Below are 251,389 nucleotides of genomic sequence, written 5' to 3' on the forward strand. Positions count from 1 at the left end.
CGGGTAGCCTCTGGTAATATCATTGATGTATACACGGACAAGGGGACTAAGTTCATTAGGTAGGGCATAGCGGATGTTGTTCCCACTGTGACTATTAAAACCTAGTCAAACCAAAAATCGAAAACTGAAAGCATGAACCACCGCATTTAACCATGGGAGAGTGACTGGGAATATGGTCGAATACAAACAGTGTTGTTATTCCCTCCGTAAGGCAATCAAACAAGCAAAACATAGGTACAGAGACAAAGTGGAGTCACGATTCAATGGAACAGACATGAGACATATGTGTCAGGGTCTCAAGGCAATCACGGATTACAAAGGGAAAACCAGCCACATCGCGGACACCGACGTCTTTCTTCAAGACAAGCTAAACCCCTTCGCCTGCTATGCGAATTACACAGTTCCATCGACGTGTCCCGCTCCCAAGGACTGTGGGCTCTCATTCTCCATGGCCGGCGTGAATAAGACATTTAAGAGAGTTAACCCTAGCCACATCCTCAGAGCATGCGCAGACCAGTTGGATGGAGTGTTTACGGACATATTCAATCTCTCCCTATCCCAGTCTGCTGTCCCCACTTGCTTCGAGATGTCCACCATTGCTCCTGTACCCAAGAAAGCAAAGGTAACTGAACTAAATGACTATCACCTCATAGCACTCACTTCTGTCATTATGAAGGGTTTTGATAGGCTAGTTAAGGATCATATCACCTCTACCTTACCTGACACCCTAGATCCACTTCAATTGGCTTTACCGCCCCAATAGATCCACAGACGATGCTATCGCCATTGCACTGCACACTGCCCTATTCCACCTGAACAAGAGGAGTACCTATGTAAGAATGCTGTTCATTGTCTATTGCTCAGCCGTCCACACCATAGTACCCTCCAAGCTCATCATCAAGCTCGGACCTGGATCTGAACCCCCTGTGCAACTGGGTCCTGGACTTCCTGACAGGCCTCCCCCAGGTGGTGAAGATAGGAAACAACACCTCCACTTCACTGATCTTCAACACAGGGGCCCCACAAGGGTGCGTACTCAGCCCCCTCCTGTACTCCCTGTTCAACCATGACTTCGTGGTTGCACACGTCTCTAACTCAATCGTCAAGTTTTCAAACAACACAATCATAGGCCTGATAACCAACAGCGTCTCTTTAACCTCAGGAGGCTGAAGAAATTTGGCTTGGCCCCTAACACCCTCACAAACTTTTATGGATGCGCAATTGAGAGCATCTTGTCAGACTGTATCACCGCCTGGTATGGCAACTGCACCGCCCTAAACCGCAGGGTGGTGCGGTCTGCCCAATGCATCACCGAGGGCACACTGCCTGCCCTCCAGGAAACCCACAGCACTCAACGTCACAGGAAGGCCAAAAGGATAATTTAGGACATCAACCACCTGAGCCACAGCCTGTTCACCCCGCTATCATCCAGAAGACCAGGTCAGTACAGGTGCATCAAAGCTGGGACCGAGAGACTGAAAAACAGCTTCTATCTCAAGGCCATCAGACTGTTAAATAGCCATCACCAGCCGGCTACCACCCAGTTACTCAACCCTGCACCTTAGAGGCTGCTGCCATATATACATAGACATGGAATCACTGGTCACTTCAATAATGTTTACATGCTGCTTTACCCATTTAATATGTATATACTGTATTCTATTCTACTGTATTATTTTGTACAAACATTTATCTATACCCGCAATAACATCTGCTAAATATGTGTGTGTGACCAATACAATTTTATTGGAATTTGGCTTGATTTATGCCAGTGTATACCCATAAGGAAGTGTCTCGAGAATGTGTTAGTACTAGGTTGATAATTTATGTGGTGATTCATACCAGAACCGTTCGCTGGATGTTTCAAAAAGAGCCTGTTGTTACTGTATATTACCCAAAGACTATGTACTGTATAGAAGGATAACATTTATTCATATGAAAATGTTATCTGTTCTATGGCTGCACAGTTTGAACATACTTTTTCTCTGGTTTTCCAACATCTTTTGGAATTGGACGTCACAATTAAAACCTAAAGTCACTTTTTGTATTGTACAAATATGAAAGGTTATTGTATTGTATGCATACATTTGTAGTATATCTCTTCAATATCCTTGTCTAAGGCATTGCAAGAGGCTACACAATTGCTGGGGCTTCTGAAGCAGATGGAGGCTTGAGAGAAGGGCCAAGTAGACCAGCATGGCAGTACTCCAAGCAATGAGTCGTACTCCAAGCAATGAGTCGTTCTGCTTCTAAAGCCAAACTTCAAAACAAAAAGCCAAAGGCATATTAACAGTACAGAGCATTAATAGTTCATGGATGGTACAAATGAGCCGATCAAAGTGATGAGAGCATACTATTCGAGCCCAACCCTGCAGGTTGATTCATAGTAAAGGAGCCGCAGCTTGCTATCTGTCCACTCCTCGTGGGTGAAAGAGCACAGTGCTTGTTTTAGAATTCCACCCAGGCCCTCCCATGGCTCTCCTGTACCGGCTGCTGCTGAGAGGTTATTGGCCTGCTGCCTGCTCTGCTGTTCATGTTGCCTCTACACCATGAGAGCCAGTGCTGAGGTGGAATCCCAAAAAGGTTGGGGCCACAAAGACGACCCTTCGGATTTCATGCTATGTGCACCGCGTCCTCCTGAGACCTGGAACATGTGCTCAGCACACCAATGACCATCCCTGGAGTGGAACGGTTGGATTGAAGGGCTTTAAAGGACAAGCTGGGTTTTAACAAGCCTGGTTCTCAATTCGTCCAGTCCCTGTAATCACACTCTCGGGCGACATGGTAAATTATGTTTGACCTTACCTGGTTAAATACAGACGATAAACAAAGGTTGGGAAATATGGTGGAAATAAGGTTTTGGGTGATACAAAATACAGTTTGTGATTACAAACTGTATTTACATTCAATTCAGCTTTCTTTGTTCTTGTTGGAAAATGTTAGTATGAGTTTTATAGGACCAAAAGTGCCACGGTGGGGTACTTGGTAAACAAATAATGAACAGTCTTGTCCTGCATATTTGACTTGGGAATCCTTTCAACAATGCTAAACTTTCTCCCCTTAGAAAGCCTACAGTTTGTGGATGCGTTACAGTATGTGTCAGGATTTGAAACCTCTTTAAGTTGAGTCAGAGGAGAAACAGCCAATGTTCCATATCATAGTCTGACACTTTAATCTCCTGAGCAGCAATTTCTAGCATGACACAAATCCCCATTACTGATATAGATATACTCTGGCGCTAAATTACAGAAATTACAAAATTTGGATAGACCCTGGTTGTAGGGGATATGGTTTTAAGATGTTTTGGTGGTGATTCTTAAAAATATCATCCTCCAGTGGGACCAAATTGTTTTCTACAATTCAATATAGGAAAAGATTACATAGCCTACCCACATCCAATACTAAGCCTACCCACATCCAATACTAAGCCTACCCACATCTAATACTAAGCCTACTCACATCCAATACTAAGCCTACCCACATCTAATACTAAGCCTACTCACATCCAATACTGAGCCTACTGTTGTGGAAAACTCGATCCAAAGATTAAGACAGACACTATTTAATGATATAATAGAAACATATTTAATCAAGCAGCTGCAGGGGAGATCTACCTCTGATTTTACAGGGAAGAACTCTGAGAGTAAATGGTTCCATGTCCCTTATATAGTGAGAGGTGACAATACAATCATATTGTTACACAACAGTTATTTATACCAGTAACAGTTCCAGAACACAATGGCCTTGTGTTAGTGTAACTGGCTCTGTACCGGTACCTCTCTGCGTTGTGTTCTGGTGAGGTGTAGGTGGAAGACAAGGCTCTGGACACAATTCTACCGGTTGTCTCTCTTTTAATGACTGAATGGAATGGATACAAATACAAGGCAAAAGTTAATGCTGCCGTTCTGAACTCCCATACAAGTACATTTGCCTCTCCTTGTCACGGCTGTTGAAGGAAGAGGACCGAGGTGCAGCGTGGTCAGCGTACATTTTCTCTTTATTTGGAAAAGACGCCGAACAAAACAATAAACACTACAAAACAAACCATGAAGGCTATGTGCCCTAAACAAGGTCAACTTCCAACAAAGACAACTTCCAACAAAGACAACTTCCAACAAAGACAACTTCCCACAAAGACAACTTCCCACAAAGACAGTTGAGAAAAAAAGGGCTACCTAAGTATGGTTCTCCATCAGAGACAACGATAGACAGCTGTCCCTGATTGAGAACCTTACACGGCCAAAACATAGAAATACAAATAATAGATAATAGAATGCCCACCCCAACTCACACCCTGAGAAAATGATCAGAAAACTCACGATGTCTGCACCTGAAAGAGACCCTCTCCCCCAACAAAGCTAATGGTAGCTGGGCTAGCCTTGTGAAGTTGCACTCGAACATTGTCCCCATTCACATTACTATATATTCCTATAAACAGCAATGCAACACTAAATCAATGACGATATAACTTTTGCTTGTCTTTTCCTGTGCATTTGTGAAGATGTGCATTGAAAAGAGTGGAGCATACATAACACATACCTCTCCTCATCACGCTCTGAGCAAACTGAGGAGTAAGAGCATGGCTCCCGTTGATGACATCACAGCATTAACACAATATTAGTAAATGAATACAATAAAATAGTTCACTCTTGAAAGTAATGTAATATATCTCAAAATAACCTTAAAATAATACATTTAAATAAATATGAGGGATTTTCGGTGAAATACACCAAGTATATTTTACATCTGTTACACTAGGATGTAGATATAATAGGACTATGAAAGGCATAACATCACAGTTCAACACAGAACGTATGCCTTAAAAAGTTACAACAGCTCACCCTAAATTCAGCCACCACAATTCCCTATTTGTTGCCATGGAAACCATAAGCATCACAATACATGATATATCTGAGCTGTTGTCAGACAGAACTTAAAGCTTTCTGGTTTCTGGGAAATTGGCATTGACATGTTACACAGAAAGGAGTGGTCTGAATGGAACTACTGAAAGGTAACTTAATAATAACAATCTGAGGAAAAGGGGGGTTCCCTGTGCCCAAGAACACGAAGGTAACCTGCCAAAATGACTACCGACCCGTAGCACTCACGTCTGTAGCCATGAAGTGCTTTGAAAGGCTGGTCATGGCTCACATCAACACCATTATCCCAGAAACCCTAGACCCACTCCAATTTGCATACTGCCCCAACAGATCCACAGATGATGTAATCTCTATTGCACTCCACACTGCCCTTTCCCACCTGGACAAAAGGAACACATTCGTGAGAATGCTATTTATTGACTACAGCTCTGCATTCAACACCATAGTGCCCTCAAAGCTCATCACTAAGCTATGGACCCTGAGACTAAATACCACCCTCCCCCTCAGGAGACTGAAAAGATTTGGCATGCGTCCTCAGATCCTCAAAAAGTTATACAGCTGCACCATCGAGAGCATCCTGACTGGTTGCATCACCGTCTGGTATGGCAACTGCTCGGCCTCCGACCACAAGGCACTACAGAGGGTAGTGAGTACGGCCCAGTACATCACTGGGGCCAAGCTTCCTGCCATCCAGGACCTTTATACCAGGCGGTGTCAGAGGAAGGCCCAAAAAATTGCCAAAGTCTCCAGCCACCCTAGTTATAGACTGTTCTCTCTGCTACCGCACGGCAAGCGGTACCGGAGTGCCAAGTCTAGGTCCAAAAGGCTTCTTAACAGCTTCTACCCCCAAGCCATAAGACTGTTGAACAGTTAATCAAATGGCTACCTGGACTATTTGTGTTGTCCCCACCCCATTCTCCATGCATAGTCACTTTACCTCAAAATGCATGTACATATTACCTCAATTATCTCAACTAACCAGTGCCCCCTCACATGGACTCTATACCGGTACCCCCTTTATATAGCCTTGCTACTGTTATTTTATTGTTGCTCCTAATTATTATTATTATTTATTTTAAAAAGTGTTTTATAAACTTCAGTTTATTTTAGTAAATACTTTCTTAACACTTTTTTTCTTAAAACTTCATTGTTGGTTAAGCATTTCACTGTATTCGACGCATATAACAAATAAAGATGTATTTTATTCATAGGGATCGAGGTCATGTCGCTGGCAGTAGGCACTATCATATCCAATAGGGCAATTTGGATCCCCAATAAAGGGTGAAACAGTGGCGAGATCCGTCAGGTCATTCAAGTTTACTTCTGTGGGCATGACCATCTGGGGAGGAGGAGATACTGCTGTTTCACATAATCTCCTCACCAATGTCATCAGGCATGAGAACAGACAGAATGATTGCACAAGGACTCCAACCAGGTTTAGTAGACCTTGCAACATGAGAGTTCCAAAGTTCCCCATGCAAACAGATCTCAACCCCAATCGTTATCTAGATTGTTTACAGTGGCTACCACCTACAGTATCTGATAGTTGCAACAGACTCAGAAACCCCATTGGAGGAATCCGGAAAGTACAACATTCTGTCCCCATCACCACACATATCCTTATCCGCTAGGAGAATATCCGAAGCCTATCTATTTTGTAAAACCAATGTATGTGGAGCAACAAGTTCAGCAGTTAATTCTTCCAAAGCAGTGGCAGTAGCATTAACCATTCTTTCTACGTACTTCATTTGCCAGTTCTTGAATGGAATCAATCACAGACGTCATGCCATAATTTGGAATTAATGCAGAGAAAAAAACATTTTGCAGGGCCAACTACAATGGTCCTTCTATACAATTGAAAGAGAGGGGGATTTGGGGGTACTGCGTAGCACGCACAGCGGGAACAACATAGGAAGCATAGCAGGACCCTGACCAATTTGTAGGCTGATAATAGTACACTTCCGCCCTACACACATACTTTACATAGTTCCATTTACTGAGGAAGTAGGTTTAGCATACACACTGACATTCTGAAGTTCATAACGTATTCCCAATGACATGTTAAGAGGGAATGTTCCATTTGTCAACAGTGAGGGCAGGGTTATGTTTTTGTAGACAGAGAGGTTTTACTTCCACTGACCTTCCCCCAACTGGTGCTATATAACACGTAACCTGGGGGAGAGTAGGCCAGGGTGATGGGTTGCTTGGGCAGACAGGTGGGATTATTCAAATCAAATCTTCTCATATTAAAAACCTTGTTCTCCACCCAATCAAGTTCTCTCTCTGTAAGATTACCTGCTTTGGACCATAAAAAATGTTTCATAAGCACAGAGGGGTATCGCCAGTAATGTTATAGTCTCAGCACTGTCTGGTAACACTACACAACCCCAACCATCTGATGTTATAGTCTCAGCACTGTCTGGTAACACTCCACAACCCCAACCATCTGATGTTATAGTCTCAGCACTGTCTGGTAACACTACACAACCCCAACCATCTGATGTTATAGTCTCAGCACTGTCTGGTAACACTACACAACCCCAACCATCTGATGTTATAGTCTCAGCACTGTCTGGTAACACTCCACAACCCCAACCATCTGATGTTATAGTCTCAGCACTGTCTGGTAACACTCCACAACCCCAACCATCTGATGTTATAGTCTCAGCACTGTCTGGTAACACTCCACAACCCCAACAATCTGATGTTATAGTCTCAGCACTGTCTGGTAACACTCCACAACCCCAACAATCTAATGTTATAGTCTCAGCACTGTCTGGTAACACTCCACAACCCCAACCATCTGATGTTATAGTCTCAGCACTGTCTGGTAACACTCCACAACCCCAACAATCTAATGTTATAGTCTCAGCACTGTCTGGTAACACTCCACAACCCCAACAATCTAATGTCATAGCCTCAGCACTGTCTGGTAACACTCCACAACCCCAACCATCTGATGTTATAGTCTCAGCACTGCCTGGTAACAATCCACAAATCCAACCATCTGATGTTATAGTCTCAGCACTGTCTGGTAACACTACACAGCCCCAACCATCTGATATTATAGTCTCAGCACTGTCTGGTAACAATCCACAAGTCCAACCATCTGATGTTATAGTCTCAGCACTGTCTGGTAACACTCCACAACCCCAACAATCTGATGTTATAGTCTCAGCACTGTCTGGTAACACTCCACAAATCCAACCATCTGATGTTATAGTCTCAGCACTGTCTGGTAACACTCCACAAATCCAACCATCTGATGTTATAGTCTCAGCACTGTCTGGTAACACTCCACAACCCCAGCAATCAGATGTTATAGTCTCAGCACTGTCTGGTAACACTCCACAAATCCAACCATCTGATGTTATAGTCTCAGCACTGTCTGGTAACACTCCACAAATCCAACCATCTGATGTTATAGTCTCAGCACTGTCTGGTAACACTCCACAACCCCAACCATCTGATGTTATAGTCTCAGCACTGTCTGGTAACACTCCACAAATCCAACCATCTGATGTTATAGTCTCAGCACTGCCTGGTAACACTCCACAAATCCAACCATCTGATGTTATAGTCTCAGCACTGTCTGGTAACAATCCACAACCCCAACAATCTAATGTTATAGTCTCAGCACTGTCTGGTAACACTCCACAACCCCAACCATCTGATGTTATAGTCTCAGCACTGTCTGGTAACACTCCACAAATCCAACCATCTGATGTTATAGTCTCAGCACTGACTGGTAACACTCCACAACCCCAGCAATCAGATGTTATAGTCTCAGCACTGCCTGGTAACACTCCACAACCCCAGCAATCTGATGTTATAGTCTCAGCACTGCCTGGTAACACTCCACAACCCCAGCAATCTGATGTTATAGTCTCAGCACTGTCTGGTAACAATCCACAAATCCAACCATCTGATGTTATAGTCTCAGCACTGTCTGGTAACAATCCACAAATCCAACCATCTGATGTTATAGTCTCAGCACTGACTGGTAACACTCCACAACCCCAGCAAACAGATGTTATAGTCTCAGCACTGACTGGTAACACTCCACAACCCCAACAATCTAATGTTATAGTCTCAGCACTGCATGGTAACACTCCACAACCCCAGCAATCTGATGTTATAGTCTCAGCACTGTCTGGTAACAATCCACAAATCCAACCATCTGATGTTATAGTCTCAGCACTGTCTGGTAACACTCCACAACCCCAGCAATCAGATGTTATAGTCTCAGCACTGTCTGGTAACACTCCACAAATCCAACCATCTGATGTTATAGTCTCAGCACTGTCTGGTAACAATCCACAAATCCAACCATCTGATGTTATAGTCTCAGCACTGTCTGGTAACAATCCACAAATCCAACCATCTGATGTTATAGTTTCAGCACTGACTGGTAACACTCCACAACCCCAACAATCTAATGTTATAGTCTCAGCACTGCCTGGTAACAATCCACAAATCCAACCATCTGATGTTATAGTCTCAGCACTGTCTGGTAACAATCCACAAATCCAACAATCTGATGTTATAGTCTCAGCACTGTCTGGTAACAATCCACAGCCCCAACAATCTGATGTTATAGTCTCAGCACTGTCTGGTAACACTACACAACCCCAGCAATCAGATGTTATAGTCTCAGCACTGTCTGGTAACACTACACAACCCCAGCAATCTGATGTTATAGTCTCAGCACTGTCTGGTAACAATCCACAAATCCAACCATCTGATGTTATAGTCTCAGCACTGTCTGGTAACAATCCACAAATCCAACCATCTGATGTTATAGTCTCAGCACTGACTGGTAACACTCCACAACCCCAACAATCTAATGTTATAGTCTCAGCACTGCTTGGTAACAATCCACAAATCCAACCATCTGATGTTATAGTCTCAGCACTGTCTGGTAACAATCCACAGCCCCAACAATCTGATGTTATAGTCTCAGCACTGTCTGGTAACACTACACAACCCCAGCAATCAGATGTTATAGTCTCAGCACTGTCTGGTAACACTACACAACCCCAGCAATCTGATGTTATAGTCTCAGCACTGTCTGGTAACAATCCACAAATCCAACCATCTTATGTTATAGTCTCAGCACTGTCTGGTAACAATCCACAAATCCAACCATCTGATGTTATAGTCTCAGCACTGACTGGTAACAATCCACAACCCCAACAATCTAATGTTATAGTCTCAGCACTGTCTGGTAACAATCCACAAATCCAACCATCTGATGTTATAGTCTCAGCACTGTCTGGTAACAATCCACAAATCCAACCATCTGATGTTATAGTCTCAGCACTGACTGGTAACAATCCACAACCCCAACAATCTAATGTTATAGTCTCAGCACTGTCTGGTAACAATCCACAAATCCAACCATCTGATGTTATAGTCTCAGCACTGACTGGTAACACTCCACAACCCCAACAATCTGATGTTATAGTCTCAGCACTGTCTGGTAACACTCCACAAACCCAACAATCTGATACATTCTGTAGCCCAGAGACATTACTAGCTAATTGTAAGAAAGTGTTCGACCCCGGGGGAAACCCCCTAATGTTCATGTCCTCTTTTTCTTCTCTTCAGGTAGGCGGGGTCACCAGGGTGCAGGTTCAGGTCAGTGTGGTCATCCCCCTGAGGAAACCATCTACTAGTATGTTCAGCCGCCTCTTGATCAAAGTCTGCTACCACCCAGAGGATGCCCAGGGTAATCAGAGTGCCCCTACTGGGCTGTAGCAGGTCCCAGGGTAAGCAGAGAGCCCCTACTGGGCTGTAGCAGGTCCCAGGGTAATCAGAGTGCCCCTACTGGGCTGTAGCAGGTCCCAGGGTAAGCAGAGAGCCCCTACTGGGCTGTAGGTGTATAAAGAGTAACATCTTCTTCTGGCTCTGCTACTTGCTTAAAGTGAGAGGCGTGGATCCAGGTGTCTTTCCCTTAAGCACTTAGGGCGATCTGATGTGGTCCTTTCCACCTGGATTTCAAAGGTTCACCTCTGTCGTACCTCTTGCTGGAGATCGTGATGGCGACGGTCGTCTGGGGGAGTTTGGGCAGCAGAGACCTGTGAGTGAACAGGTCAATACAGTTAGTCAGAGCTATACAGTACTTCATTATAGTGTCATCCAACAGATGCAGATCTGGGACTGCAGCTGGTGGTGACGTGGGGGTCCTAATGGGATGGGCCATCAGTACCTCATGTGGACTGAGGCCAGTTTTCCTGACTGGGTAGAAACGCATTGAAAACAAGGTGATGGGTAGCACATCCATCCAGGTAAATCCTGTTTGAGCACATATATTGCCATTTTATTTTTCAGAACTCCATTATAGTGTTTAACAAGTCCAGAACTTTCCGGGTGAAATGGTACACAATACATGTCACAATACACTGTAGTTCTTTCATTATCTTCAAGTTGTGTCCCCTTATCACTATCTAAACTTTGTGGTACACCGAATCGTGTAACAATGTCTTGTAACAAGCACTTAGACACAGTCTTTGCTTCCTCATTTGATGTGGGGAAGGCTTCAATACATTTGGAATAGCTGTCAACCATTACCAACATATATTTTTTCTTTTACAGGCAGGCATGTGAACAAAATCAATTTACATATTTATTAAAGAGTCCCAGGGGACTGATAGGCTAGACAAAGAGGTCGGTACTTGCTTTCATGCATTGTGTTCTTGAAAAATTAGACACAGATTTGTGCGGCTGTCGTAGTAAATTTGATTGCGTACTTTTCTACAACCACTTAACATTCCCCCTTTGGACACATGACTCATACTGTGATTTTTTTTTAACCTTTATTTAACTAGGCAAGTCAGTTAAGAACAAATTCTTATTTACAATGACAGCCAAGGATCAGTGGGTTAACTGCCTTGTTCCGGGGCAGAACATCAGATTTTTACCTTGTCGGCTCGGGGGATTTGATCTTGCAACCTTTCAGTTATTAGTCCAACGCTCTAACCACTAGGCTACATGCCGCCCCTATGTGTGCCTCCAAAACAAAACACTGCCGGTGAAATAAAAATAAACCAAATCTGAATAACAAATACAATTAGAATAATTGTAACTCCATAAGGAAATTATTTTATACCATATAGGGAATTCAAGGAACCTTTGTACTTTCTTTAGTGGTAGCACCCTGTCTCTCTCCTTTAGTGGTAGCACCCTGTCTCTCTCCTTTAGTGGTAGCACCCTGTCTCTCTCCTTTAGTGGTAGCACCCTGTCTCTCTCCTTTAGTGGCAGCACCCTGTCTCTCTCCTTTAGTGGTAGCACCCTGTCTCTCTCCTTTAGTGGTAGCACCCTGTCTCTCTCCTTTAGTGGTAGCACCCTGTCTCTCTCCTTTAGTGGTAGCACCCTGTCTCTCTCCTTTAGTGGCAGCACCCTGTCTCTCTCCTTTAGTGGTAGCACCCTGTCTCTCTCCTTTAGTGGTAGCACCCTGTCTCTCTCCTTTAGTGGTAGCACCCTGTCTCTCTCCTTTAGTGGTAGCACCCTGTCTCTCTCCTTTAGTGGTAGCACCCTGTCTCTCTCCTTTAGTGGTAGCACCCTGTCTCTCTCCTTCTCGCAAGTCATTTTATTTGGGTGCCCTTTAAGGTGCGTCCTTTCTAACCGTGCAGAACCCCACACGATAAATCAGGCACGGTATTAACACCACTAACAAATATTCATAACTATAAATGAGGGGGTTGTGTGTGTGTATGCTGGTGTGTGTGTGGTAAAAATGAAAGGGCAACAACAAACAAATGGCCAGGCCTTACTTAATTTGGGTGCTCCCGTAACAGCCAAGTACTGCAGAGTTTTACTAACTGCTCTCCCAAGGCACCTGTCTCAGGAAGAATTTCAAAGGGAGAGAGAATCATTGTTAAACTCATCAGGAAACGTGGTAGTGGACCTTGAAGAAAAAATAAACATGTACTTAGTCTACATCTTAATCAGTCCTAAAAATGCAGGTGGGCGTGGGAGCCATTCTTTCTCAGCGCTCCCTCTCTGACGACAAGGTCCATATTCGGGAGTAGAATCATTGTTAAACTCATCAGGAAACGTGGTAGTGGACCTTGAAGAAAAAATAAACATGTACTTAGTCTACATCTTAATCAGTCCTAAAAATGCAATATTCGGGAGTACTATGCCTATATTACCATCCTTCAAATTACTAAGATATTGCATTATTAGAGTGCTATCTGAAAGCCACTAATAACATATTACCATTCGCATACTGTCAGCACACATTCAATTTGAGAACTGATAGTACCATGAATCTTTCAATTTGACTGTCTTTATCACTGTCTTTCAATGTTGCCTACTCACAAATTGGTTTAGAACCTAAGCGGTTGAGAGGGTGAATACAGAAAATCATGTTCAACATGAATTGGTCCTATTGAACAGGGCATGTGTTTGTTTCAAAATGTATTACTGAGGTTTGAGGAAATCCCATAAGCGTTTATAGTTTTGTTGGTTAGGGGTAGGTCCTGTAACTTTACCAAAAGTGGATGTAGTGGCTCACGTATCTACCAACAACGGAATTTCTTTCCCTTGTATTTTTACCATAATGTTTGGGCTATATTGGTCTTCTTTTATCTGTGGGTATTGCTGTATTAAAGATGTTGTTTCCCCTGAGGGGCGTCCCTATTCTGATCTGTATCCTCATCTTTGCGGTTCCAATCTACTTGGACACTCATTTTTCCAGTGGGTGGGGTTGAGACAAAAGAAACAGCCCTCATTATCTCTACTCCTATTATCCCTACTCCTATTATCTCTACTCATATTATCCCTACTTCTATCCCCTCTGGCTGCTCCGTTGTCGCCACCCAGTCACTCCGCCCGTGCCCACGACCCCTGGAGCGGCCCCCAGGTTGAAAAGCGCCTTCCGTGTAAACCTGCAGCTGAGCTGCCTGTAATCCACAGTACATTTTGGTGGATTTATCCTTAATAGTTTCCATCTAATGCTGAGCTAGGATAGTAATTCCAGTAGGGTTTTAGCCTGCCAACCTGGAGTAATTTGTTTGAGTAGCTCAAAGGCCTTCTTTGGTAACCCACACACATATACTGATACCAGGGGGCAGTTAACTCCCTCTGCATCAGACGCCATTCCAGAGTGCTTGAAATATAAGTCATTCTGCTCGAGAAACCATGGGCATCTAAACCATCAGTCATAACACAGGATGTCATTTTGGTCTAATCTACTCAAGCAGGGTAGCGGTGTAACACTGCTGTTAGGGCTTCTATTTTCAGATGATACAAAACCACTGGTGGTGGGGATTGAGGCTGTGTAGGAGGAGCTGGGGGAGGGGACGGTTTATCGGTACTCTCCGAGGGTTCACCACCCATAATTTCAAATTGTTTTCTTAGTCCTGTATTATTACACCGAAGAACTTCAATTTTTGGGGTTCTCTCCATTTTTTTTTATTGTTACTTTATCAACACTCTAGTAAACCATTAAATGCACCTTTATTAATCACTTAATCACTTAATCACTATTTATCCAACGACGTCTCTTAACCGACACTATTCCACAATTCCACCACTGGTCAATCACTTTCTCTCTATACTCAACCCGTCCTAATACAAAACAAACAATTACAGTCACATGCCTGTAATTACCTTCAACCATCTCACTTACTTCTACCAACTTCGTTAAACATGCTCTATCCTTCAATTAACTTCCTCTCATGTCTGAAAATCGGCTATACAGTACATATTGTGCTTGTATTTAATTATATACATATTATGACTAGCATTTAATGTAAATCAGTTTCCTTAGATTTACTCCCTGGATCAATTTCCTTAGATTCCCCCGAACCAGTTTCCTTAGGTTTTACTCCCATTGATCAATGTCAATTCTGAATCAATTTCCTTAGATTCCCCCGATCCAGTTTCCTTAGGTTTTACTCCCATTGATCAATGTCAATTCTGGATCAATTTCTTTAGATCCTACCATTCACCGGTCAGATTCATTATTATAGGAAAATAGTTTTGCCAAATTGAACCCCAACATTTTGTGGATGAGGAGGACAAGAGATCTTTCACCATTAAGGCTTGGCTGGAAAACAAACAGTCCCTCACAGACAGACAGTCCCTCACAGACAGACAGTCCCTCACAGACAGACAGTCCCTCGCAGACAGACAGTCCCTCGCAGACAGACAGTCCCTCACAGACAGACAGTCCCTCACAGACAGACAGTCCCTCACAGACAGACAGTCCCTCACAGACAGACAGTCCCTCACAGACAGACAGTCCCTCACAGAGATTTTGGAATAAGGTCTCTTAACTCTTACCTCATGACACCAAATGTTGTGGAAAACTCGATCCAAAGATTAAGACAGACACTATTTAATGATATAATAGAAACATCTTTAATCAAGCAGCTGCAGAGGAGATCTACCTCTGATTTCACAGGGAAGAACTCAAAGAGTAACAGTTCTGGAACATAATGGCCTTGTGTTAGTGTGCAGACATAACAGGGGTCCATGAAATTCATTATATCACAGTCCAACACAGAATATATTCCTTGAGAAGTTACAACATCTCACCCCAAATTCTTCTCCACCACACTAACTACATCCAATACTGAGCCTAACCACATCCAATACTGAGCCGACCCATATCCAATACTGAGCCGACCCATATCCAATACTGAGCCTACTGTCGTGTCTTTGACATCATTAAAAGTGAAGACTGTTATTTTATCAAATCAATTCTCTGTAATTATTATTACGTGATTAAACTAATCATGTAAATGTAATTAATTAGGAAGTTGTAGCACCAAGAAAAATCTTCAGATTACAAATTTATAATTTTCAGAATATAACTCGATCAATTAGTCTTCTATTAATGAATTGTTCTTTACCTCACGTTGGTCTCATTCCAAACGTGGCTTAATCATGTATTTACTAACTAACTAAATAATCACAGAAATGCATAAACAAGCAAACAGTAGATATTGGTTACTAACAATGATAGGGAAGATTCCCTAGTGGGCTAAACCGATATGACGGCTTGGTGGACAAAGGGAAGTTGGTGTGGACTGAGAAAGAGCGGGGAAGACAAAATGAATTCATTGCACAGTTTATAATTATATACATTGAAATGTTAATCCTTCGCACATGAACGGCCACTCATTCAAGAATAATTGCAAGTACATATTTACGGTGTATGTCATTGTTGTTTTCTCTGTTGGAATCCGGTCCGTCTGCTGGAGAGTTCATCCGAGTCGCTCTCTCTCTTTCTGTTTCCCTGAAGATCAAAGTATTTTGTGGTTAGAATGGATACCTCAGAGTACCATTCAGAAATGTACAATACTTCGTATCTAAGATTTGCTCTTATTTTGTAGGGATCGATAGTCTCAGAGTTTAATCATTTCCAGCCGTGTAGCCAAGGTTCCACATGGTACGGTTAGGAATTCAATAACTTTTTGCAATCACAGCTCATGCTGTGGGTTTGCTTAGTCTTGGTACTCAAACCTGTGCCACCTCAACTTACACCGAGGTATGCGTGGTCTGAAGAGGATTCCCTCAGGAGGGGTTTTTATTCGTAACAATACAAAAGGCGGTTCCATGACGCCAGATCATGTCTGTGCTCACGGGGGCGGGCAATGACTTAGTTAAACTTTAAAGGGAATACAATTATCTCAAAATTAAAGGTTAACATATTGCATCATTTCACAAATAGTTTCACCTTTACTTATTAATTTTATACAAGAATTAGATGCAAACACCATAATTGAGAAATGTACACATTCAGAGATGATGTGTGTTTCCTGTCCTTCATGAGGTAACCAAATGAAACACACTTAACATAACTCTCTTAAGTGTCCACGGACCCTTCCCACCTTCTCACAAGTGGACATGTAGTTTCATTTTCCAATTTTGGGGATATAAGAGTTTGACCACGTGAAATCTGTGGTCTCACTCTGCATGAAAAGGGGGATAGTCTCCGCCAGGAATTTACGACCTGAGATAACAGAACCTAGGTGTAGGAAAGAGTGAGTGAGGGGGAAGCCACAATCTAAACCCAGTAAGGGCCACGTCATGACACTACCCACATCCAATACTAAGCCTGCCTACATCCAACACTGAGCAGGTGCTGGAGATCAAATCATATCAAATCAAATTATTGTCTCCTTTTAAATGGAAGGTTATGAGGAGTGTTAGGAAATATTACTGTTGGTTTGCCCTGACACATAGTGGCCATTTGTGTCCATCTGATGGGACTGTGGTCTGTGAGTTTGGGAGAAAGTTGAACAATGACTATTTACATTTGATTAGATTGTGAGCAGGGACGGACTGGGACCACCATTTTTTTCCTTGAGGCACCCACACCGTCTCATTTTTCCCTTGAGGCCCCCATGATTATCCAAATAGTTTTTGTGCAAAATACCCAAGTGAGACAGTGTCATGACGTGGCCCTTTCTGGGTACTCTCCTACACCCAGGTTATGTTATCTCAGGCAATACATTCCTGGCAGAGACTCTCTCCCCCTGGTCATGCAGAGAGAAAAATGCAGAGAGAACAAAGGATTTCATGTGGCGAACTCCTAAATCCCCAAAATGGGAATATGAAAGAAAATGTCCACTTATGAGAAGGTGGGAATGGTCCATGGACACTTAAGGGACGGTATGACAAGTGTGTTTCATTTGGTGACCTCAGAGAGGACAGGAAACACATACAGTGGGGCAAAAAAATATTTAGTCAGCCACCATACTTGAATTCCTAACCATACCACGTAGAGCATTGGCTTCACTGCTGGAAATGGTTATACTCTGAGACTATTGATCCCTACAGAATAAGAGTAAATCTTAGATACTAATTACTAGTCTGCGAATACCTACAACCACCGAAACATCTATTCTATGTGAACATTTCTGAGTGGTACTCTGAAGTATACATTCTAACCACAAAATACTTTGATCTTCAGGGAAGCAGAGAGAGAAAGAGACTCAGATGAACTGACTCCAGCAGACGGGCATTTCAATTAATATAATTATCAACTCTGGCTCAGTCCACACCCACTTCCCTTTGCCCACCAAGCCATCATATCGGCTAGCCCACTAGGGAATCTTCCCTATCCTTGTTAGTAACACATATCTACTGTTTGTTTATGCATTTCTGTGATTTTTTTGTTAGTTAGTAAATAAATGATTAAGCCAATTGGTATATGGATGATTCATAGTAAAGGCTGGGTTCTTGCAGATAACCAACAATTTACGACGTTTGGAATGAGACTAACGTGAGGTAAATAATAATTCATTAATAAGAAGAGTATTTGATCAGATATTAAAATAACTTTGTAATCTAAAGATTTGGTGCCCCGACTTTCTACGTAGTTAATTACATTTACATGATTAGTTTAATCACGTAATAATAATTACAGAGAATTGATTTGATAAAATAACAGTCTTCACTTTTAATGATGCAAAAGACACGACAACAGGCCCACCTGCCAGATGGCCAGTCCACCCCTGATTGTTGGCATAGTGGGACATTTTGCAGTGTGTGGGTGGTCTATGGCCAACAATAGTTCCAAGTGCACTGGGAAAATGACTCCTAAATGATCAGTCAGTCGGCCAATCGCCTGTCTGCTAAGCAGTGGAAGGAGACCTTGTGCTTCCTCGGCGGTGGAGGCTACAGAGATGAAAGAGGAAGCGAGACATCTCACTCACTCCTTTTGTCTGGTTTCATATTCAGTCAATGACCATTTTCTTCAATGGTAAACGACCTGAATGGGCCATCTTCATTTATCCACCATCTTCAGAGGCTATCGAGTTGAGGAGGACACTCTTCCGTTTTCCGGGTCATGGAGGAGAGGAGGACGGAGGAGTCAAGGAGGGGACAGACTTTTGCCCAATTGAGAATCTTCCAATAGTTCATGGTGACAGTAGTACTTCCAAAGATGGTTGATAAATTAAGATAATTCACTCAGGCCGTTTACCATTGGAAAAAAGGTAGGTTCCGGTCTACCTAACTGGGTGTGTCTCCCGTAGATGCTAGAGCTCTGCGACCCGACCCCAGCCCTACAGGCCCCGACATTATATGTACAACGGGTTTCGGGCCAGGTAGGGACAGTTTCTGCCATAGACCCTACTGTAGTGGTGATAACCGGGTTGTGTTCTCTGTTCATCAACAATAGAGGTATATTTTCAATCACCTAGTCTTTGTAATTTAGCTAGTCTACCGAGTGATTTTGAACTCTTAAGAAATGGCATCATATGTAACCGAATAAAATGTACATTAATATATTCATATATTTCTCTGCAATTACATTTCAGAAGGATATGCATCCTTTTTACATTTGTTCCCAAACAACTGGAGTGGAGATTGATACGAGCCTTTAGAAATAACAGTGGTTGAAGTGTGCTTCTTAAACCAGCAGATGGAGATGTTGTCCCAACATTGAGGAAAAACTCCCATAGACAGTTTGAAATGCTGGAAGCCCCATACTTGAATTTACACCAAACTGTTTTTCCTCCCTTTTTTGAGTCGTTATTGGGTTTGACCACATGGGAAGGAATCCTTGTAGAAGACAGAGCACAGAATGTGGTTTACCACACCAGGGTCATGCAACAGACCATGCTTCACATAGTTATTTCACAAAATTTGCCCCAAGTCCTGGTCCTGCATTGACCACTAATGAACACACAATCTCAATGAATTGTATACTAACTGCAGGCGGGTGTGTCATGTAGTGGCCATTTTAGCATGAACATCTTGCTGGGGCAAAAAGAATGTGGGATGCATGCAATCAAAGCCACTATACAACACAACACTAAACAATACATTAATTGCACTATAACGGTGACAAACAGTGCCCACAACCTGTTAGTGCCTACGTTTTAATTTTTTACTTTTATTTAACCTTTAATTAAACAAGGAGTCACACTGAGATTAAAATTCTCTTTTACAAGGGAGCCCTGTTCACATTAAAATAAAAACAGAATATTAAAACAACACACATGTGTATAAAACAATATAACTCAACACAATAAAAATGTACATTTAATAAAAGCAATCACATTCAACTACATAGAGGTCCTCAATCAATCATGTAAACTGCCTGAGTGACACCAGCACATCTAACTGCAGTGAACTCTGCAGATTGTTCCACAAATTAGTGGCAAAAAAACATAACGCAGACTTCCCCAAATCTGTGGAGACTGGAGGAATCTCTAGTGCTATGCGTTCCTGTGAACGGGTTTGGTAACTTCTGATTCTTATCTTAATTAATGATGTTACATATAGAGGGAGTTTCTGTCAGATTGCTTTGTAAATAAATAAAAGAGAATGCAGCTCTCTTCTTACAGACAGAGAGGTCCATCCCACATTTTTGTACAGACTACAATGATGAGTCCTAAAATTGTCCCCCGTGATAAAACGTATTGCTGAATGGTAGACTGCGTCCTAGGGTTTTAAAACAGAGGCTGACGCATGCACATAAACAATATCCCCAAAATCCAATACAGGGAGAAGACTTGTTTGAACAATCTTTCTCCTATTTTTAATACTAAGGCATGATTTATTTCTATATAAAAAAACAATCTAGGATCAGATTTTTTTATATGCGTTATGAAGGACAACTTGTCATCAATCCTGACACCCAGGTTGTGAGGACAGACACTGAGAGACGAGAAGCAAGAACAGGGAGTGAACATTTAATAAATAATCGACATAAAACAAAGAACAGCATCTGGACAGGGAAACATAACGACAATAATGCTGACACGGGGATAAACTGAGGAAAATATAGATATAGGAGGGGCAATCAACAAAGCAATGGAGTCCAGGTGAGTCCAAAGAAGCGCTGATGCGGGTAATGATGGTGACAGGTGTGCGTAATGATGGGCAGCCTGGCACCCTTGAGCGCCAGAGAGGGGGAGCGGGAGCAGTCGTGACAGTAACTGTTCCCCCGTCTAGGGGAGCCAGCCTGTGTCCCACCTGGGAAAGCTTGACGGGCCAGACGAGACATGGGAGACAGATGAACTGGCTGAGGCATGGGAGCCCAACAAGCTGGCTAATGCGTGGGAGCCCGACGAGCCCGCTGAGGCGTGAGAGCCCGACAAGCCCGCTTAGGCTTGGGAGACCGACGAGCCCACTGAGGCGTGGGAGCCCGACGATCCGGCTGAGGCGTGGGAGCCCGACGAGCCCATTGAGGCGTGGGAGCCTGTCGAGCCGGCCAAGGCAAGGAAATCTCTCGAGCCAGCTGAGGCCCCCTTGGACCGGGCCCAACGTCACCAACCAAAATAAAAAACATAACTTCCAATATTGGTGTCAGCATTCTGTGAGGACAAACGCTGGGAGACGAGAAGCAAGTACAGGGAGTGAACATTTAAAAAATAACTGACATAAAACAAACAAGCACAGCGTCTGGACATAACGACAATAATGCTAACACAGGAATCAAACTGAGGAACAGACAGATATAGAAGAAGCAATCAACAAAGTAATGGAGTCCACGTGGGTCCAAAGAAGCGCTGATGCGCGTAACGATGGTGACAGGTGTGCGTAGCGCTAAGGAGGGGGAGTGGGAGCAGGCGTGACACAGGTACTTATATTGAGAAGCAAGTTCAATTTGGGCTCCATTTATAAAGCAAATATACAGGTCGTCAGGGTCAACATTTAGGGACCTAGAGAACAGCATGAGCTTGATTTTACTTGTATTTAACACAAATTTAAGATCTGTAAGTGATTTCTGAATTGAATCATGGTCATGATGAAGTTCACAAATGGCCTGCAGCACTGGGGTGGCACAGGAATATGAAACTGTGTCATCTGCATAGAGATTAATGTTACAAGTATTAACAGTGTTTCCTGTGTTATTAATATACAAAGTGAACAATAATGGACCCAGCATCGAACCCTGAGGAACACCTTTTGCCATCTGTCAAGATTATCTGAGTTCTGTCACTAAGATCATTCTGAAACCATAAACAGGCTGTATATCCCAGGCCTACTTTTAATGATTTCTTCAGCAAAACAGAATGCTCAACAGTGTCGAACACCTTTGACAGATCAATGAACAAGGTGGTATTGAAATGGGGCGATAGTTGTCAAGATCATTTGTATCCCCACCCTTATGCAGTGGTAGCACATATATGGGTTTCCATGCTTTTGGAATACTTCCTGATAACAATGTTAAATAAAAACTGCAGGCTCCCAAGCCAGCAATAAAGGGTGCTGCACGCTTAAGCAGACCAGGCTCCAAATGATCAGCCCTTGTAGATTTTTTTTTGTGCCTAATGTTAACAAAGCATCCAGGACTTCTTTATCAGTGAATTTCCTAAAAGCCCAGCATTTTCAGTATCATTCAATAGATTTTCACCATCTACATCCAAACTACTATTTTCAAGAGCTGGCTTTGAAATACATTCAAATATAAAGCCTGCAGAGATAAAATGGTGACTAAATGCATTAATGATATACATTTAGTGGGTAATAGGGACAGAATCTAAATACATTTATTGGGGAAGAGAAGAGGAAACACAATCCTACATAAAGTTATCCCAACAGCAGACCCAATACCTTACCACTGCTACACCTGGCTATCAACAGAGCCTTGTCTGGCAGCAAAACAGTTCATTCAGCCTCATTTACTGCCTTTAAGGAGGAAGGTGGCGAGGCGGTCTTTTGTGGGCAAATTTTGTCATCAAACTTTGTCATCAAAGTCTGGCATTCTCTGGATTGATGGTGGGAACACACAGTCACTCCTCTGAATAACAGGCTATTGGTTCCTTTGCAATGCTTACAGATATCCACTGATTCCTTCCAAACCACTCATTGTTAAATTTACAATTTACAACTTGTTGTGTAATGTTTATGGCCGATGAGCAATGATACGATTAATCTATAATTTCTCTTCATTATTTCTCTTCATGTGACAAGGATTAAAAAGGATTTGCCAGTAGATTGTCAGCTTGATTCATGATAGGACTGCTAGCTAAGATTTTGAAAGTAAGATGTTGACATGATCAGTCCAATCAAAGCTACTGTACATATAACGTGATTTGACATCATTTTATCTGTGGTCAATGACCTTGAGCCTTCTTGGAATGGCTCTTCTAATGTAATTCTATGGCAGGACCCAAAGGGTTTAAATGTTTGATGTCTACCCTTCCTAAGGACTTAGACTTTGCCTGTGACACAGTGTCCCCATGAGCGACAGAACACTGAGCCAATCAAGGCACAATGCTCCTACTTTCTGCTGGCTTGCCCCACCACAGAAAGTACTGAGCTAGGCTGAAATACCTGCATTTTGAAGCTGCCTTACTCAAGAAAACAAAAAAGAGACCATGTTTGTTGTGGTTTTATAAACAACATTGCTATTTTTTTTTTCATTGTTTGCAAATGTGACACGTATTAATGCCAAAATAACATGCAAAATAGGCAATATATATATTAATTTATTTATTTTTGATAAAGATTTTGGGCTGAAAGCAGGTAAGCACTGGTGTCATGTCAAGTGTAGCTCTTTAAACCTATGTGAGTGAGTGTTCTCTCCCAACACTGACAGAGGCAGTGTAGGCTAGGTCCCTGTAATGTTTCTGCAATGTCCCCGTAATGTTTCTGAAATGTTTCTGTTATGTTTCTCGTTACTTATAGCCATGTCCCCTTGGCAAAATATTCAAATCAGCATGTTTGCTTTTCTCCGAGGATCAGTCTGTTCTCTGTTGTCACGAGTCCGACCGAGGGTGGCTTCCCTTCCCGGTCGGGTGGCGCTCGGCGGTCGTCGTCACAATTATTGTGACCTTCGGTTATGTAGTAGAGGAATGTGTTTGTTCCTGGTAGTGTATTCTGTTGTACTATTTTCGTCCCCAGTGTTTGGGGCAGTTTGGTTGTGAGCACCCAGTGTTGCATTAGTGCATTAAAGAGCACAGCATTGCACTCTCTGTTTCCTGCGTCTGACTCCACACCCACGACACCCTATAACAGAATCAGCAGGAGCAGCAGCCAACTCTCTCCCATCGATGGAGGAACGGGTTCTCCACCACACCACCGTCCTCCATCGGATCGGATCGGCGATGGATCAAGTGATGGAGAGAATGGACCGATGGGAGAGGAGTGGTCTCCTCTCTCTACCTTCGGCACACCCGGCTCCGGACTCCCCATCTCCCGACTCCAGCACCCTCCGTCTGACGCTCCCGAGGGCTTATGATGGAGCGGCGGCGGGTTGCCAGGGGTTTTTACTCCAACTGGAGCTATACCTGGCCACCGTCAGACCCACTCCCTCGGGAGCGGAGAGGGGGAGTGTCCTCATCTCCTGCCTCACGGGTCGTGCTCTGGAGTGGGCGAACGCAGTCTGGAATGGCCCAGACTCAGCGAGGGAGCACTACCCAGAGTTTTCCCGCCGCTTCCGTGCCGTGTTTGATCACCCTCCAGAAGGCCGAGCAGTGGGAGAATGACTATTTCATCTCAGGCAGGAGAGGAGGAGCGCCCAGGATTACGCGCTGGAGTTCTGGACCTTGGCAGCAGGATCTGGGTGGAACGACAGGGCCCTTATTGACCACTACAGGTGTAGTCTCCGGGAGGACATCCGCAGGGAGCTAGCGTGTTGGGACACCGCTCTTTCCCTGGATGAGCTAATCGATATGTCCATCCGATTGGACAATCTACTGGCTGCCCGCGGGCGTTCGGAGAGGGTCCTGTGTGTTCCACCACCCAGCCCCTCCGCTCCCATTCCGATGGAGTTGGGAGGGGCCGTGCCGAGGGGTACCGGAGTAGGAGGCCTTCCCTGCACCAACTGTGGTTGGAGAGGGCACACGGCCGATCGGTGCTGGGGGGGTCCGTCTGGGAGTAGAGATGGCAGGCGGAACGCTTCTCGATCACCCCAGGTGAGTCAGCATGTTGGCCACATGTTTGTCTTAACTTTTTTCCTTCACTTTTTTCCCTCTTCCCAGCATAGGGCGCTAGTCGATTCAGGCGCAGCTGGGAACTTTATGGATTGCGGACTCGCCCTTAAGTTAGGGGTTCCTTGTACCGATAGATTCTCCTTTTCCCGTGCACTCCCTAGGTAGCCGGCCATTAGGGTCAGGGATGGTCAGGGAGACCACGGTTCCACTAGACATGGTGACGCAGGGGAATCATAGGGAGCGTATCAGTCTTTATATTATTGATTCACCTGCATTTCCAGTGGTGCTAGGGATTCCCTGGCTGGCCCAGCACAATCCTAAAATTTTGTGGAGACAGGGGGTTCTCCAGGGGTGGTCAGAGGAGTGTTCTGGAGGGTGTTTGGGAGTTTCCATCGGTGCCACGTCGGTGGAAAGTCCAGACCAGGGTTCCACGGTGTGCATTCCCCCCGAGTATGCCGATTTGGCAATCGCTTTCAGTAAAGTGAAAGCGACTAAATTACCACCTTATCGACCGGGAAGGGATTGTACGATAGATCTCCAGGTAAACGCTGTCGCTGGGACAGGGGTACATTCGGCCCTCCATCTCACCCGTCTCCTCGAGTTTCTTTTTTGTGAAGAAAAAGGAGGGAGGTTTGCGTCCGTGTATTGATTATAGAAGTCTAAACACCATCACAGTGGGGTATAGTTACCCTCTACCTCTCATCGCTATGGCGGTGGAATCATTTCACGGAGCGCAGTTCTTCACAAAACTGTATCTCAGGAGCGCGTATAGTCTGGTGCGTATTCGGAAGGGAGACGAGTGGAAAACCGCATTTAGTACCACATCGGGCCACTATGAGTACCTCGTCATGCCGTATGGGTTAAAGAATGCTCCAGCCGTTTTTCAATCCTTTGTAGACGAGATTCTCATGGACCTGTGCGGGCAGGGAGTGGTTGTTTTTATCAATGACATTCTGATCTACTCGGCCACTCACACCGCACATGTGTCTGTGGTACTCAAGGTGCTTGGTAGACTGCTGGAGCATGACCTATACGTCAAGGCTGAGAAATGCGTGGTCTCTAAACGAGCCGTCTCCTTCCTGGGTTATCGCATTTCCACCTCGGGGGTGGTGATGGAGGGTGACCGCATTAAGGCCATGCGTAATTGGCAGACTCCGACCACGGTTACGGTGGTCAGCAGAGGCGGACGGAGCTTTCAACAAGTTGAAGGCGCTGTTCACTGATGCACCCGTGTTGGCGCATCCGGACCCCTCTCTAGCATTCATAGTGGAGGTGGACGCGTCCGAGGCTAGGGTGGGTGCCGTGCAATCACAGCGCTCGGGTACGCCACCAAAACTCTGCCCCTGCGCTTTCTTCTCAAGGAAGCTCAGCCCAGCGGAGCGTAACTATGATGTGGGGGACCGGGAGTTGCTAGCGGTGGTCAGAGGCGACCACCAGAATCTGGAGCATATTCGGGCAGCTAGGAGACTTAACCACGTCAGGCAAGGTGGGTCATGTTCTTCACCCGGTTCCGGTTTACATTGTCTTATAGACCGGGCTCCCAGAATGTGAAGGGTGACGCACTGTCCCTTCTTTACGACACGGAGGATAGGTCCACCGAACCTACTCCCATCCTTCCCGCCTCAAGGCTGGTAGCACCAGTGGTATGGGAGGTGGACTCGGACATCGAGCGGGCATTACGGGCGGAACCCGCGCCTCCTCAGTGTCCGGCGGGGTGAAAGTCCGTGCCGCTTGGTGTTCGGGACCAACTGATTCGGTGGGCTCACGTCCTACCCTCCTCGGGTCACCCTGGGGTGACGAGGATAGTGGGGAGCCTTCGGGGGAGGTATTGGCTAAGGACGTTAAGGTTTATGTCTCCTCCTGTTCGGTGTGCGCCCAGAGTAAGGCTCCTAGGCACCTTCCTAGAGGGAAGTTACAACCCCTCCCCGTTCCACAACGGCCATGGTCACATCTATCCGTAGATTTCCTGACCGATCTTCCCCCATCTCAGGGGAACACCACGGTTCTAGTGATTGTGGATCGGTTCTCTAAGTCCTGCCGTCTCCTCCCATTGCCCGGTATCCCTACAGCCCTACAGACTGCGGAGGCATTATTCACCCACGTCTTTCGGCACTACGGGGTGCCGGAGGACATCGTTTCTGATCGGGGCCCCCAATTCACGTCCCGAGTATGGAGGGCATTCATGGAACGTTTGGGGGTCTCTGTCAGCCTGACCTCCGGTTATCACCCCGAGAGTAATGGGCAGGTGGAGAGAGTGAACCAGGAGGTGGGTAGGTTTCTGCGGTCGTATTGCCAGGATCAGCCAGGGGAGTGGGCACGATACATTCCCTGGGCTGAAATGGCCCAGAACTCACTACGCCACTCCTCTACTAACGTGTCCCCTTTTCAGTGTGTGTTGGGGTACCAGCCGGTCCTGGCACCATGGCATCCGAGCCAGACCGAAGCTCCTGCGGTTGAGGAATGGGTACAGCGCTCCAAGGAGACCTGGAGGGCCATCCAGGAATCTCTCCAACAAGCGAGTGGACTGCAGAAGAGGAGTGCTGACCGCCACCACAGTGAGGCCCCCGTGTTTGTACCGGGGGACAAGGTCTGGCTCTCAACCCGAAACCTGCCCCTCCGCTTGCCCTGCCGGAAGAAGGGTCCGCAGTGTGTAGGGCCCTTTAAAGTCCTGAGGAGAATAAACGAGGTGTGTTATCGATTACAACTCCCTTCCTATTATCGTATTAACCCCTCGTTTCATGTGTCTCTCCTCAGGCCGGTGGTAGCTGGTCCCCTGCAGGAAAGTGAGGTGCCCCCCCCCCCCTCTGGACATCGAGGGGTCCCCGGCGTATACGATACGGGCCATTCTGGACTCAAGACGCCGGGTGAGGGGCCTGCAGTACCTCGTGGACTGGGAGGGGTACGGTCCGGAGGAGAGGTGCTGGGTACCGGTGGGGGACATCTTGGATCCATCAATGTTGAGGGATTTCCATCGCCTCCATCCGGATCGCCCTGCACCTCGTCCCACCTCGAGGCCGGTGGGGGGGGTCGGGGGGGGGTACTGTCACGAGTCCGACCGAGGGTGGCTTCCCTTCCCGGTCGGGTGGCGCTCGGCGGTCGTCGTCACCGGCCTATTAGCTGCCACTGATTGTCTTTCCTCCCCCTCCTTGTATGTTTATTGGTAGCACCTGTTTGTGAATGATTAGTTGGGCTTTATTAGACAGCTGTTTCTTTGTGCGGGATTAATTATTGTGACCTTCGGTTATGTAGTAGAGGAACGTGTTTGTTCCTGGTCGTGTATTCTGTTGTACTATTTTCGTCCCCTGTGTTTGGGGCAGTTTGGTTGTGAGCACCCAGTGTTGCGTTAGTGCATTAAAGAGCACAGCATTGCACTCTCTGTTTCCTGCGTCTGACTCCACACCCACGACACCCAGAGCGTTACACCTGTTAACGTTTTATAAACTCCTGACTGTCCTGACAGGTTAATGCCCAGGCTCCTGACATGGAGGTGGAACCACTGTGTACTTTGTGTGCTGTCTTCTATGTTTCTAACAGCAGCCATAGCTTCAACTGACAAATGTTGGAATAGTTAACTAACTTTAAGGTTGGAATAGGTCATCAAAACCAACATCGTTCAAGGTTCGCAGCAGAGCATGATACCAGCAGAGAGGGGTAATTTTTGATGACTTTTCTAGATTGATTTATTCTCTGCATAAAGATGTAAATGAATGCACCAATCTCATATATCATTATCCTAGCCGTCCTTCACCTGCTCTCTTTTTCAGTCTGATAATGTACTCTGATAGGTTGACATAACCCCATCTGCTAGTCTCATTGACCTAGCTAAGTGCAGCCTGTGATATGAACATTTGCCTCTCTCAGTCTGCAAATTACCCCTTTCAAAGCAGTGGCATTATGGGAGAACAGGTGGGGTATTCGGGGTTCCCTGTGCGACAGCGGCAGCCTCTGTAGGCGAAAAAAAAGTGCCCTGGAGAGCATGGGGAGAGAACACATGATGAGAGGGGTGTGTTAGAGATGGGGATAGAGAGATTATGGCAAAGAGAGGGGAGAGAGGTCCGGGTGGTTTGGATGGGAGTAGAGAGATGGTGTGAAAGGAGGATGGTGATAAAGAGATGAAGAAGGGTGGAGGAGAGCACGTTGGAGCTGGAGATATGGTGTGAAAAGGGTGATGGGGACAGAGAGGTTTGGAGGGAGGGGACGCTCAGACTGCCACTGGCGGGAACTCAAGACTCCGTAATAGAGCCAGTAAAAACTGCTCTGATGCAGCCCGTCGAGACATGAGTGGCAAAGAGCTCGCATTACAGGCCATTTCCCAATTTCTCTCAATCCACTACAGTCTCCCAACCAGCTCTGAGTAGTCAGTATATTACAGCAGGCCCATTTGTTGGTTGGTGCAGGGGGAAAGCGAGTGTGATTAGCTTCCCTGTGAAGCTACCATGGCCACTGCTGATCCTGTGTTCTCACCACACAGAGACAGAATGGCCTGCCTAGGCGCTGCTGCACATCATTACTTGCTGTTCACACCAGAGAAGCCCTCAGGTGCATCCCAAATGGCACCCTATTCCCTATATGGTGCACTACTTTTGACCAGAGCCCTATACCTGATCCAAAGTGGTCAAAAGTAGTGCATTATATAGGGAATAGGGTGCCGTATGAGACGCAGCCCATGCCTCTCCAAGGTGTCATGTCACTTATTCAGGTGTTATTAAGAGTCTGCTGCTGAGGAGGAGGGAATACATCCATCGCCCCACTGCACAGGATGTACAGAAGCTAGACTAGAGACTTGCTTTTGTACCCTGGTGATGACTGTCAAAAAGTACTGTTGGTAATTTTACAACTTCTTATGGACTTTTATTACCTGCGCATGCAGTTTGTCATGAGTCTAATGTCACACTAGTTGTCAACATTGATTTGTGATTAACGCAAAGGGTTTATAGACTATGTCAAAGGGTGTAGGCATTCATTATGTGGAAGAACATGGACCCAAAATTAATTTGTGGTTTCATTATTGACTCATCTCTTCAGTAGGTCCTATAATTGAGTGTAGTCTTGCCCAGGTGTGCAAAAGTGAACAGCAAGGCGCTGAAGTGACGAACCGCCCTTGCTGTCTCCGCCTGGCTGGCTCCCCTCTCTCCACTGGGATTCTCTGCCTCTGACCATATTACGGAGACTGAGTCACTGGATTACTGGTGCTCATCCATGCCGTCCCTAGGAGGAGTGAGTCACATCGTGCCAGGCTTTTTTCCCCGCTATACTCGACCTGAGTGGGTTGAGTCACAGACGTCTTGCGCCCCCTCGGGCCCATGCGGTGGAGAAGATCTTCGTGGGCTATACTCAGCCTTGTCTCAGGGTAGTAAGTAAGTTGGTGGTCTGTTGATATCCTTCTAGTGGTGTGGGGGCTGTGCTTTGGCAAAGTGGGTGGGGTTATATCCTGCCTGGTTGGCCCTGTCTGAAAGTATGATCGGACAGGGCCACAGTGTCCCCCGATCCCCCCTGTCTCAGCCTCCAGTATGCATGCTGCAATAGTCTATGTGCTGGGGGGCTAGGGTCAATCTGTCTTACCTGGTGAAATTCTTCTGTCTTATCTGGTGTCCTGTTTGAACTTAAGTATGCTCTAAAAAAATATGTAAAATGTTTCCAGCAGCACAGTTAGTCACTAACACTCTAGATAACATGTAAACATCCTAACCAGCTCTGCTAGGGTGAGTAAAATGGCCAGAGTGATGTGTTCTCTCACTTGTGTCTGGAAGTAGCTAGCAAGCTATCCAACTTTAGCCAGTTAGCTTGGATGCTTGACTGCCGTTGTGAGGAATTCTCGGATCAACCCTACTGCTAGGCCAGAGCGTCCAGTGTCAATAGTGCAGTGTGCTCTGAATTTCCGAAGTGAAAATCTGACAATGCTCTGAATTTAGGAACAACCCAGAGTGCACTCTGACACACTGGAGGCAATTTACAACCGCACCCTTAGTTGTCAATCAAATGTATTTTAGCATTGATAAGATTGGTTGGCAGGCAGGGAAGTTCCCATTCAGTTGTCAAAACGTGGGTTGGGACAAGCATGCATGGGCAGACAAGCTGCAGAAGGATGAGCAGGCATTCCCCATCGTTTATCAGTGCAATTTTGATGGCCAACTAGTAGAAAAAGTTTGAGACAGTTTATTTAATGTTTCTGTTACGTTCCCCAGTTTCTGTGTTGTGGTTTTGTTTATGTGTGTGTTTCAGGATGGATTCCTGAAATTCCCCCCAAGCAGCTGATTGGTCGGACCCATTGCTGATTGGAGCTGACCCCGCCCTCTCGTCAGGTACAGCTGTCTTCAATTACCAACTCCTTCTGAAGCAATATAAGCCAGTGTTCTGTTGCTCAGAAGACAGATGATTGCTGAGATAAGACAAATGAGTGTGTCCTGTGTTGAGAGAGCTGATTGGTATGGTTACGTTGGTTGTTGCAGAGAGCATATTAGTATGTCCTGTGTGTGTAAATAGGACGCAGTGATTTTGTTATTCTGTTTTTGTTCCCAGGAGGGAAGGCACCTTGGAAGTGTGTAAGAGGACTCCCGTGGTATTTGCAGAAATCCATTCAGGTGTATTTTATGGCTTTTGGCGAACGCATTCTAAGGATCTAAAGTTGCACTGTTGCTTATGGTTTATTTGCATATAGCCAATCAGAGCTACAGTAGGCCTATCGCTTACCGGTCTGTGTAGACTCCGGTCCTGGACCAGACATTTCCTTATTGGGTTTTATTTACATCAGTGTCTAATTGTCCAAACGCACGGCTGCTTTCCCACTCTATATTGCTATAGAATTTTCAAATGCCTTTATATATGTAATTCCAAAACATTCTATGAATGAATGAAAACATAAAAATTGCCATATCTAAGTGCTGGCTTGTCAGAATATGTAAACAAAAAGGTGTCATATTCTTCCTGAGGGTGCATATGAACAGATTCTTTTATATACGATTTCATGTTAAAATGCTATTAGTTCATCTTTAAATATTTTGAGTAGTCCATTCACCCTCTGTCTGGCACACATTCACAAGCCATGTCTCAATTGTCTCAAGGCTTAAAATTCCTTCTACACTGATTGAAGTGGATTTCACAAATGACATCCATAAGGAATCATAGCTTTCACCTCGATTCACCTGGTCAGTCTGTCATAGAAAGAGCAGGTGTGCTTTCTTATTTTCCCCTGACCCTACAACTCCTCCCCTTATTAGAATAAACTAATGGACAACAACACTTAGGCTTCTACTTCCAGTTTATACATACTAAATAAACTCAGAGAAAAAAAGAAACGTCCTCTCGCTGTCAACTGAGTTTATTTTCAGCAAATTGAACGTGTGAATATTTGTATGAACAAAAGATTCAACAACTGACACAAACTGAACAAGTTCCACAGACATGTGACTAACAGAAATTGAATAATGTGTCCCTGAACAAAGGGGGGGGGTCAAAATCAAAAGTAACAGTCAGTATCTGGTGTGGCCACCAGCTGCATTAAGTACTGCAGTGCATCTCCTCATGGACTACACCAGATTTGCCAGTTCTTGCTGTGAGGTGTTACCCCACTCTTCCACCAAGGCACCTGCAAGTTCCCGGACATTTCTGGGGGGAATGTCTCTAGCCCTCACCCTCCGATCCAACAGATTCCAGGCGTGCTCAATGGGATTGAAATCCGGACTCTTCACTGGCCATGGCAGAACACTGATATTCCTGTCTTGCAGGAAATCCCGCACAAAACGAGCAGTATGGCTGGTGGAGTGGAGGGTCATGTCAGGATGAGCCTACAGGAAGGAGGATATCTTCCCTGTAACGCACAGCGTTGAGATTGCCTGCAATGACCACAAGCTCAGTCCGATGATGCTGTGACACACCGCCCTAGACCATGACGGACCCTCCACCTCCAAAGCGATCCAGTTCCAGAGTACAGGCCTCGGTGTAATGCTCATTCCTTCGACGATAAACGCGAATCCGACCATCACCCTTGGTGAGACAAAACTGCGGGTCGTCAGTGAAGAGCAATTTTTGCCAGTCCTGTCTGGTCCAGCGACGTTGGCTTTGTTCCCATAGGCGGAGTTGTTGCCTTTGATGTCTGGTGAGGACCTGGCTTACAACAGGCCAACAAGGCCTCAGTCCAGCCTCTCTCAGCCTATTGCGGACAGTCTGAACACTGATGGAGGGATTGTGCGAGTTCCTGGTGTAACTCGGGCAGTTGTTCTTGCCATCCCGTACCTGTCCCGGAGGTGTGATGTCCGGATGTACCAATCCTGTGCAGGTGTTACATGTGGCCTGCCACTGCGAGGACTGTCAGCTGTCCGTTCTGTCTCCCTGTAGCACTGTCTTAGGCGTTATTGCCCTGGCCACATCTGCCATCCTCATGCCTCCTTGCAGCATGCCTAAAGCACGTTCACGCAGATGAGCAGGGACCCTGGGCATCTTTATTTTGGTGTTTATCAGAGTCAGTAGAAAGGCCTCTTTAGCTTCCCAAGTTTTCAGAACTGTGACCTTAATTGCCTACCGTCTGTAAGCTGCTAGTGTCTTAATGATCGTTCCACAGGTGCATTTTCATTCATTGTTTATGGTTCATTGAACAAGCATGGGAAACAGTGTTTAAACACTTTACAATTAAGATCTGTGAAGTTATTTGGATTTTTCCGAATTATCTTTGAAAGACAGTGTCCTGAAAAAGGGACGTTTCTCTTTTTGCTTAGTTTTTATACATTTTACGGACACAGTATAGTTTACATTAGTTATCTTTTGTTTGTTTTTAGTCCCGTCCTCAACCCCTCCCATCTATCTCTGGAGACCATCCAGTTTCTAATTTACATATATTTTTCAACTGTGCTGTGATGTTTCACATAAGTTCTGAGCCTATTGACATTATACAGACACAGTATATTTTACATTAGTTATCTTTTTAAAAATATGTATTTTAAGTCCCACCCTTCAGTTCCCTTCAACCCCTCCCATCTATCTCTGAACACCATCCAGTTTTGATTACTATTTCTATTTACGCTGGAAATCTGTCATTTGGTCTGATGAGTCCAAATGTAACATTTTTGGTTCCAACTGCCGTGTCTTTGTGAGACGCCGAGAAAGGTATGATCTCCACGTGTGGTTCCCACCGATGGAGGCGGTGTGGGGGGTGACTTGCTGGTGACACTGTCGGTGATGTATTTAGAATTCAAGGCACACTTAACCAGCATCGCTACCACAGCATTCTGCAACGATACGCCATCCCACCTGGTTTGAGCTTAGCGCAACTATCATTAGTTTTTCAACAGGTCAATGACCCTAAACACACCTCCAGGCTGTGTAAGGGCTATTTGACAAAGAAGGAGATAATTGAGTGCCCATATAGCTGTGACATGATATTTACACTGCTACTGAGTAAACCTTCAATTGTTCTCCACTATTCCACCCACTAAACCTCCCCCCATTGCAAGTTGGGTTGTCGTCCCAGTGACTGGCAGACCACCCCTGTCCACCTGGATCCCTTGCATGATGGTTGACATTGGCTTACTTGGGCTCTCTCATACCGTCCCTGGGAGGGGTGCGTCACCTGAGTGGGTTGAGTCACTGATGTGATCATCCTGTCTGAGTTGGCGCCCCCCCCCCCTTGGGTTGTGCCGTGGCGGAGATATTTGTGGGCTATACTCAGCCTTGTCTCAGGATGTTAAGTTGGTGGTTAAAGATATCCCTGTAGTGGTGTGGGGGCTGTGCTTTGGAAAAGTGGGTGGGGTTATATCCTTCCTGTTTGGCCCTGTCCGGGGGTGTCCTCGGATGGGGCCACAGTGTCTCCTGACCCCTCCTGTCTCAGCCTCCAGTATTTATGCTGCAGTAGTTTATGTGTCGGGGGGCTAGGGTCAGTTTGTTATATCTGGAGTACTTCTCCTGTCCTATTCGGTGTCCTGTGTGAATTTAAGTGTGCTCTCTCTAATTCTCTCTTTCTCTCTTTCTTTCTCTCTATCGGTGGACCTGAGCCCTAGGACCACCTGACATGATGACTTTTTGCTGTCCCCAGTCCACCTGGCCGTGCTGCTGCTCCAGTTTCAACTGTTCTGCCTTATTATTATTGGACCATGCTGGTAATTTATGAACATTTGAACATCTTGGCCATATTCTGTTATAATCTCCACCCGGCACAGCCAGAAGAGGACTGGCCACCCCACATAGCCTGGTTCCTCTCTAGGTTTCTTCCTAGGTTTTGGCCTTTCTAGGGAGTTTTTCCTAGCCACCGTGCTTCTACACCTGCATTGCTTGCTGTTTGGGGTTTTAGGCTGGGTTTCTGTACAGCACTTTGAGATATCAGCTGATGTACGAAGGGCTATATAAATATATTTGATTTGATTTGATTTGGCTGTGTCCCCAGTAGTCCCCATGCATGATCGTTGACATTGGCTGTGTCCCCAGTAGTCCCCATGCATGATCGTTGACATTGGCTGTGTCCCCAGTAGTCCCCGTGCATGATCGTTGACATTGGCTGTGTCCCCAGTAGTCCCCGTGCATGATCGTTGACATTGGCTGTGTCCCCAGTAGTCCCCGTGCATGAACGTTGACATTGGCTGTGTCCCCAGTAGTCCCCATGCATGATTGTTGACATTGGCTGTGTCCCCAGTAGTCCCCATGCATGATCGTTGACATTGGTTGTGTCCCCAGTAGTCCCCATGCATGATGGTTGACATTGGCTGTGTCCCCAGTAGTCCCCATGCATGATGGTTGACATTGGCTGTGTCCTCAAATGGCACCATATTCCTCTTTTAGATTGCACTGCTTTTGACCTGAACCCTGGTCTACTGGGCGTTGGTACTCAACTACTATTTCAAACGGACCGGTCACGCAAATTTCCTAGGTGGCAGAGGTCCAGATGGATATTGTTATGTATCAGCATAGTAAAGCTAATTTCCTGCAATTCTACACTTTTTGCCATGGGGCAGAAAAGTAAACCAAATTGCTGCAATTGTATATATTTGCAATGTCTAATGTGTGTTCATATGATATAGGTGAAAATCAATGAAGGTCCCCTGGGGTGTCAAGGCCCCTGGGCACATAATCCAGTCAGGATAACTACAAGATTTAGGTAATTTAACCAGCTAACATGGGCTATTAGTTGATCAACTGAAAATGTCTGACAGGTTGTAAATAGCTCTAAGTCTGTCAGTGAATGACATAACAATAGGATAACTGCTCATGCACTACCAAATCTCGAAATTGCACCTTGTGCATTCTACCATTATAACTCTCAACAGCAGTAATTTGAGAGCCCAACTGAGTTCCAGTTGTGTATGGCTGCTATAGAATAGAAATGGGGAATATACACTGAGTATACTAAAAATTAAGAACACCTGCTCTTTCAATGACATAGATTCACCAGGTGAATCCAGGTGAACGTTATGATCCCTCACTTGTTAAATCCTCTTTAATCAGTGTAGATGAAGGGGGGGAGACAGGTTAAAGAAGGATTTTTAAGCCTTAAGACAACTGAGACATGGATTGTGTATGTGTGCCATTCAGAGGGTGAATGGGCAAGACTAAATATGTAAGTGCCTTTAGATGGGTTATGGTAGTAGGTGCCAGGCGTAGAGCTGTTGCGGTTATTATGAAATCATTTTTAAATCATAGCTAAAGTTTTTATTTCTATAGATTCCACGACACAGTTAGCCTTTACGGCTAGGACCTCAAGTTTATGTTCTGGATTCTTGTTGAGTAGCAGTTAGCTGCTAGCCCTCATGGAAACTGAGCTGGCTAACACTAGCAGTGCTAGCCCACCAGTGTTTTATCCACGGCTGGGCACAAATGTTTTAGGTGTGAGATGATCTCCACACACTTACAAGATGAAGATAAGGTGGAACTGAACAATGGACAGGGATTTGTCTGCCCTAAATGCACCACCATCAAGCAGCTTAGGGAAGAGATCTTCCGGTTGCAAGCTTGGCTGCGAGAAAGGGATAACCTGCTTTCTAAGTACACCGGCCTTGCTGTTGCCTAGCCAAACCAAATATCAGTTATAAATGCCGCACATGGCAAAGCTGTCGATGAGTTGGGTGGCGTTGATCTGTTCCAATCCAAAGGAAAGATGTTAAGCTTAACTCCACGGCCCCTGGGAGACAGGACACTCACAAGGTTTAGGAGATTGGGGAAGCCGTCTGGCCCCCCTTTATCTAGCCGAGAAGATACGACCCAGCTCCAATATTGACACCATCGTCAATCACATAGGTTTTAATGACGTTAGCTTTAGGAGACCCTCGCTAGCACAAGGAAGATAATAATTATCTCTGGCCCCCTCCCGTGGTATCTAAGGGTTTCAGAACGTTTCAGCCAACTCATTGCCGTACCTGAAGAAACTTTGCCATGATAGAAATGTCTCCTTTTGTGACAACTTTGATTTGCTGTGGGAGCAACCAGCACTTTTTAAAACAGACGGGATTCACCCTAACCGCAGGGGTTCCATGATTATTTCCAGCAACATCGCAAACTGTTTTCAAAACTGACGGACAGGGTCTGATAGTGCTTCAGTCCTCCCTGTCATAAGCAACAGAGGATTTGGAAACCATATCAACTTCTGTAGAAATGGCACTATGGTTATTGTGATTAACCTAATTTGTGTTCCTCTAACTCTATACAAACTGTCATGTCCTACCATTCTGAGATTGAAGACTTTCAGAAAACCTGGCTGTAACGTTCATAATTTGGTTCTATTGGTTACTTCGAGGCAGATACCCCAGGAGCAGAGTGGCCCACACTCATTGAATAATAATAATTCACTTTTACATTTTTGCGCAATCACTAGTAAAACCTTTCGTGAATGAGTGCAAGGTTGATTGCATGTTTCTCACTGAAACATGGCTGTCTTCAGACTGTAATGTTGCTCTTATTGAAGACTCACCCCCGGACTACAGCTTTTCATACTCTATCAGAAAATTGGGAAAAAGAAAAGGGGGGGGGAAGCCTCCATTTTTACTATTGCTCTCAGCTCTAAGTATATTTCATTCAACGACTCTGGGTCTTTTGAGCATCATGTTGTACTGTTTAAATGTCAGCCACCAGTGCTGGCTATAACCCTGTATAGGCCACCAAAGCACTGTCCCACTTTTCTTTATTGACCTCTCTGAACTATTGTTGAGAACTGTGATAAGATCATTGTGTTGGGTGATTTTAATATTCATGTTGACAAAGAGACAGACTCGAAGGCCATTGAATTTACGTGTCTTTTGAGCTCTATGGACTTTATCCAACATGTTACTGGGCCCACCCATAACCACAACCATACTCTGGACCTGGTTATATCAGTGACATATACTTTTTTGTTGATGTTGCTTTATCTGATCACCACTGTGAATGTTTTATTACCTTGTTACCTATAGTCAGTGTGTGAACAATACACATCACCTATTCTCCATTCCTCTTGTGCTGATTTAGTTCACCGTTATAGCAAATTAAGGGTAACCATTGATGCCATTGCTCCAGTAAGGTTGAAAAAGGTCACATCCAAACAGAGAGTCCCTTGGATGAGTGAAGAAACAAATCAATTAAAGAGACATTGCAGAAAGGCAGAGCAGAAGTGGAGAAAGTCAATGTGGCAGGCCCATTAAGATATTCTGAGAGCAACTTGGCAGTTAGAAACACCAGACGGGCTAATTTTTCTAACTTGATCACTATTAATCAGAATTATTATGAGAGTGCTCTTCTCGACCATTGATGGCTTGATAAATCGTACCCCCGCAAACCAATGAACTTTCCTCTTCAGCTAAATGTGATGAGTTTGTGGCTTATTTCAGAGATAAGATAACAAACCTTAGGCTAGGCATCAGTCAAGCAAGACCTGATGAGAAGCTTGATGATATGTGCCCTAGCCTACCATGCAAAGGCACTATGGACTAATTTTCCTGGTTGACAGACATGCTCAACAAAGTGATATAGCAACTTAAGCCTTCTACCTGTCATCTTCCTCCTATCCCCACCACGTTCTTCAAAACAGATTTTAATAGCATATATAAAGCAGTGCAGGCTATTGTTGATCACTCCCTATTCACAGGCAATTTCCCCACTGCACTAAACTGCTATGGTGAAACCACTTCTGAAGAAAAGTCATCTAGACTCTTCAGCTTTTAGTCATTTTTGGCCAATCTCAAACCTTTGATTCTTAAGCACAATTATGGAGAAATTGGTTTTCAAACAGCTAAATTATATTTTAAGTGTCAACTGTATTTAAAAAAAAATCCAATCTGATTTTCATGCCCACCACAGCACAGAGGCAGCCTTGGATAAAGTGCTAAATGATCTTAGAGCCAACACAGATGCCAAACAGCTCTCTGTTCTTGTACTCCAAGATTTAAGTGCTGTGTTCAACACTGTTGACCGTGATGTCCTTCTGCTCAGACTGGAGAGGTGGGTTGGCCAGTCCAGTCCAGTTCTAAGTTGGTTTAAGACCTATTTAACTGGTAAAGAGTTTGTCACCCTTGGTAAACATAACTCAGAGAAAATAGATATCACACGTGGAGTTCCACACGGTTGATTTTGTGTACAGTACTGTTCAGTTTGTATACAGTGCCTTGCGAAAGTATTCAGCCCCCTTGAACTTTGCGACCTTTTGCCACATTTCAGGCTTCAAACATAAAGATATAAAACTGTATTTTTTTGTGAAGAATCAACAACAAGTGGGACACAATCATGAAGTGGAACGACATTTATTGGATATTTCAAACTTTTTTAACAAATCAAAAACTGAAAAATTGGGCGTGCAAAATTATTCAGCCCCCTTAAGTTAATACTTTGTAGCGCCACCTTTTGCTGCGATTACAGCTGTAAGTCGCTTGGGGTATGTCTCTATCAGTTTTGCACATCGAGAGACTGACATTTTTTCCCATTCCTCCTTGCAAAACAGTTCGAGCTCAGTGAGGTTGGATGGAGAGCATTTGTGAACAGCAGTTTTCAGTTCTTTCCACAGATTCTCGATTGGATTCAGGTCTGGACTTTGACTTGGCCATTCTAACACCTGGATATGTTTATTTTTGAACCATTCCATTGTAGATTTTGCTTTATGTTTTGGATCATTGTCTTGTTGGAAGACAAATCTCCGTCCCAGTCTCAGGTCTTTTGCAGACTCCATCAGGTTTTCTTCCAGAATGGTCCTGTATTTGGCTCCATCCATCTTCCCATCAATTTTAACCATCTTCCCTGTCCCTGCTGAAGAAAAGCAGGCCCAAACCATGATGCTGCCACCACCATGTTTGACAGTGGGGATGGTGTGTTCAGCTGTGTTGCTTTTACGCCAAACATAACGTTTTGCATTGTTGCCAAAAAGTTCAATTTTGGTTTCATCTGACCAGAGCACCTTCTTCCACGTGTTTGGTGTGTCTCCCAGGTGGCTTGTGGCAAACTTTAAACAACACTTTTTATGGATATCTTTAAGAAATGGCTTTCTTCTTGCCACTCTTCCATAAAGGCCAGATTTGTGCAATATACGACTGATTGTTGTCCTATGGACAGAGTCTCCCACCTCAGCTGTAGATCTCTGCAGTTCATCCAGAGTGATCATGGGCCTCTTGGCTGCATCTCTGATCAGTCTTCTCCTTTAGAGGGACGGCCAGGTCTTGGTAGATTTGCAGTGGTCTGATACTCCTTCCATTTCAATATTATCGCTTGCACAGTGCTCCTTGGGATGTTTAAAGCTTGGGAAATATTTTTGTATCCAAATCCGGCTTTAAACTTCTTCACAACAGTATCTCGGACCTGCCTGGTGTGTTCCTTGTTCTTCATGATGCTCTCTGCGCTTTTAACGGACCTCTGAGACTATCACAGTGCAGGTGCATTTATACGGAGACTTGATTACACACAGGTGGATTGTATTTATCATCATTAGCCATTTAGGTCAACATTGGATCATTCAGAGATCCTCACTGAACTTCTGGAGAGAGTTTGCTGCACTGAAAGTAAAGGGGCACGCCCAATTTTTCAGTTTTTGATTTGTTAAAAAAGTTTGAAATATCCAATAAATGTCGTTCCACTTCATGATTGTGTCCCACTTGTTGTTGCTTCTTCACAAAAAGTACAGTTTTATATCTTTATGTTTGAAGCCTGAAATGTGGCAAAAGGTCGCAAAGTTCAAGGGGGCCGAATACTTTCGCAAGGCACTGTATGTTACCCTTTGGCAGTGTTATCAGAAAGCATGGCATTGTTTTCCACTGCTACGCAGACGATACACAACTTTTCTTTTGTGTCACCAGAGGATTTTAGCTTCACAGATAAATTATTAGACTGTATAAGTGATTTAAATACTTGGATGGCTCACAACTATCTTTTTACTGTTTTATTTCTTTACCTACCTATTGTTCACCTAATACTTTTTTTGCACTATTGGTTAGAGCCTGTAAGTTAGCATTTCACTGTAAGGTGAAACACCTGTTGTATTCAGTGCACGTGACAAACTTTGATTTGAACTTCCTCTAGCTAAATCAAGAAGAGACTGAGGTACTTGTTATTGGAGCCAAAGCACAGACAATCTGGCTGCAATAATGATAAAACACCAGGTAAAAAATCTAGGTGTCATTTTAGACTAAAATAGCTTTTTACCACCTGAGGAACATTGCCAAGGTGCAGCCGTTTCTATCTAAGACTGATACAGAGTCACGGTAATCTCCTCTTATGCACTCTGGACATGCTTTGGCAGAACCCAACTTGCTGATGACCATCAGGTCCTAATGGCCTGGTACTCAGGGCTCTATTGTCCCTCTAACAACTCTGACATCAATGCAAATGCAATTGAAAATCACATCAAACACATCATCCAAACAGTATCTGGCTTTTAAAAGTCACATCACTGTGATCAATTTGAAGAAAGAAGTTCAACAGCAGGTTGAAACTGAGTGTAAAACATGGTCTTTGCTGTATTTGTTTTGGTATTTTATTAGGATCCCCATTAGTTGTTGCAAACGCAGCAGCTACTCTTCCTGGGGTCCACACAAAACATGAAACATAAGACAGAATGACATAATACAGAACATCAGTAGACAAGAACAGCTCAATGACAGATCATGCACAAAAACTATCTAGGACAAATAGGGGAGAGGTGTTGCTTTGTCTGTTTTTTTAAACCAGGTTTGCTGTTTATTTTAGCAATATGAGATGGAAGGAAGTTCCATGCAATAAGGACTCTATATAATACTGTACTCTTTCTTGAATTTGTTCTGGATTTGGGCACTGTGAAAAGATCCCTGGTGGCATGTCTGATGGGATACGTGTGTGTGTCAGAGCTGTGTGTAAGTTGACAATGCAAACAATTTGGGATTTTCAACACATTATTGTTTCTTATAAAAAGAAGTGATGCAGTCAGTCTCTCCTCAACTCTTAGCCAAGAGAGACTGGCATGCATAGTATTTATATTAGCCCTCTGATTACAATTAAGAGCAAAACGTGCCGCTCTGTTCTGGACCAGCTGCAGCTTAACTAGATCTTTCCTTGCAGCACAGGACCACACGACTGGATAATAATCAAGATTAGACTAAATTAGAGCCTTCAGAACTTGCTTTTGGGAGTGTGGTGTCAAAAAAGCAGAGCATCTCTTTTTTAGCCAGACCTCTCCCCCATCTTTACAACCATTGAATCTATATGTTTTGACCATGCCAGTTCACAATCTAAGGTAACGCCAGTCATTTAGTCTCCTCAACTTGGCCAACAGGAACACCACTCATTACCAGATTCAGCAGAGGTCTTGAACTTAAGGAATGATTTGTACCAAATACAATGCTCTTAGTTTTAGAGATGTTCAGGAACAGTTTATTACTGGCCACCCATTCCAAAACAGACTGCAACTCTATGTTAAGGGTTTCAGTGACTTCATTAGCTGTGGTTGCTGATGAGTATATGGTTGAATCCTCAGCATACACTGACACACGTGCTTTGTTTAATGCCAGTGGCAGGTCACTGGTAAAAATAGAAAAGAGTCGAGGGTCTAGAGAGCTGCCCCATGGTACACCACACTTTACATGTTTGTCATTAGAGAAGCATCCATTAAAGGAAACCCTTCGAGTTCTATTAGATAGATAGCTCTGAATCCACAATATGGCAGAGGTTGAAAAGTCAAACACACAAGCTCTCTCAACAACAAGTTATGGTCAATAATATCAAAGGCTCATTTGGCCACCTTTCCCTCATTTGGCCACCTTTCCTTCCAGTTCTCTGCTCTACTTCCGGCGCCGACAGAGATGGCCGCCTCGCTTCGCGTTCCTAGGAAACTATGCAGTTTTTAGTTTTTTTACGTGTTATTTCTTACATTGGTACCCCAGGTCATCTTAGGTTCCATTACATACAGTCGAGAAGAACTACTGAACATAAGAGCAGCGTCAACTCACCATCAGTACGACCAAGAATATGACTTTCGCGAAGCGGATCCTGTGTTCTGCCTTCCACCCAGGACAACGGAATGGATCCCTGCCGGCGACCCAAAAAACTACTTCATAAAAGGGGGAAACGGAGCGGTCTTCTGGTCAGACTCCGGAGACGGGCACATCGTGCACCACTCCCTAGCATTCTTCTCGGCAATGTCCAGTCTCTTGACAACAAGGTTGATGAAATCCGAGCAAGGGTAGCCTTCCAGAGGGACATCAGAGACTGTAACGTTCTTTGCTTCACAGAAACATGGCTCACTGGAGAGACGCTATCGGAGTCAGTGCAGCCAGCTGGTTTCTCCACGCATCGCGCAGACAGAAACAAACATCTTTCTGGTAAGAAGAGGGGCGGGGGCGTATGCTTCATGGTTAACGTGACGTGGTGTGATCATAACAACATACAGGTACTCAAGTCCTTCTGTTCACCTGATTTAGAATTCCTCACAATCAAATGTCGATCGCATTATCTACCAAGGAAATTCTCTTTGATTATAATCACAGCCGTATATATTCCCCCCCAAGCAGACACATTGATGGCTCTGAACAAACTTTATTTGACTCTTTGCAAACTGGAATCCATTTATCCGGAGGCTGCATTCATTGTAGCTGGGGATTTTAACAAGGCTAATCTGAAAACAAGACTCCCTAAATTGTATCAGCATATCGATTGCGCAACCAGGGCTGGAAAAACCTTGGATCACTGCTATTCTAACTTCCGCGACGCATATAAGGCCCTGCCCCGCCCTCCTTTCGGAAAAGCTGACCACAACTCCATTTTGTTGATCCCTGCCTACAGACAGAAACTAAAACAAGAAGCTCCCGCGCTAAGGTCTGTTCAACGCTGGTCCGACCAATCTGATTCCACACTCCAAGACTGCTTCCATCACGTGGACTGGGATATGTTTCGTATTGCGTCAGACAACAATATTGACGAATACGCTGATTCGGTGAGCGAGTTCATTAGAACGTGCGTTGAAGATGTCGTTCCCATAGCAACGATTAAAACATTCCCAAACCAGAAACCGTGGATTGATGGCAGCATTCGCGTGAAACCGAAAGCCCGAACCACTGCTTTTAATCAGGGCAAGGTGACCGGAAACATGACCGAATACAAACAGTGTAACTATTCCCTCCGCAAGGCAATCAAACAAGCTAAGCGTCAGTATAGAGACGAAGTAGAATCTCAATTCAACGGCTCAGACACAAGAGGTATGTGGCAGGGTCTACAGTCAATCACGGATTACAAAAAGAAAACCAGCCCCGTCACGGACCAGGATGTCTTGCTCCCAGACAGACTAAATAACATTTTTGCCCGCTTTGAGGACAATACAGTGCCACTGACACGGCCCGCAACTAAAACATGCGGACTCTCCTTCACTGCAGCCGACGTGAGGAAAACATTTCAAAGTGTCAACCCTCGCAAGGCTGCAGGCCCAGACGGCATCCCCAGCCATGCCCTCAGAGCATGCGCAGACCAGCTGGCTGGTGTGTTTACGGACATATTCAATCAATCCCTATCCCAGTCTGTTGTTCCCACATGCTTCAAGAGGGCCACCATTGTTCCTGTTCCCAAGAAAGCTAAGGTAACTGAGCTAAACGACTACCGCCCCGTAGCACTCACTTCCGTCATCATGAAGTGCTTTGAGAGACTAGTCAAAGACCATATCACCTCCACCCTACCTGACACCCTAGACCCACTCCAATTTGCTTACCGCCCAAATAGGTCCACAGACGATGCAATCTCAACCACACTGCACACTGCCCTAACCCATCTGGACAAGAGGAATACCTATGTGAGAATGCTGTTCATCGACTACAGCTCGGCATTTAACACCATAGTGCCCTCCAAGCTCGTCATCAAGCTCGAGACCCTGGGTCTCGACCCCGCCCTGTGCAACTGGGTACTGGACTTCCTGACGGGCCGCCCCCAGGTGGTGAGGGTAGGCAACAACATTTCCACCCCGCTGATCCTCAACACTGGGGCCCCACAAGGTTGCGTTCTGAGCCCTCTCCTGTACTCCCTGTTCACCCACGACTGCGTGGCCAAGCACGCCTCCAACTCAATCATCAATTTTGCGGACGACACAACAGTGGTAGGCTTGATTACCAACAACGACGAGACGGCCTACAGGGAGGAGGTGAGGGCCCTCGGAGTGTGGTGTCAGGAAAATAACCTCACACTCAACGTCAACAAAACTAAGGAGATGATTGTGGACTTCAGGAAACAGCAGAGGGAACACCCCCCTATCCACATCGATGGAACAGTAGTGGAGAGGGTAGTAAGTTTTAAGTTCCTCGGCGTACACATGACAGACAAACTGAATTGGTCCACCCACACAGACAGCATCGTGAAGAAGGCGCAGCAGCGCCTCTTCAACCTCAGGAGGCTGAAGAAATTTGGCTTGTCACCAAAAGCACTCACAAACTTCTACAGATGCACAATCGAGAGCATCCTGTCGGGCTGTATCACCGCCTGGTACGGCAACTGCTCCGCCCACAACCGTAAGGCTCTCCAGAGGGTAGTGAGGTCTGCACAACGCATCACCGGGGGCAAACTACCTGCCCTCCAGGACACCTACACCACCCGATGTCACAGGAAGGCCATAAAGATCATCAAGGACAACAACCACCCGAGCCACTGCCTGTTCACCCCGCTATCATCCAGAAGGCGAGGTCAGTACAGGTGCATCAAAGCTGGGACCGAGAGACTGAAAAACAGCTTCTATCTCAAGGCCATCAGACTGTTAAACAGCCACCACTAACATTGAGTGGCTGCTGCCAACACACTGACTCAACTCCAGCCACTTTAATAATGGGAATTGATGGGAAATGATGTAAAATATATCACTAGCCACTTTAAACAACGCTACCTAATATAATGTTTACATACCCTACATTATTCATCTCATATGTATATGTATATACTGTACTCTATATCATCTACTGCATCTTTATGTAATACATGTATCACTAGCCACTTTAACTATGCCACTTTGTTTACATACTCATCTCATATGTATATACTGCACTCAATACCATATACTGTATCTTGCCTATGCCGCTCTATACCATCACTCATTCATATATCTTTATGTACATATTCTTTATCCCCCGTAGTTTTGGAATTGTTAGCTAGATTACTTGTTGGTTATTACTGCATTGTCGGAACTAGAAGCACAAGCATTTCGCTACACTCGCATTAACATCTGCTAACCATGTGTATGTGACAAATACAATTTGATTTGATTTGAGGCTAGACTGAAATCTAACAGTACAGCTCCCACAATCTTCTTATTGTCAATTTATTTCAACCAATCATCAGTAATTTGTGTCAGAGCACTACATGTTGAGTGCCCTTCTCTCTAAGCATGCTGAAAGTCTTGTTAATTTGTTTACAGAGAAATAACATTGTATTTTGTCAAACACCATTTTTTTACAACAGTTTGCTAAGATAAGACCTGGCAGCGCGCTTATAGGGTTGCAGTTAGAACCAGTAAAGTTCGCTTTACCACTCTTGGGTACTGGAATTACTTTGGCTTCCCTTGAGACCTGAGGACAAAGCTGTTGTTTCAAAGCCTAACACAATGAAATGGACAGCTCTTTCTTAAGTGATGATGAGTTCAAAACACCCATAAACATTTTAGAGCTTATGCATATACATAGGCTTATGAAGCCCAAGACCAAAGAAAGAAAACTGAATTAAAATTAGGATTGTGCTTTTATACAATACATAGCCTACTGCATATTATGGATTGCAGAAAAACAAAAAACAAACTGATTTAAGATGTCTTTGGTACATCGTGGGTCTAGCCTATACTCCAAAATTAAATAAATTAGAGTAATCGCCTTGGAGTGTGGACTGCATAGCCAAGGGAAGTAGGGCTGCTGAGGGAGAAATACATGTTTTTTGTGTGTGTGTGTGTGTGTGTGTGTGTGTGTGTGTGTGTGTGTGTGTGTGTGTGTGTGTGTGTGTGTGTGTGTGTGTGTGTGTGTGTGTGTCCGCCCACAAAAGTAGTCCACTGGGCCTGTATTAGTGGATATATCCATCTGCATCACCAGCACATATCTGCATCGCCAGCCCAGGCAAAAATATACTGTATGTTGGTTCATTGATTGTGCAGGGAGGCTTACAGTTAGCCTCCAATTATAGCGAATTGAATAGCCTAGTAATAGGGCATTTTTTATATTTTCATAATTAAATTGGGTGACACATTACCTTTCGCAATACAGAATATCTCACCGTGTTTCCATCTCCTCCTCTCTCTCTTTCATTCCTTTCTAGAGCGCGCAGAAGGGCTGTCAACAGTTTAGTGAAATTGTTTTATTGTTAAAACGTGTTACTATTGATGTTTCCGAACAGATTTCACTTGGTTTCCCAAATTAAGCACTTGGTAGCTGTAGCAACAGGGTTGGAAAGCCCATGGCATACAGAATTTGGCCAGAATGTCACCTGTCGCGCAGCGAGAGCATGCTCCTCAAACAATGGTTGATGCAAGGAGTGAAATAAGTGTTCATATACTTATTTCTCAGCTGCACAGCTCCGCTATAGAACCGAAGTAGCCTACCCAGTATCATTTAAACGGACAGGATGGGAAAGCGCACGAAATCCATTCGATATTCGAGTGCATACAGGTGACATGTATTTTTCCTCAGTTCCTACCATTTAATAATGGGCCATTCTAAATTGAAACAAATTGTACATATTAGAGAAGACAAGATTCAGTTGAGAATAGTCTGATGGGTGAAAATATGTTCACTTGATGAGAGAACAGCTGTGCAGCCTGAGGCACGGAACTGAGCGCAAGCTTCTTTTTTTTACTTTCTCCAATCATCAATAGCCTACAGTCGTATCATGCAGCCCATATAGGTTTTCATTTTAAGGTTTGTGCCATTCACAATTAAAGTTGCCAAATAACTAAATCTAGCTTATAGGACCTGTTTCAAACAATCACTTTTACGCTCAACATAGCCACTTTATGTGCGCATTCTCTCCAGAATGGGAAACATATCCTTTCTATATTATAAGTTCAATTATATTCTTCTTACAATAAAATCAAAAAGTATAGTATAATGACATGGGACTTATAAGCATATCTTGTCAGCTAAATTAACAAGCATATGGCATGGAGCATAGCCAGATAACATATAGTAAGCCGACTCATATTCTGATCTTCTGAAATACTTTATCTTGGCCAGGTCGCAGTTGTAAATGAGAACTTGTTCTCAATTAGCTTACCTGGTTAAATAAAGGTGAAATAAAAAATAAATAAAACATTTCTTAATATAATGTTTCTTTAGACCTGACTAAAATAAATAATGGATTTAGTGTGATGGTGTATATTAAATAGATTATACTTTTGTTTTAAATTTAGACATTCCAAAGCATCAGTGGCCTGTAGGACAGCTTTTATGTGTGCAGGACTGGAGATGCTAAACATGTTTATGCTAATTAACGGTCAATTATGGTGAGACCGGCAGGCTTTAGCATGACAATAACAGGCTGACAAAATGTCATGACTGTCACAACCCTAGCCAGGCACACAGGTTTGTGTCAAGAGCTGCAACGCTGCTGTTTTTATTTTATTTTTTCACACAGTTTCCTGTGTGTATCAAGAACGGTCCACAATGCAAAGGACATCCAGCTAACTTGACATAACTATGGGAAGCAGTGGAGTCAACATGGGCCAGCATCCCTGTGGAACGCTTTCAACACCTTGAACAGTCCATGCTCCAACAACTTGAGGCTGTTCTGAGGGCAAAAGGGGGATGCAACTCAATATTAGGAAGGTGTTCCTAATGTTTTGTATACTCAGTGTAGATAGGGAATAAATAGGATGTCATTTGGGATGCAGGCAAGGCACTCCTGATCATGCTGTCTCCATGAATCCATCGCCATCGACTGGCTCTGTGGCCAGACAGGGGTCTGATGCGTGTTATGATGAAGAGGAACCAGACAGGGGTCTGATGCGTGTTATGATATGAACCAGACAGGGGTCTGATGAATGTTATGATATGAACCAGACAGGGGTCTGATGAATGTTATGATATGAACCAGACAGGGGTCTGATGAGTGTTATGAGGAAGAGGAACCAGACAGGGGTCTGATGGGTGTTATGATGAAGAGGAACCAGACAGGGGTCTGATGCGTGTTATGATATGATGAACCAGACAGGGGTCTGATGGGTGTTATGATGAAGAGGAACCAGACAGGGGTCTGATGAGTGTTATGATATGATGAACCAGACAGGGGTCTGATGAGTGTTATGATATAATGAACCAGACAGGGGTCTGATGGGTGTTATGATGAAGAGGAACCAGACAGGGGTCTGATGAGTGTTATGATATGATGAACCAGACAGGGGTCTGATGAGTGTTATGATATAATGAACCAGACAGGGGTCTGATGGGTGTTATGATGAAGAGGAACCAGACAGGGGTCTGATGAGTGTTATGATGAAGAGGAACCAGACAGGGGTCTGATGCGTGTTATGATGAAGAGGAACCAGACAGGGGTCTGATGCGTGTTATGATGAAGAGGAACCAGACAGGGGTCTGATGCGTGTTATGATGTGAACCAGACAGGGGTCTGATGAGTGTTATGATATGAACCAGACAGGGGTCTGATGAGTGTTATGATATGATGAACCAGACAGGGGTCTGATGAGTGTTATGATATAATGAACCAGACAGGGGTCTGATGGGTGTTATGATGAAGAGGAACCAGACAGGGGTCTGATGAGTGTTATGATGAAGAGGAACCAGACAGGGGTCTGATGGGTGTTATGATGAAGAGGAACCAGACAGGGGTCTGATGAGTGTTATGATATGATGAACCAGACAGGGGTCTGATGAGTGTTATGATATGATGAACCAGACAGGGGTCTGATGAGTGTTATGATGAAGAGGAACCAGCCAGTGGTCTGATGGGTGTTATGATGAAGAGGAACCAGACAGGGGTCTGATGCATGTTATGATGAAGAGGAACCAGACAGGGGTCTGATGCGTGTTATGATATGATGAACCAGACAGGGGTCTGATGGGTGTTATGATGAAGAGGAACCAGACAGGGGTCTGATGAGTGTTATGATATGATGAACCAGACAGGGGTCTGATGAGTGTCATGATATAATGAACCAGACAGGGGTCTGATGAGTGTTATGATATGATGAACCAGACAGGGGTCTGATGGGTGTTATGATGAAGAGGAACCAGACAGGGGTCTGATGAGTGTTATGATATGATGAACCAGACAGGGGTCTGATGAGTGTTATGATATAATGAACCAGACAGGGGTCTGATGGGTGTTATGATGAAGAGGAACCAGACAGGGGTCTGATGAGTGTTATGATGAAGAGGAACCAGACAGGGGTCTGATGCGTGTTATGATGAAGAGGAACCAGACAGGGGTCTGATGCGTGTTATGATGAAGAGGAACCAGACAGGGGTCTGATGCGTGTTATGATGTGAACCAGACAGGGGTCTGATGAGTGTTATGATATGAACCAGACAGGGGTCTGATGAGTGTTATGATATGATGAACCAGACAGGGGTCTGATGAGTGTTATGATATGATGAACCAGACAGGGGTCTGATGAGTGTTATGATATGATGAACCAGACAGGGGTCTGATGAGTGTTATGATGAAGAGGAACCAGACAGTGGTCTGATGGGTGTTATGATGAAGAGGAACCAGACAGGGGTCTGATGCATGTTATGATGAAGAGGAACCAGACAGGGGTCTGATGCGTGTTATGATATGAACCAGACAGGGGTCTGATGAGTGTTATGATATGAACCAGACAGGGGTCTGATGAGTGTTAATGATATGAACCAGACAGGGGTCTGATGCGTGTTATGATATGAACCAGACAGGGGTCTGATGAGTGTTATGATGAAGAGGAACCAGACAGGGGTCTGATGAGTGTTATGATGAAGAGGAACCAGACAGGGGTCTGATGCATGTTATGATGAAGAGGAACCAGACAGGGGTCTGATGCATGTTATGATGAAGAGGAACCAGACAGGGGTCTGATGCGTGTTATGATGAAGAGGAACCAGACAGGGGTCTGATGCATGTTATGATGAAGAGGAACCAGACAGGGGTCTGATGCGTGTTATGATATGAACCAGACAGGGGTCTGATGAGTGTTATGATATGAACCAGACAGGGGTCTGATGAGTGTTAATGATATGAACCAGACAGGGGTCTGATGCGTGTTATGATATGAACCAGACAGGGGTCTGATGAGTGTTATGATGAAGAGGAACCAGACAGGGGTCTGATGAGTGTTATGATGAAGAGGAACCAGACAGGGGTCTGATGCATGTTATGATGAAGAGGAACCAGACAGGGGTCTGATGCATGTTATGATGAAGAGGAACCAGACAGGGGTCTGATGCGTGTTATGATGAAGAGGAACCAGACAGGGGTCTGATGCGTGTTATGATGAACCAGACAGGGGTCTGATGCGTGTTATGATATGAACCAGACTGGACTGAGAATCAATACCACCAATAACGACCTCATTGATTTGGATGCTGGGAGCTCCACTATTGACATCAGGCACAGCATCCCAGACCTCTGAATATGGATTATGAGTTTGTGTGTGGAAAAGGACATTATTCAAAACAGAAATGAGAAGATAATCAATTATGGGACTGTGTTATTAGGAGACAAAGTATATATTATGCAGTAATCCGTGTGACTCATTCCTATTTCATAACTTACAAAGCCAATTAGTAGAGAGGAAATTCCTTTGAGCTCACATTTCTCCCCTCTTTTGTCAATGAATAAAATGCAATGAAAATGAAAACTCTACAGCTCTCAAATGCTTCTTGTGTCAGATGCCCTGATTAGTGAGTGAGCCAGTGATAGGATCATCTTAGATGTCTCACTAGTCCCTACTGAATCAGACTAATGACCTGATACTAAACATCCAGTCTAAATTAGAATACCTGTGAATTGTCAACTTTAAAACCAGCAGTAGACCATCCAAAATGTTTCTCTCTCCCTTTCATTCTTAATAATCAGAGGAGAGAAGAAAAGTTATAAATCAGCTTTGTTTTGCGCATTGGTCACAAATTTAGCCAAACTCTGGAGTAATGAATAAGGTGTTTTTGATATGATGAACCAGACAGGGGTCTGATGCGTGTTATGATGAAGAGGAACCAGACAGGGGTCTGATGCGTGTTATGATATGAACCAGACAGGGGTCTGATGCGTGTTATGATGAAGAGGAACCAGACAGGGGTTTGATGAGTGTTATGATGAAGAGGAACCAGACAGGGGGTCTGATGCGTGTTATGATGAAGAGGAACTAAACAGAGGTCTGATGCGTGTTATGATATGAACCAGACAGGGGTCTGATGCGTGTTATGATGAAGAGGAACCAGACAGGGGTCGGATGCGTGTTATGATGAACCTGACAGGGGTCTGATGCGTGTTATGATGAAGAGGAACCAGACAGGGGTCTGATGCGTGTTATGATGAACCAGACAGGGGTCTGATGCGTGTTATGATATGAACCAGACTGGACAGAGAATCAATACCACCAATAACGACCTCATTGATTTGGATGCTGGGAGCTCCACTATTGACATCAGGCACAGCATCCCAGACCTCTGAATATGGATTATGAGTTTGTGTGTGGAAAAGGACATTATTCAAAACAGAAATGAGAAGATAATCAATTATGGGACTGTGTTATTAGGAGACAAAGTATATATTATGCAGTAATCCGTGTGACTCATTCCTATTTCATAACTTACAAAGCCAATTAGTAGAGAGGAAATTCCTTTGAGCTCACATTTCTCCCCTCTTTTGTCAATGAATAAAATGCAATGAAACTGAAAACTCTACAGCTCTCAAATGCTTCTTGTGTCAGATGCCCTGATTAGTGAGTGAGCCAGTGATAGGATCATCTTAGATGTCTCACTAGTCCCTACTGAATCAGACTAATGACCTGATACTAAACATCCAGTCTAAATTAGAATACCTGTGAATTGTCAACTTTAAAACCAGCAGTAGAGCATCCAAAATGTTTATCTCTCCCTTTCATTCTTAATAATCAGAGAGAAGAAAAGTTATATATCAGCTTTGTTTTGCGCATTGGTCACAAATTTAGCCAAACTCTGGAGTAATGAATAAGGTGTTTATGTTCTGGTATCAACGTTAAGGAATGCTACCTCTCATTTGGTATTTTACAGGGACACGCAGTGCAGTGCAAAGAAGTGAAGGAACATTAGGGCAGTGTTATTACTCAGAGAATAAACACCCTGGAATGTAAGGGAGAGAGTTGACTCAATCCCCTCAGGAACAAGCCAACAGAACACAGAACTCCTGAAGACACGGTCCGTGTCCCAAATGACACCCTATTCCTTATATAGTGCACTACTAATGACCAGGTCCTATATGGCTCTTGTCAAAAGTAGCGCACATTGTAGGTTATAGGGTGCCATTTGGGATGCACTACATGTTCCAAAGGTTCACTCAAAACAGTCATTGTTATCAGACACTTCTTTAGGCATGTGGTAAATCACCGCTATTTGATACATGTGTAAGTTTGTGTTATCAATGCCTCAATTTCTGATAAAACATGTAGATAGCGCAGTATGTACTGTGCACTTTGCTGCAACATGTAACAGCAAAACAGGAACAATTCAAGTGTATTATTTCTGAACATATTTAAACAGCGGAATGTTTTTTTTTCCCCATCAAGAATTTTGTGATCAAAAATATATTGTGAAAGGGTTTGGTATCAATGCATAATTAATAAACCCATTTGTTAGGTTGGCACAAAGTTGCTCATAGTTTACCTTTTGATCCCAAAAGGTATGGTGACATTTCTCTTACAAGCTGTGAGTGTCATTTGGCCACTACTCTCTTTTGTGTGGTAGTGCTACAGAGTTCATGATGCCAAGGACCATATCTCTATGCCAGCTTTGGCAGGGCTGACACAGAGGTCGAACCACTGTACTTGAGTGCTTTCTTCAATGATTCTATAAGCAATAACTTATTTGTAGATCTTAATTCTAGATTGATGTTGCGCTGTTCACAGAGAGCACTGTACACAGAAATATTGGTCGGAACCGGTCCAGAACTGCTCAAGAACTTGAGTGGTTCTGGACTGGTTCCTACCGATATTTCTGTGTACAGCAGGTTCTGTGAACGGCGCAACATCAATTGCTTTACCACTGTGAGCGGACCATGTAATTGGGCATCACTCTAAAGCGGGAAGGTGGAATAAACGAGTCAGGAGTAAGTTTTCTTGATTGAACACAGTTCTCTATTGAGGGCATTGGGTCAACACAAACACTCCAACATAATCAATGAAAATCTTCCAAGGAAAAACATACATCTTCTTCTCCAGATGAAACAAGAACATAATAGGATTATCTTTAAACTACAACAAAAAGTCACGGGATTGTCACCGTCTTAGTGGTTCTTCCTGGATAGCTCCTCTCTCTCGGTGGCCATCTTCCAGAGATCGTTTTCCCCCCTCTCTGCTGGTTCCAATCTCTCTCTTATAGGGGAAGGAGAGTAGTCATTAGTACCGTCAGCTGTGCTTAATTGCCTCTGGTTACCTTGTCTCCCATGCCTTGTTGGGCTACTATCCATGAGCCCAGCCTGCCCTCTGGTGGTCCTTCCACACCACTTAAAAGCTCTGGTTGTTCCGATTCATATGCGCTATCGCAAGCACAGCTGTGAGGTTCACAGACACAGGAAATCATATATTTGATTAAGGAGCAACACGTCACATTTTCTGGCCTATCCAGACAAAGGAATGATTTCCTGTGCCAGTGAACCTCGTAGCAGCCGCTTGCAACAGCGCATATAAAACAGGATAGTCTAGTGCACGTGTCAAACTCATTCCACGGAGGCTGTAGTTTCTTCAGGTTCACTCCTCCCTTGTACTTGATTGATGATTCATTAGAAAATAATCCCCTCATCTGGTTGTCTAGGTCTTAGTAAGGAACTCTCCTCACCTGGTTGTCTAGGTCTTATTAGGAACTCCCCTCACCTGGTTGTCTAGATCTTAGTTAGGAACTCCCCTCACCTGGTTGTCTAGGTCATTAGGAACTCCCCTCGCCTGGTTGTCTAGGTCTTAGTTAGGAACTCCCCTCACCTGGTTGTCTAGGTCATATTAGGAACTCCCCTCACCTGGTTGTCTAGGTTTTAGTTAGGAACTCCCCTCACCTGGTTGTCTAGGTCTTAATTGAAAGGGGAAAAAAACTAAAACCTGCAGATACTAGGCCCTCCTTGGATTGAGTTGGAGGCCCCTGATCCAGATACTAGGCCCTCCTTGGATTGAGTTGGAGGCCCCTGATCCAGATACTAGGCCCTCCTTGGATTGAGTTGGAGGCCCCTGATCCAGATACTAGGCCCTCCTTGGAATGAGTTGAAGGCCCCTGATCCAGATACTAGGCCCTCCTTGGAATGAGTTGGAGGCCCCTGGTCCAGATACTATCGAACCTGGGGCTATAGTGACACCTCAGCACTGCGATGCAGTGACCTAGACCACTGAGCCACTCGGGAGGCGGACCCCAAATTTTTGGATTAGAAGTTAGTCTAGCCAGCTATCTAAGTCTCTAGTAATCGTGGCCGAATACTGACCAGGCACACAGGGCACGTTCCCAGGGACCCTGTCATCCAGGGATCCACATTGATTTTGTCAGTCATTCTCACTCAGATATCATATTAACATGGCATAAGTCCTTGCAAAATGTATCCCCATTGCAAAAATGTATCCCCATCCCATGGCAAAATGGGTAGAATTGCATGAAATGTGTTATAAAATTGCAAAGTCTTCTCTCCGCCCCGTAGCAAAATGTGTAGAGTTGCAGAAAACTTACTTTAAAGGTCCAATCAGCCGTTTTTTTTATCTCAATATTAAGTAATGTCGGGGTAACAATTAAATACCTTACTGTGATAGTTTCAATTAAAATAGTCAAAAATAAACAAAATACTGCTTCTAAGCAAAGATACATTTTTCAAGCAAGCTTTTTGCTAGAAATGTCTGGGAGTGGTCTGAGTGGCAGAGAGGTTTTGTCACCCCCTGGTCGAAGTATTTTGTGTTTATCTTCATGTATTGGGTCAGGCCAGGGTGTGGCATGGGGTTTTTGTATTGTGGTGTGTTTTGTCTTGGGGTTTTGGTATGCATTGGGATTGTAGCTAGTGGGGTGATCTAGCAAAGTCTATGGCTGTCTGGAGTGGTTCTCAATCAGAGGCAGGTGTTTATCGTTGTCTCTGATTGGGAACCATATTTAGGCAGCCATATTCTTTGAGTGTTTTGTGGGTGATTGTCCTATGTGTCGTTGTTCCTGTCGCAGTGTTAGTTTACACAAGTATAGGCTGTTTTCGTTAAGTTCTTTGTCTTGTAGTGTTTGTTATTGATTTGTGTTTTACGTTCGTTCATTAAACATGGATCGCAATCTACAAGCTGCATTTTGGTCCGACTCTCCTTCACACCTAGAAAACCGTTACAGGTTTGGAACACTCATTTAGAACACTCTTCTTATATTGTTCTATGAACTAATTTACCGCATGGTGATGTCACCACGGAAAGCCCACCAAAACGGGCTGAAATTTCAGGTGGTCTTTTCAAACAGCTTACTAAAAGGGCATTATCATCATGTTCACAATTTCACAGTATTATTCCAATATTATAGTGTGGAAATATATATAAACCATGGGAAATCATGTTTTTGACTGCACTCAGTGTTTAAAACTGAAACGTTTTCTCTACGCACCATGGCAAAATGTGCAGAATTGTAGGAAATGTACTTTTCTCTCCATCGTCGAGGGGGGCCGTTACAAATGTTTTACCATCAGGTGGGGGCCCCCCAACAAAATCTCGCTTAGGGCCCACAAATGCTAGAGATGGCCCTGGAGAGCATGGTGAGAGAACACAATGGTAGGGGGGTGTGATGGCAGAGATGATGGCAGAGACAGGGGGGGGGGGAGTAGAGAGATGGAGGGGGGGGGTGGTGAAAAGAGATGAGGAAGGATGGAGGAGAGCACATTGGAGCTGGGGATAGAACTTGAAAAGGGAGAAAGGTGGTAGATGTTTTTGTGATGGGGAAAAAAATAGTTATTGAGGGATGGGAGGCACAGGCTACCACTGGCGGGAACTCAAGACTCCGTAATGCAGCCAGAAAACTGGTACAGTCTTTTACCATCAAGCAATGTGTGATTGAAAATGTATCTTGAAAAGGTTTGGTGCCAGTACCAATGCCAGCGAGGAAATACTCTGTGTTTGGATAAACTGTTCCCACGATTACGCCAATGTTATATCCCATCAGTCATGATAATGATGCTGATATCAGAGTTTATCTATCATGATTATGCTAACCTGGGGGATAACATCAATTGTGATTATAGAAGTAGATTAGAATACATGTCTTGCCATATACAAGTACTGAAATATCTTACTCAAGTAGAAGTACTGTTACTTTAATTACATTTTACCCAATTAGAAGTAAAATTACTGACTTGGGAAAATGCTAAAATAAGTAGTACTCTGAAAAGCTACTCAATTACATGAACAAATGTAGTTGTAATTAGCTACTACCTAGCTACCTTTACGCCCTTTTCCCTGATGATTTATCTGCTAAAGCTAACTCCTGGTTGAAGCCACCTTCCACATCACAACACTTTCCATAAAAGCCGGGTTGACAACTGAATGTTGACCATAACCTTTTTTTCTTTTAAACTTTAAACTTGGATTCAAAAATCCAAAAAGCATTCCCGCATCTTAGATATCTTGTTGCTGGTGCATGGGAAACAAAGTGATAGCTTCAAAGAAAAGATCAACAAAATGTCAATCATTCAGCATATAATCGTCATGTCATTCACAGGGCTCCATTATCTTGGTAAAGACAGAGTCGTGTCAGCAATTAACAGTTGGATAAATCAATTTGCACTCATTACATTGATCTAAACATTACTTTTAAAGTTGTAATTAGCAATGTGTGTGGAAATTCTAAAGACGGAATTCATCAGTGCAAACACATTGATCGTGATTGAAGAACTCATTCATTTACAGCCTATTGTGGCTTATTGTTGGCTGTATTGTAGGCTGTACTGTAGGCCTACATGAGACCCGGCTGGGAAAGAGAATGGTTCTGCTTGTAGGATTCTTATTGGATACTGGGATTACTTTGGTAAAAACTCCAAAGCAGAGACCATTTTGCTATGCCGATTTCAGCTTTGTTGTTCATCACAAAACATAATTCATATTCAAGTTGTAGCCTATTGCCACAGACACCCAAAATCGGATGCCTACCTGATATTGGTACTGACAGCTACCCCCTATTGGTACATAATCCCATGCGAATAAGTTTATTACCTCCTCGCTAACAATAGAGATGTCAATGAAGCCAAGGCCATTGCACTAAAAGTGATGTTCTGTGACTTCTGTCTTCTCGTCATTACCCAGAGACGCAACAAGAGATCTACTGCCACTGAGTGGCTGCTTTTCAACCTGAGAGGACATTATTGAAAATGGAAAATGGAAAGTAGAATCAGAGAGGCTGTTGTGGAAATAAAGAGTGTGTCTGTCGACTGTCTGCATCCTTTTAGCTGAGAATGGTGCCTCTGTTGGGACGCGGTGCCAAAATATCATCTCCTTCATCAGAACAGTGTCCTCTCAGATGTTTTGTCACTCAGCGTTGAATAAATACCCTTCTGTAATTTTCATTAACAATCGATGGGGGAGTTTCAAAATGTCCCATTGATTAAAGGGTAGGCTGATAAGTAATTAACTATCTGTATCACTGAGTAAATATGGAGACGGAAATAGAAGAAATCTAAGCCCTGTGCACAGCAGTCATATCAAACACTTGGCTTAAAGTAGGCTAAATCCCAAAGGAGCTCTTTGTGAACAATAGTTTTTATTTAGTCACTTCAGCAACAATAAAACCAATTACAAACAATATCATTTTTAAACAACACCCCCCCCCCCATCCCAAACAAACCTCTGGCAGCCCCCCTAAACAAACCCCTGGCAGTGACTAGATTGCTAATCACATACCCTGGGACCGACAGATGGAGCGTTCAAATTGAATCTAGATGGGGTTTAAATCAATTACAGAAGTAGTATCTCACATTGACACCACAGGAAACACCTAACTGTGTTTATGTTGCAATATTTCAACTGAACAACTCAACTCGGTTGCCTCCCAGTTTAAGGGATCCAGACATGGCAGTGGTATTGATGCTGTCATTTCAAGTTAGTTTCATATTCTCATTTCATATGACTCCCTTTTAATATAACCATTCTAAACTTCCCTTAGTTACTGTCATTCACGCTGTGGGTATATTAAGTCACCCTGTGTGCATATGGAAATTCATGGAGCTCAAGCAGAGGTTTTTCCAAAAGGTCTAATGAAGATGAGGGGCGTTTTATAGTTTGTTGAACTCCTTTGTGATAATTTGCTGTGGGTCAAACTGTCTTTGATATAAATAGAGGGACATATCATGTTGCTGCACATTCACATTGCTGACATCAGTCTTTCAGAGCAATCTGGCAATCTGCCAGGTTAACAACATAGCCGATGAGAAACTGAAAAGGTTAAAAAAAACAAAATGCTCCTAGACACCATCTCCTAAACGATCCACTTCTGTCAGAAGCAGAATTTTGTAATTCTTGTGAATTGAATCTATTTTAGGGAACAGCACTGGCTTCTACACACTCACTGTAACTTCCAGTTTTACACTACCACTATTCTCAAGATGAAGGTTATAGAGCATGGTCAGGTTGATAGATCAGAGAATACAAGAAAGGTCACCAATATGGGCTGAGCTCAACTCCACCATATAGTTAGCAGGTGACAAAAACCCAGGACTAGGTTGCCAAAGTTTGGGTAATAAACATCTGATCTGTTAGGAAATCCCAAAATGTCTCTCCATTCGTTGTAAACAGCTGATAGTCAAATCACAGCCTAATGCCTAATGCTATGAAATAAACGTAGATCACACTCAAATTGAATATGCGCATCCACACTGAATATGCGCATCCACACGCCACAATTCTCACAGACAAACAAATACGATTCCCCTGAGGGCTATGTTTTGTTTTTATCTTTGTCTCAGTCTTAATTCCTAGTGAGTATGTAATTTGAGAATAAACATGATATTCTCATCTAGCCAGGTGTGACTCTGTGGAAATCACATTTTCCCACTTGGGTTTCTCATAATTCCTTCATCTAATTGCTTTTGAACTTCTTTTGAAAGTAGCAGCATGTGTTCCATATTCATAACACTGAACGCACCGATTCCGCATGCGTTTCTCTGTTGCTCATTAAGAAAAACAAGATTTCAGTCTTAGGGGGTGTGTCAGTGGCAGATGTGGCAATTACTGATGTTTGTCCCCCATGGGAGACACCATAGGAACAAAGCCAGTATCACTTTCTCAAAATAGTCCAGACAAGATAACTCAAAGAAATCTATAATTAATATGGACATTTTTGCTAATTCTACATGTAGCTAAGTATTTCTTAGGTTAAAACAGTTGTGGTGTGTTGTGTTATTTAAACACTCTTAAATAAAAAAAGGACTACTATATGGAACATTTTGGTCAGTTAAAATGTTCTAATTCCATCAGGAATCAATTTGAAACTGTTCTAATTCTAACGGTCCACCAGGAATCCACTGCCATTCCAGCATGAAGACACAAGAGGACGGTGGTTGCAAACACCCTACCAATAAGCATGTTATTTTAGAATCTATTAAAGGCCCAGTGCAAGTCAAAAACGTAATTGTTCTGTGTTTTATACATTTCCTCGCTATGAAGTTGGAATAATATGGTGAAAGTGTGAAAATTATGATAATTCCCTTTTAGTGTTAGACCTGTTTGAAAAGACTGCCTGACATTTCTGCCTCTTTTGGTGGGATGGAGCATTGGCCTGCCTGGTTACATCACCTGGTGGTAAATGAGTCCATAAGAAAGTTCCAAACCTCTGCCAATAACAGCTAGTTTTCAGTTTTTCCCTCACCACTCAGACAGTCCTAGCAACATTCTTGCTTGAGAAATGTCTCTTTGCTAAGAATCTATTTTTGTTTCTTTTTTTAATCATTTTAATTGCTACCAATCATAGTACTGTACTTAATTGTTACCCAGAAATGATTTATATTGTGATAATAACAGCTGCATTTGACCTGTAAGGTAAGAAAAGTTGATAATTTAATGCAAACATATTAAACCGTAATCTTATGAACTATACGCTAGATAGATAAGGTTGTTTCAGAATCAGCTAACATTAGACACTTAATAAGCTAGCTCTTACAAATATATGTTCATTTTTGAATATGCCAAATAGAGCTATGACATTGGCAATTGGCTAATTGTTTCTTTCAGTGTGGAGTCAGGAACTGCGGACCCAGAGTAGCCAAGGGAGGGGATAGGTGGGAATCCATGACTGTACAAAAACAGTACTTCAATTCATTACAGGATGCAGGATTGCAGGATACATGGCTTTTCACAAACAGTTGTCTATAGCAGAAACATTCAGGATACAAAAATGACAGATAGCAAGTCTAAAACTTATCCCCTCCTACTGCAGCTGAAATCTTCCCCTTCAGTTCATCAGCTTTCACATTTACCACTACCCCAGTAATCCCTCATTTCAAGGGCGCCCCTTTCTTGAGAGCAAAACAATTTACATCTCTTGCCCCCAATTGTTTAATTGACTTAGGAAACACAAACAATTATCACAAGACCACTTCTGGTTACCTTCACCGATTCCACAGCATCCAACTCTGTTTTCGCCCACCTTGAAACCACAAATGGATCAGCCAAAAAGGCAAGGGTCCACTTTTTCTAAAAACTTCACTCCTACAGTCACAGACTCATCGTTATCCTGATGCTCGATGCAAGCCTCGGGCTAAGAGAACTTCACCACACCTACCACCTCTGATACTTTGCCCTCATTCACTTTAATTTCTCCTCCTCTCTTCAACTCACTCTGCTTCCACCTTCTACCATTCTTCAACAAACCATGTCCCTTTATTCAGTCATTTCTTACCGACTCAAACACACCCTCCTCTGCCTCTCTTTTCCCCTCAATTCCTCCTCTGTATTCCAGGTATAAGTTTCCTTATGATAATACTGCACTTCTCCTGACTTACATCTTGTTCTTGCCTTGTCAAGGGACACCATTTAACCGGCTGTCACAATCTCCATTCAATCAGCACGAACCCCTCGGGATCCAACTCTGAACTGAGAGAAAAGGACAGCATTTATACCATTGCTCGTTAACCCTTCCCACACTTATTTTCCAATGAGAATGACCATTTAATTACGATAACTTTACTTTCTTAATTAGACCAGGTAACACTATGGAAAACATGATTTAAGTTCATTGCCTTCATTAGTTGAAATGACCATACTTAGTAATGTACACTTTAGTTTAAAAGACAGACTGTATCAAATAAAACATGATTAGAACTACTACCCAGGGAGAAAGCACGGGTGAATGAAACGCTAACTATCTAACTCCCCACACCTAGCTTAAACCTGAGCGACCAACTCGGTAGCAAACAATTAAGGTCAGGAACACCTAAACTGGTAGATAGTTATGCAAGTTAATGGACTAGTGAATTTTATTCTAACCACACATGTATATACTTTTAAGCATTTTAGATAATAGTAACTTCTTGAAATGCATTTTAAAGACCTTTTAAACTGGTGATGATGCCACTCTAAGCCTGCTTCATGACAAGTCAGAGGAGGGGGCTATGTTTCATGAAGCCAAAAGAAGACTGTTGTTGACCTCTGTTGAATGCACGTGATGTGAAGTGGGCTGACGGAAAGGATCCCAGTGTGCTGACGGAAAGGATCCCAGTGTGCTGACGGAAAGGATCCCAGTGTGCTGACGGAAAGGAATGCCTTCAGAAAGTATTCACACCCCTTGACTTTTTCCACATTTTGTTGTTACAGCTTGAATTTAAAATAGATACAATTGAGATGTTGTGTCACTGGCCTACACATAATACCCCATAATGTCAATGTGGATTTATGCTTTTAGAATTGTTTTGACAAATTAATTAAAAATGAAACGCTGAAATGTCTTGAGTCAATAAGTATTCAACCCCTTTATTATGGCAAGCCTAAATACGTTCAGGAGTACAAATGTGCTGAACAAGTCAAGTAGTAAGTTGCAATAATAGTATTTAACATTATTTTTTTAATGACTACCTCATGTCTGTACCCCACACAATTATCTATAAGGTCCCTCAGTCGATCATTGAATTCAACCACAAAGATTCAACCACAAAGACAAGGGAGGTTATCCAATGCCTTGCAAAGAAGGGCACCTATTGGTAAAAAAAGCAGGCATTGAATATCCCTTTGAGCCCGGTGAAGTTATTAATAACACTACCAGTTACTACGAAGATACAGGCATCCTTCCTAACTCAAATGTGGCAAAGAAATTCACTTTATGTCCTGAATGTCAAGCATTATGTTTGGGGCAGATGCAACTTAACACATCACTCTTCATATTTTCAAGCATACAGGTGGCTGCATCATGTTATGGGTATGCTTGTCATCGGAAAGGACCAGTGGTGTATATTCATCGAAGCAAGGAAAGCCAGGCTTCCCCAAAAAAGTAGCTTTTTTTTTATTTTTTAGAAAAACCAACATATAAAATAATTTATCTTTAGTCTCTGTGTTTTCATAATGTTCCTTCAATTCGCAAGAGTATGTATTTCACTGGAGAAAGCACCTGAGCAAGTGAAACAGCACCCATCTGTCTCTGTATGTGTAGCCCATCTATCTGATGCTTCCTGGTCATAAAGTGTATGAAATTGTTGCCGCCTGTAGCATTGAATGCAGAGGAAGCCAGTGAGCATTTGGCCCCCCTTGATAAAAAAAGTATAAAATAATAGCCAATCAGCTGTGGCAGAGCAGGTGGTTTGGTCAAGACGTTTACACAGATCCGACACTGACAAAATTGTATCCGCTCGGTTTCAAGGGTGTTTTATTTAAATAACATACAAAGAGAAAAGAATAGGTCTCCTCCAGGAGACCTCCTCCGGGACACAGTCTGGGCTCCGAGGTCTTGTGGTATCCGGTGGGGAACAAAACCCAGCTCCCTCCATTATCTCTGGTACTGAACACGACTATATGGAAGTAACCTCTCTTCCCCAGTCCCCATCCCCATGTACTGGCAGCTTTATGGGACTTGTCCAGCTGGTGAGCAATCAGCCCCTTGATTACTCACCAACCACAATCAGCCCCAATTAGTCCTGGCCATCGCACCGTGATGTAGATTCCGTCTGTCACCAGGCCTCGACGAGTCTCCCCCTGGTGGCTAATCTGCGGTACGCCACACAGCGTTGAGCTAAACTGTGAATGGTCCTGGTGCACCAAAAAAAAACTGTCAAGGGACGCCAGTTTGGATTTGGCTTCTCTCCTATCACATCACGGCAAGATAAATATGTTATTGGCAGTAACAACTTGAATTGTTGCATTGCATTGTGTTGTTGTCTAGCTAAAATTTGCCCTTTCCTAAATTAGCCATAATTCTCCGTACTAGCCAATGATTACAACGGCGATTCTGATCCAACCATAAATTCATACATCATGCCCCTGGACTGACAGGATGGAAGTTCAATATGTAGCTAGATGTAGAAGGCTAATGTTATCTAGCTAATGTTACCCATGAAAACAAGTTAGGCTAGCAAGCAAGCACTTGAGCCAGGTAGCTTAGGACAACAAAAACTACAAGCGTGTACTGTATGACAGAGTCATAGACTGTTTCGTCAACAGGAAAGAGAAGGATGGCGTTGGCGTAGGGTGAGTCAAAATGTTTTTTCTACTTGCACAAACGCATGCACACACACACACGCGCACAAATCAGAACCATGGTCAGCCACATCCTATTTCGCTCACGTTGATTGGACTGAATTGTGCTTTGGTATCTTTTAGTTGTCACTGTATTAGATAAAGTAGAGGTGATTTGCTGATGTTGAAATCAGATGATCCTGGAATAGTCGTGGCAGCTCCTGTTTTCTTTGCGACTTGTGGTAACTCTCAGTGGTTCTAAAGCAGTTGATTTTTGTAGTCCGAAAATGTTGGAAACATTAACTTTCTTGACCATGCTGTAGGTCATGTAATTTTTTGTTATATGCACTTTTCTTCGGGAATTCACCAGAGAGAGGTTGCTCTCTGTTTTTGTGATGAAACAAAGCTGTGATTGAATTTATTCTGTGTCTTCTTATTGTCTCGGACTTAGGCCTATATATCACGGTCGCAAGGCATGCAAACTAACAGGTTATAGAGAAAACAACGTAATTACATATAGGTTGTAATATGGCATTTTTTTCTGGCTCGGCTTCCCCAGCGACCCACGCACCAATACTGGCAAGGGTAAGGGAGTTTTTTGGGAAAAAATGGAATAGAGCTAAGCACAGGCAAAATCCTAGAGGATTACTGGTTATGTCTGCTTTCCAGCAGACACTGGGAAACAAATTCACCTTTCAGCAGGACAATAACCTAAAATACAGTTAATATACACTGAAGTTGCTTTCCAAGACAACATTGAATGTTCCTGAGTGGTCTAGTCACAGTTTTGAATTAATTTGGCTTGAAAATCTATGGCAAGACTTGAAAATGACTGTCTAGCAATGATCAACAACCAACTTAACAGAGCTTGAAGAATTCTCAAAAGAATCATGTGCAAATATTGTACAATCCAGGTGTGCAAATCTCTTAGAAAAACTAAATTGAATTCAGGCTGTAACACAACAAAATGTGGAATAAGTCAAGGGGTAGGAATACTTTTTGAAGGCATTGATAGCTATCAAAATGATATATAATCAATTATTTATAATAGGTCTTGGTGATTCAATAGCCTAGTTAATCATTAAATGACTTTTAAAACACTATCTACCTTTTGCTCAGTCTGACAGTAACCCAGCTATCTGAGGCAGAGGATCCTTCTTTCAGCTGCTGCATGGGAATTGTTCTTCTACGTCATAATAATTATGTCTACAAAGCATTTTGTCTTCATTTTGGCAGATTAACGGATGCTTATTTCTGAAGATCAACTAATGTTTTCGCTCCTTCGTTTTTTTTTAAAAGGAAGCAGCCAGGCAAAAATACAGAGTTGGTACCGAGATTGACGTTGGCCATCACTCAAACAAAGATGCCTTCATGGCCACCAGTGCATATTTCCAAACTATAATGATAATAAAATCTCTAAACTATGCCGCTGTTCTTTTGTCGATTTGTTTTTTGCTGTTAATATATTATATTCTTAGCTAAAAATCGTATTATTTATTAGTAGCCATAATTCATAAATTACACCATATATATTTACCTTTAATTAACTAGGCAAGTCAGTTAAGAACAACTTCTTATTTATTAATGTAGGGTTCTATATGGAACCAATTCAGGTTCAGGGGAGAAGAACCCCTAACGTTTTGATCAAAGAAACCTATACAAGGGTTCTATATAGCAGATTATAAACTGGTTTCCAGGTGTTTGATTTGTTCTTTCTCAAAATGACAAAACTTCTGCATTCATCAACGTGACAAATCTCAGAGGAGGGCTTTGTGTGGCGCACCACATCTACTGGTGAGGCCGCGCCCCTCTTTACAGAAGTAGCTGAAAGAGCTTGGAGACAGTATGTTATAATGTGTTGTGAAGACGGGTGCGGTGCCAAACTGGGAAGTGGTACTTCATGTGCGTTATTTGACGCGAACAGAGTCAGATGTTCATGGACCACAACGTTACACTATGCGACATTGTACCTCCGAGAAGCAGCAAAGCAGGAGACGCCAAGATTATGATTTATTTACCAATTAATTCGTAATTAATTTGATTACTGTTATGAGAACAGTCAAACTTGTTCTCATTCATCCATAATATCCTTGCATCGGCAAATGGTGACAGATAATTGCTGAAGACGTTGACAGGTGGGGATTTTCCTTTAATTAATCATGTTTTGCTTTTTGCATAGTTTCGACCAAAATATCAGTTCTTTATCACAAGTGAAATATTGATACCTCGACTTTAATAACCCCTAAAACAAAGTTTTAAAAGGTAGGCTAATCACTGACTTCACGTGCGTCATGCGTAAAAATCACTGTTTCCAAAAATAAACGTTCACTCTAGCGTGAACATTTATTTTTGTATACAGTGATTTTTACGATTGAGGCACGTGAAGTCAGTGATTAACCTACCTTTTTAACTTTGTTTTAGGGGTTACTAAAGTCCTAGAGCTAGAAGTAAAAGGGAATTGATGAAAATTGTTTACAAAATTCTGCTCAATCATATTTAAAATGTTACTTTTTCAAAGGGTGTCAATCCATTGGCTGAATATTGACCAGGTGCACTCAACACATAAAAAAGGCAGTGAAGTACAGTACCCTCCATAATTATTGGGAAAGTGAAGCTTTTTCCTTCTTATGTCTCTAAAAAGGCTGGATTTCAAATCAAATAATGACTATGAGGTTAACATTCAGACAGTCAGCTTTCATTTGAGGGCATTCTCATTCATATCAGGTGATTCATTTAGAAATTACAGCATTTTCTATACATAGTCCCCACATTGTAGGGGAACAAAACTATTGGGTCAAATTCACTTATAAATTAGTAAAAAGTTAAATATTGGGTCACATATTCCTAACACACAATGACTGCGTCAAGCTTGTGAGACTACACATTTGAAGGATGCATTTGCTGTTGGTTGTGTTTCTGATTATTTTGTGCCCAATAGAGATTAAGGGTAAATAATGTATTGTGTCATTTTGGAGTCACTTTTATTGTAAATAAGAATAACATATGCTTCTAAACACTTCTACATTAATGTGGATGCTGCCATGATTATGGATAATCCTGAATTAATCTTGTCAAATGATGAGTGAGAAAGGTACAGATGCACCATACCCCCAAGATATGATAACTGCTCAACAGTACAATAACAGGGTTAGCATTTTTTAGGGAGTGTGATATTTGTGCATATTTGTGCATCTCTCACTCATCATTATTTGCGATTTATCAGGACTATCCGTAATCATGGTAGCATCCACATTAATGTAGAAGTGTTTAGAAACATATTCTATTCTTATTTACAATATAAGTGACTCCAAAATGACACAATACCTTACTTGATTTCTCTCAATAAAGTAAACACAATAAATGGCTTTTTAAGCATCTCACACTGCTACCACTGCAATGATGAACTATTTATTGACTGTTGCACTGTGGGAGCCTGGTACTCTTGGTTCCTTATTTGAATGACCATTTACCGTAGCCCAGTGGTACACTGCACAATTTAAAGGAAATAATATATATATATATTTTGTAAGCACTGACTTATAAGTCTGATGCTCTGAAATGTAGACCTACTAGATAAAAGCTCTGTATACGTATTCACTTTGGTCATGACTCAGATGCTCCGTAAAATCGACGTTTTAAATGTAATTTGTGTTGGAGTGTTGTTTATTAACGTGTCGTGAAGATAAATGTTTTGGGGCTCTGTCAAAGCCATTCAACCATCCTTTCTGTCACATGTTGATCCTCAGACTGGACCAGGACTTGATAATGCCAGGCAATGGGAGTTCCGAGGCGGGATGCAGCAGGACGGCAACAGGCAGCTACTCCAACACCACCTGTGGCCAGACGGAGCTGTCCGTCACCGCCTCCGTCATTTCCATGACCGTGGGCATCTTCTCCAACATCCTGGCTCTCTGCATCCTGGTCAACGCCTACCGTCGCTTCCGACTCAAGACCAAGGCCTCCTTCCTGCTGTTCGCCAGCGGCCTGGTGGGCACCGATCTCCTGGGTCACCTCATTAACGGCTCCCTGGTGCTATATGTCTACGCTTGTAACAAGGAGTGGGAAGCCTTTGACCCACACCACATCCTGTGCAGTCTCTTCGGGGTGTCCATGGTGTTTTTCGGTCTGAGCCCCCTGCTCCTGGGTAGCCTAATGGCGGTGGAACGCTGCATTGGTGTCACCAGGCCCCTGTTCCACTCCACAGCCCTTGCCGCCCACCACATGAAGAGGCTGCTGGGGCTGACCTGGCTGTTAGCTGCCCTGGTGGCTCTGCTACCTGTGCTGCTGTGGAGGCCCTACCAGGTGCAGCGCTCCCAGAGCTGGTGTTTCTTCCGCATGGAGGGGCCCCGCAACTGGCTGGACGTGGTGCTCCCGCTGATCTTCTCTACACTGGGCCTCCTGGCTCTGCTGGTGTCCATTGTGTGCAACACACTGACCAGCTGCACCCTACTGCAGTCAAAGCTGCGCTGCCACCGCCAATGTCGCCGCAAGGACACCTCCCACCACTTTGAGATGATCTGCCAGCTCATGACCATCATGCTTGTGTCCTGTGTGTGCTGGGGCCCTTTATTGGTAAGGCATCTTCTTCCCTCCTTTCCCTGGGTCTTAGAAGCGCTTATCTCTGGTATGTCTGTTGAGCAGTGATGAAGAACTCACTTTCACCTCATCCCTGCCAACAGTCCTCTGCATTGGTGGAGTCTGCCAAGATTCCCACAGCAAGCAATTTGTTCTTCTACTCGGAATGCTCACAAATCCTTTCAAAAGGAAAGGGAGCTATTTCAACCTTTGTAGAGATGCTCAAGATGTTTAATAGGGCACAGATTTTTGGCCTGTTTGTTATTTTGTGCTTTTGACCCTTGTGTTAATGTTAAGGCAGTTTGTCATTTCACGCCAAGATTTCTGGCATGTAATGTCCTTCTTTTCTCCCAGTGCTTTGTGTAGTTACTTTACAATGACACTTCTTTTCTCCCAGTGCTTTGTGTAGTTACTTTACATCCATTTCAATAACATTTGTTTTTACCAACCCTTTTAAGAGCAAAATATGGTATGTAGCAAAAGCAGAGGGGAAACCTTCTCAATCCAGATTTCTTCTCTGTGGTGGAAACTCTGACGAGTCTTATTGAAATAAATGGTCCTCCTTTGACAATGTTTTTATTTCTTTGCCTGCCATTAATCGTAGACCAGGATTCTTAAAATGAAAAGTGACAGTATAATATCTTAGATTAAGCTGGATCATTAACACGTGATGAGAAGGCTTGTAAGGGAAGGTCAAACAATATTGTTTTTTTCTCTGGCAAGACATTTCATTAGACCTACATCAATAAGATGTTTAGGGAGCGTTCAAAATGTACACAATGTTACCCGGAGGAAAATGTGGACTTCATAATTCCTTTGTCCAGGGAGGGTCATGTATTTTGTAATCAATTAAATGTCAGTTATTTTCAGCATTTTGGAATTTACATGTTGAATTCAACTGTGTGTAACTTTGGTGTACTACCCTGCGCTCTCTCGCTCTCTCATTCTCCTCGCTGAGCCTGGCTGGATGGGCATTCCACATTCAACGTTGAAAACTCTGGCATCTTTTTAGAGCTCAGACTTTCCTAATTGAAAATCAATAACCTTGTGATTTGATCTTGTTTTTTGTTTTTTGAGTTCCAGTTCTCTTGAAAGCACCAATGAACAATAACAAGCATGACATAGCACAATTACACAAGGAACACAGCAAGTGAACAAAGTTACCTTCACAGTAATTGAAGGGTTTCTTTGCGGTCTCTGTCCGCTGAAGACAGTCCAGAAAAGCTCAACTGAATTTTGAAGTTGAAAGGAGATGGTTCTTCAATGCTGCTCCTAAATGGGGTGGACAACAGTCCATGTGGATAGTTGGACTATTTGTATGCCTTTATGCCTATAAGTTGTTGTCTTTTTCGAACGATATGTTTATCCTAGGCTGTCTGTCATTTCATAAACTTTTTTTTTATCACTGTGTAAATTCATTGGGTAGGCCTATATGCCATTCATTGCAGTATTATTCCTAATAATTCCTCTTTATCTCTTGGAGTCCTAGGAAACGCTAGACTAGACCTACAATAGCCTGTTGTACACTTATTTCAAGCATTTTATTTTCCACGGATCAAGGAGAGATTCCAGCTTGCTCTTGCTTGCTGAACATAAAATACAGAAACCAAAATAATTGGCTGTGATTTTGAAAGGAGAGAAAGAGAGGTCTTGATGGTGTGATTAAAATTCACCATATGACTGATTTAGATAACTGATCTAAATGGTTGCATTATCAGGTTGAGGCTGTATGCAGTATTTTGGCATGAAGCATTCAAAACAGGACGTTTGAGCGGTTATTCAAATTAGCCTACATCACTGCAGTTTTACAGCCCTAGACAATAAATGTGTAGGTCTACACACTTTGTAATAATAATACATACCCAATTGCACTTTGTTGTTGTAGCCTCAGGGTGGAATAATGTTGTCTAAAAACCTAGGCCTAATCAATAGTGGAGCTTTGCATGCACGACTGCCCGGGGACTGCAGAGCACAGCCTGGAGGAACAGACAGATCAGTCATTTCCTTATCTGTTAGCCTAACTTTCTTTTCATGCACTTTGACAGGTAAATATTTATAGCCTTAGTATTTACCTAATGAGTGGCCTAATATCTAGCTAATATTTAGCTTCTTTGGCTACACAACTCAAGCTCCTCTCTTCCAGCTGTTCACGTGCACAATGTGCTATAGGCTACGGATGTTGTACATCAGGATGCTTTGATCAGTTGATTGACAGGTATAGGCTATTGTAGAACGACAAACTTTCCTCTAGTGTAGATGCTCACCAACGTCAATAATGTATTGTTATAGTTATCGTCCTTAGTGTGGAAGGCCCTTAATGCTTAAATTGGTAAAGGCCACCCTCTAACGGATGAATGTGGTATGAACTACAGCAGTGGTTCTCAGTGATTTGATAGAAATCACGACTGCAACATTGATAGCCTACTTAAAGGGGAATTTATATTTCAGCTATTTTATTTTAATGATCATTTTGGAGGGTTACATGTTTTCTTTTTCAAATTCCTCGGGGAGGGCCAGGTAAAAATATATTATCCTCAGGGGGACTGCCATCCATTTTCATTTCTGAGAGGTCCGATTACCTCCAGGTATCCCTCAATATAAAAAGTGTTCACTCACTTACTGTCCCAAACACATCACTGTGTACACAAAACACTATTACACATTCTCAAACGCAATTTAATCATATTCTATTCAGCTATTTCTAGGACAATAAAAAAAAGTGGTAGCTTAAATCAAATCCCTTTTTATACGTTTCCCTTGATTCAAGAGAGCTGGTTATACTGTAATAACGCAATTTGAAGCGTTGAACAAAGCACAGTATTCAACTAACAACAATTTAAATGGTTCCCTTCAAGTAATTACATTCAGTCTCACATAATGTCCTATGTTTACCCTCCTAGGTTAACGTCATCATACTGAGCACCCAGGTCCAGGGCGAGCGTGCGTTTGCCCGCCTGCTGCTGGCAGTCCGCATGGCCACCTGGAACCAGATCCTGGACCCCTGGGTCTACATCCTCCTGAGGAAGGCCATCCTCAAGAGGCTCTTCCTGCTGGTGCACAGCTGCTGGTGCATCAAGTCCCACTCCCACCCCCTCAACCGGTGGAAGTGCAGCCCAGTGAAAGGCTCTGGGGAGACCAGCGGCAGCTCCATCAGCACTAAACCAGAATTCTTCTGTTTGGATGGAAGTGTTGGAGGCCTACCAGACACAATAATTAAGCCCATCACCTGAACCCCTGGATGGGGCATCTGATCTGAGAGACCCTGGGTCCCAGGTGGAGTGTTTGCAGGCAGCACCTGTAGCACATTGATGTATAGTTGGAGTAGGCGATAAGCTAAGGAACCAGATAAGGTTTGTTTTAGGAAGAGCATATGAAGGATCATTCAAAGTATTATAAACTGGGTAGTTTGAGCCCTGAATGCTGATTGGATGACAGCCGTGGTATATCAGACCGTATACCACGGGTATGACAAAACTTTTATTTTTATTGCTCTAATTACGCTGGTAACTAGTTTATAATAGCAATAAGGCACCTCGAGGGTTTGTGGTATATGGCCAATATACCACGGCTAAGGGCTGTGCCCAGGCACTCCACATTGCATCTTGCCTAAGAAGAGCCCTTAGCCGTGGTATATTGGCCATATACCACACACTCCCTCGGGCCTTATCGCTTAATTGTACACTCATGAGGCGTACAGACACTGGTAATAGGTGTGTTGGTCATAATTGACAGTGACACACAGGACTAAGATGGACCCTGGAGTTAGTTAGCCCCAGTTACTGATATTTCTGTCTAACCTGTAACTGACCTTGAAAGGATGAACTCTGCAATCAGCACTAGATGTCAATGTTGTCTTCTTGAGTCTTCTCTGTGACAGTAGCTATGGCATATAAACCCAGCTGCTCAGAACTAAAGACATCTGTAGCTCTGGAGTTCCTCACAGCGCTCGAAGATTGTGCAGAATGACAAGACCATTTGATTGTTTTCAGCTCCCCATCAGTCAGTGAGTGAGTGCCAGACAATCTGAATTATCACCTCAGCAGGTGATCCTCCGGTAAAATTAATTGTTCTCTTGTTTCACTATCTTCTGGAGTCCCAATATGGCAGTTATGGCATAATTTCCCCGTAGAATGATTTGTTTTGGATTCTGAAGAGACTTCTGGCTGGCCCGTCTGTTGAAGTTGCTGTTGTGTTTGGCAGATGGTTGGTATATCTCTTTGACCTTCTGCGGTGCTATGGACTGATGAAACATGAGTTTTTGACACATTTTGTATTTATGTGTCTGTCTGTCCATGTTGAGAGTACTTTTTGTTCACAGGTTTTCTGTATTAAAACATTTTCTGAAGTCATTCTCTCATCATGGGTGTTCACCATTTACAGCACAGTAACTCAGTTAAGCTCATCTGATGAGTTGATCACCTCTATCCTTTCAGTGGTTTTAAAAGGACTCAGCATGATCATTTTAATTTAACAGTGCTTTCTCATATGATATGCTGTGTGTTGATGTAACATGACAAATCTATGTAATATGTATACAGGTCCTTATAAACCATTTACTAATCATAAGTTACATCTTTTTGCATGGCCTCATCTAAAATAAAAATGTGAGCTATTTATGCTTTAGAAATACTTTATAAATGTTTTGAGTGACCAGTGTAATTTCTCACAAAAAGATGAACATGCCATTGGTAGACATTCCAGCAGTACCTGATGCTCCTTAAGGTCTCAAAATGGCCCCTAAAACATATCAATGGTTAAAGAATAAGGAAATATATTGACATTTTATTCACAAAAACTGTTGTGAAACAACTGTTACAAGGGCTTGAGGAAGAGCTGTAAAGTGAATGTTTTGCTAATATTGTGAACCTGGAGAATATGAACTGATCATAAAACATGGAGATGTAGACTACACACAACGGCTGGCCGGACCAGACAGTTTTTCCCTAGTGGATTTCTAATACTTAATTATTACTGATATGTGATTGAGGTATACGTGTTACATGTATGATTTGCAGGTAGAAATGGTATATGTATAAACTTTAAATTCTTCCAGTGCTTCAGTCTTTTAACTGCAGACTATTTTCACACATGGCTTTGTTTGGTGTCACCTCTACTGGACCTTTAAATATAGTAACTCTCTAAACATAGGGTAGCGTGGGGTAACTAGCTCTCCGGGGCTAGTTTAGTTACTAGTAACTAGTTATCAGCTAGCTCTCAGTTATCATATTAAAAACGGCTAACATTTGCAGAACTGGCAAAATTGCAGAACTGCAGGAAATTCACTTTAAAACATAACTTTGAAGGGGGGGGGGGGGGGTACCCAGACCAGAGAAACCACTGCTGCCCCTCATGATGAGTTCCGTTTTTTTGTGGCCCCCACCCCCATCAAAGTTGCCCATCCCTGATCTACACTGATTGAAGTGGATTTAAAAGGTGACATCAATAAGGGATCATAGCGTTCACCTTGATTCACCTGGTCCGTCTGTGACATGGAAAGAGCAGGTGTTCCTAATGTTTTGTACACTCAGTGTATACTAGATTACTAGCATTTACAATGTGGGAGGAAAGGTTAGCAAATGAGGATTCAACTATTTATTAAGCCAGAATACATTCTTTATTACGTGGAGTTATTGTAATGTAAAGTGCTACTATTTTATTTTATTGCCGAAACAGAACAAAGATAACTATGTTGTGTCTGTGTCAACCATCATGCCAACAATATGCATGCCAAAGACCTGCAAGAGTGAAAAACGATGATGTATGTAAATTAAAACGCATTGATATTGTATTGTTGTATCGTAAGCACATAATTTTAACTTCCATATCTGCTCTTTTCTACTTGATAAACGATATAGGCTACCACTTCGTTTGTGCAATGATCTCCTTCAGTATAAACTTTATTATTTTCTACACATTGTCATTGCCATTTATGTTCAAACTGTGAAGGCTTTTGGAGCTGGGCCTAGGCTATGCCGACAGACAGGCAATAACATTTATTTGCAGTGATGGATAAGTGATGAGGGATATTGTTTATACAGAGACTTGTTAGAAAATAGCTTTGTTATATTGCATTTCAACACACTAAACTTATCAAAATGTTATGTCTGACGCCCCTTTAAATCACTCCCATAAGGTAGGGGGGTTCATGAAGGCTTTATGATACCACGGAAGAAGATATTAGTCATATGATAAGTGATAATTTCTTCCTCATATCCTTCATCTTTTGTTGAGTCATGGCTAAAAGGGTTACAGCTTTTGTCAAATTCTTGAATAGGGTGTAATTGCGGACTGTTTTTCGGGGCATTTCTTTATGTGGGTGTTCCCTGATATCAGGAAATGCTCATTGATACCTGCCATTGGTCAGTTCCGGTGTTATGAGACTGATGGTTTCTCGACAAAAATGATTTGTTTACATAGCAGGTTAGGATAACTAACGTGGCATGTTAGGTAAATTAGCGTGGCAGGTCAGAAGACTGAGGTTAAGGTTAGGAAAAGGGTTAGGGTTAGGGTTAGCTTCAATGTTACAGTTGCCAACAACTGCCCGCAGCCATATTTGTTTTGCATTGAATGAGTCACTCAGCCATGGAGCGGGAGGGGACAGAAGAGCCGGCCGGGAGGAGAGGGGACAGTGAGAGTCAAAGGATGTGGAAAGGGAGTAGAGTAGGCTCAAAGAGGCAGAGTCAGGAGGGAGAAGGATTTGACCGAAGGGATCCCACTTTAAATGACGTTCAGCTTATAAAGGCTTCATAAAGCCTTCATAAGGCATTCATAAGCACTACATAAATGTGTTACAAAGCATCTATAACCATTATGTCATACTTTATAAAGGATTCATAAATGTGGCCTAACTGTGTGACATAATCACCATGTCAAATGTGATATAACCCCCTTTGTCGAACATAATATAAACATGTGCTTTATAAAGGGTGACATGTTGTGCTGAAGGACTGCATACACTCTAAAGTGATGCCATGTTAGTCACATTACACCTAATCTCGTTCCCAGACACTTCCTCCCAAATGTGCGGAAGGTCTGGTGGACAAACACATCAAACTTGGCCTTCATTAGTTAGGGTTAAGTTTAAAATACAATTTTAATTAGATACATTGTGGAAATGTGTGCAATAGCCCGGGGGTGACTTTACACAAAGAAACACTGTTTCTCACTGTTCCTAGGCCAACATTGCAAATAAGAATTTGTTCTCAACTGACTTGCCTAGTTAAATAAACATCTTATTAATCATTACCTCTTATCATATCATCATTCTGACCAGTCATCTCATTAATCATTACCTCTTATCATATCATCATTTTGATTTGTCATCGTATTAATCATTACCTCTTATCATATCATCATTCTGATTTGTCATCTTATTAATCATTACTTCATTTCATATCATCATTCTGAACAGTCGTAACCTCATGCATCTGCTAAATCCCCAGTCTCACTCATGATTCAGTACTACACAAATTGGTATAATTATTTATTTACTAACTAACTAAATAATAACACAGAATGAACATACAGCCTTTACATGAGACAAAGGTCCCTAGTGGACTGACAAAATATGGCGGCTTATACACAACGGATGAAGAGTGGTGGGGAGGAGAGAGAGAGAAAGAGAGAGAGAGAAGAGAGAGAGAGAGAGAGAGAGAGAGAGAGAGAGAGAGGAAAAGGGACACTTTTAGTGGATACATTTTAGAACTATTCTCATACTAATCATATACATTGCATACCACTGCCCGTTTGGAATACGAAATCATTCATGTATTTACATGTGAGTGCCTTTGTTCGGTCGAATCCAGCCCTCCTTAGGAAGATTGTTGGCCTTTCAGTGGCAAGCTGTATGGCTCTGATTGTCCAAAAGGGGTCTCCCCTTTCCCGTCTTCTACTGTTGTTCACTCTGAAAGATAGCCAGCCGTGTCAACGGTTCCCATTGGTGATGAGCGTAGTAGGATAGTCTCACTTGGACTAGCTTTTCTTGATATCTGACTCAAGACAGCTCATCAGCTGTTTTAGGGATTGTCTGATGGGAGTTTGTTTTCCCCCTCTTGATGGTATTCAGGATTCGGACCACAATGGACATGAGCTGCAGCTCGCCGTCTCTCTGGTCTAAAGGAAGGTGAGTTTATTTCTTCACCTCGAGTTGAGGTTCAAAGTTCCAACCATTTCAAACATGTAGCTCTCGGCTCACGTTTCCTGGTCTCTGAGATTCAGCATTTAAACCACTTCAGAGATGGGCTGCAACTCCCCGTCTTTCCTGGTCTAATGTTAATTTAGTTGGCAATGCTTCTAATGCCCTCTCGTCAAAGGCGCATTGTTCCTTCTGTCTGACATGCTCTCCGACCTCACTCAGGGCGTGGCTACTTACTTATGCATAGTTTATAGGAGATAGATTCTCTCATACCTCCTAAAATCACATTCATATCTTAACAAAAATACTTTCATAATTGTTTATATTATATGCACAATGTTAAGGATGGAGACTTCATACCTGTAGTGTTACTTTTCGAGTTACATTATTTATTTTTCACCAGTTTTAATGACATCACAAAATGAAAACCCATATGACATTAGTTTTCTATAGCTCCCCACTGACCATTCCCCCACATTGTTATGTTAGAAATATTGATCCAGTATCCACTTTTGACCGTGTTAGAGTTTAAGAGTGAAAACTGTCTGTGAAATAAAGACATTCCTTTGGTTGATACTGAAGGGGGAGAAAGAGCCTCCCCCTTCTCCTGTAATTTACAACAGGGTATGAACTGTCAAACCGGCCCAGTTCCTCCCCTTTTCTGTGGGGGAAAGAAGGGGTCTGGTTATTGTCAATCATTGCTGAGCTGATCTGACCCATTGTGATACTCACAGGACAGTCATGACAACATGGTTAAACATTTCCTTTTATTTGTTCATTTTTTTTGCATATTTGATTTTTTGCATTTTCCAATTAAGAACATTCAAAACAATATTAGACAACAATATGACAAAGTGACAGTGACAGACAAGCATTTAAAATAATAATAATAATAATAATTATATATACAAACATACAATAAATAAGTCATAATATAAAATAATAATAATGAGACATTGGATCATATGGTCGGTCACCTGTCGTAGGCTACTGTACATATTATACATTACGTGTGAAACATTATGTGAGTATTATACAGAGATTCAATCAATGTGATGTGAGGGGAGAATCTGCATATAGTCAATAAAACGTTGCCGAATTCTGTAAAATGTCTCTAACTTATTCCTCAAGCAGTAAGTGATTTTCTCCAGTGGAATACAACTATTAACTTCTGATAGCCACATTGCAACTGGCAGGGGGGGAATCTGATTACCATTTCAAGGCAAAACATTTCTTGGCAATCGCTAGCAATATTTCTGTTAGCTTTATAGTATGGCTTTGCCTAAGATTGGAATTAGTAAAGCTACCCAGTAGACAGACCTCCGGGTCTAAAGGGAATGCAACCCCGTGAATTGAGGATATGGTATCGCATACCCCCTGCCAGAAACCGTGTAATTTTGAACACTGCCAAGTGGAATGGAGGAATGTTCCTTCATCTGAGCCACATCTAAAACATAGGGAGGAGAAATCTGGGTTGAACTTGTGTAGTCTAGATGGGCTGATATAGAGTTGATGGAGGAAATTAAACTGGATCAGTCTGTATCTGGAGTTCAATGTGGATGTGAGTTTTTCAATAGGTGACATCGTTGTAGGTAGCTAAAGAAGTCCTTGTTAGGCAGGTGGTATTTCTGTTTCAGCTGATCAAAAGACATAAGAACTCCCTCCTCGTAACAATGTTCCAGAAGAGTGATCCCCTTATCAGACCATGGTCTAAAGTTACTATTCTGGAAAAACATAGGGATCAATCTATTGTTCCATAAAGGGGTTTTAGGGGAAAGGAATCCCCCTCGTCTGAACAGCTCATACAGTTTGCGCCATGACAGGACAGAATGTATGACTAAAGGGTTGTCTGTGATGGTTTTTATAGATTTTCTGTCCCATTTGTAAAACAATTCTGCCCCAGTGTCATCATTTACCTCAAACTTTTCAATGTTCAATAATGAGGGAGAGGGACAATTGTCAAACTGAGAAACCTAGACTGTGCAGCCCAGTAGTATATGCTAAAATTGGGTAGGTTTAAGCCCCCTTGACCATAATCAAGGGGCTGTGTCACACCCTGACCATAGTTTGCTTTGTATGTTTCTATGTTTTGTTTGGTCAGGGTGTGATCTGAGTGGGCATTCTATGTTACATGTCTAGTTTGTCTATTTCTATGTTTGGCCTGATATGGTTCTCAATCAGAGGCAGGTGTTAGTCATTGTCTCTGATTGGGAACCATATTTAGGTAGCCTGTTTGGTTTTGTGGGTGATTGTTCCTGTCTCTGTGTTTGCACCAGATAGGGCTGTTTTGGTTTTTCACATTTCTTGTTTTGTTAGTCTATTCATGTATAGTTTCTTTATTAAAGAACCATGAATAATAACCACGCTGCGTTTTGGTCCGCCTCTCCTTCGACTCAAGAAAACCGTTACAGGGCTGTTTATCCAGGCCTACCCTAGGGGTTTTGCCGTGCTAGATAAACCGTCTGGTCAGCTTGTCGAGAGAGGAAAATAATGCTGCGGGCACAAGGATAGGGAGAGATTGAAACAAATATAGAAATCTGGGCAGAACTTTCATTTTAATTACAGTGATTCTACCCAGTAGAGTGAGAGGCAAGTCCATCCATTTACACAGGTCACCCTCCACCTTTTGCAACAAGCTGGCCAGATTGAGTTTATAGAGGTTCTTCAGGTTACCATCCACCATTATGCCCAAATATGTGAAGCCCATAGGAGACCATCTAAAAGGAAACTTGTGCTTGATGGTATGGTGGTCAAAGACAGACAATGGTCAGATTTGTCTTTTATCAAAATTGACCTTCTATCCAGAGAAAGAACTATAACACTGTAGTAGGTTCTGTAAGTGAGAGAGGGAATGTTCTGGGTTAGTTAGAAATAAGATAAAGTTGTCCGCAAAGAGTTAACTTATGGGTATGGGGGCCCACCTCAAAGCCATGTATGTCAGGGCACGATCTAATACCCTCAGCCAGCGGTTCGATGGCGAGGGCAAAGAGGTGGGGGCTATTTGGGCAACCTTGTCTGTTCGCCCTATAGAGAGGGAAAGAGGAGAAAGTAATCCCATTGGTAGCAATCCTAGCTTTAGGAGATTTGTAGAGTGATTTTATCAAATTTGCAAACATGGTACCTAAACCAAACTTTTCCAAGACGCGAAAGAGGTGTGGCCATTCAACCCTATCAAAGGCCTTTTCAGCGTCGAGGGAGACTGCTACACCAGGTATTTTGTTTTTGTTAGCGAGATGAATTACATCAAAGAACTTTCTGAGATTATTGGAAGACAATCTATTAATTATGAAGCCAGTTGGTTGACCAAAAGGGGAAGACATGACTCCAGTCTCTTAGATAGCATTTATTTGTTCATTTTTAAAACAATAAAAATACATGGAGTTTCAAAAAGTCCAGCAATGCAATTACATTGAACATTACACAGGGCTGTAAATAGTGTAGCTTGTCCCTGAGCTTGCGGAGGAATTGTTCTTGCCTCGTTTTCTGCTGGAGGTACTGCATGTTGGTTCCAACCTTAAAGGTAACAACCACAAAAAGTTAGCAGGTCTGTTAGGAGTTGCCTTTGCACACCATCTGGATAAGGGCATTTCTGTGCTGTGTCAGAAACTCTAAATGGGAAGCTGGGAAACTCTATTAAATTTATATTATTATATTCCTCTTTCATTTACAAATCTCACTACGTGACTATGAGACATGGCTGTATCTAGGGGGATTTGTATTTAGCTGAGCCTGCTAGCTAGCTAAATTTAGGCTAGCTAGCAATTGCTGTGAAGTCACCAAAATTATTTGAAATAATAATTGAGGTAGCCATTGTCATCTAACTCAACACTAAACTAATACAAACTAATTTAAATTACAATAAACTAAGGTTCACTTACTAGCTTTTTGCTGTCCAGTGGCAGCACAAGCGGGGCATTTGATTAGCCCCCAATGACCCCCATTTGAATCACGTATGTGGAATACAGATTGGCATAATGCAAGAACTATTCTGGGTGTCGCTGTAGAACTATTGTAGGGAATACTCATGTAGCTAGGGGTGAAGTGTAGCTAGGGGTGAAGTGACTATGCATAGATAATAAACAGTGAGTAGCAGCAGTGTACAAAACCAATGGGGGGGTGTCAATGTAAATAGTCCGGTGACCATTTGATTAATTGTTCAACAGTCTTGTGGCTTGGGGGTAGAAGCTGTTAAGGAGCCTTTTGGTCCTAGATTTGGCGCTCCAGTATGCTTGGGGTCATTGTCCATTTGGAAGACCCATTTGCAACCAAGCTTTAACTTTCTGACTGATGTCTTGAGAAGTTGCTTCAATATATCCACATAATTTTCTACCCTCATGATGCCATCTATTTTGAGTTGTGCACCAGTCCCTCCTGCAGCAAAGCACCCCACAACATGATGCTGCAAACCGTAGTCTGTTTTTTTATGGAGGTTTTGGAGCAGTGGCTTCTTCCTTGCTGAGCGACCTTTCAGGTTATGTCAATATAGTACTCGTTTTACTGTGGATATAGATACTTTTGTACCTGTTTCCTCGAGCATCTTCACAAGGTCCTTTGCTGTTGTTCTGGGATTGATCTGCACTTTTCACACCAAAGTACGTTCATCTCTAGGAGAGACAGAACGTCTCCTTGCTGAGCGGTATGACGGCTGGGTGTTTATACTTGCGTACTATTGTTTGTACAGATGAACGTGGTACCTTCGGGTGTTTGGAAATTGCTCCCAAGGATGAACCAGACTTGTGGATGTTTACAATTATTTTTCTGAGGTCTTGGCTGATTTGTTTTGATTTTCCCACGGTGTCAAGCAAAGGTAGGCCTTGAAATGCATCCACCGGTACACCTCCAATTGACTCAAATGATGTCAATTAGCCTATCAGAAGCTTCTAAAGCCATGACATCATTTTCTGGAATTTTTCAAGCTGTTTGAAGGCACAGTCAACTTAGTGTATGTTAACTTATGACCCACTGGAATTGTGATACAGTGAATTATAAGTGAAATAATCTGTCTGTAAACAATTGCTGGCAAATTATTTGTGTCATCCACAAAGGTAGATGTCCTAACCGACTTCCCAAAACTATAGTTTGTTAACAAGAAATTTGTGGGGTGGTTGAAAAACGAGTTTTAATGACTAAACCTAAGTGTATGTAAACTTCCGACTTCAACCATAGGTCCTGGATGGCAGGAAGCTTGGCCCGAGTGATATACTGGGCCGTACGCACTACCCTCTTTAGCGCCTTACGGTCAGATGCCGAGCAGTTGCCATAAGAGGCAGTGATGCAACCTGTCAGGATTCTCTCGATGGTGCAGCTGTAGAACTTTTTGAGGATCTGTGGACCCATGCCAAATCTTTTCAGTCTCCTGAGGAGTAAAAGTTTTTGTCGTGCCCTCTTCAAGACTGTCTTGGTGTGTTTGGACCATGATAGCTCATTGGTGATGTGGACCCTAATCTAATTAGGCCCTAATCTATGGATTTCACATGACTGGGCAGGGGAGCAGCCATGGGTGGGCCTGGGAGGGTATAGGCCCACCCACTTGGGAGCCAGGTTCACCCACTGGGGAGCCAGGACCAGCCAATCAGACTGATTTTTTCCACACAAAGGGGCTTTATTACAGACAGAAATACTCCTAAGTTTCATCAGCTGTCCAGGTGGCTGATCTCAGACGATCCCACAGGTGAAGAAGCCGAATGTGGGGGTCCTGGGCTGGTGTACAAATTTGTGTACAGCATTTGAGAGAAATTTGCTTTTTGTGCATATCGAACTAAACTTAAGCCCCTCCCATGGGTGCACATGCACTTGCAAACGTGAACATGCGCGCACAATCGTTGCACAAATGTAGCCTGTCATTACAGCCTTAAACTATAATGCGAAATGCAAGATAGGCTACAGAAACTGAGTTTTACACCTGCATTTCGAGTTAAAAGTCATTCATCTTAGCAGCCAATATCAACCAGGGATATACAGTATCATGTCACTTCTATGTCCAAAGCAAGCAAAACCACAAGACCTTCTTGTGGCTGAGGTTGCAGGATCGGATGGGAAAGCATGTTCTATCTACCACAGAAGGTTGTGGCACCTTAATTGGGGAGGTTGGACTCGTGGTAGAGCGTGCTAGAGCGGAATCAGTGGATTGGTATCAAATACAGTGCATCAAACACATGGTAGCCATTCCATTCGCTCCACTCTAGCCATTATTATGAGCCGTCCTCTCCTCAGCAGCCTCCACTGCTATCTGCAGCTTGCTTGCAGAGTATTCCTTGCCCACCGGATAGCCCTGTTCTTCGTAAGAAATTTTCCAGAATGTTAGGTCTTAATCCCATAATATTGAAGGCAGCTGTTTATCTTCAGACATATAGCCAGTAACCACCCAAACTAGGCCCTTCTCTGATCAATCAAATCACCAGGTAGCCTATTGTTCTGGTAAAGATGAGTTAGTAGATTGCAAAACAATATTTTATATAGATGATGAACGTAGGCCTACTCTGTTTCTGCAAAACTGGAGGAAATTAAACAAGTTCTTTCTGGTCGCTAATCTGGATATGAGGGCCGCCTTTGCTCTTCAATGCTGATGACTGGTCACTGGTCAACAATCAAGACGCGCAACTTTTTGGATCTGAAGAATAGATTACACTTCATCGACAACTTGCGGACAGTGGGCTCAGAACAGCAACGGCAAACATTTTATACAAAAAAATACAAAATTGGGGGAAATTATAAAACCACTGAAAAGGGCACTTTGGAGACTGGAAGGGCAAAGGGGCATGTGCTCTGCACAGGTAGAGCCCTATCTGTGCATGTTCATGATGTCAGCATCCTAATTGCGGTCGTAGCTAGCTAGCTACCTTGCTAGCTAACTGGATCCCCAACCTAGGGAAAGTGTTATCTGGAAGTTTTATGCAAAGTTTACCTCATTTCCCAAAGGGTTTGGCTGTTTTGAAAAAAAGAGTCTCAAAAGAAGCTCTGAATAAAATTAAAATGTTGCTAAGTTCATAGTGCATAACCTCCAATTGCACCTCTCTGTACCTCAGATTGGGGCGAAGGTTCACCTTCCAACAGGCCAAGACCCTAAGCACACAGCCATGACAACGCAGGAGTGGCTTCAGGGGTCTATGAATGTCCTTGAGTTGCCCAGCCAGAGCCAGAACTTGAACCCGATGGAACATCTCTGGAAAGACCTGAAACTAGCTGTGCAATGACGCTCCTCATCCAACCTGACAGAGCTTGAGAGGATCCGTGGAGAACAATGGGAGAAACTCCCCAAATACAGTTGTGTCAAGCTTGTAGCATCATATCCAAGAAGACTAGAGGTTGCTTTCAAAGATGCTTCAACAAAGTACTGAGGTAAAGGTCTGAATACTTATGTAAATGTGATATTTCAGTTTTTTATATATACATTTGTAAACGTTTTTTGCTTTGTCATTATAGGGTTTTGTGTGTAGATTGATGAGGGCAAAAAACAACAACAATTTAATCAATTTTAGAATAAGGCTGTTACGTAACTAAATGTGGGAAAAGTCAAGGGGTCTGAATACTTTCTGAATGGACTGTATATATTTGTTTTAATCTGTTGTTGTATAGTACTGCCTTTTTACCAGCTAGGGCCATCTACTTCAAACCCATTCCTGCAGTCAATGGACCAAATCCCCCTCTAGTGGCCTCATGGGTGGGATGTTATTAATATTTTTCATAATATCATAATTAATAAATGTTATTTTTAAAAATCCACAAAAAATCTGGTGTTTCTATGTCAAACAATGTTGTTATATTTCAGTCTTCTGTGATGTATATAAAGTGTAATATTGGGATGCAAACTCAAAATGTAATACATTACAACTCTAGATCTGGTATGATACAGGTGTCTTCTTTTTTTATAAGCCCATAACCATGTGTGTGAGTTGTATACTTTTGCTTCAAAGTAGATTTGTTTAAGACTCCCAAGAAGCACTCTGCATGACCCTGATTTAGCCCACTGCTGTAAAAGGCTTTAATTAAGAGCTGTCTGTCTTCCCAGTAGTCTACTTTGTGTGTGAACTGCTGACTGCACATCATTTGCAGCAGACTGTTGACACATCAACCAGGATTACGGGCAGGAATTTATGACTGTTGTTGTTTTGGCAATCAGTGGCTGTATTGGAGAGGGAGTGGTTTCTCCTCTCCTAGGCAATCAGCAATTAGTACCAGGAGGTGTGCTCTTTACCTCTTCTAGGCAATTAGCAATTAGTGTTAGTACTTCAGTCTCCCCTGTTTTCTCAGCGGCAGTCGTGTTAGCTGCAGTCTCATCGCTGAAACAAAGACAAGTCTGTGGAGTTGTTCGAGGACGGAAAGATAAGGTTTCATTCACACCACTCTCTCACTTGAGTATTTTACCTAGATTTTGTTTGTCAGTTTTCTCTTTTGTAGCTTTGTCAACTATGTCTGTGTTTTCTATACCTTGGCCTGTATCCCTTCTCTAGTGAACAAAAATATAAATGCAACATTTTCAAAGATTTTACTGAGTTACAGTTCATATGAGGAAATCAGTCAATTGAAATCAATTCATTGAGCCCAAATCTATTTCACATGACTGGGAAAACAGATAGCTTTAAAAACAAATGGGCCTCAGGATCTCGTCACAGTATTTCTGTGCATTCAAACTGCCATTGATAAAATGCAATTCTGTTAGTTGTCCATAGCTTATGCCTGCCCATACCAAAACCCCACCGCCATCGTGGGTTACTCTGTTCACAACGTTGACATCAGCAAACCTTTCGCCCACACAAAGCCATACACGTGGTCTGCGGTTGTGAGGCCGGTTGGCCGTACTGCAAAATCTCTAAAACGTCGTAGCTTATGGAAGAGAAATTAATGTTCAAATCTCTGGCAAGAGCTGTGGTGGACATTCCTGCAGTCAGCATGCCAATTGCACGCTCCCTCAACTTGAGACATTTGCGGCATTGTTTTGTCTAACAACTGCACATTTGAGTGGCCTTTTATTGTTCCCAGTACAAGGTGCACCTGTGTAATGATCATGCTGTTTAATATGCTTCTTGATAGGTCATATCTGTCAGGTGGATGGATTATCATGATAAAGGAGAAATGCTCACTAACAGGGACGTAAACCAATTTGTGCACAATTTGAGAGAAATAAGCTTTCGTGCATATGGAATTTTTTGGGGATCATTTATTTCAGCTCATGGAAAAGGACCAACACTTTACATCCTGTGTTTTTAAATATTTTTGTTCAGTGTAATTTAGTGTACCCTTCACGCACAACCCATATGGAACTCCTGGTGTCCGGCAGCATTTGGAAGGCTGAGATGAACTCGGCCTACGCTACCCTTCAATCCCTAGACGTTTTGGCCCTGCTGGAGACACTGCTGCTCTCCATCTGACTATGTGTTCTCTCATATTCCAAGAGTATCTGGTCATTGCGATGGTAGCACAGCGCTACTAATTTCTCCTAAGTGGTTTTATTTTCTCACTCACTCAGTGATAGAATAATTGGTATGTTTTAAGATAATGGCTAAAGTGTTCCACTCTGAAATTGTATGTGTGTGTGGGGAAATGTTTGAGAATCTTAAGAAGATAATATGAAGATGTGTGTAGCTCTGTTATAATTTTAATACTAGGGTATTATAGTCTTTAGTAGGCGTGTAAGCAGAGTGAAGTTGTAAATCACCATTCTCTATCCAAATTGTAGCATCACTTTGGGAGACTATTATTATTTCCATGGGGAGGTATAAACAGTTACAATTCTAAGTTGATTAGTTATTAGAATTAGTTTATTTTTGATTCAATGTGTTTTTTTTATTAATGATGTGTTTGAAAGCGGTAAATGACCAGTTACCTGGGGTCCTGGTCTTGGGGTACTTATACAGTGGTACTGTGTTTAGGCTGCATGTAGAAAGGAGAATATATGTGTACGGCTATCTTCATGATCTGATAACCATCCTAGAGGTCACCAATAGAATAAGGGAGTATGGACTCATTTAGAAAATAGTTTTTAGCGGTAACATTGTTATATATTTTTTTACATTTTGTCTTAGAGGGTATAAAGAAAAGGTTAATGTCATAATGCGACATATGTTTGTCTAGTTTCCTGAAACAGAATTGGTATGAACTTTTATGATCTGTGCTTTTTTTTTTTTTTAGGTTATCATGGAAGGTGACGTCAGATCGTGTTTCAATGCATGGTAGAAATAGTTTGACCATAGACGGTGTGTGTTAACCTTAAAACCCTCCCTAATCGGCTGAAGAAAAGGCAACATTCGCTCTTCATTCACTCCGCCTATTGACCCAAACCAGTCAGGCTTCCACCGAGACTGCTTTTCTCTGTGTCATGGAGGCTCTCCGCACTGCCAAAGCTGACTGTACAAACTCAGTCTCACATCAAAATTAATGTTCATCCATGTTAATCAAACTCAACATTTTGACGTTGTTCCAAATTTCAAAGTATTTAAGGTTAAGTTTAGGCATTAACTATTAAAGGCTGAAAACAAAAATATAAACAACTTTCTATCGCTGGATTCGAACATGCGACCTTTGGAATAAGAAGCCGACGCTTACGCCCATCCACCTTCCCCGCCCACAGTGCCTTAGCAAAACCTACTTGAAAGTAACAGTGCTCACTGTTGCCCCTTGTGGCCGGTTTCTACATCATCTTCCGACATCCTCAGACATGGATGGACGTCGAATACTGACTTGTATCACGGATGACCTGCTTGGACTCTCTCTCCTGTGTATTCTCCAATATCTATCCACTGCCTTTGACATCATGGACCATCAGATCCTCCTCTCACCGCTGGGCGCTGGCGTCTCAGGCTCTGCACACTCTTGGATTTTGTACTACCTGGCAGGCCACTCCTACCAGGTGACGTGGCGAGGATCTGTTTCTAGGCCCTCTTCTCTTTCTACACCAAGTCACTCAGCTATGTCATCCTCACATGGTCTCTCTTATCATTGCTATGCGGATGACACTCAACCACTTCCCCCCCCCCCCCCCCCCTTCTGACACCTAGGTGGTGACACAATTCTGCGCACCTGGCAGATATCTCAGCTTGGATGTCAGCCCATCAGCTCAAACTCAATCTCGACCAGACGGAGCTGCTCTTCTCTCCATCACGGTTGAAGACTCCATGAATGAATGAATGAAAATAACCTTGGAGTGACATCAAAGCAGGGACTTGCTCCTGCAGGTTCATGCTCTACAATATCCGTGGAGTACAACCCTACCTCACACTGGAAGCGGCGCAGGTCCTAATCCAGGCACTTGTCATCTCCTGTCTGACCTACTGCAAGTTGATGTTGGTTGGGCTCAACAACCTGCACGATCTGCTTGCTGTTGGCTAGAGCACATGTACCAAGACCAGATCAGGCACATTTGATAGTTGTCACAAAAACGGTTGCTTTAAATATCAGTAGAGTTGAACATATTGTGCTGTACATTCAATGAAAACACATTGAACTTTAGATTTTTAGTCGGGACATGAGAACTTATGTAAAAAAAAGTACATTTTGTGTACACTGTCATTACGCACAGCTTTTTATCTGCAACAAGTCCGTGTGGTGGAAACACACCACTGACAGGAAAATGTGCATATTTATAAAAATATTCTTATAGTCTTTTGCCAGTTGTATGAAAACCTAGCTAGTGACTTAGATGTGGTTGTCCCAACTAGCTTTCTAAAGATAACTGCACGAACTGGAAGTCGCTCTGGATAAGTGTCTGCTAAATGACTCAAATGTCATATGTGGAAGTTTAAGATGCGAATGTAATGCACTGCGAAAGCAGTTGATTCAAGAGAGCTGGGTATACTGTAATGTGTTGAACTAAACACTTATAACAACGCTTTCAACGGTTCCCTTCAAGTAATTACATTCAGTCTCACATAATGTCCTATGTTCTCCTAGGTTAACGTCATCATACTGAGCACCCAGGTCCAGAGCGAGTGTGCGTTTCTGGACCCCTGGGTCTACATCCTCCTGAGGAAGGCCATCCTCAAGAAGCTCTTCCTGCTGGTGCACCAAGTCCAACCCCCACCCTCTCAACCACTGGAAGTAGACCAACGGCACCTCCATCAGCAGTAAGCCAGACTGCTTCTGCTTGGATGGAAATGTCAGAGGCCTACCAGACACACTATTGTGCTGTACATTCATGAGAAGTACAAGACACTGGCATGTTAGTCATCATTGACAGTGACAAACACTTAATGGCTGGACCCAGATGGACACCTGATGGACACCTATTGATTGCTTCTAGCCAACCTAACCTAACCTTACTACCTAACCTTGAAAGGATGAACTCTGCAATCAGCACTAGGATGTCAATGTTGTCTTCTTGAGTCTTCTCTGAGACAGTTATGGCTTATAAACCCAGCTGCTCAGAACTAAAGACATCTGTAGCTCTAGAGTCCCTCACAGCCCTCAAAGCAAGTGCATAATGACAAGGCCAATTGATTGTTTTACAGCTCAGTCAGTGAGTGATTGAAATATCGCCTCAGCAGATGTTCCTCTGGTAAAAATAATTGTTCTGTTTCACTGCTGCTGATGTGTCTGGCAGATGGTTGGCAGATTAAAAATTAACACGTTTTGGATTAATGTGTCTCTGTCCTAAGTGAGTACTTTTTGTCAGATGGTTTTCTGGATTTTTTTATTTTTTTTTCAATTTGGTGTAAGTCATTTTAAATATCAAGTTTGTTTTTAAATTGTACAACATGTATTGTTTTACTCAAACCACCGTCGGATCGGATTCCCTTGCATATGTTTGACACCCCTGCCCTAGGCTATGCTGCCCTACAAAGGCAAAACTCAGTAACTACGCCAGCGAAACTGAAATGGCTTGAAAGTTGTTTTTACTAGCCAGCCAAATGTGTTCGGTAGATAAGTGAAAATGCAATGATGTATAATGCAATTATTGAGTAATACTTTATGCATATCAACCATGAACACTGATTTGACCTATGCCCCCTAAAATGCAGATAATGCACTCTGTATTTTGTATGGTATTAAACACCTATATGGGTAATGCAAAGTGCTGTATCTAAATCCATTTATACAACTTTCTTGTTTTCCTGTTTGATGGAAACAGTTAGAAATCTCAAACTACATTCTTACTGTAATGGTTTTGTTACGTTTTTGTATTTTGAATGTTTTATTGTAATAACCTGCAAGTATATATTTTTTGCCATAAGGTGCAGAATGTTTATACTTAAACATTTTACTTTTTGCAGTAAATACAATCTAAATGTGTTTATCCAACTTTCCTGTTTTCATATGGTCATTTATTTGACTTTGGTCAAATCGGTGATCATCAAATTTTTTGGGTCACATACACATGGTCAGCAGATGTTAATGTGAGTGCAGCGAAATGCTTGTGCTTCTAGTTCTGACCATGCAGTAATATCTAGCAATTTCACAACTAACTTGTATCAAATTAATTTATATAGCCCTTCGTACATCAGCTGATATCTCAAAGTGCTGTACAGAAACCCAGCCTAAAACCCCAAGCAGCAAGCAATGCAGGTGTAGAAGCACGGTGGCTAGGAAAAACTCCCTAGAAAGGGCAAAACCTAGAGGAACCAGGCTATGAGGAGTGGCCAGTACTCTTCTGGCTGTGCCGGGTGGAGATTATAACAGAACATGGCCAAGATGTTCAAATGTTCATAAATGACCAGCATGGTCAAATAACAGTAGTTGTCGAGGGTGCAGCAATTCAGCACCTCAGGAGTAAATGTCAGTTAGCCGGTCATTAAGAGTATCTCTATCGCTCCTGCTGTCTCGAGAGTTGAAAACAGCAGGTCCGGGACAGGTAGCACGTCCGTTATACACACAAGTGTAAAGGAAGGAATGAATAAGAATATGTACATATAAATATATGGATGAGCGATAACCGAACGGCATAGACAAGATGCAGTAGATGGTATAGAGTTCAGTATATACATATGAAATGAGTAATGTAGGGTATGTAAACATTATATTGTGGCATTGTTTAAAGTGACTAGTGATACTACATACAATTTACAATTATTAGTGACTAGAAATTTGAGCCAGTTTGTTGGCAGCAGCCACTCAATGTTAGTGATGGCTGTTTAACAGTCTGATGGCCTTGAGATAGAAGCTGTTTTTCAGTCTCTCGGTCCCAGCTTTGATGCACCTGTACTGACCTCGCCTTCTCGATGATAGTGGGGTGAACAGGCAGTGGCTCAGGTGGTTGTTGTCCTTGATGATCATTTTGGCCTTCCTGTGACATCCGGTGGTGTAGGTGTCCTGGAGGGCAGGTAGTTTGGCCCCGGTGGTGCGTTGTGCAGACCTCACTACTCTCTGGAGAGCCTTACGCTTGTGGGTGGAGCAGTTGCCTTACCAGGAGGTGATGCAGCCCGACAGGATGCTCTCGATTGTGCATCTGTAAAAGTTTGAGTGTTTTTGGTGACAAGCCAAATTTCTTCTGCCTCCTGAGGTTGAAGAGGCGTTGTTTCGCCTTCACCACGCTGTCTGTGTGGGTGGACCATTTCAGTTTGTCCGTGATGTGAACGCCGAAGAACTTAACTTTCCACCTTCTCCACTACTGTCCGATCGATTTGGATAGGGGGGTGATCCCTCTGCTGTTTCCTAAAGTCCACAATCATCTCCTTTGTTATGTTGACGTTGAGTGTGAGGTTATTTTCCTGACACCATACTCCGAGGGCCCTTACCTCCTCCCTGTAGGCCGACTCGTCATTGTTGGTAATCAAGCCTACCACTGTAGTGTCGTCTGCAAACTTGATGATTGAATTGGAGGTGTGCATGGCCACACAGTCGTGGGTGAATAGGGAGTACAGGAGATGCACCATTGTGGGGCCCCAGTGTTGAGGATTAGCGGGGTGGAGATGTTGTTTCCTACCCTCACCACCTGGGGGCGTCCCATCAAAGTCCAGGACCCAGTTGCACAGGGCAGGGTTGAGACCCAGGGTTTCGAGCTTAATGACGAGTTTGGAGGGTACTATGGTGTTAAATGCTGAGCTGTAGTCAATGAACAGCATTCTTACATAGGTATTCCTCCTTTCCAGATGGGTTAGAGCAGTGTGCAGTGTGATTTGCATCGTCTGTGAACCTATTGGGGCGGTAAGCAAATTGGAGTGGGTCTAGGGTGTTAGGTAGGTTGGAGGTGATATGATCCTTTGACTAGTCTCTCAGAAGAAGAAGTTGTTTAGTTTGTCTGGGAGCAAGATATCGGGGTCCGCGACGGGGCTGATTTTCTTTTTGTAGTCCGTGATTGACTGTAGACCCTGCCACATACCTCGTGCCTGGGCCGTTGAATTGCGACTCTACTTTGTCTCTATACTGATGCTTAGCTTGTTTCATTGCCTTGTGGAGGGAATAGCTACACTGTTTGTATTTGGTCATGTAAAAGCAGTGGTTCGCGCTTTCAGTTTTGTGCGAATGCTGCCATCAATCCACGGTTTCTGGTTAGGGAAGGTTTTAATTGTCTCCGTGGGTACAACATCACCGATGCACATGCTAATAAACTCGCTCACCGAATCAACGTCTACATCAATGTTATTGTTCGACACTATCCGGAACATATCCCAGATTGGTCAGACCAGCGTTGAGCAGACCTGAGCACGGGCGTTTCCTGTTTTAGTTTCTGTCTATAGGCTGGGAGCAACAAAATGGAGTCGTGGTCAGATTTCCCGAAAGGAGGGCGAGGGAGGGCTTTGTATGCGTCGCGGAAGTTAGAGTAACAAGGATCCAGAAATGTTCCAGCCCGGGTCGCATATTCAACATGTTTTCAGATTAGCCTTGTTAAAATCCCCAGCTACAATAAATGCAGCCTCGGGATATGTGGTTTCCAGTTTACATAGAGTCCATTGAAGTTCTTTCAGGGCCGTCGAGGTGTCTGCTTGGGGGGGAGCGGTGAACACGACTGTGATTATAATCGAAGAGAATGTCCTTTGGTAGATAATGCGGTTGGCATTTGATTGTAAGAAATTCTAGGTCAGGTGAACAGAAGGACTTGTGTGTTGTTATGATTACACCATGACTCGGCATACACTCCTGCCCTTCTTCTTACCAGAGAGATGTTTGTTTCTGTCGGTGCGATGAGTGAAGAAACCAGGTGGCTGTACCGACTCTGATAACGTATCCCGAATGAGCCATGTTTCCGTGAAACAGAGAATGTTACAATCTCTGATGTCTCTCTGGAAGGCAACCATTGATCGGATTTCGTCACCCCAATGAAGTTGAAAATTAAAACGGTTAAAGGTAAGGGTTATTATGGTAAAGAGTAGGAATTAAGGTTAGAGTAGGGACATTCCAAGTATTCCAGACAGCACTAACTCTAGGCTATGTAGCCTCGTAATTTTTATATTTAACTAGGCAAGTAAGTCAAGATCAAATTCTTATTTACAATGACAGCCTAACCCAGACAACACTGGGCCAATTGTGCACCCCCCTATGGGACTCACAATCACAGCAGACTGTGATACAGCCTGAAATCAAACCAGGGTCTGTAGTGACACCTCTATCACTGAGATGCAGTGCCTTAGACCACTGCGCCACTCGGGAGCCCATACTAACCAGTCTGCCAGACTGATTACCGCTGGTGTGTAGCAAGTTTAAAGTTTTATTGGTCGTATGTAGAGGATACACGTGGTATACAGCATCCAACAAAATGCTTACTTGCAGTTTCCTTCTCGACAATGCAACAACAATAAGAAATCAAATTTAAAAATAAGAATAGGTAAATATAATAAAATGCTCAATAGAATAGACATTTTAGCATAAGTAGAATAGAGGAAAGCACAATATTTACATATGTATCATTGGGTCGCAAGTGTTTAAATTGTGCAATAGTAAATCTGGTAGCAGCAGTGTGTGTGTGTGTGTGTGTGTGTGTGTGTGTGTGTGTGTGTGTGTGTGTGTGTGTGTGTGTGTGTGTGTGTGTGTGTGTGTGTGTGGAGAGAGAGTCAGTGCAGGTGGTCAGTCTAGTTCAAGTGTCCAGCAGTCTGATGGCTTGTAAATTGAAACTGTCTCTGAGCCTGTTGGTATCAGAACTAACGTTCCGATAGCATCTGCCGACAGTAAGGAAGTAAACAGCTCATGGCTGGGGTGTGTGGGGTCCTTGATGATGTCTTGGTTATAGGCTATGCTGGCAGGTGATAAAAGTGATTTAATTCAAATTAATTTCCAGTGATGGATAGGTGATGAGGGATATTGTTTATACAGAGACTTAGAATGGTTCTGTTTAATTGCATTTCAACTAAGAAATCTTATCAAAATGTTGTCTCAGACAGTCCCCTTTATACTACTCCTGTGCGGTAGGGGGATTCGTAAAGGTTTTATGATACCACGGAAGAAGATATTAGTCATATGGTGAGTTACGTCATTTATCGCTCATAGTCATCCTCCATCTTTCGCTGTCGCATGCTTCCTCGGATATCTTCGGATCAGGTATGGTATATCGTGTTTACGTAAATACGAGAGGTTTCGTGGTCTACAATTACATGTGTGTTTGATAGTTGACCGGGAACGAAGTATTTTAGGCGAAAAGAGGCGTTGACACTTCGTGTGATACCCAGCAAGTCCACTAAATTAGCTTGCTAGCCAGCCTGTCTGGTTAACGTTAGCCTGGCTAGCTAATGTTAGTTATATCTGGAAATGTGTTTATATTACGTCGGCGACAGACACCATATTTTGTGAAAGGTGTCGCACACGGATTAAACTAGTTTTCAAATTGCATGTTATTGTGTTCGCTACTTACTGTTCACCGTAGTTAGTTACACCCCCCCCCCCCCCTGTTAAATGTGGTTAGCTAACTAGATAAAGGGCTCATAACTAAACATAGTAAATTAGCTATCCTAGTTAGCAGCAGCCGTATGGGGTTGTAACCTGAGTGGAGAGGTTATCTGACACTGGTCATCTATGGAACATTGTTTTACTGATATTTGATGATTGATAAATTGCCAACCCATATTGACTGCCTCCAATTGAAAACAGATAAATTGTCATGTTTTACTCTAACTCATAGCCCCTCTCATTTTTCCAGGAAACGTTAGTAACATGAACCAAGAAAAATTAGCGAAACTTCAAGCCCAGGTCCGGATAGGAGGAAAGGTAAGATAATTCTCAATCTTTAGTGATGGTTACTTCCCTTGAAATGGACAGCAACGGTGTGCAGTCTAATTTCAACAAAAACGGTGCAGTTCTGAACGACAAATTGAAGAATGTGATTATGGAGGCAGGAGTGTTCTTTCAAATGCTCACACACCCATATTGATCTGGCCACACCCACTGAACAGTAGCATATGTACCACTGAGACTATTGAGGGACATGTGCACCGTTTTGGGGAAAAGTATCATTCAGTATAAACAGTCACGCAACATAAACGTTGAATGAACTGAACACACCCCTGATTTAGGGACTATGGGCTTCACCAGGCAAATTCAAGTCTGAACCTCAACTCAGTGGCACATGATGTTTTAATTCTCCCGCTGTAATGAAGGACTGATTTAGACATGAGACACCAGGGGTGCGTTGTGTTCAACGTTTTCTACATTGCGTGACGGTTTGTACTGAACAACACATTTCCCCAAAATGTTGTGCACAGTCTTCAACAGCCTTTGAGGTATATTTGTTCCTGGTTTATGAGGTGTGGCCTTTTTTATGGCTGTAACCATTTTTAATATATTAAAACTCGTGCAGCACTCCATAGACAATCGCCTTCTGGGCCACCATAATCACGCCTTTCTCCAAATGGTTGTTCAGCAGCCCATTTCCGTAAAATTAAACATTGAACATTGTTCTGTTGTGCAATTCATTATGAGATAGACCAGAAAACACGCAGTACTCGGGACCTCCAGACTCGGATTTGAATACCACAGGGCTACAACATGAGATGCACACACGTGCCATTGAAGGAAATATAGACACGTGGAGTGTCCAAACACTGTTCTTGTTGAGAACCACTGTGTTGGCTGTCTTAGTCGGTTGCCGTTGTAAGCCCAGAGGACTTAATTTTGGGGGGCTTTAGGCCTGGTACAAATCACCAGGTGGAGGACTGGATATACCCCCTGCTGTGTTTAACATCTAAGTATGTTCCTACATCTCCCTGTATTGTTTTTAGGGCTCGGCACGTAGGAAGAAGAAGGTCGTACACAGAACAGCAACAGCCGATGACAAAAAACTTCAGAGTTCGCTAAAGAAATTAGCTGTCAACAACATTGCTGGTATTGAAGAGGTAAGCAACAGCAACCATTTCACACGTCTTTGCATTTCGTAGATAATGTATTGTAACACATGCATTGCGCGTTTCATATATATTTCCTCCCTCCTTTGAGACTCCTGTCTCCAGTTTATAGATTAATTTGAATGAAACGACTGCACTTCTGATGACTCTTGCATGGGCTACAGTCTTGTATGTCAGTCACTTTGGGCACCAAACTTGGAGAAGAATATGAAGTAACCGAAACCCCCACCTGCTCTGTCACTAGGTAAACATGATCAAGGATGACGGCACGGTGATCCACTTCAACAACCCCAAAGTGCAGGCGTCTCTGTCGGCCAACACCTTCGCTATCACTGGCCACGCCGAGACCAAGCAGCTCACAGAGATGCTCCCGGGCATCCTCAGTCAGCTGGGTGCCGACAGCCTCACCAGCCTGCGTAAACTGGCAGAGCAGTTCCCTCGGCAAGGTGGGTTGGCAGATGCAGTAGGCTAGGGTGTATTTACGAGGAACCAAACGGGTAAATAAAAACGGAGGGACCTACCTGAATTTGTCCAATAGAAACTCTTGTTTTTGTTTAACTTTTGCTATTGCTTTCTGCTGTGTGCACTAATGAATACACCCCTGGGGATTATTCTGAGACCCAAAGAACGTCTTGATGCTTATTGTGTACAATTTCTTGTTTTGTTTCAGTGCTCGACAACAAAGCCCCTAAAGCAGAAGATATTGAAGAAGAAGATGATGATGTTCCAGGTAAGGATAATTCTGTTTAAGACTTCAGAGGAAACCTCACATAATTTCAACCTGTAAAACCATCCTTTGTTTTCCTCTCCCTTTCTCTTCAGATCTGGTGGAGAATTTTGACGAAGCATCAAAGAACGAGGCAAACTGATTGATCTTCCCCCTCAAGACCCGAAACAAGGATTGGAATTGCAATTAAGAAAGGCGACTTCTCCTGTGTTTTAACTTTTAGCTATGAAGGCATATCATTTCAAACACTATCCCGTCAGCCGGAGACTTGTGTATTTTGAAATGGCCCACGGATGCAGCCCTTATCAGACTGGCTTGCGCACTTAAACTCCCAACACATTGGTCAACAGTTCAGTACTTTTGCACCACATTGTCAGTCTCGATCAGGATTGCGGTGGTCTTTAAATAAAGCTAGTCTTCAGAGTTTTTTTGTTTGTTTATGAAACAAAATAAAGGTGATTAACATTTTGTACATGGTGCTGTGGTCTTTCTAGCTGTTGAATGGGGGTATTTTGTTTTTGGATACTACAATTTTCACAATGTCTGCCACCCTGGTTCATTATTGTAGTATCAAGATGCATAGCTTTTCTTTGTCACTATATATTTAAATTCAAGCAGGTGTTGCCTTCAACTCAAATAATTCAGTCAACTCCAGCATCAGGCTGTGCAGCGGATATCAGACTGACTTGGATGATAATGGCCTTTCGTGGTTGTATTTTTAGACAAATGTTTTCTTTCTGAGGTTTCATGTACACATGACTTGTATTATGATTTAGACTTTAACCACTGGGATAAATACTTTTTAAATGTTTTATCAGGAATCATTAATTCCTATGTGCAGTAGACACTTGACTAGAAGTGAGAGCAAGATTTAGATCAAATTAAACTGGCTTGTGTGGTCTACTGTACATTGTACACTGGTTTAGAAAAGGACATATGAGGACATCCTTGAGTTCATTCAAGAAGACCTGCAGTGTAGCAGGGGGGAATAGAGGGAAAACCTCCCTCTGATAGTGAGCAAGACTGTTTTATTTTCTTCGCTACTGTTACAAAATGTTGAAGTTCTTCAGTGCCCGGGACGATGAGAATGAAAGCCTCTTGAGTGCATTGACAGACGGTAAGGTTTTTAATTCTATTGTATAGAGATGCAAGATGTATTTCAATCAGGGGAAATTGTAGCTGATCTGCAATCATGCGTCTTGCTGCTCGCGACACATTCATAGAACGACAGATCGAGGCACAAGTGAGAATATTGTTCAGCCTATATGAATTACTGGAAAAATACGACTTTTTTGGGGAATAGCGTGATAAAGATAATATTGTGCTTAATTACTCTGCAACATTTAATGAAGCGAGATGAGCAGCAAATGTCGCATTGCCGTGTTCGCTGGTTGAGGGGATTTAAAACAGTTGCACGTGTGCTGGATACTGAGTCACCGTACAGCAAACGCTCAGTCAGCTGAATAGGTTGGGCCCTATTGTTGTTTAGTAATCGTCAGCATGAATGGAAGGGTTGGGGTGCAATAACGGGGTTGAAGCTGCAATGCAGTTTTACCCCGAAAATAATTCACCAACGCCAGTAAAGGCTATGTGAAATTGTGCAATAGAGGTAATAACCAACCGAGGAGAGATCAATCACAGCATATCCCAAAATCTGAATTATGATTCCGATGTTCTTTCTCACCGTAATAACATTTTGGCGCATTTCAGTCGATAGTGAAGTAGATTTTTTAAACGATATAGAATTACATTAATATTGTCTTAGTTTGTGTTCTTGTCGTTATCCATTCATTATCTTGTCATTAAGCCTATAACTATTTGTATACACCTTGATTCATAATGTAGAATAATAATACATAATCTAACATCCAATTTTGCCACAGTTGGGGAAGTAGGGGTGATGAGGGTGCTGCAGCACCCCCTGAAAAATATATATATATATTTTTTCTTCACAAAAGTAGTGCACTGGGCCTTTGCTAGTATTAGCGGACTGATATAGAAGTCTATAGTGCTGGCATTTTTTTTTGCGTGTGCAGTGGTTGTATAATTAAGCAATAAGGCCAGAGTAGGTGTGGTATATGGCTAAGGGCTGTTGCAGAGTGCCTGGACACAGCCCTTAGCCATGATATATTGGCAATATACCACAAACCCCTGAAGTGCCTTCTTGCTATTATAAACTGGTTTCCAACATAATTAGAGCAGTAAAAATACATGTTTTGTCATACTCCTATACAGGGGTATACAGTCTCATATATAATGGCTGTCAGCCAATCAGCATTCAGGGCTCGAATCACCCAGTTTATAATTGAGAACAGTATCTTGTAGGATTCAATAGTTAGAATTGTAAGAGTTATTGCCTTGTCCCTTATCTGCAATTGTCATTCTAACGTGATCTAGAAAGAACAAAACCCTGTCCTCAAACATTAACATCAAAAGGTTCAAAGTTATGGGCAAAGACACAAAATGTCCACATCAAATTCAATATTTTTCTTAATCAAATTATGTGGAAAACAACCACTTTTTGTGCAGTACTAATTTACCATCCTTACAAACCACTTCATGTAAGTGTACATTACTGTATTGTACATAGGCTGGTCATCTAGGGTTGTACCTGCAGGCTTTTCATCACAATGAAGGAAAATAATGCACAGTGCATTAATTGAGTATATTGAGCCATCAAGTGGTTTGTGATGATGTGATGTGAGGATGTGGCTCAGTTGGTAGTGCATGGCGCTTGCAATGCTTGGGTTGTGGGTTTGATTCCCACAGGGGACCAGTATGGAAATATCTGCACACACTCCTGTAAGAGCATCTACGAAAAGGAATGAATAGATCATTTCAGTTTTCACCATCATTTGCAAATAAATTCATTAAAAATCCTACAATGTGATTTTCTGGATATTTTTTTTTCTCATTTTGTCTGTCATAGTAGAAGTGTACCTATGATGAAAATTACAGGCCTCTCTCATATTTATCTCTCTGTTTATATAGATCTGGTTCAACCTATTAGATGCGACAAGATAAATGGCCAAGTACCACCTAGGAACACAGCCCGTCAAATCTGGGGTCATGGTCATCGTATGTGTGTGTGTGTGTGTGTGTGTGTGTGTGTGTGTGTGTGTGTGTGTGTGTGTGTGTGTGTGTGTGTGTGTGTGTGTGTGTGTGTGTGTGTGTGTGTGTGTGTGTGTGTGTGTGTGTGTGTGTGTGTGTGTGTGTGTGTGTGTGCAAGCATACAACGAACGCTTTTGTGAGTGTATGTATGCGCTTGTGGACTGAATGTTTTATGTTCCTTATAGCCTGTTTTTTCTCTCGGCGTGAAGCAGAATGTCTTTGTCAGGTTCATTTGACGTTTCTCTTCCAATGGTTTTGATCTGCATCCACGTCTTTGTATGAACAGATGAATCGGATGCTCCGTCTCTGATGGATGCTAAGCACCACTGGCTCCACAGACCCTGTCTGCTGATGCTCGAAGATGGTGATGTCACAAAGCCAGGACAGCTGGGCTGTGGTCACATCGGATCAGAGTCCCCTGCAAAATCCAAAATCCCAGGGGCGACAAAAGAGGGTCCCATTTCCCAACTAGAGACCCCCGCTCAGAGGCTGATGAGACAGCTGGAGGAGGGGAACTGCGCTGTGACAACTCTCTCCACATGGGGAGAGAGGCATTTCGGGAAGACCTCCACCCCTTTGATGCTCATACCCTCCAAAGTGCCAGAGGTGGAGATGAAGGAGGAGAAGAAGAGGCCTCAGCTGCCCTCCTTCAAGGAGGACTCTGTGGTTGAGGAGAAGGAGCTGGAAGAGAGTGAACGTAAGCTGCAGGACTCACCCAGTGGCTCAGATGGCATAGGTCCTGACCTGGACGCCACGCTTGATCGTCCTGTTGAGGAGCTCTATGAAGGCAGCCAGACCCAGGGGCCCAGACTGGGGCTTCAGAACCAGACCAAAGCCAACGGGCTAGCTAATGATGAGACTAATGACAACAAGGCACAGGCAGACAGTGAAAAGGGAGCTGTGGGGGACTGCACGCCTTCCCTTATGTCTCCGTCAGTGGATCCAGACAATGAGCTACAGGCCGGCACCACGGGCATTCTGTCCAGGGAGCGAGGCACTATCCTGGGGGAGGTGGCCCCCGTGTGGGTCCCTGACGCCCATACGCTGGTCTGTATGATGTGTGAAGTCAGGTTCACCTTCACAAAGAGAAGGCACCACTGCCGCGCCTGTGGCAAGGTGAGGGTCTTACACCACTTGGTTGTATTTAAATTAAGAAGGGATTGCATGTTTGTTTATGGTCTCTTGTCCCTGAGAAAGGAGGCTGACCCCGTTAGTGTGTGTGTGTGTGTGTGTGTGTGTGTGTGTGTGTGTGTGTGTGTGTGTGTGTGTGTGTGTGTGTGTGTGTGTGTGTGTGTGTGTGTGTGTGTGTGTGTGTGTGTGTGTGTGTGTGTGTGTGTGTGTGTGTCCTACAGGTATTCTGTTCAGTGTGCTCCGGTCTGAAGTTCCGACTAACACACCTGGATGGGAAGGAGGGGCGTGTCTGTGTCTCCTGTCACTCAACTCTAGTGAAAGGTGAGTCTCACCTGACAACACTGTTACCATGACAATACAGGCAACAACGGTGTTTTACACAGTTCATTGGTGCAACATGCAGAAACATGTTCCTGTCAATATTATTGACACTCTCTCTTGTTATTTTCTTTAGGAACCCCTCCCAGGGGGAGAAGGAGGGTGTGGTTTGCTGATGAAATCCTATCCATTGAGAAATCAGACTCTGCTCCTTGTACACCAATCAGAGGCCCCACCTTCTCACCGCTATTATTGAGGAGAAGTATAGCTGCTACAATCAGAAGCGCCACTGGCTCACCACAGACCAGCAGGAGGACACCAATAGCACAGGGGCCGCCCCTGCTCAATGTATGTAACAAACCATTGTCAGACAAGACTCATTTCATGCCATTGATTTCAAATTAACATAAAATAGCTAAGGATGTGCTCACATGTAGTGTACTATCAGTCTTTCTGTTGATACCTTTGATATCCATAACCCAAAGTAATCTATAAGCTCTCTCTCTCTTTCCTTCCTCCTCCATCTCTCCTCTTCCTTGGGGCAGCAGGTAGCCGAGAGCCTCAAGGCTAGAGAAGTGGGTCGTTGCTGGTTCTAATCCCATGTCTGACAGGGGGACATCTGATTGAGAGTGTCCTAGATGCCATCGCCTGCAGTTGTGGCCTTGAGCGAGGCACTGAACCCCTAAAGTGCTCACTGGTGTGGTACTAGTAGCTGCCCACTGCTCCAGCCACTGTGTGTGTGTGTGGTACAACAGAAGACCAATGTCTATCTTGTATGGATTAATAAAGTATTCTTCTCCCCTCTCCGTATAGCCTCTGCAGGAGGTGTGTGGGCCCTGTGGCTGGGGTACAGCAACCCTGGTCAGTAGCCACATCAGTAGCTCTGCCAACCTCATCCCACTGGATGGCCTCCCTCCCATCCTCACCTCTACTGGAGTCAAAGGAGGTACAACCAGGCTACCAACACTGGAGATGCTTACCGCTAGCTCACTTTAGCTAACCGCTAACTCACAACCCTTATCCTATGAGGACCGGTGCCTGCTGGTTTTATGTTATACCTGATATTTAATTGCAGACACCTGGTGTCCCAGGTCTAAATCAGTCCCCAATTAGAAGGGAACAACAACAAAAACGCAGTGGAACTGGACCTGGCTTCGAGGTTGAGTTTGAGGGTCATAGGGTTAGGTAGTCAGCTACAGGATATGCAGAAGGCTAGCCCACTGTACTGGGATTGTCATAGCGTTAGGTAGTTAGCTACTGGAGATGCTAATGGCTGGCTAGTTCACTGTACTGGGATTGTCAAATGGACACTTCTTTTGAATAGTTTCTAAGGATGTCTAGGTCACCGTTTCATCTGTCTCACCAGACTACACGGTGGAGGAAAGGCCCTCTGAGAGGGTTCTCATCCAGGCTCTGGAGAGCGGCAGGCCCAACTCCCTGGTCTTTGTCCTCAATGCCAACCTACTGGCCATGGTCAAGCTAGTCAACTGTATGTGACATTTTTTCTCAACATTCAACCTTTTTTCAGTTATTGACACTGTGTGACACCCTGTTTTCATCTTAGCTCACTATGGAATCATTCAAGTCACATGTAACCTCACATTGAAGTGCTACCTCTCATTGGCTTTCCCCAGATGTAAACAGGAAGTGCTGGTGTGTGACGTCGAAGGGCATGCACGCGGTGGGCCAGGTGGAAGTGGTGGTGCTGCTGCAATGTCTGCCTGAAGAGAAGAGCTTCCCCAAAGACATCTTCAGCCACTTTATACAGCTCTACAGGGACGCCCTCACAGGTGAGACTGGCATTGACGTGGTCTGGCAAGTTAGCTACCATTGATCAGCACTGGATTGAGCTCTGAAGCAAGTCTTGAAAGAGTCCCATTTTCCTTCCATTTTACATTTTAGTCATTTGGCAGATATCCAGAGTGATTTACAATTAGTGCATTCATCTTAAGATAGCTAGGTCAGACAACAACACATCACAATAGTATCAAGTACATTTTCCCTCAACATAGTAGTTATCAACAAAGTCAGTGTTAGTGGGATGGGTGCACCATGAAGGTTAATTAAGATACTCTTCAAAGAGGTAGGGTTTCGAAAGATGGGCAGGGACTCCGCTGTCCTGACTTTAGGGAGAAGCTGGTTCCACCATTGGGGTGCCAGCACAGAGATCAGCTTTGACTGGGCTGAGCGGGAGCTTTCGTGCCGTAGGGGTGTGAGGGACCAAGAGACCAGAGGGGGTGGGACTGAGTTGGGATGTAGGGTTTTTAAGCCTGAAAGCTTCTCCACCAAATGGACTTCCAGCCAACTTGACACAACTGTGGGAAGCATTGGAGTCAACATGGGCCATCATTCCCGTGGAACTCTTTCGACACCTTGAAAAGTCCATACCCGGACAAATTGAGGCTGTTCTGAGGGCAACTCAATATTAGGAAGGTGTTCCTAATGTTTTGTACAGTCATTGATTATCTTTCCCTCCCTCCATCTTTATTTTTCATATTTATTTATATTTCACCCAATCTCTCTCTCTCTCTCTCTCTCTTTCTCTCTCTCTCTTTCTCTCTTTCTCTCTTTCTCTCTTTCTCTCTTTCTCTCTCTCGTTCGCTCTCCCTCTCCGCCTCTCTCTTTCTCTCCCTCTCTCTTTCTGCAGGCAAGGTACTGAGCCACCTGGGTCTCTCCCAGTTCTCCAGTAGTTTCCTGGGCTGTGAGGAGCATGCAGGATTCCTCTGGGTGCGCCCCACCCTCCAGTCCCTGCAGGGTCTCCCTATGCCCAACCAGCCCTTTCTCTTTGGCCTGCTGATCCACCGGGCTGAGGTGCCCTGGGCCAAGGCTTTCCCCCTGCGCCTCATGCTCAGATTGGGGGCTGAGTACAGATGTGAGTCAGCGCTCTATATATATATATATATATATATATATATATATATATATATATATATATATATATATATATATATATAGAGAGAGAGAGAGAGAGAGAGAGAGAGAGAGAGAGAGAGAGAGAGAGAGAGAGAGAGAGAGAGAGAGAGAGAGAGAGAGAGAGAGAGAGAGAGAGAGAGAGAGAGAGAGAGAGAGAGAGAGAGAGAGAGAGAGAGAGAGAGAGAGAGAGAGAGAGAGAGAGAGAGAGAGAGAGAGAGAGAGAGAGAGAGAGACCACATTGAGCCCCAGGACAACAACCCAACCAAATCAGGAGAAAACAAAAAGATAATTACTTGACACATTGGAAAGAATTAACAAAACAACCTGAGCAAACTAGAATGCTATTTGGCCCTAATCAGAGAGTACACAGTAGCATAATACCTGACCACCGTGACTGACCCACAATTAAGGAAATATTTGACTATGTACAGACTCAGTGAGCAAAGGCAGACCTGGCTCATCCCATATCTATTGGGGGAAATACCACAGTGTGCCATCATAGCAGCAAGATTTGTGACCTGTTGTCACAAGAAAAGGGCAACCAGTGAATAACAAACACCATTGTTAATACAACCATATCTCCCATATTAATGGGAGTTTGTGTGTGTGAGAGAGTGAGAGAGAGAGATAGTGAGAGAGATAGTGAGAGAGATAGTGAGAGAGAGAATATGTGTGTGAGTAAGTGAGAGAGAAAGTGTGTGTGCACCTGTATGCATCAGAGACACAGTGTGCAGCTTTTGACGGCCACGTCCAGTGTCATCCCATTAAGGCGTTCCTCTCCCTTTCCAGTTTACCCCTGTCCTCTGTACAGCGTGCGCTTCAGGAAGGCTCTGTTTGGGGAAACCGGCCACACCATCATGAGACTACTAGTAGTAAGTATTTTGCCTCTCATTACACTAACAACAATCAACACCAAGGTTGTGTTCATTAGGGCACACCGTACCAAAGTGTTTTACAACGGAAAATGAATGGAGCGTTTTTTACTGGACGAGTTCAGAAAATCCCTCTCTGTTTAGGTCTGTTTTCTTCCATTTGGGGCCTAATGAATCACACATTTTTGCCTCATTGCTTACCAGGACTTCAGGAATTACCGGTACACTCTGCCAGTGGTGCCTGGACTCACTGTAGATCTGGAAGCTCAGAGGACCTGCATTAAAATCCCTACCAACAGCTATGATGAGGTACAGGCAAACCATGAAGCAGCACTTGGTTACGCTTTATAATAACTGTAATGAATACGGTGTTATAAATGCATATAAATTATAAAGAACTCCGTTATAAACAACTCTTTCAGCAATAGATCAAGGGTTGATATCAATCATGCCTCTCTTTCTACCCTTCCACCTCTCTCTCTCTCTCTTGCTCTCTCTCTACCCCTATCTTTCACCTCTCAATTCAATTCAAGGGGCACGGGAAACATGTGTATACATTACCAAAGCAAGTGAAATAGATAATAGAAAATCTCTCTCTCTTTCTCAGCTGATGAAGGCTTTGAATAAGTCCAATGAGCATGTGCTGGCCATGGGGGCATGCTTCAACGTGACGGCAGACTCCCACCTCATCTGTGTTCAGGGGGACGATGGCGAGTACCAGACCCAGGCCATCAGCATCCACAATCAGCCTCGCAAAGGTGGGAGCGCCCCTAGAATCAACAGAGGGCGATGTGGACTAGGGGAGACCGTAATCTCCCATGGGAATGTAATATTTAAAATTGTATATAACTGTCTTAATGTTGCTGGACATTAGCAGCAGCTAATGGGGATCCTTAATAAATACAAATACAAGTCTGAACAAATTATGCAAGATTTTACTTCTGGGTTGCAGAGATTATTAGGGAGACTGACAGAGTCCACTGCCTGTCCTGTAATCAAAGAGAACCACCAGTAGAGAAGGAATGCTACACAGCAGCACATCACCTACAATCAGGGAGAGAGAGATTATGGTACAGAGATGTAATACTGACTGCCACATAACATCCACCATGTATCTGGCCTTTGACAGCCGAGGAAAAATCGTATGTATGATTTGCAATGTTTTTAAACGCGCTCACTGCAAGAACTGTGCCTTAGCTACCACTGGAGGGCAATGTGGTGTCATGTGAGAGGGTGAAAGATACAGGTGGAGAAAGCTTAGTTCTGTCATTATTTTTGGTTTGTCCAACTGTAATATTGAAGGTGTTTATATACTAAACTCAGCAAAAAAATCCAAATAACTTCACAGATCTTCATTGTAAAGGGTTTAAACACTGTTTCCCATGCTTGTTAAATGAAACATAAACAATTAATGAACATGCACCTGTGGAACGGTCGTTAAGACACTAACAGCTTACAGACGGTAGGCAATTAAGGTCACAGTTATGAAAACTTAGGACACTAAAGAGGCCTTCCTACTAACTCTAAAAACACCAAAAGAAAGATGCCCAGGGTCCCTGCTCATCTGCATGAACGTGCCTTAGGCATGCTACAAGGAGGCATGAGGACTGCAGATGTGGCAAGGGAAATAAATTGCAATGTCCGTACTGTGAGACGCCTAAGACAGCGCTACAGGGAGACAGGACGGACAGCTGATCATCCTCGTAGTGGCAGACCACGTGTAACAACACCTGCACAGGATTAGTACATCCGAACATGATGGCAAAAACAACTGCCAGAGTTGCACCAGGAACGCACAATCCCTCCATCAGTGCTCAGACTGTCCGCAATAGGCTGAGAGAGGCTGGACTGAGGGCTTGTAGGCCTGTTGTAAGCCAGGTCCTCACCAGACATCAACGGCAACAACAATCGCCTATTGGCACAAGCCCATCGTCGCTGGATCAGACAGGACTGGCAAAACATGCTCTTCACTGACGAGTCGCGGTTTTGTCACACCAGGGTTGAGGGCCGGATTCGCGTTCATCGTAGAAGGAATGAGCGTTACACCGAGGCCTGTACTCTGGAGCGGGATCGTTTTGGAGGTGGAGGGTCCGTCATGGTCTGGGGCGGTGTGTCACAGCATCATTGGACGGAGCTTGTTGTCATTGCAGGCAATCTCAACGCGGTGCGTTGCAGGGAGAACATCCTCCTCCCTCATGTGGTACCCTTCCTGCAGGCTCATCCTGACATGACCCTCCAGCATGACAATGCCACCAGCCATACTGCTCGTTCTGTGCGTGATTTCCTGCAAGACAAGAATGTCAGTGTTCTGCCATGGCCAATGAAGAGCCCGGATCTCAATCCCATTGATCACGCCTGGGACCTGTTGGATCGGAGGGTGAGGGCTAGGGCCATTCCCCCAAATAAGTCTTGCAATGCCTTGGTGGAAGAGTGGGGTAACATCTCACAGCAAGAACTGGCAAATCTGGTGCAGTCCATGAGGAGGAGATGCACTGCAGTACTTAATGCAGCTGGTGGCCACACTGTTACTTTTGATTTTGAACCCTCCTTTGTTCAGGGACACATTATTCCACTTCTGTTAGTCACATGTCTGTGGAACTTGTTCAGTTTATTTCTCAGTTATTGAATCTCGTTATGTTCATACAAATATTTACACATGCCAAGTTTGCTAAAAAAAATAAACACAGTTTAAGTGAAAGGACGTTTCTTTTTTTGTTAAGTTTACAAGTCAAGTGGTGATATGTGGTGTTTTGTTTCAGTTACTGGTTCCTGCTTTTTTTTGTTCAGTGGAGCCCTTAAAGCAGCATCAGGATATCTGGCCAAATCCAGCATCGTTGAAGGTACTGTCATCCGTGTGTATCTTCATTTAGATCTGGAACATTACCTTACTAATCATTTTCAACTATTCACATACAGAAATAGTCTTATTAAGAGAACATTACTACTAACTTTCATCCTAAATAGGATTTCCTTATTTAGAGTCTCTCAATGTTTGTGTGTATGTGTGTGTCCATGTGCACTCAAGGTGTGTGTGGCTGTATGTATGTGCAGGTGAGTGTGCGTGTCCTTGTTGCTGTCTGTGTGTGTTTTTGCTGTATTGCTGTCCCTCTCTCCAGATGGGCTGATGGTGCAGATCACCGTGGAGACCATGGTGGAGCTTCGCCGGTCGCTACGGGAGATGAAAGACTACAACATCTCCTGTGGGCGGATCGACCAATCAGACAGCCAAGAGCATGTCCAGGTCCAATGGCAAGAGAAAGAATGCACTGTAAACAAGGGGTAATGGTTTGGTCATTACATCTGCCCTGATCAGTGTTCCATGGCTAGTTCTGTAGCCTATCATTATACTACCTTTAACCTCTCACTAACCCTAACCCACTGTCGTTTCATCCAGTCTCCAAGTCTGTCTCAGATCTGTGAGCCCCCTGCCCATTAACCATTCTCTATCAATGTAGGCTACTCTTTATCGTTGCCTGCAACTTTGTATTACCCTGTGTGTGTGTGTGTGTGTGTGTGTGTGTGTGTGTGTGTGTGTGTGTGTGTGTGTGTGTGTGTGTGTGTGTGTGTGTGTGTGTGTGTGTGTGTTTCCCCCCAGGGTTATTAGCCCCATTGATGGCAAGTCCATGGAGTCCATCAGCAGTATCAAGATGTTCCAGAAGTCTGAGTACAAGGCCAATGGAAAGGTCATCCGCTGGACAGAGGTTAACCCCAGCCTTTGGACCAAACAATATCTAGGGAATATCTAGGACACATCTAACCACTAGTCTTGACTCCTACTCAAAGCCTCTTTATTACTGTATTCTGTAAGTGCATTGTTGTCTTGTGTCCTTCAGGTGTTCTCCTTACAGAAGGGGGGTCATCCTAAGAGCCAGGGTGACCACCATACAGAACACAGCAGGCTCACAGAGAGACTGGCCCGGGCATTCTGCCTGGCACTGGGCCCACACCTCAAGTTGCTGAAGGAGGATGGTATGGCTAAGCTGGGGCTGCGCGTCACGCTGGACTCCCACCAGGTGAGGGCGCCATTGGCTAGGATGAAGATACGGTAGGTCATTGGCCAATTTAGACCTTTGAGGAAATGTAATCTTTGAAATTGTATATCACTTTATTCCCGCCTGACTTCAATAGTTGTAATACCTCTTGAATGACTAATATGTGAGTGGTTGACCACCTTTTTAATATAAAGTTATTCTTTATTTAAATAGTGATCGGATATAGGCCTGCATAATATTACCAAAGCTAGCAGTTGAACCCATAGATGTGTAGTGGTTAACATCGCTTTTCCATGTTCCAGGTGGGGTTTGTGGCCGGCAGTAATGGCCTGCCCCTCCCAGCCCCGTACCTCAAAGCCCTGGAAACAGTGCTGATCCCCATCATCCACAGCAGGGGGCGCAAGAGGAGCGAAGAACCCTTAGTCATGGAGCTCATTTTCTATATCCTGGAGAACATTTCCTAGGGGAAAGGGGGTCAAAGTGCACACACTCATCCCCACATCATCCTCTCTCCTGGTTCTCCATTTGTGCTGGTGTGAGTTCGATAGCTTCAAAACAGCATTGGTTGGAGGAGTAAGCTCTTTCATGGGACATAGTAACTCGCCTCCAGGATATATGTCTCAGCCAGCCTATAAGAAAGGGTGGCTGGATGGTAAGTGGTCTGACTCACCAAAGCTCACCCTGCCTTGGCCTCTGCAGCAGTAAATATTACATGGCTTGAGAATGGTTCATTTCTGTATATTTTCAATAAATACCCATATTTTGAGAATGCCCCTAAACTGGGGGCTGTATTCACTTCCAATGGGAAAATGAGAATTACTTGAAATGTTATTTATCAGTAGACCTGTAGCTAGCTGTTTGATGCAAACTGAATTCATGTTTAATAACGTTTTAAAATTCGGATGTATTTTAATTCCTTTCGATTACCCCCAACATGTATTACAGTCAACCTAGGGTGAATAAACATGAACACAAAGGACATCATACAAGGATTTGTCAAACATTGTTTGAAATGCTTGTGGAAATCAAGGTATAAAGTTAAATTTTCCGTCAGGATCAGTATCCGAGCAGATGTAAGGAGACAATGTCCACCTTTATTTACAGTGTCAAGGTCTCACAAAAACGCTTTGAAAGAAGCACCATAATGTTGCTCTGTCATGACAAGCAGGTCATTTACCAACTCATTGAGGTTGTTGGACTTACAGCCCTGTGAAGTAAGAATGGCATTAGCCTTGACACGTCATAGATACTGTAGACATTTCCAGACAGTCATTACCATTAGAGGTTGTGTCGTTGGCATTATTAGGTAATTTACAGTACACATGTCACCAGCTCAAAGTCAAACTCATATACCGGTATTATGTGTTTGCCCTAGTCCAACCCTGAACCAGGCCCCTCCCCCACACAAAGAGCTGTGGGTTGGATGAACAATGACGAGTGAGAAAGTTACAGAGGGTCAAAGATAATGCCAAGACATCGAATTTCCCGTTTTTGGAAAAGCGATTAGCATGTCTGTATGATCTTTGACCCTCTGTAACTTTCACACATCATTATTCACAATTAATTCAGGATTATTGATAATCATGGTAGCATTATCCATAATCAAGTGTTTAGAAACATATTCTATTCTTATTTACAATAAAAATGACACAATACATTATTTACCATTCCTTTCTATTGGGCACAAAATAATCTGACACACAATCAAAAACTGCAAATCCAGCCAACAAGTTTGTAGAGTCACAAGCTTGATGTGGTCATTGTGTGCTAGGAATATGGGACCAAATACTAAACTTTTGACTACTTTATTTACAATAATCTTTAGAGGTGTCAATTTTGAACCTTACCTTTTTTAGAAAAAAAAAGAGTATTACTTGTTAAACAAAATCTCTTTCTTTTAGTATAAAATAATATAATTTCCCATTTTTTTTGTATACAATATAGCTCAGTATTTTTATTATTTATTTTATATAGTCATTATTGCTCATCTTTATCATAGGTGGCAACATCAGTAAAGAGATAACATCAGGTCATAGCATGTCTCTTCATAAATTGTGTTCAATAATAAATTCAGTTTAAAAAATAAAAAAAACAACGAAATGTGGGACCCCAACCGCAGAAGTCATTGACCTCGTCATTTCCCCAGCTTTTTGTGCTGAATAAAACTAAAAACGATCAGAAAATAAACATAACCAAAACATTCTTTGGAATCCACAGTAGTTTGTGCGGGATCTCGTATTCACGCGTCTCGGATGTTCTTTTCCGAAGACCCTAGGACTTCTTCATCTTGCCCGCATGGGCACTGCCATTTTCGTGGTGACTGGAACCGTTGCTTGTGCCATTACTGTTACCTTTCTTGTGGTGCTTGCCATTGGCGACCATGGTGGTCCCGTTGGCCTTGCCGTTGAGGCCAGGCTTGGAGTCCTGCTTGGGCAACCGCTTTCCCTTCACATATGCCTGGTACCAGAAGTTGGAGAAGAGCACGAAGAAGAAGGTACCATACATCCAGATGAGGTGGATGAACAGGGGGACCTGGTAGTCACAGCTGTCCATGAAGTAATACTGGGTGACGTGGAGGGACACCATCACAAACTGAACCTGTTGGTGGAATGAAGAGGAACAAATCGCATATGGAGAAGAATGTTCTGAAGTGGCACAGCTATTGCACTGATCAATAATGGTATCTCAGACTAATTATTTTACTACTTTAGTATATTGCATCTACACAAGTTTTTTTTATTTTTTAACTAGTACAGATCACCTTTTAGAGAAACAACAACAAATTGTTGTACAAATTTATACTGGAAATGACAATGTCATAAACATCCATTCAAATTAAGAAAACATACCAGTTGGATGGCGGTCATGTACTTCTTCCACCAGAGGAACTTTTGGAAGCGTGGTCCAGCCGCAGACAGGCCGTAGTAAGAGTACATGATGACGTGGACGATGCAATTCACCATGGCATGGAAAGAGCCTATTCCCCCTGAGGTAAAACACACAGAACACTTCAAACCAACCCTGCCCATATTCCACTGGATCCACCAACAACATACATTTGTCTACTGCAAATAGAATTGTCTTCCCACCATTTTACAATCCCAAATATTGTGGACTCACCGGGAGCTAAACTGACACCCCACCACCAGGTCCAGGGCATGAAAGAATGGTGGAAGACGTGCAGGAAGGTGATCTGGCCATGTTTCTTCCTCAGAACGAAAAACACCTGACCCAACGAGAGAAACGTGTCAAATACAACTATGATGGCCATTACGTGAACAGGTGGGAAAGACTGAAGAGATGCAAATCTGTAGGAAATAATCTGAAGTCTTACCGTGTCCAAGAGCTCAATGAATTTGGAGAACAAGAATAACCAGGCCACTCGAACCATCTAGTGAGGGAACACAGCACACCATGCAAATGTGAGAAATTGGACAAAACAGCCTATTAATAGTAATCTAAAGATAGTATTGTCACAGTGGATCAGTAGGAATATCCTAAGAATGTGTATCTTGTCTTGCATACTTTCTTTCAAAGATGATGCATCTCATGACCATCACGGGGGAGGGGGGGGACCATGTGTGAAGCAAAGACTCAAGACTTACTCTAAGGCCTTGGGGGCTGTCCGAGTAATCAACGGCGTCACATCTCCATGTGTATGTCGTGGCCCAGCCTGACATCAAGAACTAAAAAGACAAGAGAACAAATTGAGACAAACAGATACTGTAGCTACCGGTAGTCAAACTAGATTGGAAAGAAGCCATACTGTTATTAACATAAGCAAGTGTATATTGACTATATGGGTCATCTTCTACATGTAAATCTCAATCTAGGCAATGGTTCCTTTAGCTAGTGTTCCAATTATCCAGCACACTCTGGCCAAGTATGGCAATAACCCATTCAGACAGAGCTGCCACATACCAAACACCAAATACACTGCTAGGGAAAAGACTGGCTCCAAGTCCTGTAGAGATGCCTCTCAAAAGAACCAATCAAGAACCCCGATCTTTGAGAGACAAGAGATTTGCATCATAGTGTTTCACCTCATAGACAATAAAGGCGTTCAATGCCACCATGGAGAAGTTGTAAGTGATCATGGCCTCCTTGAGTTGGAAGGGCTTGCGGTTGGCCATGAAGCGAGGCCCAGCAACCAGCACGAAGAAGATGTAGGTCAGCAAGATGGCCGACATGTTCACCGGACTCCCCATGAGTGGGTAACTCCATAGTCGCGGGTCTGAGAAACAAAACATGAGCTGTAAAATAAACTACAAAACAGGTTTATGACCACAAAAAAATATATACTTGCTTACAGCTTTCACGGTACACAAAGCAGAGGTATAGTTAAGTAATTAACTAGGCATAAAAATACCTCACCTGTTCCCTTCAAGAGATACTCATAAACCCCCATGGCTCTAGCACCAATGTCCTGAAGCATTTTGACTAGCTTCCGCCTCTGGTATCACCACCCAATCACCTGTGGAAAATCAAATTAATTAGTCATGATGTCATTTTTATGGATTTTGCATTACCCGCTTTAAAAAAATATATAAAAAAATAAATATTATATTGTATATAAATGTTTGTTTTTTTACTCAGTAGAGATTTGAGATAACTCTGTAATGAAAAGCGCTATAAAAAAATGACATGTATTATATATAAAAAATAAAATAATACGCTACTCCAAATCCCTTACATACTATCTAATGTGATATGCTATTGCAATATCTTTAGGTACTGACTTTACAATATGTTTTACCCAAACATCATTCGTGGTATTAAACTGCCTGCATCATATTTAATAATCTAGTCACAGTTGTATTTGGCAAAACCATCAACCCTTACTCACAAAAACATGACACAGAACATCACTTTACAGCTAGAATTTTATTTGGTTTCATGACATGAAAGAAGGAGACAGGAAATGTGTGTGTGCTACAGTTGACTAGGTCAACAACAGTGTGTTCTGGTTCTGAACAAATATCACTGACCCAGCATACCACACTCTGCCCCCACATCCCAGCATGCCTTGCCCCTGTCCCGGCAGACATGGCCTGACAGCAGAGAGGAGGGGCTACAGGGGACAGACGAGCGTCTCCATCCCACAGCATTCGCCTCAGTTTGGGACTGCCAAGTATGGGAACCAGGCCAAAACACAGAACCACAGCAAAACACAAACGCTCTCTCTCTGAATGACCCCAGGCGCGAGAGGGAGGAGGCAAAAGGCCTGAAGTTTGAATTTGTTCTAGACCAGTCTCATGAGATCCAGGTGTGGACAGAACTACCCTGACTGAAGAGAGAGATCAAACAGGCTTATTAACAAACAGCATAACACAGGTGGGACGGTTTAACCTCAAGGTTTATAAAAGAACAATTGGACTGAAGACCGGTGTTCCACAGACTGGCACATTTACCTTAGGGTTATAAGGACAATTGGACTGAAGACAGGTGTTCCACAGACTGGCACATTTACCTTAGGGTTATAAGGACAATTGGACTGAAGACAGGTGTTCCACAGACTGGCACATTTACCTTAGGGTTATAAGGACAATTGGACTGAACTCAGCGACCTGCAATTTATATCAACAACTGAACTACAAGTATCAATACTGGTATAAAATCTTCAAACTTCTAATCTCTCGACACATTGGCTGACTACAATGTGTATACAGTAACACAAAAAAGTGTACACAGGGGCTGAGCGCAGTCTTGACAAAACCTATCCGTATCAAATCTCAACTCTATATAGGGCATGTCGTCAATGTTATTGGTCAATAGCTGGGATGTGTGGGTGCGGTAGCATTCTTGCCCCACTATGGAGCAAGAGGGATCCATTGTTCAGAGAAAACCTACACTGAGCTCTCCCTGCCCTAGGAGTAAAGTCTACCCTAAGCTAATACCATTGGAGGTAATGATCCAACCTACTGGAATGTACGGGGGGGGGGGGGGCAACAGCAAAAAGTATAGAAAAGTGTCTAACACAGAGCAAAAACATATATCCTTCCTTAGAGCTGAACACAGTACACAATCAACATGGAATGACAATCAGTAACGTCTGAGCATACAGGGAACAGCAGTAACGTCTGAGCATACAGGGAACAGTATTAACGTCTGAGCATACAGGGAACAGTATGGGAGACATTGTCAAGTGTACACATGGTTGAAATCGGAGGGACCATACATGATTACAACAATAGTTCAAGTGGGAAGTGTTCGCTCTCAGCTCCCATCCACTGGTATGCTCACGGAAAGAAGCCCTTTCAATTAACCAAACACTAGGCTGGAGGTCTTTCACACAGCAAGAATGTCAAGCAACACCTGTTTTCCAAAGGGAATATTCAAGATAAATGCTTTGTGTACATGTCAATATTTAGTCCTTTATGCACTTTAACACGGTTTGAAACTTTGCCCAACATGATTTGGCTCATGTGGTGTGAACGATAACCTACATACACGTCAGAGTTGAATCGATGACAAAGAAAAGCTGGTCAACACTCAGTAAAGGGAGCTCTCACAGATAGCATCCAATATTCTAAAGTATGTTGAATAGCAGGCCACTCCATTTATCTACTTTAGCATCTGTACTCAATGAGCCGAATGCAGTCTCTTGTTATTTTTATGTAACAGTGATTATGAACTTAAAATCAGCAGCCAGACATTTTCAGACCAACAGGGCTTTCTATAAGATGTATGGCCTTTAAATCATATAACCTGCACACATATCTGTATGTAAAGTTAACTGGCATTATCTGTACTTCTCTTGAACTCCGGTACAGGTCCGGAGTAGTTTACCAGCAACTAGCCACAACTCACATAAAGAAACACTATAGTATGGTAAAAATACATTAGTATTAATTGTAGTGTTTTTACAGACTTTACTGTAGTACGCACTAGTGTTTACTGTAGCATTTACAGTTAACTAGTCTAAATACTGTAGGAAAATAAAAAATATAATATATACTATAGTAATTAATGTAGTATACTGTAGTATTTACTGTAATGTCTTGGTTTTGCAGACTAAAGAGTTTTGTTCTATTATCTTTGACATAGAAGTAGAGGCTTTCTCCTGAGGACACCTACTAGAGAAATACTAAAGAGCTATAATTTTCCATAACATGTAGGTAGCTACAGGGACTGGGGTCTGAAAGGATCATTCAGAGCTTCTGCTCTTTTCGGAACACAATATACGGTATGTAGGTTTCTCACTTATGGATGGCACAAATTGTGATATGGGGAGGGGAATGGGCAGGGTCTATGCAAATTAAAAACTGTAGTATTCACTATAGTTAAAAAAGTGTGGTGTTTTTGCTGACACTACTGTAGAATTTACCAGTGGGTTTTTTTTGTGGATGAAACTGTAGTATTTACTACAACATGTAAGTACTACACATGATCTAGGGATACTACAGTGTGTAGTATAGTATTCTACAGTTTACTATAGAATTCTATAGTAAGTACTGTAGTATTCTATAGTAAAACGGTAGTATTGTTTCATCTGGGAAGGTATAGCAAATGCACATTTTCGAAGAGGCAAAGGAATATCCAGTTTGCGAGATCTAATCTAGCAGCTAAGATCACCTGCACATTTTGTTCACCTGGAAACTTCAAGGACACCGATAACAACCACATGGCAAGGGGGATATCAGGATAAACCGCTATCGTCTTGATTATGAGAACATTCCTGAGAAATCGGAACATGTAGGCCTTTGAACTTAAATGCACATGCCATGTCACATTATGGATGCAATAGGTGAAAACCTCAAGGAAAAGCCTGCAACTAAGGCAGAGGTTGGCATTTACTAAACCACAATTCATTGTGTGTTCCAAGCAGAAAAGCCAAGCTTCATGGGCGCCTACAAGTGATATAGGGCAAAGTTCATTGTATGCAGATTTACAGCGCACGGGCAGGGAGTTTCCTGGTTGTTGAGTGAGTGCTCACCTCTCGGTATGATTCTCATTTCCATGCTAATTTAGACCAGAGACGAAGAATTTCAGAAAGCTCTTACACAAATAGCTGTTGTTCCTTTGGAACCTGAAAACAAGGCGAGTCGGCAGGTGTGCCTCATATCTGTGGTGACAACACACATCTCAGTGCCTCTAACTCGGGCAGATTCAGACATCAATCGTCTGTCTTGATCAGAGGAGTAACACTTGCACATTAAGAGATCATGTGAACATTATGACAAATGTTAGATATCTATTGATAGTGATAATCTACTGGTCCTTAGTTTGAGTGTACCCATGCGAGGAAGATGAGCAAATTTACATTTTAATTTATTTTTTGAGTCCTATTTGCGCTTTCCACTTGGAAACGAAAATAGAAAAATGTTTTGGCATCTTGCCTAAATTTCTGACTCAAAGACCAAACCTTTAACTAGGCAAGTCAGTTAAGAACAAATTCTTATTTACAATGACGGCCTACCGGGGAACAGTGGGTTAACTGCCTTGTTCAGGGGCAGAACGACAGATTTTTACCTTGTCAGCTCAGGGATTCGATCCAGCAACCTTTCAGTTACTGGCCCAACGCTCTAACCACTAGGCTCCCTGCCGCCACTACTTTAAGCCTATTCTGCCGTGCCCCTCTACTTTGACAAAAATATATTCAACATAACCCCCAAGACAACATTACCTAAAACGCCATATCTGCTCAAAAGCAAGTGTGTATTTCCCTGAACCGACATGTGATTTGTTAAAAATCTCACTGAAGAACTGGATTTTACTGAATGGAATTCACCACCAGAGATCTGAGTATTGCACACAGAGGGGCAGTTTGCATTGCCAATCTTTCTAGTCAAAAACCTGAACGCCTCTGTGTGAGTATGAGAATGTATAGTGTCAGGGGCTTGTCTTGTGGCTAAGAGGCTAAGAGGCTTGTCTTGTGGCTAACCAGACACAGGAGAACACAACACGATTCTTTCAATCCACATCCGAAGGCACCAAAGAAAGAGACAGACCAGCGAGGAGGAAATAAACCTGTACAATAGCCATAGTGGAGATATCCAAAGAACATCGGAGAGACTAGAGACACCCCATTCTCCTGTCAGAGACCAGAGAAGGAAGACAGGCCAATAACCTAATGAGTGCGGAATATTCAGGATATTTATTTTTACCCCTTTGGCTTCTTGTACATGTCTATAAACGTATCTAGACTAAAGTAAACAACCACAACTACGGATAGGAAAATCTCAGTCAGGACATTAATTCCAACCTTTAGCAACACCAAACCATCCATCAGAATCTAGTAGTTCAACTTGACTGAGCGGTACAGCAGCAGAGGACTGTGACACTGTTCATATTTGTTCGATTCACTTTAAAACAATGTGCGATAACAGTAGTCCTTCAGTTCTGATCTGACAGTGCCATCACTTCAATCTGGCAACCTCACTCTACGGAAATGTCTCAAGAGTCCAGACATACCAATCCCATGAGCTCACTACAAACACGTTTAAACTCCACAGTCACATTGTAACAAAGCATTCTGACTGCTACTGTAAAGACTTCCAGGAGAATTTCCTCATGGTGTTGTGACTACTAAGTCAGCAATAATCTTTCCACCAGCACTGTGGTGGATCACAAGGTGGCACTTCCCATCACCCTGACCAGAGAGTCAAAGTCCAAGCACTTCACTAATCAAAACTAAGTTTATTTGTCACGTGCGCCGAATACAACAGGTAGACCTTATAGTGAAATGGTTACTTACAGGCTCTAACCAATAGTACAAAAAGGTATTAGGTGAACAATAGGTAAGTATAGAAATAAAAAAAACAGTAAAAAGACAGGCTATTTACAGTAGCGAGGCTACATACAGACAACGGTTAGTCAGGCTGATTGAGGTAGTATGTACATGTAGATATGGCTAAAGTGACTATGCATATATGAAGAACAGAGCAGTAGCAGTAGCGTAAAGAGGGGTTGGCGGGTGGTGGGTGGGACACAATGCAGATAGCCCGGTTAGCCAATGTGCGGGAGGACTGGTTGGTTGGCCCAATTGAGGTAGTATGTACATGAATGTATAGTTAAAGTGACTGTGCATATATGATAAACACTACCTCAATTCCATGAAAGAAACGCCATATCGGCATAGCTAACTGTAAAGCGGACAGACAGATGAAGCCAATTAAATGTAGCTCTTTTTGGTATTCCAGTCATCTAACACTGGACTCAACAGGGCTACACAGTTAACAGCCATAAACCAGGAGGGAGGAGACTGTCAGATCACCTCATCCCTCTCCGTTCCAGAATCTAGGGAGTGTATCTTTCCTCAAAACTATCAACCTATCGTGTGATGATCAGCCATCTCGAGACCTTGACCAGATACAATTCTCTGTGACTACACTATTGACATAGAAAACCCAGAACAGAATTGTGACGCTGGTAATAGGTGGGAGTAAATATTGGTTTAGGAATAACTCTTCAAATCGTCGACTAAGTGCCTCTTTCATGACTTGCAGGGAAGAGTAGCACAGTGGAAAGGGTGGGGAAAATGCATGTGTTATGGGAAGCCTGTCAATTAATCATAGTGATGAAAAAAGGAGCCTTGTTCAAAAGGTTAGAGTTCATGATGAACAAAACGACAGAGGGGAGGGGTAAAAACCGTCCGCAGGGAGAGAGGGAGGAGCCAATTAGAAAAAAACACAGTGCAGCTTATGTTTAAAGGCCTAATGCAGACGTTTTTATTTCTACATACATTTATTTCTGGTTAACAATTATGTAACTTACTGTGATTTTTTTCAATTAAAATGGTCAAAAATAAACAAAAATAGCTTATTAGCAAAGAACAATTTCTCAAGCAATAATTTTTCTAAGGCTGTCTGGGAGTGGTCTGGGTGGGGTGGGGGGAACTGAAAACTAGCGGTTACTGACAGAGAGGTTTGAAACTCTTTCTTACTGGTCTATTAACTAAATTTACTCCATATCAACAAAACAGGCTGAAATGTATCTTTACTTACAGTAAAAAAAGTGCATAATCATAATTTTCACAGTATTATTCCAACCTCAGTGTGGGAATATATATAACACAGAAAAATCACGTTTTTGACTGTACTGGGCCTTTAACAGAAGTGTTGGCAGGGATGCTCTACCTACTGTACGCACACACACTGGGTTTTCAAAGTCAAAACAACATCTGTGTGTTTACCCCAGCTTGTTAAGACACATAATATAGGCAGGCCTTCCCTGAAGAGATAACGTAAACACAAGACCTAAAAACCCACTTAGGGAAACAAACCCAAACCATTAGCTCAACAAGCGTGCCAAAATTAGATAAAGGGGGAGAAGACGTTAGGGTTCGTTTCCTGGGTACTCCATCTGGTGCTAAGTGAGCAGACTTACCTCGTCTTTGATGTGGTTTATTTCTTGTTCACCTCAGAGCGGGCCAAAGGATGCCAGTGTGGACACCAACACTAAAGAGCACAGCTAGCTTGCTTGCTCCTTTTGGAGAGAAGCGCCAGGATAGCAGTCAAGGGAGAGAGAAAGGGAGTGAAAGAGGAAGCAGGAGTGAGTGAGACAGAGAAAACGGATGAAGTGTGACTGGTACTGCTGTCCTCCCCACCCACCGTGACGCACACACACAGTGAATGAATAACGAGTTCAGAAAGAGAGAGCGAGGCAGGCAGAGAGGGAGAGAGAGGGAGGAGTGTATATGTGTCAGTGTAAATGCAAGCTGGGTGGTTAAGAGAGTGAAAACAAGAGGAAGCTGGCCTTGTATTTCAACCGGCAGTGTGAAAACCTCAAAATAAAGGAAAGGTAGGTGGCCGTTTTGTGACCACAGCCCTGGTCTGACAGGAGTTGCCCCTTCCCCTCTTACCCCCATCCTCCCCCCTCTCTCAAAGCTAAATACAGCAGAATATGGTATCATCCTGCAGGTTTCTCTCCTAGGGGGTGGGCTGATTATATTATTCTCATACACAGCGGGGAGAAATCAGTGGCGACTGTTGTTGTGCCGCTAGTCTCTTTCCCCAGCCAACACCCCGAAAGCAAAGCTAACATCCATTTCACCCTCCATCTGGACTGGAAGTCAAAGTCATTACCAAAATAAACATTTACAACTCCATAATGACACTTACAAAAACAATCATAGGGGCTTTCCAAAATGTAATTTTAAAAAATGTATTGTTCATCAAACAACATGGAATACTTCTTCTGGAGACTGAACACCAATGAGGAAAAGACCAGTTGGAACTAAAGTATAATTCTACGGGTTACTCAAGGCTGGTTGATAAATCTGCTAACATAGATAAGGCCATTATGGCTCCTACAGGAAGACAGTGACTTACTGGCAAATATGTAAGTATATTGTACGTTCTGCTTGCTCTCACGCATATGAAATCAGAGTCTGATCTCCCTACCAAGCCCAGTTTTAAAAGGAGGAACAGATATTGAGACAATCTTTAAAGCTATGTAGTTATGACACTCACTCTCCCTCTAGAACAAACACGTGCAGCACACATACTCACGTCTTGGTGTACCTTTCCAGGCCTAGGCCATACAGAACAGTCAGGTGGGAGTCAGACACACTCCACCCTTTAGTTGTATATTAACAGGTTAAGTAGCCTACAAATTCCTCTCTTACTTTAAGCAAGCTCTCAGATCCTTTGTGATGTAAAACATTTGTCAAACAAGCCACCCCTAACTGAGAGCGAAGGACACTCGTCAAGTACTGCTCTAATATTTTATCTAACATCAATCTACTTCAATTAGGTACTTAGTCGTGACTAAAAGTGTGCATCACAACTGGCACCCTAGTCCAATCAACTGTTAATAGTTGTGTAGATGTACTTGTCTGGCCTATCTGTGGACAGAGACGGGTTTACCTGTTGCTTTGTCCCAAGGGATTTGATGAGTTTAGGAGTTCTTAGGATCCGCATTAGCCGACGCCAACATCTAGTCTTACTGGGGTCCTACATTTTTTATAAATAAATATAAGACAAGTGTTTGTTTTTTGTTTCCTTGAATTTGTTTTGGACCTGAAAAGACCCCTGGTGACATGTCTGGGGGGGTGGGGGGTAAGTGTATCTGCAGCTTAAATAGGTCTTTCTTTGCAGCACTTGACCATATGACTGGACAATATTAGAGATAAGATAAAACTAGAGCCTGCAGGACTTGCTTTGTGGAGTGTGGTGTCAAAAAAGCAGAGCATTTCTATTATGGACAGACCTCTCCCCATCTTTACAACCATTGAATTTACACTACAGGACCAAAAGTATGTGTACACTGCTCATTGAACATCTCATTCAAAAATCATGGTTGGTTGGTCCCCCATTTGCTGCTATAACAGCCTCCACTCTTCTGTGAAGGCTATCTGCTAGTTGTTGGAACATTGCAGAGACTTGCTTCCATTCAGCCACAAGAGCATAGTGCGGTCGGGCACTGATGTTGGCCGATTAGGCCTGGCTTGCAGTCGGCGCTCAAATTCTTCCCAAAGGTGTTCGATGGGGTTGAGGTCAGGGCTCTGTGCAGGCCAGTCAAGTTCTTCCACACACCGATCTCGACAAACCATTTCTCTATGGGCCTCGCTTTGTGTAAGGGGGCATTGTCATGCTGAAACAGGAAAGAGCCTTCCCAAACTGTTACCCCAAAGTCAGAATCATCTAGAATGTCATTGTATGCTGTAGGGTTAAGATTTCCCATAACTGGAACTAAGGGGCCTAGCCCGAACCATGAAAAACTGCCCCAGACAAATATTCCTCCTACACCAAACTTTACAGTTGGCACTATGCATTCAGACAGGTAGCGTTCTCCTGGCATCCGCCAAACCCAGATTCATCCGTTGGACTGCCAGATAGTGAAGCACGATTTATCACTCCAAAGAACACGTTTCCACTACTCCAGAGTCCAATGGAGGCTAGCTTTAAACCACTCCAGCCGATGCTTGGCATTGCGCATGATAATCTTAGGCTGTGTGCGGCTGAACGGCCATGGAAACCCATTTCATGAAGTTCCCGACGAACAGTTCTTGTGCTGACATTGCTTCCAGAGGAAGTTTAGAACTCAGTAGTGACGTGTTGCAACCGAGGACAGAGGATTTTTACGCGCTACGTGCTTCAGCACTTGGTGATCCCGTTCTATGTGCTTGTGTGGCCTACCACTTCACGGCTGAGCCGTTGTTGCTCCTAGACTTTTCCATTTCACAATAACAGCACTTACAGTTGACCGTGGCAGCTCTAGCAGAGCTTACTTGTTGGAAAAGTGGCCTCCTATGACAGTGCCACGTTGAAAGTATTCAGACACCTTCCCTTTTCACATTTTGTTACATTACAGCCTTATTCTAAAATGGATTAAAATGTTTTATCATCAGTCTACACACAATGTCCTCTAATGACAAAGCAAAAACAGGTTGAGAAATGTTTGCAAATGTATTTCAAAAAAGCTGAAATACCTTATTTACATAAGTATTCAGACCCTTTGCTATGAGACTCAAAATTCTGCTCAGGGACATCCTGTTTCCATTGATCATCCTTGAGATGTCCACCTGTGGTAAATTCAATTGATTGGACATGATTTGGAAAAGCACACACACCTGTCTATATAACGTTTCACAGTTGACAGTGCATGTCAGAGCAAAAACCAAGCCATGAGCTCGAAGGAATTCTCCGTGGAGGTCCGAGACAGGATTGTGTCGAGGCACCGTACTAAAACATTTCTGCAGCATTGAAGGTCCCCAAGAACACAGTGGCCTCCACCATTCTTAAATGGAGAACCTGATGGTCACAGAGCTCCAAAGTTCCTCTGTGGAGATGGGAGAACCTTGCAGAAGGACAATCACCTCTGCAGCACTCCACCAATCAGGCCTTTATGGCAGAGTGGCCAGAAGGAAGCCACTCCTCAGTAAAAGGAACATGACAGCCCGCTTGGAGTTTGCCAAAAGGCAACTAAAGGACTCTCAGACCATGAGAAACAAGATTATCTGGTCTGATGAAACCAAGATTAGAAACCAAGAACTCTTTTGCCTGAATACCAAGCGTCACATCTGGAGGAAACCTGGCACCATCTCTTTGGTGAAGCATGGTGGTGGCAGCATCATGCTGTGGGGATGTTTTTCAGCGGCAGGGACTGGGAGACTAGGTAGGATCGAGGGAAAGATGAACAGAGCAAAGTACAGATGAAAACCTGCTCCAGAGCGCTCAGGACCTTTAGACTGGGGCGAAGGTTCACCTTCCAATAGTACAAGTACCCTAAGCACACAGCCAAGACAACGCTGGAGTGGCCACTCAATGTTCTTGAGTGGCCCAGCCAGTACCTAAGCTTGAACCTGTTCGAACATCTCTGGAGAAATCTGAAAATAGCTGTGCAGCGATGTTCCCCATCCAACATGACAGAGCTTGAGAGGATCTGCAGAGAACAATGGGAGAAATTTCCCAAATACAGGTGTGCCAATTTTGGAGCGTCATAACCAAGAAGACTCGAGACTGTAATCGCTGCCGAAGGTGCTTCAACAAAGTACTGAGTAAAGGGTCTGAATACCTATGTAAATATCAGTTTTCTATTTTTAATACATTTGAAACATTTCTAAAAACCTGTTTTTGCTTTGACATTGTGTGTAGATTGATGAGGGAAAAAAACAATACATTTTAGAATAAGGCTGTAACGTAACAAAATGCGGAAAAAGTCAAGGGGTCAGAATACTTTCCCAATGCACTGTATGTTTTGACAATGAAAGTTTACAATCTAAGGTAACAAGTCATTTATTCCCCTCAACTTGATCAACAGCCACACCATTCATTACCAGATTCCACTGAGGTCTAAAACTTAGGGAAACAAATACAATGCTCTTAGTTTTCGAGATGTTCAGGACCATTTCATTACCAGTGGTGTAAAAGTACCACTTAAGTTGTTTTTTAGGGTATCTGTACTTTTACTATTTATATTTCTGACAACTTTAACTCCACTACATTCCTAAAGAAAATAATGTACCTTTTACTCCTTACATTTTCTCTGACACCCAAAAGTACTCGGTACATTTTGAACGCTTAGCAGGACAGGAAAATTGTCTAATTCAAACACTTATCAAAAGAACATCCCTGGTCATCCTTACTGCCTCTGATCTGGCAAATTCACTAAACACAAATGTTTCATTTGTAAATTGTCTGACTGTTGAAGTGTGCCCCTGGCTATTCGTACCTGAAAAAAAAAATCTGCTTTGCTTAATAAGGAATTTGAAATTATTATTTATACTTTAGCTACTTAAGTATATTTTACTGGGTGACTTTCACTGGAGTCATTTTCTTTTAAAAAGGTATCTTTACTTTTATGCAAGTATGACAATTGGGTACTTTTTCCAATTCTGTTTATTACTAGCCACCCATTCCAAAACAGATTGCAACTCTTTGTTAAGGGTTTTCGTGACTTATTATTAGCGGTTGTTGGCTGATACTTATATGGTTGAATCATCAGCATACGTAGGACACACATGCTTTGTTTAAATGCCAGTGGCAGGTCATTGGAAAAAATAGAAAAGAGTAGAGAGCCTAGAGAGCTGTCCTGTGGTACACCACACTTTACATGTTTGACATTAGAGAAGCTTCCATTAAAGAAAACCCTCTGAGTTCTATTACATAGAACATTCTCTCTGCTACCCGCACAGCAAGCGGTACCGGAGCGCCAAGTCTAGGACCAGAAGGCTCCTTAACAGCTTATAACCCGAAGCCATAAGACTACTGAACAACTAACCAAATGGACACCCAGACTATTTACATTGGTGGGGGGGGGGGGGGGGGGGTCATTTGTTTTTACACTGCTGCTTTATCTATGCATAGTCATTTTAACCCTACCTACATGTACAAATTACCTTGACTAACCTGTAACCCCGCACATTGGCTCAGTACCCTATGAATATAGCCTCAATACTGTATTGTATTACTTTTGTTAGTTTGGTAAATATTTTCTTAACTCTTTCTTGAATTGCACTGCTGGTTAAGGGCTTGTAAGTAAGCATTTCATGGTAAGGTCTACCTGTTGTATTCGGTGCATGTGACAAAGTTTGATTTGATTCCACGATATGGCAGAGGTTGAAAAGTCCCACAAGTTCTCAAAAACAGGTTATGGTCAATAATATCAAAGGCTGCACTGAAATCTAACAGTACAGCTCCCACAATCTTCTTATTATCAATTTATTTTAACCAATCATCAGTCATGTGTGTCAGTGCAGTACATGTGGAGTGCCCTTCTCTCAACGCATGCTGAAAGTCTGTTGTTCATTTGTTTACCGAGAAATAGCATTGTAATTGGTCAAAAGAAAATTCCAACAGTATACTATGAACTAGCAGGTCTGCTGTTAGAACCAGTAAAGGCCGCTTTATCACTCTTGGGTAGCGGAATTACTTTGGCTTCCCTCCAGGCCTGAGGACAAAGACTTTCCTCTATGCTCAGATAGGAATGGATATAGAGTCAGCTACCTCAGTTGTCAATGCCAGGAGGTTTGTCATTATTGATCAATAACAATTTTTCCACCTCTTCCGCACTAACTTTCAAAATGTAAATTTTTACAAAATGTACAAAATCTAAACTTTCATTATTTGTTTTTGTGTGCATGAGTACGATGGCTCACTGTTCATTGTTGGCATTTTCTGCCTGTTTGCCCACTTTGGAAAAATTATTGTTAACAATCAATAATGACAAACCTCCTGGCATTGACAACGTAGATGGAAAGCCATTGAGGATGGTAGCTGACTCTATAGCCACTCCTATCTGTCATATCTTTAATCTGAGCCTAGAGGAAAGTCTTTGTCCTCAGGTCTGGAGGGAAGCCAAAGTAATTCCGCTACCCAAGAGTGGTAAAGTGGCCTTTACTGGTTCTAACAGCAGGCCTATCAGCTTGCTGCCAGCTCTTAGCATACTGTTGGAAAAACTTGTTTAACCAATTACAATTACAACACCTCATCATAACATCTTATGTAAGCATTACAGAGATATGGCTCTGAATATATATACTCCCCATAAGCATCCATGTCTCTTCTATAGATGTTATATCCTTTTATTGCTATATCATCAAATTAATTATCTAAGTGAGTCCGTGATTGGGAGTCCCATAGGGTGGCAAACAATTGGCCCAAGTCATCCGGGTTAGGGTTTGGCCGGGGTAGGCAGTCATTGTAAATAAGAATTTGTTCTCAACTGACTGGCCTAGTTAAATAAAGTTTTTTTTTTTAAACGTCTGATGTTAGCAAGTTATTGACTTCATGAACCTTATTTCTAAGGTTACATATATTAATATGGGCTGTTTTCAGTCCTGTCCTGGGTAGCTTATCAGAAATAGACAATATGGAAGAGCCAACAAAGCCAGATAAAAAAATAAAAACATACAGTGCTTGTTATAAAATACCAAAATAAACAAAATCCTTATCGAAACCCCAAATCATAATACAGACATTCCAAGTAAATGACAAAATATATATATATATATATATTTTTATATTGTTTATTGAACAAAAGTAGTTTAACAGAAACTCAGATTTGATGTGCAAAAATGTGACCTCCTTCAGTCAATAGCTTGTGGCACCTCCATTAGCAGCAACTTGGAGTAAACATCTCCTATAGCCAGTAATCAGTCTCATGATTTTTGCCCACTTCCTTACGGTCCTGCCACAGTATCTCGATTGGATTTAGGTCAGGACTTTGGCTTGGCCAATCCAAAAAAGGTCAATTTTGGACTCGTCGGTCCAGAGAATGGACTTCCAGAAACCTTCAGGTTTGTCCAGGTGGTCTCTGGCAAACTTAAGATGGGCAGTTTGGTTCTTTGATAGCAGAGGCTTCTTCTTAGCAACCATCCCATGAATGGCATTTCGATTCGTGTTCCTCTTATTGTCACCTGAGCTGCAGCAAGGGAAGTCTGCAAATCTATAGATGTTATGTTTGGGTTGGCTTTTACCCTATTTATTATTGTTCTTGTGGCTCTTGGGGATATTTTGGAAGGGCGTCCACTTCTAAGCCGAGTTGCTGACATGTTAAATGCTCTCCATTTGTAAATTATTTGCCTGACAGTGGGCTGATGAAGCTCAAATCTTTTTGAGATGATTTTATAGCCTTCCCCAGACTGATGTCCTCTGAGATCTCCTTCACTCTCGGCATGGTGTGTTTTGTATTCACCTGGATGGGTAACACCAAACTGACCAAGTTTCTTACCTCTATTTATCAGAGTCCCGCCCAAACGATCTCTCCTTTGATTGGTTCATTTGGTATCAAATGATTTACCCACCTGATTCTACTTAACTACTTAATTTAACCAATGCAACTTGGGTTCACTTATTTTTGCACGTGCACTAATTCCTTTTTTATTTTGTTTTTTTTACTACATGCATGATTCTCTACACCAACATATGGTATTGGTAAATATACAGGGAAGCAAACTGGTGAGGGCCCACTGAAACATGCAAAACATCTCTGCTCTAATTAAACAACAAAGAATATGATCTACATGATCAGTCTCGGTGTGTAAAATAAAAAGTGGTTCATATGAACCCAACTCACAGCTAAAAAATGTAACGAAAGCAATCCAATGTTATTTGTTGCCTAGACTTTACTGAAAACGACACAAGTCTTGAGAAAGAACAATACACTAATATTGCAGTTAGCCATGAAGGCTTTTATAATAGAATGCTTGTGACCACACAGACCCTTGGGGGGAGGGGGGGGGGTAGAAATACAATGAAACAAACAGGCATTCTATTTTTGCTCTATTATAGATATTGATCAAGTGCACAAGGCTACATGTGTGCAAAAATAACATTCACTTAGTAAAACATTTCAATACCCCCCCCCCCCCCCCTCACTCTCGTGTTACTGTCAAGTTCAACACAACTAAAGCAATATCTTTGGCCTACACTGCATATTTATTACATTGTATACTTTCTGCCTGTGGACATCTGTTCTACAATGTGCCAGCAGAGCATGATACCCTTTGTTAGCATAATTGATCTCTTTCAGGCAGAGATTACACCTGGCATACCCCATTTTATCCACGGTATTAAAAAGACAGAGGTAAAGTTGGTTTTAAATTCACACATTCGCCAAAAGCCATTTTATAAAAAAATCAATATGGTGGACAGCCCCATCAAGAGGTATGGACAGCCCCATCAAGAGGTATGGACAGCCCCATCAAGAGGATCCACCTGGTGATGTATTTTGGGAGAGTGGTAAGCAGCCTGAAACTCCTGAAACCTATAGCAGTAGCCATTGCACAGATTGAGGGAGACAATGCCATATTGTCTGATGTTCAGACTGCTTGCAGATGTAAGAGAATAAATTCGTACTGCCCTGCCCACTTCACTGTTGCTCCAAGCAGAGGAAACTGCAGTTCTGAAATACATCAAAAAGACTTCTGCCTGAAGCTCATACATGCCGCAGTGTGCATGTTGGACAAGAATATCCTGTCTGGTGCAGAGATCAACAAGGCCTATGGTGTCATCACTACCGTGTCTCGCCACTTGGCCTGGATGAGGGCAAGGTTCTTGGCAGTCTGGTGAAGTACACTTCCATGCAAGGGCATCGGGATGCAGATGCAAAATGGCAGTGGTGCCAACATATCTCATCAGCTACCTGGTAGAAGGGACTTTGTGGATCTGAGGCTCTTTCCCCTGTTGCCTCCATCACCCTCCAAATCCCACTAACATCAGCTGCCTCAGAGCGCAACTGGTCCTTGTTTGGGAACACACACACCCAAGCACTCAACAGACTGACCAATACAAGGGTTGAACAATTGGTGGCCAGCCGGGCAAATTTGAGGCTTTTTGAGCCTGACAACGAGCCATCCTCAACAAGGTTGGAAAGTGACAGTGAAGATGAGGCCTCAGAGTCTGATGTTCAAGAGCTGGACATTGAGGAGGTCCAGGGAGAAGACATGGAAGCCTGAGAGGATGACAACCAAAGCTTTAGTTTCTAGACTATCATTTTATGTATGTTGAAAACGTTTTTGGGAGATGTGATCCTTTCTTTTGTTGTTCAGTGAAGTCATCCCATGTGAAGAGTTAACTCCTTTAATTAAAGTTACATTTGTAACTAAATTGTTGTTGTTTTTCTATTGGAAGGATTTAATCATTTGCAATTATGTCTTCTTAAGAAAAGGTCAAATGTTTTGTTTGTCTCCATATGATATGGTAAATATATCCAATGCAAAAAACATCCACATTTATTATTAATATTAATTAGCATATTTCCCATATATTCCCATGGAAAGTTTCCACCTCTGAAAGTTCCCCAAAATGTGCAACTCTACTTGATTGAAACACCTGATTGGCCTCTCATACCACAATGCTGTATGTCTGTCAGCATAAACTGCAGCACTAACTCAACCTCTGTTCCCTGCTGGCCTGGGGTGTAATCATAAATCCTAAACATTTTGCAACGGAAATCGTTTACTCAAAACGGAATACGTTTTGCAACAATACAAGAGTTTATATTGAATAAATTCAAGTATGTCCTTTCCCGATTTGTCCCGTTTGTTTGAGTCCCCAGTCTGTTGTCTTAACCTGCTTTAAAAAGGAGACCACCATCATCCCAGTGCCCAAGAAAAAAAAGATGACATGCCCAAATGACTATCAACCCCAGTCATCATGAAATGCTTTGAGAGGCTGGTCATGGCCCACATCAAGGCCAGCACACTGGACCCACTCCAATTTGCCTACCGCTCCAACAGATCCATGGAAAATGCCATTCCCATCACTATTCACGTGGCCTCAACACATCTGGACAAGAGGAACACCTATGTGAGAATGCTGTTCATTGACTACAGTTCAGAATTCAATACTATTGGTTCCTCCAAGCTCGACACCAAGCTCAGAGCCCTGGGTCTGGACACCACCCTCTGCAACTAGATCCTGGACTTCTTGACGGGCAGACCTCATGCTGTGAGGATTGGCAACATCTCCTCCACACTGACTCTTAACACAGGGGCGCCCCAGGGGTGAGTCCTCAGTCCTCTGCTGTACTCCCTGTTCACCCACGACTGGCTTTGCACGACACCAATTCCATCATCAAGTTTGCTGACGACATCCCGGTTGTAGGCGTGATAAACAACGACAAGTCAACCAATGGGAGGTAAGTGAACTGGCATGACAACCACTACCTCAAAATCAGCAAAACAAAGGAGTTGATTGTTGACTTCAGGAAGCAGAGGAGGGAACCACAAGCCACATCAACAGAACTGCAGTAGAGAGTCAGCAGAAGTTCCTCGGCATCCATATCATCAGGGACTTGTCATGGACCAACAACACCACCACTCTTGTCAAGAGGGTGCAACAGCGCCTCTACTTCCTAAGGCGGCTGAAGAAAAGCGGCATTGCCGCCCCGGGCACTCTCCAAATACTACCACTGCACCGTCGAGAGAATCCTAACCGGTTGCACCACGGAATTGCTCTGTCCACGACCAGAAGGCCCTCCAGCGGGTGAAGACGGCCCAGTACATCACTGGGGCCGTGCTTCCACCGATCCAGGACATCTACTGGAAACAGATGGTATCGGAGCATGACGTCTGATAGAAACTGTCTGAGCCTGTTGGTATCTTCAAGCCATCAGAATGATTAACACTTGAACTGGACTGACCACTTGCTCTGATTCTCTGCACCTTAGCACACACACACACAAAACAACTGCTGCTCCCAGACTCTTATTACACTGCCCCCACATCCCCCGTTCCCCAATACACATGTAAATATTGGGACTATAAAAACTGTGCCTTTCTGTATTATACTTATGCTCAAATGTTTATTCAATTCTACTGAACCATTTACTTTATGATCGTACTCTTATCTTTTATTATTGCATTGTCAAGAAGGAAACTGCAAATAAGCATTTTGTTGGACGGTGTATACCATGCGTATCCCCTACATACGACTAATAAAATCTTGAAACTTGTTTGGTTTCTAGTGAATAGGCCAACGCCCCAGGTTTGTGTGAGTGAGGTTGCGTCAAGTGTCTGTGTGTTCTAATTGTTACACAACAAGTAAGCACATGTCTCCTGATATTTCCACCCGTATGCTGAACTATGGTGCAACACTACCAAGGCCTTCCCCCACTCTCTGAATGGAATGAGCTACAGGCTATGAAATATACAGTAAAATTACCAAGGCAACATGCTGATTTTTCACAAAAGAAGCAGTCTGTTCTGAAATTGAATAATATGGCTGAGCTATTTACGACGTCGCACACCATTTAATCTCAGATGGCAAATTAAAGATCACTTAATGGCCTAATGTCAAAGTAAGTCCCATGTTCCACGACTTCTGTTATGTTGATGAAACTATAGGCCTCAACTCCAAGTGGAGAAGAAAGGTACTGTCTGAAATTCTGGTATTATTAATACGGTACCCATCTTTCCCATTCTTTTGGGATTGAAGAAATAACCTATAGTTTTGGCAAGTCGGTTAGGACATCTACTTTGTGCATGACACAAGTCATTTTTCCAACAATTGTTTACAGACAGATTATTTCACTGTATCGCAATAACAGTGGGTCAGAAGTTTAATTACACTAAGTTGACTTGACCTTTAAACAGCTTGCAAAATTCCAGAAAATGATGTCATGGATTTAGAAGCTTCTGATAGGCTAATTGACATAATTTGAGTCAATTGGAGGTGTACCTGTGGATGTATTTCAAGGCCTACCTTCAAACTCAGTGCCACTTTGTTTGACATCATGGGAAAAATCACAAAAAAAAAATCTGCCAAATTGTAGAGCTCCACAAGTCTGGTTCATCCTTGGGAGCAATTTCCAAACGCCTGAAGGTACCACGTTCATCTGTACAAACAATAGTATGCAAGCATAAACACCATGGGACCACGCAGCCGTCATACCGCTCAGGAAGGAGACACATTCTGCCTCCTAGAGATGAATGTACTTTGGTATGAAAAGTGCAACGCAATCCCAGAACAACAGCAAAGGACCTTGTGAAGATGCTGGAGGAAACAGGTACAAAAGTATCTAGAACCACAGTAAAATGAGTCTCGGCAGTATCGACATAACCTGAAAGGCCGCTCAGTAAGGAAGAAGCCACTGCTCCAAAACAACAATAAAAAAGCCAGACTACGGTTTGCAACTGCACATGTGGACAAAGATTCTACTTTTTGGAGAAATGTCCTCTGGTCTGATGAAACAAAAATAGAACAGTTTGGCCATAATGACCATCGTTGTGTTTGGAGGAAAAAGGGGGAGGCTTGCAAGCCGAAGAACACCATCCCAACCGTGAAGAACGGGGGTGGCAGCATCATGTTGTGGGGTTGCTTGGCTGCAGGAGGGACTGGTGCACTTCACAAAATAGATGGCATCATGAGGTAGGAAAATGATTAAAAGCAAATTTAAAATTTAAAGCTTGATCGCAAATGGGTCTTCCAAATGGACAATGACCCCAAGCATACTTCCAAAGTTGTGGCAAAGTGGCTTAAGGACAACAATGTCAAGGTATTGGAGTGGCCATCACAAAGCCCTGACCTCAATCCTATAGAAAATGTGGGTTCAGAACTGAAAAAGCATGTGCGAGCAAGGAGGCCTACAAACCTGACTCAGTTACACCAGCTCTGTCAGGAGGAATGGGTCAAAATTCACCCAACTTATTGTGGGAAGCTTGTGGAAGGCTACTCGAAACCTTTGACCCAAGTTAAACAATTTAAAGGCAATGCTGCCAAATTAGTGTTTGTAAACGTCTGACCCACTGGGAATGTGATGAAAGAAATAAAAGCTGAAAGAAATGCTCTACTATAATTCTGACATTTCACACTCTTAAAATAAAGTGGGGATCCTAACTGACCTAAGACAGGGAATTTTGCTTGGATTAAATGTCAGGAATTGTGAAAAACTGATTTTAAATGTATTTGACTAAAGTGTATGTAAACTTCTGTCTTCAACTGTATGTATGTATGTATATATATATATATATATTTTGTTTGATTTAGGCACATTTGTTTAATTTCTATGGTGGGGGGGGGGGGGGCTTCACCATGACGGTTTAACATTCTAGTCTTTCAGCTCCTAGTAACAGATATTGTAAATCACAAATACCAGTATACTGTTAAGGTTATTATTGCACTATCACTCCCCTCTAGTTATGTAAATTACATGTATTGACTAATAACAGTGACAGAATGATCTACTTACTATGTTGATACCAAAAATTGGTGTTCCCAGGCAGGGACAACCTATCATGTCCCGGCACAGTGTCTCCACTGCGAGTCACCAACCATTTTATTTGACAGGAAATGGAAGTTGAAGCCAGGATGTGGTTAAATAACACCCCCAGCATGGTTCTGTATGAACTCGTTCCATATAAGAAGTTGTTTAGAAAAGTGGAACAAGTTCAATTTCACCACTCATTGAAATTAATGTTATATTCTGTTATTTTATGATTGTGCAATGGATCAGAAGCTTGCCTTTGCGCTTTCGCCTCTTTTTAAAAGCACATTTGTGTACATAAACAAAAATAAGCAACCCTTCTTTAACCCTATAAGCATACCTCTGCACTAAAAAGAACGTACCTTGAAATAAAATATTCACTTTTAAAAAGTACATTTCCATCTCTCATTCACTACTTGTGTAAACCACCAAAATGTTTACTCAACATGCATTACCTTATCTAACTACTCCATCTATTGAATGAATCTTTGTCATACTAAAACCTTAGTGAAAACATCACATATTTGACTACTGGGGGGGACAGACAGTCATTCAGCAAGCCAGCGGGATGGCACACTTGCTCTACAGAGAGAAGTGTCAGTCAGTAGTTTTCCAAGGTTGTGTAGGAGTAGAGCCCCTGGTGACAGATCTGTCAGTTTGGTCACCTACCTCAAACTAGGCTATTCCTGGCATTTGCCTTAAGATAATAACCAAGAGGTAGTACTGATTATTACTCCAACAGCGTCATTCCAAAAACACCCTTCCACAATTATTACTGAAGTATATCTGATCAGAACTGGTTTCAACATAGGATAACATTACCTGCTTCAGATGACATTTGAAAAAGTGCTCATTACAGAATTATAACCGTTCCAAACAATCAGATGCATATGAAACCTGCCTCGAGGATGTTTACTACCCTCTAAAGGTGGGAACAGGGAGGAGGGGTAGAGGGTTTGAGTCACTGGTCAGGATAAATATTTGCAGGTATTTCTCCCTCATCACAACACTAAAACATGTCAATCATTCCTTACAAATGTCATGATTATACCTTTTGGTATCAAGGTGGGACTGTGTGTAGAGCTGACACACACTTCAAAAACACCTTCCTCTTTTAAGTTCTGTATGGGTGGTCACACAAGGTCACCACTTCCCTTCTGATAAATATAAAGTTTTTTTTTTTTTTTTTTTTTTTTACTTATCTCCGCACTTGAAAAAAGGAACTACACTCTGGACACAGATGTCAGTTGAACATCAACATTTTGATTTACATTTGGTTGAGGTGTCAACTATTGTGAATTCAATGTGAAATCAATGAAACGTTTCACCACATCATTGGATTTAGGTTCAAAGTTAAGTGAAAAACAAGTTGATGACTTTTTCCACATTGATTCAACGTCATAATTCTGATTTTTGGGGTTGAAATGGCTTGGAAAAAATGTTGATTCAACCAGTTTTTGCCCATTGGGTAGTTACTCATTTGCCAGATAAAGGGTTCAACTGACACAGGCTTTCTCAATTCATCTTTCCTAAATTCCTCACATCCTCACATTTTCTATCACATTGGAGAAGGTCCAAGGTCCCTCCCTAGCATGTGGTTAAAAGGTAACATCCTGAAGTCAGACTTTACATAATAAGCATGAAACACACCTAGAATCTCACTGCCATTAGACTGCCAATATCTACTTATCACCAGCCGTTCCTTCATTACAAAAGGATTCTTCAGCTTTCCCCATACGATAACTCTTTTTGGTTCCAAGTATAACTTTTTTGGGTTCCAGGTATAATCCTTATGGGTTCCATGTCAGCAAGCAACAGGGTTCCATGTAAAACCCTATGGAAAGGGTTTTACCTGGAACTGGAACCAAAAGGGTTCCATCTGGAACTAAAAGGTTTCTTCAAAGGGTTCTCCTATGGGGACAGCCGAAGAACCCTTTTAAGTTTTCTAAGCACGTAGAACAAAAGCGGTACTTGCTGCTTGCTGACTCGGGAGCGACGAACCTAGTGATTCTACTTGTAGAATTGCAATGCTTGCCAACATCTTGACTTTGAGCCAATCAGACAAAAACATTTCCGTACATCCCCGGATAAGCCAGTCACACTTCATATGCAATGTAGGCTATGGGATAGGAGCTAGGTAAGTGCACAGATGCAATGCACACAACACTAAATACGTCCTCCAAGCTAGCGAATCACAGCAGATAGTATTGACATTATAATTAAATCATAATGGATTAGCTAGTTTCCATCAAACAGCTGCCTGTGTTAGCTGCCGAGTTAGCAAAGGACACTGCACTAGCTATGTTGTGCTAGCTAGCGAATATGCTAACCTTAACTAGCTTGCTAAACATTTGGCTATGAGCTGGCACTTGCAGTATGGAATTATGGAGAGTGAATAAAATTGTTTCTTCGTCATCTTTCCAGGTAGTTATCTAACTGAGGCCATCTGGCTAGTATCCAGGTCACAGTTTGAAATGAGAACTTGTTCTCAACTGGCCTACCTGGTTAAATAAAGGTGAAATAAAAATAAATAAAATAGTATCAACAAGGGCTTTCTACAAAATAGCAACATCAGCGCAGCTAGCTTGGAATCAAGACCATAAGCAACACACACGGACATGCAAAGCCAAACACTACTGCCACCTTCTGGTTTGGAGTATTTTAACAAGGCTGAGTGGCTGACTGCTTCCAAGGTCTTTGCTGTGTGAACACAAAAGAGGTTGACTGCCGACACTGTTCAGAGGTGCTAAGTGCTGTTGGCAGGCAAACGTTTGACAATCCTACTGGTGCGTCTTGAGCTTTTAGTGTAGAGCAGGTCTCACAGACAGCGTAGGATTATACAAGACTATGTAGGTTACGCAATGTAGGGAATGACAGCATCCATAATGTCTGTGAGGAATGCATTGCCTCTTATGAAAATAACTTCCAAACACTAATAAGCACCCCATATCAAATCAATGAATTAATCCATTGAACGCTTATGGTAAACCTAGAATGAGTTGCTCGGGGAAATTATGTTGATGTTCGATCCAGGTGCAGATTTCTTGGCCGTCTGAGGTGACTAAACATTCCACATAGTACAGCGTACGTGAAAGAGAAAGTTGGTTCGCAAAAGTCTTACGGAAAAAAAAGTATTCTTCAGTGCCTTCTATCAACTCAATGTGCTGAGGCAAAGTAAGTGATTTCATTTTAGCTATCACGAGGCTCCTCTTAAGGACACAAGCAAATGCCTTAATCTGATGGGAGAGTAGAACAATTGGCCAACTCTTAAGAGGAACAAGTTAAGCCATTGTCCTCCATTAAACCGCTGCTCCTGAGTGGTGCAGCAGTCTAAGGGAGCAGCGGTCTAAGGCACTGCATCTCAGCGCTAGAGGCGTCACTATAGAGCCTGGTTCAATTCCAGGCTGTATCACAACCGGCCGTGATTGGGAGTCCCATAGGACAGCGCACAATTGGCCCTGCGTCGTCTGGGTTTGGCTGGGGTAGGCTGTCATTATAAATAAGAATTTGTTCTTAACGGACTTGCCTAGTTAAATACATTAAAAAATTACTAGATGGCTGAGGGGAAAATTACATGGGTAAAGGAAAGGTAAAGGAGATACCTAGTTAGTTGTACAACTGAATGCATTCAACTGAAATGTGTATTCCACATTTAACCCAAACCCTCTGAATCAGAGAGGTGCGGGGGGCTGCCTTAAATTGACATCCACTGCCTTGCTCAGGGGCAGAACATATTTTTACCTTGTCAGCTCTGGGATTCGATCCAGCAACCTTTCGGGCACCAGTCTTTTGCTTGATGGACAATCAAGCAATGAGCAAGAGCATAATATGATGACCCAAATACTGTAGACTGTAGATATACTGTAGGTTTCACAGACAGAGATTAACCCCAGTCCTGAACTAAAAAGCCTATATTTTATTTTGGGGCTTAATCGGTGTCAGGGAATCCGGCTGAAAATGTTCTTACACGTCTGATGCAATTGCTTTGCGCAATTCGCCTCGAGACAAGGTTATCCCTTTAGGCAGCAGCCGTTGACACTCATCGGACGATAGAAACATGATGCATACTGTGTGTAAACAGTGACACCGCTCCATTAAGATCCTAATATTTACATTAGCATCAGAAAACAAACAGGGCCAGTCACCTTGAAGCAGTTTCTCACACGCCATTAAAATATTTGGCTATAGTTTCAAACCGTTGCCCCAATGGCCCGAAACATTTACATGTCAAAGAAATGGCCTTGTGATGTGAGAGAGATAACAATACTCCGTAATCAACATACATGGACGCCGACAGAGATGGCCGCCTCGCTTCGCGTTCCTAGGAAACTATGCAGTTTTTTGTTTTTTTACGTGTTATTTCTTACATTAGTACCCCAGGTCATCTTAGGTTTCATTACATACAGTCGAGAAGAACTACTGAATATAAGATCAGCATCAACTCACCATCAGTACGACCAAGAATATGTTTTTCGCGACGCGGATCCTGTGTTCTGCCTTACAAACAGGACAACGGAGTGGATCCTATGCAGCGACCCAAAAAAACGACTCCGAAAGAGAGGGAAACGAGGCGGTCTACTGGTCAGACTCCGGAGACGGGCACAGCGCACACCACTCCCTAGCATTCTTCTTGCCAATGTCCAGTCTCTTGACAACAAGGTTGATGAAATCCGAGCAAGGGTAGCATTCCAGAGGGACATCAGAGACTGTAACGTTCTTTGCTTCACGGAAACGTGGCTTACTGGAGAGACGCAATCCGAAGCGGTGCAGCCAACAGGTTTCTCCACGCATCGCGCAGACAGGAAAAAACATCTTTCTGGTAAAAAGAGGGGCGGGGGCGTATGCCTTATGACTAACGTGACATGGTGCGATGAAAGAAACATACAGGAACTCAAATCCTTCTGTTCACCTGATTTAGAATTCCTCACAATCAAATGTAGACCGCATTATCTACCAAGAGAATTCTCTTCGATTATAATCACAGCCGTATATATCCCCCCCCAAGCAGACACATCGATGGCTCTGAACGAACTTTATTTAACTCTCTGCAAACTGGAAACAATTTATCCGGAGGCTGCATTCATTGTAGCTGGGGATTTTAACAAGGCTAATCTGAAAACAAGACTCCCCAAATTTTATCAGCATATCGATTGCGCAACCAGGGGAGGAAAGACCTTGGACCATTGTTACTCTAACTTCCGCGACGCATATAAGGCCCTGCCCCGCCCCCCTTTCGGAAAAGCTGACCACGACTCCATTTTGTTGATCCCTGCCTACAGACAGAAACTAAAACAAGAGGCTCCCACGCTGAGGTCTGTCCAACGCTGGTCCGACCAAGCTGACTCCACACTCCAAGACTGCTTCCATCACGTGGACTGGGAGATGTTTCGTATTGCGTCAGATAACAACATTGACGAATACGCTGATTCGGTGTGCGAGTTCATTAGAACGTGCGTTGAAGATGTCGTTCCCATAGCAACGATTAAAACATTCCCTAACCAGAAACCGTGGATTGATGGCAGCATTCGTGTGAAACTGAAAGCGCGAACCACTGCTTTTAATCAGGGCAAGGTGTCTGGTAACATGACCGAATACAAACAGTGCAGCTATTCCCTCCGCAAGGCTATCAAACAAGCTAAGCGCCAGTACAGAGACAAAGTAGAATCTCAATTCAACGGCTCAGACACAAGAGGCATGTGGCAGGGTCTACAGTCAATCACGGACTACAGGAAGAAACCCAGCCCAGTCACGGACCAGGATGTCTTGCTCCCAGGCAGACTAAATAACTTTTTTGCCCGCTTTGAGGACAAACATTTACATGTCAAAGAAATGGCCTTGTGATGTGAGAGAGATAACAATACTCCGTAATCAACATACATGGACGCACTCACATCCGTCATCATGAAGTGCTTTGAGAGACTAGTCAAGGACCATATCACCTCCACCCTACCTGACACCCTAGACCCACTCCAATTTGCTTACCGCCCAAATAGGTCCACAGACGATGCAATCTCAACCACACTGCACACTGCCCTAACCCATCTGGACAAGAGGAATACCTATGTGAGAATGCTGTTCATCGACTACAGCTCGGCATTCAACACCATAGTACCCTCCAAGCTCGTCATCAAGCTCGAGACCCTGGGTCTCGACCCCGCCCTGTGCAACTGGGTACTGGACTTCCTGACGGGCCGCCCCCAGGTGGTGAGGGTAGGCAACAACATCTCCTCCCCGCTGATCCTCAACACTGGGGCCCCACAAGGTTGCGTTCTGAGCCCTCTCCTGTACTCCCTGTTCACCCACGACTGCGTGGCCACGCACGCCTCCAACTCAATCATCAAGTTTGCGGACGACACAACAGTGGTAGGCTTGATTACCAACAACGATGAGACGGCCTACAGGGAGGAGGTGAGGGCCCTCGGAGTGTGGTGTCAGGAAAACAACCTCACACTCAACGTCAACAAAACTAAGGAGATGATTGTGGACTTCAGGAAACAGCAGAGGGAACACCCCCCTATCCACATCGATGGAACAGTAGTGGAGAGGGTAGCAAGTTTTAAGTTCCTCGGCATACACATCACAGACAAACTGAATTGGTCCACTCACACAGACAGCATCGTGAAGAAGGCGCAGCAGCGCCTCTTCAACCTCAGGAGGCTGAAGAAATTCGGCTTGTCACCAAAAGCACTCACAAACTTCTACAGATGCACAATCGAGAGCATCCTGGCGGGCTGTATCACCGCCTGGTATGGCAACTGCACCGCCCACAACCGTAAGGCTCTCCAGAGGGTAGTGAGGTCTGCACAACGCATCACCGGGGGCAAACTACCTGCCCTCCAGGACACCTACACCACCCGATGTCACAGGAAGGCCATAAAGATCATCAAGGACATCAACCACCCGAGCCACTGCCTGTTCACCCCGCTATCATCCAGAAGGCGAGGTCAGTACAGGTGCATCAAAGCTGGGACCGAGAGACTGAAAAACAGCTTCTATCTCAAGGCCATCAGACTGTTAAACAGCCACCACTAACACTGAGTGGCTGCTGCCAACACACTGACACTGACTCAACTCCAGCCACTTTAATAATGGGAATTGATGGGAAATGATGTAAATATATCACTAGCCACTTTAAACAATGCTACCTTATATAAATGTTACTTACCCTACATTATTCATCTCATACGCATACGTATATACTGTACTCTATATCATCGACGGTATCCTTATGTAATACATGTATCACTAGCCACTTTATACTATACTATGCCACTTTGTTTACATACGCATCTCATTTGTACATACTGTACCCGATACCATCTACTGTATCTTGCCTATGCTGCTCTGTACCATCACTCATTCATATATCCTTATGTACATATTCTTTATCCCCTTACACTGTGTACAAGACAGTAGTTTTGGAATTGTTAGTTAGATTACTTGTTATTACTGCATTGTCGGAACTAGAAGCACAAGCATTTCGCTACACTCGCATTAACATCTGCTAACCATGTGTATGTGACAAATAAAATTTGATTTGATTTGATTTGATAACCATTAACAATGGAACAAATCATTTATCCACACTACCATTGAAGAGTTAAATACACAGAATAATCATTAATGTTGATAAGCTGATAGCTGGCATCAGTGTGTATTGTGACAGTGATAGTATCCTTTGACAAAAAGAGAGCAACGGAAAGTGAGAGGAGCCTTCATGGGAAAGTGGAATGCTTTGCAACGGAAGCTCAAGGGCAAGTTGGTTTTCCCTGGCACTTACAGAAGCAATGTGTTCAGTTCAGACTGCAGATTCTCCACACTTGGTTGAGTTGATAACCAAACACAATTCAATATCACGTTTATTTTTTTATTTTTTTTAAATGAGCTTGAAACCAGAGCTTGAAACCCTAGGCCTATTGTATTGTCTATGTTTTGTTTTACTCTGGTTTGAATTGAAACGATAGCGGTTGTTGAATTTGCAAATGCCCAATAGTATTGTCACATTTAATTTGCACTGTTAATCCCAACCTTTGGAATGACTTCAATAGCAGCAGTGAACCTATTTAGGTTTTAAGTGGAGATATCTCAGAAATCAGTCAGTCATTCTCACTATAGCCATTGTTAATAGGCAGTGACAAATAGCATAGCTAAGTAGGGCTGGGCTTGGTTAAAACCCTGGCTGGGAGACCGAAGGGTAGCTGTAGTTAAATACATTTTCCAGTAGGAAGTGCTGCCCTGCTTATATATTTTTTCCATCTGATAAGTGGATATCAAAGGTCTGACATTGTTTTAAGGGTAAAACTCAACGTATAGTATACAAGGTTTATCTCTGTTGAAATTTGGTTACCATGATGACGTAATCCTGTGGCTGAAATTTTACACTCAAATCAACCGTTTAGGTTGATGACTTTCTTCAAATCCAATGTATTTCCCACGTAGATTCCACGTCACAATACGTCCACAAATTACGTTGAAACGTTGATTCAAACACTTTGTGGCCAATGGGGTGCGCAATGATGTTGACAACAAAACTGTCAAAGTTGTAGGAAATAGGGTCTGCATAGCCACATGACGCAGTTACAAAAATAAAATGTGTAACTTCACTGACAAAGTTTATCAAGTTAAGTGGTTTTCAAATCCCCTACCATGACTTATCATATGCATGGTAATATAATAGGCGACTACAGTGACATTGTCATAGCCAACAATTAGCATATAATGTAGATTGCCTTTAGCCAAATAGGTTACCTGTTTTACAATAGTTAAACTAGAAAAATAAGTTTAATTCGCAAATGAATTTTATACAGAACAGCAAGTATGCTATAATTAGTGAAATAAAAGTTTTACCCACCTGGAACAAAGTGGTGGAGAGCGTGAGAAGTTAGAAGAGAGAACCGTTAAAACAAGTGGTGTGGTGTGTCGTCCTTCAGGGCTGAGTTCAGTACGAAAAAAGGAAATGCAATGTTCAATTAAACGGAAACAAAGTTTTAAAAATGGGTTGGGGAACCCTGTCAGCATGGCCGCTTCGCTATAAATGTCACTCATTTCTTCAAGCCACACTCCGCCACACCCACCAAACGTCTGTTCAAGATCTCTGAAGAACGTTCCGTTCAGCAGAAGCCGTTAGGCAATGTAGCGAACGTTTAATCAAACTGAACGCACCCATCGTAAAACGATTGTACCGCACTCCTTTTTTAACGTTTTGATGAAACAGGAAAGGGTGGGCGGTTAAAGGAAAAGGTGGAGTCTTTTTTCAGTCGAACTAGTTTAGACCCGTACCAATGTGCACGCTGAAACTGATCAGGACATTGATTGTCTGCCCAAACTGAGAAAAAAATATATACATATTTTTTAAACACACTCAAAAACCTGTTTTAATGATCTCCTAAACTAACCCATCACCTATTGGCCACCCTATGTACCATTTATTACACCGCTTTAGGCCTACAGTACTGGCTCCCGTCTGAAAACTGTAATAATGGCTGCAATTACGCTATTGACATATTTTGACAGTTGACACCGTAGCCTACTGTAAGGGGTGCAATTTAGCTTTATCCTAGTGATCCTGATCACTTACAGTTAAAGCTTGGCATTGCACACATTTTGTATAAATCGAACATGAATTTCATCATTGATTATTGGCAATTGCTTATTTTATGTGGGACTTCTGTTTAAGCTCTGGATTTCAAGAGGGACTTCTCTCATTTCTGAGCCCTTGGAAGCAAGATATGTAGCTGATGACATCCTGTGGATGTTGTGGATCACTGCAGGGGGCCTTTCACCTGTAATTCCCTAAACATCTCTTCAATGCAGCTGTGAGATACAGAACTCATGATTTAGAAAAATACACTTTGATTAACAATGTTCAACACTATTTGATTTAGTATTTTTATTCAATAGGCTGTACACATTCCGAGGATGTTATCGCAGGTGCAGCGAAATGCTTGTTTCTATCTCCAACAATGCGGAAATACCTGACAATACACACAAATGAAGAAAATAAATAAATACATATATATACACACTTATTTATTTTCATATCCGATCGTGCATGAATATAAATGTACACAGTTGTGTCAAGTTGGCTTTGGGTGGTGGAACATTCTTCATACACACGGAAATGTGTGTGACAGTTCTTGACACAAACCGTGCGCCTGGCACCTACTACCATACCCCGTAGAGACCTGTGGATGGGCATATAGTCCGTATGGATAGGATAGTCTGTGGGAGAGCTGTAGTTGTTAGCCAATTAACAGTCTTATGGCCAGGGGATAGAAGCTGTTTAGGAGTCTGTTGGTCTGAGCCTTGATGCACCGGTCCCGCCTGCTGGATGGGAGTGTAGCCGGTTTGGCTACTTTTCTGCGTTATAGTCTGCTGTATTTGTAACGAACAGGTCTAGTCTGGACAGTAGTTGTCTTTTATTTATCTGGATTGGATGGAATACATGCAATGCACTGGATGGTGAGCTTCTCAATACTGCACACCTAACGTGAGTAAAAGAAATGCAAGCAAGTACCTGCACGAGGGAAGTTACATTACAGACAGCCTGCTAGCATGTAAGTTAACTAGCTAGCCTAAAATTGCACCACTTCGTAAACTCTTTCAGCAGAATATTTCATCAGAAACGGTTGGCTAGCAACACAACACTATTGGAATACATTATATCACAATTATATGACGATTTACTACTTCTAAACATTTATAACATATACATTTACACATACCTCTCCTCAGTAGAACCAAAACATACTGAGAGGGAACTCCTGCGTCTGACTCGAAGGTACTGCAGGCCAGAGCAATATACCACAGAGCAATCGATACACTCACAATCCATGGATGTGAAAGGATTTAGGTGAAATACACAAGGCAATATTAACACTCGTTACAGGAGCATGTGGAGAACCGTCCAGGTCTCAGTGGCTCGAGTCTATTTTTTTTGTAGATTTGTGACGCTTGATTGTGTATGTTGCACCAGACAATACATTTCTGCAAGTCAAAATTGATGGATTTGGTTACATCTTGACAATGGAATAGAAATTATAGCAGGTTGAGGTTTATTGGGATGAATCTTGTCCTGGAAGCAGAGCTGAGCGATTTGAGAGGAGTGGAAGAGAGGGCCAGGGTGGCTTCTTCCCGCCCCTATAGTACAGGAACCTCCTCTGTTGATTTGTAGGTCTTCCATTCACACATACACACACACACACACACACACACACACACACACACATACACAGATACAGCAGGGGCCTAGCAGACAAAGTCAGGATGTGACATCACTCACAGGAAGAGAAGCCAAACAACTTTTTTCAGCTTTTTTTTGTCTGCGCTGCTGTGTAACTGGCTGCTGAGTGAAGTTGGAGCCTCAAGGTCTGTTGGTGGCTGGGAAGGAGAGAGTCTCCATAGGATCTGGAGAGGGACAGATCTGCCTGGATCGTTGTCCAGGGGGAATTAAAGTAAAGGGGGCTGACCACGGAACTCTCCTTGGCCTTCCAAAGACTCCCCACATCATTCCAAGCCATCCACACGGACCCCGGCCAGGTACTGTGGGGAAACTTCCCTTTTTATCTCACGCTCTTTCTCTTTGTTCCATATGACTAGATTTACTGAATTTGTTCCTGTGCATTAGCTACTGTTTTCTCTCTCCCACATACTGTATTTTTGAAGGACCTTGAAAGATCTATTGTTATTCTCCAGTGTCAGAAGGAAATTCCATGGAAAATCAGTAAAGTAATCAGGGTGCATAGCGGACCTGGTCCACCGTCCCACATACATGATCAGACATGCACCAGTCTGTAACTGGAGAGGCATGAAGACACTGAGAAGCAGTGAGGTCATAATCAAAAAGAAAGGACACATATCCCCTATCCCTTGGCCTATATAGACATTTCTTTTCTGTCACTGTTATTAAATGACTCTGAGGTTTACTGCCCATGACTGGTATTCACATTTGTGGAACTGCTATGGATTTAGACTTAGATACCAAAACTAAGAGAGTGTAGTGGACATCATCAAATCAGTTACCTATCCAGTTGTGGACCAGCTCCTTCTGTCATATGGTCATTCTCCAAGTGAATACCCAATGCCTGATCCACTAGAGATAATAGAAATGAAGTACTGAGAAAGAGGATGATCCTGTTCACACCACACATACTGTGTAACAAACACCATACAGATGTGGAGGAAGCTGTCCAGAAGAAGAATGACAGTCATACTTTAGGCCTACTGTTCTGAGTAGTGAGAGCTGAAGTTTCTGCTACAGTCTGAGAGCAAAACTACAGTAAAATTACACTAAACCAGGTGGAATTCAACATTTCGACTTTGTCTCATTCTGGATTACTCTGTACAGTTCAGGCTCAGAGCACACAAATATGATTGTCTTACACTGAGTGTACAAAACATTAGGAACACCATCATAATATTGAGCTGCATCCCCCTTTGCCCTCAGAACACCCTCAATTAGTCGGGGCATGAACTACAAGGTGTCAAAAGTGATCCACAGGGATGCTGGTCCATGTTGACGCAACTGCTTCCCAGTTCCCACATTTGTGTCAAGTTGGCTGGATGTCCTTTGGATGGTGGATTATTCTTGATACACATGGGAAACTGTTGAGTGTGGAAAAACCCAGCAGCGTTACAGTTCTTGACACACTGAAACCGGTGCACCTGGCACCTATTACCATACCCTGTTCAAAGGCACTTAAATATTTTGTCTTTCCCATTCACCCTCTGAATGGCGCACATACACAATCCATGTTTCAATTTTCTCAAGGCTTAAAAATCCTTCTTTAACCTATCTCCTCCCCTTCATCTACACTGATTGAAGTGGATTTAACAAGTGACATCAATAAGGCATGCCGTTCACCTGGATTCACCTGGGCAGTCTACTTGTATGTTCCTAATGTTTTGTACACTCTGTGTATATACTGTAAGAACAGAAACTGGTGCTCAGTTTAACCACACAAGCTGCACCATAACAAACCCAGGAAGTGTTGAGAGTTGCTGTGTGAAACGGGACGTGGGACATAAATGCGGATACAGTCACATCACCACCAGACATTGTCATTTAGAATGGTTGAAAGGAACAACAGCAGATTCAAAACTATTCTAGAACATCACACTGTTTGTATTATATTCAGAATGCCTTTTGAAACAATATCTGTATGACTTCTTGAGAGCTGTAAATATGGCTTGACTTCTCAGAGCTCTCCACATGAAACTCTGTCATGGAAACTAACTCAGTAAAGAAAAGTAAACCTTCTAAACCATGGAGACAAGTAGCTAGATACTCAGTGGGCTACCACTGCCCTGCACTGAACTCCTTCTATAATTCAGAAAGGCAGAGTTGCTGTGTTTCAGTGTATGTACACTAATGACCCACTGGAATTGTGATACAGTGAATTATAAGTGAAATAATCTGTCTGTAAACAATTGTTGAAAAAATGACTTGTGTCATGCACAAAGTAGATGTCCTAATCGACTTGTCAAAACTATAGTTTGTTATCAAGAAATTTGTGGAGTGGTTGAAAAACAAGTTTTGATGACTCCAACGTAAGTGTATGTAAACTTCCCACTTCAAATACATGCATACATACAAGGACCTATTTCAAGGGCCAGATGGTTGTCAGTATTGTAACCTACAACTCAATTTGCATAGCAGCCACCAGAAATGAATGCCACAAATGGATTCTTGTACACTCACTCCACTGTTGGTTTGTCCTCATATTTGGGGTCATATTTTATATTCAGAGCAGTTTCACAATCACAACAATCACAGCTTTGCTTATCAAGTCCTTCAAGCTATTTCCTTTGTAAACAAGCTGACAATACTGTTTATACTTTGCTGATTTAGTTTGCTGATTTCTATCATGTTGCCTAATTTGCAGGCATGATAGTATTGTGGTACTTTGTTTGCAGGTATGATATCATGGGGGTAGAAGCCATTCTAACTTCTCATGACCTTTCTCGTTGTTTTCTCTATTTTTCAGAGAAATGTCCCTGCATTCCCAACCGCCCCCAATGTAGAGGTCACTACCCTCAGAACTCCTCAGAGAACACCTTAACCTGAACAAACTTATGTTCGTGAAACCTGTCCAATTACCTCTCAGGAACCCCCCGCACCCAACACACACACTGTCCATTAGTCCACCATTAAGACAATGGCGCTCTGTCTCGGACAAGTCTTCAGCAAAGACAAAACGTTCAGGCCTCGGAAGAGCTTCGAGCCTGGGACCCAGCGCTTTGAACTATACAAGAAGGCCCAGGCCTCTCTGAAGTCCGGCCTGGACCTGAGGAAAGTGGTCCAGCTTCCCGAAGGAGAGAACATCAATGACTGGATCGCTGTGCATGTGGTGGACTTCTTCAACCGCATCAACCTGATCTACGGCACGGTCAGCGAGTTCTGCACCGAGCGCACCTGCCCCATCATGTCCGGGGGCCTGCGCTACGAGTACAGGTGGCAGGACGGAGACGACTACAAGAAGCCCACCAAGCTACCTGCCTTGAAATACATGAACCTACTGATGGACTGGATTGAGACCAACATCAACAATGAGGACATCTTCCCCACAAGAGTAGGTGTGTGAGGACCTCATACTAAACCCAGAGGGACTCCTCTGTAGGGGGACTGTCTTTGAAGTTAGAGTTGAATCTATGGGGTGTGTGACCATGGAAGCTACTAGCTATATAAGGGTGCTTCAGGGTGCAAAGGTATATTGATGTTCAGGAGACATTCTTGGCTGCAATGGTCCTATAGAAAGTCAATGTACAGAACATTTTACAGCAGTAATTAAAACGAAAGCTCTTTGATGTTGATCTAAGTGGATGATAGTGAATGCTTCTGTGATGTTGCATCATACCCCACCTTCTCTGACAATACCTTTAATGTATCTAGAAAGGTTCAAGGATAGGTTAATTATACAATGAGGGTGGCATTTAGAAGAAATTGAATGAGGTACTCTGAGCCTATTGTTCATTGTTAAAGGGTTGTCATCAACCTCTGTTTAGGGAGGGAGATTATCTAATGCAGTGGTTCCCCTTCAAACATTCAACCTCCCGCTGCGTACCCCCTCTAGCACCAGAGTCAGCCTGCCACACACACACTATATGATACGATACATTTATTGAACATAAGAGTGAGTGTGAGTTTTTGTCACAACCCAGCTTGTGGGAAGTGACTCTTATAGAACCAGGGCACAAATAATAATATTATAATAATCAATAATTTTGTTCTTTATTTAACCATCTTACATATAAAATCTTATTGTTCATCGGAAATTGTGAATAACACACCACAGGTTAATGAGAAAGGTGTGCTTGAAAGGATGCACATAACTCTGCAGTGTTGGGTTGTATTGGGGAGAGTCTCAGTCTTAAATCATTAAATCAAGACAGGCTACTCTGAGCGCAACCCAATCCAGAAATCTGGCAGTGGCTTCTGATTAAATTCAATTTTCACAGAACCGCTTGTTGCTATTTCGATGAGGCTCTCTTGTTCAGATATCGTTAAGTGGACTGGAAGTAGGGCATGAAAGGGATAACAAATCCAGTTGTTTGTGTCATCCGTTTCGGGAAAGTACCTGTGTAATTGCGCACCCAACTCACTCAGGTGCTTCGCTATATCACATTTGACATTGTCCTTAACCTCAAGTTCATTTGCACACAAAAAATCATACAATGATGGAAAGAGCTGTGTGTTGTCCTTGTTAATGCAGACAGAGAAGAGCTCCAACTTCTTAATCATATCCTCAATTTTGTCCCACACATTGAATATAGTTGTGGAGTGTCCCTGTAATCATAGATTCAGATCATTCAGGCGAGAAAAACATCACTCAGATAGGCCAGACGTCTGACCGCTTGCATGATGACAAGTTTTTCACACAAGTGAAAATGATGGTCAGTGAAGAACTTTAAGCTCGTCTCTCAATTAAAAAAAACTAAACGTGTCAATACTTTGCCCCTTGATAACCAGCACACTTCTGTATATTGTAAAAGTGTTACATGGCCGCAGCCCATATCATTGCATAATGCAGAAAATACACGAGAGTTCAGGGGCCTTGCTTTAACAAAGTTAACCATTTTCACTGTTGTGTCCAAAATGGCTTTCAAGCTGTCAGGCATTCCCCTGCCAGCAAGAGCCTCTCAGTGGATGCTGCAGTTTACCCAAGTGGCATCGGGAGCAAATGCTTGTATGCGCGTTACCACGCCACTATGTCTCCCTCTCATGGCTTTTCCACCATCAGTACAGATACCAACACATCTTGACCAGCAACGTCCATTTGATGTCACAAAGTTGTCCAATACTTTAGAAATATCCTCTCCTGTTGTCCTGTTGTCCAGTGGTTTGCAGAAGAGGATGTCTTCCTTAATTGACCCCCCATAAATGTAACAGACATATACCAACAGCTGTGCCAGGCCCGCCACGTCTGTTGACTCATCCAGCTGTAACACGCGAAGCAGTAATTGTTTCAAAACATCTCCTGCCATGTCATTGATGCATCGGGAAACAGTGTTGTTTGATGAAGACATTGTCTGTATAGTTTTTTTTTGTCCTTTTCCCCCAGCATTGTCCCAGCCATATCTGCGGCAACAGGAAGAAATAAGTCCTCCACAATAGAATGAGGCTTGCCTGTCCTAGCCACTCAGTAGCTCACCATATAAGATGCTTCTAGACCCGTCTTATTAATGGTATCTGTTGCTTTTATACATGTCTTACTACTCGAAAGTAATCTTAATTCTCGCTCATAAAACTCCTGTGGCTTATTTTTCAAATGGGCATGTTTTGCTTCTAAATGTCTGCGGAAGAGTAAAGGTTTCATCGAGTTGTGAGATAGTACTTTTGCGCATATAATCCACTGTGGCTGAGGAAAGGCACTACTCCCAATATATGTGAACCCCAAATCAATGTAGTTCTCATCATATTTGCGCCTCTTCGATGGTCCAATGTCCCTGTTTGTTGTTCGGTGCTTTCCTGGTTAAGGGGGCAGTAGCTCTTCGGCTACATCAGATTCACAACTGTCAGTGTCCATACTAGCTGGGCTAACAACAAATGTAGTTACTGATGCTAGCATTGGATGTGCTCATGGAAACAGAATAACTTGTGTCGTTGACAGGTGCAGGTGTAGTACTGCTGGTAGTAGCAGTACTACCAGTAGAGCTGGTACTGTATGTGTCTCTATGGGCCTTACTTTTTTTAATCCATTAATCCATTTTCGAGCAAACTGAATGAGCAGCAGCTACATTTGGCTACATACGGAATGTTAGTGAAATTTCTGCAAGAGAGTGATGGTTAATGTGATTGGATGTTAATTATTTGACTAGGCTACCTGTATTTGATATTGTGTAGTTATTTTTGCTGAACACTAGATGAAATGAGGCTACTCAGGCGAGGGGAAAAAACTCACCCAAATGTATAGCCCCAAAGGGTTGCACATTTCCGTAACATTCCCCGAATTCCCAGTTTTTTTCCCCTCAAATCCTGGTTGGAAGATTCCTCCATACAGGATTTGAAAATGTGAAGAATTACTATTGTTTAAAAAAATAATGTGAATACCGTTTTTGGTTGATGTACCCCTGACGGCATTGCGGGTACCCCAGTTTGGGAATACCTGATGTAATGGAGACTGATGTTCAGCGTGTGGGTTTAAATTATCTTCAATGGAAACTCATGTGATTTGTGTTTTAATGCTAGTTTTAAAAAAAAAAGCAATAATCGAAAAAATAATGGAACATAATTATGGAATATTATGGATATTCTGAAAATTACAAACTGATTTTCATTAATGCATCCAGGGATGGTCTCTAGAAGGCATTTAATGTGGTTGCAAAGACCCAATGCTTAATTATAAGGTAACTAACTGTACAGTGTTCCTCCTCATTGACTGTTCTATCCTTCTTGTTGTAGGTGTCCCTTTCCCTAAGAACTTCCAGCAGGTGTGTAAGAAGATTCTGAGCCGTCTTTTCCGGGTCTTTGTGCATGTCTACATCCACCACTTTGACAGCATCTGTAGCATGGGCGCCGAGGCTCACATCAATACCTGTTACAAACACTACTACTACTTCATCTCTGAGTTCAGCCTCATCGAGCACTCAGAACTGGAGCCCCTGGTGAGAGAGGAGGTGTGGTGGTGAGTAGGGTTGCACATTTCCGTAACTTTCCCCAAATTCCCAGTTTATTTCTCAAATCCTGGTTGGAAGATTCCTCCATCCAGGATTTCTGGAAAACCATCAAATTTGGTGAAAGTTACCTGAATTTTGCAACCTTAGGGGTGAGCTTACGGCACAATATTAACTCTGTAACACATGGATGGGAGGTTTTTATTAATATATGTACAGTACATATATACAGGGCATTCGGACAGTATTCAGACCCCTTTTTCCACATTTTGTTACGTTGCAGCCTCATTCTAAAATGGTTCACATTTTTTTCCCCCTCATCAATCTACACAAAGTACCCCATAATGTCAAAGCAAAAACAGGTTGTAGAAATCTTTGCAAATGTATAAAAAATAAAACACTGAAATATTACATTTACATAAGTATTCATATACTCAGTACTTAGTTGAAACACCTTTGGCAGCGATTATAGCCTCGAATCTTCTTGGGTATGACGTTAAAAGCTTGGTACACCTGTATTTGAGGAGTTTCTGCCATTCTTCTCTGCAGATCCTCTCAAGCTCTGTCAGGTTGGTTGGGGAGTGTCACTGGACAGCTATTTTCAGGTCTCTCCAGAGATGTTCGATCGGGTTCAAGTCCGGGCTCTGGCTAGGGCCCTCAAGGACATTCAGAGACTTGTCCTGCAGCCACTCCTGCGTTGTATTGGCTGTGTGCTTAGTGTTGTTGTCCTGTTGGAAGGTGAACCTTTGCCCCATTCTGAGGTCCTGAGTGCTCTGGAGCAGGTTTTCATACTTTGCAACGTTCATCTTTTCCTCGATCCTGACTAGTCTTCCAGTCCCTTCCGCTGAAAAACATCCCCACAGCATGATGCTGCCACCACCATTTTTCATTGTAGGGATGGTGCCAGGTTTCCTCCAGACATGACACTTGGCATTCATGGGAAAGAGTCCAATCTTGGTTTCATCAGACCAGAGAATCTTGTTTCTCATGGTCTGAGGGTCCTCTAGGTGCCTCTAGGCAAACTCCAAGCGGGCTGTCATGTGCCTTTTACTGAGGAGTGGATTCCGTCTGGCCACTCTACCATAAAAACCTAATTGGTGGAGTGCTGCAGAGGTGGTAGTCCTTCTGGAAGGTTCTCCCATCCCCACGGAGGATCTCTGGAGCTCTGACAGAGTGACCATCCGGTTCTTGGTCACCTCCCTGTCCAAGGCCCTTTTCCCCTGATTTCTCAGTTTGGATGGGTGGCCAGCTCTAGGAAGAGTCTTGGTGGTTCCAAACTTCTTCCATTTAAGAATGATGGAGGCCACTGTGTTCTCGGGGACCTTCAATGCTGAAGAAATAACAAGAACTGTAAACTGTGGGACATTATATAGACAGGTGTGTGCCTTTCCAAAGCATGTCCAATCTATAGAATATGACTCCAATCAAGTTGCAGAAACATCTCAAGGATTATCAATGGAAACAGGATGCACCTGAGCTCAATTTGGTGTCTTATAGCAAATGGTCTGAATACTTATCAAATCAAATCAAATGTATTTATATAGCCCTTCGTACATCAGCTGATATCTCAAAGTGCTGTACAGAAACCCAGCCTAAAACCCCAAACAGCAAGCAATGCAGGTGTAGAAGCACGGTGGCTAGGAAAAACTCCCTAGAAAGGCCAAAACCTAGAGAGGAACCAGGCTATGAGGGGTGGCCAGTCCTCTTCTGGCTGTACCGGGTGGAGATTATAACAGAACATGGCCAAGATGTTCAAATGTTCATAAATGACCCGCATGGTCAAATAATAATAATCACAGTAGTTGTCGAGGGTGCAGCAAGTCAGCACCTCAGGAGTAAATGTCAGTTGGATTTTCAACCTGTTTTCACTTTGTCATTACGGGGCTATGTGTATAGATTGATTTAATCCATTTTAGAATGAGACTGTAACATAACCAAATGTGGAAAAAGGGAAGGTGTCTGAATACTTTCCGAATGCAGTGTAGTGCAGGGGGTGTCTGGATAGTCATTTATGAGGGAATATCCTTCACATACGTCTTCTGTTATCATCATTATGAAGTACAGATTCTACTTATAAATAACAATGAGACATTATGTCAACAATGCAATATGAGGGGAAGTCAACCTTGTTAACATAAGACAGTGTGATGGATTGAGCATTTAGCTTTTCTGCTTTTGGTTGACTATAAGTCATCTGTTTTGTGAGTGGAAACAGCCGAATGAGTTCTCCTCAGATTATGGCTTTAGCCTATCTGTTAGGAAATGATTTTAGCATCATCATATAGCATGTCAGCATAGGCATGTAGTTCTGTCTGTCACCTCAAATGAACAGGGCGATCTGGGATTGGTACATCAATTTTTGGACTTAACGATAGACAGTTATTCTTGAAGAATATGTCTTACCAAAACAGGGACGAGTGACCGCTTTGTTTTGGTTTTCCCAGATGGCCCTTTAATCGTAGCCCTGTTCAATGGAGAAAGCTTTGTAATAACCATTCCTATGTCTTGTTTTTGCAGCAAGGTAGGCATATAATGCAATTATTTGTCAATATCATGTTAATCCCCCAACTCTACTCTCTCTTCTCTACCCTCAGAGGGCAATGACAGAGAAGATCTGTAACTAAACCACTTGGAAAATGGAGTTTACATCATTTCAGCATTCCCTGTGGCCTTCAAGAGACCCACAACTTCAATACAACCAAACACTCAAACTAAAGGAATGGATTTTGAGTGGATTTGAAGAACTAAAGTGTTATCCATCCCAAGCATTACAACGTTTGTTCATAAAGTGACATTTTCAGCCAATAGTCTATATGTTTTATGAAAAAGGACTGTTCTGCTTCCCATAGTGCTGTGATGATCATGATGTAGCACTCCAGTCTTCTGAGCTTTATTGTAATTGTAGTAATGTTTAGTAATAACTATTCTAGCTCTGTTTTATTACGCATGTATAGTTCTTGACATCATCAACTTTGGAAATGTTTGCGGCTTCGAGGTGTTTGAGACATTTTGTAATGGATGGAAGGTCACAACCATAGAGATAGATAGAGGATTCATCTTTGTATCTGGGCAATTATAGAGTCTGTGACAGCATGGGCATTGAGGCTTCATCTTTGTATCTGGGCAATTATAGAGTCTGTGACAGCATGGGCATTGAGGCTATCTCCATTTTGAAGTAGTACATGTGTCCCAGCCAGACAACTTGAAAAACAAGTGTCCAGGGATGTGCAGAATGACAAGTATGGACTCATACTGGGAATTACTGACTTAATCTTAATTTACACAAAACCAGTTTAAACCTTGCTCTGTGAGACTGATCTGATGTGTAACTGATTCAATTTCCAAGTATTAAGAGCCTATTTTACCCTTCCTGGCCTCTCCTGTTGAGTTAATTGTGTTCATTTTTGAGGAAAATTATTCATTCATCTTAAAATACTCATGACTCATTAATATAACTTGCACTACAAATGTATTTTATTTTATTGAACCTTTATTTAACTTAAATACGACGCCTTAGACTATAATATAACCTACCTTGCTACTACTAGTATATGTTCTATGAATGAGAGTGCTGTCATACACCAGAAATTCCCTATTATGAAATAGGGGAAGTTGTTTTGCAATACCTGACGTCCTAGTGGCTTATTCTTTTCGTCCAATGAATAAACTACAGGACATGCAAGAGGCGGGAGCTCTGCGTTTACCGCCTTACGTCACTAGCTGGATTTCACTCTGTTGTCCACCCTGACCCACCGCAAAACCCAGAGGATGACCGAGGCGCTGGAGGAGGATTTCGGCCTGTTTGGACACAGACTCCAGGTTAGATATATTTTTTAATATCATCAGTAATTCATAACGTCATTAGCAAGACGGATTAGGTGACATAGTAACTAGCCAACGTAAAATAGTTAACTATGTAACGTTACTGTAGCTAGCTAGCGCAAATGTATTGGTTTTGGCTTTTCATAACACACTCATCTGATACAATTATTTTCAGAACATCGTTATGACTGAGCTGATATATGGATTGCTAGCTAGCTAGACAGCTAATAAGGTCGACCTGTTTATAACCTTATGAGTATCTTTACTATAGTTAGCTAGCTAATGTGTGTGATTGCATAGCCTACTTTTGCTGACTGTTTGATTGAACTAACTATAACGTGTTAGCTAAGTAGCTGTATTTTTGCCGCCTCCAGTCAGGCACGACCAAGTCGTGGCTGCTTTCATCAGCATATTTGGATCTGAGTTTTCTGGAATGACTCAATAACTCACCCAATTATCCAGGTTTGACATATAACCTACAGCTAGCAGAATAACACCAACGTTACAAAAAGCCGCCCGGCGTATGTGTGTAAGGAAAGGTCCAACCAGTTCTGGAATGTGTGTTCAAGTGAAAACACATCACATCATCACTGATGGAATTCCTTAGTGTAACTTTGAATACTCTCTCCCTGTTTCTGCCCCCGCCGACATGACTTTACTGTACTAGCTCGCTACTCGAAAACGTGCTAGCTATCTGAAATGTTTCATTATTTTTCAGTTGGCAGATATGGTGAGGCAGAGCACGGTGGCAGAGTTGCAAGCCTTCCAGCACTCTCTCCAGGTAAATCAATATTGCTGTCAGAAATAGCTAGCTAACTAGCTATTTTACAAACTTGTCATAGCTTCTGGTTTTGTCACACTTGTTACTTCCCTTAACCTTTCCTGCTGCTCAGATAAGAGTAGCTTCTAGTAGTAACAGACTGCCAGTAATTATGCTTATCTTAAGGTTAAACTGGATATGTTGCATCATTTTCAATGAGTAATACAAATATGCCTATGCTATCACTGGATGTGAAAGTGTGTTTGGGAATATCCAGGGTCAGATAAGGTCTTTGTAAGCTTTCCTGTTTGTGTTTGCATATCAGTGTACCCTATTGGCAGGCTGCCACAGGGGAAGATAACCTTGTTTTAAACCAGAAGCTTGGTTCTAATTATACTGTATTGTTATTTTATCTAGAATATGCCATATCAGTAGATTTGAAATTGGTTTAGGACTGCACTGGTACTTTAAGAACAAAAGTGACACACTGTGCTTCTTCTTGTTCTTTCTGTCCCTCTCCACCACCTGATCTCTCTGGCTCTGCTCTCACTTTCACACTTTCTCTCCCCACTCTCTCTCTTTCAGTTACAGAGTAACTCTCTGGCCCTTGGCCCAGTAGGGGACAGCTGTGGGGAACAGCAGAATGTGGTGCCCCCCACTGCCACAGAGGAGAGACAGCGCCTCTCAAAGGGCCCTCCAGGTACTGCACTTCAGGCCTCTGACCAGGGCCTTATCAGTAGCAGTGCCTTTTTAGATCATAACGAATAAGATTTATATGGACCGATCTTAGATCAGCACTTCTACTCCGATGCTTTGTGGATACTGACCCAGCTCCACAACCAGCTTCTCCCTGTCTGCTTTGCTATCACATTGGCACATAGCAGTCCTACATGTTAGTCAATATACACATTGCACACACTATGCTTTAAGCAATCATTTATTTGCTGGCACATAGTTAATCCATTCAAGGATCTATCAGTTTTAAACAATCATTCACAATTTAAGAAAACATTTTATTTTTGTTGATTGGCACATAGTCAATAGATGTTAGTCAGTATGCACGTTGCAAACACTTTGCAATTCAAGCAATATTTTACAATGTAACTGTGGTTGACGTGAATTAACAGTCAACTTGTTTATACAGAGGTGGAAGCTAGCCAGCCAGTAAGCATCCCAGACTCAGCCAAACCAATGGAAGCCACCCAGCCAGTAAGCATTCCAAACTCAGCCAAACCAAAGAAGAAGAAAAGGAGGTCAAGAGCAACAGACAGCTTTACAGGAAACTTCAACGGTAATCATTTTGCACATAAATCAGACAAGCCTGTCAAATATCCAATCACTCATGTCATTCAAAATGTAGAGTTTTTTTAATAAATGCACCCACACCATAGATACCAGAGACAGGCTTTTGTGCGTTTCTCTTTTCTCCAGACCTATACAAACTGACAGATGAAATGCTGGGTCAGGGTGCATATGCAAAGGTCCAAGGATGCATCAGTCTTCAGAATGGGAATGAATATGCTGTGAAGGTGAGTCTGAGGCTGCGTATGAAACGGTTCCCTATTCAGGGCACTACTTTTGACCAGGGTGCATAGAGGACATATGGGACTTGTGATGAATGTCATACATCACATGCAAAGGTTTTATTGTTATTCCAGGGTAGTTGAAGTATAATTAGTCACTAACGGATGCTGTTTCAACCCCAAACAGTGTTTTCTTTGCCCGGTTTGTGGTCCAAACGTTGTCCTATTAAACAGTTAAGCGTTATACCAGTGTGCAGATTAGCTTTTTGTTCTTCATTGTCCTCTCTGATCCAGCACCTGGGACATATTTTTGTTTTATGGATGTGCACATATACCACCCACTAAGCCAAAGATTTTTTATAACTAATCCAAGGTACACCCACAGCCTGCCATTTCAAATGGGAGCAAGTTAATCATAGTGGGCAGAACTAGCAGGAGGTAGGCAGAGCACAAGCTAATGAGATCCTATTGGTGCGTTCTAGCATGTAGTTGCATATTTCCGTTCGGGAACGCCTGTGAAGTGCACTTGTGCATTAGCTCAATTCGCCCTTGGACTCCTAGACAACGTAATTTTTAGAAACTTTGGCAAAGGGTAAAGTCTACAAAACTTAGTCCACTCTGGCCAAACAGATTTTAGTTTTGGGAACAGAAAACTATTGAGATCAAATTTTTCATTGATGAGAAAATGTGCAGATTGTCAGCCAAAATCCATCTGATTCCATATTTTCCCACTGCTGGGAAACATTTATACATCAAGCTCATTGTTCTGTGACTAAGCTTTATTCACTCACTGATACCTGTGTCTATTTGGTTTTGTCTCAGATCATTGAGAAGAACGCGGGGCACAGTCGCAGCCGCGTCTTCCGTGAAGTGGAGACCCTTTACCAGTGCCAGGGCAACAAGTGTGTGCTCTTTCACTCTACAAAGGGAAAGCTCTGAAGGTTAAATAATAATTACAACAAAAAAACGTCACCCACTAATGTGTTCCTATTAACATTTTCAGGAACATTCTGGAACTAATACAGTTTTTTGAAGATGACTCCTGCTTCTACTTGGTGTTTGAGAAGTTGCGCGGAGGTATGTCTTCCTGTTTTTACCATATTATCTCACTTTTGTGAGGGTGAAGGTGGGTCATGTTCATCGTGCATAAAATGGAAGAAAAAAGTAAACTGGGGAGATACTGCTGTAACTGAACTTGTCCAATAAAAACAATGTTGTTTTCTGTTGCAAAACATGGTGGTGCTTTGTGGCCTAATGAACATGACCCAGATTACATGAAACTATTAGGTGTTTCTCTGAAAGCTCTCTGCTCCTGAAAGCTCTCCTCTCTCTGCTCCTGAAAGCTCTCCTCTTTACCCATACAGGCTCCATTCTGACTCACATCCAGAACCGTAAGCACTTTGATGAGCTGGAGGCCAGCCGTGTGGTCAGGGACATCTCCAAAGCTCTTCACTTCCTCCACAACAAAGGTAGGACCCCTGAACATGGGGCTGTGCCTGTATAGAATTACAGTGTGATTGTTTCCTCATGAACATTCTCTGTTCTACAGGTATCGCCCACCGGGACCTAAAGCCAGAGAACATCCTGTGTGAGTCTACTGACCAGGTAACCTTTGTTTCCCCCAATGTGCTACGGAACAACAACATATGTTTTCTGTAGAAAATGTCATGTTTACCAAACCGTTATTGTGGTTATAGCTAGTGAATGCTTGCTATTTTTCTCTCCCTCTGCAGGTGTCTCCGGTGAAAATCTGTGACTTTGACTTGGGCAGTGGAGTGAAGCTTAGCAGTGCCTGTATTCCAATCACCACTCCAGAGCTCACCACACCGGTAAATACCACAACCTGAACCTACCACTAACCCTGATATTTGTGTGTCTGTCTATCTGGCAATGTCTTAATTGTCCCTAAGTGCACATTTTACATTTTTACTGTAAAGAGTGTTGCGATTTTAAATGTACTTTTAAATCAAATTTGATTTGACATATGTCCTCACGGTGTTTGGTTTCCCCGACTCAGTGTGGCTCGGCAGAGTACATGGCTCCAGAGGTGGTGGAGGTGTTCACAGACGAGGCATCGTTCTACGACAAGCGTTGTGACCTCTGGAGCCTGGGGGTCATCCTCTATATTCTGCTCAGCGGCAGCCCCCCCTTCACTGGTCATTGTGGGACTGACTGTGGCTGGGACCGTGGAGAGACCTGCCGCACCTGCCAGGTACACAAGCCATCACCAGTCTTCTTCAAACTCCCAGTTCACCTTAGATTTTTTTTTAAATAGTGCTGTAGATGTCTGTCTCGAAGGAACACAAACTCTGGACCTTCGAGAACGTTTATAAAAAATAATTAAAAAAATCTGCCATGCATTTATTGGTGTTATAACCATTATAATTCATAAAAACTTATAGTAATTTAGAAACAGTTTCTGATTCATGTCATAAGTGAATGCCCAAAATATTATACTATTCATGATTTTCCCTTTTAATATATTGTGTCCCACCCCTGCAGAAGAATCTGTTTGACAACATCCAGGATGGCCAGTATGAGTTCCCAGAGAAGGACTGGGCCCACATCTCTGCCCAGGCCAAGGACCTCATCTCCAGGCTGCTGGTACGGGATGCCACCCTCCGCCTCAGTGCTGCCCAGGTCCTGCAGCACTCCTGGGTGCAGGGGGTGAGTGTCAATTTCCTAACCCTTCTGTACACTGTGTGGGTCATAACATACCACACCTGGGTTCAAATACATGTCTATTATTTGTTATTGAATACTTATTTTCTGTGTATCTTGAGTATTTTCTAATAATGTGGCTCGAATCACCTACTTCTATTGGAAGTATTTGAAAGTACTTTCAAATAATTTCCTGTAAATAGCCTAGTATTTTGAGGTAAGTATTTGAAAGTACTTTCAAATAATTTCCTGTAAATAGCCTAGTATTTTGAAATAAGTATAAGGAAATACATAATTTCAAATACCAAACAGACCTAGTTGAAATGCATGGACATTTAATTATTTGTTTAAATACTGTGTATTTGAGTATTCAAAAAAAAAAATATATATATATATATATATATATACTGCTCAAAAAAATAACGGGAACACTTAAACAACACAATGTAACTCCAAGTCAATCACACTTCTGTGAAATCAAACTGTCCACTTAGGAAGCAACACTGATTGACAATACATTTCACATGCTGTTGTGCAAATGGAATAGACAACAGGTGGAAATTAAATGCAAGTAGCAAGATACCCCCAATAAAGTAGTGGTTCTGCAGGTGGTGACCACAGACCACTTCTCAGTTCCTATGCTTCCTGGCTGATGTTTGGTCACTTTTGAATGCTGGCGGTGCTTTCACTCTAGTGGTAGCATGAGACGGAGTCTACAACCCACACAAATGGCTCAGGTAGTGCAACTCATCCAGGATGGCACATCAATGCAAGCTGTGGCAAGAAGGCTTGCTGTGTCTGTCAGCGTAGTGTCCAGAGCATGGAGGCGCTACCAGGAGACAGGCCAGTACATCAGGAGACATGGAGGAGGCCGTAGGAGGGCAACAACCCAGCAGCAGGACCGCTACCTCCGCCTTTGTGCAAGGAGGAGCACTGCCAGAGCCCTGCAAAATGACCTCCAGCAGGCCACAAATGTGCATGTGTCTGCTCAAACGGTCAGAAAAAGACTTCATGAGGGCCCGACGTCCAAAGGTGGGGGTTGTGCTTACAGGGGTTGTGCAGGAGGTTTGGCATTTGCCAGAGAACACCAAGATTGGAAAATTCGCCACTGGCGCCCTGTGCTCTTCACAGATGAAAGCAGGTTCACACTGAGCACATGTGACAGTCTGGAGACGCCGTGGAGAACGTTCTGCTGCCTACAACATCCTCCAGCGTGACCGGTTTGGCGGTGGGTCAGTCATGGTGTGGGGTGGCATTTCTTTGGGGGGCCGCACAGCCCTCCATGTGCTCGCCAGAGGTAGCCTGACTGCCATTAGATACCGAGATGAGATCCTCAGACCCCTTGTGAGACCATATGCTGATGCGGTTGGCCCTGGGTTCCTCCTAATGCAAGACAATGCTAAACCTCATGTGGCTGGAGGGTGTCAGCAGTTCCTGAAAGAGGAAGGCATTGATGCTATGGACTGGCCCGCCCGTTCCCCAGACCTGAATCCAATTGAGCACATCTGGGACATCATGTTTCGCTCTATCCACCAACGCCACGTTGCACCACAGACTGTCCAGGAGTTGGTGGATGCTTTAGTCCAGGTCTGGGAGGAGATTCCTCAGGAGACCATCCGCCACCTCATCAGGAGCATGCCCAGGCGTTGTAGGGAGGTCATACAGGCACGTGGAGGCCACACACACTACTGAGCCTCATTTTGACTTGTTTTAAGGACATTACATCAAAGTTGGATCAGCCTGTAGTGTGGTTTTCCACTTTAATTTTGAGTGTAACTCCAAATCCAGACCTCCATGGGTTGATAAATTTGATTTCCATTGATAATTTTTGTGTGATTTTGTTGTCAGCACATTCAACTATGTAAAGAAAAAAGTATTTAATAAGAATATTTCATTCATTCAGATCTAGGATGTGTTATTTTAGTGTTCCCTTTATTTTTTTGAGCAGTATATGTGTGTGTGTGTGTGTGTGTGTGTGTGTGTGCATGTATGTATGTGTCATTACTAAACAAGTGTTTCCAAATAGATTCTAATACTACTTGTTTCAAAGAAAAAATATCCAAATACTTAACTTCCAAATTACTTTTGAAATCAATTGAAATACCCTAAACAGTATATGAACCCAGGTCTGTACTTTATGTTGTTCCCGGTGGATGTCAATATTCTGAAGTGGTTTTCTTGCCTTGTCTATTCTACACTGATCTAAGAAGGCTGAATGTGTGAAAGAGACATCCAAGAAACCAGTGGGCTTGTTTTCACCAGTACATTTCCTCCAAACTGTATATCTGTGAAGGAAAAGGTACAATTAAAATAAATGGATTCCGTTTTCCTGTTGTATCTTATTTAAATGTGTTATTTATTTTCCCCTAGAATGCACCAGAGAGAGGTCTCCCAACCCCACACTTCCTCCAAAGGTAATCCACTCAGTGCTCATTTCACAGAATGTGCAGTACATTACAGCAGATGGCTAATAAATTCAATTGTTGAAGGGACGTTACACTTCAAAATCAAAGTTTGTTTTCCAGACCTACAAAGTAGCATAATGAACTCAACTTGACATTTTGAGGCCTGAAAACATCGGACACAATTAGATTTAGGAGTGTTCCTGACAAATTGAGTGTGTCTCCTAGAGCTAAACGTGTGATCTAGAATTTGATCAATCTCTGACTGATCGTCTGCTCGTTCTCTACAGGAACAGCAGCACCAAAGACCTGACCCAGTTTGCCGCCGACGCCATCGCCTTCAACCGCCAGCTGTCGCAGCACGACGAGGAGCAGGAGGAAGTGGTCACCACCATTGTGACCTCCATGAGGCTTTCGCCCCCCTCCAACTCCCGGCTGGCTCGCAGACGGGCACAGTCCAACGCTCAGCGCACCACCCAGGACTTCCTGCCTGCTGATGACGACAACCTCGACTCTCTCGTCACCTAACCAGCTCCTGGTTTAACCCCAGGAAGACCCCGTTTTGGTGCTACTGCAGGCTCGGAGTTCCCTCGCACCTGGTTTATCCTTCTAATATAGTCGTGTGCTTCTAAGATCCCAACAGGGTCAGATTCTCTGATTTAATAATGTCAGCCTCAGAACTGCTGCCAGGCTCTTTGTGCCTTCCTTTCCCCTCTTTTGTTTCTCCTCTGTTCCCTCCATCCTGGTGCTAGTCTCTCTTCCTCCCCTGCTCCTCCTCTCTAGGTGGTGTTTACCATGTCACACCATCTGAGATGGATGATAGCTTCCGTTGGCAGGAGACTCCTGTGTAGCTTCACAGGGTTAGTAGCCTCATTGTCCAAGCTCTCATGGCCAGTGGTTTTCTTATCACCTAGAAACAGAGAGACCAGAGCACAAAGGGAAGCACTTTTATCCTCTACTAAGCTAACACACACTGAGTCCCAGCTTTGTTTCGGTTTCAGTGATTAGTTTGGGTTGAGGTTGTTTCCTGCATTTGATAATAACCTCAGTCTATACAGAGCGCAATCCCATGTTAAGACGACAGGAATAAAGTCACTAAAACGGGTCTAAGCCTGTTCTAGTGATTCTTTTTCTATGGTTAAGACTGCTAGTGATGGTTGCTTTATGCTAGCTATACTTAATTGCACGGTTATTTCCGTTAGGAATGGATTCTTGATGATGTCCGCATGGGGCATTTAATACACGTACAGTGCATGTAGCTAGCCTGTCTTATTGTAGAAATACTTTTAATTTTAAAAAACATTTTAATTTACGTTGTGTTGGTCAAGCTGTGAAAAGGTTTTAGCGTTATTTATAGAGTTACTGAATGCTGCAAAAGTAGAGCATTACTTTTCAGTCCCTTAATAATGACCCTGTTTTTAGGGCTGGTCATACATAGGCTGTGAGGAGGGTTTCAAAACTTTCCCAAAATGTCCTGGTTTTTCCAGAAATCCCAGTTTTAGGATTTTTGGAACCAGCAGGGATGAGGCATCCAACCTCCTAATTTTTCATGCAGGATTTCTGGAATATATTTTGGGAATTTTTGGAATGTTTTGAGAATTCTGCAACCCAATAATGGCAAGGCAAGCAGACACTGTGACTATGGCCTGGTATTCAGGGAATGGACTCTCTCCTTGATTTATCCTAGTAAGCCTTCTGGGGCCCTATTATTGACAGATGGGTCGATATCTACAGTATGTTGAGTGTGAGTGTTTGGCATAGACCGTTTAAGACATTGTGCTTGTGGAAGGTGGGTTACTGAATGATTTGAGAGTGCATCATTCATTTGAAAAGCATTTTATTATTTTAATCACCCTGAAATTCCATTTCTTATCTCCTTATCGAAACATCAGCTACCTGGAACACTTCTATACTTTGAAAGAACTCACTCGTCATATGTATTTTGAGATTATTTGAAATGATTGCATTTCATCAGTATTTTTATTTTTTTAGACATATTTGAAGTATTGATAAACTAAGGATTACCTCAGAAACCTGAATTGCACTAGCCTGGTTGCCAGTTTGTTTGTGTTATGTTGTCACTTAATGCAAAACATGACATTACAAAGAGTTGACATGATGACACAATCAGATCTGGGGCCAAGCTAGAATTTGTATGATGTCTTTGCACATTTTTTCCAAATGATTACAGGACCATTCTGCCTTTGCTTGCTTCAAATGTGTTTAACTTATTTTCAGTCATACCACTAATAACCTGCAGCTTTCTTTTTACGCAAATTAATTTCTGTTTTGGCTATTCACACTTCACTGAATATTGTTAGAATCTGTTTAAGTGATATAGAAATCTGGAAATGTCTTTGTGTTTTTTAATGTTGTGTTTTTTTAAACGTCCATAACTTTATTTTTTATATATTCTATATTCCACAGGGGATGCCGTTTATAAATATACCTTTCTCTGGCGGAAAGGGAATTATAGTTTTCTATCAGTTTTTTTAGTAGTAGTTTTATGTGTGTATTGTCGGTTGGTTTGTCAGCAAATGGATCTGAATAAGTGTGCCAAAGAAACCATAGAGACTGATAGAAATAACTTGTGACGACTGTGAATGCTAGCATGTCACATTCATTTGGTTTCAGATTTTTAAACATAAATTGGTCAGACGGCCATTTCAGCCTGCGTAACATAGTTACTGAAATGCTCTTTGGTTACTGAAATGCTCTTTGGTTACTGAAATGCTCTTTGGTTACTGAAATGCTCTTTGGTTACTGAAATTATTTGATTTACCTCTACCAGTTTGACTGTTTCACCTCTAAGAGCTTGTCATTTTATTAATGTGGGGACACTGATGGAAGTCTAGCACTTATTCCCCTCACCCTTTAACTTCATGTATTGCATCCCCCACCCCCATGTAAAACGGCTTGTACCCAATGCCTGGATCTCCCCCGGTTGCCATGGATACTCAATCGCTATAGCAACCGAGGGGCCTTCCTAAGCGGGCACGGACTCTCCGTCAGAGAGGGTGCAACACATTAGGGATCTCCCAGTGGCTATGGTAAAGCCCTCTCACTCTAATTAGTCCCAAATGGCACCCTATAGCCCACAGGCCCTGGTCAAAAGTAGGGCACTACATAGGGAATAGGGTGCCATTTGGGACACACACTAAACTCAAATCAGATGGGATAAGATACATTCATTGGCATAAGCTATGCAGCTAAATACCTTATAACCCATGTGGATGAGGTCTTATGGCAAATGTTCTAACAATGTTGCACATCAATAGCCCCTGTGGTATGCTGTTTTCCCAATAAAACCCCATTCTTTCTTATGAAATTCTTCTTTCTCTGACTTCTAGGCAGAACTCTGACATGTAACAAGTTAGGCAGATTGACTGTTCTTCCAGGTTCAGTGTGAGTACATAAACAGAGACTACTCAGTTTATGGCTGGAAGAACTGATTGAATGGGTTTATTTTGGGCCCATCACTCACCAGTTGCCTATTGTAGCATGTGAAAGAAACGGGGACATGGATGATTGTGATTCACCTGACCACACAGTGAAGAGAGGAGTGTGGGGGTTGGTCTAGAGCGCCTAAAGGAAGAAGGTAACAGGGAAGAGAGGAGTATGGGGATTGGTCTAGAGCGCCTAAAGGAAGAAGGTAACAGTGAAGATGTACTAGCAGACACTGTTATGGGCCCATGTAGCTCAGTTGGTAGAGCATGGTGCTTACAATGCTAGGGTTGTGGGTTCAATTCCCGCAGGGAGTAGCTTTGGATAAGAGTGTCTAGTAAAAAGTACATTATTTTCTTTAGGAATACAGTGAAGTAAAAGTTCTAAAAAATAGAAATAGTAAAGTACAGATATCCCAAAAACCTACTAGTACTTTAAAGTATTTTTACCTAAGTACTTTGTACCACTGTATGGGGTGGGTAGTTCAGAATCATGCTTTGTTGCATTGTGGGTAGTTCAGAACAAAGAGTGGTACAGTTTATCTGGGCTATATGTCGATGGTTTTCTAAGCAAGCAATATTTCACAGTGCTTCTATCAGAGTTTGATTATATCCAAAGCATTTGCTTAATTAATAATCCAAATGAACAATAACAATCCCCATAATACATATTGGGCTATTTCAATTCCTGCAAAATATATAATTTGCTTTCATAATCAATTTCTACAGATATCTCGAATACCTTTTTTACATGTTTTATTTGTATAAATACACGTGTCTTTGTTGGTTTGTTCAACCATTAGTCTCGCTGTACTTGTGTGTGTTCGTCAGTGAATGACGCTCATATGGCGCCCCTAGTGGTTAACCATGCACAAAACTCATGAGCGCTCTTCTCTTTTCCTCTGTCGTATTCCACCTGCTTGGGTGAGCGAGCTCACGAGAGAGTGTCATGGAAAGTCCACGACTCGATTGAAATGAGAGACAAACGACGGGAATAGTGTTGTATTTCAAACAAGATTACCTGAACTATGGGACTCATCATATGTAAGTAAAAGCAATTGCTGTCAGTGACGTATTTGTTTTCATCACCAAAAGAATATTAAATGTTTTCTGTTCTTTAATGAATAGTCCAATGCCAATCAGTGATTATAGAATATAAATTGGTCTTTAAACGACCATTTAAATAAAATGACTCCTGTAATGGTAATTATATTTTTTTATTGTTTTATCAGGATAATCTAATCTGTCAAAATGCTCCAGTTTATTGGCTGTGTCAGTCTAAGACATATATTTATGTAGTCTAATACACTTTTAACCATGTAATATAAGACCAATACATCTTCAAAATGTAAATGATCGTCTGCGAACATATCAGAACCCAGTGTACTTATTCATTGTGTACTTAGGAATATATATATATGAACAAAAGACAAGAAACTCAGAATTTCTTATTCTCTGTGAAAAAACTGGGCATCAATATGTTGCAGAGCTGAAGATAATAATATCGTTGATTTATCTAGTCTTTGTAGCATTTATTACTCGTCATGTATGCATAATACATCAGCTTTTCTCCCTCAATGTCAGTTGCCTTTAGACCTGTGTGACAATGATTTATTTTGTTTGAAAACCTATGTCTATGACAGGAACACATCATCTGACTCTTCTGTCTATCTCTTGTAGGGCAGAGAAAACTCAGACCTGTCCTGCATTTGGGCTGGATTATGTTGTCATTAATCAAGACTATTAAATTGTATTTTAGCTGACACCATAAAATAATTAAGTAATATGCAATCCCCAAAATATCTGAATTCGACAGTATACAACATAAAGCCTGGAGAGATGGTCCTTCCCGATAAGAGCTCGGGGCCCAAAACGGTATTCGGGAAACGGCCCCAGAGTCTCCCCTCCCCGGCTCTGTGCTGCGCCTGTGGCTTGTGCATTATGCTGGCGGGCATCAACATCACCCTGGTGGGGGCCTTTGCTTTCAAGTCCTTCATCCCCACCAGCAACCCACCCATCGTCATCGGGCCCCTCCTCCTACTGGTGGCCCTGTCCTTTTTTGGGGCGTGCTGTGTGTGTGGGCGGCGGCCACCAACCAACAATGCTGGCAAGGCCAAGGGGGACGAGAGCTGGGGTCGGACGCGGATAGGGGCCGGCGTCACATTTGAGATGGAGACGAGCGAGCACACGCTGCAGGACACCACTGCTGTGCAGCTCAGTCCCACCAACTCTCAGAGCTCCTCCCACAAGTCTAGTAATTCCGCCCATGGGGATACCTCTGCAGTAGGGGCCTGTGAGGATGGCCCCGCCCCCAGGGCCTGTGATCTCGCCAGCTCAGAGGCCTATGATATAGATGTGAGACCTGATGACCAGCTCTTGACCTCTGAGGACCAGCTCTTGACCTCTGAGGACCAGGCATTGACTGCTGATATTGAAGATAAGGGGAGCATCCAGATGACGGCACTATACAAGCCTTGCCCAACGTAGCATGGCTGTCTACTGGCTATTACATAAACTGGTACTATATCCTGTGTGACAATGACCTGTGTATCACTATATATTGACTTGCCTAGTTAAATAACCCTCTGGTACTATAAACTGGTACTATATACAGTGGGGCAAAAAAGTATTTAGTCAGCCACCAATTGTGCAAGTTCTCCCACTTAAAAAGATTAGAGAGGCCTGTAATTTTCATCATAGGTACACTTCAACTATGACAGACGAAATGAGAAAAAAAATCCAGAAAATCACATTGCAGGATTTTTTATGATTTTTTTTGCAAATTATGGTGGAAAATAAGTATTTGGTCACCTACAAACAAGCAAGATTTCTGGCTCTCATAGACCTGTAATTTCTTCTTTAAGAGGCTCCTCTGTCCTCCACTCATTACCCGTATTAATGGCACCTGTTTGAACTTGTTATGAGTATAAAAGACACTGTCCACAACCTCAAACAGTCACACTCCAAACTCCACTATGGCCAAGACCAAAGAGCTGTCAAAGGACACCAGAAACAAAAGTGTAGACCTGCACCAGGCTGGGAAGACTGAATCTGCAATAGGTAAGCAGCTTGGTTTGAAGAAATCAACTGTGGGAGCAATTATTAGGAAATGGAAGACATACAAGACCACTGATAATCTCCCTCGATCTGGGGCTCCACGCAAGATCTCACCCCGTGGGGTCAAAATGATCACAAGAACGGTGAGCAAAAATCCCAGAACCACACGGGGGACCTAGTGAATGACCTGCAGAGAGCTGGGACCAAAGTAACAAAGCCTACCATCAGTAACACACTACGCCGCCAGGGACTCAAATCCTGCAGTGCCAGACGTGTCCCCCTGCTTAAGCCAGTACATGTCCAGGCCCATCTGAAGTTTGCTAGAGAGCATTTGGATGATCCAGAAGAAGATTGGGAGAATGTCATATGATCAGATGAAACCAAAATATAAGTTTTTGGTAAAAACTCAACTCGTCGTGTTTGGAGGACAAAGAATGCTGAGTTACATCCAAAGAACACCATACCTACTGTGAAGCATGGGGGTGGAAACATCATGCTTTGGGGCTGTTTTTCTGCAAAGGGACCAGGACGACTGATCCGTGTAAAGGGAAGAATGAATGGGGCCATGTATCGTGAGATTTTGAGTGAAAACCTCCTTCCATCAGCAAGGGCATTGAAGATGAAACATGGCTGAGTCTTTCAGCATGACAATGATCCCAAACACACCGCCCAGGCAGTGAAGGAGTGGCTTAGTAAGAAGCATTTCAAGGTCCTGGAGTGGCCTAGCCAGTCTCCAGATCTCAACCCCATAGAAAATCTTTGGAGGGAGTTGAAAGTCCGTGTTGGCCAGCAACAGCCCCAAACCATCACTTCTCTAGAGGAGATCTGCATGGAGGAATTGGCCAAAATACCAGCAACAGTGTGTGAAAACCTTGTGAAGACTTACAGAAAACGTTTGACCTCTGTCATTGCTAACAAAGGGTATATAACAAAGTATTGAGAAACTTTTGTTATTGACCAAATGCTTATTTTCCACCATAATTTGTAAATAAATTCATAAAAAATCCTACAATGTGATTTTCTGGAATTTTTTTCTCATTTTGTCTGTCATAGTTGAAGTGTACCTATGATGAAAATTACAGGCATCTCTCATCTTTTTAAGTGGGAGAACTTGCACAATTGGTGGCTGACTAAATACTTTTTTGCCCCACTATATCCCTGTGGTACTACAAACTGGTACTATATATCCCTCTGGTACTATAAACGGGTACTTTATACTTCTTTGGTACTATAAACTGGTACTATATACCCCTCTGGTACTATAAACTGGTACTATATATCCCTCTGGTACTATAAACTGGTACTATATATCCCTCTGGTACTATAAACTGGTACTATATATCCCTCTGGTACTATAAACTGGTACTTTATACTTCTCTGTAGCCACTAGAGTCTCCGGTCAACCTGGAACTTTTCAGGCTCATTGGCAGGAATTAACTAGGCCATCATAAAAGTGATGAACGTAAAAGGTGATGTAATGAATGTTTGAAATACAAAACAAATCAATAAGTGCTACTTTGCCTGTTTTTAAATCACTGTTACAGCAGGTCCTTCAAATGTAACCTCGTCCACAGGCAATATTGCTACCGCATATAGGGAGCCGGATGGAGGACGAGATTAATTAATACGTGAACGAGGTGTTGACTAGATTTTCTCAGATATTATGAGAGCAATTATGAGAGTCAGTCAGTCTCAACGTATTGTAAGTTAAAGACTGCATCCCAAATGGCACCCTATTCCCTACATAGTGCACTACTTTTGACAAGGGCCCATAGGGTTTTGGTTAAAAGGAGTGCACTATAAAGGAAAGAGGGTCACATTTGAAATGCAAACAATTTGAGAGAAGATGAAGAAGAGGAGAACTAAGTCTCTGATCTGGTGTAGATTGGTCTCCCTGTCTGGCTGTCTGGCTGAGCTCAGTCATCAATGTTAGAATAATCACTGTTAATCTTGTTGGATGACTCAGATGGTTTACTCAGATCTGGGGACTGTGGGAGGGATGCAGGCTTCATTTACAGCCAAACCGCCTTTAGTGAGGATACAGCTCATATGAAGTACAGTTCAAGTCCACATGCATCACTATAAATCATCACTATGTGTCTAATAAATAACTGTGTTTATTTACTGAAAATAACTCAGATCCCGTTGTGACTTCATGACGTGGGCCAAAAGTTCCATCCCACCTGAACAGCCTGAAATTCCAGGCATTTTCAAACAGCGCTTACACAAAAATCTTTTTCACAATTTCATAGTGTTATTTCGACCTCATAATGTGGAAATATAATTTAACTTCACTGCCTCTTTAAAGCTAAAAAAAGACAGTTCAGTTCACCCAATAACGTGTACATTTATTTTGCAACACTCGTTGACGCAACGTGGCTGGTCTGGTTTGGGTGTTACCCTGTAAGCAGTATATGGACAGGGGAAGACAGAAATACATGCTTTGGTAAGGAAGCCAATATTTGATTTTATAATTTAGGTAAACTATGCCTTTAAGATTTAAAAAACATCACAGTGCTGCTGCGATGGACCCTATAAAAAAGGATGTTATTTTGAGATATTCATCTATTTTTCCTTAGCTTCTTGTTTTGTCCTGTTACCTTGAACACTGTATACTGTAAAAGGGACAACTTAGCATCTTCAACAAAGTAAGGTTCCCTAAGTAATGAAAGCTGATGACTCATTGACTAGCAGTCATTCACACAGAAATGGTGGCTTTTTCCCAAATTGCACCCGACTCCCTACGTAGTACACTACTTTTGACCAGGGTACTGGTCACAAGTAGTGTACTATGTAGGGAATAGGGTGCCATTTGGGATGCAATATGTGACTGCTGTCGATTTCTTTGGCTCTTTGTACCGACTACAAGTGCTGCATTTTAATATTAATGTATAGTACAACGTAAACATATATATGTCCTTTGTATTTTATTCTTTCTATGCTGGGATGAAGGAAATATGTTGTAAAAGAGGACTATTGACTATTGAAAGTAATGTTCTGTAATGTTTGTGCAATGAAAGTGATATGTATAATTACAAAAATGAAGAACCATTTGATGTTTTCTTCTGAAAAATGTACGTACATAAAGAAAATCATGTTTGCACCCTAAAAAACTGGCTCAGATATGTGGAAAGGTGTACAGGTCAGATATACTGGAGGACAAACATTCTGGGAGTCTAAAGTAGCTAGCCTCGTGCACCAGACTTCCTCCCCGTAGCCTGGGAATGAGGTTAGCATGTAGGTTACAGCAGACTTCCTCCCCCTAGCCTGGGAACGAGGTAAACATGTAGCTGACACCAGACTTCCTCCCCGTAGCCTGGGAATGAGGTTAGCATGTAGCTTACACCAGACTTCCTCCCCCTAGCCTGGGAACGAGGTAAACATGTAGGTTACACCAGACTTCCTCCCCCTAGCCTGGGAACGAGGTAAACATGTAGCTGACACCAGACTTCCTCCCCCTAGCCTGGGAACGAGGTAAACATGTAGGTTACACCAGACTTCCTCCCCCTAGCCTGGGAACGAGGTAAACATGTAGCTGACACCAGACTTCCTCCCCGTAGCCTGGGAATGAGGTTAGCATGTAGCTTACACCAGACTTCCTCCCCCTAGCCTGGGAACGAGGTAAACATGTAGGTTACACCAGACTTCCTCCCCCTAGCCTGGGAACGAGGTAAACATGTAGCTTACACCAGACTTCCTCCCCCTAGCCTGGGAACGAGGTAAACATGTAGGTTACACCAGACTTCCTCCCCCTAGCCTGGGAACGAGGTAAACATGTAGGTTACACCAGACTTCCTCCCCCTAGCCTGGGAACGAGGTAAACATGTAGCTTACACCAGACTTCCTCCCCCTAGCCTGGGAACGAGGTAAACATTTAGCTTACACCAGACTTCCTCCCCCTAGCCTGGGAACGAGGTAAACATGTAGGTTACACCAGACTTCCTCCCCCTAGCCTGGGAACGAGGTAAACATGTAGCTGACACCAGACTTCCTCCCCCTAGCCTGGGAACGAGGTTAACATGTAGCTGACACCAGACAGTACACGTTTCAGACAGGCCAGTATAGTCTAGACCAGGCAGAATGTGTGGACAGTTCTGTCTAATCAGAGAGGAGCAAGCCTGGACAGCCAATGCAAACAGCTCCTTCAGCTCTTTCCCCAGCATGATGCCCAACACTAACACTTGACATTTTACGCAACAGCTGGTGGCAAGATGAGATTGTTTACTCATCCACCATCCACAAACACAGCTAGCCACCCAACTACACATTACAACAAGCAGAGATCACAGCAGACAAGACTGTCCACAGAGGAAGATGACACAAAATGGCCATCTGGTATCACAATAACACAGTATAGATCTGGCGACTGGCTTTGTTGGCAGTCTTAAAATGGAGGAGGGACAGCACAGCAGAAGTTAGGATGATTTATGTTTCCTGTGATCTAATTTGGCTAGGATGCATTCAGAGAAGATTAGATGTGTTATGATGAGCCACAAGTGCATCCTAAATAACACCTATTTGGGGCACAGGCACGGTCATAGTGGCCTTAGATTAATTCTATACCTTCATGGGAATATTCTTTACATATTGTCCATATCACAATCACTGGCTCCAATAATTGCTTACAGAGAGAAATTCGAATGTGATTTGAATGCCATCTCCCTGTCTCTCCTCTCATTGAGACTAAAGGCCTAATCACTTGGTTGTCAGGGGCAGAGCACAAGACTATTGGCTAGATAATTCAGAAAGACATTGCATCACTCATTAGCCCTGTGCTAAGGACCATTACAAATGTATTAAGCAACACTTGTCATGCAAATGTGACGCTTTGAATAAAGAATGCATTCATTACTCTGACTCGGAGGTAAGTAAAGTGGGGTATTGGAAATACAAATATGTGGGTTTGATAATGTGTCATTCCGATCATTCTCATTCTTGTCATCAGAAAAAAAGAGCAGTATGCATGGTTGAAACCAGAGCATGTGAGCGGAGCAAGGCGCTGAGCGTGCCCAATTTGACTGAAACAGAGCCAGATTCCCAAAGTCTGGAGCATCTTTCTCACCCACTCCAGTTTCGTTCCAGTAGTGCTCACGTCACGAGCCCAGGGCTTGCCCGCCCCAGCATGCATTTGTAGTGTACTTGTGTTCTGCTATAAACCTTGCTTTAGCTCCTGTCATGGAATTCGCAAAATATTTTAACCAACTGATAAAAGACACGTGCTAAATCAAGGTGACTTACAAAGAGAGGACCAAAAGCAAGAGAGAATGTGCGGTGATGTCGGCTAGTGTCCATAACTGAAGAATCATTGTGGAATCTGAAAAGACACATTTCCCGAAAGCATGATGGTGTACTTAATATGTGCACATGCTAATATAAAGGAACGAGGTGGGGAGATAACTAAGTGTGTCATTGTAGCAAAGTAGTTATAAACAAAAAATAGGATCTCATTAACGTTTTGTTCATTTTCGTTCTATTATCTACACAATGGCCCAATAGGCCTGGCATATTCCCAGCTTTCCGTTTCGATTGTGAAATGTTGCAGAAAAAACATTAGACCTACCTATAGATATATTTTTTAAACAACTCTGCATCTCTACCCAGCCTGGCCAGAGAAGCCTACATGGTGTTTAGCATCTGCAGTGGCTCTACTAGTGTGGAGAGGAAATTCTCCGCTGCTGGCCGGCTCTCCAGGCACCAACGCATGAGCCTGAAGCCCCAGACTGGCCAAACTCGTGTTTCTAAAAATGAATTCTAAAAATGAATTCAAAGGCACTAATAGGTCACTTTTCGTTTTAATGTGTATTTCTGTCATGTATTGTCATATTATGTCTTGTTCCTGTTCTTTCTCTTCACTTCGTCTCCCTCTGCTGGTCGTATTAGGTTACCTTCTCTTCCTCTCCTTCTCCCAGCTGTTCCTCAACTTCTCTAAACTACCTCGTTCACCCTTTTCCCACCTGTTCCTTTTTTCCCTCTGATTAGGTCTCTATTTCTCTCTCTGTTCCTGCTGCTGTCTTTGTCAGATTCTCGTTTGAGTTTCTCATGCCAGAACCAAACTATCGTCTCGTTTGCTTCACCCTTGTCCCGTCCTGTCGGAATCTGCCTGTTCATCTGATGCTACGTGTGATCAGGTACCTCTGTCCTCTACGACCCGCGCCTACCCAGAGAGACCAGCAGTCTGTCGCCGCTAACCCAGCTATTCTCCTCTGCTGCTAAGAAGGGGACTCTAACCCAGCTATTCTCCTCTGCTGCTAGAAGGGGGACTCTTCTGTAATTATCAGAAGGACTTTATGATTAATTTATCGCCCTCTCTGCGGGTTGTCTATTTTGCCATTATATACATCTGAAGAGGATTTATGTCTTCCCTGTGTTTTGACATTAAAGGACTCTGTTTTTGTTAAACCGCTTTTGGGTCCTCACTCACGTGCATAACAGAAGAATCTGACCAAGAATGGACCCAGCGACTTCGGATCCTCTCCACTCAGCCGTCGAGATCCAGGGAGCGATGCTAGGCAGACACGAGCAGGAATTGTCTGCTGCTCGACATGCCGTTGAGACCCTGGCCGCCCAAGTCTCCGACCTCACAGAACAGATTCACCATCTCCGCCTCGATCCACCGGCCACTTCCAGGGCTTTCGAATCTCCGGAGCCCAGAATCAATAACCCGCCGTGTTACTCTGGGGAGCCCACTGAATGCCGATCGTTCCTCACCCAGTGTGATATTGTGTTTTCTCTCCAGCCCAACACTTACTCCAGGAGCACAGCTCGTATCGCCTACGTCATATCTCTCCTTACTGGACGGGCTTGTGAGTGGGGCACGGCAATCTGGGAGGCGAGGGCTGAGTGTACTAACCAGTATCAGGACTTTAAGGAGGAGATGATACAGGTTTTTGATCGTTCTGTTTTGGGGGAGGAAGCTTCCAGGGTCCTGTCTTCCCTATGTCAAGGTAATCGATCCATAACAGATTACTCTATTGAGTTTCGCACTCTTGCTGCCTCCAGTGACTGGAACGAGCCGGCTTTGCTCGCTCGTTTTCTGGAGGGTCTCCGCGCGGAGGTAAAGGATGAGATTCTCTCCCGGGAGGTTCCTTCCAGCGTGGATTCCTTGATTGAACTCGCTATTCGCATAGAGCGACGGGTTGATCTTCGTCACCGAGCTCGTGGAAAGGAGCTCGCGTTCTCCGTTGCCCCCCTCTCCGCATCACTACCATCTTCCTCCGCCGGCTCGGGTGCTGAGCCTATGCAGCTGGGGGGTATCCGCATCTCGACTAAGGAGAGGGAACGAAGAATCACCAACCGCCTCTGTCTCTATTGCGGTTCCGCTGGTCATTTTGTCACTTCATGTCCAGTAAAAGCCAGAGCTCATCAGTAAGCGGAGGGCTACTGGTGAGCGCTACTACTCTGGTCTCTCCTTCAAGATCCTGCACTACCTTGTCGGTCCATCTACGCTGGACCGGTTCGTCAGCTTCCTGCAGTGCCTTGATAGACTCTGGGGCGGAGGGCTGTTTTATGGACGAGACCTGGGCTCGGGAACATGACATTCCTCTCAGACAGTTAAGGGAGCCCACGGCCTTGTTCGCTTTGGATGGTAGTTCTCTCCCCAGGATTCAGCGTGAGACGCTACCTTTAACCCTCACTGTCTCTGGTAATCATAGCGAAACCCTTTCTTTTTAAATTTTTCGTTCACCTTTTACACCTGTTGTTTTGGGCCATCCCTGGCTAGTTTGTCATAATCCTTCTATTAATTGGTCTAGTAATTCTATCCTCTCCTGGAACGTCTCTTGTCATGTGAAATGTTTAATGTCTGCTATCCCTCCTGTTTCCTCTGTCTCTTCTTCACAGGAGGAGCCTGGTGATTTGACGGGGGTGCCGGAGGAATATCACGATCTGCGCAAGGTGTTCAGTCGGTCCAGGGCCACCTCTCTTCCTCCGCACCGGTCGCATGATTGTAGTATTGATCTCCTTCCGGGAACCACTCCCCCCCGGGGTAGACTATACTCTCTGTCGGCTCCCGAACGTAAGGCTCTCGAAGATTATTTGTCTGTAGCTCTTGACGCCGGTACCATAGTCCCCTCCTCCTCTCCCGCCGGAGCGGGGTTTTTTTTTGTTAAGAAGAAGGACGGGTCCCTGCGCCCCTGCATAGATTATCGAGGGCTGAATGACATAACAGTGAATAATCGTTATCCGCTCCCTCTTATGTCTTCAGCCTTCGAGATCCTGCAGGGAGCCAGGCTTTTCACTAAGTTGGACCTTCGTAACGCTTACCATCTCGTGCGCATCAGGGAGGGGGACGAGTGGAAAACGGCGTTTAACACTCCGTTAGGGCACTTTGAATACCGGGTTCTTCCTTTCGGCCTCGCTAACGCTCCAGCTGTCTTTCAGGCATTAGTCAATGACGTCCTGAGAGACATGCTGAACATCTTTGTTTTCGTTTACCTTGACGATATCCTGATTTTTTCACCGTCACTCCAGATTCATGTTCAGCACGTTCGACGTGTCCTCCAGCGCCTTTTAGAGAATTGTCTTTTTGTGAAGGCTGAGAAGTGCACTTTTCATGCTTCCTCCGTCACATTTCTCGGTTCTGTTATTTCCGCTGAAGGCATTAAGATGGATCCCGCTAAGGTCCAAGCTGTCATTGATTGGCCCGTTCCTAAGTCACGCGTCGAGCTGCAGCGCTTTCTCGGCTTCGCAAATTTCTATCATCGTTTCATCCGTAATTTCGGTCAGGTGGCAGCTCCTCTCACAGCCCTTACTTCTGTCAAGACGTGCTTTAAGCGGTCCGTTTCCGCCCAGGGAGCTTTTGATCTCCTCAAGAATCGTTTTACATCCGCTCCTATCCTTGTTACACCTGACGTCTCTAGACAGTTCGTTGTCGAGGTTGACGCATCAGAGGTGGGCGTGGGAGCCATTCTTTCTCAGCGCTCCCTCTCTGACGACAAGGTCCACCCTTGCGCGTATTTTTCTCATCGCCTATCGCCGTCGGAACGTAACTATGATGTGGGAAACCGCGAACTGCTCGCCATCCGCTTAGCCCTAGGCGAATGGCGACAGTGGTTGGAGGGGGCGATCGTTCCTTTTGTCGTTTGGACTGACCATAGGAACCTTGAGTACATCCATTCTGCCAAACGACTTAATGCGCGTCAGGCTCTTTGGGCGCTGTTTTTCGCTCGTTTCGAGTTCGTAATTTCTTATCGTCCGGGCTCTAAGAACACCGAGCCTGATGCTTTATCTCGTCTCTTCAGTTCTTCAGTAGCCTCCACTGACCCCGAGGGGATTCTCCCTGAGGGGCGTGTTGTCGGGTTGACTGTCTGGGGAATTGAGAGGCAGGTAAAGCAAGCACTCACTCACACTCCGTCGCCGCGCGCTTGTCCTAGGAACCTTCTTTTCGTTCCCGTTCCTACTCGTCTGGCCGTTCTTCAGTGGGCTCACTCTGCCAAGTTAGCCGGCCACCCCGGCGTTCGAGGTACGCTTGCTTCCATTCGCCAGCGTTTTTGGTGGCCCACTCGGGAGCATGACACGCGTCGTTTCGTGGCTGCTTGTTCGGTCTGCGCGCAGACTAAGTCCGGTAACTCCCCTCCTGCCGGCCGTCTCAGACCGCTTCCCATTCCCTCTCGACCGTGGTCTCACATCGCCTTAGATTTTATCACCGGACTGCCTTCGTCAGCGGGGAAGACTGTTATTCTTACGGTTGTCGATAGGTTCTCTAAGGCGGCTCATTTTATTCCCCTCGCTAAGCTCCCTTCTGCTAAAGAGACGGCACAAATCATCATCGAGAATGTTTTCAGAATTCATGGCCTTCCGTCAGACGTCGTTTCGGACAGGGGGCCGCAATTCACGTCTCAATTTTGGAGGGAGTTTTGCCGTTTGATTGGGGCTTCCGTCAGTCTCTCTTCCGGCTTTCACCCCCAGTCTAGCGGTCAAGCAGAACGGGCCAATCAGACTATTGGTCGCATCTTACGCAGTCTTTCTTTTCGTAACCCTGCGTCTTGGTCAGAACAGCTCCCCTGGGCAGAATACGCCCACAACTCGCTTCCTTCGTCTGCGACCGGGCTATCTCCTTTTCAGAGTAGCCTCGGGTACCAGCCTCCGCTGTTCTCGTCTCAGTTCGCCGAGTCCAGCGTCCCCTCCGCTCAGGCTTTTGTCCAACATTGCGAGCGCACCTGGAAGAGGGTCAGGTCTGCACTTTGCCGTTATAGGGCGCAGACTGTGAGAGCCGCTAATAAGCGTAGAACTAAGAGTCCTAGATATTGTCGCGGTCAGAGAGTTTGGCTCTCCACTCAGAACCTTGCCCTTAAGACAGCTTCTCGCAAGTTGACCCCGCGGTTCATTGGTCCATTCCGTATTTCTCAGATCATTAATCCTGTCGCAGTGCGACTTCTTCTTCCGCGATATCTTCGTCGCGTCCACCCGGTCTTCCATGTCTCCTGTGTTAAGCCCGTTCTTCGCGCCCCCGCTCGTCCCCCCCCCCCCCCCCCCCATCCTTGTCGAGGGCGCACCTATCTACAGGGTCCGTAAGATTTTGGACATGCGTCCTCGGGGCCGTGGTCATCAGTACCTAGTGGATTGGGAGGGGTACGGTCCTGAGGAAAGGAGTTGGGTTCCCTCTCGGGACGTGCTGGACCGTTCGCTGATCGATGATTTCCTCCGTTGCCGCCAGGTTTCCTCCTCGAGTGCGCCAGGAGGCGCTCGGTGAGTGGGGGGGTACTGTCATGTATTGTCATATTATGTCTTGTTCCTGTTCTTTCTCTTCACTTCGTCTCCCTCTGCTGGTCGTATTAGGTTACCTTCTCTTCCTCTCCTTCTCCCAGCTGTTCCTCATCTTCTCTAAACTACCTCGTTCACCCTTTTCCCACCTGTTCCTTTTTTCCCTCTGATTAGGTCTCTATTTCTCTCTCTGTTCCTGCTGCTGTCTTTGTCAGATTCTCGTTTGAGTTTCTCATGCCAGAACCAAACTATCGTCTCGTTTGCTTCACCCTTGTCCCGTCCTGTCGGAATCTGCCTGTTCATCTGATGCTACGTGTGATCAGGTACCTCTGTCCTCTACGACCCGCGCCTACCCAGAGAGACCAGCAGTCTGTCGCCGCTAACCCAGCTATTCTCCTCTGCTGCTAGAAGGGGGACTCTTCTGTAATTATCAGAAGGACTTTATGATTCATTTATCGCCCTCTCTGCGGGTTGTCTATTTTGCCATTATATACATCTGAAGAGGATTTATGTCTTCCCTGTGTTTTGACATTAAAGGACTCTGTTTTTGTTAAACCGCTTTTGGGTCCTCACTCACGTGCATAACAATTTCATTATAAGTAAGTCACAGCCTCTATGCGCAATTTATAGACTATAATGATTTAATACAACAAAATGTTGTTTATTGCTGAACGTTGTATGTCCCTTCCAGCCTCTTGTGTCTCACTCGTAAATCATTCGCACTGTATTTCGTAGTAGCCTTAAAATAATAGAAATAATATAGTCTAAATAATTCATTTTCGTTACTTAGGCTCCCTGTCTGTCTGGCTATTTGACATTATGTTTGCTTCTTACATTCAAATACTTTTCTTTCAAATCCTTATGGTTTGGTTTCAATACTTAAAAAACAATTGGTAGGTCCAGTTAGTCACAAAAATAGATGGATGTTGGTTAAATTGGTATTTTAATGAATGGTGCGAATTTGGAGCATTTTACCTGTGAGTGCTGCTTAGCAGTTTTTAACAGAGCGGTAGGAAAGGACATGGAGCGGAAGGAAAGGACATGGAGCACCAGGAAAGGACATGGAGAGGTAGGAAAGGACATGGAGCACCAGGAAAGGACATGGAGCGGTAGGAAAGGACATGGAGAGGTAGGAAAGGTCATGGAGCGGTAGGAAAGGACATGGAGAGGTAGGAAAGGACATGGAGAGGTAGGAAAGGACATGGAGCACCAGGAAAGGACATGGAGCACCAGGAAAGGATATGGAGCACCAGGAAAGGACATGGAGAGGTAGGAAAGGACATGGAGAGGTAGGAAAGGATATGGAGCACCAGGAAAGGACATGGAGCACCAGGAAAGGACATGGAGCACCAGGAAAGGATATGGAGCACCAGGAAAGGACATGGAGTACCAGGAAAGGACATGGAGAGGTAGGAAAGGACATGGAGCACCAGGAAAGGATATGGAGCACCAGGAAAGGACATGGAGTACCAGGAAAGGACACGGAGAGGTAGGAAAGGACATGGAGCGGTAGGAAAAGACATGGAGCACCAAGAAAGGACATGGAGCACCAGGAAAGGACATGGAGCACCAGGAAAGGACATGGAGCACCAGGAAAGGACATGGAGTACCAGGAAAGGACATGGAGCGGTAGGAAAGGACATGGAGCACCAGGAAAGGACATGGAGCACCAGGAAAGGATATGGAGCACCAGGAAAGGACATGGAGTACCAGGAAAGGACATGGAGCGGTAGAAAAGGACATGGAGCACCAGGAAAGGACATGGAGCGGTAGGAAAGGACATGGAGAGGTAGGAAAGGACATGGAGAGGTAGGAAAGGACATGGAGCGGTAGGAAAGGACATGGAGAGGTAGGAAAGGACATGGAGCGGTAGGAAAGGACATGGAGCGGTAGGAAAGGACATGGAGAGGTAGGAAAAGACATGGAGCACCAGGAAAGGATATGGAGCACCAGGAAAGGACATGGAGTACCAGGAAAGGACACGGAGAGGTAGGAAAGGACATGGAGCGGTAGGAAAAGACATGGAGCACCAGGAAAGGACATGGAGTACCAGGAAAGGACATGGAGCGGTAGAAAAGGACATGGAGCACCAGGAAAGGACATGGAGAGGTAGGAAAGGACATGGAGCGGTAGGAAAAGACATGGAGCGGTAGGAAAGGACATGGAGAGGTAGGAAAGGACATGGAGCGGTAGGAAAGGACATGGAGCACCAGGAAAGGACATGGAGCACCAGGAAAGGATATGGAGCACCAGGAAAGGACATGGAGTACCAGGAAAGGACATGGAGCGGTAGAAAAGGACATGGAGCACCAGGAAAGGACATGGAGCGGTAGGAAAGGACATGGAGAGGTAGGAAAGGACATGGAGAGGTAGGAAAGGACATGGAGCGGTAGGAAAGGACATGGAGAGGTAGGAAAGGACATGGAGCGGTAGGAAAGGACATGGAGCGGTAGGAAAGGACATGGAGAGGTAGGAAAGGACATGGAGAGGTAGGAAAGGACATGGAGCGGAAGGAAAGGACATGGAGCGGTAGGACAGGACATGGAGCACCAAACACTCAACTCCGCTCACCTGCGCTGGTTGAAACACATCGTACAGCATTATTACAACTCAGGCAAGAGTTTTAATTGAAAGTCAGACTAAGTTAATCAATCCTCATCTAGTGGATATGAGTGGGGGGGAAGACACCAACAGTTAGTTTGTATGTAGCGTACAATTTAGTCACTAGAGGGAGGTCTAACCATTCATAGTACAGGACAGAAGGCAGAAAGTGTGAGTGGAATGCTTTACTAAAGCTGGGGTGTCAAACTCATTCCATGGAGGGCCTAGTGTCTGCTAGTTTTTGTTTTTTCCTTTCAGTTAAGACCTGCCATCCAGGACCTCTATACCAGGTGGTGTCAGAGGAAGGCCCTAAAAATTGTGAAAGACGGCAAGCGGTACCAGAGCCCCGAGTCTGGGACCAAAATGCTCCTTTACAGCTTCTACCCCCAAGCCATAAAAAGGCTGAACATTTAATCAAATGGCGAATGCCAAGAGTGTGCAAAGCTGTCATCAAGGCAAAGGGTAGCTACTCTGAAGAATCTCAAATATAAAATATATTTTGATTTGTTTAACACTTTTTTGGTTACTACATGATTTCATATTTGTTATTTCATAGTTTTGATGTCTTCACTATTATTCTACAATGTAGAAAACAGCAACAAGAAAGAAAAACCCTTGAATGAGAAGGTGTGTCCAAACCTTTGACTGGTACTGTAGATCAAAGGATTATCATTTATTGATCGATTGAAGTCATTGAAGTCAAATAAGAAATCGGTTGCAAAAATTCAGACGTTTTCCCAGAATCCTGATTGGTATTCTGCAACGCTGGAGATTATTATTATCATAAAATGTTGTCATACTCTGTCAAGTTGGTTGTTGATCATTGCTAGAAATACATTTTTCAATCTTGCCATAGATTTCCAAGCCGATTTAAGTCAAAATTGTAACAAGGCCACTCAGGAACATTCAGTGTCGTCTTGGTAAGCAACTCCAATGTAGATTTGGCCTGTATTTTAGTTTATTGTCGTGCTGAAAGGTGAATTAGTCTCCCAGTGTCTGTTGGAAAGCAGACTGAACCAGGTTTTTCTCTACGATTTTGCCTGTACTTAACTGTATTCCTTACTGATGACTAGCATACTCATAACATGATGCAGCCATCACAATGCTTGAAAATATGAAGAGTGGTACTCAGTGATGTATTGTGTTGGACTTGCCCCAAACATAACGCTTAGTATTCAGGACAAAAAGTGAATTTCCACAATTTTTGCAGTATTACCTCAGTGCCTTGTTGCAAACAGGATGCATGTTTTGGAATATTTTTGAGCTGTACAGGCTTCCTTCTTTTCACTCTATTTAGGTTAGTATTGTGGAGTAACTACAATCTTGTATAATCTCCACCCAGCGCAGCCAGGACTGGCTGCCCTTCAGAGCCTGGTTCCTCTCTAGGTTTCTTCCTAGGTTCCTGCCGATCTAGGGAGTTTTTCCTAGCCACCGTGCTTCTACATCTGCATTGCTTGCTGTTTGGGGTTTTAGGCTGGGTTTCTGTACAGCACTTTATAAATACAGTTGATTGATTGATTGAATGTTTTTGATCCATCATCAGTTTTCTCCTATCACAGCCAACTGCATTAGGGAAGAAGCTTGTATCATAAAGAGTGTCGTAAAGAGAGGGTACAGTCCTAAAGAGTGTCATAAAGAGAGGGTACAGTCCTAAAGAGTGTCGTACAGAGAGGGTACAGTCCTAAAGAGTGTCGTACAGAGAGGGTACAGTCCTAAAGAGTGTCGTACAGAGAGGGTACAGTCCTAAAGAGTGTCGTACAGAGAGGGTACAGTCCTAAAGAGAGGGTACAGTCCTAAAGAGTGTCCTAAAGAGAGGGGACAGTCCTAAAGAGTGTCGTAAAGAAAGGGTACAGTCCTAAAGAGAGGCTACAGTCCTAAAGAGTGTTGTAAAGAGAGGGTACAGACCTAAAGAGAGGGTACAGTCCTAAAGAGTGTCGTAAAGAGAGGGTACAGTCCTAAAGAGTGTCGTAATGAGAGGGTACAGTCCTAAAGAGTGTCGTAAAGAGAGGGTACAGTCCTAAAGAGTGTCGTAAAGAGAGGGTACAGTCCTAAAGAGTGTCGTAATGAGAGGGTACAGTCCTAAAGAGTGTCGTACAGAGAGGGTACAGTCCTAAAGAGTGTCGTACAGAGAGGGTACAGTCCTAAAGAGTGTCGTACAGAGAGGGTACAGTCCTAAAGAGAGGGTCCAGTCCTAAAGAGTGTCGTAAAGAGAGGGTACAGTCCTAAAGAGTGTCGTACAGAGAGGGTACAGTCCTAAAGAGTGTCGTAATGAGAGGGTACAGTCCTAAAGAGTGTCGTACAGAGAGGGTACAGTCCTAAAGAGTGTCGTACAGAGAGGGTACAGTCCTAAAGAGTGTCGTACAGAGAGGGTACAGTCCTAAAGAGAGGGTCCAGTCCTAAAGAGTGTCGTAAAGAGAGGGTACAGTCCTAAAGAGAGGGTACAGTCCTTAAGAGTGTCGTAAAGAGAGGGTACAGTCCTAAAGAGTGTCGTAAAGAGAGGGTACAGTCCTAAAGAGTGTCGTAATGAGAGGGTACAGTCCTAAAGAGTGTCGTACAGAGAGGGTACAGTCCTAAAGAGTGCCGTAAAGAGAGGGTACAGTCCTAAAGAGTGTCGTACAGAGAGGGTAAAGTCCTAAAGAGAGGGTCCAGTCCTAAAGAGTGTCGTAAAGAGAGGGTACAGTCCTAAAGAGTGTCGTACAGAGAGGGTCCACTCCTAAAGAGTGTCGTAAAGAGAGGGTACAGTCCTAAAGAGTGTCGTACAGAGAGGGTCCAGTCCTAAAGAGAGGCTACAGTCCTAAAGAGTGTCGTACAGAGAGGGTACAGTCCTAAAGAGAGGGTACAGTCCTAAAGAGTGTCGTACAGAGAGGGTCCAGTCCTAAAGAGTGTCGTAAAGAGAGGGTACAGTCCTAAAGAGAGGGTACAGTCCTAAAGAGTGTCGTAAAGAGAGGGTACAGTCCTAAAGAGTGTCGTACAGAGAGGGCACAGTCCTAAAGAGAGGGTACAGTCCTAAAGAGTGTCGTAAAGAGAGGGTACAGTCCTAAAGAGTGTCGTACAGAGAGGGTCCAGTCCTAAAGAGTGTCGTAAAGAGAGGGTACAGTCCTAAAGAGTGTCGTACAGAGAGGGTACAGTCCTAAAGAGTGTCGTAAAGAGAGGGTACAGTCCTAAAGAGTGTCGTACAGAGAGGGTCCAGTCCTAAAGAGTGTCGTAAAGAGAGGGTACAGTCCTAAAGAGTGTCGTACAGAGAGGGTACAGTCCTAAAGAGTGTCGTAAAGAGAGGGTACAGTCCTAAAGAGTGTCGTACAGAGAGGGTACAGTCCTAAAGAGAGGCTACAGTCCTAAAGAGTGTCGTAAAGAGAGGGTCCAGTCCTAAAGAGAGGCTACAGTTCTAAAGAGTGTCGTACAGAGAGGGTACAGTCCTAAAGAGTGTCGTACAGAGAGGGTACAGTCCTAAAGAGAGGGTACAGTCCTAAAGAGAGGGTACAGTCCTAAAGAGTGTCGTAAAGAGAGGGTCCAGTCCTAAAGAGAGGCTACAGTCCTAAAGAGAGGGTACAGTCCTAAAGAGTGTCATAAAGAGAGGGTACAGTCCTAAAGAGTGTCCTAAAGAGAGGGTACAGTCCTAAAGAGAGGGTACAGTCCTAAAGAGTGTAGTACAGAGAGGCTACAGTCCTAAAGAGTGTCGTACAGAGAGGGTACAGTCCTAAAGAGAGGGTACAGTCCTAAAGAGTGTCGTACAGAGAGGGTCCAGTCCTAAAGAGTGTCGTAAAAGAGGGTACAGTCCTAAAGAGAGGGTACAGTCCTAAAGAGTGTCGTAAAGAGAGGGTACAGTCCTAAAGAGTGTCGTACAGAGAGGGTACAGTCCTAAAGAGAGGCTACAGTCCTAAAGAGTGTCGTAAAGAGAGGGTCCAGTCCTAAAGAGAGGCTACAGTTCTAAAGAGTGTCGTACAGAGAGGGTACAGTCCTAAAGAGTGTCGTACAGAGAGGGTACAGTCCTAAAGAGAGGGTACAGTCCTAAAGAGTGTCGTAAAGAGAGGGTACAGACCTAAAGAGTGTCGTACAGAGAGGGTACAGTCCTAAAGAGAGGGTACAGTCCTAAAGAGTGTCGTACAGAGAGGGTACAGTCCTAAAGAGTGTCTTACAGAGAGGGTACAGTCCTAAAGAGTGTCCTAAAGAGAGGGTACAGTCCTAAAGAGTGTCGTAAAGAGAGGGTACAGTCCTAAAGAGAGGCTACAGTCCTAAAGAGTGTCGTAAAGAGAGGGTACAGTCCTAAAGAGAGGGTACAGTCCTAAAGAGTGTCGTAAAGAGAGGGTACAGTCCTAAAGAGTGTCGTAATGAGAGGGTACAGTCCTAAAGAGTGTCGTAAAGAGAGGGTACAGTCCTAAAGAGTGTCGTAAAGAGAGGGTACAGTCCTAAAGAGTGTTTTAATGAGAGGGTACAGTCCTAAAGAGTGTCGTACAGAGAGGGTACAGTCCTAAAGAGTGTCGTACAGAGAGGGTACAGTCCTAAAGAGTGTCGTACAGAGAGGGTACAGTCCTAAAGAGAGGGTCCAGTCCTAAAGAGTGTCGTAAAGAGAGGGTACAGTCCTAAAGAGTGTCGTACAGAGAGGGTACAGTCCTAAAGAGTGTCGTAATGAGAGGGTACAGTCCTAAAGAGTGTCGTACAGAGAGGGTACAGTCCTAAAGAGAGGGTACAGTCCTAAAGAGTGTCGTACAGAGAGGGTCCAGTCCTAAAGAGTGTCGTAAAAGAGGGTACAGTCCTAAAGAGAGGGTACAGTCCTAAAGAGTGTCGTAAAGAGAGGGTACAGTCCTAAAGAGTGTCGTACAGAGAGGGTACAGTCCTAAAGAGAGGCTACAGTCCTAAAGAGTGTCGTAAAGAGAGGGTCCAGTCCTAAAGAGAGGCTACAGTTCTAAAGAGTGTCGTACAGAGAGGGTACAGTCCTAAAGAGTGTCGTACAGAGAGGGTACAGTCCTAAAGAGAGGGTACAGTCCTAAAGAGTGTCGTAAAGAGAGGGTACAGACCTAAAGAGTGTCGTACAGAGAGGGTACAGTCCTAAAGAGAGGGTACAGTCCTAAAGAGTGTCGTACAGAGAGGGTACAGTCCTAAAGAGTGTCTTACAGAGAGGGTACAGTCCTAAAGAGTGTCCTAAAGAGAGGGTACAGTCCTAAAGAGTGTCGTAAAGAGAGGGTACAGTCCTAAAGAGAGGCTACAGTCCTAAAGAGTGTCGTAAAGAGAGGGTACAGTCCTAAAGAGAGGGTACAGTCCTAAAGAGTGTCGTAAAGAGAGGGTACAGTCCTAAAGAGTGTCGTAAGAGAGGGTACAGTCCTAAAGAGTGTCGTAAAGAGAGGGTACAGTCCTAAAGAGTGTCGTAAAGAGAGGGTACAGTCCTAAAGAGTGTGTTTAAAGAGAGGGTACAGTCCTAAAGAGTGTCGTACAGAGAGGGTACAGTCCTAAAGAGTGTCGTACAGAGAGGGTACAGTCCTAAAGAGTGTCGTACAGAGAGGGTACAGTCCTAAAGAGTGTCGAGGGTACAGTCCTAAAGAGTGTCGTACAGAGAGGGTACAGGGTCCTAAAGAGTGTCGTACAGAGAGGGTACAGTCCTAAAGAGTGTCGTACAGAGAGGGTACAGTCCTAAAGAGTGTCGTAATGAGAGGGTACAGTCCTAAAGAGTGTCGTACAGAGAGGGTACAGTCCTAAAGAGTGTCGTACAGAGAGGGTACAGTCCTAAAGAGTGTCGTACAGAGAGGGTACAGTCCTAAAGAGAGGGTCCAGTCCTAAAGAGTGTCGTAAAGAGAGGGTACAGTCCTAAAGAGTGTCGTACAGAGAGGGTACAGTCCTAAAGAGAGGGTACAGTCCTTAAGAGTGTCGTAAAGAGAGGGTACAGTCCTAAAGAGTGTCGTAAAGAGAGGGTACAGTCCTAAAGAGTGTCGTAATGAGAGGGTACAGTCCTAAAGAGTGTCGTACAGAGAGGGTACAGTCCTAAAGAGTGTCGTACAGAGAGGGTACAGTCCTAAAGAGTGTCGTACAGAGAGGGTACAGTCCTAAAGAGAGGGTACAGTCCTAAAGAGTGTCGTACAGAGAGGGTACAGTCCTAAAGAGAGGGTACAGTCCTAAAGAGTGTCGTACAGAGAGGGTACAGTCCTAAAGAGTGTCGTAATGAGAGGGTACAGTCCTAAAGAGTGTCGTACAGAGAGGGTACAGTCCTAAAGAGTGTCGTACAGAGAGGGTACAGTCCTAAAGAGTGTCGTACAGAGAGGGTACAGAGAGGGTACAGAGAGGGTACAGTCCTAAAGAGAGGGTCTAAAGAGTGTCGTAAAGAGAGGGTACAGTCCTAAAGAGTAAAGAGTGTCGTAAAGAGAGGGTACAGTCCTAAAGAGTGTCGTAATGAGAGGGTACAGTCCTAAAGAGTGTCGTACAGAGAAGGTACAGTCCTAAAGAGTGCCGTAAAGAGAGGGTACAGTCCTAAAGAGTGTCGTACAGAGAGGGTAAAGTCCTAAAGAGAGGGTCCAGTCCTAAAGAGTGTCGTAAAGAGAGGGTACAGTCCTAAAGAGAGGCGTAAAGAGAGGGTACAGTCCTAAAGAGAGGGTACAGTCCTAAAGAGTGTCATAAAGAGAGGGTACAGTCCTAAAGAGTGTGTCCTAAAGAGAGGGTACAGTCCTAAAGAAAGAGAGGGTACAGTCCTAAAGAGTGTAGAGAGGGTACAGTCCTAAAGAGTGTCGTACAGAGAGGGTACAGTCCTAAAGAGTGTCATAAAGAGAGGGTACAGTCCTAAAGAGTGTCGTACAGAGAGGGTACAGAGAGGCTACAGTCCTAAAGAGTCCGTAATGAGAGGGTACAGTCCTAAAGGGTCAGTCCTAAAGAGTGTCGTAATGAGAGGGTACAGTCCTAAAGAGTGTCGTAAAGAGAGGGTACAGTCCTAAAGAGTGTCGTACAGAGAGGGTACAGTCCTAAAGAGAGGGTACAGTCCTTAAGAGTGTCGTAAAGAGAGGGTACAGTCCTAAAGAGTGTCGTAAAGAGAGGGTACAGTCCTAAAGAGTGTCGTAATGAGAGGGTACAGTCCTAAAGAGTGTCGTACAGAGAAGGTACAGTCCTAAAGAGTGCCGTAAAGAGAGGGTACAGTCCTAAAGAGTGTCGTACAGAGAGGGTAAAGTCCTAAAGAGAGGGTCCAGTCCTAAAGAGTGTCGTAAAGAGAGGGTACAGTCCTAAAGAGTGTCGTACAGAGAGGGTCCACTCCTAAAGAGTGTCGTAAAGAGAGGGTACAGTCCTAAAGAGTGTCGTACAGAGAGGGTCCAGTCCTAAAGAGAGGCTACAGTCCTAAAGAGTGTCGTACAGAGAGGGTACAGTCCTAAAGAGAGGGTACAGTCCTAAAGAGTGTCGTACAGAGAGGGTCCAGTCCTAAAGAGTGTCGTAAAAGAGGGTACAGTCCTAAAGAGAGGGTACAGTCCTAAAGAGTGTCGTAAAGAGAGGGTACAGTCCTAAAGAGTGTCGTACAGAGAGGGTACAGTCCTAAAGAGAGGCTACAGTCCTAAAGAGTGTCGTAAAGAGAGGGTCCAGTCCTAAAGAGAGGCTACAGTTCTAAAGAGTGTCGTACAGAGAGGGTACAGTCCTAAAGAGTGTCGTACAGAGAGGGTACAGTCCTAAAGAGAGGGTACAGTCCTAAAGAGAGGGTACAGTCCTAAAGAGTGTCGTAAAGAGAGGGTCCAGTCCTAAAGAGAGGCTACAGTCCTAAAGAGAGGGTACAGTCCTAAAGAGTGTCATAAAGAGAGGGTACAGTCCTAAAGAGTGTCCTAAAGAGAGGGTACAGTCCTAAAGAGAGGGTACAGTCCTAAAGAGTGTAGTACAGAGAGGCTACAGTCCTAAAGAGTGTCGTACAGAGAGGGTACAGTCCTAAAGAGAGGGTACAGTCCTAAAGAGTGTCGTACAGAGAGGGTCCAGTCCTAAAGAGTGTCGTAATGAGAGGGTACAGTCCTAAAGAGTGTCGTAAAGAGAGGGTACAGTCCTAAAGAGTGTCGTAAAGAGAGGGTACAGTCCTAAAGAGTGTCGTAATGAGAGGGTACAGTCCTAAAGAGTGTCGTACAGAGAGGGTACAGTCCTAAAGAGTGTCGTACAGAGAGGGTACAGTCCTAAAGAGTGTCGTACAGAGAGGGTACAGTCCTAAAGAGAGGGTCCAGTCCTAAAGAGTGTCGTAAAGAGAGGGTACAGTCCTAAAGAGTGTCGTAAAGAGAGGGTACAGTCCGAAAGAGAGGGTACAGTCCTAAAGAGAGGGTACAGTCCTAAAGAGTGTCGTAAAGAGAGGGTCCAGTCCTAAAGAGTGTCGTAATGAGAGGGTACAGTCCTAAAGAGTGTCGTAAAGAGAGGGTACAGTCCTAAAGAGTGTCGTAAAGAGAGGGTACAGTCCTAAAGAGTGTCGTAATGAGAGGGTACAGTCCTAAAGAGTGTCGTACAGAGAGGGTACAGTCCTAAAGAGTGTCGTACAGAGAGGGTACAGTCCTAAAGAGTGTCGTACAGAGAGGGTACAGTCCTAAAGAGAGGGTCCAGTCCTAAAGAGTGTCGTAAAGAGAGGGTACAGTCCTAAAGAGTGTCGTACAGAGAGGGTACAGTCCTAAAGAGTGTCGTAATGAGAGGGTACAGTCCTAAAGAGTGTCGTACAGAGAGGGTACAGTCCTAAAGAGTGTCGTACAGAGAGGGTACAGTCCTAAAGAGTGTCGTACAGAGAGGGTACAGTCCTAAAGAGAGGGTCCAGTCCTAAAGAGTGTTGTATAGAGAGGGTACAGTCCTAAAGAGTGTCGTACAGAGAGGGTACAGTCCTAAAGAGAGGGTACAGTCCTAAAGAGTGTCGTAAAGAGAGGGTACAGTCCTAAAGAGTGTCGTAAAGAGAGGGTACAGTCCTAAAGAGTGTCGTAATGAGAGGGTACAGTCCTAAAGAGTGTCGTACAGAGAGGGTACAGTCCTAAAGCGTGCCGTAAAGAGAGGGTACAGTCCTAAAGAGTGTCGTACAGAGAGGGTACAGTCCTAAAGAGAGGGTCCAGTCCTAAAGAGTGTCGTAAAGAGAGGGTACAGTCCTAAAGAGTGTCGTAAAGAGAGGGTACAGTCCGAAAGAGAGGGTACAGTCCTAAAGAGAGGGTACAGTCCTAAAGAGTGTCGTAAAGAGAGGGTACAGTCCTAAAGAGAGGCTACAGTCCTAAAGAGTGTCGTAAAGAGAGGGTACAGTCCTAAAGAGAGGGTACAGTCCTAAAGAGCGTCATACAGAGAGGGTACAGTCCTAAAGAGTGTCGTACAGAGAGGGTACAGTCCTAAAGAGTGTCGTACAGAGAGGGTACAGTCCTAAAGAGTGTCGTAAAGAGAGGGTACAGTCCTAAAGAGAGGCTACAGTCCTAAAGAGAGGGTACAGTCCTAAAGAGTGTCGTACAGAGAGGGTACAGTCCTAAAGAGTGTCGTACAGAGAGGGTACAGTCCTAAAGAGTGTCGTACAGAGAGGGTACAGTCCTAAAGAGTGTCGTACAGAGAGGGTACAGTCCTAAAGAGTGTCGTACAGAGAGGGTACAGTCCTAAAGAGTGTCGTAAAGAGAGGGTACAGTCCTAAAGAGTGTCGTACAGAGAGGGTACAGTCCTAAAGAGTGTCGTACAGAGAGGGTACAGTCCTAAAGAGTGTCGTACAGAGAGGCTACAGTCCTAAAGAGTGTCGTACAGAGAGGGTACAGTCCTAAAGAGCGTCGTACAGAGAGGGTACAGTCCTAAAGAGTGTCGTACAGAGAGGGTACATTCCTAAAGAGAGGGTACAGTCCTAAAGAGTGTCATAAAGAGAGGGTACAGTCCTAAAGAGAGGCTACAGTCCTAAAGAGAGGGTACAGTCCTAAAGAGTGTCGTACAGAGAGGGTACAGTCCTAAAGAGCGTCGTACAGAGAGGGTACAGTCCTAAAGAGTGTCGTACAGAGAGGCTACAGTCCTAAAGAGTGTCGTACAGAGAGGGTACAGTCCTAAAGAGAGGGTACAGTCCTAAAGAGTGTCATAAAGAGAGGGTACAGTTCTAAAGAGAGGGTACAGTCCTAAAGAGTGTCGTACAGAGAGGGTCCAGTCCTAAAGAGTGTCGTAAAGAGAGGGTACAGTCCTAAAGAGTGTCGTACAGAGAGGGTACAGTCCTAAAGAGTGTCGTACAGAGAGGGTACAGTCCTAAAGAGTATCGTACAGAGAGGCTACAGTCCTAAAGAGTGTCGTACAGAGAGGGTACAGTCCTAAAGAGCGTCGTACAGAGAGGGTACAGTCCTAAAGAGTGTCGTACAGAGAGGGTACATTCCTAAAGAGAGGCTACAGTCCTAAAGAGTGTCGTAAAGAGAGGGTACAGTCCTAAAGAGAGGGTACAGTCCTAAAGAGCGTCATACAGAGAGGGTACAGTCCTAAAGAGTGTCGTACAGAGAGGGTACAGTCCTAAAGAGTGTCGTAAAGAGAGGGTACAGTCCTAAAGAGAGGCTACAGTCCTAAAGAGAGGGTACAGTCCTAAAGAGTGTCGTACAGAGAGGGTACAGTCCTAAAGAGTGTCGTACAGAGAGGGTACAGTCCTAAAGAGTGTCGTACAGAGAGGGTACAGTCCTAAAGAGTGTCGTACAGAGAGGGTACAGTCCTAAAGAGTGTCGTACAGAGAGGGTACAGTCCTAAAGAGTGTCGTAAAGAGAGGGTACAGTCCTAAAGAGTGTCGTACAGAGAGGGTACAGTCCTAAAGAGTGTCGTACAGAGAGGGTACAGTCCTAAAGAGTGTCGTACAGAGAGGCTACAGTCCTAAAGAGTGTCGTACAGAGAGGGTACAGTCCTAAAGAGCGTCGTACAGAGAGGGTACAGTCCTAAAGAGTGTCGTACAGAGAGGGTACATTCCTAAAGAGAGGGTACAGTCCTAAAGAGTGTCATAAAGAGAGGGTACAGTCCTAAAGAGAGGCTACAGTCCTAAAGAGAGGGTACAGTCCTAAAGAGTGTCGTACAGAGAGGGTACAGTCCTAAAGAGCGTCGTACAGAGAGGGTACAGTCCTAAAGAGTGTCGTACAGAGAGGCTACAGTCCTAAAGAGTGTCGTACAGAGAGGGTACAGTCCTAAAGAGAGGGTACAGTCCTAAAGAGTGTCATAAAGAGAGGGTACAGTTCTAAAGAGAGGGTACAGTCCTAAAGAGTGTCGTACAGAGAGGGTCCAGTCCTAAAGAGAGGCTACAGTCCTAAAGAGTGTCATAAAGAGAGGGTACAGTCCTAAAGAGTGTCGTACAGAGAGGGTCCAGTCCTAAAGAGATGGTACAGTCCTAAAGAGTGTCATAAAGAGAGGGTACAGTCCTAAAGAGAGGCTACAGTCCTAAAGAGAGGGTACAGTCCTAAAGAGTGTCGTACAGAGAGGGTACAGTCCTAAAGAGCGTCGTACAGAGAGGGTACAGTCCTAAAGAGTGTCGTACAGAGAGGCTACATTCCTAAAGAGTGTCGTACAGAGAGGGTACAGTCCTAAAGAGAGGGTACAGTCCTAAAGAGTGTCATAAAGAGAGGGTACAGTCCTAAAGAGAGGGTACAGTCCTAAAGAGTGTCATAATGAGAGGGTACAGTCCTAAAGAGTGTCATAAAGAGAGGGTACAGTCCTAAAGAGTGTCGTAATGAGAGGGTACAGTCCTAAAGAGTGTCGTAAAGAGAGGGTACAGTCCTAAAGAGTGTCCTAAAGAGAGGGTACAGTCCTAAAGAGAGGGTACAGTCCTAAAGAGTGTCGTAAAGAGAGGGTACAGTCCTAAAGAGTGTCGTACAGAGAGGGTACAGTCCTAAAGAGTGGGTACAGTCCTAAAGAGAGGGTACAGTCCTAAAGAGAGGGTACAGTCCTAAAGAGTGTCATAAAGAGAGGGTACAGTCCTAAAGAGAGGGTACAGTCCTAAAGAGTGTCATAAAGAGAGGGTACAGTCCTAAAGAGTGTCGTAATGAGAGGGTACAGTCCTAAAGAGTGTCGTACAGAGAGGGTACAGTCCTAAAGAGAGGGTACAGTCCTAAAGAGAGGCTACAGTCCTAAAGAGAGGGTACAGTCCTAAAGAGTGTCGTAAAGAGAGGGTACAGTCATAAAGAGAGGGTCCAGGCCTGTGTGGCCTTTCCGTATTTACCAAAATAATTTCACAGGGAAATGAGATGAGGGACCTAGGGAGGAGGATAGGAGGGAAATGAGATGAGGGACCTAGGGAGGAGGATAGGAGGGAAATGAGACGAGGGACCTATAGGGAGGAGGATAGGAGGGAAATGAGACGAGGGACCTAGGGAGGAGGATAGGAGGGAAATGAGATGAGGGACCTAGGGAGGAGGATAGGAGGGAATTGAGATGAGGGACCTAGGGAGGAGGATAGGAGGGAAATGAGATGATGGACCTAGGGAGGAGGATAGGAGGGAAATGAGATGAGGGACCTAGGGAGGAGGATAGGAGGGAAATGAGATGATTGACCTAGGGAGGAAGATAGGAGGGACATGAGATGAGGGACCTAGGGAGTAGGATAGGAGGGAAATAAGATAAGGGACCTAGGGAGGAGGATAGGAGGGAAATGAGATGAAAGCAGCAGTGCACATTAACTTGTATGCACGCACACTCGCACTCTTCCACAAAGACCCACTAACACACACACACACACACACACACACACACACACACACACACACACACACAAACACACACACACACTCTCTCTGCTGCCTCCTAAGCTGTCCAGGGCAGGAGTTGGAGCAGTGTTCTGATCACTTCAGTAATCATCTATTTTAATTCACACCTACTCCTCTTGACTGATACGGTTGAGCTTGGATAGCCAACCCATGACCGGCAGCCATTTAGCCATCATGTGCCAATTCTCCTCCTCCTCTTCTCTGTGCCTGACCTCAAATCAAAATGGGGCCCTGATTGACTGTGCTGCTCTGATTAATATCCAAGCGTTTTTTTCTCTCTATCTCTCCCTCCCCATTTGCCTTGACATATTTCCACGGATTGAGTATTTCTATCCTGTTTTTGATGAGGACTGGCCACGCAGTGCCGGAGGGTGGCGTAGATGCCGATGCTTCACAGCGGACGGAAACCTCAGACAGCGGTGGTGTGAGGTGGCAGCCTGGGCCAACGGAGCCTCCTGTGACTGACAGGGCTAACACTTAGAGAGATGTGTGATAATGAGTTTTTCCCAAATGATACCCTATTCCCTTAGTAGTGTGCTACTTTTGACTAGGGGCCATTAGTCTGAGTGTACAAAAAAATAGGAACACCTTCCTAATATTGAGTTGCGCCACCAGACCCGTCAATTCGTTGGAGCGTGGACTCTACAAGGTGTTGAAAGCGTTCCACAGGGATGCTGGCCCATGTTGACTCCAATGCTTCCCACAGTTGTGTGAAGTTGGCTGGATGTCCTTTGGTTGGTGGACTGTTCTTGATACAAGAAACTGTTGGGAAACTGTTGAGCCTGAAAAACCCAGCAGCGTTACAGTTCTTGACACAAACCGGTGCACCTGGCACCTACTACCATACCCTGTTCAAAGGCACTTAAATCTTATGTCTGGCCCATTCACCCTCTGAATGGCACACAGACACAATCCATGTCTCAATCCTTCTTTAATCTGTCTCCCCCACTTCATCTACACTGCTTGAAGTGGATTTAACAAGTGACATCAATAAGGGATCATAGCTTTTACCTGGATTCACCTGGTCAGTCTATGTCATGGAAAGAAAGAGTGTATAGGACGCATCCTATGACTGGGCTGATAGAGGGCTGATAGAGGGCTGATAGCTCTGTAATGGGTTTTAATACTGGAATTCAACCGGGGCCCCACCGGGACAGGCTGCGTGAAGTGCAGCCAGACAGGTGGGTTTTTCCACAGGGAAGGGAGCAACTCTCTTGGGTTCTGAGGGGAGGATTAAGGGAAGAGGAAAGAAGAGGAGAGAGGCTCAAATGTAAACAGGCCAGCAACGGATCCAGTTTAACACAAGGAGGAAATGTAAACAGGCCAGCAACGGATCCAGTTTAACACAAGGAGGAAATGTAAACAGGCCAGCAACGGATCCAGTTTAACACAAGGAGGAAATGTAAACAGGCCAGCAACGGATCCAGTTTAACACAAGGAGGAAATGTAAACAGGCCAGCAACGGATCCAGTTTAACACAAGGAGGAAATGTAAACAGGCCAGCAACGGATCCAGTTTAACACAAGGAGGAAATGTAAACAGGCCAGCAACGGATTCAGTTTAACACAAGGAGGAAATGTAAACAGGCCAGCAACGGATCCAGTTTAACACAAGGAGGAAATGTAAACAGGACAGCAACGGATCCAGTTTAACACAAGGAGGAAATGAAATCGTTTTCCACTGGATGATGGACCTGTTTTTTATCCTCCATATTCCTGTATGGTGTCCATATTTGGACAATCTCAGTCTCCGCAGGACTTGTTTCAATGTCAGGCTGTACTAATATGGACACCGTACTGCTGCTCTTTACTTTGGTCTAGTAGAGAAGCCATTTCAAAAATAAGTTGTATTTTGTTTTGGGTGCATTCTCAGTTGTAGTAGGGAACTTAAACAAATCAGGATGAAGGGGAAATGATCTCCACTGTCCAGATGATTGTATTTCCTAAATGGTGAAGTGATGAGTTTTCAAAGGGTTTTAATCTGAGATGGCTCAATGGCAGTAGGGATCTCATTTTTAAAACAATGGACAATATACCCGTCCTGTGTTGCATTGTGACAACGGATCAATCGGTATGCTGCTCACTCAAGCTGCGCAGAGTTCTAAAATCCAGAGAAAAAAACGTAGCTATATTTTGCGCATATAACAAGAAACTTGTTTGAGTTATAAGACAGGCTAACCCATCTGGGGTGTTACTGTTAAAACCAGTGGGATATTTTATGGAGAGATTAGAGAGAATGAATCAAAGCTCCGGCAGAAAGGGAGCGGTTGTCTGGTGCTGGGTATTGACGGATGGCTGATGCTTCATGGTTTTTAAAGCACGAAGGGCTTGGAGCAGAGCTTTGGCAGCCTGTTTTGAGTTTGCATCCAAAATGGCATCTTGTTCCCTATTTAGTGCACTGCTTTTGACCAGGGCTCATAGGGGCATCCTGTTCCCTACATAGTGGGGCTCACGAGTGGCGCAGCGGTCTAAAGCACTGCATCTCAGTGCTAGAGGCGTCACTACAGACCCCGATTCGATTCCAGGCTGTATCACAATCGGTCGTGATTGGGAGTCCCATAGTGCGGCGCACAATTGGCCCAGTGTCCTCCGGGTTGTGGTTTGGTAGGGGTAGGCCGTCATTGTAAATAAGAATTTGTTCTTGCCTGGTTAAAAAATGGGTGACTGTCTCAGCAACACTACTACCAAAGCTACTCTTATTTTCTCTTTGGCTCTACATTTGAGAACGAATGGGTCACTTGAAGACCATCGTGGACCCGGAGAGCCCAAGTCACGGGGAAGATTTAGAGGGGCATTAGCCAACAGCAGCCCAGTGGTGGTGTTGGACAGCATAACTCACATGAGGGAAGATATGGATAAATAATGTCTTCTTAGCCTGTTTCTGATTTGGCCACATGAATCACAAGTTACATCCCAAATGGTACCCTATTCCCTGTATAACACACTACTGACCAGAGCCTTATATGGGTGCCATTTGATCAGAGTCTTATATTGGTGCCATCTGTCATGAGTATTATATTGGTGCCATCTGATCAGAGTCTTATATTGGTGCCATCTGTCATGAGTATTATATTGGTGCCCTCTGTCCAGAGTCTTATATTGGTGCCATTTGTCCAGAGCTTTATACTGATTCCATTTGTCCAGAGCCTTATATTGGTGCCATTTGTCCAGAACCTTATATTGGTGCCATTTGACCAGAGTCTTATATTGGTGCCATTTGTCCAGAGTCTTATATTGGTGCCATTTGTCCAGAGCTTTATACTGATTCCATTTGTCCAGAGTCTTATATTGGTGCCATTTGTCCAGAGTCTTATATTGGTGCCATTTGACCAGAGTCTTATATTGGTGCCATTTGTCCAGAGTCTTACATTGGTGCCATTTGACCAGAGCCTTATATGGGTGCCATTTGTCCAGAGTCTTACATTGGTGCCATTTGACCAGAGTCTTACATTGGTGCCATTTGACCAGAGCCTTATATGGGTGCCATTTGTCCAGAGTCTTATATTGGTGCCATTTGACCAGAGTCTTATATTGGTGCCATTTGTCCAGAGTCTTACATTGGTGCCATTTGACCAGAGCCTTATATGGGTGCCATTTGTCCAGAGTCTTACATTGGTGCCATTTGTCCAGAGTCTTATATTGGTGCCATTTGTCCAGACTCTTATATTGGTGCCAATTGTCCAGAGTCTTATATTGGTGCCATTTGACCAGAGCCTTATATGGGTGCCATTTGTCCAGAGTCTTACATTGGTGCCATTTGTCCAGAGCCTTACATTGGTGCCAATTTATCAAATGGCCACCGGACTATTACATTGAACTGCTGCTGCTACACACAAAGCAGAGACCGAGAATGAGAATAGAACTGGAATGGAAATAGTTTTTATCTGGATTATCGATCAATGGTTCAGAGACATGACTTCTGAAATAGGATACTTGTTATTTTGCCATTGGCTAGTTTTATTGCAAGGAATTCTAATTGGTCAACCATAGGCTAGGGCTGGGTTATAAAACTACATGCTGTTCCTTTGTTCTGTGGAGACAGAATCACTGGAGAGAACCATTATTTTGCCGCTATGGCCTATTTATTGCCTTACCTCCCTAATCTTACTACATTTGCACACACTATATATAGACTTTTCCATTGTGTTATTGACTGTATGTTTGTTTATCACATGTGTAACTCTGTGTTGTTTGTGTTGCACTGCTTTGCTCTATCTTGGCCAGGTCGCAGTTGTAAATGAGAACTTGTTCTCAACTGGCTTACCTGGTTAAATAAAGGTGAAATAAAATAAATAAATAAACATCCACATTCATCACAAAGCCTCGAGTCAGAGCAGTGGCTTGAGGGAGTAACACAACACAGACACTCTTACTGCAGGAGGTGTGTGTGTGCCTCTTACTGCAGGAGGTGTGTGTGTGTGCCTCTTATTGCAGGAGGTGTGTGTGTGTGCCTCTTATTGCGGGAGGTGTGTGGGAGTGCCTCTTACTGCAGGAAATGTGTGTGTGCCTCTTATTGCAGGAGGTGCATGTGTATACCTCTTGTGCCTCTTAATGTGGTAGGTGTGTGTGTGCCTCTTACTGCAGGAGGTGTGTGTGTGACTGGCTGTGTATGATTTCTGCAGCGGGCTTAAGTGACAGGTAAATTGCAGGTTAAGTGGGAAACCGCCTTTTAACAAGAGGCTTCGGGCTCTTGCAAATCCTTCTTAGTCTCTAATCTGAATACAAAAGGCAGGGGCGGAGGGGGATTAAAGATGACCCCTCAATGTGCTGTTTGTTCCCTGAGTGGAGGGCTTTGGAGGGTCCGGAGAGGAGGGAGAGGCCCCCAGGTTTGCCTTTGTGTGACGCGTCAGCATTTAAAAACAACGGCCCCCACAATGAAGCCTCTTCAGTCACTAATTTCACCCAGGACGACAAAAGAAAGGCTTGAGTCGTTGGCTTTGCCCCCAGAGTTCTTTGTCACCAAGCCTTGAGAAAGGGAGGAATGGAGGCAGGAGCCCGAGCAGGCTTCGGTGGCAGAGAGAGAGAAGGGGGAGATTCAGAGATTCTTAAAAAGGACTGTTTATTTAATTGCGGATGAAATGCCATATAACGTGGCAGCCATTATCACTGGCTGCAAAAGTGAAAACAAATCCTACAGATGTATCACCTTTTTGTTGCTGAGAATGTTTCTGCACAGCAGGAAATGCAAACTTGTAGTTTGAGTTTTTTAGTTTTTAAAATGCTTCAAAAGTTTTGTCATTTCCACTTTGAAATATCAGACTTTGTTTGCCCTAACAAAAAACTCCTACCTAAATGTCCAGTAATTATAATCCACATAATAATTCACATTCCCTGTTGCAGGATTTTATTTTCCTGCTGTAGCAAACTGGCTCAAATTAATATCCTACATCTGTAGCTTTATTTAGAGACAGAAGAAAAGAGGAGAAGAGAGAAGGGCTGGGGTGAGGCAGGCAGGCAGTAGGAGTTCGAGGAAAGAGAGAAAGGCGCTTTGCGTTGTCAACGTTTTAGAGGCTTACAGTCAAACGTATCCGGGCTCAGGAGAGAGGAGGCTGGGTGTTAGGAAGGCAAAATGAAGGAGTTTGAGGCACAAGTCTCCAGGAATCGTCTTGGCTCCTGGATGAGGAGAGGACTAATTGATTCTCTGAAGTTTCCTGACGTAGAGCCCAATTACAGGTGTGACCGGATTAAAAAAGGAGAAGAGAAAAACAAGGGATCTGGAGGACTGTTGAGAAATCATAGAGGAGAGAAGCTGAAGGTGTAACGGTTCTCCTCTTGTGAAGTAAAGGCGGACCAAAGCGCAGCGTGGTGGTTGTTCATTGTATTTATTGACGAAACTATACATGAACAAACTAACGAAAACAAAACAAGAAACGTGAGAACTCAAAACAGCCCTGTCTGGTGCAAAACACAAAAACAGGAACAATCACCCACAAACAAACAGTGAAACCCAGGCTACCTAAGTATGATTCTCAATCAGATACAACTAATGACACCTGCCTCTGATTGAGAACCATACTAGGCCGAAAACATAGAACTGACCCAAAACATAGAAAAACAAACATAGACTACCCACCCAACTCACGCCCTGACCATACTAAATAAATGCAAAACAAAGGAAATAGAGGTCAGAACGTGACAGAAGGCTGCCACCATACAGATCAGGGGGAATGTTTGTATATCTGTGTGCGTGCGTGTGTTTGCTCTTTTCAGTGTAAGCTTTGACCAAGGCCCACTTCTCACTGTGTCAAATCAAATCTTAATGGTCACATACACATATTTAGCAGATGTTATTGTAGGTGTAGTGAAATGCTTGTGTTCCTATATTCAACAGTGCAGTAATATCTAACAATTCACAAGAATACACAAAAATCAAAAGTAAAAGAAGGGAGTTAAGAAATACATAATTATTAGGACGAGCAATGTCGGAGTGCCATTGAATAAAATGCAGTAGAATAGAGTACAGTATACAGTGCCTTGCAAAAGTATTCACCCCTTTTGCTATTTTGTTGCATTACAACCTGTAATTTAAATTGATTTTTATTTGGATTTCATGTAATGGACATACACAAAATAGTCCAAATTGGTGAAGTGAAATGAAAAAAATGTAATAAGGTACACGTGTACAATCTAAGTGTCACATGATCTGTCACATGATCTCAGAATAGGGTAGCCTAGTGGTTAGAGCATTGGACTAGTAACCGAAAGGTTGCAAGTTCAAATCCCCGAGCTAACAAGGTACAAAATCTGTCGTTCTGCCCCTGAACAGGCAGTTAACCCACTGTTCCTAGGCTGTCATTGAAAATAAGAATTTGTTCCTAACTGACTTGCCTAGTTAAATAAAGGTTAAATAAATAAATATATACACCTGTTCTGAAAGGCCCCAGAGTCTGCAACACCACTAAGTAAGGGGCATCACAAGCAAGCAGCGGCATGAAGACCAAGGAGCTCTCCAAACATGTCAAGGACAAAGTTGTGGAGAAGTACAGACCAGGGTTGGGTTATAAAAAATTATCAGAAACTTTGAACATCCCACGGAGCACCATTAAATCCATTAGTAAAAATTTGAAAGGATATGGCACCACAACAAACTCACGGACCAGGCAAGGAGGGCATTAATCAGAGAGGCAACAAAGAGACCAAAGATAACCCTGAAGGAGCTTTAAAGCTCCACAGCGGCGATTGGAGTATCTGTCCATAGTACCTATTTAAGTCATACTGTCCACAGAGCTGGGCTTTATGGAAGTGGCCAGAAAAAAGTCATTGCTTAAAGAAAAAAATAAGCAAACACGTTTGGTGTTCACCAAAAGGCACATGAGAGACTCACCAAACATATGGAAGAAGGTACTCTGTTGTTGCTTTTTGGCCATCAAGGAAACGCTATGTCTGGCTCAAACCCAACACCTCTCATCACCCCGAGAATACCATCCCCACAGTGAAGCATGGTGGTGGCAGCATCATGCTGTGGGTATGTTTTTCATCGGCAGGGACTGGGAAACTGGTCAGAATTGAAGGAATGATGGATGGCGCTAAATGCAGGGAAATTCTTGAGGGGAACCTGTTTCAGTCTTCCAGAGATTTGAGACTGGGACGGAGGTTCACCTTCCAGCAGGACAATGACCCTAAGCATACTGCTAAAGCAACACTCGAGTGGTTTAAGGGGAAACATTTACATGTCTTGGAATGGCCTAGTCAAAGCCCAGACCTCAATCCAATTAAGAATCTGTGATATGACTTAATTATTGCTGTACACCAATGGAACCCATCCAACTTGAAGGAGCTGGAGCAGTTTTGCCCATTCTTCAGGCAGAAATCCCAGTGGCTAGATGTGCCAAGCTTATAGAGACATAATCAAGAGACTTGCAGCTGTAATTGCTGCAAAAGGTGGCTCTACAATGTATTGACAGTGGGGGGGTGAATAGTTATGCACGCTCAAGTTTTCAGTTTTTTTTTGTTATTTCTTGTTGGTTTCACATTAAAACATATTTTGCATCTTCAAAGTGGTCGGCATGTTGTGTAAATCAAATGATAACATCCCCAAAAATCTATTTTAATTCCAGGTTGTAAGGCAACAAAATAGGAAAAATGCCATAGAGGTGAATAGTTTCGCAAGGCACTGTATACATATGAACTGAGTAAAGCAATATATAAACATTATTTAAGTGATTAGTGTTCCGTTATTAAAGTGACCAGTGATTCCATGTCTATGTATATAGGGCAGCAGCCTCTAAGGTGCAGGGTTGAGTAAACAGGTGGTAGCCGGCTGGTGATGGCTATTTAACAGTCTGATGGCCTTGAGATAGAAGCTGTTTTTCAGTCTCTCGGTCCCAGCTTTGATACACCTGCACTGACCTTGCCTTTTGGATGGTAACGCGGTGAACACTACCAAGGCCCACTTCTTACTGTATCAGATATATAGGTCACATTACCAAGGCCTACTTCTCACTGTATCCAATCTATAGGTCACATTACCAAGGCCCACTGCTCACTTTATCCAATCTCACACTGTACTTTAACTCTCTCCATCATCACTATGGTTACAGCGTCTAAGAGCCGAGGGGCATGTGTATACCCACCAGCCCCACCATTGTCCACCCCAGCTGGGTGAAGATTGAGTGCCGAGGCATGGGGGAACCACCGTACAGAGCTCTGAGAAAGGATGCTACAGAAGCAGTAGGAGAGTTAGAGCTCATACTCACAAATTCAGACCCTAAGCTGTCACGCACCCTGGACATAATGGTTTGTTTAGTGGCTGAAGCCCAATCTGGGGCCCCAGAGAGCCAATATTCCGGAGAGTATCGATAGACCACCGGCATCTCAGGGCCCCTAGGGGCCTCTGTCCTTGATCCTGTGTTGTAATAAGCGTACTCGTGTCAAGGCGATAATTATCATTAATCTTGACCCGCTGTGACAGAGGCCAGGGTAGGGGCCTTGCTGTGTGATTCCTACCCCAGCATGGACTGGGGAAGGCTGCTTCCCAGACGCCCAACCCACCATTCTCTTTCATTTTCTTTGTGGACACTGCTATGGCATGGTTAGCCCTGTGGATACGAGAGGGAGGGATGGGAAGGTGGGTGGAGGTGGAATTGGAGCAGGGTGCAGACACTCCTAATTTCCTGTCGGATCTGCTTCTGAGTTGTACTGCAAGTTTTTTTTTAATTGCTCTGCAAGACAAGAGCATATCAATATGACATAAATGCACTGTGTCACTCAATATCTCACTCACACACAAGACTTCTATGGTATTCTACTTGTGAGAACAACAACTACAGGCATCACAAAGCATTCGCCCAATAAAACGACTAAATATATATTTTAACAAATTGGTACTACATGCACTAAGCACACAGTGTGTGATGCCTGGGTCTCTCTCCTCTCACTCAGCTGTAGATGATCACAGTGACGGATCATCAGTGATAAATCTGTCCCCCTCAACCCTTACACACATACACATACACAGACACAGACACAGACACAGACAAGGACGGGCGGACTGATGGACAGACAGAGATGGGAAGAGAGAGAGAGAGCGAGAGAGATGGGGAGAAAGAGAGATGGGGAGAGAGAGATAGAGCGAGAGAAAGAGGGGGAGAGGGAGAGAGAGAGATGGGGGAGAGAGAGAGAGATGGAGAGAAAGAGAGATGGGGAGAGAGAGAGAGATGGGGAGAAAGAGAGATGGGGAGAGAGAGAGATGGGGAGAGAGAGAGAGAGAGAGAGAGAGAGAGAGAGAGAGAGAGAGAGAGAGAGAGAAAGAGGGGGAGAGGGAGAGAGAGAGATGGGGAGAGAGAGCGAGAGAGATGGGGAGAAAGAGAGATGGGGAGAGCGAGAGGTAGAGAGAGAGAAAGAGGGGGGAGAGAGAGCGAGAGAGACAGAAAGAGAGAGATGGGGAGTTCTGGGCCGGGGTGGAGGGGAGAGAGAAAGAGAGAGATGGGGAGTCCTGGGCCGGGGTGGAGGGGAGAGGGAGAGAGAGAGATGGGGAGTCCTGGGCCGGGGTGGAGGGGAGAGGGAGAGAGAGAGATGGGGAGTCCTGAGCCGGGGTGGAGGGGAGAGAGAGCGAGAGAGACAGAAAGAGAGAGAGAGAGAGAGAGAGAGATGGGGAGTCCTGGGCCGGGGTGGAGGGGAGAGAGAAAGAGAGAGATGGGGAGAAAGAGAGATGGGGAGAGAGAGAGAGATGGGGAGAGAGAGAGATGGGGAGAGAGAGAGATAGAGAGAGAAAGAGAAAGAGGGGGAGAGGGAGAGAGAGAGATGGGGGAGAGAGAGCGAGAGAGATGGGGAGAAAGAGAGATGGGGAGAGAGAGAGATACGGAGAGAGAAAGAGGGGGAGAGGGAGAGAGAGAGATGGGGGAGAGAGAGCGAGAGAGACAGAAAGAGAGAGATGGGGAGTCCTGGGCCGGGTGGAGGGGGAGGGGGAGAGAGAGAGATGGGGAGTCCTGGGCCGGGTGGAGGGGAGGGGGAGAGCGAGAGATGGGGAGTCCTGGGCCGGGGTGGAGGGGAGAGGGAGAGAGAGAGATGGGGAGTCCTGGGCCGGGTGGAGGGGAGAGGGAGAGAGAGAGATGGGGAGTCCTGGGTGGAGGGGAGAGGGAAGAGAGAGATGGGGAGTCCTGGGCCGGGGTGGAGGGGAGAGGGAGCGGTGCAGCCAGGCCACAGTGGGTGAGGAAGGGGTCATGGAGAGGATATCAGGACAGGCTCTCTCTGTTTGGTGGTAATTGGAACAAGTGAGGCCTAAAGCCACACTCACGACCACCATAGAAGGAACATAAATAGACCATTTTGGCACAACCCCTGTAAATGAGGTCATAATTTCTCAAAGTTTTTACCACATATGTAGCCTATTGAATATCATTATAGAATATGCATAACATGCATAATATCTGCCTATGCCCACACATATTATCTTAAGAAAATGTTATATTTTAATACATTCAAACTAATTTTTCCAAAATAGGCCATCGTCACTGTTAATCATGAATGATAATTCTTCACGTTTTACAGATGAAACATCCAAACTAACTGCATCTGCATGCCAATCATTTGATCTCAATCAGTTCCAATGTTAATATTCATTTAGATCTTATTCAATTACTTTTTTTTTTGGAGCAAACTAGAGCAGATGGTGTTAACAAACTATATACAAGGTTGTAACAGTAACGTTATACTATGCTATTATATTTTGGTTCTGTTATGTAGAATACAAATGTGTCACTATGTGACCTTCCAAGACATTGATTCAGCTTTGATCTAAATGTAACAATGGAGCACCATTGTGAGACGTGGCGAAGGACGCTCCAGTGAGACGTGGCGAAGGACGCTCCAGTGAGACGTGGCGGAGGACGCTCCAGTGTGACGTGGCGGAGGACGCTCCAGTGTGACGTGGCGGAGGACGCTCCAGTGAGACGTGGCGGAGGACGCTCCAGTGTGACGTGGTGGAGGACGCTCCAGTGAGACGTGGTGGAGGACGCTCCAGTGAGACGTGGCGGAGGACGCTCCAGTGTGACGTGGTGGAGGACGCTCCAGTGAGACGTGGTGGAGGACGCTCCAGTGTGACGTGGCGGAGGACGCTCCAGTGAGACGTGGCGGAGGACGCTCCAGTGAGACGTGGCGGAGGACGCTCCAGTGTGACGTGGTGGAGGACGCTCCAGTGAGACGTGGCGGAGGACGCTCCAGTGTGACGTGGCGGAGGACGTATCTTGAATGTATCTTTCGTCTCTCTGTGTTTCATAATTTCCCTTCAATTCAAAATAGGCTGAATGTATTTCAATGGAGAAAGCAAGCGAAACAGCGCCCCTCTGTCTCTGTATATGTAGGCCATCTATTTGATGCTGTCTGGTCAAAAATAATATGACATTGTTGCCACCCGCAGCATTGAATGCAAGGGAAGCCAGCGAGCATTTGGCCTCCGTTGATTAAAAAAACTATAAAATAATAGCCAATCAGCGTTAGGCTAAACTGAGTGAGCTCAACTGTGATTGGTCCTGGCGCACCAGAAAGACGTGTCAAGGGAAGTCAGATGGGATTCCCTCATATTTCATCAAGAGCAAAACGTAATTAACAGACAAAAACTTGAATTGTTGCATTTTGTTGTGTTTTTGTCCTCCGGTAGCTAGCTAGCTAGTTAAAATTGTCCCTTTCCTAAATTAGCCACGGATGGAGATAGGGATTTGGATGCACGATGCAGAAATCGCTCCGCCTTTTACTGGTTGTTAAAAGTCTAATAGTTCGCCTAATTTCAGTTTTTGTGATAAAACAAGCAAGTATAGTGTATAGAATCATTGTACCATTTAAACTGCTGTGAAATATATTTTCAATAGCCAAAACTATTGTATTTTCAGCTGTTTGAAGCTGGTGTACAAAACCGAAGGTAAAAGACGCAAAAACGAACATAACGGCCCAATCTGAGGCATTTAACTGAAAAAATTTAAGATCTCCTCAATTTAAGTAAGGTTAGTCTAAATTGATATTGTTTTATGATGATACCATCTATCTTTTCATATTTGTGCAAATCTTTCTAAAACAGAAAATAGACACAATTCAATGGATATCAATCAACAAAGAGGTAAGAATATGTCGGCTATAGGAATATGTTGAAGGCTAACTACATTGGATGCAGATGACTGAACTGCTCGCTTTTGTGTCTGTGTCTGCAGGTATACAGACGAGGAGGCATACAAAGGTATGTAAATTCGTATTGTTATGTTATGCAGATCACATGTACCATCCTCTTCCCTTACCTCTTCAACAAAAACAGGCCTCTACATTATGGACAAGGTATGTGTATGAAAACCTTTATCAAAACAGATTTGTTTTTCATTCACATTCACCACAAAAACGAAAGTATGAATGTTTTGTTAAACATCTGTATAATATATTGTTGTTATTGTTATGTGTATTATTATAAATAATAATAATAATGGGGGCGGTGTATTTTTAGATTGTGGTAAAAGAGAAGAAACGAGAGAGAGAGAGAAAAGAGGGAAGAGAGATGGAGGGGGTTTTGGAGGCAGGCAATCAGTGTTGTCTGTGTTGGAACAGGACAGTTGTCACCTGCAGACCAAAGCCCATTGCCCTCCCAAAATATGACATTTGTCAGTGTCACGGCCCCACCGCACTGCTCTACCATGGCAACCAGTCAGCCATGTCTGTTGACTGTCACTCTCCAATTGACATCAGCCACTGACAACATCATCTTGTTGCTAATCTCTCTCTCTCTCTCTCACTCCCCCCCCCCCTCTCTCTCTCCTATGATTTGTGTGTGAAAATAATGATAAAATACAGGATCTGGTTCTGGTTCCAATTCCTAGTCTAATGCATACAGTATGCATAATGCATACATTTAAATGAACCTTATTTTCTATTTATTTATTCACATTAAATTGTTCGCAACATCACCTAATCATAAGGGAGTCGCCATGTGATTGGATCATTGCATTTCCCTCATAAAAGTTGTCTGTGTTGTCCATTAGCTGTGTGTATTTTATATGGCAGAGCAGTGATGTGGCTGAGTTTAGTAGAGCTGCCTCCCAAATAGCACCCTGTTCCCTATGTGCCCCTGGTCAAACATGGTGTACTAAACAGGGAATAGGGTGCCATTTGGGATGCACTCTAGAACCTCCATCCTATGTAATCTAACCCCATTAGTATCCAATGTCTTTTCAGGAGCAGAGCCGGCATGGTTCCCTATCATTACCATTACATACACTGTCCCCCTCTACACTTCTGCTCTCTTCATTCGCATGACACGGGTTGCCTTGATGAGAAGACTCAGTCACCTGTTTTTGTTTTATTCCATGTCACTCTGTGGGTTGCTCTATTTGTTTCAGGGTTAAGATGTTTGAGCAGTTACGATGTTTGAGCAGTTAAGAGGTAATTGTGTGACATTGTCGGGGGAAGGCATGCTTTTGGCTGCCCACCCGCTGAACCGAGAGGAGGAACGAGATGAGAGGGGCGATAACAAATTAGGGCTATTTGTGTGTGTTTGCATATCAAAACAAGTCTTGATTATATCGTGACTACTCCATGCTCGGCTAAAGGTCATTTGAATAGACATCTTGTATCCTGGTCTAAGTTGTGCCTTTTCCTAAAAAACAAAGACACAAACCTAATCCAGAGTCTATATAGTCAATCAGATAAGGATGACCGCTATTGTGAGACCATTCCTCTTTTAAACTCTTCGTACAGTGATTCCCAGTCCTCAACTCTCACTGGCTTGGATAGTGCCAGACATCATCTACAATCCTCCTTTTCTCATAGTTGAAGAGAGAGAGAGAGAGAGTGAGAGAGAAGAGAGATAGCAAATATGTGAGCTGTGGCTTTAACTCCCCCTCTCCTTCTCTACCAGATACACCAGTCACTCACTTTACTGTTGTAACCGCAAGGAAGTAACAGGAAGGAAATAGGACGTGAGGTAGGAGGAAGTAGCGGACCTGACCAGTCCAGAGAGGACCGAACAGGCCCGACCAGTAGAACCAGTCCAGTTGTGTTTCTTACTTTGACCACTACGCAGCACTGTGCCTCTCTCTCTCCCTCTCTTTCTCCCTCTGTGTGCCAGGGAATAGGATATCTCCCTCTGTGTGCCAGGGAATTGGATATCTCCCTCTGTGTGCCAGGGAATATGATATCTCCCTCTGTGTGCCGGGGAATAGGATATCTCCCTCTGTGTGCCGGGGAATAGGATATCTCCCTCTGTGTGCCAGGGAATAGGATATCTCCCTCTGTGTGCCAGGGAATAGGATATCTCCCTCTGTGTGCCAGGGAATATGATATCTCCCTCTGTGTGCCGGGGAATAGGATATCTCCCTCTGTGTGCCAGGGAATAGGATATCTCCCTCTGTGTGCCAGGGAATAGGATATCTCCCTCTGTGTGCCAGGGAATATGATTTCTCCTTCTGTGTGCCAGGGAATAAGATATCTCCCTCTGTGTGCCAGGGAATAGGATATCACCCAGGGTGTCACAGGAACGGCAAGAAGAGCATCAAGGACCTCAGCCACCCGAGCCACGGCCTGTTCACCCCGCTACCATCGAAAAGGCAGAGACAGTACAGGTGAATGAAAGCTGGGACCAAGAGACTGATAAACAGCTTCTATCTCCAGGCCATCAGACTGTTAAACAGTCAACACTAGCTGGCCTCCGCCCAGTACCCTGCCCTGAATCTTAATCACTATTCTAGCCTGTTATCACCTGGTACTCTGCCCTGAGCCTTAGAGACTGCTGCCCTATGTACATAGTCAAGGACCACTGGTCACTGTTTTACCCACTTTATATGTAAACTCAGCAAAAAAAGAAACATCCTCTCACTGTCAACTGCATTTATTTTCAGCAAACTTTACATGTGTAAATATTTGTATGAACATAACAAGATTCAACAACTGAGACATAAACTGAACAAGTTCCACAGACATGTGACTAACAGAAATGGAATAATGTGTCCCTGAACAAAGGGGGGGGGGTCAAAATCAAAAGTAACAGTTGGTATCTGGTGTGGTCACCAGCTGCATTAAGTACTGCAGTGCATCTCCTCCTCATGGACTGCACCAGATTTGCCAGTTCTTGCTGTGAGATGTTACCCCACTCTTCCACCACGGCACCTGCAAGTTCCCGGACATTTCTGGGGGGAATGACCCTAGCCCTCACCCTCCGATCCAATCCGATCCCTCACCATCCGATCCCAGATGTGCTGGGACCTGTTGTGCAACGTTGTTGCCGGTGATTTCTGGTGAGGACCTGCCTTACAACAGGCCAACAAGCCCTCAGTCCAGCCTCTCTCAGCCAATTGCGGACAGTCTGAGCACTGATGGAGGGATTGCGTGTTCCTGGTGTAACGCGGGCAGTTGTTGTTGCCATCCTGTACCTGCCCATCAGGTGTGATGTTCAGATGTACCGATCCTGTGCAAGTGTTGTTACACGTGGTCTGCCACTGTGAGGACGATCAGTTGTTCGTCCTGTCTCCCTGTAGTGCTGTATTAGGTGTCTCACAGTACGAGCATTGCAATTTATTGCCCTGGCTACATCTGCAGTCCTCATGCCTCCTTGCAGCATGCCTAAGGCACGTTCACGCAGATGAGCAGGGACCCTGGGCATCTTTCTTTTGGTGTTTTTCAGAGTCAGTAGAAAGGCCTGTGTAGTGTTCTAAGTTTTCATAACTGTTACCTTAATTGCCTACCGTCTGTAAGCTGTTAGTGTTCATTCATTGTTTATGGTTCATTGAACAAGTATGGGAAACAGTGTTTAAACTCTTTACAATGAAGATCTGTGAAGTTATTTGGATTTTTACGAATTATCTTTGAAAGACAGGGTCCTGAAAAAGGGATGTTTTTATATACTGTATTCTAGTCATGGCTAATCCTATATAACTACTGCTATACACACCTTTTCTATTCCTATACTGTCCATACAGTCTATACACATTTCTTAATTTAAAAAAAAAATGTCTGTATTATGTGTGTATAGTTTCTTACATTTATTTTGTAGATAGGTATTGCTGCACTGTTGGAACTAGAAACACAAGCATTTAGCTAGTTATTACTGCACTGTTGGAGCTAATAACATCAGCATTTAGCTAGTTATTACTGCACTGTTAGAGCTAATAACATCAGCATTTAGCTAGGTATTACTGCACTGTTGGAGCTAATAACACCAGCATTTAGCTAGGTATTACTGCACTGTTGGAGCTAGAAACACAAGCATTTAGCTAGGTATTACTGCACTGTTGGAGCTAGAAACACAAGCATTTAGCTAGGTATTACTGCACTGTTGGAGCTAGTAACACCAGCATTTAGCTAGGGATTACTGCACTGTTGGAGCTAATAACACCAGCATTTAGTTAGGTATTACTGCACTGTTGGAGCTAGAAACACAAGTATTTAGCTAGGTATTTCTGCACTGTTGGAGCTAGAAACACAAGCATTTAGCTAGGTATTACTGCACTGTTGGAGCTAGAAACACAAGCATTTAGCTAGATATTACTGCACTGTTGGAGCTAGTAACACCAGCATTTAGCTAGGGATTACTGCACTGTTGGAGCTAATAACACCAGCATTGTCATGCCCTGACCTTAGAGATCCTTTTAATTCTCTATTTGGTGAGGTCAGGGTGTGACTAGGGTGGGCAATCTATGTTTTCTATTTATTTGTTGGCCGGGTATGGTTCCCAATCAGAGGCAGCTGTCTATAGTTGTCTCTGATTGGGGATCATACTACATACTACTTTTTTCCCCACCTTAGTTGGTGGGATCTTGTTTTTGTACTGTTGCTGTCCAGCCCTACAAAACTGTGCGTTTCGTTTTGTATTTGTTGTTTTTTTCAGTGTCATCAATAAAAGAAAGATGAACGCCTACCATACTGCACCTTGGTCTACTCCTTCCAACGACGAGCGTAACAAGCATTTGGCTAGGTAATTCTGGACTGTGGGAGCTAGTAACACCAGCATTTAACTAGGTATTACTGCATTGTTGGAGCTCGAAAGACAAGCATTTTGCTACACCTGCGATAACATCTGCAAATCTGCGTATGCGACCAATAAACTTTGATTTGATTAGATTTTTTAGCATGCTCAACTCATCCATCTTTCTCTCTTATTTCTCTCGTCTGTTATTCTTCTCTCAGAGTGCTGATCCAGAAAGTAAGAAAAATAACAAGGGAGGAAGAAGAAACTGAATGGAAAGAAAAAAGGAGGACGAAAGAAGTCTTTGGGTGACAATCTGGTGAGAGGCTGCAGAGTCAGTGAAACAAGCTGCAGTAAAGTGTAGCTGAATGCAGTAAAGACTTTCTGCGCATGCAGTGGATCCTCAGGATGCTTTTTTTCTTATTGCCCTGCTTTACTATGCACAGTTGGGTTTCTGTAGAGAACTGGTGACTATGGAGGCGTGGACTGTGTTGGAGTGCCAAAATACAATATATATATATAGGTCTACACAGTAGGGCGTCATACGATGTTGTCTTTGTTCCCATGGCCTCTAGATTCAAACCCAGTGGACAGATGCAAAGTTAAATTGTAATTTGATACAAGGCCCGAAGCATCTCACTCACATGTTTGATACACAGCTTGATGCATCATTTTGCTATCCTCCTAGGTTTCATTACTTCTTCTCAGGAGAAAAAAAACTAACTTCTATGGATTAAATATTTCCCTAATGCACAAATATCCTAAATACCCATTCTTAATATGAGGCTTGAGTGGCATGCAAACCAACACAGAGAGCGTAAAAAGCACTCTTCCCCTCTCCTGGTTGAACATCAATAAAAGCAATCCCAAAAGCGTAACACTCCTTGATAACAACACTCCATGGAGGTCAGTGAGTATACTGAGCTAGGAGGAGGATGGAGGGAGAGGAAAACATATTTATGTTCCTCTCGCTGCCTCCCATTAACGGACAGAAGCTATGTGACAGGTGCTTACTTAGGCAAGATAAAGAGCGAGATGATAGCAAGTGGAGGTGGATTAGAGAAGGAGGAAGAGGAGGGAGACCACCAAGGCCAGGGGAGGCAGGGGAGAGGGGGAGGGAGGGGGGTTGGAGGCAATGGCAGGGGAGAGGGGGAGGGAAGAAGGAGGGTCGCTCCTCTCTCACAAACAAACACACGCACATACACGTACACACACATACACACTCTCTCAAAATCAAGAAGGATTTGAGAATTCCAGATTGCTGGGAGTGAATAAATCCGAGGCCCAAGTAGATAGGGACAATTTAGAAGGGCGGCCCTTTTAAAGCGACAGCATGCCACGCAATTGTGTTTCTATTTCTGCCATTTGCCCGACTTCTGTGTCACTTAAGAGATAGCAAGCACAGACACATATTGGATGATGGGGAGGTTGAGTGTCTTGATAGCCCTTCCCCAAAAATTCAACTTTACAAAATGATGTGCTTTGAAACCATTTTGGTGATTTTTTACTGTCCAATGATACAAATAAATAAATAAATTACTCTTCTGAGCTCTCTGAGCTATAGGTACAGTTGAAGTCAGAAGTTTACATACACTTAGGTTGAATTCATTAAAACGAATTTTTCAACCACTCCACAAATTTCTTGTTAACATACTATAATTTTGGTAAGTCGGTTAGGACATCTACTTTGTGCAAGACAAGTAATTTTTCAAACAATTGTTTACAGACAGATTATTTTACTTATAATTCACTGTTTTACAATTCCAGTGGGTCAGAAGTTTACATACACTAAGTTGCCTGTGCCTTTAAACAGCTTGGAAAATTCCAGAAATGTATGTCATGGCTTTAGAAGCTTCTGATTAGCTAATTGACATAATTTGAGTAAATTGGAGGTGTACCTGTGAATGTATTTCAAGGCCTACCTTCAAACTCAGTGCCTCTGCTTGACATCATGAGAAAATCAAAAGAACAACAGCAAAGGACATTATGAAGATGCTGGAGGAAACAGGTACTAAAGTGTCTATATCCACATTAAAACAAGTCATATATCGACATAACCTGAAAGGCCGCTCAGAAAGGAAGAAGCCACTGCTCCAAAACCGCCACAAAAATGCCAGACTACGGTTTGCAACTGCACATGGGGACAAAGATTATACTTTTTGGAGAAATACCCTCTGATCCGATGAAACAAAAATAGAACTGTTTGGTCATAATGACCATCGTTATGTTTGGAGGAAAAAGGGAGAGGCTTGCAAGCCAAAGATCACCATCCCAACCGTGAAGTACGGGGTGGCCGCATCATGTTGTTGGGGTGTTTTTCTGCAGGAGGGACTGGTGCACTTCACAAAATAGATGGCATCATGAGGTAGGAAAATTATATGGATATATTGGAAGCAGCATCTCAAGACATCAATCAGGAAGTTAAAGCTTGGTCGCAAAGGACAACAAAGTCAAGGTATTGGAGTGGCCATCACAAAGCCCTGACCTCAATCCTATAGAAAATGGTGCACAAATATATACTTTTAAAAGCCTGTTAAATTAAATGAAGTGCCCTTTAATAAAGATCACATAGAGAATTTAATAAATATGGTTTTTAATATGAATAAAGTCTTGCTAAAGTGCTAGAATTCTACATTTTGGCATGTACGTTCATCAACCCTGTGTCACTTCTAGGAAGATTTCAATCCACTCAATCCCAAACTGTCTCCATCATTGTGAAGCCCTGGTTATTTTGTTAGTGATTCATGTACGTCTGTCCCACATTTAAGGTCAACCCTGTTACATGAATTCAACTCTCATTTATATGGTGAAACCATTCCTTTTTAAATGTTTTGTTTTCTTCAAAACAAACATTGAACATCTAATAGTCAATTCATAGTGCAAGAGCAGGTGAGCTGGTTCTACTCTTTTTGGCAATTTTCTGGTGTTTAGTGGTGGAAAACTGGGCGGGTCACATTTTTGTGTTGTTGTTGTGAAGCTTGCATTCAATTGCCACCCCCTGGTGCATACAACAAGCATCCATTCCCACAAGATGATTTATGGCCGATTTAAGATTCAATCATCAACCCTGTTATAGTCAACCCTGTTACAGTCAACCCTGTTACAGTCAACCCTGTTACAGTCACAGTCAACCCTGTTACAGTCAACCATGTTACAGTCAACCCTGTTACTTTATTTAGCACCAAAAAGGCACTTACTTAAAAGGCACTTTTTATTTAACCTCTTGAGATGGGAAAACGTGTTCTTATGAAGTTGAACATTTATGATAGAATGGAAAAATTAGGTGAAATGTAACTTTTTTTGGACCAAGTTACACTTCTCAAATGGCACCGAATTGGTGGAATTATCCAAATGTTGTCATTTTAAACTGCAGGGTCCAACAATTAAAACAACACAAAAATGGTAGAACTGTAATCAATTGGAGATGGTGTAGAGAAGCCATATCTGAGCAGCTTGAGAACCTAGAGAGGGTCTCCCATGCTGCTGGTGGAGAGTAGAGAGGGGTGTTGGCGGAGGTAGGGGGGAGCCGCTGAACCTCATCCCGTCACCTGCAGCTTCCTGGCGTGGTGGGAACTAGGCGATGCTCCCTCCTGACTGAGTTTCATTAACTTGACGGCAGGTGCCAAAGCTCTGGTATTATAGTAAGCTCTGGTATTATAGTTACACACACACACACACGTAGCTTGTCTGCACACGCACTCGCACGTGCACAACCACACACAAACTGAATAAAATATCAGACTCCACCATGCCACCATATACCCGAAATTGAATCATTTTAAAGGGGGCGGTATTAGTTACAGTAGACCAACCATAATTTAATGTTTTGGCAGTGTGTCCAATATTTTGGGTCACATGGTTAGATATTACTCTTGAGTGGAAGTGATTTAAACATCAAATGGAACCTTAAATGGTTTTCCCACCTCACGGATGCGATTTCCCCTTATTTGAAGTTATCTATCAACTCTCAAGATTAAAGTATATTACTTACTCATGAAGAGATAAACATATATTGTCACTTCAGGTCTTAAAACTACAAGAGCACATTTCAAGTTCTCAAGGACTGCAGTCTCTGATGGTTTCCACCCTTGCCTTTCATGTAATCAGGGGCGCAACTTTGGTTTTAGAAGTGGGGGGACATGCATATGTATTTTTGGGGCGGATAAACACTCCAAACAGCCTACCCGACAGATTGGAGGCGTCCGCATGGTCCTAAAGCACACCTGTATCACATTCCAATGATAAAACTGGGGGGGGGGGTGGACAAAAAGGCCATTTCAGAATGTGGAGGTGGACATGTCCCCCCGTCCCCAGTGAATGTTGCGCTCCTGTATGTAATCAATAACTTAATTCATACCCAGGTGACCAGGTAAGTGAAATCTATGGCCAGTCATTGACATCATTTGATATATTTAGTGCCAGGGAGAAACAATAAGGATTTGCACATCTGATGTACTGTTGGCAGAGCCCCACCTGTTTTGAGCCTCACCTGTTTTGAGCCCCACCTGTTTTGAGCCTCACCTGTTTTGAGCCTCACCTGTTTTGAGCCTCACCTGTTTTGAGCCTCACCTGTTTTGAGCCTCACCTGTTTTGAGCCTCACCTGTTTTGAGCCTCACCTGTTTTGAGCCTCACCTGTTTTGAGCCTCACCTGTTTTGAGCCTCACCTGTTTTGAGCCCCACCTGTTTTGAGCCTCACCTGTTTTGAGCCTCACCTGTTTTGAGCCTCACCTGTTTTGAGCCTCACCTGTTTTGAGCCTCACCTGTTTTGAGCCTCACCTGTTTTGAGCCCCACCTGTTTTGAGCCTCACCTGTTTTGAGCCTCACCTGTTTTGAGCCTCACCTGTTTTGAGCCTCACCTGTTTTGAGCCTCACCTGTTTTGAGCCTCACCTGTGAGCTCCGACTTGGAAAATACCTTTTGAACGGTCATCCAACTCGGAATTTCAAGTCAGGAAGATCACTGACGTCATGATTCAACCTTGTTCATTTTTTAGTTCCCAGTTGTCTTGAAAGCACCATAAATCCAGAGAGTGCCTGGAGTGTGAGTCCCAAAAATGTCTTGCATGCTGTTGCAAAATTATGTAATGTGCCAGGGAGATATGTATACTGTAGCTAAGAAAATAATACTAAGTGTATGTTGTGTAGTAAGCTGTCAGAAGCCCATTTGCCTTACCCTAATAATTTGGTTGCATTCCCCCTCTTAACTTAGCCTATTGTTCTGTCTTGGTATGTAGCCTGTTTTAGAGAAATGTCATCATCGAATATTGTAAGCGCTTTCATTGTCTGCTAATATGCCCCTTTTATTTATCCTACAGTTCCTACTTGGTGTACAGGGAAAATACTGTATGAATGGCCCATGTTCTGAATTCTGTCGCTGTATATTTCAAAAGGGCTGAAGAAACAGTAATATTGACTACCTCTGTCCTAGATCGCTCATTAATGTCTTAATCGGAATGACCGATTGCCTCTTATCCGCTCGTCGTTTCCTTATGCCATGGTTTGTACATCTCAATTGTCAGTAGAAGCCACATTTGTTTAAGCAAGTCAGCCATATCAGCTAGGCAGAAAATGAGGCTGAATGACCTGCTTCACTGCCAGACAAGGCTCTGCTGATAGCCAGGTGTAGCAGTAATAAGGATTCACTCCATGATGCTGAATGAAAGCTCTGCTGTTGGGACAGCTTTATGTAAGCCCTAACAGTTTGTGGGCACCATCATCCGGAACAGCTGATGCTCTCATGCATATTTCAGTGTTACTTGCCTTGAAGCGAGCATAGAAGTGATTTATCTCGTCTGGTAGGCTCGTGTCACTGGGAAGCTCTCGGCTGTGCTTCGCTTTGTAGTCTGTAATAGTTTGCAGGCCCTGTCACATCCGACGAGCTTCGGAGCCGGTGAAGTACAATTCGTTCTTAGTCCTGTATTGACGCGTTGCTTGTTTGATGGTTCGTCGGAGGGCAATAGAGGGATTTCTTATAAGCTTCCGGGTTAGTGTCCCGCTCCCTGAAAGCGGCAATTCTAATGTTTAGCTCAGTGCGGATGTTGCCTGTAATCCATGGCTTCTGGTTGGGATATGTACGTACAGTAACTGTGGGGACGACGTCATCAATGCACTTATTGATGAAGCCAGTGACTGATGTGGTGTACTACTCAATGCCATTGGAAGAATCCCGGGAATATTTTCCAGTCTGTGCTAGCAAAACTGTCCTGTAGCTTAGCATCTACTTCATCTGACCACTTTTTTATTGACCAAGTCACTGGTGCTTCCTGCTTTAATTTTTGCTTGTAAGCAGGAATCTGGAGGATAGAATTGTAGTCAGATTTGCCAAATTGAGGCCGAGGGAATGCTTTGTACATGCCTCTGTGTGTGGAGTAAGGCTGATCTCGAGTTTTTTCCCTCTGGTTGCACATTTAACATGCTGGTAGAAATTTGGTAAAATGGATTTAAGTTTCCCTGCATTAAAGTCCCTGACCACTAGGAGCGCTGCCTCTGGATGAACGTTTTCCTGTTTGCTTATGGCCTTATACAGCGATCTTAGTGCCAGCATCGGTCTGTGGTGGTATGTAGACAGCTACAAAAAATACAAATTAAAACTCTCTAGGTAGACAGTGTGGTCTACAGCTTATAATGAGATACTCTACCTCAGGTGAGCAAAACATCGAGACTTCCTTAGATATCGTGCACCAGCTGGTGTTTACAAATATACATAGACTGCCACCCCTTGTCTTACCAGAGGCTGCTGTTCTATCCTGCTGTAGGAGGACGGGCTCAATGTAATGAATGAAACAGTATCAAACACATGAAACATATGGAAAGCACATGTTCCACTCTGTTCCATTCGTTCCTTTCCAGACATTACACTGAGCCTATCATTCTCCTGTGATATATATACATGAGGGGCAGGAAACTAACTCAATATACTTGTAAATCACTAAAACTAAAACACAGATGTGTACTGATAATGAACCAACATTCATACAGTGTCTTGACTGTGTCCAGCTCACCAATAATGACCCAAAATAAAGCTATATACAGTCAGGAAGTATCAAAAATTCCCAAAACTATGGATAGAGTGCTGTCTTTTTCAAATGTTTACAGTAAATATAACACATTTTCTGTGCTGCCCTGTGTACGTCATTGAAGAACGAATGCGGCCCCCGTGCAAAATGAGTTTGACACCCCTGCTCTAGATGGAGGGGGCCCTGGGGGCTCTGCGGAGCCAGCAGAGGATAACCAGGTTTCAACCCAGGCGGGTTCACCCACTCTGCAGACAGACAGCCCACATCAAGCCAGCGCCCTCCACAGATCCATCTTCCTCTGACACTTCATTTAGACTGCATTCATGTGGAATTAGAGCCCATTATGGGCTATTGGCATATCCTGTCAGTTGTATAGTACCAGCGGTCATCCTCCTCCTCTCCTGAGAGGGAGGGAGAGAGAGAGAGAGGGGGGGGGGGGGGTAGGGAGGGAGGGAGCGAGCGAGGGAAAGGGAGAGAGAGAAAGAGAGGGAGAGAGAGGCCAAACTCTGATTTTGTATAGGACCAGATAAAGCGTTTTCAGCCCTATAGCCACAAAGCTGCAGTGGTGATTAGATTTCTCTCTCTCATTCATCCTCAGTCATCAGTATTGCTAATCAACTAAAGGAATGTTTTTTTCCGCCATCTGCTTTAGTCGTCACAGATTCAAAAGAGATCATAAGGACCAACAGAACCGTTTGTAGACATCAGCTCTATAGGGCGGGCGATAAAGTTATAAATCTGTTTTTTTGAATAGTCACCTAATTATCAAAACTCAGAGGTGGACTGTAAAAAGCCTGGCGAGTGCGTATACTATACGGCTTAATCCAGATCACTCACTACCTCTATTCACATGGGCTTACTGTATCTGCTGATAAAAGGTGAAGTAAGAACTAGCTAGATCCAATGTTCATCTCCATGCTCACAACCGAACGTAGCGAACAGCGTTTGGTAAGGAGTGTTTGCGTGTTGTGTTTGCATTCAGATGAGATCAGATCGGATTATGAAGACACACAGTGTGCGAGAGTCACTTTGCTCCACTGAGACGTGTTTAACACCTGTCCACTAAATGTCGTGCACAACTTTGACCTCTGAGAGTCAGGGGCAGACAAACACAGAAATATCACACACAATCTGGCTCACGCTTTCATATCTATACTTAAATACATACATACAGTACCCACACACACACACAACATCCATGCATACACTATAATACTACTCCCACTCAACTCCTCATCAAGGAAATTCACACAATACTATAATTTCCATTATCAAGGGATCCATTCCTCTGCCATCATTACCCTTCCAAACTCCGGCATGATAAGTTATTCCAAGTGGATATCAGTGTTAGAGCTCTCCATGATGTCTGAGGAGTCGATCATTGAATAGGAGTAGGGTCAGCCCTCGTCCGTCCTCCCCTCCCGCCCTCGTCGCACCCCAAACTGTCTCAGGGGAGTTCATGGCGAGGGCCCCCACTGCGCCTCCCTCACTGACCAGGCGGCTGAGAGGCACAAAGATACCCTTAAGGAGCTTTGCGCTCTGGAGGAAACATAATCTTTCCATCCCTGAATAGAGAATGGAGCTTGGGTAGAGGGAGGAGCCGGCTACAGAGTATCTCCCAGACCACATGGCAGCCCAGCCCCAAATCTGAATATCTGAGCCATGGCAAAAAAGCTGAGGCACTCCCGACACCAGCATAGGAATTAGCCCTCCGACAGACTGTGCTAAATCCCAACTCCTCTCCCTCCGCTCTACGCTCTCACCTAACCATAGATACTACTTTATTTCTGACCCCCCCCCCCCCCCCCCTTCCACTCTGCACGGTACATGTCCATTGGGTTTGGGGCCTGAGAGACAGAGGGTGAGAGACAGAGGGAGAGAGACAGGCAGACAGACACAGACACCACAGACAGAATTTAAAATAAATAAAGTGAGAGAGAAAGAGAAAGGGAGAGAGAAAGAAAAATAAAGAGGGAAAGAAAGAAATAAAGAAAAAAAGGAGAAAGAAAGAAAGAAAGAAAGAAAGAAAGAAAGAAAGAAAGAAAGAAAGAGAGAAAGTGAAGAGCTTTCATTTAAACTGTTACTGTGATGGAGATGATAGCCATTACTTCCCAGCTTAAGTATTCCTATTGAAGACACTCATTGTGCGTCCATCACCAGAGTCATTCCTCATCATGTCTTGGTTTGGCGACAAATTCAGCAGCAGAGGACAGACACAAAGAAGACATGCGGCATATAAAGAAAGAATCTCTCGTGACAGACTCGTGCAAAAAATCTCTGAGCCCATTATATTTGGAGGGAGGTGTGACAGATTACCAATGAGGCGGACTCTTTAGTGATGAGAGGTAGAGAACCCTCTTTACCCAAACACTTTAGGAGCAGTGCTCTGACATGCTCCTTTAGCACCCGGTCAGAAGACTATTCACAAAGCAAACACAGTCAAGGGCTTCTCTCCACAAGTCAGGCCCTGCCTGGTTGGCCCTGTCCGGGGGTATCGTTGGACGAGGCCACAGTGTCCCCCAACCCAACCCACCCCACCCATTTCCCCGTCTCCAGTATCTATGCTGCAATAGTCTATATCTGGTGTAATTCTCCTGTCTTATATGGTGTCCTGTGCGCATTTAAGTACACTCCCTCTGACTCTCTCCCTCTCTCCCTCCCCTCCCGGAGGACCTGAGCACTAGGATCATGCCTCAGGACTACCTGGCCTGATGACTCCTGGCTTTCCCCAGTCAATCTGGTTGTGCTGCTGCTCCAGTTTCAACTGTTCTGCCTCCAGTTAGGGAGCCCTGACCTGTTCAACGGATATGTTACCTTTTCCCAGACCTGCTGTTTTTAACTCTTTCTCTCTGCCGCACCTGCTGTCTCAACCTCTGAATACTTGGCTATGAAAAGCCAACTGACATTTACTCCTGAGGTACTGACCTGTTGCACCCTCTACAACCACTGAATATTATTTGATCCTGCTGGTCATCTATGAACATTTGAACATCTTGAAGAACAATCTGGCCTTAAATGGCCATGTACTCTTATAATCTCCAACCAGCATAGCCATAAGAGGACTGGCCACCCCTCAGAGCCTGGTTCCTCTCTAGGTTTCTTCCTAGTTTCCTGCCTTTCTAGGGAGTTTTTCCTAGCCACGTGCTTCTACATCTGCATTGCTTTCTGTTTGGGGTTATAGGCTGGGTTTCTGTACAGCACTTTGTGAAATCTGCTGATGTAAAAAGGGCTTTATAAATACATTTGATTGCTTGATTGATAAACCTCCCTGAAAAGTATTTAACCAGCGGTGAAGAGCCACAAGAAAACAAGATGTGGGCAAACCTAACAGACCCCTAGTACAAAGCCCTGACCATGGTATTTTTTGTCAATATAAAGGAAAACTTCACCCAAAAACAATCTTTTGGTATTTGTTTCATTAGTCCATTGTTGACATAGTCCCAAAATGTTTCTCGTCAGCAATCAAGTTTTAAAGATATGTAACTTTCAAAACACAGAAATCATGATGCAAAATGCATTAGACAGGGATGATTTTTGTGTTTTGAAAGTTGCATATCTTAAAACTTGATTGCTGATGTAACGGATGTGAAACGACTAGCTTAGTTAGCGTGGGCGCTAAATAGCGTTTCAATCAGTGACGTCACTTGCTCTGAGACCTTGAAGTAGTAGTTCCCCTTGCTCTGCAAGGGCCGCGGCTTTTGTGGAGCGATGGGTAACGATGCTTCGAGGGTGACTGTTGATGTGTGCAGAGAGTCCCTGGTTCGCGTCTGGGTATGGTCGAGGGGACGGTCTAAAGTTATACTGTTACACTGACAAGAAAGAAAAATGGGACAATGTCAACTAATTAAACTAATGTTAGTTAACTAACTAAACATATACCAAAATATGGAATTTTCCTTTAGCAGGAGTAAAGAGAGTGAAGGCGTGAAAGGAGATGCCGAGCTGTATTTCATGCTCAAAGTGTACACAATTGTAAAAGCAATTTCTTAAAAAATGTAGAAGAAGAACATTGTAGGTTAATGTGTTGCCTTGTGGAATTCATGATGTGTCGGTCACAATACAAATGTGACAATTGTAACTTATTTTGTATTTCGTTACCTACAGTGATCTACGGTGGCCCTAAGGGGCAAAGTAGCTTTTTGCAATTAAGATGACTTAATCCATCTCTTCAAAAACTGTCCACGTAAATGAAACATAAAGTATTATAACGTATCATATCATGTCATACTTCGTACCTTCTATCTCACATCGTGTCATATCTTTGGGCCCGTCAGACAATCAACAGAACTGATTACATACTAGCTGGCCTATACTGCTTTCTTGGCTAGTGTAATAAATTACAGTGAAGGTGATGTGAGTGTGTTTTTTGGAGGTTCCATGTAGAGCCTTCAGTGGAAAGGGTTCTACATGGAACCCAAAAGGGTTCCACATGGAACCAAAAAGGTTCTAACTGGAACCAAAAGGGGTTCTTCAAATCCTATGAGGACAGCCGAAGAACCCTTTTTCGGTTCTAGACAGAACCTACAGTAAGAGTGGTAAAAGTATGAGCGAAAAGGTGAAAGATGCCTCTTCAAATAATTTGCAAATGATTTAACCTTTTACTGCAGTGGGCTAAATCAGGGTCACATAGAGTGTTTCTTGGTAGTCTTTAAAAAATCTACTTTGAAACAAAAAGTATAATCACATACATGGTTATGGGCTTAAAAAAAGTAGAAATATATTCAGATTTGAGATTGCCTCCCTATATTACGCTTTATAAACATCACAGAAGACTGAAATATCACAAAACCGTTTGACACAGAAACACTGGATTTTCTGCATTTAAAAATAAATTATATTAATTATTTGTGAAATTATGAACAATATAAATAACATTCCACCCACTAGGCCATTTGACTGCAGGAAAGGGCTACATCTCACTAATAATATACATGTTTTATATATAAAAATGTTTTATTTCAACAAATCAACAATGACTGTTGTGTGTTTTAGGATAGTGTTCTCTGTGTGTTATTGTGATTCTATATGCTGTCATTCCATGATCCATATCTGAGTTGGCACAACTACAGAGTGTGTCTAGAATGTGCACGATCAAACTCGCTCAATACGTGTCATGGTGTTTGTTTTTACTGACCACACCTTGGAATTAACATCTCACCTCCAAGTGGAAAAGATCAATGGAGCGCCACTGGGATATCATTTAGGATGTCAAGGAGGCTGCTCAGAGATCAAACAGTAGGGATTGGGGGGGGGGGGGGGGGTTGTGAGCTGAGTTGTGTCCTAAATGGCACCCTATTCCGTATATAGTGCACTACTTTGGGTCAAAATCTCTATGTAGAGAATAGGGTGCTATTTGGGACTCAGCCCTGTAGTCAGAGTGAGAACTATTTCAGCTGAGCTGACATGGCTGGCCTAGATCACAGAGTCTCTCTCTCTTTCTCTCTTATAGAAGAGATTAAACGTGAATGGACAATTATACCCGTATATAAATGTAGGATCTTAATTTGATCATTTTATTTTTCAGAGAATTTTCCTGCACGGCAGGAAATGCAAACTAAGTATATTTGACATTTTAAAAGGCTTCTCATGTTTGTAATTTCCACTTACAAATTTCTGACGTGATTTGCACAAACAAAAACTTGATCAAACCCTAAAAAAAATGTCATTAATTATAATCTACATAATAATTCACATTACCTGTTGCTGCAGGATTATTTTCCTGCTGTAGCAAACTGTCTCAAATGAAGATCCTTATATAAAATCTTATAATCAAGAGCACAATGAAAGGCGCTGATTGCTTAAAGTCCTATTCATTTTTTCTTTATTTAACTAGGCAAGCCAGTTAAGAACAAATTCTTATTTTCAATGACGGCCTAGGAACAGTGGGTTAACTGTTCAGGGGCAGAATGACAGATTTGTACCTTGTCAGCTCAGGGGTTTGAACTTGCAACCTTCCGGTTACTAGTCCAATGCTCTAATAACCACTAGGCTACGCTGCCGCCCCATTTATGATTCAGTGTGAAAATGATGCTCATTTTATTGGTGGTGGAGTTGGTGGGGGGGATAATCACACAGTTAAGAAACACAGTGCACTGAGAAATTACTCCATATACTTTTTGTTTTACTCCAACTCTAACCGTATCTAATGAAATTCACAGACCGCTGTCCAGTCTTACAACTGTGTAGTACAGTTGTGGCCAAAAGTTTTGAGAATGACACAAATATACATTTTCACAAAGTTTGCTGTGTCAGTGTTTTTAGATATTTTTGTCAGATGTTATTGTGGAATACTGAAGTATAATTACAAGCATTTCATAAGTGTCAAAGGCTTTTATTGACAATTACATGAAGTTGATGCAAAGAGTCAATATTTGCAATGTTGACATTTATTTTTCAAGACCTCTGCAATCCGCCCTGGCATGCTGTCAATTAACTTCTGGGTCACATCCTGACTGAGTTTGTCAGAATTTGTGTTTTTTTGTTTGTCCACCTGCCTCTTGAGGATTGACCACAAGTTCTCAATGGGATTAAGGTCTGGGGAGTTTCCTGGCCATGGACCCAAAATATCAATGTTTTAGTGCCACTTAGTTATCACCTTTGCCTTATGGCAAGGTGCTCCATCATGCTGGAAAAGGCATTGTTCGTCACCAAACTGTTCCTGGATGGTTGGGAGAAGTTGTTCTCGGAGGATGTTTTGGTACCATTCTTTATTCATGGCTGTGTTCTTAGACAAAATTGTGAGTGAGCCCACTCCCTTGACTGAGAAGCAACCCCACACATGAATGGTCTCAGGATGATTTACTGTTGGCATGACACAGGACTGATGGTAGCGCTCACCTTGTCTTCTCAAGACAAGCGTTTCTTCCGGATGCCCCAAATAATCGGAAGGGGATTCATCAGAGAAAATGACTTTACCCCAGTCCTCAGCAGTCCAATCACTGTACCTTGCAGAATATCAGTCTGTCCCTGATGTTTTTCCTGGAGAGAATTGGCTTCTTTGCTGCCCTTCTTGACACCAGGCCAACCTCCAAAAGTCTTTGCCTCACTGTGCATGCAGATGCACTCACACCTGCCTGATGCTCTACCTGAGCAAGCTCTGTACTGGTGGTGTACCCGCAGCTGAATCCCCTTTAGGAGACGGTCCTGGTACTTGCTGGACTTTCTTGGGTGCCCTGAAGCCTTCTTCACAACAATTGAACCACTCTCCTTGAAGTTCTTGATGATCCGATAAATGGTTGATTCAGGTGCAATCTTACTGGCAGCAATATCCTTGCATGTGAAGACCTTTTTGTGCAAAGCAATGATGACGGCATGTGTTTCCTTGCAGGTAACCATGATTGACAGAGGAAAAACAACGATTCCAAGCACCACCCTCCTTTTGAAGCTTCCAGTCTGTTATTCAAACTCAGTCAACGTGACAGAGTGATCTCCAGCCTTGTCCTCGTCAACACTCACACCTGTGTTAATGAGAGAATCACTGACATGATGTCAGCTGGTCCTTTTGTGGCAGGGTTGAAATGCAGTGGAAATGTTTTTTGGAGATTCAGTTCATATTCATGGAAAAGAGGGACTTTGCAATTATTTGCAATTCATCTGATCACTCTTCATAACATTCTGGAGTATATGCAAATCGCCACCATACAAACTGAGGCAGCAGACTTCATGAAAATTAATACTTGTGTCATTCTCAAAACTTTTGGCCACGACTGTACATGAGGCTCAAATGTAACGCCTTCATACTTGACCAGAGACCTGACAGAGAGCTTCTGTGATGTGTTGTGTGATGGACATCTCCCCTTTGCCACTTTGTGTCAACTGTGTCAACCGTGTTCTATTCTCCTCAGTGAATGAGCCCAGGGAAGAAACCTCTGTCACCCCTCTGACACTATTATTTTAGAATGGGACTTAAGACTACATTTCAACAGGGAAAACAGGAGAAAATGAGGGGTCAGTAATTCAGAATTTATTTTAGCCATTCATCCCTCTGTGGAATCACCTCTATTGGAATTAAATGTTGTTGCGTGTGTGCATGCGTGAGTGTTTGTGTGTGTATGTATGTGTGAATGAGGATGGCTGGAGGGGGGAATATTGGACCCCCTTTTATAAAATCCCTCGCCTCTCTAGCCTGCCTGATGGGCTCTCAAATACATTCCTCTTGAGCAGCGGGGAGGCTTAGATACATTTGTTATATAATCAAATGTGAAATACAATGTAGTTTATGGTGAAAGGGGCCAGGGACTTTATTCGAGAAGGAAAGGGGGAAATAATTTACTTTTTTCTCTCTTTTCCAGCAGCTCTAACCAGCCTGTTACTGCTTTCATGTCGTTTAGATGAGGGGTTAATAAGGCAGAGCGTTGAAGAGATTATGATCCGGTTGGGCAACACAAGGAGGGTGGAGTTTAAAGCTTCTGAGAAAGGGTCAAGGGGTGAAAATAAGGGTGGTGTGAGGTGTATAACACTAGGATGTGGTACGTACAACACTAGGCTGATGGTGTGAGGTGTATAACACTAGGCTGGTGGTGTGGGGTGTATAACACTAGGCTGGTGGTGTGGGATGTATAACACTAGGCTGGTGGGGTGTATAACACTAGGCTGGTGGGGTGTATAACACTAGGCTGGTGGTGTGGGGTGTATAACACTAGGCTGGTGGGGTGTATAACACTAGGCTGGTGGGGTGTATAACACTAGGCTGGTGGTGTGAGGTGTATAACACTAGGATGTGGTACGTACAACACTAGGCTGATGGTGTGAGGTGTATAACACTAGGCTGGTGGTGTGAGGTGTATAACACTAGGCTGGTGGGGTGTATAACACTAGGCTGGTGGGGTGTACAACACTAGGCTGGTGGTGTGAGGTGTATAACACTAGGATGTGGTACGTACAACACTAGGCTGGTGGGGTGTATAACACTAGGCTGGTGGTGTGAGGTGTATAACACTAGGCTGGTGGTGTGAGGTGTATAACACTAGGCTGGTGGGGTGTATAACACTAGGCTGGTGGTGTGGGGTGTATAACACTAGGCTGATGGGGTGTGTAACACTAGGATGTGGTACGTACAACACTAGGCTGATGGTGTGAGGTGTATAACACTAGGCTGGTGGTGTGAGGTGTATAACACTAGGCTGGTGGGGTGTATAACACTAGGCTGGTGGGGTGTATAACACTAGGCTGGTGGTGTGAGGTGTATAACACTAGGATGTGGTACGTACAACACTAGGCTGGTGGGGTGTATAACACTAGGCTGGTGGTGTGAGGTGTATAACACTAGGCTGGTGGGGTGTACAACGCTAGGCTGGTGGGGTGTATAACACTAGGCTGGTGGTGTGAGGTGTATAACACTAGGCTGGTGGGGTGTATAACACTAGGCTGGTGGTGTGAGGTGTATAACACTAGGCTGGTGGGGTGTACAACACTAGGCTGGTGGGGTGTATAACACTAGGCTGGTGGGGTGTATAACACTAGGATGGTGGGGTGTATAACACTAGGCTGGTGGGGTGTACAACACTAGGCTGGTGGGGTGTATAACACTAGGCTGGTGGTGTGAGGTGTATAACACTAGGCTGGTGGGGTGTATAACACTAGGCTGGTGGTGTGAGGTGTATAACACTAGGCTGGTGGGGTGTACAACACTAGGCTGGTGGGGTGTATAACACTAGGCTGGTGGGGTGTATAACACTAGGCTGGTGGGGTGTATAACACTAGGCTGGTGGGGTGAGGTGTATAACACTAGGATGTGGTACGTACAACACTAGCCTGGTGGGGTGTATAACACTAGGCTGGTGGTGTGAGGTGTATAACACTAGGCTGGTGGGGTGTACAACACTAGGCTGGTGGGGTGTATAACACTAGGCTGGTGGTGTGAGGTGTATAACACTAGGATGTGGTACGTACAACACTAGCCTGGTGGGGTGTATAACACTAGCCTGGTGGGGTGTATAACACTAGGCTGGTGGGGTGTATAACACTAGGCTGGTGGTGTGAGGTGTATAACACTAGGCTGGTGGGGTGTACAACACTAGGCTGGTGGGGTGTATAACACTAGGCTGGTGGTGTGAGGTGTATAACACTAGGCTGGTGGGGTGTATAACACTAGGCTGGTGGTGTGAGGTGTATAACACTAGGCTGGTGGGGTGTACAACACTAGGCTGGTGGGGTGTATAACACTAGGCTGGTGGGGTGTATAACACTAGGATGGTGGGGTGTATAACACTAGGCTGGTGGGGTGTACAACACTAGGCTGGTGGGGTGTATAACACTAGGCTGGTGGGGTGTATAACACTAGGCTGGTGGGGTGTATAACACTAGGCTGGTGGGGTGTATAACACTAGCCTGGTGGGGTGTATAACACTAGGCTGGTGGTGTGAGGTGTATAACACTAGGATGTGGTACGTACAACACTAGGCTGGTGGGGTGTATAACACTAGGCTGGTGGTGTGAGGTGTATAACACTAGGCTGGTGGGGTGTATAACACTAGGCTGGTGGTGTGGGGTGTATAACACTAGGCTGATGGGGTGTGTAACACTAGGATGTGGTACGTACAACACTAGGCTGATGGTGTGAGGTGTATAACACTAGGCTGGTGGTGTGAGGTGTATAACACTAGGCTGGTGGGGTGTATAACACTAGGCTGGTGGGGTGTATAACACTAGGCTGGTGGTGTGAGGTGTATAACACTAGGATGTGGTACGTACAACACTAGGCTGGTGGGGTGTATAACACTAGGCTGGTGGTGTGAGGTGTATAACACTAGGCTGGTGGGGTGTACAACGCTAGGCTGGTGGGGTGTATAACACTAGGCTGGTGGTGTGAGGTGTATAACACTAGGCTGGTGGGGTGTATAACACTAGGCTGGTGGTGTGAGGTGTATAACACTAGGCTGGTGGGGTGTACAACACTAGGCTGGTGGGGTGTATAACACTAGGCTGGTGGGGTGTATAACACTAGGATGGTGGGGTGTATAACACTAGGCTGGTGGGGTGTACAACACTAGGCTGGTGGGGTGTATAACACTAGGCTGGTGGTGTGAGGTGTATAACACTAGGCTGGTGGGGTGTATAACACTAGGCTGGTGGTGTGAGGTGTATAACACTAGGCTGGTGGGGTGTACAACACTAGGCTGGTGGGGTGTATAACACTAGGCTGGTGGGGTGTATAACACTAGGCTGGTGGGGTGTATAACACTAGGCTGGTGGGGTGAGGTGTATAACACTAGGATGTGGTACGTACAACACTAGCCTGGTGGGGTGTATAACACTAGGCTGGTGGTGTGAGGTGTATAACACTAGGCTGGTGGGGTGTACAACACTAGGCTGGTGGGGTGTATAACACTAGGCTGGTGGTGTGAGGTGTATAACACTAGGATGTGGTACGTACAACACTAGCCTGGTGGGGTGTATAACACTAGCCTGGTGGGGTGTATAACACTAGGCTGGTGGGGTGTATAACACTAGGCTGGTGGTGTGGGGTGTACAACACTAGGCTGGTGGGGTGTATAACACTAGGCTGGTGGGGTGTATAACACTAGGCTGGTGGGGTGTATAACACTAGGCTGGTGGGGTGAGGTGTATAACACTAGGATGTGGTACGTACAACACTAGCCTGGTGGGGTGTATAACACTAGGCTGGTGGTGTGAGGTGTATAACACTAGGCTGGTGGGGTGTACAACACTAGGCTGGTGGGGTGTATAACACTAGGCTGGTGGTGTGAGGTGTATAACACTAGGCTGGTGGGGTGTATAACACTAGGCTGGTGGTGTGAGGTGTATAACACTAGGCTGGTGGGGTGTACAACACTAGGCTGGTGGGGTGTATAACACTACGCTGGTGGGGTGTATAACACTAGGATGGTGGGGTGTATAACACTAGGCTGGTGGGGTGTACAACACTAGGCTGGTGGGGTGTATAACACTAGGCTGGTGGTGTGAGGTGTATAACACTAGGCTGGTGGGGTGTATAACACTAGGCTGGTGGGGTGTATAACACTAGGCTGGTGGGGTGTATAACACTAGGCTGGTGGTGTGAGGTGTATAACACTAGGATGTGGTACGTACAACACTAGCCTGGTGGGGTGTATAACACTAGGCTGGTGGTGTGAGGTGTATAACACTAGGCTGGTGGGGTGTACAACACTAGGCTGGTGGGGTGTATAACACTAGGCTGGTGGTGTGAGGTGTATAACACTAGGCTGGTGGGGTGTATAACACTAGGCTGGTGGTGTGAGGTGTATAACACTAGGCTGGTGGGGTGTACAACACTAGGCTGGTGGGGTGTATAACACTAGGCTGGTGGGGTGTATAACACTAGGATGGTGGGGTGTATAACACTAGGCTGGTGGGGTGTACAACACTAGGCTGGTGGGGTGTATAACACTAGGCTGGTGGTGTGAGGTGTATAACACTAGGCTGGTGGGGTGTATAACACTAGGCTGGTGGTGTGAGGTGTATAACACTAGGCTGGTGGGGTGTACAACACTAGGCTGGTGGGGTGTATAACACTAGGCTGGTGGGGTGTATAACACTAGGCTGGTGGGGTGTATAACACTAGGCTGGTGGGGTGAGGTGTATAACACTAGGATGTGGTACGTACAACACTAGCCTGGTGGGGTGTATAACACTAGGCTGGTGGTGTGAGGTGTATAACACTAGGCTGGTGGGGTGTACAACACTAGGCTGGTGGGGTGTATAACACTAGGCTGGTGGTGTGAGGTGTATAACACTAGGATGTGGTACGTACAACACTAGCCTGGTGGGGTGTATAACACTAGGCTGGTGGTGTGAGGTGTATAACACTAGGCTGGTGGGGTGTACAACACTAGGCTGGTGGGGTGTGTAACACTAGGCTGGTGGTGTGAGGTGTATAACACTAGGCTGGTGGGGTGTATAACACTAGGCTGGTGGTGTGAGGTGTATAACACTAGGCTGGTGGGGTGTACAACACTAGGCTGGTGGGGTGTATAACACTACGCTGGTGGGGTGTATAACACTAGGATGGTGGGGTGTATAACACTAGGCTGGTGGGGTGTACAACACTAGGCTGGTGGGGTGTATAACCCTAGGCTGGTGGTGTGAGGTGTATAACACTAGGCTGGTGGGGTGTATAACACTAGGCTGGTGGGGTGTATAACACTAGGCTGGTGGGGTGTATAACACTAGGCTGGTGGTGTGAGGTGTATAACACTAGGATGTGGTACGTACAACACTAGCCTGGTGGGGTGTATAACACTAGGCTGGTGGTGTGAGGTGTATAACACTAGGCTGGTGGGGTGTACAACACTAGGCTGGTGGGGTGTATAACACTAGGCTGGTGGTGTGAGGTGTATAACACTAGGCTGGTGGGGTGTATAACACTAGGCTGGTGGTGTGAGGTGTATAACACTAGGCTGGTGGGGTGTACAACACTAGGCTGGTGGGGTGTATAACACTAGGCTGGTGGGGTGTATAACACTAGGATGGTGGGGTGTATAACACTAGGCTGGTGGGGTGTACAACACTAGGCTGGTGGGGTGTATAACACTAGGCTGGTGGTGTGAGGTGTATAACACTAGGCTGGTGGGGTGTATAACACTAGGCTGGTGGTGTGAGGTGTATAACACTAGGCTGGTGGGGTGTACAACACTAGGCTGGTGGGGTGTATAACACTAGGCTGGTGGGGTGTATAACACTAGGCTGGTGGGGTGTATAACACTAGGCTGGTGGGGTGAGGTGTATAACACTAGGATGTGGTACGTACAACACTAGCCTGGTGGGGTGTATAACACTAGGCTGGTGGTGTGAGGTGTATAACACTAGGCTGGTGGGGTGTACAACACTAGGCTGGTGGGGTGTATAACACTAGGCTGGTGGTGTGAGGTGTATAACACTAGGATGTGGTACGTACAACACTAGCCTGGTGGGGTGTATAACACTAGGCTGGTGGTGTGAGGTGTATAACACTAGGCTGGTGGGGTGTACAACACTAGGCTGGTGGGGTGTATAACACTAGGCTGGTGGTGTGAGGTGTATAACACTAGGCTGGTGGGGTGTATAACACTAGGCTGGTGGTGTGAGGTGTATAACACTAGGCTGGTGGGGTGTACAACACTAGGCTGGTGGGGTGTATAACACTAGGCTGGTGGGGTGTATAACACTACGATGGTGGGGTGTATAACACTAGGCTGGTGGGGTGTACAACACTAGGCTGGTGGGGTGTATAACACTAGGCTGGTGGTGTGAGGTGTATAACACTAGGCTGGTGGGGTGTATAACACTAGGCTGGTGGTGTGAGGTGTATAACACTAGGCTGGTGGGGTGTACAACACTAGGCTGGTGGGGTGTATAACACTAGGCTGGTGGGGTGTATAACACTAGTCTGGTGGGGTGTATAACACTAGGCTGGTGGGGTGAGGTGTATAACACTAGGATGTGGTACGTACAACACTAGCCTGGTGGGGTGTATAACACTAGGCTGGTGGTGTGAGGTGTATAACACTAGGCTGGTGGGGTGTACAACACTAGGCTGGTGGGGTGTATAACACTAGGCTGGTGGGGTGTATAACACTAGGCTGGTGGTGTGAGGTGTATAACACTAGGCTGGTGGGGTGTACAACACTAGGCTGGTGGGGTGTATAACACTAGGCTGGTGGGGTGTATAACACTAGGATGGTGGGGTGTATAACACTAGGCTGGTGGGGTGTACAACACTAGGCTTGTGGGGTGTATAACACTAGGCTGGTGGTGTGAGGTGTATAACACTAGGCTGGTGGGGTGTATAACACTAGGCTGGTGGTGTGAGGTGTATAACACTAGGCTGGTGGGGTGTACAACACTAGGCTGGTGGGGTGTATAACACTAGGCTGGTGGGGTTTATAACACTAGGCTGGTGGGGTGTATAACACTAGGCTGGTGGGGTGTACAACACTAGGCTGGTGGGGTGTATAACACTAGGCTGGTGGGGTGTACAACACTAGGCTGGTGGGGTGTATAACACTAGGCTGGTGGGGTGTATAACACTAGGATGGTGGGGTGTACAACACTAGGCTGGTGGGGTGTATAACACTAGGCTGGTGGGGTGTATAACACTAGGCTGGTGGGGTGTATAACACTAGGCTGGTGGGGTGTATAACACTAGGCTGGTGGGGTGTACAACACTAGGCTGGTGGGGTGTATAACACTAGGCTGGTGGGGTGTATAACACTAGGATGGTGGGGTGTATAACACTAGGCTGGTGGGGTGTACAACACTAGGCTGGTGGGGTGTATAACACTAGGCTGGTGGGGTGTATAACACTAGGATGTGGTACGTACAACACTAGGCTGGTGGGGTGTATAACACTAGGCTGGTGGGGTGTTTAACACTAGGATGTGGTACGTACAACACTAGGCTGATGGGGTGTATAACACTAGGCTGGTGGGGTGTATAACACTAGGATGTGGTACGTACAACACTAGGCTGGTGGGGTGTATAACACTAGGCTGGTGAGGTGTATAACACTAGGCTGGTGGGGTGTATAACACTAGGCTGGTGGGGTGTACAACACTAGGCTGGTGGGGTGTATAACACTAGGCTGGTGGGGTGTATAACACTAGGATGGTGGGGTGTATAACACTAGGCTGGTGGGGTGTACAACACTAGGCTGGTGGGGTGTATAACACTAGGCTGGTGGGGTGTATAACACTAGGATGTGGTACGTACAACACTAGGCTGGTGGGGTGTATAACACTAGGCTGGTGGGGTGTTTAACACTAGGATGTGGTACGTACAACACTAGGCTGATGGGGTGTATAACACTAGGCTGGTGGGGTGTATAACACTAGGCTGGTGGGGTGTACAACACTAGGCTGGTGGGGTGTACAACACTAGGCTGGTGGGGTGTATAACACTAGGCTGGTGGGGTGTACAACACTAGGCTGGTGGGGTGTACAACACTAGGCTGGTGGGGTGTATAACACTAGGCTGGTGGGGTGTATAACACTAGGATGTGGTACGTACAACACTAGGCTGGTGGGGTGTATAACACTAGGCTGGTGGGGTGTTTAACACTAGGATGTGGTACGTACAACACTAGGCTGATGGGGTGTATAACACTAGGCTGGTTGGGTGTATAACACTAGGCTGGTGGGGTGTACAACACTAGGGTGATGGGGTGTACAACACTAGGCTGGTGGGGTGTATAACACTAGGCTGGTGGGGTGTATAACACTAGGCTGCTGGGGTGTATGACACTAGGCTGGTGGGGTGTATGACACTAGGCTGGTGGCGTGTATAACACTAGGCTGGTGGGGTGTATAACACTGGGCTGGTGGCGTGTATAACACTAGGCTGGTGGGGTGTATAACACTGGGCTGGTGGGGTGTATGACACTAGGCTGGTGGGGTGTATAACACTAGGCTGGTGGGGTGTATGACACTAGGCTGGTGGGGTGTATGACACTAGGCTGGTGGGGTGTATAACACTAGGCTGATGGGGTGTATAACACTAGGCTGATGGGGTGTATAACACTAGGCTGATGGGGTGTATAACACTAGGTTGGTGGGGTGTATAACACTAGGTTGGTGGGGTGTATAACACTAGGCTGGTGGGGTGTATAACACTAGGCTGGTGGGGTGTACAACGCTAGGCTGATGGGGTGTATAACACTAGGCTGGTGGGGTGTATAATGCTACGATGTGGTACGTACAAAGCTAGGCTGGTGGGGTGTATAACACTAGGCTGGTGGGGTGTATAACGCTAGGCTGGTGGGGTGTATAACACCAGGCAAGTGGGGTGTATGACACTAGGCTGGTGGGGTGTATAACGCTAGGATGTGGTACGTACAACACTAGGCTGGTGGGGTGTGTAACACTAGGATGTGGTACGTACAACACTAGGCTGGTGGGGTGTATAACACTAGGCTGGTGGGGTGTATAACACTAGGCTAGTGGGGTGTATGACACTAGGCTGGTGTAGTGTATAACACTAGGCTGGTGGGGTGTATAACGCTAGGCTGGTGGGGTGTACAACACTAGGCTGGTGGGGTGTATAACACTAGGCTGGTGGGGTGTATAACACTAGGCTGGTGGGGTGTTTAACACTAGGCTGGTGGGGTGTATAACACTAGGCTGGTGGGGTGTATAACACTAGGCTGGTGGGGTCTATAACACTAGGCTGGTGAGGTATATAACACTAGGCTGGTGGGGTGTATAACACTAGGCTGGTGGGGTGTATAACACTAGGCTGGTGGGGTGTATAACACTAGGCTGGTGGGGTGTATAACACTAGGCTGGTGGGGTGTATAACGCTATGATGGTGGGGTGTATAACGCTAGGCTGGTGGGGTGTATAACGCTAGGCTGGTGGGGTGTTTAACACTAGGCTGGTGGGGTGTATAACACTAGGCTGGTGGGGTCTATAACACTAGGCTGGTGGGGTGTATAACACTAGGATGGTGGGGTGTATAACACTAGGCTGGTGGGGTGTACAACGCTAGGCTGATGGGGTGTATAACACTAGGCTGGTGGGGTGTATAATGCTACGATGTGGTACGTACAAAGCTAGGCTGGTGGGGTGTATAACACTAGGCTGGTGGGGTGTATAACGCTAGGCTGGTGGGGTGTATAACACCAGGCAAGTGGGGTGTATGACACTAGGCTGGTGGGGTGTATAACGCTAGGATGTGGTACGTACAACACTAGGCTGGTGGGGTGTGTAACACTAGGATGTGGTACGTACAACACTAGGCTGGTGGGGTGTATAACACTAGGCTGGTGGGGTGTATAACACTAGGCTAGTGGGGTGTATGACACTAGGCTGGTGTAGTGTATAACACTAGGCTGGTGGGGTGTATAACGCTAGGCTGGTGGGGTGTACAACACTAGGCTGGTGGGGTGTATAACACTAGGCTGGTGGGGTGTATAACACTAGGCTGGTGGGGTGTATAACACTAGGCTGGTGGGGTGTATAACACTAGGCTGGTGGGGTGTATAACGCTATGATGGTGGGGTGTATAACGCTAGGCTGGTGGCGTGTATAACGCTAGGCTGGTGGGGTGTTTAACACTAGGCTGGTGGGGTGTATAACACTAGGCTGGTGGGGTCTATAACACTAGGCTGGTGAGGTATATAACACTAGGCTGGTGGGGTGTATAACACTAGGCTGGTGGGGTGTATAACACTAGGCTGGTGGGGTGTATAACACTAGGCTGGTGGGGTGTATAACACTAGGCTGGTGGGGTGTATAACGCTATGATGGTGGGGTGTATAACGCTAGGCTGGTGGGGTGTATAACGCTAGGCTGGTGGGGTGTACAACGCTAGGCTGGTGAGGTGTATAACGCCAGGCTGGTGAGGTGTATAACACTAGGCTGGTCTGGTGTATAACACTAGGCTGGTGAGGTCTATAACACTAGCCTGGTGGGGTGTATAACACTAGGCTGGTGGGGTGTATAACACTAGGCTGGTGAGGTCTATAACACTAGGCTGGTGGGGTGTATAACACTAGGCTGGTGAGGTCTATAACACTAGCCTGGTGGGGTGTATGACACTAGGCTGGTGGGGTGTATAACACTAGGCTGGTAGAGTGTACAAAACTAGGCTGGTGGGGTGGTGGTGGAGGGAGGTTGCATGTGCAGGAGGAAAGCGCATTCTCGTCATTGTCTCATTTAGGCAGACCTAAGCGCTACAGTAGTGCCTGAACTTCAAAACAAATCAAATCTTTTTTGTTGCTTGCATCGGATACAACAGGTTTCACCTTTCAGTGAAACACTTACTTACAAGCCCTAACCAACAATGCAGTTAAAAAAAAATATATATATATATATATATATATATATAAGTAACAAATAATTAAAGAGCAGCAGTAAAATATCAATATCGAGTCTATATACAGAGTCAATGTCGGTAGAGTTATTAAAGTGACAATGCATAGTTATTAACAGAGGATAGCAGCATTGTAAAAGAGGGGGGGGAAAGCAAATAGTCTGGGCAGCCATTTGATTAGATGTTCAGGAGTTTTATGGCTTGGGGGTAGAAGCTGCTTAAAAACTTCTTGGACCTAGACTTGGCGCTCCGGTACCACTTGCCATGCGATAGCAGAGAGAACAGTCTATGACTAGGGTGGCTGGAGTCTTTGACAATTTTGGGGGTTTTCCTCTGACACCGCATGGTATAGAGTTCCTGGATGGCAGGAAGCTTGGCCCCAGGGATGTACTGGGCCGTTTGCACTACCCTCTGTAGTGCCTTGCGGTCTGAGGCCGAGCAGTTGCCATACCAGGCGGTGATGCAACCAGTCAGGATGCTCTCGATGGTGCAGCTGTAGAACCTTTTGAGGATCTGAGGACCTATGCCAAAATCTTTTCAGTCTACTGAGTGGGAATAGGTTTTGTCATGCCCTCTTCACAACTGTATTGGTGTGCTTGGACCATGTTAGTTAATTGGTGATGTGGACATCTAGAAACTTGAAGCTCTCAACCTGCTCCACTACAGCCCCGTCGATGAGAATGGGGGCGTGCTCAGTCCTCCTTTCCTGTAGTCAACGATCATCTCCTTTGTCTTGATCAAGTTGAGGGAGAGGTTGTTTTCCTGGCACCACACAGCCATGTCTCTGACCTCCTTCCTATAGGCTCTCTCGTTCTTGTTGGTGCTCAGGCCTACCACTGTTGTCATCGGTAATCTTAACCTATTTAATCCCATCAGTCACAATAGTGACCGTAAAAATCATTTCCAGTTATAAGGCTCTTAACATTTTACTGAATGATGTGTCAATGCATTTCCAGCAAATATTGAAATAATAAAGGGTCTCAATGAAAGATGTGCAGTGTCACATGTTTATTGTAAATTGTCACATGACCAGAGCTGTTCACTTCCTGGTTGCACCATGAGAAGAGGATGGCGGCATCAAAACTCCCAAACAAGAGGTTAGTAAAGTGTGTTAACATAAAGATAGGACAAAGATGTTTGGTACACACCATATTTAAGGTGTCAGGTATTGAAAGCACTTCATGGCTACAGACGTGAGTGCTACGGGTCAGTAGTCATTTAGGCAGGTTAACTTAGTGTTCTTGGGCACAGGGACTATGGTGGTCTGCTTGAAACATGTTGGTATTACAGACTCAGACAGGGAGAAGTTGAAAATGTCAGTGAAGACACTCGCCAGTTGGTCAGCGCATGCTTGGAGTACACATCCTGGTAATCCGTCTGGCCCTGCGGCCTTGTGAATGTTGACCTGTTTAAAGGTCTTACTCACATTGGCTGCGGATAGCGTGATCAAGCAGTCGTCTGAAACAGCTGATGCTCCCATGCATGTTTCAGTGTTACTTGCCTCGAAGTGAGCATAGAGTAATGTAGCTTGTGTGGTAGGTTCATTTCAATGGGCAGCTCTTGTCTGTGCTTCCCTTCGTAGTCTGTAATGGTTTCACATCCGGTGAGAGTCGGAGCTGCGGTAGTATGATTCGATCTTAGTCCTGTTTTGGCACTTTGCCTGTTTTATGGTTCGTCGGAGGGCATAACAGGTTTTCTTATAAGCTTCCCTTAAAGTCCCGCTCCTTGAAAGCGGCAGCTCTACCCTTTAGCTCAGTGCGGATGTTGCCTGTAATCCATGGCTTCTGGTTGGGGTATGTAGGTACAGTCACACCTCCAATTATAGGAAATATCCAATATCTCCTCTCCTCTGTGTTTTGTGATGAAGACCCCCCCCCCCGACCCCCCCCCCCCCAAAAGGCGAATCAGGGCTACATATTGAGTGGTCTTGGCAAACCAGCAGGGGAGTCCTGAGGGTTCGGGGTTTGGATTGGGATTTGCAGGGGGAAAAGGGAGGAGGAATCTTTGGGCTCCAATCTTCCACCCTGGCTCTGTAAAGAATTCCGGGTCTCTGTGCTGGAAATCCAGAGATTTAGCACACAGTTTGCAGTACAGTTACTGTGTAGTACATGTTACTCCAGTTCCTCTGGTCAGTATGAGAGAGGAATCACAGATCCTTCATCCTTCATGCCTTATAACCTTCCTTCTTCCCTATGGATCACTGCTATAGTCCGAGGGGTTCTTTCATGCTGTGAGCCTAGGTTTAGATCCTTCAAATCAAATGAAAGTTTGGTCACGTAAACAGTTCAGCAGGTGTTACAGCAGGTGCAGCGAAATGCTAATGTTGCTAGCTCCTAACAATGCGATAACACATCAAACAATTACAATGTTACAGGGAAATAAATACAGAAAATACAAGAAATCAAGAACGTTTGGACGAATTAAATTAACAACCCAAATACATAATATACAGTGCCTTCGGAATGTAGTCACACCACTTGACAATTTCTACATTTTGTTACATTACAGCCTAATTCTAAAATGTATTAAATTGTTTTTTCCCCTCATCAATCTACACACAATACCCCATAATGACAAAGTAAAAACAGTTTTTATTCGTTTTTTGCAAATGTATTATGAATAAAAAACTGAAATATCACATTTACATAAGTATTCAGACTTTTTTCTCAGTACTTTGTTGAAACACCTTTGTCAGCGATTACAGCATCATGTCTTCTTGGGTATGACGCTACAAGCTTGGCACATCTGTATTTGGGGAGTTTCTCCCATTCTTCTCTGCAGATCCTCTCAAGCTCTGTCAGGTTGTATGGTCAGCGTCGCTGCACAGCTATTTTCAGGTCTCCACAGAGTTGTTCAATCGGGTTCAAGTCCGGGCTCTGGCCACTCAAAGACATTCAGAGACTTGTCCCGAAGCCGCTCCTGCATTGCTTTGGCTGTATGGTTTAGGGTCATTGTTCTGTTGGAAGGTGAACCTTCGCCCCAGTCTTAGGTTGTGTGCGCTCCGGAGCAGGTTTTCATTAAGGATCTCTCTGTACTTTGCTCCATTCATCTTTCCCTCGATCCTGACTAGTCTCCCAGTCCCTGCAGCCGAAAAACATCCCCAAAGCATGATGCTGCCACCACTATGCTTCACCGTAGGGATGGTGCCAGGTGTCCTCTAGATGTGACGCTTGGCATTCAGGCCAAAGAGTTCAATATTGGTTTCTTCAGACCAGAGAATCTTGTTTCTCATGGTGTGAGAGTCTTTAGGTGCATTTTGGCAAACTCAAAGTGGGCTGTCATGTGCCTTTTACTGAAGAGTGGCTTCCAACTGGCCACTCTACCATAAAGGCCTGATTGGTGGAGTGCTGCAGAGATGGTTGTCCTTCTGGAAGTTTCTCCCATTTTCACAGAGGAACTATAGAGCTCTGTCAGAGTAACCATAGGGTTATTGGCCACCTCCCTGACCAAGGCCCTTCTCCCCCGATTTCTCAGTTTGGCCGGGCGGCCAGCTCTAGGTAGAGTCTTGGTGGATCTAAACTTCTTCCATTTAAGAATGACAGAGGCTTCTGTGTTCTTGGGGACCTTCAATGCTGCAGAAATGTTTTGGTACCCTTTCCCAGATCTGTGTCTCGACAAAATCCTGTCTCGGAGCTCTACGGACAATTCCTTCGACCTCATGGCTTGGTTTTTGCTCTGACAAATAAAGTCACCTGTGGGACTTTATATAGACTGGTGTGTGCCTTTCCAAATCATGTCCAATAAATTTCATTTACCACAGGTGGACTCCAATCAAGTTGTAGAAACATCTCAAGGATGATCAATTTCAAGTCTCATAGCAAAGGGTCTGAATTGTTATATACAGTGCCTTGTGAAAGTATTCGGCCCCCTTGAACTTTGCGACCTTTTGCCACATTTCAGGCTTCAAACATAAAGATATAAAACTGTATTTTTTGTGAAGAATCAACAACAAGTGGGACACAATCATGAAGTGGAACAACATTTATTGGATATTTCAAACTTTTTTAACAAATCAAAAACTGAAAAATTGGGCGTGCAAAATTATTCAGCCCCTTTACTTTCAGTGCAGCAAACTCTCTCCAAAAGTTCAGTGAGGATCTCTGAATGATCCAATGTTGACCTAAATGACTAATGATGATAAATACAATCCACCTGTGTGTAATCGAGTCTCCGTATAAATGCACCTGCACTGTGATAGTCTCAGAGGTCCGTTAAAAGCGCAGAGAGCATCATGAAGAACAAGGAACACACCAGGCAGGTCCGAGATACTGTTTAAAGCCGGATTTGGATACAAAAAGATTTCCCAAACTTTAAACATCCCAAGGAGCACTGTGCAAGCGATAATATTGAAATGGAAGGAGTATCAGACCACTGCAAATCTACCAAGACCTGGCCGTCCCTCTAAACTTTCAGCTCATACAAGGAGAAGACTGATCAGAGATGCAGCCAATGATCACTCTGGATGAACTGCAGAGATCTACAGCTGAGGTGGGAGACTCTGTGCATAGGACAACAGTCAGTCGTATATTGCACAAATCTGGCCTTTATGGAAGAGTGGCAAGAAAGCCATTTCATAAAGATATCCATAAAAAGTGTCGTTTAAGGTTTGCCACAAGCCACCTGGGAGACACACCAAACATGTGGAAGAAGGTGCTCTGGTCAGAAGAATCCAAAATTGAACTTTTTGGCAACAATGCAAAACGCTATGTTTGGCGTAAAAGCAACACAGCTGAACACACCATCCCCACTGTCAAACATGGTGGTGGCAGCATCATGGTTTGGGCCTGCTTTTCTTCAGCAGGGACAGGGAAGATGGTTAAAATTGATGGGAAGATGGATGGAGCCAAATACAGGACCATTCTGGAAGAAAACCTGATGGAGTCTGCAAAAGACCTAAGACTGGGACGGAGATTTGTCTTCCAACAAGACAATGATCCAAAACATAAAGCAAAATCTACAATGGAATGGTTCAAAAATAAACATATCCAGGTGTTAGAATGCCCAAGTCAAAGTCCAGACCTGAATCCAATCGAGAATCTGTGGAAAGAACTGAAAACTGCTGTTCACAAATGCTCTCCATCCAACCTCACTGAGCTCGAGCTGTTTTGCAAGGAGGAATGGGAAGAAATTTCAGTCTCTCGATGTGCAAAACTGATAGAGACATACCCCAAGCGACTTACAGCTGTAATCGCAGCAAAAGGTGGCGCTACAAAGTATTAACTTAAGGGGGCTGAATAATTTTGCACGCCCAATTTTTCAGTTTTTGATTTGTTAAAAAAGTTTGAAATATCCAATAAATGTCGTTCCACTTCATGATTGTGTCCCACTTGTTGTTGATTCTTCACAAAAAAATACAGTTTTATATCTTTATGTTTGAAGCTTGAAATGTGGCAAAAGGTCGCAAAGTTCAAGGGCGCCGAATACTTTCGCAAGGCACTGTACATGAGGTATCTGTTTTTTGTTTTTTTAAATCTGTTTTTGCTTTTGTCATTATGGGGTATTGTGTGTAGTGCAATGGACTGGCGCAAGAGGAATGAACTCTTCAGTAAGCCTAAGATCACCATGCGCAATGCCAAGTGTTGGCTGGAGTGATGTCCATTTGGTGGATGCCAGAAGAATGCTACCTGTCTGAATGCATAGTGCCAACTAAAGTTTGGTGGAGGAGGAATAATGGTCTGGAGCTGTTTTTCATGGTTCGGGCTAGGCTCCTTAGTTCCGAGTAAAGGTCAATCTTAATGTTACAACATACAATGACATTCTAGATGATTCTATGCTTCCAACTTTGTGGAAAATTTTTTGGGGAAGGCCCTTTCCTGTTTCAGCATGACAATGCCAACGTGCACAAAGTGAGGTCTATACAGAAATGGTTTGTTGAGATCGGTGTGGAAGAACTTGACTGGCCTGCACAGAGCCCTGACCTCAACCCATCGAACACCTTTGGGATGAATTGGAACACCGACTGTGAGCCAGGCCTAATCGCCCTAACATCAGTGCCCGACCTCACTAATGCTCTTGTGGCTGAATGGAAGCAAGTCTGTGTAGCAATGTTCCAACATCGAGAGGAAAGTCTTCCCAGAAGAGTGGAGGCTGTTATAGCATCAAAGGGGGGACCAACTCCATATTAATGCCCATGATTTTTTATGAGATGTTCGAAGAGCAGGTGTCCACATACTTTTGGTCAAGTAGTGTAGCACTGTAGCAGTAATCAAATACAATCTAGACTTATGTACACCAGGAGAATTTACACAAGATCAGCTAAGAATGATATGTACAGCAGTAGACATATTAGTGTAAGCAATGTCAATAATCCAGTGTATAAATGTATATGCGGTGTGTATAAACAGTGTAACTGAAATACAATGTACAGTGGTTCAATGTCTCTATAGCATGGGACAGCAGTGTTGGCTGTGTGTGTGTGTGTGTGTGTGTGTGTGTGTGTGTGTGTGTGTGTGTGTGTGTGTGTGTGTGTGTGTGTGTGTGTGTGTGTGTGTGTGTGTGTGTGGTCGGCGGCTAGTGATGGCTGTTCAACAGTCCGATGGTCTGGTAATAGAAGCTGTTCATCAGTCTGATGGTAATAGAAGCTGTTCATCAGTCTGATGGTAATAGAAGCTGTTCAACAGTCTGATGGTAATAGAAGCTGTTCAACAGTCTGATGGTAATAGAAGCTGTTCAACAGTCTGATGGTAATAGAAGCTGTTCAACAGTCCGATGGTAATAGAAGCTGTTCAACAGTCTGATGGTAATAGAAGCTGTTCAACAGTCTCATGTCCTGGTAATAGAAGCTGTTTTTTAGTCTCTCTGTCTGCACCTGTGCTGTCTCCGTCTGTCGGACGGTAGCCAAGTGAACAATCCATGGCTCGAGTGGCTGAGGTCCTTAATGATCTTGGCCTTCCTTTGACACTGGGTGCTGTAGATGTCCTGTAGGGATGACAGTGTGCCCCTGGTGATGCATTGGGCTGCCCGCACCACCCTTTGGAGAGCCTTACGGTTGAGGGCGTAGCAGTTACAATACCAGGTAGTGATACAGCCCAACAGAATGCCCTCAATGGTGTATCTGTAGAAGTTTGTGAGGGTCATAGGGGCCAAGCCTAAATGTCTTCAGCCTCCTAATGTTGAAGAGGCGCTGTTGCACCTTCTTCACCATGCTGTCTGTGTGAAGGGACCATTTCAGGTTGTCAGTGATGTGCACGCAGAGGAACTTGAAGCTTTTGACCCTCTCCACTGCGGACCCGTCGATGAGGATGGTGGGTGTGCTCTCTCTTCTGTCTCCTGTAGTCCACAATAAGCTCCTTCATTTTGTTGAGGGAGAGGTTATTGTCCTAGCACCACTCTGCCAGAGCTCAAACCTCCTCCCTGTAGACGGTCTCGTCGTTGTTAGTAATCAGACCTACCACTGTCGTGCCGTCGGCAAAGTTGATGATTGAGTTGGAGTCGTGCGTTGCCACACAGTCATGGGTGAACAGGGAGTGGGGCTGAACACACACCCCTGTAAACAATTTAACTAATAATATATACACAATGAGTAACGATAACTTGCCTATATACACGGGGCAACAGTACCGAGTCGATATGCGCAGAGGTACGAGGTAGTTGAGCTAGATATGTACATATAACTAGGAATAAAGTGACAGATGATAAAACAGCAGCAGCAGCGTATGTGATGAGTCATAAAGGCTCAATGCAGATAGTTAAATAGTTAACCAAATACCTACCTGGACTAACTAATTCGCTTACCTGGACTAACTAAGGTCTTATTCACATCGGCCACAGAGAGTGTGATCACACGGTCGTCTGGAACAACTGGTGCTCTTGCTCATGGTTCCGTGTTGCTTGTCTCGAAGCAGGTGTAGAAGGCATTTAGCTAGTGTGGTAGGCTTGCGTCACTGGGCAGCTCACATCTGGGTTTCCCTTTGTAATCTGTGATAGTTTGCGAGCCCTGCCACATCCAACGAGCATCTGAGCCAGTGTAGTATGATTCAATCTTAGTCCTGTATTGATGCTTTGCCTGTTTGATGGTTTGTCAGAAGGCGTAGCGGGATTTCTTATAAGGGTCCGGATTAGTGTTCTGCTCCTTGAAAGTGGCAGCTCTAGCCTTTAGCTCAGTGCGGATGTTGCCTGTAATGTTTAACTTCTGGTTGGGATATGCACGTACGGTCAGTGTTTGGACGACTTCGAATATGCATTTATTTATGAAGCTGGTGACTGATGTGGTAAACTCCTCAATGTCATTGGATGAATCACAGAACATATTCCAGTCTGTGCTAATGAAACCGTCCTGTAATTTAGCATCCGCTTCATCTTACTACTTCCATATTTTAAGCATGTCAATGGTATTTCAGGTTAGAGCTTTTGCTTGTAAGCAGGAATCAGGAGGCTAGAGTTATGTTCAGATGTGCCAAATGGAGGGGGAGGGAAAGCTTTGTATGCGTCTCTGTGTGTGGAGTAAAGGTGATCTAGAGGGGGGTTTTCCCTCTAGGTGACATGCTGGTAAAATTTTGGTAAAATAGATTTCAGTTTTCCTGCATTGAAATCACTGGAGTGCAGCCTCTGGATGAGCATTTTCTTGTTTTCTTATGGCCCTATTCAGCTCTTAGTGCTTTTTCGATGGACTGGATTTTGTTATCTTGTTGACTTTTTCCAAATCACAGGAAAGTACAGTCATTAACATAAATTACTAAATTGTTCAAACGCTGTCAGTCTCAGTGGTATTGTATTGATCTAATACACGTATGTCACACTGCAAGAAACTCCAAAATGATGCTCTTCCCTTGTTAAAATCGTAATCTCACCTATCACTATGTTCAAGACACATATTAATAGTTCACAATGAGAAATAAAACATATGCATGAAGGCATGGGGGTGGTAGGACGTAGGGTTATATAGATTTTGGGGTAATTATCACCACGTGAGGTCTGATGATGAAAAGGGAACATACATCTCTCTTGGGAGGGACACACACAGGTTGTCGTCGTTTCCCCCCATCCCCCACCCCCCGGACACACACACATATCACTTTATAATAGCTTCTCAGACAGGACTGAGAAGTCATATCCCCATTGATGTTATTTTCCTACACTGTCATCAGATTCCAGGCTCTACCCAGTTACTTCTTCATTCATATTCATGAGGTGTCAGATTGGTCCCAAAGGGCCCTTCTACTGGCAGCCACAAGAGGCCCCTGGGCCAGCTAATACACTCCAATACCTACAAATCATTACAGACATTCACAGTGTCTTAAAGTAGTTGCAAAATGTTACTATGGGTCTAAATAGGCTTTTGAATGACTCAGTAACAAAATGATATGGCCCTTAATCTGCTGTTTAAAAAAAGAAGAAACGGGCAACATGATATAAATTGGACCAAAAAAAACAAGTACCTACAGTGGCTTGCGAAAGTATTCACCTCTATGCCATTTTTCCTATTTTGTTGCCTTACAACCTGGAATTAAAATTGATTTTTTGAGGGTTTGTATCATTTGATTTACACAACATTCCTACCACTTTGAAGATGCATAATATTTTTTATTGTGAAACAAACAAGAAATAAGATAAAAAAAACTAAAGAACTTGAGCGTGCATAACTATTCACACCCCCCAAAATCAAATGTTTATAGAGCCAACTTTTGCAGCAATTACAGCTGCAAGTCTCTTGGGATATGTCTCTATAAGCTTGGCACATCTAGCCACTGGGATTTTTGCCCATTCTTCAAGGCAAAACTGCTCAAGCTCCTTCAAGTTGGATGGGTTCCGCTGGTGTACAGCAAAATTTAAGTCATACCACAGATTCTCAATTGGATTGAGGTCTGGGCTTTGACTAGGCCATTCCAAGACATTTAAATGTTTCCCCTTAAACCACTTGAGTGTTGCTTTAGCAGTATGCTTAGGGTCATTGTCCTGCTGGAAGGTGTACCTCCGTCCCAGTCTCAAATCTCTGGAAGACTGAAACAGGTTTCCCTCAATAATTTCCCTGCATTTAGCGCCATCCATCATTCCTTCAATTCTGACCAGTTTTCCAGTCCCTGCCGATGAAAAACATACCCACAGCATGATGCTGCCACCACCATGCTTCACTGTGGGGATGATGTTCTCGGGGTGATGGGAGGTGTTGGGTTTGTGCCAGACATAGCATTTTCCTTGATGGCCAAAAAGCTACATTTTAGTCTCATCTAACCAGAGAACCTTCTATCATATGTTTGGGGAGTCTCCTACATGCCTTTTGGCAAACACAAAATACTTATTTTTTTCTTTAACCTCTCTGGGATATGTGGGACGGCAGCGTCCCACCTGGCCAAAAGCCAGAGAAAATGCAGAGCGCCAAATTCAAATAAATTGCTATACAAATCTAACTATCATGAAATCACACATGCAAGATAGAAAATTAAAGCTACACTCCAGCCAACATGTCAGATTTCAAAAAGGCTTTTTGGCGAAAGCAAACGATGCTATTATCTGAGGATAGAACCATAGTAAACAAAGAGAGAAAAGTATATTTCAACCCTGCAGGCGCGACACAAAACGCAGAAATAAAAATATAATTCATGCCTTACCTTTGACGAGCTTATTTTGTTGGCACTCCAATATGTCCCATAAACATCACAAATGGTCCTTTTGATTTTTTGTTTTGTTTGATATATATCCAAAATGTCCATTTATTTGGCGCGTCTGATCCAGAAAAACACCGGTTCCAACTTGTGCAACGTGACTACAAAATATCTCAAACTAATTTTGTAGTACAACTTTAGGTATTTTTTAAAGTAAACAATCTATCAAATTGAAGACGGGATGATCTGTGTTCAATACAGGAGGAAAACAAACTGTAGCATGCTTTCTGGTCACGCGCCTCTATCTAACAGTACATTTCAAGTTACCCTTGTTCAAGATGGCCGTACTTCTTCATTACACTCAGGAAGAACCTCAACCAATTTCTAAAGACTGTTGACATCCAGTGGAAGCGATAGGAACTGCAAGAAGGTCCCTTAGAAATCTGGATTCCCAATGAAAACCCATTGAAAAGAGAGTGACCTCAAAAAATAAAATTTGAATGGTTTCTCCTCGGGGTTTCACCTGCTAAATAAGTTCTGTTATACTCACAGACATGATTCAAAAAGTTTTAGAAACATCAGAGTGTTTTCTATCCAAATCTATTAATAATATGCATATCTTATCTTCTGTGGATGAGTAGCAGGCAGTTGAATTTGGACATGCATTTCATCCGGACGTGAAAATACTGCCCCCTGTCACCAAGAAGTTAAAGCAATGGCTTTTTTCTGGCAACTCTTGTCACGTTCTGACCTTTATTTCCTTTGTTTTGTCATTATTTAGTATGGTCAGGGCGTGAGTTGGGGTGGGCAGTCTATGTTTGTTTTTCTATGATTTTGGGGATTTCTATGTTTCGGCCTAGTATGGTTCTCAATCAGAGGCAGGTGTCATTAGTTGTCTCTGATTGAGAATCATACTTAGGTAGCCTGGGTTTCACTGTTTGTTTGTGGGTGATTGTCTATGTTAGTTGCTACCATGCTCTAGCTCTGTGGGAAGCTAAT

General features: G+C 43.8%; 7 protein-coding genes, 1 long non-coding RNA gene and 1 other non-coding gene across 13 annotated transcripts; 6 read left to right on the forward strand and 3 right to left on the reverse strand.

Annotated features, from left to right (window-relative positions):
• Positions 1–54,365: 54,365 nt before the first annotated feature.
• Positions 54,366–71,429, reverse strand: LOC139415116 (uncharacterized). Of its 2 annotated transcripts, none has more exons than XR_011634939.1 (3): positions 71,342–71,429; positions 70,644–70,751; positions 54,366–54,641 (listed from the first exon to the last, which is right to left on the reverse strand). It is a non-coding gene; the product is annotated as an uncharacterized lncRNA (long non-coding RNA). The 2 variants fall into 2 exon arrangements; XR_011634938.1 differs by lacking the exon at positions 54,366–54,641 and adding an exon at positions 62,315–62,336.
• On the forward strand, positions 66,783–75,265 carry LOC139415115 (prostaglandin F receptor (FP)). The gene is made up of 3 exons (XM_071162946.1): positions 66,783–67,039; positions 68,651–69,476; positions 72,380–75,265. Exons 2-3 carry the CDS (start codon positions 68,670–68,672, stop codon positions 72,707–72,709), a joined length of 1,137 nt encoding a protein of 378 aa, XP_071019047.1. The 5' UTR covers positions 66,783–67,039; positions 68,651–68,669; the 3' UTR covers positions 72,710–75,265.
• Positions 75,266–94,943: 19,678 nt separating this feature from the next.
• On the forward strand, positions 94,944–98,007 carry LOC139415122 (basic transcription factor 3-like 4). Its single transcript, XM_071162972.1, has 6 exons — positions 94,944–95,016; positions 95,612–95,679; positions 96,690–96,803; positions 97,057–97,258; positions 97,483–97,542; positions 97,635–98,007. Exons 2-6 carry the CDS (start codon positions 95,626–95,628, stop codon positions 97,679–97,681), a joined length of 477 nt encoding a protein of 158 aa, XP_071019073.1. The 5' UTR covers positions 94,944–95,016; positions 95,612–95,625; the 3' UTR covers positions 97,682–98,007.
• Positions 98,008–98,592: 585 nt separating this feature from the next.
• On the forward strand, positions 98,593–110,860 carry LOC139397178 (zinc finger FYVE domain-containing protein 9-like). Its single transcript, XM_071145713.1, has 16 exons — positions 98,593–98,656; positions 100,937–101,766; positions 102,327–102,447; positions 102,711–102,796; positions 102,913–103,045; positions 103,466–103,588; positions 103,734–103,889; positions 104,747–104,971; positions 105,802–105,884; positions 106,089–106,193; positions 106,492–106,642; positions 108,644–108,724; positions 109,001–109,163; positions 109,480–109,585; positions 109,718–109,897; positions 110,179–110,860. The coding sequence occupies exons 1-16, from the start codon at positions 98,593–98,595 to the stop codon at positions 110,338–110,340; spliced, it is 2,769 nt and encodes a 922-aa protein (XP_071001814.1). The 3' UTR covers positions 110,341–110,860.
• On the reverse strand, positions 110,768–144,146 carry LOC139422819 (ELOVL fatty acid elongase 1b). 2 transcript variants are annotated; one of them, XM_071174247.1, is made up of 8 exons: positions 143,820–144,146; positions 114,251–114,350; positions 113,920–114,110; positions 113,482–113,562; positions 113,211–113,267; positions 112,997–113,102; positions 112,726–112,862; positions 110,768–112,474 (listed from the first exon to the last, which is right to left on the reverse strand). In XM_071174247.1, the coding sequence occupies exons 2-8, from the start codon at positions 114,309–114,311 to the stop codon at positions 112,148–112,150; spliced, it is 960 nt and encodes a 319-aa protein (XP_071030348.1). In that variant the 5' UTR covers positions 114,312–114,350; positions 143,820–144,146; the 3' UTR covers positions 110,768–112,147. The 2 variants fall into 2 exon arrangements, with proteins under 2 accessions (XP_071030348.1, XP_071030430.1); XM_071174329.1 differs by lacking the exon at positions 143,820–144,146 and adding an exon at positions 121,205–121,464.
• Positions 116,928–116,982, reverse strand: LOC139418309 (U7 small nuclear RNA). Its single transcript, XR_011635299.1, has one exon. It is a non-coding gene; the product is annotated as a U7 small nuclear RNA (small nuclear RNA).
• Positions 144,147–145,474: 1,328 nt separating the features above from the next.
• On the forward strand, positions 145,475–156,448 carry LOC139423000 (MOB kinase activator 3C-like). Of its 3 annotated transcripts, none has more exons than XM_071174671.1 (4): positions 145,475–146,506; positions 148,954–149,542; positions 152,868–153,070; positions 155,674–156,448. In XM_071174671.1, the coding sequence occupies exons 2-4, from the start codon at positions 149,125–149,127 to the stop codon at positions 155,701–155,703; spliced, it is 651 nt and encodes a 216-aa protein (XP_071030772.1). In that variant the 5' UTR covers positions 145,475–146,506; positions 148,954–149,124; the 3' UTR covers positions 155,704–156,448. The 3 variants fall into 3 exon arrangements, with proteins under 3 accessions (XP_071030772.1, XP_071030858.1, XP_071030684.1); XM_071174757.1 differs by having other exon boundaries at positions 146,294–146,506; positions 152,868–153,090; XM_071174583.1 differs by having other exon boundaries at positions 146,300–146,506; positions 152,868–153,082; positions 155,674–155,839.
• Positions 156,449–156,761: 313 nt separating this feature from the next.
• On the forward strand, positions 156,762–167,575 carry LOC139422931 (MAPK interacting serine/threonine kinase 1). Its single transcript, XM_071174457.1, has 14 exons — positions 156,762–156,898; positions 157,620–157,682; positions 158,247–158,361; positions 158,806–158,952; positions 159,093–159,190; positions 160,007–160,086; positions 160,188–160,261; positions 160,549–160,653; positions 160,734–160,789; positions 160,918–161,013; positions 161,202–161,396; positions 161,687–161,851; positions 164,216–164,259; positions 164,538–167,575. Exons 1-14 carry the CDS (start codon positions 156,848–156,850, stop codon positions 164,773–164,775), a joined length of 1,527 nt encoding a protein of 508 aa, XP_071030558.1. The 5' UTR covers positions 156,762–156,847; the 3' UTR covers positions 164,776–167,575.
• Positions 167,576–169,529: 1,954 nt separating this feature from the next.
• LOC139405770 (transmembrane protein 275-like) lies at positions 169,530–170,177 on the forward strand. The gene has a single exon (XM_071148543.1). It carries the CDS (start codon positions 169,530–169,532, stop codon positions 170,175–170,177), a length of 648 nt encoding a protein of 215 aa, XP_071004644.1.
• Positions 170,178–251,389: the final 81,212 nt, after the last annotated feature.

This window comes from Oncorhynchus clarkii, chromosome 1 (assembly GCF_045791955.1).
Source record: "Oncorhynchus clarkii lewisi isolate Uvic-CL-2024 chromosome 1, UVic_Ocla_1.0, whole genome shotgun sequence".
NCBI classification, from domain to species: domain Eukaryota; kingdom Metazoa; phylum Chordata; class Actinopteri; order Salmoniformes; family Salmonidae; genus Oncorhynchus; species Oncorhynchus clarkii.

Coding starts and splice junctions, on each gene's coding strand:
- LOC139405770 (XM_071148543.1), top strand. CDS start 169,530: ATGGTCCTTCCCGATAAGAGCTCGGGGCCCAAAACGGTATTCGGGAAA.
- LOC139422931 (XM_071174457.1), top strand. CDS start 156,848: ATGACCGAGGCGCTGGAGGAGGATTTCGGCCTGTTTGGACACAGACTC. Junction 156,899..157,619: donor TGTTTGGACACAGACTCCAG/GTTAGATATATT, acceptor ATTATTTTTCAG/TTGGCAGATATGGTGAGGCA. Junction 157,683..158,246: donor CCTTCCAGCACTCTCTCCAG/GTAAATCAATAT, acceptor TCTCTCTTTCAG/TTACAGAGTAACTCTCTGGC.
- LOC139415122 (XM_071162972.1), top strand. CDS start 95,626: ATGAACCAAGAAAAATTAGCGAAACTTCAAGCCCAGGTCCGGATAGGA. Junction 96,804..97,056: donor ACATTGCTGGTATTGAAGAG/GTAAGCAACAGC, acceptor CTCTGTCACTAG/GTAAACATGATCAAGGATGA. Junction 97,259..97,482: donor AGAGCAGTTCCCTCGGCAAG/GTGGGTTGGCAG, acceptor GTTTTGTTTCAG/TGCTCGACAACAAAGCCCCT.
- LOC139415115 (XM_071162946.1), top strand. CDS start 68,670: ATGCCAGGCAATGGGAGTTCCGAGGCGGGATGCAGCAGGACGGCAACA. Junction 69,477..72,379: donor TGTGCTGGGGCCCTTTATTG/GTAAGGCATCTT, acceptor TTACCCTCCTAG/GTTAACGTCATCATACTGAG.
- LOC139423000 (XM_071174583.1), top strand. CDS start 149,125: ATGGCGCTCTGTCTCGGACAAGTCTTCAGCAAAGACAAAACGTTCAGG. Junction 149,543..152,867: donor CATCTTCCCCACAAGAGTAG/GTGTGTGAGGAC, acceptor TTCTTGTTGTAG/GTGTCCCTTTCCCTAAGAAC. Junction 153,083..155,673: donor AGCCCCTGGTGAGAGAGGAG/GTGTGGTGGTGA, acceptor CTCTACCCTCAG/AGGGCAATGACAGAGAAGAT.
- LOC139397178 (XM_071145713.1), top strand. CDS start 98,593: ATGTTGAAGTTCTTCAGTGCCCGGGACGATGAGAATGAAAGCCTCTTG. Junction 98,657..100,936: donor CTTGAGTGCATTGACAGACG/GTAAGGTTTTTA, acceptor TTGTATGAACAG/ATGAATCGGATGCTCCGTCT. Junction 103,589..103,733: donor CATGGTCAAGCTAGTCAACT/GTATGTGACATT, acceptor GGCTTTCCCCAG/ATGTAAACAGGAAGTGCTGG.
- LOC139422819 (XM_071174247.1), bottom strand. CDS start 114,311: ATGCTTCAGGACATTGGTGCTAGAGCCATGGGGGTTTATGAGTATCTC. Junction 114,111..114,250: donor GTATCTCTTGAAGGGAACAG/GTGAGGTATTTT, acceptor TTTGTTTCTCAG/ACCCGCGACTATGGAGTTAC. Junction 113,563..113,919: donor ACGCCTTTATTGTCTATGAG/GTGAAACACTAT, acceptor TTGTCTTTTTAG/TTCTTGATGTCAGGCTGGGC.